Here is a 288358-nt window from a genome sequence, read left to right as displayed (position 1 = left end):
CGCTTTGCACAGATTTTTTAGAAGTTATTCTAATTGCAAATGATTTTTGGTTCCCTTAGAATGTCAAACTAACAAAGGTCATGACTGGAAACAAATGACAGGGTAACATTTAAAGCAAGTGGTTTTTAGGTACTGTGAAAAAATGAATAGGCATAACCTCTGACCCCCAATGTTTTGTACCTGAAAGCATTTCTATTTCTAGACAAATTCACAACATAGTCATAAAAGAGGGGAAGTTCATATACAGTAGATGAACAGGTGGTGTATAATTTATGAAGTATGGTATATTATAGACTTAACTGATCAATATATTTAACTTTGAGAGAATGATTTTTATGAGATTTGGGCTGTTAAATCTTTAACGATCAATAGGGGGCAACACATAGTTTAAAACTGAAGTCTTTTTAAATTCCTCAGTGCAAAATTAATAGCTGCATACTGGTAGAATTTCCACTGCAAAGTACCATTTCCATTTGCACTCAGTCTAGCATCACTTGTTCAGTTTGTTCCAATAGGATCTCTAAACAAAGAATAGTTTCTTACTCATCTGGAAATTAAGTTATTCAAAACATAAGGGATTCACAGAAGTTCAAATCTAACAGAAGATGCCAATCTAACAAATCATCCAGCCACAAACCAATTCAGCAGAGTCAACAGGTGAATACCACACACACATAGCTGAGGGAATAGAACTCAGTAACATCTGCATCAGGCTTGTATTACTGACTGAAAGAAGGGCTTCAACTCTAAACAGATAATATAGTATAACACATATATTACTGTGTGTGATGGGGTGTTCGCTCCACACTAGCCTCGAAGGGCTTAATGAGGCTGAGTACAGGTCAATTAATTGGATAAGAATTAGGTGGCCTAAGTAACTCCTGGATGAGACAGAACAGAGGAGGCTCGTATAAAGCCAGGAAGCTGGCACTAGGAAGGGCTGTAGCAGGGGGAGCCTGTAGCCCACCTATAGACATTAGGGAAGGAAATCTAAGGAAGAGGGTGTAGGAAGGTTAAGCAGGATGGAGACTTAGCTGTTGATTAGAGGGTCCCTGAGCTGGAACCTGTCAGAGGATGGCCTGGGTTCCCTTACCAGCCACAGGGGAAGTGGCACAGTTTGGGCAGTGGATGGGAAGACTGCCAAAGACAGTGTGTAGCAAGGGACTTTGATACCCTGGAAGGGGAGAACTACAGTAACCTAGCCAGAGGGCCAAGCCACAAAGAGACAGCACCCTGAGTCACACAGACAGAGAGAGAGAGAGCGAGCATGCGTGCGTGCGCAGAAGTGGGTGTCAGACCTGAAAAGAGCTAATCCCAGAGTGGCCTGGTGGAGGTGTCCTAGCAGTGAGTGGGCCCTGTGTCCCTATGTAACCTATAGAACCCTATATAGAAACCTGTTCCAATAATACTAAGAATTTGACTCCATGTCAGTTAAATCCAAGGGGTGAAATCCTGTCTCTTTGAAACCAATATGAGTTTTGTCATAGACTTCAGTGAGACCAGGACTTCACCCTAGAGCTTCAGCTGGACTGTGTTGCCATAACTCACCTGAAGTCCATACAGCTATGTTGATTTATACCATTCAAGTATTTGGCCCAAGGCTGCTCAGAAGTGGCAATTTTTTGGAATTTAGACGTTTGTTCACTGAAGAAATCATTTTACTTTCTAGGCCACTGAATATCCATCAAAAGGTCAGAATTTCCTGTCACTAGTAGTCTTGGTTGTATTTTCAAAACGACTGTAAAAGTACCTTCATGCATCGCAAGAGGCACTAGAATAATCCTTAATTCACTACACAGTGATATGCTCTTCAGACTGCAGACCAGGTGCTGCATCAACTATTTCCTCCATTACTGTGGAATCTTTTAAAATGGCTAGAGTAATAACTTTAACAGTACTTAATTTAGTTTGGAGGACAGATTCTAAGAGGAAAAAAAATGTATGCAGTACAGTCACAGACCTTTTGCACAGACAACTTCATACATTTATCCTAATGACTCATCCAGACCTTTGGCTGGAACTACTGTATATCAGCTCTTAGGAAAAAATCTTGTGCTCATCACTCAGAACAAATAACCTGAGCGGAGTGGAAAAAATCCTCCTGCAAGGCTGTTACTCCAAAATTTGGACCCCAATACTGGCTTGCCTATAACCATAAATTGATCAATTTATTCTGCCCAAATGGGTAATAAGGTTGTAGCCCATCCTAAAGGAAATGCTGGAGTTACCAGGGGGTTTGTCTTTAACTTGCAGAGGACTCCCCAGAGCAGGCTAATCCTGCTAACCTGTGGGAGGACACGGATACAACCCTCCACTCAACAGACTGGACATCCAAGCAGTAATTTTTTGAAAACAAAGTATCATTTATTTAAAGGAAATAAGCAATTACAATACATTCAAGAAAGCAAGAGGGAGAACATTATAATACACCAAATATAGTAAAACATTTATTAACTCTTGTTTAGAAATTATACATTAAAGGAGTGCAATAAAGAAAAGACACAGACTCCACAGAATACATAGCATACACAGATCATATAACAGTTACAATGTGATACACAAAGACCCTGCATACATATGTATACAAGCCCTACTACAATGCTGATACAAATACTATACTTATTACAGTGTAGCAGATGGCGCCTCTATACATACATATAGGAAAGCATTATACGCTTGTTACAATTTAACATTACCATTCTGTGAGAGATGATCAAATGGTTATAGGATGGGGTGGGGTGAATAGCACTCAGATGCAAACATCCAGCTTTATTTACAAGCACACCCAGACAGTCTTTTAAATTAGACAGGGGAAAAAATCAGACTTACATGCCTTCACACTTCCTCTGAACTGTCTTTTGGTCCTTCTACTCTGTCTGAACACAAAAGGTCCATGATTGACCAGGCTATGTCATTTCAGTTGCTGCCTCCAACCGCTGCCTCAGAGTGCTGTCTGCCGCTTCTGTGGCTTCTGTCTTCATAGAATCATAGACTGTCAGGGTTGGAAGGGACCTCCGGAGGTCATCTCGTCCAACCCCCTGCTCAAAGCAGGACCAACACTCACCTAATTCATCCCAGCCAGGGCTTTGTCAAGCCAGGCCTTAAAAACCTCTAAGGAAGGAGATTCTGCCACCTCTGTAGGTAACCCATTCCAGTGCTTCACCACCCTCCTAATGAAAAAGTTTTTCCTAATATCCAACTAAACCTCCCCCACTGCAACTCGAGACCATTGCCCCTTGTTCTGTCATCTGCCACCACTGAGAACAGTCTAGCTCCATCCTCTTTGGAACCCCCCTTCAGGTAGTTGAAAGCAGCTATCAAATTCCCCCCTCATTACTCCCTTCTGCAGACTAAATAATCCCAGTTTCCTCAGCCTCTGCTCATAAGTCATGTGCTCCAGCCTGCTAATCATTTTTGTTGCCCTTCGCTGGACTCTCTCCAATTTATCCACATCCTTCTTGTAGTGTGGGCCCAAAACTGGACACAGTACTCCAGATGAGGCCTCACCAATGTCAAATAGAGGGGAATGATCATGTCCCTCGATCTGCTGGCAATGCCCCTATTTATACAGCCCAAAATGCCATTGGCCTTCTTGGCAACAAGGGCACACTGCTGACTCATATCCAGCTTCTCGTCCACTGTCACCCCTAGGTCCTTTTCTTCAGAACTGCTGCCGAGCCATTCGGTCCCTAGTCTGTAGCGGTTCATGGGATTCTTCCGTCCTAAGTGCAGGACTCTGCACTTGTCCTTGTTGAACCTCATCAGATTTCATTTGGCCCAATCCTCTAATTTGTCTAGGTCCCTCTGTATCCTATCCCTCCCCTACAGCATATCTACCACTCCTCCCAGTTTAGTGTCATCTGCAAACTTGCTGAGGGTGCAATCCACACCATCCTCCAGATTGTTAATAAAGATTTGGTTGTTGTTGCTGCTGCTGCTGCTGCTGCTGCTTCAGGTAGCTGCTTCACTTCTCCTTTGCTGGTTGATCTTCTCTGCTTGGTTTTACATACACACTAACCTGCTGGTTGTCAGCCTTATAGCCAGTCCCTAGCCTCCTCTGATTGATTGCTTTTCTAAGCTCAGCCTCCTCCCTGCCTAATTGTACCAGCTCAGCCAATCATGTTAAATGTAGTATCATACACGCTAATCCTGTCTAGATCCTCCTTCTAGCTATTAGCATAAATCCTACTCCTAGCTCCACCCTTCAGGCATTTTGGAGAGGAAGCTGAGTCATGCCTGTTGAACTCTGTTTCAACCCTATCTCTTATCTGCTGTTGGTCAATTCAATCTGTGTCCTTCATTTTGATGTTTTTTAATAGAGAATCATTGTGACCTCCATTTTGGATATTTAGCTCTCAACTATCACTATGTATTCCTTGTCTAAAGGCTTAATTCTAAAACTAACTACTGTTTCACGCAAGCTAAAGCATTATGATATTGCCACCACCACTGTTATGTTAATTTGGAGAGATAATTTCTCTTATGTTTTTAAACCCCTCTAACTGCTTTCCTCTGAATATCTCTGTCCTAGGTGCTGCAAGCGTTTTTTAAAGCAACTAAAAGCAAAATTTCTTGTTTCAAGGCCATGGACCTGCTTCACCTGCTCCATGGTCCTACTATCCCTGATGGGTGCAGTGTTGGATTTACCAGTCTGGCTCATGCCCCACTCCCTTACTGTCTTTACTTAGGCCTTAAAGAACTGCTGCACTCAGTGATGCAGGAAGCAAATTTTAGAGCCCAGCCATGGGATTCACATGGGATGAGCTTATAAGTGCTCCTGACATCTTTCCTCTTCACGTGTTCTACTGGTCTAGGCCACTCCAAACAGGTTTCTGGGGGAAAGGATTTGCCCCATAATGTGCAGAAGACTTACTGGTAATGTGCCACCTAGATGCTGAGAATATGCACCCTGTGTTATAAAAATGTCTTTTCTTTCTTTTCCTCTTTCAAATAAACTTACAGGAAGCTATCTAATATATACAATAGCTCTTACATATCTGAAAAGGGTGAATAAACTTCATCACCACCCTATACAATTCTGAGGTTCTTTTGGGCTTGAGTGCACTAGACATTTAGGGAATGCATTACTACAGTAGTCAGCATTTAAAAGTCCACATTTATTCCCAGTTACCATGAAGCTATATCAGATATATTGCAACTGTACTCTATTTGTAGTACAAGGAAATACAGTGGTATCGGAGATTCAGCAGTATGGGAACTGTAGGAAAGTGGACTCATTGCTGGCATGCCCCCTTGTCACCAAGAATGGCAGCTCTCTCCTCATGCCATCACAGCTCTGCTGTAGTCCCCCTTTTTGTGACTCAGTCCTCCAGCCAGATCACACTTTGAAGTCTCTCCTCTTCCAGGGTAAACAAGAAGTCCAGTTCAACTAAACTATAAACTAAAAAAAATTCTTCACCCCTACCCAGGCTCTGTCTTACCCCTTCCTCAGCTTTGCAGAGCTGTCCTGCCGCTCTTGTGCAAAATGACACCTCCAGGACTTTCTCCCTAGAGCTTTAGTTCCAGACTCAATAGTCCTTCTCCCACTTGTATCAAGATGTTTCTTTACTACCTTTTCTAGTGGTCAGTAAGAGATCCCAGGACCTCCCTCTCCTCTGGGTTCCAGGCAAGTGACCCCGTCGCAAGCAGCTGAGGTCTGCTCCCTCACGCTCTTTGCTGCTTCCCTGGGCTATTTTTTTTACCTTGGTCTTTCTTCAGGCCCTTTCCCACAGTCTTCCCTGGGCTTACTATACATCTGCCTCTCTCTAGGCCCTTCCTTCACTCTCTAGTAAGTGGAGAAGAACTACAGAGTTCTTTCCCTCTTTCCTTGCAGTTCTTCTTCTTGTGTTTTGTGGTGCAGCAGCCTAACTTCCTGAGTCTATGACTGACTTCGTAGATAGATTATGACTTAAAGTCTGTCACCTTTCCCAGTATAATTAAAGAATTGTACAATAACTTTTTCAATAGGGCCCCATTTTCCTTGTATTCTGGATAGGTGTTGCAAAGAAAATTTTGTTAGTCTAAGGCTTCTGAGTTCTCCATCCAAATATCTCCTTTCACTGATAAACTCTTATGGAATTGTAAAGACTATCTATTTTTTCCTGGCCCTTATGTTTATTTATTAGAAATAGATTACTATTTAATCTACTGACCTGTTACAATTCTGAATAGAGTCACTTCGCTCTTCCACTCAGAGTAAAATTATATCAACATTTTCAACTGCTGGGCGTAAGTCATGGAATTTTTTCCCTTTCATTTCATGTACCACAGTTCTTGCCATTCCTCTCATAGCTTACTTTTGACTAAGTGTTTAAATTCCAGTTTGCTTATGGGGATCTCTAGGTCAACTTGTTTGTGATTAATGGCATTTTTTGCCTCTTTGTCTTCCAAGTCCTTGCCAGCTGTCCCTACATGTGTTGGGATCCATGCTATTACTATGGTCACATCCAGCTGTACCAATTCGGTTGTTAGCAGTCAAGACAAAGATAAAAGTAGTTAGCCTTATGGCTTTCTTGAGTCCAAATGTAGGCACTCAGAAATCAATTCCCACTCTACCCATTCCTTTCTCTTTAAAGCCATCAGTATACATTGGACAAAATAGTGTCCCCACTTACCACAAATATCTTCATTTGCTATATCTCGTATTTTCATCATTCTTCTCCTTTTGTTTATTTTATTATATCATTTCATGTCTATCTTGGAGGATGGAGGGAGGGTAGGGGTTTCCAGGGATATTTTCCTGTAGCTATAGACTTTGACCTCTTTTAACCCTCTCTTCTCATTGAGATTCTTTATCCTACTTGCATGAGGAAATTTGATATTTTTGTCTTCCACTTAACTCCCAACAATCAATATTAGTAATAATAAATCCCAACTAAACAATATTAGTTTAGTGTTATCATCTTCACTATAATCTAGTGCTTGGCCCAAAAGATTAGGTCTAGGTGCTTCATTCTAAGAGTGACAGGCATTTCTCTACCTGTTATCTGCATTACACACAGAGGCATAGTAATGAAGCCAGCACATGCTATGCAATGCTCATGCTTCAATACAGTCCTGTTTTCTCAGATTTGTTTTTGATGCTGGCCTAACGGCCTGGCAGCCATACTTGATTAGTGCTCTGTATAGCATTATCACAGTTTTTTTATCTACTCCCCAGGAGGCTCCAAATGTACTTTTATGTAAGTTTATTTTTCCTTTGCTATAACATTTTCAGTACAGTACCTCAGGTGAGCTAGTTATCAAATATCATAGAATTTGTGCTTTCACTATGCCTATTCCTGGTGATAAAAACATAATTTTATCTCTTTTTGAATCTTCCATGTTATGAAGCTCTTTCCCTTAATTTTGTTAATGGAGAACTTGAAGCCCCACCTGTTTGATTTTTTTGGTGGCACTGTGCTGCTGGAGAAGCCCGTAATCAGCTCCTGACACTCCCCAGCCCCAACCAGGGAGAATGGATTGGGGCTAGGTGAACCACCCTATGTTTGCCTGGTAACTGACCACACCTGCCAGCCTCATTAGCAGGAGCTATAAGGCTGGAAGGAAGGAAATGTGGTGTGAGGTAACGTGAGGTAGAGGGGAAAACAAAACAAAACAAAACCAAAACACCACACCACACACGAACCTACCTGCCTAAGAGCAGGAGGGTAGGCTCCGAGGGAATAGGAGCCTCCTAGTCTGTTGCTGGCCAGGCCAGTGGTAGGCCAAGCAGTTGCAAAGCCTGTATATAGTTGGAAATTGGTATTGGGAAATGGATCACAAATAAAGAACACAGGTGTTGAACCAGACTTAAGTGTCCCCGATTCACAGAAGAGAGGGACTAAGGGCCCGAATCCAGAGGGGTGCAGTGTGCACCCTGTTATAGGAACTTTCAAGGTTTCTACTTTTGGTCTATACGGCACAGTCATCAGCAAATCTGATGCCCACCCTGCACACAATTCCTTTGGAAGATCATTTATCATGATGTTAAAGAGGGTTGGGGTAATGACATTCCCCCGTGGGGTTCCATTTGTAATGGAATACATGATGGAAAAGGCTTTCTCTACCTGGATTTGTATAGTTTTTGTGCTTAGAAAATTCCTTGTCCATGTGTACATTCTTCCTGCAGTATCTAGGGTTGCCACTTTTATGCAATAGTCCTCCCCCTAACACACTGTAGGCTTTTTTCTATATACAGAAAGATTACTATAATGTGTTCTTTGGTTTTCAAGCTTTGTGCTTCTGTCTCTATCCATATGGTGTGGTCTGTCACACGCCTACTCTTCAGAATCCACTTTGTGTTCAATCTCTGAGCCTATTTCTTTCTAAGTGTGCTATTAATCTCTTTGTCACCAGTTTTTCCATAGTTTTACCTAAACATGCCATGCGGGCAATTGGTCCGTATGCCTCAGGCCTACAGCACATCTTGCGTGGTTTCCTCACTGGTACAATAAACATGTTTCCAGTCCCTAGATATTTTCTCTTTCCTCCATATTCTTTTGTATAATTTTTGTATTTACCTCCAGCTTTTATCACTTAGGTGTTTGAGCATTTCAAAGCTTATTTCATCGCTGCTTGGTGCGGTGCTGTTGCTACTGATTATCATTTTTTGGAGTTCCCTCATGCAGAAGTTTTCATTTAAGATAAGATCCACATTCTCTTCATCTCATCATTATCATTAAGGGGAATGTTCTTTTCCTTTCCCTAATTTCTATCCTCTGATCTTAGTCATTACTGACTTTTTGAAACATGGCAGCCAGAGTTTTCTCTTTTTTTTCTTTTGGAACTTATTGCTCTATGGCCTTCCACTTGGTATTGAGTGATTGCAAGTCTTTATTCCATTCTGTAGCCTTTATTTAATTTGAATTGATAGTTTTGTGTTAAATCATAGGGAGTCCAGCTCCTGTGTTGCCACAGTTTTAAGATCAACAGGGTGGAAATCACTCTTAGATTTGGAAACTCTAGGAACACACGAAGAATGAAGACAGTGACCATACACACACACACAGACTCACAAGTAAAAAGTTTTACTAAGCAGATGATAAAGGTTACAATCACACATGCGTATACAAAACTTGAGGGAGCCCATGCAATAGCTGCTGCTATATTCATGTTCACATACTCAAAGATGTTGTAGAGTCTGGTGGCTCTTTCAACAGCTGGTGATTAATAGAAGGGTGGTTCCTGTTGGGGTCTTCATAATGAGGTCTTACCTCAAGGTCTTCCCACCCTATCCATACCAGGGAACTCTTTTTATCTTGTGTTAGGCATGGTTAAAAGAACCTTATGCGTATACATGTGGGTTCCAACCTCCTTGTCCTTATCTGTACTTCCACATCCCATAAATGTTGGGGTGCCCCGCTTTTCATAGGTTGTTTTCTTATTCTCATTATGTAAATGTTAATAACGTGCTGAACATGCTTCCATGGTGACCTGCAATCTGAACAGAACTTTCCGTGATGTTATAGTCAGGTGTCTTGCAGTCTAGATGGGTACCTTTTGGTATATTTTTCCAGAGCATCACCTATTGGCACATCCTTTACAGTATTCTGGTAACTTTACTGGCATAGAGTCATTCCTCGGTCATCTACCTATGTCAAGCCTCCTTAAGTCTGAGGCCTAGAGTAGCTAATCTGAAATCTTACAGGCCTTAGCCTGTAGGTCTTGCATTACAGCTTTGCTTTACTTATATATCTAATACACACTCATCACTCCTAAACACTTGTCATCCTTATACTCTTATAATCCTATCCCACTTATCTATTCCTATACCTACAATTTATCACACATTGATTACATATGAAATAGCATGAGTTAACCATGACAACAGGATGATACAATTAAATGATAAAATGAACAATTCATTTTCTGAAGTTGCTTGTATACCTCCATATCATTATTGTACTGGTATTGTTCACTTTCCCACAGTATTTCATTCAGCTTTCAATTTTTTCCCTTTTTATAGCACTTTGTGCAACTGCCATACTTTTTTTATATGTATATTCAGGGTGATCGCAGTAGCTTGAATAAAAGAAAAGAGCTCAGATCTTCACCCACCACTCAATTCAAACAGAAACTTCCAATTATGTACCCATAGATCACCAGCTCTCACCTGCAGTGTGATGGGAAGAAGTTGACTGCTATGCCATACACTTGCATCCAGGCAATGCCATACTCACTTCCATCAAATGGTGATTCCATCAAGTCATGGCACCCAGAAAGATAATGGAGTAAATAATCAATTTGTAAGCATGTAGAAGATAATAAGGTGACAAGTAACAGTCAACATGGATTTGTCAAAAACAAATCATGTCAAGCCAACCTTACATCCTTCTTTGACAGTGTAACAAGCCTCGTGGCTGGGGGAAAGCAGTAGATTCTATATATCTCAACTTTAGTAAGGCTTTTGATAACATCTCATATGAACTTCTCACAAGCAAATCAGGGAAATATATTCTAGACAAACCTATTGTAAGGTGGATGCACAACTGGTTCGAAAACTACTTAGAGTTATCAATGGTTCATAGTCAAGCTGGAAGAGCATATTGAGTGAGGTCTGCAAGGATCTGTCCTGGATCTGATTCTATTCAATATCTTCATAAAGGATTTGGATAATGGCCTAGAGAGTACACTTATTACATTTGAGGATAATACCAAATTGGGAGGGGTTGAAAGCATGTTGGAGGACAGGATTAGAATTCCAAATGATCTTGATAAACTAGAGAAATGGTATGAAATAAATAAGATGACATTCAATAAGGACAAATGCAAAGTACTACACTTAGGAAGGAATCAATAGTATAAATAGAAGATGGGAAATGACTGCCTAGGAAGGAGTACTGCAGAAAAGGATCTGGGGCTTATACTGGAACACAAACTAAATACGAATCACCAATATAATACTGTTGCAAAAAAACAAACAAACAAAACTGAAAATCATTATGGGATGTATTAGCAGGAGTGTTGTAAGCAAGACACAAGACGTAATTCTTCCAACCCACTCAGCACTGATAAAGGCTCAGCTGGAATACTGGGTCGAAGTCTGGGCACCACTCTTCAGGAAAGATGTGTACAAATTGGAAGAATTTCTCCAGAGGAGAACCACAAAAATGATTAAAGGTCTAGAAAACATGACCTATGAGGGAAAGATTATAAAAAACTGGTTTGTTTAATCTGGAGAGGAGAAAACTGACGGGGGACATAAGTCTTCAAGTACATAAAAGGTTCTTATAAAGAGGAGGGTGTTAAATTGTTCTTATCCACTGAGGACAGGACAATAAATAATAGGCTTAAATTGCAGCAAGGAAAATTTAGGTTAGACATTAGGAAAAACTTCTTAACTGTAAGGTAGTTAAACCCTGGAACAAATTACCTAGGTAGATTGTGGAATCTCCATCATTGGAGGTTGTTTAACCTGTTCTTAAAAAACACCTGTCAAAGATGATCTAGATAATACTTAGTCCTGCCTCAGTGCAGGGGACTGGGGTAGATCACCTATCAAGGGCCCTTCTAGTCCTACATTTCTATGATTCTATAATCTTCATCATTTTCAGAGAATGCTTGGGCCATCTAGCCCCTTATTTTGGTGTAATTTCAACAGGCCTCACTGATTTCATTGCCTTAAAATGTCAAAGATATTCTGGATCTAGACAACTTATATCCCAATGTGCGTCACACAGGTCCTCCATCTACTACTGTGCAACTCCTAGTCTTGCAGAAGTCCTGCTGCCCCCATCTGCTATATTTCCTGGCTTAATCACACTGGTCTTCCAAAGGACAGAATCTAACCCTTAGCCCTAATCAGAATGCCATAAATACCTTATAAAAAGACACAATGCTCCATTTTCTCTCTTGGGACCCAAGTCTACCCCATTTACTAGCATTGCCAACTTTGGTTGGACAAACTCCTGGAGATTTCATCACATGACAATCTTTAATTATAGATTAATCTTTAATTCCTGGAAACTCCAGGACAATCTGGGAGGGTTGGCAACCCTACGTATACTCATCATGCTAAACTGAAGTCAGTGGGCATTTAGCCATTGACTTCAATGGGGCCAAGACTTTACCAATGAGTACTTTACTTTGCAAGTACGCACATGGAAACCAAAGGGGCTTGTCATGGAGTGAGGCACTGTTCATTGTGAGGGATTGTGGCAGAATCTTGCCCATAATAAATAAGGCAGTAATTTCCTATGAAGAATACAACTTTTGAAAGCTGACAGTTGACTTGATACGCTATTTGTGGTATATGATCTCACTGTATTTCCTAGAGAAAATGCTTAAAACAACCTTAATACTTAAGCCATCATCTCAGAATCTGTAGTCACATTGAATGACATGTGAATGAAGGCTGATTGCTATTTGCTTAACTACATTACTATTATAAGCAACCAAAGTAAATAAATAAATGTTGGCTTTAACATTAGAAAAGCATTTTATAAATTAAACTCCTGCTGTTTTGCACATTCTCAGCTCATTACTAAGACCAAACAACATATTCATTATCTGACACTTGCGTATGAACATCAGTCACTGGAAACAGAAACAGAAGGTGTGTAGGCTGGATTATTTTTAATATAGTTTTTTCAGTTAAAGTTCATTTGTATGATAAAGTAAATTGCATTATTTTGTAGACTTGTACAGATGACAATTAGAACATTTGGGGGGTTTAGAATATCATATCATGTGTTTATATTCTAGGTAAGAAACTCAGTGAGTTTAGCTATTTAAGATGCCCTCATTCTAGCTCTGCAGTTAACAGGTTGTGAGATTATAAAATAATTGTAAGGGTTGTGAAGGAACTTGTGTGACAGATATTGCAATGTATTTGTTGGTTCATATTCTTCATTTTAAATCCTTAAAACCCAATAGAAAAGCCTAAGCAATGTGCATTTATGTAAAGGGTTATTCAGTATTGGGAATCAGTTACCAGAATTAGGAAGAGCCATTTTTATTTAGTCCGACATCCCATATATTAAACTAAGATTCCTTCTTGAGCTATAGAAACTTTATCATGTTGAAAGGCTCTGGTTTTCAAACTTAACTGAGACCTTATGTGAATCAAATGCTTTCCAATGTGTCTCTTTTCTGCTGAAGATTTAACAATATGAATAATAAATAAATGATTAATACTTAACTCTTCTATGGCTCTCTTCATCCTCAGAGGTTTTACAAAACTAAAAATAATTCTGTGAGACAGATGTGTCATTATCATCGTTCTGCAATTACAGTGTCCCTTACATTGAAGGATTAGTACTTTTTTCTTTTGCCTGTCATCAACTAACACCAAGATAAGTCAGCTGATCCTTTCCATGATGAAATGCACAATCTTGCTCCCAAAGAAGTAAATGGAAGAATTTCAGGGTAAGGATGATCAGATCCTTAGGTTTGAAAGAGGGTATTTCTTTGGCCAGCTCTACACTAAAAAGTTACATCAATCCAGATATGTCACTTGGGGATGTGAAAAATCTACACCCCTGAACAATGTAGTTAAGCTGATCTAACCTCCAGTGTAGACAGTGCTAGGTCAATGGAAGAAGTCCTACCTATTGCCTCTCAGGGAGGTGGGTTAACTACAGTGATGGTAGAACCTCTCCCAGTGTCTACACCTGAAGCGCTATTCCTACCTACATGCCTCCAGCTTTCACCCTGACCACACCACACGATCCATTGTCTACAGCCAAGCTCTGCGATACAACCGCATTTGCTCCAACCCCTCAGACAGAGACAAACACCTACAAGATCTCTATCAAGCATTCTTACAACTACAATACCCACCTGCAGAAGTGAAGAAACAGATTGATAGAGCCAGAAGAGTTCCCAGAAGTCACCTACTACAGGACAGGCCTAACAAAGAAAATAACAGAACGCCACTAGCCGTCACCTTCAGCCCCCAACTAAAACCTCTCCAACGCATTATCAAGGATCTACAACCTACCTGAAGGATGACCCAACACTCTCACAAATCTTGGGAGACAGGCCAGTCCTTGCCTACAGACAGCCCCCCAACCTGAAGTGAATACTCACCAGCAACCACATACCACACAACAGAACCACTAACCCAGGAACCTATCCTTGCAACAAAGCCTGTTGCCAACTGTGCCCACATATCAATTCAGGGGACACCATCACAGGGCCTAATAACATCAGCCACACTATCAGAGGCTCGTTCACCTGCACATCTACCAATGTGATATATGCCATCATGTGCCAGCAATGCCCCTCTGCCATATACATTGGTCAAACTGGACAGTCTCTACGTAAAAGAATAAATGGACACAAATCAGATGTCAAGAATTATAACATTCATAAACCAGTCGGAGAACACTTCAATCTCTCTGGTCACGCGATTACAGACATGAAAGTTGCCGTATTACAACTGAAAAACTTCAAATCCAGACTCCAGCGAGAGTCATTTGCAAATTGGATACAATTAACTTAGGCTTGAATAGAGACTGGGCGTGGCTAAGTCATTATGCAAGGTAACCTATTTCCCCTTGTTTTTTCCTCCCCTCCTCCCCTCCTCCTCAGATGTTCTTGTTAAACCCTGGATTTGTGCTGGAAATGGCCCACCTTGATTATCATACCCATTTTAAGGAGAGTGATCACTTTAGATAAGCTATTACCAGCAGGAGAGTGGGGTGGGGGGAGAGAAAACCTTTTGTAGTGATAATCACCCATTTTTTCATGGTTTGTGTGTATAAAAACATCTTCTCTATTTTCCACAGTATGCATCCGATGAAGTGAGCTGTAGCTCACAAAAGCTTATGCGCAAATAAATTTGTTAGTCTCTAAGGTGCCACAAGTACTCCTTTTCTTTTTGCAAATACAGACTAACACGGCTGTTACTCTGAAATACAGCAGAGCAGCTGCAGCAGTGTAGCAGTTTAAGCGCAGACATCACCTTTCTGTTTTAACTCACCAGATTGCTTGCTTGTGTTTTAGTGGACGTTACACTAGGACAAAGAACCAAGAGAGAAATACTAAACAGGGGGAAAATTGAGGATAAGTCTCAGGCTATTGTCTTTTCCCAGAAACTGGAAGCTAACATGTTTCCAGTAATATAAGTCTTGAGAATCCTATGATAAATTTGCATTTTAAGCAGCATTCAAACTGGGGAACTAAAAGTCTGGGTACACTCCCTCTCTCATCGAGTCCTCAGTCATCACAGCTGTTCTCCCCCATACTTTACCCAACTTACTTCTTCCCCCGCCCCCCGCCGCCTTTTGTATCAAGGAAGTACAATAAAATGTGTAAATAACATTTTTATATCCCTGTACCTATCTACACATCTAAATTCAGGATCAGAGGCTCAGATCTTCAGTTGGACCAGAGGTCTGTTTGGAAGGTGCCATTTTGCACCAGGGAGTCAGGAGGGGAGTGGTTTACAGCCACTGAACAAATTGATTTCTAGGTTTACTGGCCAAACTGAAAATAATGTGGTTAAGTTTGAACTGAAACAGATTTTTCTCAATTTCTTGGCAAAATGAAAAATGGGGGTGGGAGGGGGGATTGTTCAGGTCACAACAAAACATTTTGAATATTGATTCAAAATAGTTCTTTGAAATGAAATGTCAAATCAAAAATGATGTTTTCAAAATAAAAAGCTGAATGTTGTCATTTTGATTAAACACTTTCAAAATGCTTGGTTTGTGGGGGTTGGGGGAGTTGGAAATTTGTGTTTTCAAATTTTTTTGAGTGAAACTGTTTGCCAAATACAAACTGAATTTGTGAATAGTTTTAGGGCTCATCCCAAAATGCATATTTTTGATGAACATGCTGTTTGCTGAAGATTTTTGTTCAGCTCTAACAGCCAGCTGTATACAGATTTCTCCTTGTTGGCTATTTATACCAGTTTACCAGCCTCTTAGTGCCACAGGAGCACACAAAGTTATGTCTACACTGCAATCAACCCCCCATAGCTGGCCTGTGTCAGCTGATTTGGGCTTGTAGGGCTCAGGCTATGAGGCTATAAAACTTCAGTGTAGACATTTGGGCTCAGGCTCTGGGACTCTTCCCCTACATGGGGCCACAGTACTTGGGCTCCAGCCTGAGCCCAGCCATTTCCATTGTGGTTTTATAGTCCTGCAGCCTGATCCATGCAAGCACAAGTCAGCTGGCAGAGGCCAGCTGTGGGTGTTGAATTGCAGTAGAGACTTATCCAAAGGGGCCAGAGTGGTGGCCATGATCTGGACCTGAATGGGAAAAGTGAATCTCGTCAGAATGGAATAAGTATGATAGTACCCAAAATGTATGGACTTAGTTTAGATTGAAGTTGTTTGAGTGTCTGAGAATGATATGCAGTTTGTCCTCAGGGTTTAGTACCTGGGAAGGTACAGGGATACAGTGAGTGGTATAGAATTTCCCTTGGGTATGTGGTACTTCTCTGCCCATTAGCTCCAAAGATGAGAAGATCTGGGTCATTTTAGAATGGCATTTTATCAGTGGATTGCCACTCAGTATTACTAAAGAAATGATTTAAACGTAGTGTAAATATATGCTGCACATTCTGCCTATCTACCTCTCCTCCCACAAAATAATAGTTACATGATATGTCTTCTGGGGCAACAATGAGGATGCCAGATATATTCCATGTCATGGAGTTTATTTTCCATACAGCTGCAGTGGACGCACCCTTCACTATGTGGTAAACAAATGTTTCTCCCCTGGTATGCATACACACATGCACACACACACACACTCAACATATCAATTAACAGAATTTAGTAAAACAAAATCTAAGGGCTGAATACTACTGTTTATTGCTCTTGAACTGATTTGGAGCCCACATTAGCTTCACAGATTTGTGCACTTTATCTTAAAACAAAGTGTAGTGATTTTGAATTGCATTTCCCCCACTTCTGTACACCAGGACTGAGGAAGACATAATATTCTCAGTTCATATTGGTTCAGTAATATATTGGAGACACAAAGTGCCATGAAGAGCTGACCCATTAAACTGCAATGTGCATGTAACACCTGAAACCTATGAGGAAATTACATTGTCAGAGTGTTTTCAAGGTATCAAACCCACTTAACTGTATACAAGGCTTGATTTTCTGACTGAACTTCTGCCATTCCCTTTGACTTCAGTTCAAGTTATGGGTGCTCAGCTCTTTTGAAAATTAGGCCTATGCCATTTTACTCAGCTGAAACCCACATCTAGTCTCAAGATTAGAACTGTCTGAAACTACCTTTCTCACATACAAAATTGCCTTTTGGGGGGGGGGGGGAGAGGGTAGGAGAAAGCAGAGGAGCAGGTTTTTTTTTTAAATGAAACTGCAAAATGTTAAAAAAAAAGTCAAAACTGACAAAACTCTGATTCTTTGATAGGACAGGAATGTTTTGTTCACTGCTCTGCTGACAATATATTTAAAGTTAACTAGCTCAAGACCTAACTAGCTGAAAATGGTCAAATCCGCACTTTTAGCAGCTTGTGCTTATAAAGAACTGATCCTAGGCACCTGCAGATACTCCAACTTCCTGGGGGCCCTGGCTCTCAGGGGCTTCAGCAGAAGTAGGACTTAAAATGGGGACCATAAAACCGCAAGCCATACCAAGTTAGAGGTGATACAAGCACTTCTACTTTAGCCAAAGTAGGGTGGTACTCACCCTCCCATAGCTATACTGACAGTGAAGTCCTAAAAGCAGTAAAAAGTAATAGAAACTTATTTTTTGAAAGAAAAAGGCCAGACTCAGTTACCCCTATTCATGTTAGGTAGCATTTTGTTCCATAAATATTTCCAGTGACTTCAGTGAGGGCTATTTATGGAGTAAGGTGCTATTCAACAAAACATGTATAAGGTTATCAGAAGTTGGCCCAGAGTAAGCAGCTGTGTACCAGGGAGCTGATCAGCTGACTGATAGTGTCATATTTATAGAGACTCTTCTTCTGACCAAAAATCACACTTTAAATGGGCAATCTCAAGGCTACATTAAAATTAGACCTAACAGCTGTGTTTGGGTTGCAGGCTGGTGTGTGCACAAAGCCATATTTCTCTCCTCACCCTCTCTCCTTGTATGCAAGCAAGATATTGAAATATATAAGTACCGTTCTTCACAAGTACCATAGACAGTAAGCTTTTTGTAACCTTCACACCTTGCATGGTTACCAGAACAGAACAAAGAGAGCACTAGGTAATCAAAAGCTTCTGATCAAAATAAGCAAAATAAGCATAGGCCCTGCCTGCATGATATTTGGGACATGCGGGAGAGAGATGGAGTTTTATCAGCAATGCAGTCCTCGCCTTGGAGAGCTGATAGATTTATTAGGATCAAAATGGAAGTAAGTGTAAGCTGCTAGAAGGGGTCAACCGGGTCTAACAGCACTGAAGGCCTTTACCATGCAAGATGTTTAGTCCAGAGCTTTGGTCTCAGATTTAAAGATTCACATGTTATAATAAACAAAAAGAGATTTAATAGAAACCCAGCTCTTTAACAACCCTTTTTCCCTTTCTATAATTCCTCCTCAGCAGCTTCTCACCTTCAAACCTGAGGGAGGCTGTCTTCTTTAGAGCTACTTGCTTTAACCCCAGGCACTTCACTAACCTTCAGGAGTCCACCTTGCCTAATTGCCCCACCCTTCATCTTTAGCATAGCTGCAAGGAAGTTAATTCTCTGTCTATCTTAGGTACTTACATGGCCGATATTATTGTAGCATCCGAGCACCTCACAGTCTGGAATGTATTTATCCTCACAACACCCCTGTGAGGTAGGGAAGTGCTATCATCCCCATTTAACAGATGGGGCAATGAGGCACAGAGAGGCTGAGTGATTTGCCCAAGGTCACGCAGGAAGCCTGTGGTGGATCAAGGACTTGAACCCAGCGCACTCAAGTTCTTCCTTTCCCTGCCAGTACCTCAGAAGCAATTTTTAGAAATATATGTTTCTGAGGTAGGTGTCATTAGGTGCCTGTCAATCTTGGCTTTGTCCCTATAATAAGCTTTAATTTTCTCAGGCAGTTTATTAAATGAGAGAGAGAGAAAAATTAGTGTGTGTCAGTGGGAGAGAGAGATTTTGCTAATTACAATGTTGCAAAACATTCTTAGGAATACTGTAACTGAAAAGTATCTGGAGACAGAGGGACAACAGATTTGTGAAAGTACTATCATAGGCATATCTGTAAATATGAGGGCAATCTTGAAAAACATCCATATTGTAAAGGAAAGTTTTCTGACTTTCAGAGTTAACACATTTCTTTCCCTGTGTGGGGGAAGGGGGAGAAGCCTTTATTAGGCTGATCCACTGATGGGACTATAGCTCAGTCAATGCAACAGCAGTGTGGCAGCAGTAATAAAGATTAGAAATATTAAATGCTTCAGATACTTGTTATTCTGTAGGAGGTATGTGAAGGGGTACACCTGGACTTTGTGGATTCCTACATGAGGACCCTGGGCCCCACTATACCCCACACAGGAAGTATTGAAGTGATGGAAAGGAGCAGAGAAGGTGGATCCTCCGGGTCTGTCTAAAGAGGCCTTACAGAAGCAGCCAATCAGAGCCCAGTAGGCTTAGATAAAAGGAGCTGCAGGGCCTTAACACATCAGTTCCTGGCTGGGACCAGAGGGGTGGGGCAAGGCAGGGCAGGGCAGGGCAGGGCAGGGAGCTCTTCTCTGGCCAAAGTAGCTTAAGGGATTGGCAGAGTTTGGGTCTGGCTGCATTTACTTAAGAAGGGTTTGCAGGGGGCAGGGGGAGAGAGGACATAAGAGCCTTAACCCTGATAGAAGGGAGGAGCTAAAAGGGGCCACGTAGGAAGAGGACCAGGGAAGCAGCAGCAATAAACTGAAATTGAGCAATGCGTAGCTGCTGTTTATATGGTCCTTGGGTTGGAACCCAAAGTAGTGGGTGGGCTTGGGTTCCCCCACTGGCCACAGTGACATAAACCCCAAGACGGGGACAGGGCTTATTTGCAAGCCTGAACAAAAGGCTGAATTTAAAGGGCCCAAAGCTGGGACTGAAGACCCTAGTGAGGGCAACTGGGACTGTTCATTTATTGGGCTCTTTATTACCACAGAAGGGGTTCATTTGGACTTTGTGACTTGGCTGGAGGGCCAAGCAGTGAAGACCCATCCAGGTCAGCCGACAGCCTCCAGGAAGCACCAAGGGTGAGAAAAGAACTGCAATACCACATCCAGCCATTAGGAGTGCCCCCATTGCAACGTGATAAAAGATCTTATTCCCACTGGTAGAAAGCACACTCTATCTCCTGCTAGGTGGTAGGAAAGGTGACAATATTTCCATGAATTAGGTGCCTGAAGGTTTGCCAAGAACACTTGGGGTAAAATCTGAAGCCAATGGCAAAACTCCTATTGACTTCAGTGGGGCTAGGATTTCATGCTTGGTCAGCTAACAGGAATTTTGGAGAATGTCTATAATCCACATGCAGTCATCATGCAGGGAGGTAGAAGAAAAAGGTTAAAAGAAATAACAGCAAAAAGAAAAGCATATAATGAAAAATCTGTAAAAACTGGTTATAAAACATTGGAAAACCCTATTCATGCTCAAGTCACCTCCTTGAATATTTCATCTTTATGGATATTTTGTGCTACACATCTGGAAAGAGCCTTTCCTCATTAAAACTCCTTCATAAAACTTTCCCCAGTTTTATGTCCTGGAATTAAAGACTTCATATTCGCCTTGAGTAGACTCAGCTATGTTGCATACAATGGTCCTGATTCTCTGTTGCCTGGCATGAAGTATGATCATTTAGGGAGGGATTTTCAAATGCACTCAGCATTAGCTGCATGCTGCTCCCACTGAAATCTGCATAATTTTGACCAACCACTTTTGGAAGTATTCACTCCACTGTGTGTGCCACACAAAGTGGGTACAGCACAGCACCACTGGTGCAGGTGACTGGATAATTTGGATTGGGTATCATTTCACACTCATTTTGAGCAGGTTTAAACGACCACACAAGGTACAAAGCCGTGATAATCAGGATTCTAGGGCTGGATTCCTCATTGCTCATCAGCCCCTTTGTGCCAACTCAAAGTGGCTGCCAAGCAGCTCCAAAGCTATCAGGAAAATATCGCTTGTGTAGTGCTTCTTTACTCAGTGTGCCCTAGACAGCTCGTTAGCCCTACCCATCACAGGAGCCCTCAGCATGTGGAGTGTACTGGTGGCAAGTGTACTCTGTCAGGGGCAAATGCCCCAGCTATTTCCTGACCGTTCCAATGCTGACTGTTCTTCCATGTTGATAGCAATAAAAACACATGGTAACCATATGGTGGTCGGGGAATCAAATCAACAGCAGCAACACTATGCTCGTACCACAGAATCCTAACCAGTGAACACACACAGTCATCTGAGGGGGTGCTGAGTGCCTCTGAGTTGGGGGCCCTGATTCATCCACTGCACCAGAGCCGAGCCCAGTGCAAGGGACTGGGGACAGGAGTTAGGTTTCCAATATTATGTTGTATAACACTGCTGGGAAAAAATTTGGCCCTCAGCACAGGCTGGGTCAGTTCTCAGCTCTATCTAAAATTGAGCCCCAGCTGCCATGGCCATTGTGTGAATTACTCTGCAACACATAATACAGAGTTTCTCTTCTGATACAATGAATTTAAATCCTCCATATTTTCTCAGTAGCCATAGCCGAAATTATTTTCAGATGCAACGCTATACATCTGGGCAGGAGGGAACTGACTCCATTGAATACAGGAACAAAAACTTACTGCAAAATAAGGTTTTTTTATCTAGGAAAAATAATCTTACCCCACATATGTAGTATACACAATTCCTAAAATAGAATGTAATGCAAACTTTCCACAAACACACATGCACAGGTTGAAATCAAACTAGTGAAATCTGTAAACATTTTTAAAGTAGGAAAATATGGAATTGTAAACAAATAATCACTAATCTGCATTAAAATGCAGTCAAATTTTCTCATGGATAAGTATTTTGTTTTCATTCTGTTGTAATGCAATTAAATCAATATGGAATAAAAAACAGATTTCAGTGAATGAAGCAGCTAAAATCCTTACTGTTTCTGTGTTTCATTTCCTTAGACTCTTCCTATGATACAGGAATATTTTGACAGAAATTGTAACTAAGAATACTGAGCTGTGCCTTGCTTTGAAATATAAGGTTCTTGCATCACAATTCACAGCTGTTCCACATTCATATTTTGTTTATTTCAGACTCAAATTCACCTCTAGCTTACACAAATCTGGTTTTATCAACAATGTAAATAGTTGACAGGTTACCTCCTGATTATGTGATTATAGGAAAATTTACACTTTATACATGCTAATGAAAATAATATTTATAATTTTAAAATTGACCTGCAAGTGATTAAAAATGGTATTGTTCTTCTATAAAGAAAACTTGGAAGGTTTTTATGTTTTTAAAGTATTTTTCTGCTTGTTTTTTTTACATTAAGAAGTCAGGTCATGTCTACCCTGGAAAGCTCTGTGAAGTTGGGAGACCTGTTGAAATTATGACATCACAAGAGACCGAAAACAGAGCAATGAAGAGGGAAAGGGACATGGAATTTGGTTGTATAACTGTCATAAATATAAAGGGAAGGGTAAACCCCTTTGAAATCCCTCCTGGCCAGGGGAAAGCTCCTCTCACCTGTAAAGGGTTAAGAAGCTAAAGGTAACCTCGCTGGCACCTGACCAAAATGACCAATGAGGAGACAAGATACTTTCAAAAGCTGGGAGGAGGGAGAGAAACAAAGGGTCTGTGTCTGTCTGTAGTCGTTTTGGCCAGGGACAGAACAGGAATGGAGTCTTAGAACTTTTAGTAAGTAATCTAGCTAGGTATGTGTTAGATTATGATTTCTTTAAATGGCTGAGAAAAGAATTGTGCTGAATAGAATAACTATTTCTATCTGTGTATCTTTTTTGTAACTTAAGGTTTTGCCTAGAGGGGTTCTCTATGTTTTTGAATCTAATTACCCTGTAAGATATCTACCATCCTGATTTTACAGGGGGGATTTCTTTATTTCTATTTACTTCTATTTTTTATTAAAAGTCTTCTTGTAAAACACTGAATGCTTTTTCATTGTTCTCAGATCCAAGGGTTTGGGTCTGTGGTCACCTATGCAAATTGGTGAGGCTTTTTATCCAACATTTCCCAGGAAAAGGGGGGGTGCAAGTGTTGGGAGGATTGTTCATTGTTCTTAAGATCCAAGGGTCTGGGTCTGTAGTCACCTAGGCAAATTGGTGAGGCTTTTTACCAAACCTTGTCCAGGAAGTGGGGTGCAAGGTTTTGGGAAGTATTTTGGGGGGAAGGACACGTCCAAACAGCTCTTCCCCAGTAACCAGTATTAGTTTGGTGGTGGTAGCGGCCAGTCCAAGGATAACGGGTGTAATATTTTGTACCTTGGGGAAGTTTTGACCTAAACTGGTAAAGATAAGCTTAGGAGGTTTTTCATGCAGGTCCCCAAATCTGTACCCTAGAGTTCAGAGTGGGGGAGGAACCTTGACAATAACTCACTCTATTTTTTTGTTATCACCTTTTAAATTCTAATGACTAATGAGCTCTTTGGTAAAAGGATATCTTTGTTACAGAGGCAACTCCTCTAATGTGGGGGAGTTCATAATAAACATCCCATAAAGAAAGAAAGAAACTGGGAAGACCAGCTTTCAGATTCCTAATATTTTCCATGCCATATATATTTATATAAAAAAATCCTTTCCAGACCACCTTTACTTTTTCTCCTTTACTGTTCTTTTGTTGTAGCCCTTATTTTGGGTCACTAGCACATCTTTAAAGAGCAAATTTTAGTTTTAGTCAAAGAGCAAGTGGATAATTATATTCTATATCAGTTGAATTTGCTTGGATCTTCCATATATATTTTAATTAGGACTATCAAGCAATTAAAAAAATAATCACAGTTAATCACATGATTAATCGCGCTGTTAAGCATTAATAGAATATCATTTATTTAAATATTTTTGGACATTTTCTACATTTTCAAATATATTGATTTTAATTACAACACAGAATACAAATTTAATTAATGCATTATTATTTTAACGAGCATCATCAGCATGGAAGCATGTCCTCTGGAATGGTGGCCGAAGTATGAAGGGGCATAGGAATATTTAGCATATCTGGCACTTAAATACCTTGCAATGCCAGCTACAAAAGCGCTATGCAAACGCCTGTTCTCACTTTCAGGTGACATTGCAAATAAGAAGCAAACAGCATTATCTCCCATAAATGTAAACAAACTTGTTTGTCTTAGGGCTGGTCTACTCTACATCATTAGATTGACATTCCCCGCATTAGGACAAATTTATAATGTGTGTGTCTACACTACCGAGCCCTTCCCGCTGACCTAAAGGCCTTTTAAAATCAATGTCCGTACTCCACCTCAACGAGAGGAGTAGCACTAGATTCAATCGTCCCAGGTTGAATTAGGGGTAGTGTAGACACAGCACAGTGTATTTCAATTTGTTTGGCCTCTGGGAAGTGTCCCAGAGTGCTCCAATGTGTCCGCTCTGGACAGCACTTTCAACTCCACTGCACTTCAGTCAAGTAAACAGGAAAAGCCCTGGGAAGTTTTCAATTTCATTTGCTGTTTGATCAGCGTGGAGAGCTCACCACCACAGCTGACCATGGCTGTCTCTGTTCAATGTTTGTTAGCATAATAAAATGCATGAATTGAGGACAAGAGACTCTTTATTCATTGTGCTCACTATGGTTGGTGGAGGTCTAGTTTACAGAGCAGTACATGCGAAAAAGGGAGCAGGTTGGTAAGGAATAACACACAGAACTGTCACATCAGTGTTGCATCATTCATGAAACAGGTTTTCAAAGCCTCTCGGAGATACAGTGTACCTTGAAGTGCTCTTCTTATTGCCCTGGTGTCTGGCTGCTCATAATTAGCAGCCAGGCAATCTGCCTCAACCCCCACACCCCGCCAGAAACTTTTCCCCCTTACTTTCACAGATCTTATGTAGAACACAGCAAGCAGCAACAACAATAGGAATATTGCTTTTGCTGAGGTCTAACCTAGTGAGTAAACTGCGCCAGCGCCCCTTTAGACATCCAAAGGCACATTCTGCCACCATTCTGCACTTGCTCAGCCTCTGGTTTAACTGCTCCTTACTGCTCTGCAGGGTACCTGTGTACGGCTTCATGAGCCATGGGAGCAAGGGGTAGGCTGGGTCTCCAAGGGTAACTATTGGCATTTCAACATCACCAAAGGTAATTTTCTGATCTGGGAAGTAAGTTCCTTCTTGTGGCTTTCTGAAGAGACTGGAGTTCCTAAAGATGCGCTCGTCATGTACCTTTCCCGACCATCCCACGTTGATGTCAGTGAAACGGCCCCTGTGATCCACTAGTGCTTGCAACACCATTGAAAAGTAGCCCTTTCGGTCTATGTTATCTTTAGCAAGGTGATCTGGTGCCAAGATAGGGATGTGTGTTCCATCTATCGCCCCACCACAGTTAGGGAACCCCATCACGGCAAAGCTATCCACTATATCCTCCACGTTTTCTAGAGTCACTACCCTTCTTAGCAAAAGTGAATTGATTTCCCTGGCTAATTGGATCACAGCAGCCCCCACAGTAGATTTACCCACTCCAAACTGATTCCCGACTGACCGGTAACAATCTGGAATCGCAAGCTTCCACAGGGCTATCACTGCTCACTTCTCAACTGTCAGAGCAGGTCTCACTTTGGTATTTCTGCGATTCAGGGCTGGGGAAAGAAATTAGCAAAGTTCCATGAAAGTGTCATTACAGATTCAAAAGTTATGCAGCCACTGTTCCTCATCCCATACCTGCATCACGATGTGATCCCACCAGTTAGTGCTTGTTTTCCTGGCCCAGAAGTGGCGTTCCACTGTGTCAACAAGTCTGGCTGCCACTGCCAGTATGTGCAAATTTCTCCGTTCCATGGCTTCCAGCACAGCTATTTGCATGGCATCACATTCTTCTGCGCAGCTGGTCCTGGCTAGGCACTGCAACTATTACAGGACGATGTGTGAGGTGTTTGTGGGTGGGGTCCATGCTTGCTGTGCTATGGCGTTTGCAAGAGTAACCCAGACTTAGGCACGAAAATGATTGTTTGACATTGCTTTGAGGGACGGAGGGAGGGAGGAGACAAGTGCATCATGGGAGGCTGATGATATGTACCCAAAACACCTCACAAAAATGTTTTTGTCCCATCAGGCTTTGGGAGCCTAACCCAGAATTCCAATAGGCAGCAGGAACTGTGGGATAGCTGACCACAGTGCATCGCTCCGTAAGTCATGCTACTCATGGTAGTGGGGATGCACTCCATTGACGGAATGTGCATAGTGGGGACATACACCACCGATTTTGTAAAATCAGAGGCTACAGGTCAACTTTAATAAATTCAACCTAATTTTGTAGTGTAGACAAGCCCTTAGTGGTTGGCCAAACAAAAGGTAGGACTGAGTGGGCTTGTAGGCTCCAAAGTTTTACATTGTTTTGTTTTTGAGTGTAGTTATGTAACAAAAAAATCTACATTTGTAAGTTAAACTTTCACAATAAAAAGATCGCACTTTAGTATTTGTATGAGGTGAATTGAAAAATACAATTTCTTTTATCATTTTTACAGTGCAAATATTTGTAATCAAAATAATAATATAAAGTGAGCACTGTACACTTTGTATTCTGTGTTGTAATTGAAGTAAATATATTTGAAAATATAGAAAAACATCCAAAAATATTTAATACATTTCAATTGACATTCTATTGTTTAACAGTGCAATTAAATCTGTGATTAATTTTTTTAATCACAAATAACTTTTTTAGTTAATCACATGAGTTAACTGAGGTTAATTGACAGTCCTAATTTTAATAATTGATATGGGGTGGAAAGGTGCATGCCTGTAGATGTATTTCCTGAGACTAAAAGAAGAACTTTCTCACAGAAATGCTTTTATATCAGAAGCCTTCAGTCCTACCTTTTGAATTCAGACCCAACCCAGTCATGTATTTCTCACATCAACTTGCTCCTATTGACCTTTGAACTAGGATCTGCACTTCATGTCATAGTGTAAGGCCTAGTTATTTAGTTTAATGTTTTACTCTTTTTATTAATTTGTTTGTTTATTTGATCAGGTGGTTTGTAGTAATTTCAGAATCAGTAGGTTCATGACCATATTGTTTATCATGAGCTTTCAAAACAAGGGCAGATGTGTTTTAATCTCAGCTATGGAATTTAATTGGAGCCAGTACCTGCAAACAGTTCTCACACAAATACCCCATGTGTATGAGTAACCTCACTGACTTCAGTGGGACTGCTCTTGTCAGGAGTTGTGTTTGTACAGCACCTTGAAGGTACAAGGTGCCATATGAGTAGAAGTAATAGGTAAAAGTAGAGATCTCCAAAGAGGTCTTGAAGGTGCAAGGTGCCATACGAGTAGAAGTAATAGGTAAAAGTAGAGATCTCCAAAGAGAATAATATAAAGTGAGCACTTATACACTTTGTATTCTGTGTTGTAATTGAAGTAAATATATTTGAAAATATAGAAAAACATCCAAAATATTTAATACATTTCAATTGACATTCTATTGTTTAACAGTGCAATTAAATCTGTGATCTCCTTCAGACTGTTAGGGTCTGACCAAGAAGCCAATGGATATCAATGGAAATGCTGGGTTTAATTCTTTCTGCTGAGCCTTCCTGGATGCTGAAGAGGTGCAAAAAATTCATTATAAACTCTTAAGGGCGGGAACTGTCTTTGTTCTGTATTTATACAGCACCCAACACAATGGGGTCTGGGTTCATGACTGGAGCACCAAGGCGCTATGATGATAAAAAAAATTACATGTTCAGCTGAGAATTCCCCTCTTTTGTTGGCGCTTTGTGTTTTTCCCCCTTTACTAAGTTTCCGATCCTTCAAACGCTTAAGTGGATGTTAAGCTAGACACACGAGTAGCCTCACTGAAGGAAATGGCATTACTCACTGTGGATAAACAAAGGTCTAAATGGTTGCAGGACCAGGGCCTAAATACGCTGTTCATAAATTTATGTGCATATGAGAATGATTACACCCTGGAAGGAATATTTTCATTGAATTTCTAATATATGGTCCTGGCATTTTTTTTCAACTCCAGAACAACAGCCAGCTTTATAAACACAGCGTTAAAAGAATTGAAAATCATGTGCTGAAGTGGCACGTTGGTTTACTGCTATGTACAGGGTTACCCTGTAAATGTAAAAGAGCATACTCCTTGTACACAAACTACTGCTGCAAAATATAATATGCCAAAGTGCTTAGCTGCATTTATTAATCATATAATAAATCTTCACCAAGCAAAAAGAGTTTCATAGATTCATAGATATTTAGGTCAGAAGGGACCATTATGATCATCTAGTCCGACCTCCTGCACAATGCAGGCCACAGAATTTCACCCACCACTCCTAAAAAAGACCTCACACCTATATCTGTGCTATTGAAGTCCTCAAATTGTAGTTTGAAGACCTCAAGGAGCAGAGAATCCTCCAGCAAGTGACCCGTGCCCCATGCTACAGAGGAAGGCGAAAAACCTCCAGGGCCTTCCAATCTGCCCTGGAGGAAAATTCCTTCCCGACCCCAAATATGGCGATCAGCTAAACCCTGAGCATATGGGCAAGATTCATCAGCCAGATACTACAGAAAATTCTTTCCCGGGTAACTTGGATCTTACCCCATCTAAAAACCCATCACAGGCCATTGGGCCTATTTACCATGAATATTTAATTACCAAAACCATGTTATCCCATCATACCATCTCCTCCATAAACTTATCGAGTTTAATCTTAAAGCAAGATAGATCTTTTGCCCCCACTACTTCCCTCGGAAGGCTATTCCAAAACTTCACTCCTCTGATGGTTAGAAACCTTCGTCTAATTTCTAATCTAAATTTCCTAGTGGCCAGTTTATATCCATTTGTTCTTGTGTCCACATTGGTATTGAGTTTAAATAATTCCTCTCCCTCTCTGGTATTTATCCCTCTGATATATTTATAGAGAGCAATCATATCTCCCCTCAACCTACTTTTAGTTAGGCTAAACAAGCCAAGCTCCCTGAGTCTCCTTTCATAAGACAAGTTTTCCATTCCTCGGATCATCCTAGTAGCCCTTCTCTGTACCTGTTCCAGTTTGAATTCATCCTTCTTAAACATGGGAGACCAGAACTGCACACAGTATTCCAGGTGAGGTCTCACCAGTGCCTTATATAACGGTACTAAAACCTCCTTATCCCTACTGGAAATACCTCTCCTGATGCATCCCAAGACGACATTAGCTTTTTTCACAGCCATATCACATTGGCAGCTCATAGTCAACCTATGATCAACCAATACTCCAAGGTCCTTTTCCTCCTCCGTTACTTCTAGTTGATGCGTCCCTAGCTTATAACTAAAATTCTTGTTATTAATCCCTAAATGCATGACCTTACACTCCTCACTATTAAATTTCATCCTATTCCTATTACTCCAGTTTACAAGGTCATCCAGATCCTCCTGTAGGGTATCCCTGTCCTTCTCTAAATTAGCAATACCTCCCAGCTTTGTATCATCTGCAAACTTTATTAGCACACTCCCACTTTTTGTGCCCAGGTCAGTAATAAAAAGATTAAATAAGATTGGTCCCAAAACTGATCCTTGAGGAACTCCACTGGTAACCTCCCTCCAACTTGACAGTTAACCTTTCAGTAGGACCCGTTGTAGTCTCCCCTTTAACCAATTCCCTATCCACCTTTCAATTTTCCTATTGATGCCCATCTTATCCAATTTAACTAATAATTCCCCATGTGGCACAGTATCAAACGCCTTACTAAAATCTAAATAAATTAGATCCACTGCGTTTCCTTTATCTAAAAGATCTGTTACTCTCTCAAAGAAGGAAATCAGGTTGGTTTGGCACGATCTACCTTTTGTAAAACCATGTTGTATTTTGTCCCATTTACCATTGACTTCAATGTCCTTAACTACCTTCTCCTTCAAAATTTTTTCCAAGACCTTGCATACTACAGATGTCAAACTAACAGGCCTATAATTACTTGGATCACTTTTTTTCCCTTTCTTAAAAATAGGAACTATGTTAGCAATTCTCCAATCATATGGTACAACCCCTGAATTTACAGATTCATTAAAAATTCTTGCTAATGGGCTTGCAATTTCTTGTGCCAATTCTTTTAATATTCTTGGATGAAGATTATCTGGGCCCCCCGATTTAGCCCCATTAAGCTGTTTGAGTTTCGCTTCTACCTCAGATATGGTGATGTCTACCTCCATATCCTCATTCCCATTTATCATGCTACCATTATCCCTAAGATCCTCTTTAGTCTTATTAAAGACTGAGGCAAAGTATTTGTTTAGATATTGGGCCATGCCTAGATTATCCTTGACCTCCACTCCATCCTCAGTTTTTAGCGGTCCCACTTCTTCTTTCTTTGTTTTCTTCCTATTTATATGACTATAGAACCTTTTACTATTGGTTTTAATTCCCTTTGCAAGGTCCAACTCTACTTGACTTTTAGCCTGTCTCACTTTATCCCTACATATTCTGACCTCAATAAGGTAGCTTTCCTTACTGATCCCTCCCTTCTTCCACTCCCTATATGCTTTCTGCTTTTTCTTAATTACCTCTCTAAGATGCTTGCTCATCCAGCTTGGTCTACAACTCCTGCCTATGAATTTTTTCCCCTTTCTTGGGATGCAGGCTTCCGATAGCTTCTGCAGCTTTAATTTAAAATAATCCCAGGCCTCCTCTACCTTTAAACCCATAAATTCTTCAGTCCAATCCACTTCCCTAACTAATTTCCTTAATTTTTGAAAGTCAGCCCTTTTGAAATCAAAAACCCTAGTTGCAGATTTATTTTTGTTAATCCTTCCATTCAGTTTGAACTGAATTAGCTCATGATCACTTGAGCCAAGATTATCCCCTACAACCATTTCCTCTATGAGATCCTCATTACTCGCCAAGACCAAATCTAAAATGGCATCCCCTCTAGTCGGTTCAGCAACTACTTGTTGAAGGAATCCATCAGCTATCGCATCTAGGAAAATCTGAGCCCTATTATTATTACTAGCACTCATCCTCCAGTCTATATCTGGGAAGTTAAAGTCTCCCATGATCACACAGTTTCCATTAGTATTTACTTTATTAAAAACATTAAAAAGGGCTCTATCCATATCCAAATTAGGTCCCGGCGGTCTATAGCACACCCCAAGCACTATCCCAGGGGAGGCTCTAATAGTTTTCTTCCCCAATTTAATTATTGCCCAGACAGACTCAGTCATATCCATTTCATCGCTTCTTATTTCTTTACATTCTATCTCATCATTGATATACAGTGCTACTCCACCACCTTTACCTTTATTTCGGTCTTTCCTAAACAGCACATACCCTTCAATACCTGTAGCCCAGTCATGACTACTATTCCACCAGGTCTCTGTTATACCTATAATATCTGGTTTCACTTCCTGCACCAGTAACTCTAGTTCCTCCATTTTGTTACCTAGGCTCCTTGCATTAGTGTACAAACATCTTAATTTTTGCTGTTTGGCCTCACTCACATTCTGTACCCGATTAGGCACGGTTATTTTACTACCAGTATAACCTATTAGACTTGTATCTACACTGCCCTTCCTCCTACCTACAGCTGTATCCACTCTTACTTCATTTTCTTTCCACTCTATGCTAAATTCTGGCATGGAGATTACCTGGACATCTCCCAACCATCTCCCCCAAATTCCTAGTTTAAAGCTCTCTTAATCAGTTGTGCCAGCCTCCATCCTAGAAGTCTATTTCCTTCCCTACTCAGATGAAGTCCATCCCGAGAGAACTGTCCTCTATCCATGAATGCCTCCCAATGGCCATACATCCCAAAGCCCTCCTTATAGCACCACTGCCTAAGCCATCTATTGATAGTCATAATCTTGTCACACCTTTGTTGCCCTTCTCTAGGAACAGGCAGAATCCCACTAAAGATCACCTGAGCCTCAATTTCCTTAAGCGTCCTCCCCAGCCTAACATAGTCTCCCTTAATACTTTCCAGTGAGAATCTAGCCGTATCATTTGTTCCCACATGAAGGATAATTAGGGGATTCTTTCCCGCTCCCTTTAGAATCCTTTTTAACCTCAGGTCTACATCCCGTATCTTAGCACCTGGAAGACAGCACACCCTCCTATTTTCTGGATCAGCTCTGGTTACAGGCCTATCTATTCTTCTCAATAAAGAGTCCCCAATCACATAGACCTGCCTTTTCCTAGTGACGGTGCTATTCTCCAGTCTATCCCCTGTTCCCTCTGGCTGCAAGTTTTTTCCATTCCCATTCTCCCTTGTAATCCTTTTTAACCCATCCTGTATCCTCCTGGGGCTCATATTTGGTGTAATCTCCATTAACTCTTCCCCTTTTCCTATAGGACTAACCGCTCTTCTCTTCTTCCTTGCCCTGTCACCTTCAGTGACTACCTGCTGAGCCCCTTCTTCATTTTCCAACTCTGCAAACCTATTCTGAAGCTCTATTTCTCCTTCACTAGCCCGTCTTTTCCTCTGCCATTAAATATTTTACAAATGGGAATCCAACTGCTAAAATGTATTATTGCGCAATGTATTGACCTAATAAATGGTATTAAAAATAAATGAAGTTTAAACTGCACAGAGCACTGAGTTTTCAAATAAATTCCTCAAAAGCTTCCATCTTTCCTTCAGAACAGCTGAACTTTTACTGTACTCAGATCTCCTGGATTTGTTTAGTATGCACTGCTCTGTACTGCACAGGTGTGAGTATATACTATTATATTTAATTGTCTGGTGTGAGCTCAGTATAACCATATCAAAATGATTTATAAAAGACCACAGTGCTCATTTCTGAAAATTTATTTTTCGAACGTTTTTGGGGAAAAAGCGTGTATCCAGGTCATTACTGTGATAGAATACTCCAAATGTTCTAACTGTCCAGCTGGGACTCATGGAATTATTGTCCTTTCAGAGAAAAAATGCCCACATATAAGTCATGGACAGAGAATTGATTTCCTCATAATATTAAAGCAAGTCTTTTCCTGGTGGAATTATTATGTTAGTAAACAAATCCACATCTGTCCCATTTATTGCCATGTACTTCATGCAACAGCTGTGCTTCGTAACATTAATCAAAATGTGGTTGTGAAAGGTACAAGACAACTGTTGGCTGTGGTTATTTTTGTGTGTGCATATTACATTCAAAAACCCTGCTTTAAAAGGTGATATATTCAAGTACTCTAAAGTTAGGAAATGTCAGAATTAAAGTTGCCCAGGAAACTTTAATCCTGCCCCTTGTGTGTTTTTCCACAAGATCCCTGCCTCATTCACTGGAGAGTGCCTTCCCTCCAGTGGTCGAGGTGGTGCAGGATCCTTTTTGGCTCATCACTGCTCAAACACATCCAAATAGAAGAACATTGGCAGAAATGCTTTATTCCAGGAGGCTTCTGTCATACCTCTCAAATGCAGACCCAACCACAGGAATACATGCCTTTGTCACATCAAGACTTGGTTATTGCAAAGCTCTCTTGGGCTTACCTTGAAGATGACATGGAAATGACAATTGGTTGCACACTCACTGCTTGGCGGGGCAGAAAGATATGAAAACCTTATTCCAATATTTTGCATGCTAACACTGGTTGTCTGTCGAAACCCAGACTCAGCTATCTGAGAGACTGCCTCTTGCTCCATACATACCAGTGGTAGCTACTTCTGATGGGGACTGTAAGGCTTGGTCTACAGCACACAGTTAGGTCAACATCAGTTGCCTTGTGTCGACCTAGTAGTGCATGTGTTTTCATTTAAATTTGTCACCCACGATGTAAAAGTACCCCGTTCTGCCGACCTAGTAACACCACCTCCCTCAGAAGCATTGAGCCATGATCAATGTACTGAGCTCGAAGCAATGTGAGTGTAAACACTGCATCACTTTGGTTGATCCTAACAGTCCTCCAGCAGCTGTTTCACAATGAAAAAAAACACTGACCGCTCTGGTCTCAGTTGTGAACTCCACTGCCCAGGGGATACGTATACCAGAAGGGCCCCCATCCCTTTAAAACCCTGTGAATTTTTGAAATGCCTTTTCCTGATTGTCGAGCTAGGGGAACACACCTAGCAGCTCTCCAGTGTTGGGCACAACTGCCCAGCTGATCATGCCAGCTACATGTTCCAGATGCACTCCGGCTGGGAGTAGACTGGAGATGTTGTATCTCCTGGTTGTGTGGGGAGAAGAGGCTGTGCAAGCATAGCTATGGACCAGCTGTAGAAACGTCAACAGCTATGAGCAGATAGCATGGGGGATGCAGGAGAAGGGATATGACAGGGACCAGCAGCAGTGCCATGTGAAAGCTAAGGAGGTGTGGCAGACATACCAGAAGCCCAGGGAGGCCAACAGTCGATCCACTGCCACAGATCTGCTGCTTGTACAAAGAGCTGTGTGCCATAGTTTGGGAACACACCACCCCCACCTCACAGATCACCAGGGATACATCTGAGGATCCCAAGCCATGGGCCCCTGGCCTGAACAGCAAGGAGGAGGAGGAGAAAGAAGAGAAGGATGGGGTCCAGTCATACCACTAGTCATGACCAGTTTGAGACTCCTCCGCAGTCCAGTCAGTCCCAGCAGTTGAGCACAGACAAGCCTGATGCAAGGGAAGGATCCTCGGCTAAGTGTGCAAATGTATTTCCCATTACAGTGATGGCACCCCCAACTTAACAGGACGCAGCTATCAACTTTGCATTAAAAATTTACTCCTACTAGAAGAGATAGTGGCAGAGCTGGATTAACTTTTTGTGGGCCTGGCGGCAAACATATTCGTGGGCCTCCATGAAGGCAATGGAGCATGGTGCAGGGAGGTCAGTCCCTGGAGCAAGGGGCCAGCCAGAGGCAATAGGGCATGGCATGGCAGGGGCAGCCCAACTCCGCCCACTGCGAGGGCACTATTTACAAAACGGCAGTTGCCAGACGCACAGTGGCCTGCCCAGCCCTGTGCTGCCAGCATCCCCTTGGGGATGGGCCCATTCCATGCCACACAGCACCCCCCCAACCAACACCCCCAGACTCCCTTTGGCCAAAGCCTCCCCCCAGACCCACTATGCCCAGCACCCTGCCCAGACCCACCCACAAATGCACAGCACCCTGCACAACACCACCCCTGCCCACAGCCCCATCACAACTGCCCAGCACCCCCTACAGAACCCCCAGTTTTTAGTGCCCCAACACACACACAGATCCTCCCCACCCCTTCACAGCCCAGCACACCCACCCCCGCACAGACTCCCCCGAGACCCACTCCCCCAAGCCCTGCCTCCCGGCTGCACTCACTAGCCCTGCTGGGAGGTGACTGTGTCTACCGGGCTGAGCCAGCAGAGCAGCCAAGGCTGGTCCCAGGGCCAGGAATCACTCTGGCCACTCAGGAGTGGCGCAATCAGCCAGGCGAGTGCCTGCCCTGGCCAGACTCCCACAAGACGCACTTGCCTGGAGGGGCCCAGCCAAGCCCCCCACACTGTCCCCCCGCCACACACATCCTTGCATGAGACTGACCAGGCTTCTGCACCAGTCCCAGGCGGCTCAGCTCCGGGGAGACAGGTGGGTCCCCACAGGTGGTGGGAAGCAGAGACTGCCTGGAGCCGGAGGTGCACTGGAGTCTGGCCAGGGGGCTGAGAGGAGCCATTGTAAACCCAGCGCTGGATAGTGGTACAACAAAGAGAGGTAACATTGTGATCTGCTTTGCATTCCTCTAGGTATGGGGCCCCATGCAGAGCAGTTTGTTTACGTGTCAGTGAAGTGGCCCAGAGGATGCACCAGTGCTTGCATAACCATACAAAATATCCCTTTCTGCTGATGTACTCTGTGACAAGGTGGTCTGGTGCCAAAATAGGGATACGTGTGCATTCTATTGCTTCACCACAGTTCAGGAACCCAATTTCTGCGAATCCATCCAGTATGTCCTGCACATTGCCGAAGGTCATAGTCCTGCATAGCAGGTGGCAATTAATTGCTCTACACACTTGCATGACACAGTGGATTTTCCAACTCCAAAATGATTTCCCACTGACTGGTAGCAATCTGACGTTGCAAGTTTCCACAGTGTGATTGCCTCATACTTCTCCACTGTCAAAGCAGCTCTTATTCTGGCATCTGTAAGTTGGAAGTCTGGGTTAAGCTTGGTACGGAGATCCAAGAATGTGGCCTTGTGCATCTGAAAGTTCTGCAGCTACTGCTCATCATCCCAAACCAGCATTATGATGCAATCCCACCAGACAGGGCTCGTTTCTCCGGCCCAGAAGCTGCACGACACTCTCTGTAGCTGCTCCATGAACAGCACCAACAACCTTGAATTGGTTCACTCTATGCACCACAGCAATCTGTCCTCCAAGAAATTGTCATGTTCCCTGCTGATTCGGTTATTCTTGTGGCTAGAGGATTGTGCGTCCTGTGCTTGCAATGCTTATGACAATAGGGCAGAGCTTCTGTCAGATACGGTGGATACTGAGGAGGTCCATTCAGCTTTGTGGGATTTTTTTAAAAAGGTGCAAAAATTATGGGATACAGATGACATTGTGAGATGGAGACAGTTGAACACTGGGAAGTTGACCACTTGCACCCAGTCATAGAATCATAGAATCATAGAATATCAGGGTTGGAAGGGACCCCAGAAGGTCATCTAGTCCAACCCCCTGCTCAAAGCAGGACCAATTCCCAGTTAAATCATCCCAGCCAGGGCTTTGTCAAGCCTGACCTTAAAAACCTCTAAGGAAGGAGATTCTACCACCTCCCTAGGTAACGCATTCCAGTGTTTCACCACCCTCTTAGTGAAAAAGTTTTTCCTAATATCCAATCTAAACCTCCCCCACTGCAACTTGAGACCATTACTCCTCATTCTGTCATCTGCTACCATTGAGAACAGTCTAGAGCCATCCTCTTTGGAACCCCCTTTCAGGTAGTTGAAAGCAGCTATCAAATCCCCCCTCATTCTTCTCTTCTGAAGGCTAAACAATCCCAGTTCCCTCAGCCTCTCCTCATAAGTCATGTGTTCCAGACCCCTAATCATTTTTGTTGCCCTTCGCTGGACTCTCTCCAATTCATCCACATCCTTCTTGTAGTGTGGGACCCAAAACTGGACACTCCAGATGAGGCCTCACCAATGTCAAATAGAGGGGAACGATCACGTCCCTCGATCTGCTCGCTATGCCCCTACTTATACATCCCAAAATGCCATTGGCCTTCTTGGCAACAAGGGCACACTGCTGACTCATATCCAGCTTCTCGTCCACTGTCACCCCTAGGTCCTTTTCCGCAGAACTGCTGCCTAGCCATTCAGCCCCTAGTCTGTAGCGGTGCATTGGGTTCTTCCGTCCTAAGTGCAGGACCCTGCACTTATCCTTATTGAACCTCATCAGATTTCTTTTGGCCCAATCCTCCAATTTGTCTAGGTCCCTCTGTATCCTATCCCTCCCCTCCAGCGTATCTACCACTCCTCCCAGTTTAGTATCATCCGCAAATATGCTGAGAGTGCAATCCACACCATCCTCCAGATCATTTATGAAGATATTGAACAAAACCGGCCCCAGAACCGACCTTTGGGGCACTCCACTTGATACCGGCTGCCAACTAGACATGGAGCCATTGATCACTACCCGTTGAGCCCGACAATCTAGCCAGCTTTCTACCCACCTTATAGTGCATTCATCCAGCCCATACTTCCTTAACTTGCTGACAAGAATACTGTGGGAGACTGTGTCAAAAGCTTTGCTAAAGTCAAGAAACAATACATCCACTGCTTTCCCTTCATCCACAGAACCAGTAATCTCATCATAAAAGGCGATTAGATTAGTCAGGCATGACCTTCCCTTGGTGAATCCATGCTGGCTGTTCCTGATCACTTTCCTCTCATGCAAGTGCTTCAGGATTGATTCTTTGAGGACCTGCTCCATGATTTTTCCAGGGACCGAGGTGAGGCTGACTGGCCTGTAGTTCCCAGGATCCTCCTTCTTCCCTTTTTTAAAGATTGGCACTACATTAGCCTTTTTCCAGTCATCCGGGACTTCCCCGGTTCACCACGAGTTTTCAAAGATAATGGCCAATGGCTCTGCAATCACAGCCGCCAATTCCTTCAGCACTCTCGGATGCAACTCGTCCGGCCCCATGGACTTGTGCACATCCAGCTTTTCTAAATAGTCCCTAACCACCTCTATCTCCACAGAGGGCTGGCCATCTCTTCCCCATTTTGTGATGCCCAGCGCAGCAGTCTGGGAGCTGACCTTGTTAGTGAAAACAGAGGCAAAAAAAGCATTGAGCACATTAGCTTTTTCCACATCCTCTGTCACTAGGTTGCCTCCCTCATTCAGTAAGGGGCCCACACTTTCTTTGGCTTTCTTCTTGTTGCCAACATACCTGAAGAAACCCTTCTTGTTACTCTTAACATCTCTGGCTAGCTGCAGCTCCAGGTGCGATTTGGCCCTCCTGATATCATTCCTACATGCCCGAGCAATATTTTTATACTCTTCCCTGGTCATATGTCCAACCTTCCACTTCTTGTAAGCTTCTTTTTTATGTTTAAGATCCGCTAGGATTTCACCATTAAGCCAAGCTGGTCACCTGCCATATTTACTATTCTTTCGACTCATTGGGATGGTTTGTCCCTGTAACCTCAACAGGGATTCCTTGAAATACAGCCAGCTCTCCTGGACTCCTTTCCCCTTCAAGTTAGTCCCCCAGGGGATCCTGGCCATCCGTTCCCTGAGGGAGTCGAAGTCTGCTTTCCTGAAGTCCAGGGTCCGTATCCTGCTGCTTACCTTTCTTCCCTGCGTCAGGATCCTGAACTCAACCAACTCATGGTCACTGGCTCCCAGATTCCCATCCACTTTTGCTTCCCCCACTAATTCTACCCGGTTTGTGAGCAGCAGGTCAAGAAAAGCGCCCCCGCTAGTTGGCTCCTCTAGCACTTGCGCCAGGAAATTGTCCCCTACGCTTTCCAAAAACTTCCTGGATTGTCTATGCACCGCTGTATTGCTCTCCCAGCAGATATCAGGAAAATTAAAGTCACCCATGAGAATCAGGGCATGCGATCTAGTAGCTTCCGTGAGCTGCCGGAAGAAAGCCTCATCCACCTCATCCCCCTGGTCCGGTGGTCTATAGCAGACTCCCACCACTACATCACTCTTGTTGCACACACTTCTAAACTTAATCCAGAGACACTCAGGTTTTTCTGCAGTTTCGTACCGGAGCGCTGAGCAGTCATACTGCTCCCTTACATACAGTGCTACTCCCCCACCTTTTCTGCCCTGCCTGTCCTTCCTGAACAGTTTATAACCATCCATGACAGTACTCCAGTCATGTGAGTTATCCCACCAAATCTCTGTTATTCCGATCACGTCATAGTTCCTTGACATCACCAGGACCTCCAGTTCTCCCTGCTTGTTTCCAAGGCTTTGTGCATTTGTATATAAGCACTTGAGATAACCTGTTGATCGCCCCTCATTCCCAGTATGAGGCAGGAGCCCTCCCCTCACAGACATTCCTGCCTGTGCTTCCTCCCGGTATCCCGCTTTCCCACTTACCTCAGGGCTTTGGTCTCCTTCCCCCGGTGAACCTAGTTTAAAGCCCTCCTCACTAGGTTAGCCAGCCTGCTGGCAAAGATGCTCTTCCCTCTCTTCGTGAGATGGAGCCCGTCTCTGCCCAGCACTCCTCCTTCATGGAACACCATCCCATGGTCAAAGAATCCAAAGCCTTCTCTCCAACACCACCTGCGTAGCCATTCGTTGACTTCCACGATTCGACGGTCCCTACCTAGGCCTTTTCCTTCCACGGGGAGGATGGATGAGAACACCACTTGCGCCTCCAACTCCTTTATCCTTCTTCCTAGAGCCACATAGTCCGCAGTGATCCGCTCAAGGTCATTCTTGGCAGTATCATTGGTGCCCACATGGAGAAGCAGGAAGGGGTAGCGATCCGAGGGCTTGATGAGTCTCGGCAGTCTCTCCGTCACATCGCGAATCTTAGCCCCTGGCAAGCAACAGACTTCTCGGTTTTCCCGGTCAGGGCGACAGATAGATGACTCAGTCCCCCGGAGGAGAGAGTCCCCGACCACCACCACCCGCCTTCTCCTCTTGGGAGTGGTGGTCGTGGAACCCCCAACCTCAGGACATCGCATCTCATGCCTTCCAACCAGCGGAGTCTCCTTCTGCTTTCTTGCCCCAGACATATCATCTGGTCCACTCTCCGCAATGATACCTGTGGAGAGAACATGAAAGCGGTTAGTTACCTGTGTCTGTGTTACTGGAACCCGGACATTCCGCTTACCTCTTCTGGAGGTCACATGTTGCCAAGCTTCTTCACTGGCCTCTTGGCTCCTCTGTGCAACCTGCTCTATATCTGTAGAGCTTTGTGCCCCTAGAAGCCTATCCTGAGTTTCGTCCAGAAAATCCTCAGTTTCTCGTATGCAACGCAGGGTTGTTATCTGTTGCTCCAGACCTTCAATCTTCTCTTCCAATATGGAGACCAGCTTGCACTTTGTACAGACAAAGTCGCTTCTGTCCTGTGGAAGAAAGACAAACATGGCACATCCAGTGCAGGTCACAACAGCTGAACCCCCCCCTTCCATATCACCTTCCTACTATGAGCTTCCTCAGAGCAGTTTGCAAGACGTAAGTCTCACTGGGCTCACTCCAGGTGAACTCCCAGGCAAACTCCTGCTGTGAGCTGCTCTGTTGTCCCCTGCTGCTCAGCTAGTTCGCGAAGCTCTGGCTATTTTTAAACAGCCAGGCTTCCCTGAGGCAAACAAACAGACACCCTAATGCCCGCCCCCTGCAGGCTAGCAGCCAATCAGACACTCACTCAGGCTCTCACACTGCCCTCCCAGCACACACACGCTCGGACACTTCCTCAGCAAGCAAACAAACACACACTCGGATACTTACCAGTCCCAGGCAAACTCCTGCTGTGAGCTGCTCTGCTGTCCCCTGCTGCTCAGCTGGTTCGCCGCCGCTCAGCTGGTTCGCGAAGCTCTGGCTATTTTCAAACAGCCAGGCTTCCCTGAGGCAAACAAACAGACCCTGTGCAAGTTGTTTTGGTCCCACCATTCATTGCCAAAACTTCCCAAAAGACAGTACGCTGGATGGTGACAGATTGTGGCCTGGGATACCTATCTGTGGTGTACCGTACTGTGCATTGACCCAAGCACTCCTGGTGAGTACGTGCAGCGCCAACGCAAAGAGCCGACTATGCATGTGCACAAGCAGTATGCTAACTAATGGTGGCTTTATGCCGACGTCGGCTTTATGTCGGCTTTATGCCGACGTAATTTGCATCAACCAAAGTTTGTAGTGTAGACACGGCCTAAGGCTGACAGAGCCCAGGTTTGAACTTAGAGCATTCCCATTGCACTCCTCTTTACTTAACAATTAAATACGTAATAATAGGCTGGAACTCGAGACTTGACATCCTTCTCTTGCAGCAAGAATAATAACATTACTTAGCACTTGTATACAACTTTTCGTCCATAGACCTCAAAGCACATTTCAGAAATGGGAAAACTGATGCATAGATAGGTTAGGTGACAACATGCCCTGATTAAGCATGCTAAGGAATAAACTCTCTAGATTTGATTCCTTTCAACTAAACCTTTTCAGTATGTCTACCCTGGAGCTGGAGCTGTAATATCCAGTTCAGAGAGACATATGCATGCTGGTTTTCATTGAGCCAGTGCACTAATAATAGCAGTGTAGCAGGATCATCGTTAGCTGCCATAAGGTTAGCTGCCATATGCACAATCCTGTTAGACACCCTAGGTATATGGTTGGGTGACTAGTCTATCCTGCCACCTGCATCATTGTGGCTCCACTGTTATTTTCAGTGTGCAAGTTTGATACAACCATGAGAAAAGAGTCTTTAGGCTGCTGTTAGTTGACTGGTGAGATGATTCTTTGCGTGAGGAAGTATTTCAAACTTCATGCAGCACACTGTCACAATGTATTCGCTCATTAGAAATGACCTTGCTTCATCAAAGTCACCAACTTTTCTTTTAAGAGCCTGAACAGTCTGTTAGCTTAGCTTGCTGGTGGTGATCAAAAGGGAAACAATGAAACAAGGTGACTAAATCCATTAGAGAAACAATCCTTTGAGAATGATAGCCTTTTAAAAATTAATAGCATTTCAGTCAAAGAATCACTGGGGCTTTTAAAGGCTAAGAGCAAGGTATTTTTTAACTAAGGATTAGAGGAGATCTTGAAAGTTTAGCCTGAAGTTATCTATCAGAGTACAACCACTGAATATTTACATACCAGTGGTACAAAGTATTAGAGCATAAATGTTGCTTTTAGTTTTGATGTGTAGTCCAAAATACACTCTATCCTGAGATGGGTGCTGCATTGATCAGGTTTGAAGAACTGGCAAATGGAAAAGAAAACCATTAACTTTATCTCACTGTAGATTTGTAGAGGCTTCTGGTGTATTACACCTTAGAGAGCAATAGAGAATTTTTTTCACTATTTTTAATTATAATCATCATAAAATACTATCTTAAATTAAAAGGCCACATCCTGCCATTGATTTTGCACATTACTGCCACTGAAATCATTAGGATTTCTAAGTTATCATTAGGATTTCAGTAGGGGTTCAATGCATATGGTTCAAAGACATGACTTGGGAAACACTTAAAAGGAGAGTGAGTTTGTGTGTGTGGTTTTTGGAGGGGGGTGAGGGAGTGAGAGAACCTGGATTTGTGCAGGAAATGGCCCACCTTGATTATCATACACATTGTGAAGAGAGTGGTCACTTTGGATGGGCTATTACCAGCAGGAGAGTGAGTTTGTGTGTCGGGGGGGGGGGGGGCGGAGGGTGAGAAAACCTGGATTTGTGCTGGAAATGGCCCAACTTGATGATCACTTTAGATAAGCTATTACCAGCAGGACAGTGGGGTGGGAGGAGGTATTGTTTCATGGTCTCTGAGTGTATATAATGTCTTCTGCAGTTTCCACAGTATGCATCCGATGAAGTGAGCTGTAGCTCACGACAGCTCATGCTCCAATAAATTGGTTAGTCTCTAAGGTGCCACAAGTCCTCCTTTTCTTTTTGCGAATACAGACTAACACGGCTGTTACTCTGAAACTTAAAAGCAAATGTATCTCTTTTACTTTCAATGATTCTCTAGCAACTCATATTATTGCTGAACAGCTAATAGACAAGAGAGTTATGCAAGTAATTTGAAGCTGTTTAGGAAAATGACTATTCCCAGTGAAGACCATGATGGGGAATGTAGATTTTTGCCCTTACAATAACAAACACTGAAATATTTGTGTGTGTGTATGTGTATTTAGGACCAGGGTCTCAGCTGTACCTTGTTAGTACTGGGGGCAGCTGGGAAGAGAGGGTCCAAAAGCACCATTCAATATTAGACAGCAGCGTAGTGCCAGCCCAATCCCCAGAATAATTTACAGCAGCGTCAGGGTTGCCCCTAAATTGTATCAAATGCCAACAGCCTCCAAAGGCCATTTCTCAGGCTGGGGTTTGCTAAAATCCATGGGCACTCCAGTCACTCACGCCTGCCCCCAGATATGCCCCAAAACAGTCTTAATGGGGCTGAGTATCTAGTTCTTAACAACTTGAGTGCACAATTGTCTGATTTACATACAAACTGGTGACAACTGTGCACACAAATTTAGGCACACAATTGAATGTATATTTCTGAGGAACTAAAAACTTAAAAAGAAAATTGTCTTGTATTATCTGAGCACTTGGTCTCAGTTAAAGGCTTTTCTCAGGAGTCCAGGGCAATGGTTGTTCAAGACCCTCAGTTCAACATAAGCATGGAAGGGAATCGGGAGAAAAACAGAGTTTATTGCATATAACCTCAGGCGCTAGAGGTGGTCCACGTGGTGATGGATTCATTTATCTTTGTCCACTCACTTAGGAATCTTACTGACTTCAAACCTTGAGAGATTACATCAGCAAATCACATAGCTCTATGCTTCTATTCTATTTTATTAATCAGAGCATTATTTCTTCAACAAGCGGCAGCACGGAAGCTGTGATAAGAGGAGACATTCTGCTTTGGCCTGTCCCATGACACAGTGGCATAGACAAGAAGGCACAGAGAATAATAATAATACTAATGCCTACAAATACAAACATTTGAACAAACTATTTGGTTATGGAGGCACCTGTCTCAGAAACTGTGCCCTCGTATAAGGATATCTCGTGAACTATACCATTTGATAGAAGTGTAGGTAATGTGGAATAACTGGGACTCAAATATTCCAATCTGAGTTAAGATAAATACAAATGGTCTGAATATGGAAATAAAATGGATAGAGGGTCTGCAATATCGGAGATTGCTGAAGAAATGTACAAACAACAAATCACCAGATGCTAAAAGTAGGAGAAAATCATGTTGTTTTAAAACTATACTTAGGGAGGCACAAAAGGATAAGAATGCTTGCAGGTCACTAATAACTAGAAAAGTTCCTGCTTACCCTTACAGTTAAGTATGACTGAAGACAGTGGGGAAAAGGTGTTGGCAGGAAGATATTGAGACAAGGAAATTACCAAGAAGAGAGGAAATTGAGATATTAAATTATAATTCTGTTTATTAGATTAGATAATGAAGTACTGATATCTGTATTTGTGTTATACTTCAGTCAAGTACTATGGCTGAAGATTAATATTGAATTAGGTACATGAGTCTATGGTCTGGGCATTGCTGGAAATGGTACAGTTGTGCCTGATCTCTGGTCTTCGGAGTGACACAGAGAATCAGTGATAGACTGAAAATTATTAGCCCAATCAATTGTGGGGAAAAAGAAAAACAAGGTTACTGAAATGGGCCGTTTCTATATATATATATATATATAATAAATTTTCAGTATTATTAATAGTGGATCATATACAAAGGCAAATGTCATAGTATCATTCCTTAACTGAATTTTCATAATTAATTAACCAGGAAGAAAAAGCTATGAATAAAAACCTGAATGATTCTCTATTTTAAATGTTAACATTTACAAGGTACATTTTAGTATGACAGCAGAAAAATCCATAAAAACAAAATTTCAGGTTTTGCTTCTCCTTAATTGTCATCATTTTTCATTCAAGCATGTTCTGTTTTAGTTGAGGTTGAAGGACACACGGTACAAACAACAACCTCTCAAGGGTGTATCAAAATATTTCAACTTAATTCAAGGGAACAATGGTTTCATACACTATGTCTTTATCCTTAGTGGCAGAAGGCAGTATAAAATAGGCTTGTTTTTTTTTTTAAATTAACATGATGTGCATGGAGATATTCAATAAGAATATTATGAATATATAGATATAATACTGATATATTCATAATGAACATTTCATGGTATTATAGGACTTTGATCATTCTGAAATCCTCATTTCTAAATGTACTGCTAATAAGTCTTAAAATTTACTTGGTGTTAAAATTTCACGTTGATTTGGGTCCAGGTTAATTTACTTTTGTCATGTAACAGGCTGGATCTTAAATTTAAGACTAACAAAGCAGAATTATTACAAATGTGGCACTAGTTTCTCTCATCCAATGCCCACATTCAAACCCCACAGTGGTAACAAATGCTGACAAAATACTGCAATAGATGGTCTTGAGACCATTTTGGTTTCTTTTTAAATTCAGATTGGGCATAATGGGGGCTAAAGTGTAGACCTTGTGATGGTCCTCTCAACAGAAGTGAATTTCACTGTTATGATGCCTACACACACGCACACACACACACATATTAGACTCTCATTGGCATATTAGTATATTTTGAAACATTCTGCTTGATTTTAAGGTTCATTTATTGGGTTTTTTAAGTGAATTATGAAACACTGTTATATTATTCCTCAATAAACTTCAAATTTGGTGTGAGACCTTCTGCGTATTGTGGGCCTAGGCCAGTGGTGCCAGAACAATTTTTATACTGAGGGTGTTGAAGGCGTACACCATGTATATGGGTTATTACCACTTCAAGCCTGGGGGTGCAGTAGCACCCCCAGCACTCCTCGTTCCAGCACTTATGGCCCAAGCCTATGAGCTACTGAGTGCATGTTCACTGATGCCAGTTACTCTCAACTTTCATTGACTTCAGTAGGAACTAAGGACACGCAGTACTTTTCATCAGGAGCTGAGTACTTCACATAATTGGGAGAACTGGTCCGAAAATAGTGAAAAAAATTAGAAGAAATTTTGCGCTGGACAGGGATTCAGTAGACTTGGGTTCTATTTCTCCCTCTTTCCCTGAGCCACTGCATGATCTTGAACAAGTCACTTCACCTCTCTCTCCCTTTGTCTGACTTTTCTATTTAGACCGTCTCTTAATATGTCTTTGTGCAGTGCCTAGCACAATGGAGACCACTCCTTGTTTGGATTCTCTAAGAGTATTATTGTTATTTTTAACAACAACTACTACAGTCTGTTCTACTTGATCCCAGGCAAAATTATAGAAAGGCTGATACAAGATACAATCAGTAAAGAATTAAAGGATGGTAGCATAATTAATACCAGTCAAACGTGGTTTTATGGAAAAGAGGTCTTGTCCAACAAGCCCGATCTAATCTTTTGATGAGATTACAAGTCTGGTTGAGAAAGATAACTATGTTGATATAAGAGACTTAAGCTTCTGTTGGACATTTGACTTAGTGCCATATAACATTTTGATTTAAAAAATTACTTTCCATGGACTCACAGTAGCACATATTAAATGAATTAAAAACTGGGTAACTCATAGATGTAAAATAATTATAAAGGGAGAATCATCATCCACAGGGCCGTTCCTCATATGGTCCCCCAGGAATCTGTTGTTGGCCCTATGCTATTCAATGATTTATTTATCAATGATCTGAAAGAAAATCATCGCTGATAAATCTTGCAGAAGACACAAATATTGGTAGAGTGGTAAACAATCATAAGAACAGGTCAGTTATACAGAGAAATCTGAATCATTTCATAATATGGGCTCACTTAAGCAGCACACATTTTAATATAGCCATATGCTACATTGTACATTTAGGAACAAAGAAAGTAGGTCTTGGAGAGCATATCCTGGAAAGCAGTGACTCTGTATAAGCCTTTGGGGTCTGGGGGTTACCAACTGAACATAAACTGCCAGTGTGATCCTGTGAGGGCTAATGCAATTCTTGAAGGTCCAAGCAAAGGACATTGAGCAGGAGTAGGAAGTTGGTATTTCCTCTGTTTACATCATTAGTGAGACCATTGCTAGAATACTGTGTCCAATTCTGATGACCACACTCCAAAAAATGGTGAAAGCTATATGAATGTTCTCAGGTTTGGAAAACATGCTGACAGCAAAACACATAGGCAGCTCAGTCTATTTAATTTATTGAAGAAAAAATTAAGAGGGGACAGATTCACAACGGGGACTTAAGAACCTAACCATCACTTTAGGTACCTAAGTCCAACATTTAGGACCACTGGCATTCATGAAACCACCATTTAGTGCAGTCGTGGGCAACCTGAAGCCCGCAGGCTGCACACAGCCCATCAGGGTAATCCGCTGGTGGGCCCCCAGACAGTCGGTTTACATTTGCATGGCAGCCTGCAGTTCCCAGTGGCCGCAATTCACCATTCCCGGCCAATGGGACCTGCAGAAAGTGGCGGCCAGCACGTCCCTGTGGCCTACACCGCTTCCCAAAGCTCCCATTGGCCACGAATGGTGAACCATGGCCACTGAGAGCTGCGGGTGGCCGTGCAAATGTACACAAACTGTCTGGAGGACTGCCAGCGGATTACCCAGACGGGCCGCGTGTGACCCCCAGGCCGCAGGTTGCCCACCACTGGTTTAGCTACTGCCTAATTCTATATGTGGTGAATTTCCATTAGCAAAGTCCCCTAGGCACCTACATTTCTGCAGGTGGGTGCGCACAAAGCTTCCTGAGACCTGACAGCACGAAGAAGCTCAGCACCTATTTCACTCCTAAACCCCAATAGGATTAATAAACTAGTATTCCCCACCTATTTCAGCTGCAGGATCCAGTCCAGCATGCATGATCTTAGACCACTATCAGACTGGGCCTCATACAAAACACAGTCAGAGGAGGTGGTGGAGGTAACCCCCTTAAAACTAATAACTCAGTGGTTAGAGCACTCAGTGAGAATGTGGGATGCAGCAGTTTAAATCTCTCCTCTGTCTGTTTCAGAGCAAGGCCTTGAACCCAGGTTTCCCACCTGAATGCTCACACTATTGGGCTACAGGAGTGCATTTTGGGGTTGTGTTCTCAGTCTTTCCTGTTAAAGCTCTTCCACTTCGTATTAAGTGCTTAAATAGTTATTGGGCTAGAGACAGAGAGAGTGAAATTGACTTGATAGCCCAGTGATAAGGGCTCTATAGACTATGCTCGAGATCAGCCAGATGATATGGGCTTGATGCAGGAATTACTGGGCGAGATTCTATGGCCTGTGTTATGCAGGAGATCAGAGTACATGATGATAATGGTTCTTTTTGGTTTTAAAATCTATGAATCTATGAGCCTCTCCAAGGCAAGGGGCAAGCAGGAGGGAAATTTAGACTCAGAAGAGTGTCTTTTAGTCACAGTGTCTCCTGGGACAAATCCTGGGGGAGTGCAGTTTATGCAGCATCCCTTTCTTAAGGCTGTGACTAAGGTCACAATCTAGCCCTAAGAGACAAAATAACAAGTAAGCTCAAAATACCATTTTTAGTCACTTTTCCGAGCAGAATGGCTCGTTAAGAGATTCAGTCTAAATAGATATTTTTGGAATGCAATTTTGTATAAATGTATTTGTAAATAACACCCCCCCAACACACACACACCTGGGATAGAAACATTTTATAAATTAAAACAAATAAGATATTCTGCCACTCTTATTGTTTCATAAATGTTCCCATTGATTTCAAAGGGACTGCTTGCAGGATCAGATGCAGATTAACATGAGTGGCAGAATCAGGCCCTAAATAATGAAGGACCAGACTGTGCCCTTGTCTTCCTTGACCGAGAAGGGCAATAACGTGGATCTTGGGTCACGATCTGGTTTGGAGGATAGCCCCTGCTCTCACCTATGCCCTACCGATGAGCAAGTGGCAGAGAGGGGTGTGGAGTGAGTGGAGTCTTGACTCCACCCCCGACATAAAGGACAGAGTAGAGTCCCAGGCACTTGCATTCATTCAAAGGCTGAAGTATTCTCCCTTGCCCTGAAGCAAGATAGGGGCAACAGGGAAGGAACTTTGACTCTGAGATCCCCTTCCCAGGGCTGCTCCTGGGGTGCAGCAGTTATCATAGCATCATAGAAAGGTAGGATTGGAAGGGACCTCAAGAGGTCATCTAGTCCAGTCCCCTGCACCTAGGTAGGACTAAGTATTATCCAGACCATCCCTGACAGGTGTTTGTCTAATCTGTTTTTAAAAATCTCCAGTGATGGAGATTCCACAACTTCCCGAGTCAATTTATTCCAGTGCTTAACTACCCTTCACTTAGGAAGTTTTTCTTAAAGTCTAACATAAATCTCCCTTGCTGCAATTTAAACCCATTATCTCTTGCTCTATTTTCTATGGTGTGATGCTAGTAAATGAAATGCCAGCTCTTGCCACAGTCATGGGCGTTAGCTAAGAACTGACAAACTCATAGTTGGAAACCAAACCAGCTCACCTGTATGTTAGTTTTGTTCAAAATAGGTAGTAGTCTAATAAAAATATATTTAGATTCTATGAAATGCTTGTAAGGTGTTGCATGCATTAATCTCCCTTGTAATGTCTGTATTCCATGCTATAAGGAAATATGTAAGTTTTGTTGTATAACTTTGAAAAGATTTTCTCTGAACTTGTGGCCCTAGGCATGGGACTCATCTCCCCCTGCCCATTCAGGAGGTCTATCAAGATTAAACGGGCTATAAGGAACATGACAATGCAAAGAATTGGTGAATGGCCTTATCACACCTTGGAAATGTTATATGACAGGGCGTTTGTCTCATGGACTGGAAGGCTAAAAGTAAAAGATAAAACAGGGTCACAAGAAATTTTTTCATCTCTTTGCTGTTTGAACTCTAATTCTAAATTAACAGAGAACAGAGACACTAAATTAAGGCAGAGATCCTCAGGGGTTAACCCTGGGTCTGCCATGAAAGACATTTTGAATTGACAGATTACTACATCTCTGTCATCTTTAGGAACCATAGATGGTAACTCATTTGTGTGTATATGTTTGTTTGCTTTATCCTGTAAATAACTCTCATTTATTTTTCCTAGTTAATAAACCCTCAGTTAGTTTATTACAGAATTGGCTACAAGCATTATCTTTGGTGCGAGTTCTGAGATACAAATTGGTCTGAGGTACATGACTGGAAATAACCTGAATACTTTGTGATCTTTGGTACAAATGACCATTTAGCACTAAGTCCAGCTTCCATGGGTACCAAGATAGACTGGGGAGTCTAAGAGGACTGTCTGTGACTCCATGGTAAGACTGTTACAGTGATGCAGGAGTTCACATTTGTTACTGGGTTGGTGAAATTTAATTATAGAACACACCACCAGTTTGGGGTGTCTGCCCTGCTTTGACAGTCTTCCCTGAGGTAGGCACTCATGCTCATGAGCCACTCCAGACAGCATGACAAGTGGTTTAGGAGAACAATTTACCTATGTTCTCTTTATAATAACTTTTTATGTTCTTGAAGACTGTTATCATGTCCTCCCTGAGTCTTGTTTTCTGCCCAAAAGCTAAGCTTAGAAAGTATCACATTTATTAGACATAGGGTTAGCTTTTGGCATCTAGCCACAGGCCTGAGTTGGGAGTATACAGAGCCACACAACTTCAAAAGGAACTCCAGGAGGGATTTTGCCTCCACCAGTCTTGCATATGCAAGTGGAGTGCTATGTCCCTGCTTTTGGCCACCTTTGAAGAACATGAATTTCCGTGATACCAGTAGTGTAGGAATTATGATTGTGGTTGGTCCATGGGTGGAATGTGCAAAGTAGAGGCATGGCTTCTGACACTATCCTTCCTGCCATATTTACTAGGGCAGGGACAGTCTGACCTATAGCTTGCATAATTTCTTGTCATAAATTCATGATGCCTTCCATTTTGTCCAGTCAAGATTCTGCATTATGAAATTTAACTTCAGTTGTGCACCCCATAATTTGAATTGCAAAAAGAATTGATTTAGTAGACCTGTCCTTCCAAGTGACTTCATTTTCCATTGTAACTGCTTTGAACTTCCCTTGGGGAATGATAAACTCCAAATAGACAGTACTTTCTACCCAGAACTCAGATTGTAAATTAAGGACAAACATCTATTGCTTTTTTGTTTACTTTTTTTTTTTTTGCCTTTGGCACCATTGGTGCTAGTAGGAAATCACAATCAAGAACAGAAGAAAGACAATATCCCAGATAAATGAGGCCTCTTACAAAACTCACAAATATTTCCCAAATAAATTTTCATCTTGCTCTGTCCTGTAGTGTATTTTTAAACAGTTCTATCCTTTTTGGTGGCCTGGGATTTTCCCTTCCTAACTCTTCAAAACACAAAACTGCCTAGTTTACCATTGATTTTAAATTATTGGACCTCTTGCTGTTGTGTTTTTAATGTACCATAAATGCCACATGAATATGCTGACATCCCAGTAAAGGAAATATTTGGTTAATGGGATTCAGGACAGATGGACTCCAAACAACTATTGGAGGTAAAAGGGGTAAAGGAAAAGGGAAAAAAAAAGGTCTGACTCATTATCAGTTCCTTATGAACAATTATAAGCAGCTTGCCACTTTTGAAAAGGCGATTAAATAGATAGTTGTGTTATTACATTAAATAAATATTTTTTTATCTGAGAAAGATCTTTTGACAACTATAGAGAAAACTATGGCACACATTTGGTTTGGAGATGATACTGACTATATGTATTATATTTTCTATTTTGCTTTCTCTCTGTTTTTTATTATATGGGAAATATGGTTGTAAATGGGCTGTTTTAAGAACTTCTATGTGTGTTTTGTTTATTTGACCTTCATAATCTTCTGTTTGCAACATCATTGAAGCTAATGGGAATTATGCTTGAGTATAGATTGCAGGAACAGGGCCTTTTAATATAATAAATCAAATCAGTGAATTCTGGTACCCCATATTTAAACAGCAAATACTGTTAAAGTAAACAATATCATCTTTATTTGCCCAACTGGGCATGGTTTTTAATGTCAGTATTACTAGATAGTAAGAGGTAATTATTTAAGAGGCATTCAGGTTTATTTAAAATTGATGAAAAGTGACTCATAAAATCAGATTAATTCTGTGCAATGTAACATTCTATTAGTCACTTGCAGATCTCACTTCACATAACCAGTATGTGGCGCTGTCTCCTGTCAAAAAACAGCCCTGACTTTCACAAAGCTGGTCTTCAGGAGAGCTAGTGTTTACATTGCCAGCTGTAAATGTCACAGCACAACACTGAAGAAGGACTAATTGTGTTTTCATAGTAGCATGAGGTCAATGCTTTATGCGTTTAAAGATTATTTTTGCTTGAGTTTTTAATGTTTTTAATGCTGAGAGATTACTTTTTTTTAGTTTATTGGGGGGTGAGGACCAAAACCAAAAACCAAGTAAACAAAAACAGATCAATATATTTTAGTTTGTGGAAAAGAAAAAGACATGTACTGCATCAAAGTAACACAATTCACAAGAAAAAGGATTTTTAAAAGCAGAAATTTAAGAGTGGTTAGAGGTAGTCAGCAGAAAAAATCACCCAAAAGGAAAATTGTGTTTGCTTTAACAAATTACTAATTTTATTCCATGGATGTCTATAAGTTGTGTGTGTTTAATAAACTAAAACAATCTCTTGTTTACTTCAGAATTTTGCAAAAAACATGTTACTTTGTGCATCCTACTTGTTTCCAAATCACATGTTCTATGAAGAAACTTAGTAAACTTTCTCCCTATAACATACAGACACGCACATTCATATATTTACATTTATATGTGTATGTAATTTCTTTCTAACAATCAGGTATATATTTAGTCCTTACAGGTTTTTGACTGCCAACCTTGTTTACCAAGTATTTGAATTATAGTCCCTGGGTTTCTTTAGTTTCTTAATCTCCTTGTAAGGGAAACATGTCCTGTGCGAATTTGGTTTTAGTGGCATTGAACAGCCATTCTTTTGTGTGCTAACCAACTCAGCCTCACTTAAAAGGAATTCAGAGACTACCCTGATGATCTCTGTAACTGTGACCTTTCCAACACAAGCAACTGAATAAACTGTATTCACAAACTTTTTTAATGATTAAGGGCTCTGTGCCTTTTGCTACCAATCTTCAAAAAACCAACAAAACAGCAGGATTCATGGACTTTAATGTAGTTATTTTAGTTTTAATATGCAGCATTGATTGGTTAGTAGTACAATAGCACTAACACTGGGAATAAATCTGTCTGTCTTCCATACCCGTCATATCTGAGCACCAAATACCACTATTAAAGATGGCTGCAGATTTTTTCAGACCGCCATACTTATTTAATAAAATTGTGGCAAAAGTTGAAAGCATTTGGTATGCTTGTAAACATAATTAATCAGTCAAGGGTAATGGGTTTTGTCAGTTGGCTGTTCCCTTCTAGACTGGGGTGTCGCTGAGGAATTGCAGAATTGTTAGTCAAGCCTAAAACAGACTAAATGGGTCAGAAACAGACATTTTCTGAATTGGATAGGCAGAACCAGGCCACCTCTGACTAGTAAGGCTGTAGCTCCAGCCTTTAGCAGCCTTGCTAGGTCTACACCATAATTTCCATAATGAGGGTGATTTTTTTACTACTATTGGGGTGCCAGACAGGCCAGATTCCATTGTGCATGTTGACTCAGTGGATTCCACCAACTGTTATTAGTAGATCCCAGGATGTTGTCCTCCAGTGATAGGAAGTCTACTAGAAGTGGGGCACAGTTTACAAGCCACCACCAGCCTTCACTCAGCTGAGGGGATCAGGGCTGGCCATCACAGCTCACAAAGTGTGTGGAGTCTTCTGGAGAGGTAGTTGGGACAGCTCCAGAGCTTACTTGGTGCATCTCCAAAGTAGCCTCCATTTCTGGACTTCTTTCTAGGGTATATTGACACTGCCATGGCTGTCCTGGGTGAGCTGCGTTGGGCTTGCAAGCCTTGGGCTGCTGGGCTAACACTTGCATTGTAGACATTTGGGCTCAGGCTGGAGCTCAGGCTCTGAAACCCGGTGAGGCAGGGTGGGTGGCAGGTTACATCTATATGGGGATAAAAAACCCGTGGCTGGCCCTGGGTCAGCTGACTCAGTCTCGGGCTGTTGGCCTGAAAAATTGCTGTGTAGAGGTTTGGGCTCCAGCTGGACCCTGAGATCTGGGACTCTGTGGGATGGAGGGTCCCAGAGCCTGGGCCTCTACCTGAGCCCGAAAGCCTTCATTTCAATTTTTAACCCCACAGCCAAAGCCCCGGGAGACTGAATCAATTGACCCTGGCACTGAGACTTGGTGCCACAGGTTTTTTATTGCTGTGTAGACGTACCCCAGTGGCACCCTGCACCGATTTGCTTTTAAACGTGCCTCCCTTGCTGAACCCCTTTCTGTAGGCTGTGATAGCACTGCCATCAGACCAGTCCCCCTCTGCCACCGCAGCTCCCTCAGGCACAGGAGGAAATTTGTAACTGCTGTTCCCCAGCCACTCACAGGGTGACGTCTATTGAGTTACCCCAGATTTCTGCCAGTGACCCGAGGGCAGAATTTGATCCAGAAGTACTTCAGGCCACAAAAAAAAATTAAAAGTGAAGACTCTCCTCCACCCCTATTATAGCTACATATTGCAAGTGGCTGACTGAAACTAGTGTCTGATGTTACCAAATTCCTGTGGATTGTAACACCTAGTCCAAGCTCTGTTTTCTTCTATTCAATTTCTTATATTATGCTCAGCACCAAATTGAATAGAATTATAACATTAGATATGAATGTCCTTGCTTCAGGCTTAACAATGTCCTTGGTTCATAGGCTTAACAACAGTCTTTAGGGTTTGATTCTCCCTTGATATACTTGTGTATTGCCTGCTGTGGACAATGGAAGTTGCCTGCATGTGTTCAGGGGAAAAAAAATCTCCTTGGGCTTCTTGCTTACATTATGCTGGTGTCAATCTAGGGGTGAGGAGAGCGGTGTTACACTGGTGTAAAACTAGTATAAGTGAGATTATTCACAGCCCTTGTTATATATTAATTTCATTGAAGGAGATTTTTCCAATTTGTGTATTTAGCTGCATTTTAAAATATATTCAGCAAAAGAGACTCCAACAGCCTCTAGACCATTGACATAATAATTTATAAATTATTTCAACAGCAGAGATATTTACACCTCCTGTAATGGCCCCAAATCTCAGTTCTGACAAGTGATACAAGCTTGGGATCACCTAGTTTGGGAGATTTAATCCACAGACTACTGTTAGAAAAGAACATTTACTCCTTCTATTCATATGGTTTATTGCAGCAATAGGAGTTTACATACAGTGTTTTAAAATTAATGCATAATGTAATGTATGTGTTTTGTACTGCGTACATGCACTGTAAATATGCAAACTAAAAAGAAAACAGAAAGAGAATAGTTCTTGTATGTGTATTTTAGCTATTTTGTTTAAAACAGGGCAAGATGTTAATCATTTTAATTTTGTAGTTATTACCTAAAGGCACTGGACTAATGACTTATAAAAATTAATTTTTAAATAACACACTAGGATGAAATTTTATGGGATGAAATTTTATGCAAGCTCCAGCCTGGAACAAATGGTTAGTACTGACTTGGGATTTTAATATGGGAAAACTCCCAGTCTTCAGTAAACCCCAAGCTGCAATTTCACTACACTTTTTTAGACCTTAACAAAGAGACTTAGAGGAATTGTCCATTAGTTGAATTTCTCAGCTTTATTTACATTTATGAATGAATATATCTGAGTTCATAAGTCAAAATAAGGCATATGAACACAGCAATACTATTAATAGAACAAAGTAAATATGAGTTTTGACAGTGAAAAATCAACAGACCCCAGGGTGTGCATGTCTCTGTGCATACTGGGTGTGTCTATTTAGGTCTATATGCCTTAGTCGGTCTGTGGATGTCTGTGTTTGTGTTTGCCTGGGTGCATTAGGCATGTTTGTATCCGAGGATAAATAGGTGTACTTGTTTAAGGGCCAGATCCGGCAGGTTGCTGCGTGTCTTCAATTCCCTGTGATGTCCGTGGGAGCTAACAGGGCTCAGCACTTGGCACCGTCAAGCCGTGTGTGTGGGTGTGTTTAGGAATGCCCGAGTCTGCATGTGTGCTAGGGGTGTCTGTGTTTGGGGTGTCTATTTAGGAACAGCTGAGGGTCCGTGTAGGCTGGGCTGAGTGCTAGTCATGTAAGGGGGTGGGGGAGTTACTGTGCAGGGTCTGTGTCCCAGTGTGTTGCAGCAGCCCAGGGTGTACACAGCATGTGTCCAGGGGACCTCGGAGAAGTTCACCAGCTCCCTCGCATTCTCTGTCCCCTGCCTGCGGTCAGGCAGCCCGGCTCTGCTGTCACTCCCATTTCTTGCAGCCAATGGCACAGCCTCCTGTCACCCTCACCCCACCCCCTCCTGGGAGTAAGGGGAGGGGTGTGTGCTGGGGAGGGGAGGAAGGGGGGTGAAGAGAGTTGAATGATTGAACTTTCTTGTTTAGTTTCTGCAGCGCTGAGGTCCCCCCCCCGCCCCCAGTCCAGTCTAGCACCAGATCGGTGCAGGGGGGCTTATCCGGGCGTCTCTTGCTCTCTGCGGCACCCCTTCCTCTCCTCAGCACCCACCCAGCGCACAGCGATGGTGCTAAAGGATCCCGCCGGGTCTCTGACCCTTTTCCTTTGGATTACGGCTTCCTGGGGCTGCCTGGCTGCAGCTGCTGGGGTTGCTGCTGCTCGCAAGCAGGACGAGTCTTTCTCCACTGTCAGTGTCTACAGAGCCAGATGCACCTCCAGGTGCCTGAGCCTGCAGATCACTCGCATATCTGCCTTCTTCAAGCATTTCCAGGTACGGTCGCAGCGCAATAGGGGAAGAGAGACCCCGCACCCGCCCCTCGCTCTCCACGCGCTCTCCACGCGTGCAAGCCCTCGGCCCGGTGACGCCGCTGGGCAGTGTTGCCCAGATCTGGGGGAGTGCACGTTCAGGGTGGGGTGGGGGGTGCTGTGAGGTGGGGGAGGGGGTGCTAGTGGGTGTACATGGGACGGCTTGGTCTTCATCGCTTCTTTGCAAACTTCCCGGGCGGGAGTTCCCAAAAGGGGCTGCTTATGTCGCAGGGTGTACATCTTCCCCCCCCCCCCCCCAGCCCCTGCGATCGCCCCAGAGCTTAGGCAGGTGGAAAGCCTTACCGCCAACACAAGGAACCCCCGGGGCGACCAGAACGAGAATGAGTGGTATTTCGGACCCGTCCTCACGCTGTGCAAACCAGGCTTTTATCCCGGCACCGGGTCTTACCGGGGCAGATCGCTGTGCTTGCCGCGTGTTTCGCTAAATGCTCCCATTGACTATTAATTGCATCTGTAAATGTCCTAGCGCGGCTGGAACTGGGGTTGTTTGTGCAGGGATTTGTTGGCAGGGTTTTTCACTGAAGCGGGCAGTTTGTGCCGGGGAAGGTGACTTATGCAGGCAAGGCAGCTCTCTTCCCCCTCACAGGTGCCCAGTTTGGTTAGTCTCTAAGGTGCCACAAGGACTCCTTTTCTTTTTGCGAATCCAGACTAACACGGCTGTTACTCTGAAACCTGTCTCTGGTAGTTCCTTTGATTGTTACACAGGACCTGCAGCCCAGAGCCTCCGAGGGCTCCTGAATTCATGCCCGGGCGGCAGGCGATGTCCTGGCATGGTTGGCTAAGCGCGCACGTCTCTGGTTTTTAGGAGATTTAAGAGCGGTGTGAAAACTAAGTAGGACAAGACACTGGTGCTTTGTGTGTGTGTGTGTGTGTGGAGGGGGGTTTAAATGCTGAAGAAAGTCTGAGGGGCAGATGATCTGAGTTTTGGTTGCTCTGATGTTAAGAAGCAAGTGTTTATTACAGTTCATCATTGGAGTTGGATTTCTCTTACGTTCTGCTTGAAAATTCGGGATGTTTTCTTAAGGGCGATGGTCAAGAGTTTGTAGCCTCTGTTCCGATCTGCCAGAATAAAAGCGGATGGGGAGTTGGTGGTTATAATAGAACTACAAACTAGGCGACAAGCTATGCGGGACAAATGTCTATGTGGTGGCGGAGATGATGATGATGATGATGGGGGGTGGGGCAGAAATGGGACAAGACATTGGGAAATAGGTCGAGGTGCATGAGCTCGAGACCTGTCTGGAGTAAAATGAACCACACCTAAATTGGTGGGTCAAAAAGCATATTTAGGACATCGCGGACGAGATCTTCTTAGGAAATCGTGTCTCCAACTCGGTATGTCCACACCTTCCCTCTAGACTATCTCTTCCGACCCCCCCCCCCACACCTGTTCGGTGGTGATGTAAAGACTGAACTGCATCGGCCAGAAGGAAATGGTGAAAACACTTTAAATTGCACATAACAACAGCCCTCTCTCCCCTTAATAAACTGGCCTCCCACCTATTTGGACAGAGGGAGCCATTAGCACTGTAGAGATCTGTCCCAAAACACGGGTGGGGAAAAGGTGAGAGGGAAGTGATTGTGTTTCTCTCCTCTCTGTGCTTTTAGAGTGCATTGAAACAAACACAAACTGCGAGGGAAATAGTTGCCTAAAGCCGCTTTGTTCATCCAAAGCAAAGGAGTTTACCAAAGCTCATGCTCAAATAAATTGGTTAGTCTCTAAGGTGCCACAAGTACTCCTTTTCTTTTTGCAAAGACAGACTAACACGGCTGTTACTCTGAAACCTGAAATGCTGGGCTTTTTAAAAACCGGATCACCGGTACATATTTTAAATTCAATAGGAAAATAAAACCCAAATGTTTTGATGTCTCGACTGCAACAAGAGCTTTCTCGTATCTGTAGCTGAATTTAAGAATAAAAAGCCTGGGAATGCAAAAGAGCCCCTCTTAAACGGGGGTGTGTGTGTGGAGAGCTTGGGGTACGCTACTGACTGTCCATATCAGACAGAAAGGGCAAGGGGAAAGTATTTGAACCTGCACATTCGCGTGTGGGGCAAAGAGCACGTGCAGTCCCAAGGTTTTACCTGAAGTTGTCCTGGATTTTGAAACTGCAGAGTGCTTGCTATGAAAATGTCTTCGTCTCAGAAAATGTCTCGAAAGCAGGAAAAACATGTAAAACAGTTCTTTATCTTGGAATGGGCTTGCACTGTCAGCCGGTTGTAACTTATTTGTTTTAGAGTTTCAGTGGCTAAGGCGCCAGTTTAGATCAAGCCAATTCCTAGTGAAAGGCTTTTTTTGTTTTTTTCTTGGCATGATTTCTTTTCCGAAGTAAAACTGCTGACAGAATGCACATTGCCAAACAATACTGATTACATTTTAATTAGCTAGGGTGAAATAAACTGCAAATTACTCAGTTAGGGCTCAATAATGGGCCGCTTTTTTTTTGTAATCAGTTGCAAATCTCGGAGTTTTAACCCTGGGTTGTAAACGACTGTAATGTTTAGAAGAAAACGATCTCGCTTATAAAAGTTAAGCTTCCCATTGTCTTTTAATGAAAAAAGGAAGGACTGTTTCATAGGGTGCATTCACTGTTTGATATGCATAATAGACCACAAGGTCATACCTAGGCGACATTATTCAATGATGAGAACTACCCTCAACTACCATCTCTAAAGTAGCAGTTGCTGAAGTTATTTCACTGCAGAGGATGCCACATTATCTCATTATCGGACTCAGCCTTTGAAGTGACCCAAACATTAACTCAGCCCAACAGCAAGAGTAAGGTTCTAGATTGTCTCACTAAAGACCACATGAAGAACAGGCAGTGCCAATGCTTAATTTGTGATGAAAGAGGTGCTGGGCCTCAAGCAATTGTTTTACTTTCATAACTGCTGCAGCAAGGCAGAAGGGCCAGGACTATGAACTGCTGGGCCAGAGGCCTGGGACAAATTAAGTACTGTGCAGTGCCTGTCTTGAGAAGACTCTCTGCTTTTCCTCATCCCCTCGGTTACAGTCACGCAGTAGCTGGGGGTCAGCCAGATAGCTCTGGAGCACGGGGGTGAGCGGTGCTGCTTCTGGATGACACATGATTCCTGGGGGCAGCCTTGCGTTGTAGAGGTGGAGGGTTCTAAAAACACATCATTTAGGGTCTGATAGCAGAAATATCAAGTCATCTGAACAATGAAGAAATCAGTGAAGGGTAAGGATTATTTCTATAATTTCAGGCTCTTATTTTCCCCATTGTCCTGCCCAGAGCTAGTCGATATTTTTGACTATATTTTTCGTGAAGAAAATGGAATTGTTATCACTGTTTTCATCATTCTTTAAATCACCTCAGGTTCTGATGGGCAGTTGAAATGCTCTGTTTTCTTTAACTTCACTGCCTCACTTCTCTATGGAAATAATAATATTTAACTACCTCTGAGCGGTGTCTGACATCTCAGATACCCCGATGAAGCAGCCCCACATACCCATTGAAGGGTGCACCTTCACTAGGAAGAAAGTGTGTTCTAACCATGTTTTAGCTAATGTGTGGTAAAACCCTTGGTAAGAAAAGGCAATTTGTAGTTTTCATACACATTAGCAAGTTCTATCATGTGTCCCCCATACTTATGATGTGTATGAGCACCTCACAATCTTCAGTGAGCAAATTAAGGAAATCAAGCAAACTAGGGAAATATGGTTTTGACAAAAGTACTATAAGGTGGGTGCAAACCTGGTTGGAAGGCTGTACTTAAAGAGTAGTTATCAATGGTTCACCGTCAAACTGTGAGACTGTATTTAGTAGGATCCCACAGGTGTCAATCCTGGATGTGGTACTAGTCAATATTTTCATTAATGACTTGGATAATGGAACGGAGAGTATGCATATACAATTTTCAGATGACACCAAACTGGGAGGGGTTGCAAGCACTGTGGAGGACAGGATTAGAATTCAAAACAACTTTGACAAATTGGAGAATCGGTCAGATCAACACAGTGAAATTCAATAAAAAGAAGTGCAAAGTATGTCAGTTAGGAAGGAAAAATTAAATGTACAACTACAAAATGCAGAATAATTGGCTAAAAGTAGAGCTGCTGTAAAAGATGCGGGAGTTATAGTGGATCTCAGAGTGAATATGAGTCAACAATGTGATACTGTTGTGAAAAAGGCTAATGTCATTCTGGAGTTTATTAACAGGATGCATTATCTAAGACATGGGATTTTTGTCTCAATCTACTCAGCACTGGTAGGGCCTCAGCTAGAGTACTATGTCCAGTTCTGGGCACCGCACTTTAAGAAGGATGTGGACAATTTGGAGAGAGTCCAGAGGAGAGCAACAAAACAGATAAAAGGTTTAGAAAACTTGACCTATGCAGAAAAGTTTAAAACTTGTTTAGTCTTGAGAAAAAAAGACTGAGGGCGGACCTGATAATAGTCTTCATAAATTACTCCTGGAGGAATTCTGCACCAAAAAAATAAAAATTCTGCACACAGTATTTTAAAATTCTGCATTTTTTGTCAAAATAATGCAATATAATCCAGCTAGTTTCAATTATTTTGGTAATTTATTTAAACTACAATACAATGGATGGAGAATGGAAGTGGGAAGCATTGGAGGAAATCACCAACCCCCCTCTGTCTAATAGTAATATAGCTAGTATTGACCCTTACTTCTAATTATTAGTCATCAAATATATGCAGCCATATGCTCATTGTTACATCATAGGCAACTGAAGAGCAAGTGAGGGCTAGGGACTCAAACTCACAATTTATACTGGCTACTGACCATCTCCAAAAAGGTCAGTCGCAAACAGTTCATGGAGCACATTTTGATAGGTAATTTTTTCAGTCCAAATATGTAGACCAGTTCTAAACGCTAAAGCACCATAAGCATGTATAAGGCCATACTGCACTTTACAATAAGGCTCCTTTACACCACTCTGGAAATGTAAAGGAGCCTTAAAATTTTTACGCCTGTTTTATACTCTTTTTTGTCAGCATCTACCATTGGCGAGTATACACATTTTCCCTGCCTAGTGGGCTGGCTTTTGTGGATTGCATTCTTTAGGTGACTCTCTCCCCCCATTCATTGTATAGGGAGCCTAGGGCTCTAACTCAGTCTTTGTGAATCACGTTGTTCCTGTGATTTTCTGGGTGCCTAAAAGTTAGGTGTTGCAATGCTCAGCATTCCAATGCCTAAATCCTTGTGTGGATCCGAGCCTGTGATTATTATAAATAGCTTCTTGGCTGATATGATCTACCAGAGCTAAGGAGTTGACTTGGTAAGGAGTTAGTTTTACACAAACCACTGCAGGTTTCAGAGTAACAGCCGTGTTAGTCTGTATTCGCAAAAAGAAAAGGAGTACTTGTGGCACCTTAGAGACTAACCAATTTATTTGAGCATGAGCTTTCGTGAGTTTCTCCAGATGTCTTGCTCTGTTCTCTTCTACCAAAACTTGAAAGAATCCTGTTCTTCTAAAGGCTAAGAAACTGGGATCCTTGTACTTAGGCGGTGTACTGAAAATTAAAGGCACGTAGCAGAGAAGACGGTTCCACACATGTATGTACTTCTTATATGTCCACATGCTTCTGCAAGCCACATAAATATGTTAGGCCAGATTCCGGCTTACTTGCTTCTGCAGTTTACCTTAAATATAATAGCTGAGAAGATTTGTATTTTCAAGGAGGAGGATGTATAATCTTGTATAGTTCTAATCAGGAATAATTAAGTCACTTAGTCTAAACATTTGTTATATTCAGTAAACAATAATTATATTGTGGTGAGAGAATGTTCTCATCATTTCAAATGTACCATTCTCCTATCAACAATGTCTTGCTCTGTTCTCTTCTACCAAAACTTGAAAGAATCCTGTTCTTCTAAGGGCTAAGAAACTGGGATCCTTGTACTTAGGCGGTGTACTGAAAATTATAGGCACGTAGCAGAGAAGACGGTTCCACACATGTATGTACTTCTTATATGTCTACATGCTTCTGCAAGCCACATAAATATGTTAGGCCAGATTCCTGGCTTTCTTGGTTCTGCAGTTTACCTTAAATATAATAGCTGAGAAGATTTGTATTTTCAAGGAGGAGGATGTATAATCTTGTAAAGTTCTAATCAGGAATAATTAAGTCACTTAGTCTAAACATTTGTTATATTCAGTAAACAATAATTACATTGTGGTGAGAGAATGTTCTCATCATTTCAAATGTACCATTCTCCTATCAACAAATGAATTTAGGAGAGCTAGAGTTTTTGGCAGACCAAATAAGGCACATTAAAAAAAAAAGTCTCCCATTTTGCATGCTCAGTCCCTTGTGGGTACAAATAATTATGTGTGCAAGTGATATGATTTAGATATCTTGCTACCAGATTGCACGCGCTAATCAGGTAGCTAGTTATCTAAATGCCACCACCTCTGCCTAAAAATGATCACCACCCCAAAATTGATAGCTCTTGACACATTTCAATGTTAATTGATTGTAGGTGCAAAAGTTGTAGGGCCAGGTTGAGGCCCCTTAGCAAATTTGGCCCACAGTGCTCTGTTGCAGAGGTAAAGGAGAGCAAATGTTAACTGCCAGTATAATGTAACAATTGTTACTGCACTTCTCAGGGTATTTCCAGTTTCCGCTCCATGCTTCATATGGTGCGGTGACCAAAACTTAGCATAGTATTGTGCATGAGAATACATTCATTTATATAGGTCAGTGGTTCTCCAACTTATTTGATCGGGACCCCCTTCTTTGTGTCTGTAATAGTTTACACACACACACACCACCACCACCACCACCCAGCTCTGAAGGCAGAGTAGAGAGCAGCGGCTGCTGCCTGGGCACCCAGCTCTGAAGGCAGAGTGCTGGCTCGGTGTCCGGCTCTGAAGGCAGCACTGCACCAGCAGCAGCGCAGAAGTAAGGGTGGCAGTGTGAAAAATGATATTTGTCATCACTTTTCACAGCAGACTTATAGCCTCACTGCCACCCTTACTTCTGCGCTGCTGCTGCTACCCCAGGGCTGACAGCCAGAGCCCCGCCACCTGCAGGTGAGGGATTGTGGGGAGGGAAGGAGAGCCTGAACCTGGGTTGCCTCCCAGTGAAGGACTGGGGGGGCAGGGAAGGAGAGGCCTGGCAGCGGGGCTTCGGCTTTTTTGCCCCAGTGCGACGGGACTCCGGGTGTCCCCTTTATTCCTGCCTCCTGGGTGTGCGTGCCCCTTCTGCATGAGCCCCAGCCACCTGGGGCTGACAACCAGAGCTCTTAAAAAAATCCACACAATTTGCGCCTCCCTTGACACATTCCCGTGCCTCCCTTAGGAGGCCTGCTCCATAGTTTAAGAACCACTGATATAGATAATAGCATTATGATGTTTTTTGTTCATTCTTTAACTGCTTCTTAATATGGTCTTACATCTTGTATTCTTTTCTGACTAGTTTGTGACATCTAGATCTTTTACTTGAATGATTACAGTTAACTTCAAACTCAATGATCTCTCTGAAAAGCTCAAATTGTTGCTGTAAATATGCACTCACACTTGTCCACATTCAATTTAATCTGCACAGACTGTCTACTCATCTAGCTTTGTTAGGTCTTCCTTAGCTTTCTCAGTCTTCTTTAGACTACCAAGTAAATGTGTGTTAACTGCCAGTTTAGCCATTTTAATATTTAAATCCCCTTCAAGATAATTAATTATGTTAAATAATGCTGATCCTAGCAGGTATCTTTGGGGCACCCCAGTGGTAACTTTCTTCCATGTACACAACCTTACCATTTATCCAGACTGTTTGTCTCCTGTTTCTTCACCAGTTTCTAATTCCAGATAGAATGTTACCTCTCACCCCATGACTACCTAGTTTCCCCCTTTCTAGAGGAACTTTCTCAAAGGCTTTTTGAAAATCCAAATCCTCTTTTCACTAGATTGTTTGTATCATATAGAATTCAGTGTTGGTTTGGCTATCTAGTCTTATATCTGGTCTAATCCCCTTGTTGAGATCCATGATCATAGACTCAGGAGTCGTACAGATATGCTAATATGATCCTTTTGGAGGACAGAATCTGAGTGGATCAACTGTTTAGATTGGAGGCTGATGGAAGCACATCATAAGCACAAATCATTTAAAATGTTGGAAAACCAAATTATGGATCTGAGACAGAATTAAAGCTTTAAGGCAGAATCTAGCTCTGTGATATGGGTCAATGGGATTCAATGGGAGGTTTGCCCACTTTCCACAGGGCTGAATCTGCTCCTTATAATCCTGCAATTTTGACTGATCAAATTTGGGACCTTTAAGTTTGGATAGTGTCCCTTTAAATTTGAAGTACTTTTGTCTGATCATGTCTTAAGTGTAACTTAACTATGCAGAAAGATAAGGAAATAGTGGATTTATTGAGGAATAAAAGTTGGCAAGGTACTTCCATCCTGCTACATTTTGCTTGTGGCTGCCTAAACATTCTTAAAATAATACTTTTACTGTCATGCCCTTCAAAAACCATTTTCATTTTATTTTAGAGAGTCTGATCTACAGACATGATGCAAAAATACATTGTCAATAGGAGTATTGTTGACATTAGCAGAGCTTGCATCAGGCCCAGTATTGATGTTATTATTAAATCTGGAAATGTAATTCAGAGAAAGAAATATTCAACTTTTAAAAAGTAAAGAGATACCTTTTTTTCTTGCAGTCTGTAGCAGCGTGCTAAAGGTTAAGGAGGGCTTAATCTATGAAGTGCTTATTTTAAATTTAACTTATTAAATCATCATTCACTATCTGGATAAGGAATATTTCTGTGATTAACTTGTGTTCTGAAATGCATTTAAAATGTATTTGGTTTAATAAGCTTCCTATGAAGAAAAAGTCAATAAGCATCTATGATAGCTTAAAAACCAGAATGGTTTTCCTGTATGTTGAACATTTGTAATTTTGCAGAGGGCAAATTTCCTAGGAGTGAATGTCAACTTTGTGGGCCTGTGAAAGGAGATTATTATTTACAAGCTGGTCTTCCTCTCTTGTGACATAAAAATCATGTTAATTTTTTGCTTCCACTGTTATCTGGAATTAGTAGAGATCCAACTCTGTAAACAGACAGGATAATCTTTTAGAATTCATATTTTTAAAGGCAAAATGATGACTAATGGGTGTAGCCTAGGAGACAGGGTATAATGAAAGAGAGGAAACATTGTTTATATTGACTTAATTATTCAATACTTAGCAATGAATAAGTTAGTGGGTTCTCTGAACAGGTGTAAATCTTCTGGCAAAACAGAACTCAGAATAGGAGATAATACTGTGGAGCTGCATTCTGCGATGTGATCATGAAATAGTAGAGTTCATGATTCTAAGAAATGGTAGAAGGGAAAACAGCACAATAAAGATAACGGATTACAAGAAGGCAGACTGTAGCAAACTCAGGGACTTGGTAGGTAAGATCCCATGGGAAGCAATCTAAGGGGACAAACAGTTCAAGAGAGTTGGCAGTTTTTGAAAGGGCACAAGAGTAAACTATCCCAAGGAGTAGGAAAGACAGGAAGTATGCCAAGAGACCATCCTGGCTTAACCAGGAGATCTTCAATGATCTGAAACTCAAAAAAGAGTCCTACAAAAAGTAGAAACTAGGTCAAATTACAAAGAATGAATAGAAACAAATAATCCAAGTATGTAGGGGCAAAATTAAAAAGGCAAAAGCACAAAAATGAGATTAAACTAGCTAGAGACATGAAGGTTAACAAGAAAACATTCTACAAATACATTAGCAGCAAGAGAAAGACCAAGGACATTGTAGGCCCATTACTCAATGGGGCGGGAGAAAACAATAACAGAAAATATGGAAATGGCAGAAGTGCTAAATGACTTTTTTATTTTTGTTTTAATCAAAAAGGTTAGTAGCAATTGGACATCTAACATAGTGAATAACAGTGAAAATGAGGTAGGATCAGTGGGAAATAGGGAAAGAAGAAGTTAAAAATTACGTAGACAAGTCAAATGTCTTCAAGTCACCAATACTGGATGACATATGTCCATACTCAAGGAGCTGACTGAGGAGATATCTGAGCCATTAGCGATTATCATAGAAAAGTCATGGAGGAGAGATTCCAGAGGACTAGAAAAGGGCAAATATAGTTCCAATCTATAAAAAGGGGAATAAGGACAACCCCGGGGAATTACAGACCAGTCAGCTTAACTTCAGTACCTGGAAAGGGAATGGAGCAAATAATTAAGCAATCAATTTGCAAATAACTAGAAGATAACAGGGTGATAAGTAACATTCAGCATGGATTTGTCAAGAACAAATCATGTCAAACCAACCTAATAGCTTTTTTTGACAGGGCAACAAACCTGGTAGATATGGGGGGTGGGGAAGTGGTAGATATGGTATATCTTGATTTTAATAAGGCTTTTGAAACTGTCTTGCATGACCTTCTCATAAACAAACTATGAGTCTATGATTTTATGTTTCCCACTGCTGGGCCTTATGGTCCTAGTACAAAGCCCTCTGTAGTCAATGGAAAGATTACCACTGATTTCAGTTGGGTCAGATCAGACAGAACCACTGATACTTGTTTTGTCAAGCAAGAAGAAGAGCACTGTGAACCTTCTGTCCCTGTTCCAGTCTTTTAATGCCCCAGAGATCAGAGGACAAGGAAAGAGGTCTAGAAATTTGAATGTTACATTTCAGGTATCTGAGACTTGAAAGTATCATCCCTTTCTTCCCCAATTAAAAAAACCAAAAAAACAGAAAAAAAACCACAGTTTTTTTTTGGTGATGATTAATATATTGACCACCACTTCCTCCCCCCAAATATCTCTAGATATGGGGCAAAATCCTGGCCCTATTGACTTCAGTAGAAACCCCCCCATTGACTTCATTGGGCCCATGGCATGTTTGGATTGCAGTAGCAGTATAAGATGTGTTTGCAGCTTATGAAAGCATTGTAATAGAGAAAATTATTCATAAGTCTTCCAGGAAAAGAGGTAGTTGTGGGGGTACCAGATATGGTAGTGCCTTAATATGCTAAAATCTATTGAGAGTATTATTAACCATATTGTTGTACAGTACAAACAGTTGCAGGTGTGACATCCTCTGGCCCTTGTAATGTAGTGAAGTGATGTCACACCACCAACTTAGGAAAGTCTACTTGAAAGCAAAGACCTCATCCTTTCACATGCTTTCCACCAGTGCTTCTTTAGGCAGCTGATGTTACAATCCAGCTGCCAAGTTTTCAGGTGGATCCAATAATAGTATAGCATGGATGAAGGAACAGATGTCTGAATTTCTGTGATGAGACTTCTGCTGCTCATATTCACAAGTGAAACAAAGATTGAGCTTGGTAGCGAGAACAGGATGGCAATAGCATCTTACCTCAAGCTAGTGCAACAACTGACTCCTCTCTCCTTGCTTATTTTTTTCTCAATATATAGATCTCTGTCTCTATTTCTTTTTTCCTGGATCCCTACCCCTCAGTTTTATTACAGAACAACCCCCAAAATAACATCTTTTCACTTTAAGGCTGTGCTTTCACAAGTAATTACACTTGAGACACACTGCTGTGATATGGCATTGCCACTGCCTTCCTGAGACAGAGCCCTGTAATTCACACTAATCTGTTATTATTTTTGTTATTGTTTATTTGTAGTACTGGGGCTCCTAAGATCAAGACCTCATTGTTCTAGAACCTATACAGTCACTTATTGAAAAGTCCCTGCCCCAAGATCTTGTAATTTAGATTACAATAGACCACACCACGGGAATGAAACAAGCAAGATAGGGATGGGAAGAAAGCTGGGGAGGGGGAGGATGAGGTAACAGTAAAAACAGTACCTAGCACAATGAGCTTCAGTCATGGCTTTTTTAGAATTTAAGATCCGATATACAGCTTGATTCATCCCTGCAAAAAAAAGTTATACTGGTGTAAAACTGGAGTAACATGGTAGTGAATCACACCATAATCTGTTTTTCCCCATTTTTCTTAGTCACAAAGTGTATATATAATATGTTTACTTTTGATCCATACATAGCAGCTCTGTCAAGAGAACTGCACATAGGAACCTTGAGCTGTCCCATTTTCTTTTCAATTTAGTGATTTATTTCTATGCCGCTATGAGCTAATAGATCATGAACTAACCAGCAGTCCTTTGATCACTGTAGATCTGCAGCTGGTGAAAGAAGCATGTGGGGTTGGGTAAATTGACAGAAGCAGGTTGAAGAACTCTTTTGATAAAGAGATTGTATCCCTCTGTCTCTTTACACAGTGCTGAATATCAGCTACAGGACACATTTTACACAGTAATTAAGGAAAGGGAATGTTTTTGTTGCATCCTAGTGGCAGGTGGCAGCCTGCCGTTGGATCTTCATAATTCATATTTTTTTGAATTTTAAAACCGCAGGAAACACAACAGGCTATTTGCAAGTCAGCTGTGTAAACACATCTTCCATCCAATAACCAATGAATTCTTAATGAGCAAGGAGCATGTGAATGGTATTGGATGATATATACCTAGCATATTAGCTTATCATATCATAAAGTTTCATTTAATCACACACACACACACACACACTCAAATCTTTAGTACTGAAAAGCCCTGGAAAAATTTTCTTACTGGTGATCAAACCCTGGCCAGTTATTTATAATTAGAAAATAGTTTAACTGTTTTCCATCATTTTGGAAATCTTACTGCTCTCTAGTTTCTTCTAGGCAAAAAGGCAGCAACCTGGTCCAGACCTGCAAGCTAAAACAATAAACTTCAGCCATTTGCTAAACCACAAAAGGAGGAAGTATTTATAGTTTGTGAAATTCATGCCAGCTGTCTTCGTTCAAGGGATGAAAACCATTACTTTTAGATAAATTAACGTGTACCTATGTAAAAACTCTAACAAACTGTAGACTGCTGGGTACTGACAGCCAGTAACTCTTTTACAGTTTCTGGTCTTTCAGTTTTTCTTCTGATTTTTATTTATTCATTTTCAGTTTATAAAATGCCCCCCATCTTTAAGATTCTGATAGTGGGATTTTCAGAAGAGTTTAATGTTGGCCAACTCTGTTGGTCCTGCTTTGAGCAGGGGGTTGGACTAGATGACCTCCTGAGGTATCTTCCAACCCTAATCTTCTATGATTCTATGAACTCTGGTCCTTTTGAAGTCAATGGAAAAACTTTAATTGATTTTAATTGGAGTAGACTTAGACCAGTGGTCACCAACCCGTTGATCGTGATCGACTGGTCGATCCTGGAGCCTCTGCCAGTCGATCGTGATCTCCAGGCCGTTAAAAGTCTGGCGGCACAGTGTGGCTCAGGGAGGCTGCCTGCCTGCTGTGGCCTCACACCGCTCCTGGAGGTGTCTGGCTACTGGCACATCTCTGCAGCCCCTGTGGGGGAGGCGGCTCTGCGTGCTGCCCCTGCCCCCACCACTGTCCCCACAGCTCCCATTGGCCAGGAACTGGGGGCGGCACTTGCAGGCACAAGCAGCGCATGGAGAGCCACTGGCCCCCTCCCCTGCAGGGCCCCCAGAGATGTGCCGCCAGCCAGATGCTTCTGGGAGTGGTATGGGGCCATGGCAGACAGGCAGCCTGCCTGAGCCCCACTGTACTTCCGGCTGGGCACTGCCTGTGGTAAGTGCCTCCTGAACAGAGCCTGCATCTTGCACCCCCTCCCACACCCCAACCCCCTGCCCCAGCCCGGAGCCCCCTCCTCCACGCAAACTCCCTCCCAGAGCTTGCACCCCTCACTCCTGCACCCCAACCCCCTGCCCCAGGCTCAGCCTGGAGCCCCCTCCCACACTCCGAACCCCTCGGCCCAAGCCCAGAGCCTGCACCCCCTCCTGCATCTGAACCCCCTGCCCCAGCCTGGTGAAAGTGAGTGGGGGTGAGGGGAGAGCAAGCGACGGAGGGAGAGGGGAATGGAGTGAGTGGTGCGTGGCTTCAGGGAAGGGGAGTGGACCTTGGGGAAGGGGCAGGGTAGATCCTGGGTTGACCTTAAATTCAAAAAGTGATCTTGTGCGTAAAAAGGTTGGAGACCACTGACTTAGACCAATGATGACTGCTTTTGAAAAATACATTATGAGTGTTATATTAATTTCAAGGGTCAAAAGAGTTAAAGGTGTTATAAAACCAACATAAAACAGTGAGGAGTCTGGGTTTTTACTATGGAGACCTTGATTTACTTGGTTTCTTGGAAAACACCAGAAAGCACCCATTCTAAAATTGAAAGTTTATTGGTCAAATACAAAAAGAGCAAGAAAGGAAACAAGCATGTATACTGAAACTGAAATTGAGTGACTATGTAAACCAAACTTAGTCAGACCCTATCAAATTCTCTCTCCTTTTGGCATTAAAATATCAGTCTCTTATTTTGATTAATAACCTTTCTTTGATTAAACACATTCATTTTATTCTCAGTCCTGATGTGTGAAGGACATTCATATATCCTGTTTTTAACAAACACACAGCCACAAGGTGGAAGAGAGATAGCATCGAAAAGATGCGTGAAACATGGCTTTGTTGATGTTTTTGGAACACTGTGTTGCTGATTAATTACGACTGGATGCTTTGGCTGGCAAGTCAACCATGATATCTGCTGCTTGGACCGTGGTTCACATTCTGGTCATGGATGTCATCTCATTGGATCCTATCTCCACAGGCAAGGCAGGCTTGGATGAATAGAGTATAGGTGATTTCAGGATTCAGTGAAAAGCCAGGAGACTGAGAGATCGCATAGGAGGAAAGAACCGTTGGGGGCAGAAAGCAACCCAACAAGGGAAGGGAAAACCAGTACAGGATCTTCTGTCACCTTTGTGGTGTGGATAGTTAGATATCCCCACTGGTGGACTGAGGACTGGATGTCATGATAATGTGATGACTTTCAGCACTTGCAGGTGAAAACAAAGTTCCTTAAACAAGAGAAAGGCCAGGCAGCCTTCCTCTTGGGAAGAAAGCCCCTTAGACAGGTCTGTTCTTTCTGACTTGAGATGCAGGAAGCTGAGATTAGTCGAGATGAGATGCAATGCTGGCAGGTTCGGGGATGAGCTGGAGGGAAGATGATTCTTTTTTTTTCTTTTCCCCAAAGTCTCTTTTTAAGAACCCTGAAAAGGAGTAAAAGTGGGTGGCATATTGTATCCTTATTATTTTGCCTACCAATTAAATACATTTCAGTAAGGGCAACTTGGCATAGGTAACTTTGCTTCCACATCTTCTTGATTACTAAGTATGAGCTCATTACAGTCCTTGAGACTTATATAAATATTCCATTTTTGTTTGGACTAATCTAGTTATTCTGTCTGGTTTTCTTGCACCTGTTCATAACATTCATTTATTACAAACAACTTCACCTGTTTTCCATGAACATAAGAACATAAGAACGGCCATACTAGGTCAGACCAAGGGTCCATCTAGCCCAGTATCCTGTTTTCTGACAGTGGCCAATGCCAGGTGCCCCAGAGGGAATGACCAGAACAGGTAATCATCAAGTGATCCATTCCCCGTCACCTATTCCCAGCTTCTAGCAAACAGAGGCTAGGGACACCATCCCTGCCCATCCTGGCTAATAGCCATTGATGGACCAACTCTCCATGAACGTATCTAGTTCTTTTTTAAACCCTGTTATAGTCTTGGCCTTCACAATATCCTCTGGCAAGGAGTTCCACATGTTGACTGTGTGTTGTGTGAAGAAATACTACCTTTTGTTTGTTTTAAACCTGCTGCCTATTAATTTCATTTGGTGACCCCTAGGTCTTGTGTTATGAGAAGGAGTAAATAGTACTTCCTTATTTACTTTCTCTACACCAGTCATGATTTTAATATCATATCCCCCCTTTGTTGTCTCTTTTCCAAGGTGAAAAGTCCCAGTCCTATTAATCTCTCCTCATACAGAAGCCGTTCCATACCCCTAATCATTTTTTTGCCCTTTTCTGAACCTTTTCCAATTCCAGTATATCTTTTTAGATGGGGTGACCACATCTGCACACAGTATTCAAGATGTGGGCGTACCATGGATTTAGAGCCTCTATGATATTTTCTGTCTTATTATCTATCCCTTTCTTAATGATTCCCAACATTCTGTTCACTTTTTTGACTACTGCTTCATATTGAGTGGATGTTTTCAGCGAACTATTCACAATGACTCCAAGATCTCTTTCTTGAGTGGTAACAGTTAATTTAGACTCCATCATTTTTTATGTATAGTTGGGATTATGTTTTCCAATGTGCATACTTTGCATTTATTAACATTAAATTTCATCTGCCATTTTGTTGCCCAGTCACCCAGTTTTGAGAGATCCTTTTGTAGCTCTTCGCAGTCTGCCTGGGACTTAACTATCTTGAGTAGTTTTGTATCATCTGCAAATTTTGCCATCTCACTGTTTACCCCTTTTTCCAGATCATTTATGAATATGTCGAATAGTACTGGTCTCAGTACAGACCCTTGGGGGACACCACTATTTATCTTGCTCCATTCTGAAAACTGACCATTTATTCCTAACTTTTGTTTCCTATCTTTTAACCAGTTACCATTTCATGAGAGGACCTTCCCTCTTATCCCATGACAGCTTACTTTGCTTAAGAGCGTTTGGTGAGGGACCTTGTTAAAGGCATTCTGAAAATCTAAATACACTATATCCACTGGATCCCCCTTGTCCAAGTGCTTGTTTACCCCCTCAAAGAATTCTAGTAGATAAGTGGGGCATGATTTCCCTTTACAAAAACCATGTTGACTCTTCCCCAACAAATTATGTTCATCTATATGTCTGACAGTATTGTTCTTTACTATAGTTTCAACCAGTTTGCCCAGAACTGAAGTCAGGCTTACCAGCCTGTAATTGCTGGGAACACCTCTGGAGCCCTTTTAAAAAATTGGCATCACATTAGCTATCTTCCAGTCATTTGGTACAGGTGCTGATTTAAATGATAGGTTACAGACTACAGTTAGTAGTTCTGAAATTTCACATTTGAGTTCCTTTAGAACTCTTGGGTGAATACCATCTGGTCCTGGTGACTTATTACTGTTTAATTTATCAATTTCTTCCAAAACCTCCTCTAACAACACCTCAGTCTGGGACAGTTCATCAGATTGGTCACCTAAAAAGAATGGCTCAGGTTTGGGAATCTCCCTCACATCCTCAACCGTGAAGACTGATGCAAAGAATTAATTTAGTTTCTCCACAATGGCCTTATCATCCTTGATTGCTCCTTTAGCATCTCAATCATCCAGTGGCCGCACTGGTTGTTTAGCAGGCTTCCTGCTTCTGATGTACATGGTTAATTCTCAGGCAGGCAAAAAGTCACAGGCTATTGTGACATCTAATTAACTTTTGCATCATTTCACAGTTGATCTTAGAGTACACTTTGTAGGCCCAAGTGTACATATAAATACAACAAGAAACAATATATTGATTAATGACGTGTAAAATGAATTCCTTCAATGCCATCTTAATGCATCATCCTCACATCATCCTCCACAGTTCAAGGCCAGAATAAATAGATGAACATAAGACATGTCATGAAGATAAAATCAAAGATGGTTTTGTTGGGCCAACAGAGAGAGTGAATTTCATAGTCTCTGAAAATAGCACCAAAATTTGAATCAAGGGACAGGGCGTTAGAAGAAATAATTCCAGATGGTCTTATCTCCCACAAGTTAGGTAGACTGGGGGAATAGTTGCCTCTAAGATAGCCAGGAGCCACCATTCAGGACTTTTAAATCAAGATTAACACTTTAAATTTAATGCACAAGTGAAATAGGAACTGGTTTATGATTATTACTATAACATGTGCATCCAGATGCCTTCAGATTCAGAAACATTCCAAAATTGTAAACCTCATCAACAAATGCAAATCCCTGAGGGTGGATGTCAACCCTTCATGCCCTTAAGATGCTTGCCCATACCTCTGGCATACATCTTGTCAGGATGAAGCCTCAGCCAAATCATTCTCATCCAAGCCTCTCTCAGTGCCAGACATGAAGACAGCAAACAGACCACACTGTCTAGGTCCAGTGAAAAGGATAGATAGATTTAAAAGTCATCAACATAGTGATAGTGCTGCAACCCAACACACCTCATTATCTGTCTTACCAGCCTCATACATGTGGGAAGATTGACAAAATGGGAGAAAATGGGGAATAACACATGACTGATGTTAGTCATATTGCTTAATGGGCTACTGGAAGATATTCAGATACTACAGTGATGAGCATGGTATAAGAATCTGAATAGAATAGAATGGGATGAGGGTTCTTGGGCAGATAAGAAGTTGCCTAACAGCAATACCTGGGACCTTCCAAAGATGGAGCCATTGTAGCATTATATAATGCTACAGGGTTGGATGATTTAAGGAAAAAGTACTGGTCTGTGGTATCAAGTGCTGCTGATAGCAAGAGCTGCAATATGTTGGAAAAAGGGAATTTGAGTTGATTTGAATTTTCTGCATTTGAGCACAAGTTATATTGTGTGTGTGTGTGTGTGTATTGGGAAGTTTGGGTTGAGACCACTGAAAGAATATATAATACAGTTGCAGACTTGAGAGTTGGTTCAAAGAATTCTATATCCAACTCTGCATTTTTCAGAAGCCATTAAAATGCTGTGGATCATGCAAAGGTCTAAACTGAAAGGTGGCTTTGAGATCTAAAACATTACAAAGCTTCCAACATTTGGAGCACAAAAGAGCTTGTTTATTTTTCCCTTCCTTTACCTGATGCCAAAAACATTTGAAACATGACTTGTCAGTAAATGATTCCTTTATATACCAGTTACACCACTGATGACCGGGGATGTGTCAGTGTCAAATATTTCAGTCTTGTCCTGAAGGGATAGATATTTTCTTTTTATAGTACATCCTCATTTACCAGTTGCTAGACTGTCCTCTGAGCCACTGGTAAATTCTGATTTCTAGAAAGCTTTATCAGAATATGATAGAGAGAAATACTAACTTAATCCTTCCTCTGATTTCTGCCACTGAAAATCATTATTATAGAGGGATTTGGGAGCTCCCCTGTACTTCAGGCTTGCATAATAGTTACCATTCTGTTCCATTGTTTTAATAGCTCATAGCTTTCTGAAACTTTCACATTTCAGGTTGATTTTTTTTTCCAGAATTGCCCTCTGGTTTTATTTCCAGGATAGATGATTTTTTTTCCTGTATGGTTTCAGCAAAATGTTTCAGCTATATTGGCATGAGAAGAGCAGGAAAAGGAGAAAAGAAACACCTTTCTAATGATCAGAAAATGACATGACCTTTTAAAAACAGCTAAGGCAATAAAATGGCGGGGTAGGGAGAAAGAGTTTAACAATTGAAATTTGTCCTGGAGAAAGCCCTCAGTGAGGAAAAGTGTCTTTCAGTGTTCTGGTGAAAACTGGTTTGGAATTGACTAAGGCTTTGAGCCTTTGTAAATAGCACTTCATGCACAATGCAGTTCTGGGTTTACTCTTAGAACTTTTCCAAATATTCAGAGTGAAGATGGGCTATGCTGCAGATTCATACCCAATTCTTTGGTTCCTGAATTACCACAAATTGGTTAGGATTCATTTCCAAACATTTCTGGGAAACTGGTAGACCTGGTTGATGGGATGCTTCTCATCCTCATCCTGTGTGAATGAAGCAGGGTTCCTGTGGAAAAGAAAGCCTGTGATCATATAATTAAAGCAGGCATTGTAATACATATGCAAAAGAGAGCCATATTAAAGTTACATGGGCTACTTTAATACTGGCATTTCCCAACTTTTGAGAGCTTTGTTTTGCAACTTTAATAATATTCTCTTAGCATAGTGTTTGTTTAGGGAAGATTATATGTGTATGTATATAGTTCCCTAAATTCATTTCTATATTTAACACAATATAACATCAGACTCTTTTCACAGCAACCTGAGAGACAAAAGTGAAGCACCCTGTAGTACTGAGTAATTTTCTGTATATGCTAGTTAAACAGAGTCCATGAAAGTCATTTATATGGCCACCATGTAGTACATTGTATTTAGCATGCTAATTGATGAAGTATAATGGAATAGACCAAAGGTGAAAACTTGCTGAGGTTTACAGAGGCTTGGAATTAAATTACAACACTAACAGCTAGGCTGCGCCAGCAGGCTCCGTCCTGCAATCAGTAACATGAGCAACCCAAACACATGGTAATAGAACCTTTCTGCTATACAACACTATCATGTGCTCTTACATGCTCTATATTTTACAGATAAACTGTTTTAGAAATATTTCAAAATATTTGATCACCACTGTTTCTTGTATCCTTAGCTCCACAAGGGCACAACATACTGGAACCTTAAACCTGTCATTGATCCAGGAATGAATGCTGCCCAAGCAGAGCCTCAGGCCATTGTAATTTTCAGAGGAAAATGTCAGAGCCTGGAGGAATGATGGGAAATTTCTCTTGCATGTTGATATATGTACGGCAGATGTTAGACGTTACTCAGCTGTTTGGAGTGTTGGAAGTAGCTCTGGGAGAAATGGATTAGTGGGCAAAGTGCAGGGTAGTGCAGTACATGATAAATACATATTATTCCAAGTATCTTTGCAATGTATCACGAGGTCCATAATTAATGATATTATGTATATTATATATTGAAGCTGTACAATCAAAGAATATATTATCATGTTTTCCTTTACAAAATTAAATTAATTTGCAATATAGGTTGCACACAAATGTTGCCCAGACATGGAACACTGCTGAACTTTTAAACATATCTAGTTTGTGGCTCAGTCAGACTTTAATGTGATTACTAATACAGTCCAAATATGACTGCTATATTTTGTGAAATGTATGTAGTTGTTTTTACTTCTGGTACAAAAAATATTTCCAGGAGGTTACATCCTGGTAGATTCTAGACGAACGTTACTTTGCTAGTTTATTTGTTCAGATCCAATAAACTCTATTGTGCACCTTGATGGAAAAGCTAAAGTGGAAGCATTATGTATCCTGAGGAAACATAGTTTACAGACAAGTGCACAGTAAGACAAATCTTGGTTGTCTTATTCATGCAAGTAGATCCATTGACTTCAGTGGGACTATGCACCTGAGTAAAGCAAGCAGGATTTGTCCCAATGCATATTAAATGCTTTTGAATATGAGATTCCGTATACTACCTTCAAGTTATCATTATTTGCTCCTGGTTCTTTGTCCCATACTCCTTGTTGAACTTTATTTTAAATCTAAAATTTTCTTTCATAATGTGACTGAAATTGCTGTTGAATAAAGTAAAACTTCATTGGTAGGGGATGACTTCTAGAAAGTGTCATGGAGTAGTTTGTAATACCACAAGAAGGCAGTCATAACTCACAAGTGCTGCGGAAATCAAAAAGATTGTTTGTGCTCATTTGTTTATACAGCTTTGTTTATCTAGTAGTTTTTGTGTCCATTTTTAGTAGACACTGTGGTAGAAAGAAGAAATGTAATCTCCATTAAAGGCCTAAATTAAACCATAACAATGTGTGGTATATAATTTTAAGACTACAGATCTCCTGTTCATTCTTCTGTTAATGTGGTTTAGATTTTGACAGCTGCCTCTCCAGGAGATTATTAGCTATGATGGCCAGTCAAGAAACACTGAAGTCTCTGGAGTTTCTGTAGCAGTAGATCTTGACTTTATTTTTTTTTAAAATCACTCAGAAAATATTTATCAATTTTATTTTGCTGGATCATATCTTTTTGATGCATTATGGGTTGTAGCTTTACAGATTTCACTATAAACTTAAATAAACACAGTCTGTTAGGTAAAGTAAGAATAATCTTTGAAATCATTCATAGGAATTACATAGGATCAGTATAATGTCATGGAGAGGCTATTTTACTGTCATTTTCTTTCCTACCTGTCTATAAAAGTGAAACATAGATACCAGTGTTGCACTGAAGTCCACAGAGTTGCATTGGTGTAAAACCAATGTAAATGATAGGGAAATTAGGCTCATACTTTCTGCACATAACAACACTGTTCGTAATTTGACATTGATTAATAATTTGGGATGTAGTTTTTCCTAAAATAGTATTGGTGGCTAATCTAGATAATTAAATTCCATATATATTGTTAGGCTCTATGTTATCCATGGCAATTGAATTTTGGTTTGTGTTTATAGGGATGCAATTAAGTCTTCAAAACAGATCATTAGACATGTCAAAGCTTCATAACTTCTGACAAGCAATGATCCTTATAGCTTCAGTCTACTGGGTTAGCTGAAAATCCAGGTTTACTTTTCTGCAGCCTAGGTAATTGTGACATAGCTATGGGTTTTGTTCAGAAATATGTGTATTTCATTTTGCTATGAAGGGCTACACGGTATACAGAGTTCTCCTACTCAAAGCAATAGCTGCACTCCAAATATGTATTCCAAAGTACGGGCTACCATTTTGGATTTCTTCCCAGGGAATCTCAGCCCCAAGTTGCCTGCAATAGACAAACAACTAATCCCTCTTTTTTATTTACTTAAAGGATTCTAGAAGAAATGCCAGGTAAAGGAGGCCGTGATGATTTTATTTTACAAACTTCATTCCTGTTTGCCTAAATATCAGTCACAATCATTCCTATTTCCTTACACAAATAATACCTAAAACTAAAGCTCATTATTATTTGCCCTCTCACACTACAACTTACCAGGTCACTGAACCTTGATAATTACATTTGTTATTTCTTTTGCTTATTAGACCAAATTTCAATAGGCCAAATACAGAGCCTTTACTCCATAGTTAATCAGTTGTTATTTGAGGCAAAACTCACAGTAAAAGAACAGCCTATGTAGAAAAGAGAAAAGTCTGTGGGTATCAATCTGTGGAGTTTCCTAGCAGTTCTTCTGGGTTCTCCGTCCTCCCCATGGCAGACGGCAGGGGACCAGCCCCCAAAACCATCAGATCCCTGGGATCTGAGTGTATCTTAGATGGCTCTGTATTCTGGCAGACCACCGTATGCAAGTCTTGTGCCTCTGTGCTGGCTCTTCTAAATGCTGCCCTGAGAATTACCCTCAAGAGGGACAAGCAAGTAGAAGCTAACACAGCCTATATCACTGGGTTCAGTTAGGAGAGAAGCCCAGGTTGTTCACCCACTCCCTCCTTGCCATCTCCAAATGTGCAGTGCTGGATCCTATCCCATCCCTTTCTCTCCAGTCAAGAAGTTCTTGCAGGATTGGCGTCTGTAGGGGAGGCATACCACAGAGGCAAAACTGTCTTCCTCTGCAGTGACAGACCCCCTTCCATGCACATACGTATGTGGAAGGGAACGTGGAGCCCTAAGCAGGATTCCAGGATCTGGCCTTGTGGGTTTCGGTCTATTACATGACTTATTTAATTCAAAGGCAGCTCTTGTCATCATTTATTTCATCCATGGCATTGTATCAATTTAAAAGATGAAGTGATTTTCACTTCCAAAGAGGAAAGTGTTATGGATCATCAACAACATGCAGCTCCTCATTGATTTTCAGCCGAGTAGTAAGTACAATCATGTTTTACTGTATTTTGCCCCACTTAACTTAAAAACCTCTTAAAAACCTCGATTGCCCCCACATGACTGGCCCAAGAACATTTTGTGAAAATGGGAGTTTGATACGGATCAGTAGTTAGCAGATCTGTTAGGCTATGTCTACACAGCAATAAAACACTCATGGCTGGTCCTTGTCAACTGACTTGGGCTTGTGAGCCTGCAAAATTATGGTGTTGATGTTCAGGCTTGGGCTGGAGCCCGAACTCTGGGACCCTGTGAGGGAGGAGGGTCCCAAAGCCCAGGCTCTTGTCTCAGCTCGAACATCCACACTGCAATTTTTCAGCCTCATAGCTCGAGTCCAGTGAGCCTGAGTCAGCTGACACAGGCCAGCCCAGGGCATTTAATTGCTTTGAAGACATTCTCTTAGTGTCAAGAGAGAGTTTCTTGAACACAGATCTTGCAGAAGCTTCTTTAATCTGGCATCCTGTGACTCCCCACAGAGAAACACTGAGAACCTCAACAAAAGGCAGGTCCGCTAGTTGCTCACTGGTCATCAGTGTCCAGGAAGGATATGTGTCCTTAGTGGAGAAACTAGACACTGTACATACAAGAACATGCCCTTTCACTGGGTGGGAGGAGGATAAAGAGCTCTTCTGGGCTTGTGTTGCACTAACAAGGCACACCTGCAAGGGTAGAAGAGAGGGTAAACAACAGATAGTGGGACCTGGAGGGGCCTAGGGAGCCCTGCCCTTCCCCACAAATGGTGGAGAATGTGGGCAAACTATGTCTGTTACAAAGGGTTTTTTTAAAAAAGCCTTAAAGAGGATAGAGTCCAGCTGCTCTGCTCAAGATGGAATCAGAGTGGTGGTATAAGTGGGTGGCAGAGATACCAAGAGATATTAACCGACCAAGGGACTAACTTCAGCTCCCAACTGATAAAGGAATTATGCTTCCTTCTGAAGGTCAGGTCGCTGAAAACTATGGTAGACCAACCATAGATTGATGGTCTAGTAGAGTGGTTTAATAACACCCTGAAGGGAAAGTTAAAACGCTTTGTCAATGACAACCCTAAGCAGTGGGACTGGCTACTTCCAGCAGTCCTTTTTGCATTGGGGAGATCCCACAAACCTCTACAGAGCTCTTCCTATTCGAGTTGCTGTATGTTTGCCAACCACGAGGCATCTTGGACTTGCTATGAGGAGGGTGGGAAGAGCAAGATGTGGGGGCCTTACGTATGACCGAATATATCTGAGTTTAGAGAGAAAATTAGAAACATAGGGATGTTCACCAGGGAGAATCTGAGGAATGCAGCAACCCTAAGAAGATCTACTGGGATGGGAAGTTCAAGGAAGTGTTCAGGGAACTGAAAACATGACTATGGCGTGCACCCATGCTCTTCAACCCTGATTTTTCTTGGGAATTCATACTACATACAGATGCTTTGAACATCGGTCTCGGCACTGTCCTCTCACAGGACTTTGGAGGAGAAGAACATCCAATCCTATACCTAAGTAGGAAGCTATTCCCTAGAGAAAAGTCATACTTCGTTATTGAAAAGGAGGCATTAATGATCAAATGGGCGGTAGATGCCTTCAGGTATTACCTGTTGTGTAGCTACTTCTCCCTAATTGCTGATCTGAATCCACCCTTACGCTGGATTCAAACCATGAGGGACAAGAACCCTCTTTTAATGAGATGGTATCTTGCATTACATTCCTATAATTTCTGAGTAGAACAACAGACCACACTAACACTGATTTCTTGTCACAAGAGATCGGGGATGGAGTCAACCCCCCTGCCTCTGTGAATGGCCATCCCATCTTGAGGGAAGAGGTATGTGAAGGGACACACCCTCACACTGGGTTAGAGGAGGCTAATGAGCTATCCTGAGCCTGTGATGTGCTAACAAGGTGCATCTGCAAGGCTTGTTGAACCTGGAGGAGGAGAAGCCTAAAAAGGGAAACTTACCCCAGGCCTGTATTAAACACGGATAGCTAACTCCTTCCCTATGCAATTTGAATCCCAGCTTCTGCAAATTACAGGAAGTTAAATGGATGCAGAGAATGTTATTTCCTGTTCAAATGGATTCATTTCCATATTCCTGAAAATGTATTGCCTGTCATTTCTGGTTAGGTAAAAAGGAATCCCCAAGACCCTGTAAGAAATTATCATTACTTGATCTGTGCTGTGCATATAGATATACATGCAAACACCATAAACATGGTTAATTAGTAACTGGGAGAGTGTGGTATCAGGAGAGAGAGAGAGAGAGATTTAGGAGAAAGTGCTGTTTCACAGCCTATAATGTTCAGGCTGCAGAGACTGCTGACAGGTTAATGAAAAATGTTGGGAATAAGATGCCTGTATGAGCTGCATTTGTAGTGTTGTTAACTCATGTCATCCCCTTACTGTGTTCCTTAGCAGCAGCTATAGGTCTGTCTACTCAGTAGCTCTGTTTCATGCAGGTGACAGGCTGTCATATGAAGGACTTATTTCTACACTTCATTTGTGGGGTTTTCATTTTTGACAGAAGAAGCTTTTGAAGAATAGGCGTTTCAATCAAAAGTGAATCAAAGGTTGCAGAAAGGAACAGACTTTCAAAAACGATAATAGAGACATCGGGATTGTCATAACAGATCACACAAGTGGTTCATTTAGCCCAGCCTCTTATCTCTAGCAGTGTCAGGTATCAGATACTTCAAAAGAAGGTTCAAGAAACCTCATAATGGAAAATTAGGGAATAAGATGACAATGAGGGAAGTTATTTTTGTCATGGCTTGCATCCATAGCTGACAGTTTCCAGTTGCTTTGGAGGGGCATTGTGATAATACTTGTTAAAAGTACTTCCCTGTTCCAGGCCATGGATATAAACAAGGTTCTTGAACTTTTCAGCGCTTTGCACGCTTACAAATCTTCTGATCCGGCAGGGTGCTGAGAACTTTCTGTACACTGCTGGATTCCCTCTGTGTCCATTTAAAATATGGAGTGGAAGGCACAGAACACCTGTGCTTTTCATCTTGAAGGATCATGCCCAGTGACGTTACTGGCTGGGCAACTCGATAGTGCAGTGTGCATGCACACCTGTCAGAAACAATGCATCTAAATATCTTTATCTCATAAGCTTGAATTATATACTTGTAATGTTTCCAGGGCAAATGGCTTTGTCATCTTTCACTTTCTAATCACTTGCATTTGCGGTTCATTTGTTGTAAAATTCAGAAGTAAATTTTCAAAGGCAATCTGGCTTTAAATTTACACATCAAGTACAATGGTCAGATCATGGTCCCATTACAATCAATGGTAAAACTCCCACAGAATTAAGTGGGACCTGGATTTGGCTCTGTAGAAATACAGATAATGCAAGGGAACCTAGCAGGTAAAATGTCCAAGCTAAAATTCAGGAATTCAAATACTTTGAAACATAAAGTTCTATCCAGATGGGTTTGCATTTAAAAAAATCACTTCTCGAATGTAAATGATATTTGTATTAGTCATTTGCAAAAGGAGAGGAATCAGGGTTCAGAATTCTAGTTTCCATATTGTTCAAATAAAGCACTGAAAATTTTCTCTTTCACCTTATAAAGTATAGCATTCAGTACATGTTAGTTTGTATGCAGCTGACTCTGCTAAGTGATGGTTTTATGTGGCTCTGAACTTAGAATTGTTTTTTAATTGAGCACATACTAGTATACAGTAGGAAAATGCAAATGTTTGTAGATGTAAAACATTAAAAAGAAGGAAAGGCATCCATCTGGATATTTGTTGAGGGATTGTTCCAAGTACCAGATATAATTAAAAAGCAAGAATGTTTTTTTTTGTTTCAGTAGAAGGGGCTGCCTCACTAGGATGTAAAACAATAAATTGCTACTAATCTGTTATTGCAATCATTGCTATTTCTGTTACTTTTTTACATGAAGAAGTAAGAAAATGAAAGTAGCATGTAAAATATTGCTTTAATATTGCCCCTGGCTAGATTTGTAAAGGGAACCATTACATTCTAGACTGACATTGAGGATAACACTAAAGCATTCCCACTCGTGTGTGTTCTTTATAGAGAACCTAAAGTTTTATTTCAACTATTTATGTCTTTTTAAGGAGTTGTGCATGACTTCTCTTTTCATATTTAATTATTCTTGTGTCTATAAACATTGTAGCTAGTAAAATTCTAAAATAATCACAGCTAAGTATGAGATTGTATGTATGAAGGAGTGGCTTTATAGTAGATAATTGGGAAGATGGAAAGGCAAATACACATAAAATATTGAAATCAAATTATATGAGTCAAGAGCCTTTTAAGACTGCTATTAAAATGAGCTTTGGATAAGTGGGGTACTGGTTGCTCATCTTTATATATATCATCTTCTCAGTTATTCCACCAAATAGCTGTGATGCTAAAAACATCTACTCTGCCATATAAAAATAAACAAAACTAAAATTCATTACTGGAACTAAGTGGGATTTCCTGACCTACAGGTGCAGGTACTCTCTTCTACCATATTCATCTCCAACAAGCATGTACATAATTTTAATTGCATTAATTGAGCTTGTAAAGTAGAAGTGTAATTCTTGTTAATTCAGTGTTTTTAACGTCTGTCCCTGTACTTCAGAATGGGCCTGATCCAAAGCCCCTAGAAATCAATGGACACACTTAAACTGACTTCAGTGGGCTTTGGATCAGGTCCAGTACACATAGGAAAGGAGTACTTGTGGCACCTTAGAGACTAACAAATTTATTTGAGCATAAGCTTTCGTGAGCTACGGCTCACTTCATCGGATGCATTCAGTGGAAAATACAGTGGGGAGATTTATATACACAGAGAACATGAAACAATGGGTGTCACCGTACACACTGTAACCAGAGTGATCACTTAAGGTGAGCTATTACCAGCAAGAGAGCAGGGGGAGGGGGGAACCTTTTGTAGTGATAATCAAGGTGGGCCATTTCCAGCAGTTGACAAGAACGTCTGAGGAACAGGTGGGGGGGGGGAATAAACATGGGGAAATAGTTTTACTTTGTGTAATGACCCTTCCACTCCCAGTCTCTATTCAAGCCTAAGTTAATTGTATCCAGTTTGCAAATGAATTCCAATTCAGCAGTCTCTCATTGGAGTCTGTTTTTGAAGTTTTTTTGTTGAAGTATTGCCACTTTTAGGTCTGTAATCGAGTGACCAGAGAGACTGAAGTGTTCTCCAACTGGTTTTTGAATGTTATAGTTCTTGACATCTGATTTGTGTCCATTTATTCTTTTACGTAGAGACTGTCCAATTTGGCCAATGTACATGGCAGAGGGGCATTGCTGGCACATGATGGCATATACCACATTGGTAGATGTCAAATAAATTGGTTAGTCTCTAAGGTGCCACAAGTCCTCCTTTTCTTTTTGCGAATACAGACTAACACGGCTCCTACTGTGAAACGTGTCAGTATACATAGGGTGACCAGATGTCCCGATTTTATAGGGACAGTCCCGATATTTGGGGCTTTTTCTTATATAGAGACCTATTACCCCCCCACCCCCATCCCAATTTTTCACATTTGCTATGTGGTCACCAGAAGTATGCAGGTCCAAATTCAGAAAGGGCATGTACTGCATCCTACCACCTTCAGCTCTCTATTATGATCACAGAAAGTTGGAAATCAATGTTTGTAATTCAAGTCCTAGCCCAGCAAAGCGCTTAAGCATGTGCTTAACTTTAAACATGCAAGTTGTTCTGTTGATGTCTGGGACTATTCATGTGTTTAAAGTTAACCACGTGTTTTAAGTGCTTTTGCTGTATCAAGGCCTTTGTGTCTGCTTTAAGGGAAAAAATGGACAAAATAATTTTCTTTCCTCTGCTTTTATCCACAGACCCCACTATACAGAGTAGGTGAAAAATAATAGATGAGATTTTGGAAATTTGGGTAAACTTGCACCCCAGGGGGAGGAAGGACAATAGTGGTTTTAATCCACCTTTGCATTTTATCAATCCTGAGCGACTTTGGGGGCTGTAGAGACCCCTGTCATAACTTAGATTGCCCCACAAGCTTGTCAAAATTACATCAGCCTCCCCAAGCTGCCCTGTGAACTGGAGCATTGCCTAGAATCTCCACAGTGCTGCCTGCCTGATATGCTCTGACACGTTCCTTCTGTTCTCAGTTCTGTTCCTCAGCATGCCTCTACGATCAGTGCTGGGTGAAGGGGTCTTCAGAAGGCAGCCTTATGGTTGGGTTCCTCTGTGCCTATGCTGGGGGAACTTTCTCCCAGTTGTAACCAGGATTTTTAAGGGACCTTTATGCCATACTAGGCCTTTTACCCAATGTAAAGGGGCCAAGGCAGGGATGAGGACCTCACCCAATAACAACTAAACAATTGTCGGGATTGTTACTCATACTGGGCTTACATTGTAACATCAGTTTCCAAACAGAATTAGAAGAGAAGTTCAGTCTAAAAACTGATGGCATAATCTGGGCAATTTTTAATGACATATTTAATATTAACATATCATTTTTTTTTCTTTTGCAGAACAATGGTTCCCTTGTTTGGTGCCAGAATCACAAACAGTGTTCAAAGGTAAGTGCTTCTTTAACTACCCGGGAGCTTACACTTTGGTTTTTGGAAATGAAACTTGTCTTTGACTTTAAGAAACTTGTCTTCCGAAGGAGCTGATAAAGATTTCTTCTAAAAAACACTCATTATGGTAAAACATAGTCCTGTGATCTTTATAGGAAGATAAAGCACCCAGAGAGCCATATCCTCTGCTGGTGGAAATGGGAATAGGCCTATTGCAGCAGTTAGTCGAATTATCCCAGTGTACACCGACTGAAAATCTTACCCATAATTTCTGTTTGACACAATGTTTTAGAGAAGCGAGTGAAGCAGCCAATCTTGTTAAAGTGTACATTCAATAACTCTCAGATACTCCAACATTAGACATTTCATTTAGTTGGATGCTTAATATACAGCATAGGACTGAATTTCTTGGACAAAATTATTTCACAAATTCCAGTGTTACCCTTTCTCAAGCTGACTCTTTGACCCCAGAAGCTTAGGGGGTAAGTGAGCTGATAACCAACTTATTTTGCTGGACAAGAATTTTGCTAGATTGCCTGGAGAGAAGCAACAATGCTTCAGCAGCATTAGAGGGTGAAAGTGGAACTACAGGGTCTAGTCACTGACTGCTCTTTTCATAAACACACAATGTTAGATGCATCCATTTCCTGCATTAGTAATTCACCTGAAAACTGTGAAGAATGGGCAATGAGGAACGGTGGAAAAAAGGCCACAGACCCTAAATCTCCATGATGATGTAGGCCTACAATAATTTAGGCATTGTATCATGTAGTGATCTATATTCACTGTTTATTCCCTGATAGATTGACTATGAATGGGGTCAAACCCCAGTGGCATTATAATGGAATAGATCACTTACTAAAGAGGTGCATTGTTTAGTTGACGTAGCTGAGTGTACTCTGTTTTATGAAATCCAGACTCCCCATATGCAAAAAGGTTTGTGCATTACTGTTTTAACATAATTTGCTTAAAAGCTCATTCTAATATTAGCTGTAGCATATGGCGATCCTTGGTATATATTGTATCAACATTTCCACAGTAAGACTTTTAGATCATGTAGGAGCTAATCCAGCTCCCTTTGAAGACAGTGACATTTTTCTAATTGATGACACTGGAGGATCAGTCCCTTATTGAGTATGCTATTGCATGAAAATCAAAATACACCACAGAATGATTATCAGTCTTATCAATGATAAAAAAGCTATATTTGTAAGTTACATTGCCTGCACATGAACAGTAGCATGTTGGTATCAGAAGAAAGAGTGAAAAATATTCCTACTAGCTCTTCTCAATTTCAATACTCAGCCATCCTGAATTCTCAGGGAAACAGGTTCTACTTGTTACACTGTTACAGAGAAACCTCACCACCCATAAAAGAGGTTCATTCAGAGTATGTGATACATCATAATTAAATCACCTCCTTAAGAATATGCAGGGACTTTCACATCCTTTCAATGATCTTGATATAGCTTTCCCTTTTTATTATTGAGGCTGATACTGTACCTCCGCTAATCTCTGAAAGAAACTCACTGAATGGCTTTTGTCTGCATGAAAAAAGAAGGAAACAAATAAAAATGTGGTCCAACTTCTAAAGCAAGGCAGAGGTTAAATGAACATCCATTTGAGTCAGTGCCAAGTGCATAGCAGCCATACAACATATGTCTTATCTAGCATGAATTTGAGGGCAACCTTTAGATTGAATTACTGTCTTGAAAGGATGAAAGACCGAATGTTCCAAGTTAAGATTTTTTTTTTTAAACTGAAAACATGGCTATTATTCACATCTTGGATTGCTGAATGCTTAGAGTGCTCATAATAGCTTGTCTTATCATTCCCTAGTAGGTAGGAGGGTAACATAAATATTTTGCATAACAATAATAGGTTTGCCATTTATAAGGAAAATAAATAAATATGTATTAGACTGTATTCTTTGTGGTTCTGAGTCCATGGGAAATGTGATTTCCCAGAAGGTTTTACCCCATCATATTTTGCAATTTATAATTAAATAGGTGGGTTACATAAAAGCTGAGATTTCAAAGCAGTGCAGGGGATTTTGCCAGACATCTTCTATCCATATTTCCTCCACTGCTCTGGTCATCTCAACCAAAGGGTGTAAAGTGAAGACAATTTTTTAACATTTCAGAACACATTTTTAAAAGGGCACCACCCAACTTTCACAGTGCACCTTTAGTTTTGTTCGCACAGTCCTTAGGGCACAGTTTTGTGGGGCAAATAACTATAGGCACAAGCGATGGCAATAGATGTTACCTTTTACCTCGTAAGCATGTGCGTTCAGATAGTCGAACATTAAAATGACATCATTGGCCACCACAACTATTTGCAACTAATATATGACAGAGAAGTTTGTCAAGAAATCATGTCAGTAGCACATGGCATCTCTCTGAGAGACTGTGTGGTTAATTCATTGATTTATTTTTACATTCTATTATTTAAATTAGTGAAGTTTTTTTTCATCAAATCTGTAGACAATTTTAAAGAAAAAGGAAATTGGGTAGTAAAAACAAGAGATTTGAAAGGCCTTGGCATGATCAGACATATCCATTGTGTTTTGTACTTGTGCATTCCTTACTGCCTAGATGTTTTACATCAAATATTTAACTTACAATTTCCTAACTATTTAAAATCTATTACGTAGGATGCAAAAAATAAGAGATAGAAGAGAACAGTTAAATATTCCACTTTGTCTCCCCATCAGGATTGTTCCCTTATCTTATATTTTTCTAGAGTTTTCTCCATTGTAGGGACAGATCATTCTCTCTTGTGGTAAAACGTACATGTGGGAGCTTTGGGGAAGAAAATGCCCCTCCCCAAATCATTCTATCAAGTTTTCTCATTGAAAAGGCCATGGATCCCTGTTTTGGCCTCTGGTTGGCCTAGGATTGGCCCCCATTCCTCTTCTGAATTCCTCCTAGTAGTAGTGTGGCACAGCTGAAAATTGAGTCCATAAACATTCTACATCATTTTGTGTATATATAGTATCTAAACAAAAATTCAGCTTATTGCCATTCTAAGGAAATATTGTGTACACCTTTAATGCTGCTGTTTTTCTTTTTAAGGAAGCTCTTTATAAGGTCAACATAGTAATTAAAATACAATGGAAATTCATATAGTTTATCTCATAACTCTGAAGTTACAGAATGATATTATACTAATAACCGCTAATACCAATGTGTGGGACAGTCTTGGTGGCCTGAAAACAGGAAATGTAAATTGAATATATCGAAGAACCATTCTTTTTTTCAAAGAGATGCAAAGGTAATGAACAGAAGTGATTACAGTTCTCACAGGACCAACTATGGACCAGTTATCCCAGTCTCAAATGACCATTTATTTTTTGTTATTTTAATGGAACAGGTCACAAAAGCATGACTATGAATGGCAAGATATGTAGCACTGGTTTTGTATGTATGATTTCATCTAATATGATATCTCCAGTGACCTATTTCACAAGATAAAACTGAAGAGCACTATTTGAAGACGCTCTCCCACTTGGATATTAATAGATGGGCAATTTAAAAACTGTTAGCACAGCACAGTATGGGGAGGAGGTGAACAGCCCTCAGTGGTGAAAGAACACGTTAAGGACTATTTAGAAAAGATGGACATGCACAAGTCCATGGGTCCAGATCTAATGCATCCAATGGTGCTGAGGGAGTTGGCTGATGTGATTGCAGAGCCATTGGCCATTATCTTTGAAAACTCATGGCAATTGGGGGAGGTCCAGGATGATTGGAGAAAGGCAAATATAGTGCCTATATTTAAAAAAGGGAAGAAAGAGAACCCGGGGAACTACAGACCGGTCAGCCTCACTTCAGTCCTCAGCAAAATCATGGAGCAGGTCTTCAAGGAGTCCATGTTGATGCACTTGGAGGAGAGGAAAGTGATGAAGAACAGTCAGCATGGATTCACCAAGGGCAAGTCGCGCCTGATCAACCTGATTGCCTTCTATGATGAGATAACTGGCTCTGTGGATATGGGGAAAGTGGTGGATGTGATATATCTTGACTTTAGCAAAGCTTTTGATACGATCTCCCACAGTATTCTTGCTAGCAAGTTAAAGAAGTGTGGATTGGATGAATGTACTATAAGGTGGATAGAAAGCTGGCTAGATTGTTGGGCTAAATGGGTAGTGATCAATGGCTCGATATCTAGCTGGCAGCCGGTATCAAGCAGAGTGCCCCAGGGGTTGGTCTTGGGGCTGGTTTTGTTCAACATCTTTATTAATGATCTGGATGATGGGATTAATTGCACACTCAGCAAGTTTTCAGATGACACTAAGCTGGGGGGAGAGGTAGATACGCTGAGGGTAGGGATAGGGTCCAGAGTCACATAGACAAATTGGAGGATTTGGCCAAAAGAAATCTGATGAGGTTCAACAGAGGCAAGTGCAGAGTCCTGAACTTAGGAAGGAAGAATCCCATGCACCGCTACAAGCTGGGGACTAACCGGCTAAACAGCAGTTCTGCAGAAAAGGACCTGGGGATTACAGTGGATGAGAAGCTGGATATGAGTTAACAGTGTGTCCTTGTTGCCAAGAAGTCCAATGGCATATTGGGCTGTATTAGTAGAAGCACTGCCAGCAGATTGAGGGAAGTGATTATTCCCCTCTATTCAGCATTGGTGAGGCCTCATCTGGAATACTATGTCCAGTTTTGGTCCCCCCGCTACAGAAGGGATATGGACAAATTGGAGCAAGACCAGTGGAGGGCAACGAAAATGATTAGGGGGCTGGGGCACATGACTAATGAGGAGAGGCTGAGGGAACTGGGGTTATTTAGTCTGCAGAAGAGAAGAGTGAGGGGGGATTTGATAGCAGCCTTCAACTACCTGAAGGGGGATTCCAAAGAGGATGGAGCTAGGCTGTTCTCAGTGGTGGAAGATGACAGAACCACAAGCAATGGTCTCAAGTTGCAGTGCGGGAGGTCTAGGTTGGATATTAGGAAATACTATGTCACTAGAAGGGTGGTGAAGCCCTGGAATGGGTTACCTAGGGAGGCGGTGGGATCTCCATCCTTAGAGGTTTTTAAGGCCCGACTCGCTAAATCCCTGGCTGGGATGATTTAGTTTGTGTTGGTCCTGCTTTGAGCAGGGGATTGGACTAGATGACCTCCTGCGGTCTCTTCAAACCCTAATATTCTATGATTCTATGATAGTTTGAAGTCCATTTCTGCAGTCACAAATAGGATTGTGTCTCAGTCCCCATTTATGGAGAAGATAGAAGCATTTGCCATGTAATATGTGGATATAGTTCAAAGTGGACCATATTTTCCATGGAAAGTCTTTGGTTGGTTCCTTGATGGGGTGTTTATTTGGGACACTGGCAACCTTCTACCTTGCTCACCATTAATCTCTGGGGGGAAAAACCCTGAGTGTTTGAGCTCTTGCACTAAAACCAAAAAAGGTTCTCTGGATTGAGCTGGAATCTTGATATATTATTTAGGTCTTTGCGTATTGGAAGATCCTTGTTCCCTAAAATATAATAGAACTCCGGAAGAATTCTCATGTCACAGTGAACTTGGGTTGGGAAGACATGGTTGTGACACTGATTTTATTGTGCCCATAATAATCTGCATGAAGGTGTTAAATTGAGATTTGACAAGTGACGTGTGTGAGCTATGTGCCTGAATGGATGATTCTGCACAAGAGTGGACAAGGGCCAGTAAAGAGGTAGTAGAGCATTTGCATCAGCTCCCCAGGCTGTCCTTGTCGACTTCTGTATGAGATTTACACACATCTTTATTTTGTCTTGAATATTTTTCAGGTACTAGTGGTATGTGAGGTTTTCATCTAATGTCAATCCAGGATATGTCAGGGTGTGATTGTGTCTTATCTGCTGGTGACAGAAATTCCTGTGTAGTTTTGGCCTTTTTCAGCTGTTTAGATGAGATGATGACATGACACTTTTAGTGAGGTTTGGTTTTAGCTCCCAATATAAGAAATATTCTTCCATGATTTTAAGATCCTCAGTTGGGATTTGCTCTGTGGTAGGTAAATACTATGCCAGTGTGGTCAAAGCATCATCAACTGCATAGGCAAATTTCCATAATGATTTTGGGGAAGGCGGCTGGTGAAAATATGAAACAAAATCATGCTAAGACTGATCCCTATGGTAGGTCATCATTAATAGCATATGGCCTGCTGACCGGGTCATCAAGGACAACATGAAACCTATGATTGGTCAGAATGTATCAGAATAATGTTATTGTTGCATTGCATAGGATAATTTTGCTGGCTTTCAAGAGGAGGCCATTGCTCCATACAGCAGATAAGTGTAAGAAAACTGCCCCTGACTTGAGTTTTCCTTGGAATCCCACTTCAATTCCTTGGAATCCCACTTGTTAAGGCTAATACTTGGTCAGAAACCCACTTGTTCATTTGGTAACATTTTGACAAGCAGCCTAATTCTTGCTAGTAATATTTTCTCCATGAGCGTATATAATGTGCAGAGGAGTAATACAGGCCAGTACAATGAGGGATTGGCAATGTCAGTGACCATAGCCTTATGCCAGATCCTCAGGACAAGCCCTAAGGAATGGATATCGGAGAACCGTGCTGCGAGCCATTCCTGTCCCTTGGCTCTGAGGTTTTTCAGAAACTCCACGAAGACACCTTCAGGCACTGCAGCTTTCCTGGCTTTCGTGAGTGAGGGCCTTATTTACCTCCTCAACAATGTAGGGCAGTGATTGAGGGGACGAGGCAGGCAGTGCGGTCTCTGCGCACTTTGCTCTTAATAGACTTGTCCCCTGGTGGGCTTGAATTCATAAGGAGCATTCAGGGTTTTGATGTTTCACTGGGTTTGCAGCCTGAAGCTGAGGCAGCAAGAGCCAAGCTTTGTGGCTGGAGTGAGTAAAGTCCAGAGCTCGATCCATCTTTGATGGTACGCTGTATTCAGTGACTCGAATAGGCGTGTTGCAGTGTTTGGGTCACCAGACGTTTGGTATTCCTTTAATAGCCTTTCTGTTTCTGGTTTCCAGTATGGGGATTATCCTTTTTAATACCCATGACACATACTTTTCTTGCAGGTCTTCAGACAAACTGGGTAATATGATCAAAACGTTGTTGGGATTGCGTGTATGGTGGCCTCACCGGTCACAGTTAATCCTAGCTAGGATTGCTGGGAGTTCAGGGCCAATCAATGTAGATGATCACCAGTCAATGCTGTCTGGGGGGGGAGTTGCTAAGAATAGTTCTGGAGGCATTCTGAGGGGTTCCAAACTAGTCTTTGGTGAGGAAACAGAGCTGTGTGCCCGAAACCAATCTCTGTTCCAACAGGCCGAATGAAAAGTGCCTCTGTCCTTTGCATTGGAAAGAAGGTGTGTGTCTTTGTCTGATGGACATTCTGCAGTATCATTACTATTATAGCCCGTGTTCTGTGGTGGCTATAGAAATGATCACTCATTTAGCTGGGTGACAGAGTAGCAGCCGTGTTAGTCTGTATTCGCAAAAAGAAAAGGAGTACTTGTGGCACCTTAGAGACAAACCAATTTCTTTGAGCATAAGCTTTCGTGAGCTACAGCTCACTTCATCGGATGCATACTGTGGAAAATACGGATGCATTCAGTGGAAAATACAGTATTTTCCACTGAATGCATCTGATGAAGTGAGCTGTAGCTCACGAAAGCTTATGCTCAAAGAAATTGGTTAGTCTCTAAGGTGCCACAAGTACTCCTTTTCTTTTAGCTGAGTGATAGGCTGTTGGTAATGGGGGAGAAAGCCAGTCTGTATTTGATGGTTTATACACCTTAACCACCATTATCTTGCCAATTCTTATTGAGATGGGTTTCAGAGTAACAGCCGTGTTAGTCTGTATTCGCAAAAAGAAAAGGAGTACTTGTGGCACCTTAGAGACTAACCAATTTATTTGAGTATAAGCTTTTGTGAGCTACAGCTCACTTCATCGGATGCATACTGTGGAAAGTGTAGAAGATCTTTTTATACACACAAAGCATGAAAAAATACCTCCCCCCACCCCACTCTCGTGCTGGTAATAGCTTATCTAAAGTGATCACTCTCCTTACAATGTGTATGATAATCAAGTTGGGCCATTTCCAGCACAAATCCAGGTTTTCTCACCCCCCCCCTCGCACCTCCCCCCCAAACCCACTCTCCTGCTGGTAATAGCTTATCTAAAGTGACCACTCTCCTTACAATGTGTATGATAATCAAGGTGGGCCATTTCCAGCACAACTCCAGGGTTTAACCAGAATGACTGGGGGAGGGAGGGGTAGGAAAAAACAAGGGGAAATAGGTTACCTTGCATAATGACTCCTCCTGAAGGTCGAAACAGCAGACTGGACTTCTACATAGAGTGCTTCCGCCGACGTGCACGGGCTGAAATTGTGGAAAAGCAGCATCACTTGCCCCATAACCTCAGCCGTGCGGAACACAATGCCATCCACAGCCTCAGAAACAACTCTGACATCATAATCAAAAAGGCTGACAAAGGAGGTGCTGTTGTCATCATGAATAGGTCGGATTATGAACAAGAGGCTGCTCGGCAGCTCTCCAACACCACTTTCTACAAGCCATTACCCTCTGATCCCACTGAGAGTTACCAAAAGAAACTACAGCATTTGCTCAAGAAACTCCCTGAAAAAGCACAAGATCAAATCCGCACAGACACACCCCTGGAACCCCGACCTGGGATATTCTATCTGCTACCCAAGATCCATAAACCTGGAAATCCTGGGCACCCCATCATCTCAGGCATTGGCACCCTGACAGCAGGATTGTCTGGCTATGTAGACTCCCTCCTCAGGCCCTACGCTACCAGCACTCCCAGCTACCTTCGAGACACCACTGACTTCCTGAGGAAACTACAATCCATCGGTGATCTTCCTGATAACACCATCCTGGCCACTATGGATGTAGAAACCCTCTACACCAGCATTCCACACAAAGATGGACTACAAGCCATCAAGAACACTATCCCCGATAATGTCATGGCTAACCTGGTGGCTGAACTTTGTGACTTTGTCCTTACCCATAACTATTTTACATTTGGGGACAATGTATACCTTCAGATCAGCGGCACTGCTATGGTACCCGCATGGCCCCACAGTATGCCAACATATTTATGGCTGACTTAGAACAATGCTTCCTCAGCTCTTGTCCCCTAACGCCCCTACTCTACTTGCGCTATATTGATGACATCTTCATCATCTGGACCCATGGAAAAGAAGCTCTTGAGGAATTCAACCATGATTTCAACAATTTCCATCCCACCATCAACCTCAGCCTGGTCCAGTCCACACAAGAGATCCACTTCCTGGACACTACAGTGCTAATAAATGATGGTCACATAAACACCACCCTATACCAGAAACCTACTGACCGCTATTCCTACCTACATGCCTCCAGCTTTCATCCTGACCACACCACATGATCCATCATCTACAGCCAAGCTCTGCGATAAAACCACATTTGCTCCAACCCCTCAGACAGAGACAAACACCTACAAGATCTCTATCAAGCATTCTTACAACTACAATACCCACCTGCGGAAGTGAAGAAACAGATTGATAGAGCCAGAAGAGTTCCCAGAAGTCACCTACTACAGGACAGGCCTAACAAAGAAAATAACAGAACGCCACTAGCCGTCACCTTCAACCCCCAACTAAAACCCCTCCAACGCATTATTAAGGATCTACAACCTATCCTGAAGGATGACCTAACACTCTCACAAATCTTGGGAGACAGGCCAGTCCTTGCCTACAGACAGCACCCCAACCTGAAGGAAATACTCACCAGCAACCACATACCACACAACAGAACCACTAACCCAGGAACCTATCCTTGCAACAAAGCCTGTTGCCAACTGTGCCCACATATCTATTCAGGGGACACCATCACAGGGCCTAATAACATCAGCCACACTATCAGAGGCTCGTTCACCTACACATCTACCAATGTGATATATGCCATCATGTGCCAGCAATGCCCCTGTGCCATGTACATTGGTCAAACTGGACAGTCTCTATGTAAAAGAATAAATGGACACAAATCAGATGTCAAGAATTATAACATTCATAAACTGGTCGGAGAACACTTCAATCTCTCTGGTCACGTGATTACAGACATGAAAGTTGCGATATTACAACAAAAAAACTTCAAATCCACACTCCAGCGAGAAACTGTTGAATTGGAATTCATTTGCAAATTGGATACAATTAACTTAGGCTTGAATAGAGACTGGGAGTGGCTAAGTCATTATGCAAGGTAACCTATTTCCCCTTGTTTTTTCCTACCCCTCTCCTCTCCTCCTCAGATGTTCTTGTTAAACCCTGGATTTGTGCTGGAAATGGCCCAATTTGGTTATCATACCCATTGTAAGGGGAGTGATCACTTTAGATAAGCTATTACCAGCAGGAGAGTGGGGTGGGGGGAGGTATTTGTTCATGCTTTGTGTATATAAAAAGATCTTCTACACTTTCCACAGTATACATCCGATGAAGTGAGCTGTAGTTCACGAAAGCTTATGCTCAAATAAATTGGTTAGTCTCTAAGGTGCCACAAGTACTCCTTTTCTTATTGAGATGGTTCTGAGGTTGCTCCTGGCATCTACCAGGATGACCTGCTTGATGTATGTGGCAAGGCTGTGTTTTAGGTGATGGAGGGAGGCAATGAGATTGTAGCCAGCAATATGGCAGTGTGATTCTTGGGCATCATCTTTGATATGGGCTTCTTGCAGGGTTATATCAATCATGTCTTGAATGTCACAAGCTAGGTCGTAGCTTTTAGATCAGGACATAACTTTGATGTTCAGTTGGCAAATGCATGGAGTGGGGGCCTACGTTTCCATTGCTGTTCAATCCAGGACTTTACTGAATGATGTTTGGATGTGGATTTGATGGCATTAGCTGTGCCTTAGCATGTAACAGGACAGATCATGAGAAGGCTATCATCACCTGCCACCCTCATTCAGTGTCCAGATTAGAGTACATATAGGCAGAATTAAGACTAGCACTTCTGACTTTTGAATGCTTAACTTTTCAGTCTAAATAAATGTTCTATTAACTTCCTTATTTTGTGTGTAATAAATACATGTATACGGGGCATAGACATTACTGGGGCAGGGACTGTCACTTGATACATATTTATACAGCAGGGTCCTGACATAGTTAGCCTCCAGTAACGATCACAAAATTTTAAATATGCATTTTAGGACAGGAAATAAAGGATAATATAATATTCAAATGAAATTGAAGGGGAGATTTAGATTGGCAAAATGCAATTATGCATGTTGGATATGGCCAAAGCAAGACATATAAGTTTTGAATTACAATTAGTTTATGTAGCTGCACTGTAGCTTAAAATAAACAATACGTGATTCTACAAGTTTCAACTCATGCCCAGCACTAAGGTTTATTCATCTTTGAGTGTGGTTATAACCCTTATTAGCATTCTAAGAATTATAATCTACATTCTACATACAAAAAATAATTCACTTTTTATCTATTCTTATGATGGCAGTGGCAAAAAAAAAAAATCTTCCTGTTTAAAAACCCATGAATTGCAATGTACAGATGACTAGACAGAAAGAATACCTAACACTGTCAGGTCAGACATTTGTACTATTTAGTATTGGAGCAGTGGTACATCTGATCTCAGTGATTTCAGCCTTTCCAGTTCTGCCTCCCTGCATTCTGCCTGTCACAATTATAGATTCCTGGGGTTAGGGGGATGGGGGATGTTTACAGTTTTAGCTCCTAGCAGTGCCTCTTTTCTCCCCCATTTTAGTACATTTTGAGACTTTCTGCCATATTTCATATGTTTATTAACTGCATATTTAATGTCTGCTGTTTACTCATTTTTGTTGTTGTTGGTGGTACCTGATGTTTGTATATTTTTGTCTACTATGGTTTAGACTTTGCTGGCTAAAGAAAACAACAGGGCACTGTGTTAAAGGTTATTATATCTTTCTTAAAAAGTTTAGCAATCTTATATTTTCCCCCTCTTAGCATGACCCTCAAAGCATCAAGGGGAAGACTGGCTTAAAGGCAACACCTTCTAGCTATCAGTGTTCTGTGAGTTGCTTTTCATATTTCTAAAATTAGACTTCAGGGACAAAAGTCCCATGCTCAGGATCTGTTACTTGAAGTGTTGATCTCAGTTGTGGATTCTGCAGTCTTTTTGTCAGCAGAATTCCCACTGACATCAGTGGAAATTTTACATACAGAGTCCCCAGTAGAAGTCTGCAGCACAGAGAGAAGGATGTTGCCCCGTTACAGTAATCACTGTATGCATGTTTTTCTTAGGTTATTCTTCTCCATCTTCACTTGTAATTCCCCAGTGTTTTTGACAGTGGAAAATAATATGCTTGATTTATTCTTTGAATAGCTGCTCTCATCTGGTAATTTCATTATACACATCCTCAAGAGGAAATACAGGTTTCTTAACGGGTGTGGGAGTAAAAGAGAAAATATTCTCCTCCATTTCATGACTGAAATCTTCTATGATACATGTTAACCCGTTGCCTGGAAGTGAGGCGTAATTTTTCTTGCAAATGCCACCTCTATCTATTGCACACAAATTAAGTACCCAATTCTGCCACGTTTATTTATGTTGATTAGTACCTTACTCCATCTGTACTCCCACTGAACACAAAGGGCCAGATTCTTATACCTTACTTTTGTTGCCTAGTACCTTCCTGAACAAATAGTCCTGTTGAAGTAAATTGAACTATTTGTGTCATTCAGTGTGAGTCATGGTTGTCAGAATCTGACCAAATGAGGCTAGTTGTGAAGGAAGAACTAGTCAACATGAATAAGGGTGACAGTGTCAGGCCTGAAGTGGCTTTATTTGCACACAGGACAAGATTCTGCTTTAATTTTGCTTGGAATACCTGCACTGATTCCCCATCTGCTATCACATCAAATTTAAACTTAGAAGCTCTACGTAACTCTACCTTTCCCTCCTTATTCTCCTTTCAGGTTCCTCACATTGTTCCCTGTCCCCTTTGCTCTGCCAGTGCTCCCAGTTCATTTGTCTGTTGCTCACCCAATCACATCCCTGCCTTCTACTTATAAATGCTCCTTATGCACAGTATGGCCTCCCTGTACTCATCCACATAAACCCTTATATAAACCCTGTTAACAGGCCACTTCTGCTGTGCTGCTTACAACAAATCAAATTGAATTGTATATACATCGTATATAATTTGCCTTTTACTGTTCCCTTTCCCATAACCTCTGTCTACATGTCTGTTCTTAGATTGTGAGGTCCTCAAAGCAGAGACCAACTTTCTCATGTGTTTGGAAAGTGCTGAACATTTAATGGTGGATGTTCCCATACATTAAAACAAACAAACAAACAAACAAACCCTAATAATAAATGACACCAGTGCAAATCAAGAGTGACTCGTGGAAATGGTGAAGTGTTGCAGATTTATACTGGTTTAATGGAAAGCAGAATTTATCCCTGATGAGCATCTTATACTACAGGGAAAACCATTTCAAAAGGATTCTTTAAGTACAGGTCATTTTTGTTACAGATCCTTCAGCAAGTTTCAGAATTCGTGAGCAGTTGAAGTTCAAAAGACCAGCAGGCTTAATTTAGTACTGTGTGTGCAGTGGCATTTACAAGGAGTGGAAATAAATGGGAATCATCATAATGCACTGTGAATCTCAATCTGACTTTCTTGTTCACTGCAGCCAAGGCTCAGACAGTAGCCCTTGATTGACTGATCCAACTGTGAAGCTGAAAGGCCATTTTGAGTTTTCAGAATAGAGAGGATGTGTGAAAGACAAGATAAATAAGTTTACAAATGCAGCAGCAAAATAAACATTCTGTCTCAAAAGAGAAGGCTGATTTCTCTTTAGGATAACACACACTTCTGAATTCTCTCTGTGAGCACTTTTTCCAGGCTTCCAACAGAGTTCTTGCCAGAGATAATGCAGGTGGAAAGATGAGTTAATGGTTTAAACAGTTAGAGATTTGATGCACTCTTCCATCTGTCAAAGCCCACTGACATGAAATCTCACTGTTTTAATTTGTGCCTCCAGCATCCAATTCAGCCTGAAATGATGTCAGTGATTTGCCCTGCCCACAGTACTGTCATTCTTATGGTAAGCGTTCTGTGCACTCATGCTGGGAGACTTTTATCAGACATATTAGTGTGCATTTGAAGGATCATTAGCCTGCAGTAGCGGGAACATTCCAGGGTTCTTAGCCTGGAAACTCATCTCTCTGCTGCAAAGTATGCTGAGCCACTGTTATGTGCACTATAAACTTACAACACAGATGTGTTGTTTTGTAAGATTTAAGAGAAATAGTGTGTATTCATGGGGTAAATCTATCATGATTTAAGTACCACCCATAAGAAGTTGAGATAATGTGCATTTGATATTAGGCTTTTAAAAGGTGTGTGTGTGCGGGGGGGGAGGGGCAGGGAAGGAGGAGGAATTAGGAGGAAAGTGTGAACATGTCTGCTTTTGCTTTCCTAAACAAGGAGTTTTCTTTCATCTTGTGAAAGATTAAGAAAAGCCGTTCAGTATAGTCAGAGTTGATGGCATTTGAGTGGACTATGATATGGAAAATATATGAAGTAATCCTGACCACATGAAAAAATCTGGAGGTAGATGCATTATATAGTGATTACGTCCTGACAGATGTAATGGGTTTATCCACAATAATATAGATAGGGCTGGTAGAGCATTAATGGTTTGAAGATTAGAGCTAAATTGGTTAAAAGAAATAGGTTGACTGAAGTTTCCGGGGTGGTTTTGATTTGGAAGTAACCGAAAGTGCTTTGTAATGAAATGGTTTTGTTTTTTAGCTTTTGTTTCCATGCAGACATTAGTATATAATGGTGCAGTGATGCCAGCCATCAAGACAGCAATAGAGCAAAGAAGTCACTGCTTCAGTGAACTCTTGAAAAGAAGGCTTAAATGTGGGAGATATTTACAGTTGATCACTCTATTAGATTTGTAAATGTCAATATTTCTGGTATCAGAAAGTAAAGACTGGCAAGAATGATTGGATTAGGAACATGGAAACTGCCATATTGGATCAGACCAGTGGTCCTTCTAATCTAGTATCCTGTTTCTAACAGGGGCCAGGTCTAGACTCTTCAGAGGCAAATATGGGAAACCCTGCAGTTTTTGAAAAATCTGTCACCAGGAAAAATTTCTTCCTAAACCCCATTAGGCAGAGCTTGGTTTAAGCCTGAGGCATGCAGGTTTATATCCCTTCCCAACTCCTGGTTTCAAATTTTTAAAAAATCCTTAATACTATAACTCGGTGTGTTCCTTTTATGATTATAAATGCCTAAATTAAAATACTTCTCAATTTCAAGCACAGAATAAACTTTGGAGAGACAGGTATTTTCCCTTGGGAATAACACTAAATTGTCTTATTAAATAATTTGTATCTACTGTGTGGCAATTGATTATAGTTGAGTCAGTTACATATACTGCCTCTTGCACTTATTTAACATTTTTCTTCCTGTAAATGGCTAATGCCTATGGAGAAAAAGAAAAACCCTTTTTATGGGTAAGTAAGAATCACATTGAGGGCTTGCCCCCTCCCCAGATTTCCTGATTCAGACTTCTGTGGAGTTTCACATGGGCCTGGATCAGCCTGTTTAGAGAAATGGCTTGGATCCCCATCAGATCTGCTCTCTTCCTCGACATTTGTATCAGTTCCACTTGCTAATGAAGAGGAGTGAGTTTGATTACTGTGTTGTTCTAATTTTGGACAGTTGAATTGTTGAACTTGGCCTGCCAAAGATGAATTAGACCTCTTTCCCAAGGAAAGGACACAGAATTGTCACTAGCAGCTGAATTATTCCACTGTATGGCTTCAAGTAGAATGAGGAACTTTCCTTAGGAAACATTTGAATCTTGCCTTATATATCCAACTTTATCTGCATGTCCCTGATCAGTGGAAAAAAATGTGTGCACTAAAGTAAAAAAAAAAAAGCCCCTCCCGCTCCCCCCCCTCCCGCCCCCCCAAAGATACTTATTAAGTCTGGCATTCTGAAACACTAAATGCTTCTTTAACTTAGCTTTGTCTGCTTCAGTGAACATTGTGTTCAGAATCCAGGATATTCACACTGCAGACCCTGAGCAAGCCCTTTCTTTAGAGCTATTTGGGCACAAAAATAATCCCTTCCTAGAACCTTTTGAAAAAACAACTGAACTATGCAGACTAATCAACTGTAAATCTTTGCCATCTAGAAAGCAGTTGATTAAGTAGCATCTAACAGTAGCCCAATCATCAGTGAAGCAGAGTTGATCAGATGCTTTCAAGACAGACAGTGCCTCTGAGACCTAAGGCAAATTAGCAATAAGTCTGCTTCAAAGTAAGTAACAAATTTATCACTTTAAATCTTTAGACAATCTTCCCAGGTCTCTGATTATCCAGGTCTCTCTAACTTAGTATGTAGTACTCATTTTTCAAAAAAATTTCGCTCCATAATTGGAAAAAATGAAAAAAGTGAGCTGTCCTTTGGACTTTACTTTTCCAACAATATTTTTAGTTCAGCAAACTCAGTTAACACTGATGTGAATATTAATAACTCCATTGAAGTCAGTAAAACTATCCTACAGTTACATCTTTGCAATTCAGATCAGAGTCTTGCATTTATCTTATTAAACTTAGGTGTATGTTTTAAACTAAATAATCACTTGATCCAAACCAGGATAGAGTATTCTGGTTGAAGTGCCTGATCCTGCTTTCCTCTTTTAGAAAAGTACTGCAGGATTAGGTTGCACATATCCACCTTTAAGCAGGGGTGAAAGTAAGTTGAGCGACTTACCGATACGCTGGGACCTAGGGCAGAAGGGGCGGGGCTGAGGGGTCAGAGACATCCTCAGCCCACCCTGTAAGGTAAGTGCCCCCCTCTTTGTTCTCCTCCCCCCCCCCCGCCACCAGGGTAGCAGCAGCAGCCCAGGGCTCCGGGGGCTATTTAAAAGCCCAGGGCTCCCCTGCTTCTACTGCCCCGGTCCTTTAAATAGCTCCCGGAGCCCTGGAGTAGAGGCAGTGGGGCTCCGGGGGCTATTTAAAGGACTGAGGCGGGTAAAAGCAGGGGAGCCCCGGGCCCTTTAAACAGCTGCCAGAGCCCCGCAGCCGCTACCCCAGGGCTCCAGCAGCAGGGCTCTAGAGGCAATTTAAGGGGCCTGGGGCTCCCAGCCCAGAAGCTGGGCTGCCCCAGTACGGTGCACCGGCTCTTGCTGGTACGCCATACCAGGGCGTAACGGCTTACTTTCACCTCTGTCTTTAAGTGACAAAGTTGAAATATGACTGAATTGACCTTGTTTGTAATAGTTTAGTAAAGCATGTTGAAGACATTGTATAGGGACAGAACCTGAAATACATACCTGCCTGTATCTCAGCTTTGGCTTTCATGCATGTTTTTCCTGAATAAAAGCCCATTGACTTCAAGGTAGGATTGTGTTTTTTAGTGAACTTCAGGTGGTTCACCACAGAAGTGCTCTTATACCACAGTAATAGGTGAGGTATAAAAACCTGGAGAGATTAAATATTATTATTGTGCAAAGACGAAGCACAGTGTCTTTAGGACTTCTCAGGCACACAGAGGACTGGGGCCACAGCTTACGAGAGTGAAGTTGGGCTCCTCACTCCAGCTAACCAGCACAGCTGGCTGATGTAGGGTTTGGGGGACAGTTGCCCAATAGCCTCTCTCTCCTTTTTCAGGTGCCTAGTTCAACTAACCCTACTCTGTCTTTGTGCTCAACTGAGTGTGGAAATTGTGATTCTGCTCAATTCTGGGGGCAAAGAACAGGGACACTCCTTGTCCCTCCCCCTACACACCTGCACAGATGTGAAGCAAAGTCCATCTCTAAGTAAGAAACGCAGGATTTTGTCCATAATGACTATTACCACATTAATTTAGTAAGGCATTAAAAAGTTAACTGCATTTGCACACACATAAGTAATTTAAAAAAAAGAAAAGGAGTACTTGTGGCACCTTAGAGACTAACCAATTTATTTGAGTATAAGCTTTCGTGAGCTACAGCTCACTTCATCAGATGCATCCGATGAAGTGAGCTGTAGCTCACGAAAGCTTATGCTCAAATAAATTGGTTAGTCTCTAAGGTGCCACAAGTACTCCTTTTCTTTTTGCAAATACAGACTAACACGGCTGTTACTCTGAAACCCATAAGTAATTTAAGTAGATCACTGAGCACCACCAAAAAAAGAGATGATTCTGAGAGATGCACCATCAAAGGCACATATCACACCACTGATTCTAAGCAGATCTGCTCATTGGGCTTCATGGAAGAGTTCTGCTTAAAATCAGCAGCATGATATAGACCAAGGTTATTAGATCTGAAAGCTGATCTTCCTTAACAGTTCTCCCTTACTAAGATTTTCACCATATGCATTACGAACAGGCATTTTTTGTTCTTAATCTGATCATAAGATTTTACCTATCGCAGCAGCCTGAAGAGCTTAAACCTATAGAGGCAGGAAAAAGGTAGTCACTGGATAATCTCCCTGCAGTGTATAAGTAACCAAAAATGGATCATAAAGACTTAGATATGGAGCTAAAACAATAACAAGAGAACATTTTAGGTCTGTTTGTCCACTGTCTTCCGCATTGCGTAGCCATTTAAACTTGTGCAAAATGGATGTGAAATGCTATCCCTGAATTCCAAATGAGAGTTCTGATTTGCTATTGCACTGTGTCCACTTTGCACAGAGTAAATTATCACACAAGGTGCAATTCAGTGGAGAATCTGACCCATTGACATTTATTGGATTTTTATCTATGTATTTATTTAATGTTTAGACTAAATACATTGCTTTTTGGACATTCTCAACTTATGGAATCTTCAGTTCTAGGAGGGGCTGGCAAGATCCACCTAAAAGAAAACAAGTGACAACTGCCTGATATCTATATATCAATACTGCTACACCACTGGTGCCTCTGATCATAAATGAGATTGGCCACTTAACTGTCATGTGACTTAATCATATGCTTAGGGCTGAACATATTGCCACACTTGGGGCTGGGAAGAAAAGAGATGACTAAGGGGGGATATGATAGAGGTCTATGAAATCATGACTGCTGTGGAGAAAGTAAATAAGGAAGTGTTATTTACTCCTTCTCATAACACAAGAACTAGGGGTCACCAAATGAAATTAATAGGCAGCAGGTTTAAAACAAACAAAAGGAAGTATTTTTTCACACAGTCAACCTATGGAACTCCTTGCTAGAGGATGTTGTGAACCCAAGAGTATAACTTCCTACAACTGCAAGGTGTGGATAGTAGTGGACATAGGTACTTCCCATCTTCTGCTCTGCTGGTTGTTTCTGCATTCAAGTGTCTGGCTCAAGCTACCATACAGTAGTTTGTTTACTATGTCTTATACAATAAATCAGGAAATTAAATGGCTACCACCAATAGAAGACAAAGGCTTGGTCTACACTTAAAAGTGATGTGGCATAATGGTGTCAGTCAGGAATGTGAAAAAAACCACACACCTGACCAACAGATCTATCCCAACAAAACCCCCAGTGTAGATGCAGCTATATCAATGGAAGAGAGAGCTTTTGTTCTATGTAGCTAATGTTGTTCGGGGAGAGAGTGTCCTTACTCTAACAAAAAACTCCTTCGGTTGGTGTAGGCTGCATCTACACTAGGGGGGCTATGCCAGCATAGGTTCTATAGTGTAGATATAACCCCAGAAATAACAACTGAAATTAAAAAACAAACTGGGGACAGATTACACCCTTTAAAAGTAAGAGGAGTTTATCCAGAACTAGGATTGCAGGATCAGTCCCTAAAAGAAGTTCAGAAAGGCAGGCACTGCATGACTGAGAATTCCACAAATCTGAAGGTTGTTTAAAGCTTTCCATTGTCTCTTCGATGTTTTGACTATAAACTGCTGAAGGAGGGAACTGAATTTTCTTTCTATCTTACGTATCTGCAAACACATTATTAGAGCCTAACTAATAATCAATAATAACTGTGATAATAATTAGATAATGGCTGCCACTTGTACCAGTGTTGGTATGTTCACTGCATGCAACTTATTTGTCTACTTGCAAATGACTGAAGCCAGGCCCTACTGACACGTATGTATGTGCTGCTGCACACTTACCAATGTCAGGACTGCTAGAACTGTCTCCATAGAGCCTGAGAAAACACCATGGAGTATAAAACATATCCTTGTGTCATTATTTCTAAAAAACAAAACTAGTTCACTCCGTCACTATTCATATAAAAACTAACCATACTTGCTTCTGGGTGGCAAGAGCACTGAGGGAAGGTTTGGGTAGACCCAGCAGGAAGGGCTCAGCCTGGTTACGGTTGTTAATTTTTGTTTGGTTCTGGACCATTCTTCTGACTGATATCTGTATGTCTCATTATTCACTCACTGGGTGGCAGGTAAGAGACTTTTTTTTTTTTTAGATTTTAGACAGGGTCAGAAGTTGCAGCTGGAAAAGATGCATTGACACAAAGAGAACTGACAAATAACTCTTTATGTCAATGAAAACAACACCCAGTCCATCATAGTTACCTCAGAAAATCATAGATTCACCAAATATTTTTTTAAAGAACAGCTGGTCCCATAGGAAAAACCTTCAATAACATTGTTTTTGGTAACTATTGGCTGGAGAAGTCATCTGACTTATATGTTTGCTAGTGTTAATGGCAGTTTGAAAGTATTAGGTAGAAAAGATTTAATCCCTTATGTGGTTAAAATAAGTAGGTCATCATCATCTTCAGGGAAAGACTCTGATATATTTACTCATTATTTCTTGGGTCCAGCATTACACAGGTTGCTATATAACAGATTTGAAAGTGGTTAAAGTAAATACAGTACTTTGAAGAAATCCATGAAGCATTTTCCTTTTGGACAACTGTTGATAATAAAACACATTTCCAACAACTATTCATGTGTATTAATGTTTTGGCATCATAAAGGACATCACTCATGTAGACTCACTGGTTCAGATATTCAGCTCTCCTTAGTCCCCTTTGTGCTGCATCTGTGGCAAAAAGGAACTCAAAGCTGCCTTGAGACAGTGTCTGAGGATTGTCTTAGCACAGAAAAACCCTGAAGTAACATAGGGCTGGCTCATGGACCCTCTCAAGAATAGATCATATTCCAGGGTCAGTTTCTGATTTTTCAGTGGCGAGAGTGGGTGGTGTTGAAGTATGGTGTACAATCATGACTGGCAGAACAGCTCCTTGGAAACTATTGTCTGCTGATGCAAGTAAGAGCAGTTTCAGGCAGCTCTAATTTGCATCTGAGCTAGCTTGTGTCCCAGCAGCCTTCCGGTTTAGAGTGGAGGGAGTGGCAGGAAGCCTGGAGATATGGCCCATTGAGTTAGAATTGTCAGACCAGGTCCACATCACAATATAGTGTATCAGAATTTAGAAATCATTCTTCATATATTAAAGTCTTCTCGATTTGTCTTTCCATTTTTAAAGTAATTTAAAACCTGATCCTGAAAACCTTACTCAAGTGAGTGGTCCTTATTCATGTGAGAAGAGGCTAGTTGCATGCAGTGAGCTTTTGGGATTGGGCCTGTATTGTTGGTGAAAGCTCCCATATTAACAGGTTGGGAACTGATATTGGCTGTTATGTCCTACTCTGGCCACAACTGAAAGATGTGGGAACTGAGGATGTTTGGAACTTTAATTTACCAAAGAGGTACACAGTGTGAATCTGCTATACAAGCTTCCCCATACTGGTCCACTGATGTCCCTCAGCTAATCAGGAGGGACAACTTCTAGGGGTGAACAGACAGTGCAGTCTGTAATTCCCTTTAAATCAGTGGTGGGCAACTTGTGGCCTGTGGGTCGCATGCAGCCCATCAGGGTAATCCACTGGCGAGACGTGAGACAGTTTGTTTACATTGACCATCCGCAGGCATGGCTGCCCACAGCTCCCAGTGACCACAGTTCTCCATTCCTGGCCAATGGGAGTTGTGGGAAGCGGCGGTCAGCCCAGAAATGGTGAACCCTGGCCACTGAGAGCTGCAGGCTGCTGTACCTCTAGATGGTGAGGCCTCATCTGGAGTACTGTGTCCAGTTTTGGGCCCCACACTTCAAGAAGGATGTGGATAAATTGGAGAGAGTCCAGCGAAGGGCAACAAAAATGATTAGGGGACTGGAACACATGAGTTATGAGGAGAGGCTGAGGGAGCTGGGATTGTTTAGCCTGCAGAAGAGAAGAATGAGGGGGGATTTGATAGCTGCTTTCAACTACCTGAAAGGGGGTTCCAAAGAGGATGGCTCTAGACTGTTCTCAATGGTAGCAGATGACAGAACGAGGAGTAATAGTCTCAAGTTGCAGTGGGGGAGGTTTAGATTGGATATTAGGAAAACCTTTTTCACTAAGAGGGTGGTGAAACACTGGAATGCGTTACCTAGGGAGGTGGTAGAATCTCCTTCCTTAGAGGTTTTTAAGGTCAGGCTTGACAAAGCCCTGGCTGGGATGATTTAACTGGGAATTGGTCCTGCTTCGAGCAGGGGGTTGGACTAGATGACCTTCTGGGGTTCCTTCCAACCCTGATATTCTATGATTCTATGATTCTATGGTGAGTGTAAACAAACTGTCTTGCGGCCAACCAGTGGATTACCCTGATGGGCGCATGTGGCCCGCAGGCCGCAGGTTGCCCACCACTGCTTTAAATCCTTGGCTGCCTCACCGAGTTTGCCAAAATGACTGCCAGCTGGGAGGTGGGTTTTGTTTAGTAAAAAAGGTATATTGTTTATATTTTATGACTGTATAAGTACCTGTGCTTTTGTCAAGATATGGAGGAACAAATCAAAAAGTAGCATAGATTGCTGATCCATTGTGGAATGTAGCTGATTTTAGAACACAAATTACAGTTTCACTAGTGAAAAGAAAAGGAGGACTTGTGGCACCTTAGAGACTAACCAATTTATTTGAGCATAAGCTTTCATGAGCTACAGCTCACCTCATCGGATGTTTCCACAGTATGCATCCGATGAAGTGAGCTGTAGCTCACGAAAGCTTATGCTCAAATAAATTGGTTAGTCTCTAAGGTGCCACAAGTACTCCTTTTCTTTTTGCGAATACAGACTAACATGGCTGTTACTCTGAAAAAAGTTTCACTAGTGAAACTATTTTGCATTTTGAGTTGGTGCATTAAAGACAATATATGTGCGGTTTACCACAGAAAATGAAGATATTCACAGCAGAACTAAGAACATGCAAAAGGGCTTATTTGTCAATTAATTGTAATACAAGAGTTTTTCTGATCATGAGTCACCATGGTGATCATCAGAATAGAGCAGTACAATTTAAACTCCTGATGAGTCCTTTTACGAGTATTTCATTTTTATTAAGAAGCTTTGTTGGGCTGGGTTACAAAATGGCCTGTTATGTGTGCTTCCTATTTTCTCCCAAGTCAATCTAAAATTCCTTTACAAAATTCTTACTTATATTAATGTAGTTTTATGAAATTGCAAATTTATTCAAAAGCTTTTAAATATGTTTTATCCTACCATTATAGAAAGCTTGTGAAGTTTTCTTTATTGCTCACATTTGGTGCCTGATGTTAGGTTATCAAACAACATTGAGCTGTTTAACACCTTAGGCAGAAAGAAAAGGAGGACTTGTGGCACCTTAGAGACTAACCAATTTATTAGAGCATAAGCTTTCGTGAGCTACAGCTCACTTCTTCAGATGCATATCGTGGAAACTGCAGCAGGCTTTATATATACACAGAGAATATGAAACAATACCTATTCCCACCCCACTGTCCTGCTGGTAATAGCTTATCTAAAGTGATTTCCAGCACAAATCCAGGTTTTGTGCTGGAAACCTGGATTTGTGCTGGAAATCACTTTAGATAAGCTATTACCAGCAGGACAGTGGGGTGGGAATAGGTATTGTTTCATATTCTCTGTGTATATATAAAGCCTGCTGCAGTTTCCACGATATGCATCTGAAGAAGTGAGCTGTAGCTCACGAAAGCTTATGCTCTAATAAATTGGTTAGTCTCTAAGGTGCCACAAGTTCTCCTTTTCTTTTTGCGAATATAGACTAACACGGCTGTTACTCTGAAACCTTAGGCAGAGACAATGAAGGAACTTGTGACACTTGCTCAATAAGAAGAAGAAGCTCAGTGTGTTTGGGAAATCTGTCATTTAGAAGACAAGTCTGTTAAGGCGTCAAAACCATTGTGACCTATTTTGCCCCTTTTTATATCGCACTGTTTCAGTTTTGCAAGTGACTTCACATTTGGCACGTTAATCTGACTTGAAAGTAAACATCACACAACCAGGAAAGTAAATAAATGTGTCTGCTTGTAGCATTTATCATCCACAACAATTTATTCTTTTTATTTATTTTAAAAAGTCTTTGCAATTGCATATTCCTTGTATTGTATTATAGCTCAAGAAAACAGACCACATTTTCCATAAATGGCCTCTAAATATTAAACCTAGTCTAACAGTCGTCTTACACATATTCATTTAATGTAAAATTGAGGCTGGTGGTCTTTCTAAGGGTTTGTCTCCACTGGCACTTTACAGCGCTGCAACTTTCTTGCTCAGGGGTGTGAAAAAACACCCCCCTGAGTGCTGCAAGTTTCAGTGCTGTAACGTGTCAGTATAGACAGTGCACCAGCACTGGGAGCTACACCCCTCATGGAGGTGGGTTTTTTAGAGCACTGGGAGACAGGTTGCCAGTGAAGACGTGCCCTAAGTGGTGAATACTCACATAAGAGCCTAATACCATTGATATTTGGCATTCTGTGTACCTGCAGTAACTTGAGCTCTACCGTAGTACTGTACCAAATTCACTTTGCACACTCTGCATTATATTTTATCCAGCATTTGGATAATGTAACACTCTGACCTTGTCTGATTGGGAATCTCATTTACTGTGAATGTTGCAAGAACAGTAAACAGAGCCTGGGAGAGCTGTCAAGCCGCCAAGTTGCATTGTTCTGTATCTTTTCATGGCAATGCCACATAATTTTATCTCTCTTGACATCTTTTTCTCTTGTATTAAGAAATTCTTAACTAAATTCTCTTTTGTTTTATAGTATATCATCTAAAAATGCCACATACTATAAAGAGAACAGGTCAAAAGGGCTATATAGAAGAGAACTCAGCAAGTTGGAATAAGTTAGGAAGGAGAGAAAGGCAACTCTAGGATATTATCTGAGATAGATAAAATTGTCATTTAAACAGTGTCGCACATGCAAACATTGAAAGAGTGTATTAGTATTATAATTTATAAATAATTGTGTATGAATCTACAAGGTAGATGTATTGTTGAAATATGTTGACTGGTGTAGGACATGTTTGCTTATGGTCCTGGTACCCACTTGCAAGGGTCAGTTAATGCAACTAATTAGTGACTGTGGTAAACCACTGAAATGGCTAAGACTGGGATTTTCAAAGAAGCCGAAGGAAGCTGGATGCTCAGCTCCTGTTGGATTTATGCACCCCCTTTGAAAGGTGTAGCTTAAATCAATAGAAAATAATTGAATTTGCTTTGAATTGTTATTTCATTGTCTGATGATAAACCTTGCTTTATTATAGAGTTTCATGCATTGAGTGGATAAAAGACTGAGGTACAAAAAACACATCTTGATACTGTAGCTGGGTTATGACCTAATGGCTAATACGTGGTTTTGTTTTAATAAGTTTTTAAAATATTAAAGATAAATAGAATTATTGACAGGAAAAATCTTACTGCATTAAAGGAGAATGACAAATAGAAAAGATAAAGGATTATAGCAAAAAGAACAGGAGGACTTGTGGCACCTTAGAGACTAACACATTTATTTGAGCAAAAGCTTTTGTGAGCTACAGCTCACTAGCTCCTGCAATTGGCTGAAGTATAAGAAGACTCAGGAAGCTCACTAGCTGCAGCTCACGAAAGCTTATGCTCAAATAAATGTGTTAGTCTCCAAGGTGCCACAAGTCCTCCTTTTCTTTTTGCGGATACAGACTAACACGGCTGATACTCTGCAACCGGACTATAGCAAAATGGCAGTCAAAATAGAAACTGGTTATCTATAGTATAGCATTACCAGTATTCAGGTTTAAGGTCTGTCTTTAATTTATTTATACCAAAGTTAATCATCTTCTAGTTGATCAGTTAAATACTGAGAACATCTCTTTATGAGTCTTCTTATGCTTTAGCCAATTGACAGGAGATAAGCTTCCATACCCATCCCTCCCAGCACTTTCAAAGTGCAGTGGAGCTTGTTATAAATGAATGACTCATACATAGGGTGGAACAAATGCACCATTGGTAGCCTACAGAGATAATAACACTGACCTCCGGTCATTTTACAAGAGAACTCTCTCACGTAGGTCAACTTCCCACTGCTTTAAACCCAGCCTAAATAGACTATTCATGGGGAACTAGACTGACAGATTAGAGATTTATATGCACAAATATGGGCATTAGCAGCAGGGTTTCTTCACTTTAGGACACAAGAAGCAGTTCAAATGGTCTGACCACTAAGAACAGGACATTTTTCAGTTATAAAACTGGCTTGGTAAACTCCGATCAGCTTGACTGAAATCTGTAGGATAGTCCTTTGGATCCAGTTCAGTAGGGCCTACTCAGACAAAACTCCCATTGGTTTAATAAGAGAGGTTCAGGAGTAAGGAAGGTCACTGTTTGCAATCTTATATCTGAGGTTACAATTTGTTGGAAAAAAAAATTCAGATTCTGAATAAATACATATGTAAATACACCTACATCTCTCTCTCGGTCTCATATACACACACACAGAGCAAGAGGAGGATGAGTGAATTTGCAGAAGAAAATTAGCATGTGCCAAAGCTACTCTGTTATCAAGTTTAGTACCATCAGAAACTAAGCTTAACTCCAGAAGTTGAATGTGAGTATAAACAGCAGCTTAATTGTTCTAGCCCAAATATAACATCAAAGGGTGTCAAATAATTTCATTTCCCAGACACATTAGTATTCAGAAACTGCAGTTTAGCACAAGAAGTGGTCGACACAGAGAATGCCAAAGAGAAATTTAATTTGTGTCTCATTGCAAAAACAAATGCATTCTTCTGCCTGACTTTAACAAAGGACCACGCTGCAAAGAATGGTTTTGAAGGAAATGACAAATTATTGCAAAGAGGAATTTGTTCTAAGAATGAAGGGTCCTCACAAAAGGGAGGAAAAAAACCAAAAAAACAGAGAGAGAGAGAGAGAAAGAGGGAAGATCAGTCCCTAAAACTTATTTAAGGAAAAACATATGCTTTATTAACTCCCCTCCACCCCTTCAAAAAAGTGGGAAATTCAACATGATCTCCACTCCCTTCAGGGCCCTCTTAATGCAGGACTCTGCAGCCTGTAGTCAGATCTGTCAAAAGAGGTTGTTTCCTAAAATATATTATAAACTTGGATGGATTTATATGGTTAATAATGTTCAGCCAGAGGCTGAGGGGTGGTAAGTTAGAAAGTGTTGAAATTACCAGTTCATTGTACAGAAAGTGTTGAAATATCTTATTATTATTTTAATGCTTTCTACATCCTGAATCTGATCTTTTAACTCATCTCTTAGTCATTTATCAGATAGAATATAATCTCATGTATATTTAAAAATAAACTAAAAAGGGTACGAGTGAAATGCATAATACAGAAAATAAAAAAAAACAAAGGTCAAACCTTTCAAGTGCTCCTCGTAATCTTTTAACCATTTCCTCTATACTGAAAGGTGATTTCAGCCTGGCAAATTGCCCTACTTTCTGCAGCAAGGTAGAGAGTCTGCTTAGTCACTGTTACCCTCATCCTCTGTTTGCATTTTACACTAATCTCTTGCATCTTTGTTTTAAATTATACTGTAAACTTTTCAGGTCAGGGGCTGTCTCTTATGTGTGCTTATACACCTAGTAAAATGGGACCCTGATGTGGCCAAGTCCACTGGATGTTTTGGTAATATAAATAAATGCATAATAATAACAATTTTCCACACACACATACACAAAAATAATCAACCAGGCATACTCAAAGGAATCCTTAGCCCTGCCAAACATGGCTTAAAGATTAGACATCTCTTTTTGCTGTGCATTATATTGATTGGGTGATATGCTTTTATCAGCAAAAATGAATTAAGGTACATATCTTAATATTGAGTGCTGAAAGGGTAAGGAAATGTGAAACATGAGCAAAAATCTGTCAGCTATTGTCTTCTTTATCTGACACAAGATTTTCTGTTTCCTTTGAAATGCAAATGTTTTTAAGAAAAATATAAAACAACAACAACAGGGAAGAGGAACTTAATTTAGATTGGGGGGGTTGGAATAGATAAAATGGGGTTTTGAGGAAGAAGACTGTGTTAATTTTAATAACTCTGCACAGGCTATTTCTGGAACTACAAGGAAATATCAGTTTTGTTTTGTTTTTTTAAAGTAGTCTTCATCCGTCAAGAGTTTTGCAGATAGGATTGATGAGTCAAGTGGCCTCTGTAGCAGTGACTGACAAGGGAGTTTTGATCAATCATCAGGGAAATGCTTGTGCATTTCCTGAAATTTTTTAATTTTAAAAATAACATTGGGCCTCTTTCTGTCATGACATGATCCTATTGACTTCAGTGGAGTTCCACCGGGGGTTAATTTCGGAGACTCTCTCCATTAGGCTAGGCCAGTTTGCTTGTTTTTTCTTAGTTGCATTAGCCCCAGTACTGGAAAGATCAGGGAACCAATGCTGATGTAGAGAATCAGATTAGACCTATCACAGTTCACTTCTCTGCACTGGAGACTGCCATTTAACCTTTATCCTCTAACTGGAAGTGGAAGCCTGTCTTCACAAGGACTGCTTGTAGGCAGAGCATAGCTTTGTAGGCAGAGGTCAGTTAGCTGGGCTTTACTGCAGATCACACTCATTTAATCATTGACTAGAGTTCAATTCAACTTGAGGAAAACCTACTCATGAAACTTTTCTAGCTAATTACCACTAGTCGACCAAAAATATGTATCTATAGTCTTCTTAGTCCATTTTGAAGGAGTGGCTTAATAATACAGACATATATGGTTTAAAGTAGTCCTGTGTATCTGGAGGAAAAGACAGATAAGAAGCTCATGATTACGATCCTTGTAAGAAATGAATGAAATACTTGATTATAGATACATCTTGAAAGATTTATTTCTATTTTATGTATCATAATTATGGAGGATATGGCAGCTAATAAAAATCTGTATGAAGCAAGGATGAAATTCACTGTTGGCCAGAGAGACAGCACAATATCTATACATAATTTAAGTCCCACTTAAGCAGCGTTTTAGATACATACGTGGATTTAAGTGCCATATAGTTCCTTGTGCTATCTCACCATACAGGGGTGACTTTCACCCTGAGGGAATAATAATGATCTTATATAGGATTAGGAGATCTGGGTTCTATTTCTTGCTCTGCCATTGATTGTTAGTGCAAGCCGCTTATCCTCCCTGTTCTTTAGTTTCCCCATCTGTAAAATGGGAATCATACTGACCTCATAGGGTTGGTTCCTTAAAGTTTGTAAAACACATTGAGATCCCTGGTTGTGCTATAGAATTGCAAAGTATTTGTGTTGAGTGAGACAGGCATTGCATTCCTGGGGGCATCCTTGGGTCAGTGAGTTTCTAAGCGCTGATGCGTGGAACAAAAAGGTTATACTTGTCAGTAGCTGTCCACTTGGAAAAGAGAGCTGTAGATGTGATTTAAAGAGACAAATGTAATCTAGGTGCAATCACTGTCATTGTAGGATAAACTATCCAGTGGATATAGACAAAGCCTGCTGTCCAGTGTCACTGCTAAGTGTCCCTGTCAATGCAAGACTGCCTCTTAGGGTCCTGTGCACATTGGGGAAAGGAGAGAGGGATGAAATGAGTGTGCACAAATGTCATGGGTAGGATCATAATAGTAACAAAATTCAGTCCTGGTTAAAGGGCTGCTCAGCTATGAAGTCGCAGTCCTGATTTTAATGGGTTGATTGCTTTATTGTGGTCAGGATGAAAAAAGCTTGTAGTTATTTCTTGGACTGACCATATCCCTTTAAAATTTCCAGTTTGATGATAGTGCAAATTATATAGTGGACTAAACAGCAGAGGTTTGACGGCACACATGAGCTGTATGTGAGGTGGGGCAGGGGAATTATGGTTTAAGAAAATATATTATGTATCAGGGCAGATGGTAAGGCAATAGAAGACTATCTGGAAAAATATGGTTTATATTCTTGATTTGTACCACAAACAATTGGAAAAACTTGCTATGTAGATCTGGGTTCCTCTAACATTACATATAATGGGCCTAATTCACCATTCTGTTATTCCAGTTTTACACTTATGAATTACCATTGAAATCTGCATTTTTCATTCAAAATCATATCGCATTTTAGTGGAATTATGCCATTATAAACTAGAGTAATGCAATAGTGAATCTGGCTCATGTAGCGGGGTGGACACCCGCTCGGGCCCAGAGGGGTTTAAGATAGCCCTGGGAGAGGGCTGGGGCAGGGGAAGAGCTGGGCTGATTGGCAGAGCAGCCGCAGCTGGGGGCCACACCCCAAACAGACCCATGGGGCCTTATCAAAGCCAGGGAAGCCAGGAACAGATAAACACTCTCTCTCTAGCTCTGAGAGGGAGGGACCTGGCTGCAGAGACCAGAATAGAGGACCTAGTTTGGAGTAGGGCTGAGGAAAGGCCAAGGGAGCCTGGGAGCTCCGGCCTAGGAAGGCCCCAGGCTGCGGGTCTGGTAAGGTCTATTAGGTATGGGGGTTGCAGGGGCAGCCACGGATAGACAGAGGCAGCAGGTCCAAACCCAACCTTGCCTGTGATGAGTGGCTCATACTGTAGTCTGCCCCAGGGTGCGGGGGCTAGCTGGTGACTGGCAGGAGCCTCTGACTGAGGTGAGGTAGGGATAGTGGGTAGGGCGTTCTCCTGGGAGGGGGAGATCCAGAACTTTGGGGTACTGCCAGGGGGAAGCACCCAGCGAAAGGGGCACTGGGGTCCTGGGAGGGACACGGGAGCCAGCAGCAAGGCAAGACACTGGCCTGAAGGAGGCGCTCTGGAGGCTGGATGCTAATTCCCTGATGACCAGCAGCAGGCAGTGCCGCCTGAGTCTGGGCCCCGTGACAGCCCACTATATGCAGTGTTGGAGGAACCACAATTCTATATAGCAAGTTATCCTAACACAAACACACACATATTTATATGTAATGTCAATTATATTTCTTTCTACTATATGGAAAAAAGGATGATGTCCTAGTTGAAATATCATAAAAGGTTTTATATAAAGTAATAGCTGATATAACGATGATTAATTGTGGAATAATTAGTTCTTCACAATGTATTGTATCTGTTCACTTGGCTAAAATTAGGCCCTGGATTAAATGAGCATGGAGACAGATCTTGTTTCTTTCCTTTCGGAGATAAATTATGCTGGTATAGAATATAGGTGTGAAATAAGTTTGTCATATTTAGCTCTTGCAGCACTTTAGTTAGGTAAAGATAAAGGGCTTGATTCTCCTCTCACACCAAGAAATCTATCCACTGGAGTAAATACAGTTAAAACAATGTCAAACAAAGTTATTAGATCAGAAGCAGTTTCCCCAATTACTAATAATTGCCATTGAGGTATTTTAAATTTAATTACTAGTTCATACTGATCTTCTATAGACATTCCTTGTGGTGATCATATCAAACACCTACAGTGACTGACAGTAAAAAGTGAGCTCTTGCCGACAGATACCACATGGCAGTATCTGGGACGCCACCTTTATCTCCTAAACCTCTGTGTGGTAACTGATAGCAGATGTTGACTTTCTAATGGTGGGCATTACCTTCAGAAAATTTCTGCAGTCAACTGTATAGTATTTGCTATTTTGGGACGTAGAATGTACAAAAGATACAAGAACTGGTTCATAGTTATGCAAATACTTTACTCTTATTATATGGGATGACACCTGTAAATATTATATCGTATTACGTTGGTCTTCCATAGCAATATGTCGCTCATGTACCTGTTAAATGACATGCAAGAGACAAATAAACCACAGTATGAGTGTCATCCAGCAAGCTGGAATAAACTGAAAACAATGATTGCACTTTGGGGTTTTGTTCTTAACTCATCATGACTTTGTTTATAAATCTGTCTGAAATTAATACTGCTCTGGCTGGGTGTTCCATCAGCTGCCAGCTCAATTCTAATACTTCTTATGACAGTTGCAATGAGGAAACAATTATCATCAAAAGCCATCTGTAGAGGCCATTGTGCTTTTGTAATTAGCATATAAAGGAGGTTACACAATGAAATAGTGTGTAATGTTGGCTACCAACTCATTGACTGATGGATTTACTTATCAGTAGATGCTATGTCTGATGAAATCATGACAGTTGATAAAACACATTGTGTGGATCAGAAAATTAGTAATATAATTCATTTAAATATTGAATTGCACTGAAATATAGATTTTAAATGAGCCTTTAATTTTCAAATCAAACTTTATTTCTTATACAAGCATAATGAGTTTATATGATTAAAACAGATAATAGACATGAAAAAAACAATTAACTGATCTGGAAGCGTAACAAATCTGATTTACTTCTAAAGTTTCTTTAAAAAGATTGTTTTTAAAAATACATTACTTCTGTAGAATAATATTCAATACCTATAAATATTCTAAAAATTCTTGTTGTTGTTTCCCACTTCTATGACATTTTTTCTCATCACACAAGATGGGCGAACAACCTCAACATCTGTGGCCTAGAGGACAAAATACAGTAAATAAGGGAAAAAAAATTAAATAAGAATAGCAATAAAACTGTTCAGTTCATTAGTGCACAAAGTAAATTACAGCTGTAAAATAAGTACTTCAATAGGAATATATCCAAAGATCCAAATGTGTTAGGATATTTCATGTTTGCTGTTGGCTTTTCAAAATCCTACAGATTCATAAAACAGCCTATCATTACCTGATTTGCAACTGATTGAAGTCTTCCTATTAATCAGAAAATATTTTACATGGAAAATTAACTAATTTCAAAACAGAATCTCCCACCAGTCTCCTATACCTACACAGTTCTGCCCTGTTTTGCAATTGGTATGTAAGATTGCGGGGCATGGCAGCAGACAGTAAAAGTTATCATCTGTTTTGGAAGGCAGGGCCTAAACTACAGGGTACAGAACAAAGCATGGCTAGCTGTGGCTTACAGCGTGCTCTTGTTGCTGTTATGTAACATTTAAATAAAAAATAATTTTAGTTAAATGAAAGCTCTTTGTGCTGTTTAATATGTGACCCAAGGATCTCTTGATACCAACTGGCAGAGGACACAGGGGCACATAAGAGTTTCAGGATCCCCTGGGTCTGGTATCTACATACTAGTCCACTAAAGAATGACATGTGAGATCTCTACTGAAAGCCTATCACATTGGTTGTCATGATCATTGCAAAAATGTGTCTTGAAAATGTGAAGAGTTATGTGTATATATACTAAAAATATGTTCTCTAGGTCTACGAATTAAGACAGGTCACCAAAAGGTGATCCACATACTACTATCAGGCACGGAGGAAAAGATGCTTATCTATGGCTGGTCATGTGCAAATTGGGTATTGTATGGTTCACAATGGACACCCATTTACAGCCTGATCAAAATGCTAATCAATAGATCCTGGGGGTTGCAGGAGGAAACACAAACAGCAGGGGGATCCTCTTTAGGAATACAACTTTTTGGAACTATATCTGGGTGTGGATGAACACTCAATTATCCTTCAACCAATGAGGACAAGCTGCCAGTGGGCTTGATTTGATGAAATTAGGAATCTCAGCCAACCTGGCTGAAAATGCTGGGAAAAGGATTTGTGGTAAGATACTTTGCAAGAAATAGAGGAATGCCTTGTGAGTTCAGTTTAGGCACTAGAAAGCATGTTACAATTTTGTTTTATATGTATCTGTTTCCAATATTCTTCCTTTCTATTACTTGAATCTCTGTTCTGAGATAAAAAGAAAAGGAGTACTTGTGGCACCTTAGAGACTAACCAATTTATTTGAGCATGAGCTTTCATGAGCTACAGCTCACTTCATCGGATGCATACCGTGGAAACTGCAGCAGACTTTATATACACACAGAGATCATAAAACAATACCTCCTCCCACCCCACTGTCCTGCTGGTAATAGCTTATCTAAAGTGATCATCAAGTTGGGCCATTTCCAGCACAAATCCAGGTTTTCTCACCCTCCACCCCCGCACACACAAACTCACTCTCCAGTTTGTGTGTGGGGGGGTGAAGGGTGAGAAAACCTGGATTTGTGCTGGAAATGGCCCAACTTGATGATCACTTTAGATAAGCTATTACCAGCAGGACAGTGGGGTGGGAGGAGGTATTGTTTCATATTCTCTGTGTGTATATAAAGTCTGCTGCAGTTTCCACGGTATGCATCCGATGAAGTGAGCTGTAGCTCACGAAAGCTCATGCTCAAATAAATTGGTTAGTCTCTAAGGTGCCACAAGTCCTCCTTTTCTTTTTGCGAATACAGACTAACACGGCTGTTACTCTGAAACCTGTTCTGAGATAATAAACTTATTCTTGATCTATCTAAAGTGCTGTGTGTTAAGTAGAGTGGTGATCCTGAGTTGAATTGTACAAGCTGGTATGTACTCTTGCTTTAGGATTAGAGAATCTGAAAGTTTTGGAAGTGTTCAGTGGAACTACAGACTACTTCAGAGGCATTCTTGAAGGACTTAGGGGTTGGTGAGTGTGTATTGTTAGTTTGTACAGAGAGAGTGAGGCCTGCGAAGGCCACAAGGGAGTGCTTGTGTTGCCAGAGGCTGGTGGATTCAGGGAAGTGATCCACAGCAGGCACAGACAGACTCCCTCACTCTAAGGGCAGGTGGTAGCGAGGTGCCTCACAACCCTGAGTACTCTTAGAAGCATCACATAACATACTGTATGGAGTAGAAAGGAAAGGAGTACTTGTGGCACCTTAGAGAGTAACAAATTTATTTGAGCATAAGCTTTCGTGAGCTACAGCTCACTTATGCTCAAATAAATTTGTTAGTCTCTAAGGTGCCACAAGTACTCCTTTTCTTTTTATGGATTCAGACTAACACGGCTGCTACTCTGAAACCTGTATGGAGTAGCTGGCCTTGTGTATGCTAGATAACTGAACCATTAGTAGTAGAAACAATGGGATAGCAGTATTCTAAGTATTAGGAGTGCAGTGAGTCCAGAATAGCCAGGGAGTTTCAGGTGCAGGTTGGTTATAGCTTTACCCCCATCCACACTAATTTTCTTTCTGTCTGTACATCATTGTAAATCTTGCCTCAAAGTATTTTCCCCACATCCACGGTGCATATTGAGATGTGCTAACAAGAGGTGTCACTTGTGCCTCGGAAGTTGGGGGAAATAAGACAGAGTAGCTGTGTGGTGGGGGGATGGGGGTGGAATAGAAGATCAATGAGATGTGGACATTTGTAACTTAATACGAAGACTTTTTGCCCCTTTTATGAACACAAACGGCAGAATGTATTAGATTCAGGAAAAACCCTTCCAGTCCCAAAGGCCAGGTACATTTCACAATGAAAAGGTTCATCCCTGCTGCATAGGTTCCCTTGTCCCCCCACTTTCAAGTGTCAGTTTCTGTTGAAAGAATGAAGGTCCTGGTCCTGCTCTTGTTGAAGTCAATTAGGGTTTTGGTATTGACTTAAGATGACCAACTTTTCTAAGTGGAAAAATCATGGCATCTGTCATGGTGCGCACACAGAGGATGGTTTGGGGAGGTTGTGGAATCTCCATCATTGGAAGTTTTTTAAGAACAGTGGACAAGAAACTTGTCAGGGATTGTCTAGACGATACTTAGTCCTGCCTTAGTGCAGGCAACTGGACTAGATGACCTATCAAGGTCCCTTCCAGTCCTACACTTTTCTGATTCTGTGATTGTTAGGGAGGTTTGCTCAGTGGAGGCTTGAGGGGAAGAGATTGTTCACTAGGGCTGGTCAAACACTTTTTTTGATGAAAATTGGAGTTTTCAACACAATATTTTTCACAAACAGTGTCTCCTTTCCATGGAAAATTTTAACTATTTATTCGTTGTGCTGTCTTGTTGCACATAAGGGTTCATGGGAGCTGTGGGGGTTTAAAAAAGCTGAGACAAAACACTGATGGGGGACAATGGAACGGGCCCTGAAAATGGAGACACTCCTGGTTTTCAAGGACATATGGCAACCCTACATCCTACCTAGCTGAGTGGTAGCAGAATCAGACCCTAAATTAGAAGCCCAGATTAGAGTCTGGTTGTGATCTTAGTTATACCCTTTAAAATCAGAAATAACTTAATTGAATCAGTGGAATTACAAGGCTGTAAATGACAGGTTTCAGAGTAGCAGCCATGTTAGTCTGTATTCGCAAAAAGAAAAGGAGTACTTGTGGCACCTTAGAGACTAACCAATTTATTTGAGCATAAGTGAGCTGTAGCTCACGAAAGCTTATGCTCAAATAAATTGGTTACTCTCTAAGGTGCCACAAGTACTCCTTTTCTTAAGGCTGTAAATGATATTCTGGAGAAGTAAAGGAATGGGTCAGTTTAGGGGCTTGTCTACATGAACATTTAGTTTGTGGTAAATTGGATGTAAATTTACACTGTGCTTGCCTGCTGAACTAACGATCCATGTGGCTCTTTCTGACATGTATTAGCAGTTTGATGATGAACTCTTATCTAGTCCTCTTTGAAAAGTTCACTTATTTCTTTTCCATATATCCCCTCCTTCTCTCCCCTCCCATCTCCCCTGTTTCCAGTCCTATCCTCCTATCTTCTTTCCCTATTCCTTTCTCTATCTTGAACTGAAAAGCAGGTGTTGGGGGGCGGAGGGCGGGGGAGAGTGGATTTTCCTTTTTACTGGAAGTTTCTTTGAAGTTTCTTCAAAACTTTCTTATAGAAAAGTAGAGTAAGTGCAGGCAAACCAACAATGAAACACTTATTTTACCCCTCATCAAAACATGTACAGAAAATTCTTACATCCTAAAAATACCAGAATAGTAAAAATAACTAAATTACTTTGATATATAACAAAGGGGGGGGGAGTATCATTTTAGTGAACCTTTGCTTTTTTTAAATGACAAACTATTATATATTTAACTAGTTATAAACTAATAGTTTGGTATTTGCTAAGGAATGCCCATAAAACATAATTTTAAGGAATGCAGTCAAGTGTAGTAATGCAGTGTTATCTAACAATGAAATATAGAATGTAAATGAGTAAATCAGCTTGAAACTTGTAGCATCAATTACTGAAGTAAGAATATTACAATAGCTGTACCTACGGTTAGCTGTAAAGACAGATATCAAGTCTTCAGTGGTGACTGGTATTTTTCAAATCTGCATACGAAATTTTTGCAAGATCTTTCCCCTTTGTTAAACCATAAGGACATTACATCATTTGGAGCCAAAGTAAGGATTTATGGTCAACTTAGGTTAAGATTTCCTCATATATTAGCAATAAACCTATTCTGAACTGAATTGCTAATAAAAATTCCCACTTCTATCAAATCACACAGCCTTCTTATTTTACACTGGAACATAACAGGAATAAAGAAAATGTGAACTAATAAGTTGTGTTCAACAGGTCTTGGAATTTTTAAGTGCCAAACATGTTTTGCATGCTCAGAATCTATTGACCAAAAGTCTTTTTTGAATTACAAATTATTTGTAACTTGAAAGCCTGTTAGAGAAATACAGGCTGTGAATACTAATTTGCTTTGGCTTGACCAATCAAGAAATGTAGATGGAGCAACTCGCATTTTCTTTGAACAACTCTGATTAACATATATATATAATCACCTATATATTAGACTATTGAAGTTATAAAACTTAATAGTCCCATTTAATAATTAAATACAATATTCTTGAAGCTGAAAAAATGGCGAACAAAATGGCACAATGCTATCTTTGTATAGGAGCTAATCTAAATCATTTTTGTATTAGAAGAGATTTAGGAGAGAGGAGTTTTGCTATTTATCCTTTAATTCAAATAACTTAGCTGTGAATTCATAGCAGCATTAAGTAACTGTTAGGGTATGCTCATACATTCACCACAATGCAGTTACTGGTTTATCAAAAAATGTTAAAACAGGCACAAATTATTGAAGTAAAATTTCTGACATTTTCTAAATGTAAACTGCAGATGCCTGTTTGTTTTGACACTACATTGTAAACATGCCCAGAATTGGAAACAGTAGTCTGTCATTTTTCATTACTTACATTGGAATAATCTCTTACTAACACAGCTACCCCTCTGATACTTAACCAGAAGTGTAACTTTTATCTTAAAATTGCCGTAAAAGAAGGCAGCTCACATTTAATTCTTGGATAAATGTGAAACGTACTGAGGGTGAAATTCAGAAAACTAGCAATAAATGGGTTTTGCATGTGAGAGAAATTCAGGGATTGGGGGGCAGGCCCCCATCCCAGACCTGCAGAAGCACTTCATCGCTTGTATACCTTCCTGTGGGATCTTGCACCAGCTGCCCACAGCTTTGTACTATTGCTCAGGTATACAAAAAGTTGGCACTGAACTATCCTCTGCCAGGCATAGTGTGTATGCCTGTTCTGTAGCAACTTTCCCTCTCCATTGTGGAACCACAGCGGTTCTGCTGTATTGGGAGCCTTCCATCACATGCTGTGGACTGCTGGCTGTGTGCATATTTCATCCTTACGTATTTCAAGCAATTAAAACTTGAGCTGGTCAAAATTGTTCAGATTATGGAAGTTTTTGTTTAAAGAACAATTTTTTTTTGCAAAATATTTGCAAAGAATTCATCCCCTTTTCCAACTAGTTATGGAACTGGTAAAACAAAATTGAATTTCATTTTTTATTAAAAAAAGAAAACGTTTGTGAATAATGTCCCAATTTCTCAACCATCTGTAGTTACTATAGTGCACTTGAGCACTGGTTATCTTTCAAGATTGGATTAAAGCAATTATGGCCCAATTTAAAGCCCACTGAAGTAAGTGCAAGGATCCCATTGACTCAAGTAGGCTTTGGTTTGAGACTTAAGAGAAAACTATTGACTAGAGTTTTAATTTTTAACTCTTCTTTCTTATAATAGAAACTTGAGAATACAATTCCTCCCCCACCCGCAAACATTTTGTCATTGCTCTCAATTTGGCCAGTATTATATCTTGCTATATATTTAGTTTTGTTGGCGTCAGTATATGTCCCTTTGTTTACTTGTCTGGCTGAAGTTAGTAATAATAGCAGCTTCAGGAACAACAGGAGGGATTCCGTCTCCTCTCTCTCTTTTTTCCCCCCCCTGGCTCCGGCATGCTGTGAGGGAGAGGGAGAAAGCCTCTTAGCTGGCCAGGGGAGAATTCCCCTGATACAGACACTGGGTAGAGCTGCTATTGCAGCTTCACACAAGGCCCTTTGAAACCTCCAGAGTTAGTCGGGTTGTATGGTGGCAGGGTGGGGGCAGGAGGGATATGTGGAAGACAGTGAGGCCATAGTGTGCAGTGCTGTGGAGATTGTTGGCAGTGCTGCCAGCCATGGGGACAGGCTACCATACCTTAGCAGGGGCTACTCCCCTGTCTCCCCACCCACTACTCTCCACAGGAGGCTGGGGGGATGGCAATCAGAGGCAGGGAGTGGGCTCAGCCTTGATTCTGCTTAAAATGTGCCTGCCAGTGCAGCGGGAGAAGTAAGGTCATAATAGGTTACCACAATGGCATCTTCTGGCTTGAAAGTGTGTGACTGACAAATCAGTGTGCAGTGTAGTTGTAGCCAGGTTGGCCCCAGGATATTAGAGAGACAAGGTGGGTGAGGTCATACCTTTTATTGGATGATCTTCTTGAACTCCAAGGAGTTGGTCCAATAATAGCTATTACCTCATCCTCCTTTGTCTCTCTGACAAATCAGTAGCAGATTACTTCCCACCGAATCAAAGGAGGAATTAGGGACTGAACAGAGATTGTCAGAGTCGTAGTCTGGTCTCTGCTCCAAGGGCAGCACAGCTACCTGCAATCCCTGGTGCAGAACTTGTGGTAACCCCACAACTGAACTCTCAGATCGCTCCTCATTTACATTCTGGGCTCCTCTAACTGAGACCTCCAGCAGAAATAGGGAAGAGGTTTGACATATCTGATATTGTAAAGTAAAGGAATCTTTTTTAGTGAGTGGGGGAAGCTACCAGGCCTTTAAATACAAAAGCAAAAAAACCCAAAACCCAAAACACTAACCACCTTTTCCCCCACTTTTGTTTTTCTCTGACAGTCTAAAGACAGTTGTTGGTTTTTTTTCTGTCTTGTGGGAGAGTGAATAACCATATGGTGGAGGCTGGATGTAAAGAAGTCAAAACTCAATTCTTGTGTGAAACAACCAAGAGGATACACTTTGTGGCTCACCTGAGAGCTATTTCACATTAAAAAGAGTCCTGGGTTCTGCTTCTCTTCTCACTTAACTGACTTTTACACCAGGGTTAACTTCACTGACTTCATTGGAATTACTCCTGATTTACAGTGATGTAAGTGGAGAGGAGAATCAGACCTCAAATTTTAATCAAGATAAATGAAATGCCACTTTATTTGATATTTTAGAGTGTCATTCTTCAAATGTGTTAACCTCTTTCAGTCATGTGATTCATGCTTCAATTTCATTGCCTGAATTGTAGAGACCCTGGTTCTCTGGTGCCCTGCCTCTTGTGTATTAATGTCTATCAGGGAACAGCGAGTCCAAAGTGGTTGTAAAACACAATCTTTCTAATTTGGCAGCATTTTACATCCACTTGTAAATGACTATACTAGGTACATGGCAAGTCCTGTGCTGGGCTTGAATTGGCATGTGGCTTTGAAGTAGTTAATTAAATCAATGTTGTTTTTAAAGCTGTCTTTCTTTTGCCTTAAAGCAATTCTGATGCTAAGATCATGTCTTTTACAAAAATTAACAACGGATTTTCCAAAGAGGAAAACAAAACAAATGCCCCAAATTCCTGACATACACATGACAAATTGTATATTTAGTTGCTTTTTGGGGGGTGAGTGGGGAAGGTTTCAGCTATTACTGTGAGTAAACTTTATGGTAAACGTTTGCTTGGTTTTTTTTTTCCTCTGTGATGCTACATGGAGGTTTTTGGACTACTTGAAATTTTGTCCTGTTTAAGCAGTGGAAAATGACAGAATGCACCAAAACAACCCATGAAACAAATAAAAGCAAAGAACTCAAAGAGTTCCTTGTCACAACATTTTGTAAGACTATTTACTGGTTTGGAAAATGGTAGGGGCAGTGAATGAACTGTTCTGTATTACAGATTAAGGGAAAAATATTTTCTTTATTGTTCTTGGTTCAGATTTCTGCCTTAGAGGGCTGATGACTTTTCTTCAGGAAAGCAGTTATCTGCTATTAGCTAGAACTTGTCCCTTCTTTTCTTAAATACTTTAATTTTAATGGGTTTCAGAGTAGCAGCCGTGTTAATCTGTATTCGCAAAAAGAAAAGGAGTACTTGATGCATCCGATGAAGCGAGCTGTAGCTCACGAAAGCTTATGCTCAAATAAATTGGTTAGTCTCTAAGGTGCCACAAGTACTCCTTTTCTTTTTGCGAATACAGACTAACACGGCTGCTACTCTGAAACCTGTCATTAGGCAAGGCACTGCATTTAGCCGTATGGAGTGGAAATCTATCAACTTCATGAAAAAAAAAAGGAATGCATCCGATGAAGTTGATAGATTTCCACTCCATTGATACGGCTAAATGCAGTGCCTTGCATAATGACAGGATTCAGAGTAGCAGCCATGTTAGTCTGTATTTGCAAAAAGAAAAGGAGGACTTGTGGCACCTTAGAGACTAACCAATTTATTTGAGCATAAGCTTTTCGTTAGCTACAGCTCACTTCATTGGATGCATTCCTTTTTTTTTTTTCCCATGAAGTGAGCTGTAGCTCACGAAAGCTTATGCTCAAATAAATTGGTCAGTCTCTAGGCCCTGGTCTACACTAGGACTTTAGGTCAAATTTAGCAGCATTAAATCGATGTAAACCTGCACCCATCCACACGATGAAGCCCTTTATTTCGACTTAAAGGGCTCTTAAAATAGATTTCCTTACTCCACCCCTAACAAGTGGATTAGCGCTTAAATCGGCCTTGCCGGCTCGAATTTGGGGTACTGTGGACACAATTTGATGGTATTGGCCTCCGGGAGCTACCCCAGAGTGCTCCATTGTGACTGCTGTGGACAGCACTCTCAACTCAGATGCACTGGCCAGGTAGGCAGGAAAAGAACCGCGAACTTTTGAATCTCATTTCCTGTTTGACCAGTGTGGCAAGCTGCAGGTGACCATGCAGAGCTCATCAGCAGAGGTGACCATGATGGAGTCCCAGAATCGCAAAAGAGCTCCAGCATGGACCGAACAGGAGGTACGGGATCTGATCACTGTTTGGGGAGAGGAATCCGTGCTATCAGAACTCCGTTCCAGTTTTCGAAATGCCAAAACCTTTGTCAAAATTTCCCAGGGTATGAAAGAGAGAGGCCATAATAGGGACCCGAAGCAGTGCCGCATGAAACTGAAGTAGCTGAGGCAAGCCTACCAGAAAACCAGAGAGGCAAACGGCCGCTCCGGGTCAGAGCCCCAAACATGCCGCTTCTATGATGAGCTGCATGCCATTTTAGGGGGTTCAGCCACCATTACCCCAGCCATGTTGTTTGACTCCTTCAATGGAGATGGAGGCAATACGGAAGCAGGTTTTGGGGACGAAGAAGATGATGATGAGGTTGTAGATAGCTCACAGCAAGCAACCGGAGAAACCGGTTTTCCCGACAGCCAGGAACTGTTTCTCACCCTGGACCTGGAGCCAGTACCCCCTGAACCCACCCAAGGCTTCCTCCTGGACCCAGCAGGCGGAGAAGGGACCTCTGGTGAGTGTACCTTTTAAAATACTATACATGGTTTAAAAGCAAGCATGTGAAAGGATTACTTTGCCCTGGCATTCGTGGTTCTCCTGGATGTACTCCCAAAGCCTTTGCAAAAGGTTTCTGGGGAGGGCAGCCTTATTGCGTCCTTCATGGTAGGACACTTTACCACTCCAGGCCAGTAACACGTACTCGGGAATCATTGTACAACAAAGCATTGCAGTGTATGTTTGCTGGCGTTCAAACAACATCCGTTCTTTATCTCTCTGTGTTATCCTCAGGAGAGTGAGATATAATTCATGGTCACCTGGTTGAAATAGAGTGCTTTTCTTCAGGGGACACTCAGAGGAGCCCATTCCTGCTGGGCTGTTTGCCTGTGGCTAAACAGAAATGTTCCCCGCTGTTAGCCACAGGGAGGGGGGAAGGTTGAGGGGGTAGCCACGCGGTGGGGGAAGGCAAAATGCGACCTTGTAACGAAAGCACATGTGCTATGTATGTAATGTTAACAGCAAGGTTTACCCTGAAAGAGTGTAGCCACTGTTTTATAAAATGTGTCTTTTTAAATACCGCTGTCCCTTTTTTTTTCTCCACCAGCTTCATGTGTTTCAATGATCACAGGATCTTCTCCTTCCCAGAGGCTAGTGAAGCTTAGAAAGAAAAAAAACCGCACTCGCGATGAAATGTTCTCTGAGCTCATGCTGTCCTCCCACACTGACAGAGCACAGACGAATGCGTGGAGGCAAATAACGTCAGAGTGCAGGAAAGCACAAAATGACTGGGAGGAGAGGTGGCGGGCTGAAGAGAGTAAGTGGCGGGCTGAAGAGAGTAAGTGGCGGGCTGAAGACAAATAGGGCTGAAGCTCAAATGTGGCGGCAGCGTGATGAGAGGAGGCAGGATTCAATGCTGAGGCTGCTGGAGGACCAAACCAGTATGCTCCAGTGTATGGTTGAGCTGCAGCAAAGGCAGCTGGAGCACAGACTGCCACTACAGCCCCTGTGTAACCAACCGTCCTCCTCCCCAAGTTCCATAGCCTCCACACCCAGACGCCCAAGAACGTGGTGGGGGGGCCTCCGGCCAACCAGCCACTCCACCACAGAGGATTGCCCCCAAAAAAGAAGGCTGTCATTCAATAAATTTTAAAGTTGTAAACTTTTAAAGTGCTGTGTGGCATTTTCCTTCCCTCCTCCACCACCCCTCCTGGGCTACCTTGGTAGTCATCCCCCTATTTGTGTGATGAATGAATAAAGAATGCATGAATCTGAAGCAACAATGACTTTATTGCCTCTGCAAGCGGTGATTGAAGGGAGGATGGGAGGGTGGTTAGCTTACAGGGAAGTAGAGTGAACCAAGGGGTGGGGGGTTTCATCAAGGAGAAACAAACAGAACTTTCACACCGTAGCCTGGCCAGTCATGAAATTGTTTTTCAAAGCTTCTCTGATGCGTACTGCGCCCTCCTGTGCTCTTCTAACCGCCCTGGTGTCTGGCTGCGCGTAACCAGCAGCCAGGCGATTTGCCTCAACCTCCCACCCCGCCATAAACGTCTCCCCCTTATTCTCACAGATATTGTGGAGCACACAGCAAGCAGTAATAACAGTGGGAATATTGGTTTTGCTGAGGTCTAAGCGAGTCAGTAAACTGCGCCAGCGCGCCTTTAAACGTCCAAATGCACATTCTACCACCATTCTGCACTTGCTCAGCCTGTAGTTGAACAGCTCCTGACTACTGTCCAGGCTGCCTGTGTACGGCTTCATGAGCCATGGCATTAAGGGGTAGGTTGGGTCCCCAAGGATACATATAGGCATTTCAACATCCCCAACAGTTATTTTCTGGTCTGGGAATAAAGTCCCTTCCTACAGCTTTTGAAACAGACCAGAGTTTCTGAAGATGCGAGCGTCATGTAGCTTTCCCGGCCATCCCACGTTGATGTTTGTGAAACGTCCCTTGTGATCCACCAGAGCTTGCAGCACTATTGAAAAGTACCCCTTGCGGTTTATGTACTCGGCGGCTTGGTGCTCCGGTGCCAAAATAGGGATATGGGTTCCGTCTATGGCCCCACCACAGTTAGGGAATCCCATTGCAGCAAAGCCATCCACTATGACCTGCACATTTCCCAGGGTCGCTACCCTTGATATCAGCAGATCTTTGATTGTGTGGGCTACTTGCATCACACCAGCCCCAACAGTAGATTTGCCCACTCCAAATTGATTCCCAACTGACCGGTAGCTGTCTGGCGTTGCAAGCTTCCACAGGGCTATCGCCACTCGCTTCTCAACTGTGAGGGCTGCTCTCATCTTGGTATTCATGCACCTCAGGGCAGGGGAAAGCAAGTCACAAAGTTCCATGAAAGTGCCCTTACGCATGCGAAAGTTTCGCAGCCACTGGGAATCGTCCCAGACCTGCAACACTATGCGGTCCCACCAGTCTGTGCTTGTTTTCCGAGCCCAGAATCGGCATTCCACAGCATGAACCTGCCCCATTAGCACCATGATGCATGCATTGGCAGGGCCCATGTTTTCAGAGAAATCTGTGTCCATGTCCTGATCACTCACGTGACCGTGCTGATGTCGCCTCCTCGCCTGGTATCGCTTTGCCAGGTTCTGGTGCTGCATATACTGCTGGATAATGCGTGTGGTGTTTAATGTGCTCCTAATTGCAAAAGTGAGCTGAGCGGCCTCCATGCTTGCCTTGGTATGGCGTCCGCACAGAAAAAAGGCGCGGAACGATTGTCTGCCGTTGCTCTGACGGAGGGAGGGGTGACTGACGACACGGCTTACAGGGTTGGCTTCAGGGAGCTAAAATCAAGAAAGGGGGTGTCTTTACATCAAGGAGTATTTCAGGCAGGACTTCACGGAGGGTTCCAATAAGAAATGGTGCACCTAAGTTATTGTTCTTATTGGAACAAGGAGGTTAGCCTGGCCTCTGGTTGATACATGGCTAGATTTACCTCGCTGCACCTTCTCTGTGAGTGACTGCAGTGTGACCTAGAGGAATGAGTCCCCTAGACAGGGGAGGAAGCAAATGAGTACAAAACAAATCTGGTCTATTTCTTGTTTTGATCCACTCCATCTATCTTTTACATCTTTGGCTGGCAGCAGACAGTGCAGAAGGACTGCATGCCATCCACATCTCATGGCTGCTCGGCAGAAGATGGTACAGTACGACTGCTAGCCATCCTCATCTCTTGCCTGCCCGGCAGAAGATGGTACAGTACGACTGCTAGCAATCCGTATCGCCTGCCTGCTTACCATAAGACGGTTCAATAGGACTGACTGCAGGACTAAAGAGAATGACCTGGTCGAAAGTCACTCCAAATTTAGTCCCTGCGCCCATGTCTGCCCAGGCGCTCCCAGCCGACGTGGCCAGGAGCACCTTGGACACGACGAGGACGGCTACCAGTCATACTGCACCATCTGCTGCCAGAAGGCAATGGGTTGCTGCTACTGTGTAGCAATGCCGTACCGCGTCTGCCAGCACCCAGGAGACATAGGGTGACGGTTACCTGAGCGGGCTCCATGCTTGCCGTGGTATGGCGTCTGCACAGGTAACTCAGGAAAAAAGGTGCGAAACGATTGTCTGCCCTTGCTTTCACGGAGGGAGGGAGGGAACGGGGGCCTGACGATATGTACCCAGAACCACCCACGACAATGTTTTAGCCCCATCAGGCATTGGGATCTCAACCCAGAATTCCAATGGGCAGCGGAGACTGCGGGAACTGTGGGATTGCTATCCACAGTGCAATGCTCTGGAAGTCGACTCTAGCCTCGGTACTGTGGAAGCACTCCGCTGAGTTAATGCACTTAATGCACTTAGAGCATTTTCTGTGGGGACACACACACTCGAATATATAAAACCGATTTCTAAAAAAACGACTTCTATAAATTCGACCTTATTCCGTAGTGTAGACCCTAAGGTGCCACAAGTACTCCTTTTCTTTTTGCTTAATTTTAATGATGCTGTGCCACGGTTTTGTCATGTTGGTTTCAACTTCAAGTAGTAAGAAAAATATAAAATTAGGCAAGGTCTATTCCAGAAATTGTTTTACCGCCTCTCGGGAAGGTGGAGTACCTGTGCCAATGGGAGAAGCTCTCCCATCGGTGTGGTAGCATCTTCACTAAGTGCTACAGCGGCACTGTAAATGTAGACAAGCCCAAAGCTAATTGTAATGGCCAAAATTTAAATGTATACTAACTAGGTTCAGGGAGTGTTGAAAACACAGCTGTCACTTTGGATGGGCTATCACCAGCAGGAGAGTGAATTTGTGTGTGGGGCTGGAGGGTGAGAAAACCTGGATTTGTGCTGGAAATGGCCCACCTGATGATCACTTTAGATAAGCTATTACCAGCAGGACAGTGGGGTGGGAGGAGGTATTGTTTCATATTCTCTGTGTATATATAAAGTCTGCTGCAGTTTCCACGGTATGCATCCGATGAAGTGAGCTGTAGCTCACGAAAGCTTATGCTCAAATAAATTGGTTAGTCTCTAAGGTGCCAAAAGTACTCCTTTTCTTTTTTCTTAATAAAACTGACATTTACAACAAAAATTACATGTCTGTTTTACATTTTGTCATTCTGCAAACATCTTTATTAGATTAACAGTTCTGCCTATGGGCAATGAAAGGTTTGCATGGTGTGGGGACACCTGAGGAGGTCTCCAAAAGAATTATCTATGAATATTTATATAGCACCAGTGGTATCTTCAGAAAGACCATGCGTATTCATTTTTTCACTAGTCTCTTACCCAGTGAACTATTGTGGTGAGTCCAAAGTAAGAGGAAAATTTCTTTTAAGGAAGCAAAAATATATTCATTCAGTGGATTTATGTGACTGATGGATTTGTTGGAACACATTTTAAAATTTAGGAGCAATTGAAAGTCACCATAGATTGCTCCTCTTCCCCCCACTCTTCTCTTCTTCCCCCTACACAGCATTGTTTTCTTCCTCCTTGTAACACATTGTCTTGTGCTCTTTCCCTCCTTTCTTATCCCCCATGTATTCCTGCCACCTCCATGTGGCCTCTTAAAGCCTAGTCCTGCTCATGTTGAGGTCAGCGGCAAAACTGATGTCAGTGGGAGCAAGATCAGGTCCTTAGAGTGCAACTTATTTAATGCCAAGGCCCTCAGTGGCAATTTGCCAGGAGCCTGAGGTCTGTGGCTAGTTTGTATATATTTATGTAGGATTTTAATGATAGATAAATGCACAGTTATTTTTTCTTTATATAGTGCTGTAAGTCTGCACTGTGCCTCATGATACCCACAGCAACACAGAACATACTTTGTGGGCTGTGGGTTTAGTTAATAGGTTAACTTCCTACTTAGTCTTGAGTAAAAACTGAGCAAACATGAATTCTGAGATGTGTTGGGCACCTGCAGCTTCTGTTTCTGTCGATGCTAGTGTTACCTGGGGTTTTCAGAAGCCACAGCAGGGGCAGCGTAACTATTTCACTCCAGGTTGTGTCAGGAATTAATCAACAGGAACACAGAAATTCTGTCTGATCAAGGATTAAATGCACAAAAGCATGCTCTTGTCTAACACTGCAGTTTGTTAGATTTAAGCACACACAGACAAAAGCAATAGGTGTAGAACATCCCAGATATTTACCTAACATCTGGAATGGTATTGAGCAGGGGTTCTCAGACTTTTGTACTGGTGACCCCTTTCACACAGCAAACCTCTGAGTGCAACCCCGCCCCCCATACATTAAAAACACTCTTTTTATATATTTAACACCATTATAAATGCTGGAGGCAAAGCGGGATTTGGGGTAGAGGCTGACAGCTCGTGAACCCCTCACCCCACCCCATGCAGTGATGAGCTGCCAAAATCTGAAGAACCGGTTCCTTCACTTGCTCCGGGTCTTCTCGGCGGTGGGCCCTTCACTCGCTCTGGGTCTTCGGAGGCACTGAAGGACCCGCCTCCGAAGAGCCGGAGCGCTACCAGGTGAGTGAAAATTAAAAAGGGATTCTCAGCCAGAGGAGCCTCCCCAGCCGGGAACTCAGGCGGGCCTGACAGGACAGTCCTGCGGGCAGGATGTGGCGTGCGGGCCGGAGTTTGCCCACCCCTTTAACAACCGGTTCTAAACCGGCTTCAAAATTTAACAACCGGTTCACGCGAACCTGTGCAAACCGGCTCCAGCTCACCACTGCCCCCATGTAATAACCTCATGACCTCCTGAGGGGTCCCAATCCCCAGTTTGAGAACCCCTGGTATAGAGTAAGTAACAGCAGGTTTGCAGTGGCCAGTTGCTCATCTGCCGGAGAGAAAGGGTATCAGGAAAAATGTCTCAAGATGCCTCTTCAGAGGACAGCTCCAAAGTACACTCTATTATCTAATCTTTTATAACTAACTTCTACAAAACACATAGGTCATAATGACCCCTACTGGATCATCACTTTTCCTACTTTCAATAAACTGAGTATCAGAGGCATCTAGATTCAAGGTTTTCTGACCACCAAGTTTTCAGTCTCAGTTGTTTACTTGTGTGTCCCCTCTTCTCGTTCTGATTAGCAGAAACTATAGCTAGTTTTGACCTTGCTTCTGAAAACCTGTCTTCCAATTAACCCTTGCCTATGTGGTGTTCTATTTCATTAATTCAGGGTGGCTGAATACACATAATATGGTTGTAATTAACTTGATCACATTCTGGGGTATACACACCCCTCACATCCAGGGCAACAGCATTTGCAGGTGCTTAGTATCTCTGAGGATTTAGCCTTGAGTTAGAACTTCTGGATGTGGCCCTTTGGCTATGCTTCATTAACTAGTAAAAAGAAAAGGAGGACTTGTGGCACCTTAGAGACTAACCAATTTATTTGAGCGTAAGCTTTCGTGAGCTACAGCTCACGAAATTTTCCACTGAATGCATCCGATGAAGTGAGCTGTAGCTCACGAAAGCTTATGCTCAAATAAATTGGTTAGTCTCTAAGGTGCCACAAGTACTCCTCTTCTTTTTGCGGATACAGACTAACATGGCTGCTACTCCGAAACCTTTAATTAACTAGTGTTTCCTTGCACACATTTACATATAAAGGAAAGTTACCAGTCTCATCTGTCAGTCTATGGAGTGCTGGGCAAAAAAGCCTTCCAAGGAACTGCATTTTCTGACAATTGTCCCCTCAGGGTTTTAAAACCAATGCACCGCCTCACTTTTACCATATTTGATTCCTTTTGAGGGCTCACTAGGGAGTCCCATTAAGATGAGTGGCAGAAAGCGAGATGAAGCATTACATTTCCCAAACTCCCACTTCACCCTTTTGCTGTGCCTCAGCAGCACCGTTACCACAGCATATTCAATTATACCCTATTTCATCACCCTGCCATATACACATTGTGCCAGTTCATGTAACGATGAATATAAAAATGTTACTCTGTCTTTCTCTTTATGGGATGTGCTTTATGACTGGAGGGATCAATTAATTTTAATAATATTAGAAATCAGTGGACAAGTCAAAGTACTCGACTCCCGGGCTAATCTCACTGGGTAAAGTACAACGATTCTTCATATTCCACCATAACCCTCTGGTTTTTTTTTAGATGTAATATCTTCCAGTTCAGTGAAATGTGTAAGCATGCTTTTTGATTGGCCAATTAACATTGTAAAAGAATACATTAAGGCACCAATATGGGCAGCAAGGCTGAGCTGCTACTTGTGCGAAGCATTCTAAACATATTTTCTAAAACAGCAAATAAAGATTATAAAAAAAATAGGACTTGTGGCACCTTAGGGACTACCAAATTTATTTGAGCATAAGCTTTCATGAGCTACAGCTCACTTCATCGGAGCTCAGGAAAGCTTATGCTCAAATAAATTTGTTAGTCTCTAAGGTGCCACAAGTACTCCTTTTCTTTTTGCGGATACAGACTAACACGGCTGCTACTCTGGAGAAAAAAATAGTAATTTATCTTTTACTTAGCTACATTTCTTCACTCCTTACTTTTGCTGGAAGTGATATGGAAGGCTAATCAAAAAAATTCCATGGGGGGGGGGGGAGAAAGAAACAAAGCCTGGGTTTTTGATCAAACAATTTTTTTGCAAAAAAAATCAACTTTCCATGGAAAATGTCAAGTTTTCATTGAAACAATGAAAGCCCGAAAACGTTTTGGCTAGAAACCCTAAACTTCTGGGTTTTGGCTGAAAACTGAAATTTTTGGTTTTCTAGTTTTGTAGAAAAATGACATTTGTTTTTTGTCTTCACTGAAATTTTCCTCAGGAAGAAAAGAAACTCCTGACTAATATGGGTGAACAAGTCGTGCCCCTTACCCCTATTCTTTTATTTATTGTGATGTAGAATAAATAAAAGAGCCCATTATCCAGGCCCTGTGCACCCATTCAGTTATTTAAAATTAGAAACATCTTGCTCCTCTTACCAAGCCTCAGCACATATTCAAAATACATTTGGCCACTAAATCTACAGACCCTCTTTTGAAGGCCAGGGGAATCAAACAGGCCCTGCATGTTCCATGGAAGTAATCAAATCTGGACTCTTTCAGAGCAGGAAGGCAATCCAGGGGCCTTACGCAGTCTGCCAGTTACTCCATCTCTTATATTTATGGGGATCTAGTACCCATGCCTTTGCTGATCACAACTGAGGCATAATATCATGGGGGAAATAGGGGAAATTCATTACTTATATTAAATACCATTGTCTAATGACTAGGTGACATGGTCATTGACTAGCTCGTCATTAATTTATTGATAGAAGTCACATGTACAGTATTCACACTGGTCTGTGCACTGTTAGAGATATATTACTGTGTATAATAGTAATTATGTATTATAGGAAGTTCTATGGCCTGTGTGATAGAGAAGGTGATCACAATGTTACCTGCTGGCCTTGGAATCGATAAATCTACTATAGGCCACTGAATGGTGTCTGCACATGTGCAGCTGTGAATATCTGTCCTCTAGCCTGTTCAGTCTTTTTCTCTTCAGAGAACACTGTCTCACCTGGACATCAGGAAAGATCAAGCTGTTTTTCTGGAGCAAACCCTAAGGCCATTCAGATGGCCTATAAAGTCATGTGCAGTGCACCTGCAGTCTGTACACATGAGCATTCTGGGAGGCAGAACTGACTCCTGAAGTTCCCTGTAGGGATGGGCAGCTCCGTGCTACCTTCCATGCAGGAGTGTGCCTATGAGACATGGCCTAACTCTAGAATAATAGATTCATTCAGATAAAATTAAGGTTTACACCGTTGTAATCATGAGCTTATCATTTTCTTATGTGTTTTCAGGAGTTCCTAACTCTGCCATGAAATATTATGCTGATTTACTTGGCTTACGAGATCTCAGCCCAGGAGCAAATGTATTCATTTATTTTCATTATTGAAATAAAATGGTACGGGTGTGGGTTTGAGAGTCTGTGTGGTGGGCCATTAGTCCATATTGTTGTCTACTTGCTATTTTGAAACCAAACATTGCTCTTGTCTTTTGGTGTGGAGAATCCTACACACAGTGAAATTGCAATGGATTCTGTTTCTGATGGAGTCTCTTTAGAGTCTGGGTAGGAGGACATCACCCCCTGGTGTGCCATGGAACTGTTTTATCAAGTGTCTCCCTCCATGGCAGCAAAGAGAGGATACTGTGGGAGGTTGGTGGGGAAGGCAGACAAATAGCCAAGGAATCTAATGCTGTACAGGTCCGCAGGCCCAAAGCTCCCAATATGAGGGGGAGGGGCATGAGATGACCCAGCTGCAATTACATCCTATAATGTAGCATACAAATGGCTGTGCAGCCACTGTGCTGCCAACTGCAAGAAGCTGCCAGTTTGTAATAAGGACTACTATCCATCCGTGTATGTATTCATTCACCACCACCACCACAGCCCTAACTTGTGCAAAGCCTTGTTACTGGCTTTGTGAGAGATTGGACCAATATGTGGTTTTTAGAAACCATACCTTTAGACTTGATGTCCCCACACCCCCTCAGAAAAGATTAGTATGAATGTACATGCTTGCTGGTATGTAGCATGTGTTGCAAGATGATAAACAAAAGGAAAAAAAGAAAGCTATTTTGTGTCCCTTAACCTCTTAATTTTCTGGTAATACAGAGGCCTCCTGCCTTCCAAATGGCAAGTAACAAATATCATAGAGACAATCTTAAAATATTATTCAATGCCCTTTATTTATAGACCTGTTATTTAACTAAATCTATTATTTATCATTTGGTATTTAAAACATTTAGTGTGCATGCGGAGAATAGGATACGGGTTAAGATGGACCCAGGTCTCAAAGGCCTATAAGCCTTTGGCACACAAACATCTGTTGGACTCAATGGGAATTCTACATACAGGGATGCTTTGCAGGATCAGGACTCAAATGAGAAACATCATTAGTGCTGATGGACTATAACTGTGAGAGATTTAACTAAGTGTAGAACATTTAGTGGGTAGTTTTCTTTAGGACAGTGTAGTATATTTTCCTCCCCCTTTGCTACAATTGCATGAAGAAGCTCAGATGCCTGCTGCCAGAATGATGGTCAGGTTAAGTACCACAAACAAGCCTCACAAAGAAAGGCTTTTCAGATCCCCCACTGAAACAACCACTGCATTTTATTATGGCGTGAAATTAGAAGTGAAAAGCCCTATGGCTCTTGCTATTTAGTAATGCGGAATATGTCGTTTCTGATGGCAATGGTAGAGCTGGGAGGGAAGTGGAAAGCCAGAGAAGAGAAACAAAGTAGCAGTTTAGACAAAGAAGGCCTTCTCCCCCAACCCCATCTCTGATTGTTTGGTGGTCTATAAAACCATAGCACTGAGGCGGATACGAGGCAAAAGAGCATTTTGTTGTGGCTCCAGCATTCAGACATGTATGTGTGAATTTGAAAAAGGATGTATAAGGAGAATCATCTATTATCTGAAGAGTTCACTAGTTTAGCTCATTTATAAAAGAACAACAAAAAACTTGACTTCTCTTTGAGAGAGCAGGACTAATCTGACAGACACTTTTTTGAGTACCGTAGCAAGATGGTGCTTACAACAAGGCTGTGCCTGGTTATCTGAAGCTGTCTTGTAACAGATTGGATGGAGAAAGTGCCAGCTTGTGGAATTTTTTCTTCCTTGTCTTCTTTTGAGATTAAAAGAACAATGTTTTGGAGATGAAAATTACATGTAGATATAAGTGTCAAAATATTTAAGATTGATTTTGATTTTAAGTGGTCTTTGAATACGAAGGCAAATAGTAAACCAATACAAACTGAGAAAACAGCAGATGAAAAAGACAGTGTCTTAGAGTGTAAGACTGATAAGATTAGGCTCGGTGTCTTTTATGTTTGTCCAGAACCTACATGTTGGCACTATTGGGAGCTAATAATAATTACTATAAATTTTAAACTGTGTAAAACCACACCTGAAACCTTATGTTATACAGATTCCTACAGTTAACAGGTTTCAGAGTAGCAGCTGTGTTACTCTGTACCCGCAAAAAGTCTAAGGTGCCACAAGTACTCCTTTTCTAACAAATATATTTGAGCATAAACTTTCGTGAGCTACAGCTCACTTCATTGGATGCATGCAATGTAAAATATGGTGGGGAGATTTTATCTACACAGAGAACATGAAACAATGGGTGTTACCTGATCACTCTCTCGTTAGTGTGTATGGTAAGATGAGCTATTACCAACAGGAGGGGGGGGTGGGAAACCTTTTGTAGTGATGATCAAGGTGGGCCATTTCCAGCAGTTCACAAGAACGTGTGAGGAACAGTGTGGGGGGGTGTGGGGGGGGGAAACAAACATGGGGAAATAGTTTTACTTTGTGTAATGACACATCCACTCCCAGTCTTTATTCAAGCCTAATGTAATGGTGTCCACTTTGCAAATTAATTCCAATTCAGCAGTCTCTCATTGGAGTCTGTTTTTTGAAGTTTTTTTGCTGAAGAATTGCCACTTTTAGGTCTGAAAGTTTAACATTCAAAAACCAGTCGGAGAACACTTCAGTCTCCCTGGTCACTCAATTACAGACCTAAAAGTGGCAATTCTTCAACAAAAAAACTTCAAAAACAGACTCCAACGAGAGACTGCTGAATTGGAATTACTTTGCAGACTGGAAACCATTACATAATGGTGTGTGTGTGTGTGTGTGTATTTTATGTATATATATAAATAAAATAATCTGTGTATATAAAATCTCCCCACTGTATTTTCCACTGCATGCATCCGATAAAGTGAGCTGTAGCTCATGAAAGCTTATCTCAAATTTGTTAGTCTCTAAGGTGCTATAAGTACTCCTTTTCTTTATACAGTTAACAGTAAAGGTTATTTTTATTATAGTAGTTCCTAGAGGTCCCATTGTTCTAAAGACTGGACAAACTTATAATTAGAGACCGTCCCTGACTGGAGGAGTTTACAGTATAAATAGACATGGTAGGCAAAGGTTGGACTAGAACAGAGGAAAATTACCTATACACTAACGGAAAGATGGTCCCTGCCCTGCAGATCTCACAATCTGAGACACCACACGTGTACAGAAAATAGATGAGAGAACTACAAGGAAAAAAATGAAACAATACTTGTCAGCATGAGAAAAAAACAGAGTACACTGGCCGCCTACCCACTGTCAAGTTCTTTGCAAGCATGACAGCAAAGCAGAGCTTTAAGGAGGGGTTTGAAAAATGACAATGAGGTGGCTTTGCGGATATGTACTGAAGCTCCTTCCATACCTTAAGAGTGACATGAGAGAGCACAAAAGTGCTTGTTTGAAAACTTAACTTAAATGGACAATGAAGGCCAACATCATTGACTGGAAGGAGTCATTCATACCATGTAGAGATTATAGATACAGCAGGAATAATCTGTGAATCTTTTTAGAAGGAAAGAACTCACTTGTGCTTGATGCAGTGGAAAAAATTATTTTTACAGCAGTATTTTCAGTGGATATGAGTGGGGCAAGATTGCACAAGATATGAGATGATGAGAGCCTGGCCAAGAGTTTTAGCTGTGTAAATGGATAGGGAAAACCATATGTCATTATGCTGAAAGATTTAGACTCTGTCTGGATGTGAGGATCTAGATAAAAAGGCAGATAAAAAGGCATCATTATTAAAGATAATGCCCATATTATGGGTCTTGGTGATAGGGGAGGGGTTGTCCACAGTAACTGAGAAAGTACGAAGGCTGGTGAATTAGGAGGGGAAGATTAAGAGGTTTGGCCATGTTGAGATCTTCAAGATATTGTTTGGTTTTAAATCTCTTACAAAAATCAGTGAAGCTTGATTCATCTTGCACAAGTAAATCCTAATTAAAGTAGGATCTTGTAATGGCAGTGATCACAGTAGCATCTGAGATCCTACTGAGGCTATCAAGATTATACTAGTGTGTTTTTAATTTAATCGCTTCTTTTTTCTTTCCTTCTCTTTTTACTCCATTTCTTTGCTCTCGGTTTTTTTTGCCATCACTTTTTCCCCTCCAATTCCTCATTCTCTCTCCTTTGTTTCTAATGCAACTGTGGAAAAGCTAAATCAAAGAAGTGAGATTTATCTGTCATCCTGAAGACAGTGAGTTTTGTGGTCATTCTGATTTCTTCCAATAGTGGATTCCAGAGATTTGGCCCTATTGCGGAGAAAGCTCTACTTCCCAGTCTGACAAGTTGCATACTTGAGGATGACTGACTTCTTCATATTTCATAAGGAATATAGCTGTTGGGGGAAAGTCATCATGAGGTGCACTCTGAGATATCTTGGACCAATTCAGTGGCGATTCTTGAGGACTGACACTGAGAACTTGAATTTGAACCTCTGTTATGTGTGAAGCCAGTGGAGCACCAGGATATGCTCTCAGTAGCTAGTGTCGCTGGGGAAGAAGATTGCTTTATTCGTGACTAACAGAAGTTATTTTGAAGTTGGAGTGCTCATATCTAGGTTTAGTAACTTGCAATACTTCAGCCTGGAGGTCACAAAGACATAGAGCACTGTGGCTAGGTCCATGTTTGAGTTGGGACTATATCTGTTGGCTAATCATACATGGACAAAAGTGTTTGTAGCATATGTCACTATCTTTGTGTCCAGCAGGAAGATACTGAGGCTGCAGACTGGTTAGACCATCTGGGGACAGACCCCTTCAATGGAGGGAAAGGTGATGGTGGTTGCTAGGACTTCAAGTTGTTTCCCCTCTACTCATCCACATCACCTACCTCTTGCCCAAATTGAACATCAACCAGCCTCTTTTCATCCAAGTGCTTATTTCACCCAGTCAGGAGGATAGTTGGTAGAGAGTGCTATTTGTGTCCGAGGTAAACAAAAGGTAGAACTAGGTATAATCTCTGTATTGCAGGTGTTTGAGACCATGGCATCATAGCTTGATAGTGGTATTTATACTCAAGCTCTTTAAAATCTTTCAGAAACTTCAGAACTATAACATGTCATGTAACAAAATCACCAAACTTACAAGTTTTATTATTTCAGAATTATAAAACAAGCAAAAAACACCACAACCTTAAAATCTTCCTCAAGACAATTTGGCTTGGTATATAGTACACTTACCGTTCAAGACTCTTTTTGCAGCAGCTACACCTATAAACTGTTAAGTATTTCTGAGGATCAACTTGCCAATTTTAAGATGCTATAAAGAACAAGATTGAAATAAATCTATACCACAAACACACTGTGTGTGTATCCCCCAGAATGGTAGATCAACAGAACTGTATGCAAGGGCAGCTCAAACTATCACTTATCTTTTGAACTGGAAGAAGTTATAAGAGTATTAGCTTCAGTTCACTCATTTGTCAACAAGCCTACCACACTATCCACAAATTGATTGATTGGTATTTGTCAGGGCTGCATTAGTATTTTTGGAGCCAATTTTATGCTGACATAGCTGAGCATGATTTAATTTGGCAACAAAGACTGGAAACATGGAAACACTCCTCAAATTTATTCTACTGTCCTTTCAGAGATGTGGTGCTACTGGGAAAGTTTGACATAAGAGACAACTAACCTACACAGATGTCTAGATGTCAGTGTTAAGTTAGCCCTGGTCTACACTAGGAGTTGAGGTCAAATTTAGCAGCATTAAATCGATTTAACCCTGCACCCGTCCACACGATGAAGCCCTTTTTTTCGACTTAAAGGGCTCGTAAAATCGATTTCCTTACTCCACCCCCGACAAGGGGATTAGTACTTAAATCGGCCTTGCCGGGTCGAATTTGAGGTACTGTGGACGCAATTAGGCGATATTGGCTTCCGGGAGCTATACAGCTCTATTGTGACCGCTCTGGACAGCACTCTCAACTCAGATGCACTGGCCAGGTAGACAGGAAAAGGCCCATAAACTTTTGAATTTCAGTTTCCTGTTTGCATGGTCACTTGCAGCTTGCCACGCTGGCCAGAGCTCATCAGCAGAGGTGACCATGCAGAGCTCATCAGCAGAGGTGACCATGATGGAGTCCCAGAATCGCAAAAGAGCTCCAGCATGTACCGAATGGGAGGTACGGGATCTGATCGCTGTATGGGGAGAGGAATCTGTGTTATGAGAACTCCATTCAGTTTTCAAAATGCCAAAACATTTGTCAAAATCTCTCAGGGCATGAAGGACAGAGGCCATAACAGGGACCCAAAGCAGTGCCACGTGAAACTTAAGGAGCTGAGGCAAGCCTACCAGAAAACCAGAGAGGCAAACGGCCACTCTGGGTCAGAGCCCCAAACATGCTGCTTCTATGATGAGCTGCATGCCATTTTAGGGGGTTCAGCCACCACTACCCCAGCTGTGTTGTTTGACTCTTTCAATGGAGATGGAGGAAACACAGAAGCAGGTTTTGGGGACGAGGAAGATGATGATGATGAAGTTGTAGATTTCTCCGCTTGCTTGCTGTGAGCTACCGGTTTTCCCGACAGCCAGGAATTGTTTCCCACCCTGGACCTGGAGCCAGTACCTCCCGAACCCACCCAAGGCTGCCTCCCGGACCCGCCAGGCGGAGAAGGGACCTCTGGTGAGTGTACCTTTTAAAATACTATATACATGGTTTAAAAGCAAGCATGTTTAATGATTAATTTGCCCTGGCATTTGCGGCTCTGCTGGATGTACTCCCTAAGCCTTTGCAAAAGGTTTCTGGGGAGGGCAGCCTTATTCCGTCCACCATGGTAGGACACTTTACCACACCAGGCCAGTAGCACGTACTCAGGAATCATTGTAGAACAAAGCATTGCAGTGTATGTTTGCTGGCATTCAAACAACATCCATTCTTTATCTCCCTGTGTTATCCTCAGGAGAGTGATATCATTCATGGTCACCTGGTTGAAAGAGGGTGCTTTTCTTAAGGGGACATTCAGAGGTGCCCGTTCCTGCTGGGCTGTTTGCCTGGGCTGAACAGAAATGTTCCCCGCTGTTAGCCAGGGGGAGGGGTGAGGGGCTAGCCACGTGGTGGGGGGAGGCAAAATGCGACCTTGGAATGAAAGCACATGTGCTGTGTATGTAATGTTAACAGCAAGAATTTACAATGAAAGAGTGTACCCATTGTTCTATAAAATGTGTCTTTTTAAATACCACTGTCCCTTTTTTTTCTCCACCAGCTGCATGTGTTTCAAGGATCACAAGATCTTCTCCTTCCCAGAGGCTAGTCAAGATTAGAAGGCGAAAAAAACGCAGTCATGATGAAATGTTCTCTGAGCTCACGCTGTCCTCCCACACTGACAGAGCACAGACGAATGCGTGGAGGCAGACAATGTCAGAGTGCAGAAAAGCACAAAATGACCGGGAGGAGAGGTGGCGGGCTGAAGTGAGTAAGTGGCGGGCTGAAGAGAGGGCTGAAGCTGAAAGGTGGCGGCAGCGTGATGAGAGGAGGCAGGATTCAATGCTGAGGCTGCTGGAGGAGCAAACTAATGCACTCCAGCATATGGCTGAGCTGCAGGAAAGGCAGCAGGAGCACAGACCGCCGCTACAGCTCCTGTGTAACCAACCGCCCTCCTCCCCAAGTTCCATAGCCTCCTCACCCAGACGCCCAAGAACGCAGTGGGGGGCCTCCGGCCACCCAGCAACTCCACCCCCAGAGGATTGCCCAAGCAACAAAAGGCTGGCATTCAATAAGTTTTAAAGTTTTAAACTTTTAAAGTGCTGTGTGTTCTTGTCCTTCTCTCCTCCACCTCTCCCGGTGCTTCTCTCCTTCACCACCCCTCCCAGGCTACCTTGGCAGTTATCCCCCTTTTTGTGTGATGAATTAATAAAGAATGCATGAATGTGAAGCAACAATGACTTTATTGCCTCTGCAAGTGGTGATCGAAGGGAGGAGGGGAGGGTGCTTAGCTTACAGGGAAGTAGAGTGAACCAAGGGGCAGGGGGTTTCATCAAGGAGAAACAAACAGAACTTTCACACCGTAGCCTGGCCAGTCATGAAACTGGTCTTCAAAGCTTCTCTGATGCACACTGTACCCTCCTGTGCTCTTCTAACCGCCCTGGTGTCGGGCTGCATGTAACTAGCGGCCAGGCGATTTGCCTCAACCTCCCACCCCGCCATAAACGTCTCCCCCTTACTCTCACAGATATTGTGGAGCACACAGCAAGCAGTAATAACAGTGGGAATATTGGTTTCACTGAGGTCAAACCGAGTCAGTAAACTGCGCCAGCGCGCCTTTAAACGTCCAAATGCACATTCTACCACCATTCTGCACTTGCTCAGCCTGTAGTTGAACAGCTCCTGACTACTGTCCAGGCTGCCTGTGTACGGCTTCATGAGCCATGGCATTAAGGGGTAGGCTGGGTCCCCAAGGATAACTATAGGCATTTCAACATCCCCAACAGTTATTTTCTGGTCTGGGAATAAAGTCCCTTCCTGCAGCTTTTGAAACAGACCAGAGTTCCTGAAGATGCGAGCATCATGTAGCTTTCCCGGCCATCCCACGTTGATGTTGGTGAAAAGTCCCTTGTGATCCACCAGAGCTTGCGGCACTATTGAAAAGTACCGCTTGCGGTTTATGTACTCGGCGGCTTGGTGCTCCGGTGCCAAGATAGGGATATGGGTTCCGTCTATGGCCCCACCACTGTTAGGGAATCCCATTGCAGCAAAGCCATCCGCTATGACCTGCACATTTCCCAGGGTCACTACCCTTGTTATCAGCAGATCTTTGATTGCGTTGGCTACTTGCATCACATCAGCCCCCACAGTAGATTTGCTCACTCCAAATTGATTCCCAACTGACCGGTAGTTGTCTGGATTTGCAAGCTTCCATAGGGCTATTGCCACTCACTTCTCAACTGTGAGGGCTGCTCTCATCTTGGTATTCATGCACTTCAGGGCAAGGGAAAGCAGGTCACAAAGTTCCATGAAAGTGCCCTTACGCATGCGAAAGTTTTGCAGCCACTGGGAATCGTCCCAGACCTGCAACACTATGCGGTCCCACCAGTCTGTGCTTGTTTCCCGAGCCCAGAATCGATGTTCCACGGCATGAACCTGCCCCATTAGCACCATGATGCCTGCATTGCCAGGGCCCATGCTTTGAGAGGAGTCTGTGCCCATGTCCTCATCACTCTCGTCACCGCGCTGACGTCGCCTACTCGCCTGGTATCGTTTTGCCAGGTTCTGGTGCTGCATATACTGCTGGATAATGCGTGTGGTGTTTAATGTGCTTCTAATTGCCAAAGTGATCTGAGAGGGCTCCATGCTTGCTGTGGTATGGCGTCTGCACAGGTAACTCAGGAAAAAAGGCTTGAAACGATTGTCTGCCGTTGTTTTCACAGAGGGAAGGAGGGCCTGATGACATGTACCCAAAACAACCTGCGACAATGTTTTTTGCCCCATCAGGCATTGGGATCTCAACCCAGAATTCCAATGGGCAGCGGAGACTGCGGAAACTGTGGAATAGCTACCCACAGTGCAACACTCCGGAAGTCGACACTAGCCTCGGTACTGTGGAAGCACTCCACCGAATTAATGCACTTAGAGCATTTTGTGTGGGGGGGACACACAATCGAGTATTTAAAAACGATTTCTAAAAAACTGACTTCTATAAATTCGACCTAATTTTGTAGTGTAGACATACCCTTATTGTCACTCCAAACAGATATGGTATTAAGCAGTTGTGGCTGCTGTAATATGATGATGTGGTTCCTTCTCGTTCTCCCACTGAAATAGTAATCTTTCTAAATATTTTCTGTTCAAAGAATTCCTTCGTTGACAACCATATTGATGACACTCATCATCAGTAAATCAAAACATGTGCCTGTGCAGACTTTCTGCTCCATGTAATCTTTTGTTTAATTTTGGGTGCAGTGTGGGATATGGTTGGCTCTTTACCACAAAGACTGTGTACTTCACAGCAAGCTTGACCTAAATGTTGCATCATGGCTCTTGGGCTTTGCATCTCTCCAGTAAAGCAGGCAGACATGCTGTGGCAACTTCAGATACATTTTTAAAATGTCGGGTTTTAGGGGATTAATATAATCCGAACAGTCAACTTCCCAAACCTTTGAAGCAGAGACCCCCGCATCGCTCCTTTAGTTAAACAAAACCAATCCAAAGCCTCCCTCTGAAAAACTACCTTGTGTTCTTAAAGACCTGTGCATCTTCTGTGATTCATTTTATGACACTCTCCCCCGCCCCCCGACCCTCTCCGTTTTATATTCTAGTGTAGATCTTCAGGTCATTGTACGTTCTCTCCTTTTTTACATGCTTTGAGCAGTGAAATAGTTGAAAATGTTGGCATTTTAACTATCATCATTGGCATCCAAGTTAGCACTCATTCAAATGAATGGGGCAGTTCAGACCTCAGAGCTAATGGTTAAGACTCCATTGGAAACTTGGACTTCTTTCCATTAGATATATTCAGTAGTTAGTTTTTGAAAAAAAAAAATCACTAGCAAAACACTTAAAGAAAGAAAGCAAAGAATCTGGACACAAGTTCAGGGGTACGCCCATGTGCTTCAGCTAATTTCTTCCTCAGGGAAGATTAATGAACACTTAAGGAAACAGTACAATATTCCTCTTTTTAAGTTGGTATTATATTCAAATTATGTTATGTTGCTAGTATAATTTAAATTTTCAATATGTTGCAGAACTTTTTATTGAAAATTTTTATAACTGTTATAGAAAGTGTTAGCAAAGCTGGAGGCTTTCATGATTTGGTGTGAGACACTTGGGAGTTTTGATTTCTGGGTGTAGAAAGCAGATTGCATTTGTGGAATGATCAAACTGGATGTTAACTAGTGAAATAGATACTACCATATTCAAATAAAATGTGCATTATCAGAGTTAGCACCACACTGAGATTGTCAAGGTTCCTCCCCCACTCTGAACTCTAGGGGTACAGATGTGGGGACCTGCATGAAAAAACCTCCTAAGCTTATCTTTACCAGCTTAGGTCAAAACTTCCCCAAGGTACAAAATATTCCCCCTGTTGTCCTTGGACTGGCCGCTACCACCACCAAACTAATACTGGTTACTGGGGAAGAGCTGTTTGGACGCGTCTTTCCCCCCAAAATACTTCCCAAAACCCTGCACCCCACTTCCTGGACAAGGTTTGGTAAAAAGCCTCACCAATTTGCCTAGGTGACTACAGACCCAGACCCTTGGATCTTAAGAACAATGAACAATCCTCCCAACACTTGCACCCCCCCTTTCCTGGGAAATGTTGGATAAAAAGCCTCACCAATTTGCATAGGTGACCACAGGCCCAAACCCTTGGATCTGAGAATAATGAAAAAGCATTCAGTTTTTACAAGAAGACTTTTAATAAAAAATAGAAGTAAATAGAAATAAAGAAATCCCCCCTGTAAAATCAGGATGGTAGATATCTTACAGAGTAATTAGATTCAAAAACATAGAGAACCCCTCTAGGCAAAACCTTAAGTTACAAAAAAGATGCACAGACAGAAATAGTTATTCTATTCAGCACAATTCTTTTCTCAGCCATTTAAAGAAATCATAATCTAACACATACCTAGCTAGATTACTTACTAAAAGTTCTAAGACTCCATTCCTGGTCTATCCCCGGCCAAAACGACTACAGACAGACACAGACCCTTTGTTTCTCTTCCTCCTCCCAGCTTTTGAAAGTATCTTGTCTCCTCATTGGTCATTTTGGTCAGGTGCCAGCGAGGTTACCTTTAGCTTCTTAACCCTTTACAGGTGAGAGGAGCTTTCCCCTGGCCAGGAGGGATTTCAAAGGGGTTTACCCTTCCCTTTATATTTATGACAAAGATGAATGGGGAAGTTCACGCCTCTCAAAACTACTGTTTCAGATTCTCACAAGATAAAGGAAGACATTACTTCATTGGTTTATGCTCAGTTCACATTTGGGAGATTGTTTTTGAAATCTTTTTTCAGAGGAAGACTTGTTTTTTGTGTGCAGAAATTGTAGCAAGAAGGGATCATCAATCAAATTGTTCATGTGCAGAATTGGAGTGCATGCGAATCCTGGCTTATAACCAACTGAGAATCGGTTGAGCAAACAGCCACTGTTGCATATGGAGTCAAAGTAAATCTTCAAGAGTTCTCATAGGGAGGTCTTTACAACCTTTCTTTTAGGGGTATAGCAAATGCTGCCAGGAAGTATGCTTTTCATTACACCTGCTTTTGCCTACACAGACTTAATGCCGTCAGCAGCCGCTGCTTGGTTGTATACCCACCCTCATCTCATAGTGCTGCACTGTCATAAGAGTCATAACTTAATCCTCAGTTATCTAAAGCCTCACTACATGACTATTACATTTTGGCTGAGAAGTGGGGTGAGGCTGTTGTGCCTAGTAGAACTTAGAGATTAGCAAAATGAAAATTAGCTAGATTCCACTTAGCATTAATATTTCAAGTTTCATATTAATCCTGTTAAAGAAAAGCACACTTTATTAGATCTAAATAAACCAGATGGGAATGATCTTAGAGGAGAGTACTATTATTGGGTCGCTAATCTTTTTCTCAAAGATTAAATATTGCCAAATCAATAAAAACAAAATATACACCGTCTCTGACCCAAAGAGCTTACAGTCTAAATAAGATAGATGTAAAATAGACAGTTCATTGGGAAGGGAAAAGGGAATTACTAAGATTTAAAACAAATAATATTATTGTTAACTCACTGCTTATGGGCAGCACAGATCTGAGTCTATATTTGTCGGTACAGTCTGCTTGTTCACTCAGTCCCTTTTGAACTGGTAGGGTACTAAATAGGATTCTGGCATGCTTAAACAAAGATCCTTCTGTCTCACAAGAAAGGTGAATAGGTTTGTTGTTGTTGCCCCTTTTAAATCCAAGCAGCTAGTCAAAGACTGGGGCCCTTGGGATGTTCGAGTTGGGAGCAGAAATTGATGATGGGGTCTGATATTTTCTTTGATGCAATCTTGGCTGTACAAAGTCCTACTTCTCCCACTGTAGCAGGAACAAGAAACGGGATAGCTTCTTTGAATATAGCCCTAAGCCTCATTAGCCAGCACCAGACACCAAAGTTTTCTCTAGGTTTCTCCTAGGGTCAGATCAACACAGGTCCACAAAGGGAATTAGGCTTTGCAATGAGAGGGGTGTGTCTTTAAGCCCCACCCCTCTCATGGAGATAGGTGCCTATTTCTGCTAGCAATCCATAAACAGGAGCCCCTCTTCTGAAGGCTTAGATGCCTAAGTAATTTCTTGTGAGAATTAAGTAAGGTGTCTGCTTCACTCACTAGAGGCTTCATAAAATCTGAGGCCAGGAAGGAACCATGGTGCTCATCTAGTCTGACCTCCTACATAACACAACCCATAGAACATCTCCAAAATAATTGCTAGAGCATCTATTTCAGGCAGCAGCACCCACATTCTAACTCTTAGCCCTGGGGTTAGAACATTCACCTGGGCTGTAGGAGCACCAGGTTCAAGTCCCCTGCTCTACCTGATGGGAAGAAAGGATTTGAACAGGGGTCTCTCACTGCTCAGACAAGTGCTGTAACCACTGAGCTGGGGGTCTCGCTCTATTGTGTTTGTTGGAGCTGTTCCACTGTGTACACTTGGAGCCACTGGAGCAGAGAGAAAATGACTCCATGAGCCCGGTACTTAGCACGCCCACCTGGGAGGTCCAGTCTCACTGCTCCAATTACTATTTAATTTATACATAGTGGAATAACTTGGACCACTATCACCGCCTCTTCCAGCCAGACTTTGAATGGTATTTGATCCAGTAAGGGTCCTCTGAGTTCACTCACTGGACCAGGCCCCACATGTGAGTTAGGCAGAGAACTTCCTATCTTCCCCTGGTTCATGGACCACACTGGGGCTTAGGCAGGAGACGGGAGCCAGGACACCTAGAGGAAGGCAGCAGTGCACATGTCCAGAGGCAGAAATATAGGTGCCTAGGGAACTTTTACCCTGAAAATTTAGGTACTAAGTGAGTTGAATGCACTACAGCATTCAGCAGGAGTTTTCTGGATTGAAGTGGAGGTTAAAACTTGTACTTGGGTGCCTAAGGATTGGGGCCACTGTGCTTAGAGGCTCATGCTTTGCTTTAGTTTCTTTCTCTTCCTCTTAGTGTCTGCCAGTTTCATATTTGGCCCACCCTCCAGCTGGACTTTTTTCACACCCTTAGAAGCCCATTCACCTGACCAGAACAATTCCCAGTGGAACCTTCCACCCATATGTGCTAGTTTCTGGACAAACTTCATCACGCCTTGCTTTAGGCGTGGCCCCTTAAAGTATTCCTTATAGCAATCTTAAAAGCAGGGCACAGTCACACAAGTTTGAATGAGGTTTTAACTCAGGGATCAGCAACCTTTGGCACCTGGCCTGCTAGCGTAAGCCCCCTGGTGGGCCGGGCCGGTTTGTTTACCTGCCGTGTTCACAGGTTCGGCTGATCGCAGCTCCCACTGGCCACGGTTCACCACTCCAGGCCAATGGGGGCTGCAGAAGCAGCAGCCAGCACATGCGTTGGCCCACGCCACTTCCAGCAGCCCCCATTGGCCTGGGACGGTGAACCACAGCCAGTGGCAGCTGCGATCGGCCGAACCTGCGGACACGTGAGGTAAACAAACCGGCCCGGCCTACCAGGGGGCTTACCTTAGCTGGCTGCATGCCAAAGTCTGCCAACTCTGTTTTAACTCAACCCATAACAAGGTCTGACCCAGTTCAAAACAGTATTGTACAGTCACTCAGCAAAGTTCTTTCAAACTTTACTGTGGTACTAATCAGTAAACAGAGGGACTTCCAAGGCTCAGAAGGACAATGTGAGTGAAAAGGTAATATTTTCAAGCCATTTCAGCTTTTGGGCTGGTCAGCTTTTTTTAGTTACAGAGTTGTTCCCATTTGACTCTAAAGAACTTAGATTTCCCTGTCATGTTTAATTATAATTAGGGTGACCATTTTTCCTAAAGTAAAAATGGGATGGCCCGGGGCTTGCCGGAGCTGTCCCCTTTCCCCCGCCACCTGTGATAGAGGCTGACCATCTCCCAGAGCTCCTTCCCGTCCACAGCTGGGACTGACCTTCCCCTGCCCCCAAGTTCTGCACTGCCCACGGCTGGGATTGGGGCTGGGGATGACCTCCCGAGCTCCGCGTTGCCTGGGGCTAGAGCTGACCCCCGCCCCAAGTCCTGCTGCCCAAGCACCTCGCGTCACCACCCTCCCCAACAGTCCTCCGTGCCCCTCTAGCGGGGCACATCTGACTTTTTTGGCAAACCAGGCACTTGTTCATTTGCTCTTGCTAACTGTCCACTTTTGTCAAAGTCAGGATGTACAGGACAGTGCTTAAAAAGGGGACTGTCCCGGCCAAAATGAGACATGTGGTCGCCCTAATAATAATCCTGTGCAGCTTCTCAGACTCAAGCTCTAGGGAACATAGTGCTCACCTACTACTCTCCTCCCTTTCTCCAAACTGTTCTGTGAGGGTAGAGAAAGGCGCAATGTCAGCTGGCCTCAAAAGATGAAGGGGGGGGGGGGAGGATCTGGAACACATAACATCGCTCTGTCCCAAAACAAAAGGAGACAACAAGTACCTGGGCAGTAGCACCTGTGTTGCCCATAGGATCCTATAGCAGTGTGTTGCATTGGTTTAAAAAGTAGAGAAAGAAACACCCACCACCTAACCTAGTAAGCGGGGAGACAGATGTGAGGAAACTGGAAAGGAGCACTTCTTACTCCCTGTAATAAGGTGATACAGCCTGTCTTAGGGGGAGAAGCATTCCTTCCTGTCCCCTCCATCCACCCCCCTGAAAATTCCAAACAAGATGGAGTAGGGATGTGGGGGGAAACACTGCAGGGGAGCAGGAGAGGATGCTTAGTGTGACCTTGGCTTCCCACTCTTTGCAGCAGAGCTGACATCAGCTCCCTATTGCTGGACTTGGAAGGGAGAGGAGATATGAGAACTTTGCCAGCACCCTGGGTCTTTCTCTTTTCAGGCCTACTCTTTTGATTGGGGGAGATTTTTAAGAAACATCTAAAATGAAGAAAAATCCATCAAAACTGGTTTTCAAAAACAATTTTTTTTGAGTAAAGAGAAAGTTTTGTGGAAAGTGTCGTCTTTTGTCAAACTTTTGTTTTATTTTGGAAAACCAAAAACCTGAAAACTTTTGGCCACTACTTACAAATGTAGAATCTTTTGTTTTGTTTGAGTGCAGTTATGTAACAAAAATGTAAAACTTTAGAGCCTACAAGTCCTCTCAGTCCTACTACTTGGTCAGTCAATCGCTAAGACAAACAAGCTTATTTACATTTACAAGAGATAATGCTGTCCACTTCTTATTCAGTGTTACCTGAAAGTGAGAACAGGCGTTCACATGGCACTGTTGTAGCCGGCATTACAAGGTATTTATGTGCCAGATATGCTAAACATTTGTATGCCCCTTCATGCTTCAACCACCATTCCAGAGGACATGCTGATGATGTGTTCTGCTTGACAACGATCAAAAGCAGTGTGGATTGATGCACATTCATTTTCATCATTTGAGTCAGATGCCATCAGTAGAAGGCTGATTTTATTTTTTGGTGGTTCAGGTTCTGTAGTTTCTTAATTGGAGTGTTGCTCTTTTAAGACTTCCAAAAGCATGCTCCTCACCTTATCCCTTTCAGATTTTGAACAGTACTTCAGATTCTTAAACCTTGGGTCAAGTGCTATAGCTATCTTTAGAAATCTGATATTGGAACCTTCTTTGTGTTTTGTCAGATCTGCTGTGAAAGTGTTCTCAATTCAAACAACATATGCTGTGTCGTCATCCAAGAGTGTCATAACACAACATATATGGCAGAATGTGGGTAAAACCACGGAGCAGAAGACATACAATTCTCCCCGCAGGAGTTAAGTCACAAATGTAACTAATGCATTCTTTTTTTAAATGAGCATCATCAGCTTGGAAGCATGACCTCTGGAATGGTGGTCAAAATATGAAGAGGCATATGAATGTTTAGCTTATCTGGCACGTAAATACCTTGCAACGCTGGCTACAAAAGTGCCACATGAATGCCTGCTCTCACTTTCAGGTGACATTGTATTTAAGAAGTGGGTAGTATTATCTCCCATAATGTAAACAAACTTATTTGTCTTAGTGATTGGCTGAATAAGAAGTAGGACTGAGTGGACTTGTAGACATTAATGTTTTACATTGTTTTGTTTTAGTGCAATTATGTAACAAAAAGAGCTACCTGTATAAGTTGCACTTTCACGATAAAGAGATTGCACTACGGTACGTGTATGAGGTGAACTGAAATGCTATTTCTTTTTTACAGTGCAAATATTTGCAATAAAAATATAAAGTGAGCACAGTACACTTTGTATTCTGTGTTATAATTGAAATCAATATATTGAAAATGTAGAAAAACACCCAAAATATTTATAATACATCTCAATTGGTATTCTTATTGTTTAACAATTTAATTAGAACTGCAATTAATCATGATTTTTTTAAAGTTAATTTTTTTTCAAGTAATCGCGTGAGTTAACTGACAGCCTTAGCTTTCAGGTTTTCCTCATTTGCTTTCATCTACATTTTCAATGTACCTTCCTTTTCTCCATTTATTAATCAGCTCTAGATTTTTTTTAAGCTGATTTGATTTAAGCCACTGTTGCCTGGGTCAAGGACTGACCCAGGCCCCTTGAACTGGAGTTTTGCACAAGGCGGTGTCCATCACTGCTAATGTACCCCTTTAACCTTTCTTTTTCACAGTTTAAATAAATACTTCTCTCTCTCCCTGGGGTCTTCTGGGGCTTCAGAAATTAAAGCTTGAAAAGGGCCTGAAACAGAGTCTGAAAAGGGCCTGAAACTATTCCTGTTATGTCTTGTGGCCAGAATCCAATACTGTTATACACACTAAATAGCACCTTACTCCATGAGCAATCCTATTAAATTCCTTGCACCTTTTTTGTGAAGGAGGGCACAATTCAATATTAGTAAGGGGAGCAGAAGCTGGTCCTGACTATTTGAACAAAAACCAGGACTTGTTATCTATCATATAGAGGGACAGTGTATTTTTAGTTTAAAGTGTCATGTGCTGTTCCCCTTCTCCCTCCCCTCACCCCCCGAGTGGTTAACCCCTGGGATGTGAGGAATAGCATTATTAACAGTCTTCATTTTGTAAAAAATGTGATGTTTGAATATTGATTGCATCGGCAGGATTTTTCTTCTCACCATGATGTATATCAGGATTTCTGTTTCTAAGCATAAATTTACAGTGAGTGACTATAGAAGAGGCTGAATTTCTAAGACATAACCTCTTGGAATAAAATGGATTCCAGCTTCAGTAGCACCATCCTTACACACAAGGCAGTGCATCATTAGAGAACAAAGATAATAAATATGGTGGGGGATCATTTCAGTCAGGATCCAACTAATGACCCTAAAGTATTTTTAAAGTTCCAAAACAATCTATTCATGCATCTCCTCTACAAACGTAGTGACCATTCAAAATCTGAGACCTGGCTTTCATTCAAAACCAGCCCTTCAATTAGCAAGTACTTTCAGGCAGTATCAGCTGGGTTCCCAGATAGCATGATAGTGTCACAGAATGACCCTAACTGTAACTAATTTTAATTAAGACTCAAACACAAAACTGCCCTCTTTACCAAATGGTAGTGCTCACTGACCTACAGTAGTGAGAACACAAACAATATAGACTGGGAACACTTCTATGTCATTTAACCCTGTTGTTTCCAGGGGAAATGTTACCCGTTTTATGTCTGGCTTGAGAAGCTCTTTAATGTGGACACAGGAAGAACTTGAGGGCAGCCATGTGGAGCTGATGCTTTGTACCTAATAGCAGGCTTTATATCTGTCATCATGAACAGATGTATTCAATATTTTAAAGATACTTAATCATTAAATGTATTAAGTATTAAAGATATTTAATAATCCCTCTCAATTAGAGTGGCAGCAGTTTGGTTTGGGAGCTAAAATTTCAGATTTAGTTTGTAGGGAGATAATCACTGATGCTACTGGCTCATCAGCCTAAGGGGGTGGGGTGGGAGGGAGAAGAAAATCAGAGAGCAAGCATGTTTCAGTTTAGGATGGATCACACAAAATGCTCACTGGTCTCCCAGGCAGTGTATTGATATAAGTTGGCCTGACAGCTGCTGCTTCCACAGTTTAGTATTCCTCACTGGGTCTTGTGAGATCTTGGAATTAAGGAGGTGAACAGTTCATTAGTACATCTCCATCTCTAGTGTTTTATTTGTTGCATATTCAGAAACAATGTGTGCCTGAGTTTTCCATTTCATTATACTAGTTTAACACAGTGGATTATTACACCAGTGTACACCAGCTAAGGATCTGGTCTCTTGCATTAATATTGGACAAAAACCAAAGTAAGGAGAACATGAAAAAATAACACAGGGATCTTTTAAACAATGTGGGAATACTGTGCCATTGTCTGTAACCTCAATTTGATGAGCAAACATTTTTTCCTTGTAACATATACAGCTCAAGCCAGGTGTTCGTGTGGGATGGTGTTAACAGTTAAAGGAGGGATGATACTCGTATTGAAGGCTGGTAGAAAGGGATGATTGTTGCTTCTTCTTAGTTCATGGCTATAGCCAGATAATATATTAATCCATTTCTTGATAGGTATAAGTCTTAGAATTTAAACCTGTGTGTGACATTTTTGGATCCACCCAGACCAGTATGAGATTCCGTCACCAGCTGCCCTGTAACTTTGGGGTCCTTTGTGCTATACAGTCATGGTTGAATTCCCTAACACCAGTAGCCAGCCCAAGGTTTCACCCTGGCTGCCACCAGCCCAGTTACTCTTTGGAGGGTGACATCAGCAGCCCTTCTAGCTCTGGGTCTCCCCAAATCTGTCCTTCCCGAGGTCTTAACTACCAGAACTTCAATTGTTCCCCTCTAGCTTGTCACACCCAGGGTGTGAAACCAGCCCCCCAAGTATGACTGTCACTTTGGTGTACACATTCCAGTTTGCACACCAGAGACCTGCTTGGGATAAAACTAAACAAAAATTTTATTAAATAGAAAAAAAAACAGATTCACAGATGAAACAATAAGGGGAAAGCAAACACATCCAAATTACACAGAAAATAAATATAAACGCACAACCTCAGGCTTCACACTTTTATAATAGAGAAAATTCTGTTTCTAATAAGAGTACCTATGGCATTAAAACAGTGTACCCAGAATATAGAAAGGATCCAGTGTTCACAGACAGCCTCCCACCTGGAAACTGGCCCCCCCAAGTTCTATATGTTCTTCAATTCAAACCCCTTTTATTTTGAAAGGGTTTGCAGTTTTTTTTTTCTTCAGTCACTATAGTTATTCCAAGTGGGAAAAAGCTCCCTCCTTTCTTTGGATATGTCTACACTTCAATGAAAGTCCAGTGTTTGAACTCAGGCTCAAGCCTAACCCCCTTCTACACACAAACGGTGGTAACACAAGGCTCTAGCCCAGGGTGCCGGGACTATATGAAGGTAGAGGGTCTGAGCAAGCGTTAAGCTGGGAGCCAGAGTTCAAACTGCTTTGCAGTGTAGACATGGCTCCACTGGATTAATTCTCCAGGAGTGTACCAAAAGTATTTCACAATCCTATGGGCTGACTTTCTTTGTTCTCTGGTCAGTCAAGTTTGGTGGATAGTCAAGTTTTCCTACACTGCACCATGAACAATGGGTTACAGTGGCCACATTTTGGCAGCGGACTAGTAAGTCTGGGGTAGGGATGGTTGGACTCAGGTTCACATAATGCAGTGTAGCTGCTAGAACCCCAGGTTGGGACCCAGAATTCAACAGTTCCTAACCTGGGGATACAAATGCATGTACACACTCAAGCCCTAGGTTAACAAACCCAGAGTCTGCTAACTCAAGTTCTCCTAACCCTGGGCTTACATTGCACTGCAGAAGTACCCTTAGTTTTTGACGACTGCAGTTTTCTTTTCCATTTCAAACTGTTCCCGTTTGCTTTGATAATTCTGCATTGTTTCCCCCCCCTCCCCTCCCCCCCAGGCTGGACAATGGCTAGGTGCTTGAATCCAGTCTTGTCTGGCTGAGGAGATAGCCCCTCCCTCCCTGATTGTTTCACCACCCTCTTGTGAAGCCATGCTGAAGATGCACCACAGTTAGAATTCCAGTTTTCCATGTATATACATTCATGTCTGTGTACCATAACCTGTATACATATCTCATAATAACTATTAAGTTCAGTGCATGAAAAGCTGTCATAAATGATCTTACTCGATGTTCCTTACAGTAAAATAACAGTGTGCAATTAGTTTAACTGCTTATTTTGGGGGAGTTAAACCTTCGATTCTTTCCTTGAGGTGTCTGGACCCTGGCTGTCACACCGAATTTCCTAAGTTTCAGAGTAACAGCCGTGTTAGTCTGTATTCGCAAAAAGAAAAGGAGTACTTGTGGCACCTTAGAGACTAACCAATTTATTTGAGCATGAGCTTTCGTGAGCTACAGCTGTAGCTCACGAAAGCTCATGCTCAAATAAATTGGTTAGTCTCTAAGGTGCCACAAGTACTCCTTTTCTTTTTAATAAAAGGATAGCAAAACAAAACTGAAGAAAGCAGCAGTAATTTATACAACTCAGCCGGTGCCAGCCAGTGCTTAACATTATTCCTGATTATACGTAGTCATCATTGACATAGTTTATACCTACATTGGTTTTGAATGATACAAGATACTGAGATCATTTCAGTTATCATTTAAAGCAGGTACTGTGTTGAAACATGGCAATTGTTTAACAGTGCACAGCAACACTGTAAAATAGACTAGAACAGGAAAGGAAAGGCCGAATTAAACTACAGCAGATTTTAACATAGGCATAGTGCAGTTACCCAAAATGGAATTTGGCAAGGCCAGCAGGTTAACACCTTTCCTCTTATGAAGAATACTAGTGGGCCTCTAATGACCACAGGGGGTTCGGGCCTCAGTTTTATCTCTTATCCAAAACATAGCCCTCTCCAGCAGCACAATGTGCCCAACATCATGCTAGAATTGGTTCAGTAGTAACTCGGAGGGAACAGTGCCATCTACTGACTGAATCATCAGAACCACTTCCTGCAGCAGCTTGGTATGTGTTGGTGGTCTGTCCTCCAAGTACTGCACTTAGCTGAGAGCTGGTGGTATTGTTACAGGTGACTTTTTTCTCCTTTATAAGTAAAATAGTTAAAATCAGCAGAAAACTGTTTTCTGGCATAAATTTTGCCTTATCCTGGAAGAATTTTCAGAATCGTTTTACAGACACACATTTACAATAATCTGGAAAACCAGGAAGTGTTTATCTGCTGGATAGAATACTTTCCCCATGAGTGTTGTAGGCCTTTCTTTGAAACTCTTTTTATTGGCCAGGAGAATTGTATGTTCTCCTCCCCAGCATGAACTCTGGTCTGAAGTCCACTGAAATCAACGGAAAGACTCCAAATGACGTCAGTGCACTTTGGATCGGGCCCTTGGTGACTTTCAGCAAAATCTTTGAAATGTGTCATCCGGACTTTTAATTTCAAGGCACACATACTTTGTTCAGATATTTTCTGAAGAGTTGGACATAAAAAGCAAATATTGCCTACCACTGCTAGTGTCAATGGGTTGACTTTATTTAAATATTCAACGTGACATATTTCATATCTTAACAGTATCTTCCTGCCTAGGCATTATTAATTGAGGGCTTGATCTTACAAGACTTTCATTTGCCAAATTCCTGTTTTTAGGGGCAAATCCTCAGCTGAGTGCCTAGCCTGATTGGATGGGCTAGTCATGGAGAAGATGTGTGTGGGAGGAGAAATTTTCGTGCTTTCATTTATATTAATAATTTAAGCCCCACTTTAGGCACTTCAGCACATGGGGATCAGGATCACTCTGTTGCAGAACATACACAGATAAACAGCCTATTTTTGTAGTGTTCTGCAGAGCACTGCTGTTGCCACAGGGAGGAGAAAAGGGGGACCCCTATTTAAATATAATAAATAAAATGCAGTTCAGAAGCGTATTTGTAATTTAAACTGAAATAGAATGCCTTAATAGAAACTGGTTTCAGAGTAGCAGCCGTGTTAGTCTGTATTTGCAAAAAGAAAAGGAGGACTTGTGGCACCTTAGAGACTAACCAATTTATTTGAGCATGAGCTTTCGTGAGCTACAGCTTGCTTCGTCGGATGCAATGAAGTGAGCCGTAGCTCACGAAAGCTCATGCGCAAATAAATTGGTTAGTCTCTAAGGTGCCACAAGTCCTCCTTTTCTTTTTAATAGAAACTAACACAGGTTGGCCACTATGAGACATATCGATTCCTGTCATGAGAAAATTCACAGGAGAGAGATAAACAGAGAGAAATAGCTGTACTGTTCTCCTCCCTGAGATTTGCCCCTGAACATTGCCATTAAAGGGGTAAGGTTTGCCTTCCCTACAAACAGCACATGAGATCTCAGGGATGGTCTCTGTGGTTAATGACCTGGACTGAAATACAAGAGAGCTGGGTTCAAATCCTAGCTTTGCCATGGACTTCCCATGTGACTTTGGTGCTTCAGTTTCTCACTTGTAAAATGGCAATATCAACACTTACTTACCTCTTGGTGTTGTTATGAGGCTAAATACACATTCATTATTGTGAGTGAGACACTCCTTTGCTATGGTGATGGGGGCTACATAACTGCCTATACAAAGGTTTCAGAGTAACAGCCGTGTTAGTCTGTATTCGCAAAAAGAAAAGGAGGACTTGTGGCACCTTAGAGACTAACCAATTTATTAGAGCATGAGCTTTCGTGAGCTACAGCTCACTTCCTGCATCTGAGGAAGTGAGCTGTAGCTCACGAAAGCTCATGCTCTAATAAATTGGTTAGTCTCTAAGGTGCCACAAGTCCTCCTTTTCTTTTTGCCTATACAAAGAGTGTCCTAAATCCTGGGTTATCAGCAGTAGGCCAGGCCCATCTGCACTTTGTCTCTCTGCTCCTGACGACTCCTTCCCCAGTACCCAAGCAATACAACTCAGTTGAAGCTGGAGAGCCATGGCTTCTTGTGCCATCAGCTACTCCCCTCATAGGCTGATCCCCATGTTGGAGAGGACCTGAGTCAGGCCTCCCAATCTACTCCTTGCCACTGTCCCATCTCCCCTGGCTAAGTGGAGGAGCAGTGCCTTCCTTTCACGTGGGAGGAGTGAGAGGCATATGTGGAAGATCCCTTTTGTATGTAGATAGGGGATCCAGTCAGGTCTGGTGTTGTTTACTAATAAAAGCTTTATGTGGCTCTGCAGTAACCAAGCAAGAATTAGGAAAAGGTATAGGGTCATTGAAGTCAATGGCAGAGCTCCTATAGAGTCAGGATTTCACCCATAGTGTCTTCCCTCATATACCATAGTAAATCAAAACTAACTCGATCAAAGCCAGTTGAGGGTTGTAAAATTGGTGCGAGAGCAGAATCAGGCTCAGATGTATGGCACTTATAGCACAGAAGCAAGAAAACTCTGGAGTTCATTAAACTGACAGAGTTTGGTGAAAGCTTTAAAAAGTAGCAGTCTAATTATGCTAAAGTGTATCTTGTGGTTATTAAACTGCCAGAAGCTGGGATTAAAACTCCAAAATAGGAAATGGGGGATAGCTATATTTCATTATTGTAGCCCCTGTGACTAATACTTTTATGATTTTCTTTTTCCCTACCAAATTCACAGCTCTCTTTCACTAGTAGGGAAAAAAGACAAATCTTGTTTCAGTGCATTTAGTTTTTTACCATGGCACAAACGTACAGTTATGCTTAGATATAGGTTATATGTTTATGTTCATTTCTAAACTGTGTAGATGCACATGGTCCTATGAAAGCCACTCTATTCAGTCCCTGGGAAACATCTGGCACTGGCCACTGTCTGAGACAGGATACTGGGGCTAATGGATCATTGGTCTGACCCAGTGTGGCCATTCTCATGTTCTTATGATAAATTCTTGATTCTAAAACAAAATGCAATATGTGTTTAAGGAATACATGTGATTTTAATGCTAAACTGTACACAAGGGCCTTATTCTCCAGTGTAGATAAGCAGCTTTCCCCTGTGGCCAGGGACAATATATGGAATTTACTTTCAGCTCTATTAGTATTTTCCAAGATCTTCTGCCTTAATAATAATAATAATAATTAATAATAAAACCCACCCCCAAAATAAGCAAGTCTAGATTTTAGGAAGTGGCAAATCTTTTCCCTTCTCCATGGCAATAGAGGGCCCCAGACAGCCTGGCACTAGTTTTGCTCTGGTGTGCGTGTGGGTCAGGTTTGGGGATTCTGTGCTGTGGATCTGTGCATCCTGCATGCCATGGTACTAAGCTCACTGTATATACCTGTATAGTGGAGTTTGAAGGTGAAGAAGCAGTGGTTTGGGATTGATGAATCTGCTACTACATAACCTTTAGGCTTTGTCTCTCACAAATGCATAAGAACAGAGGTGAAACCTCTGCTACCGCAACTCCATGGTCTCAGGAGGCAGGATTCCTTCTCCTCCCAGCCTGGCAGAGCCCATATGCCAGCCTACTTGCTATGTTTAGCACAGAAGACATGGGTTAGTTTTCAAGAGCACGTCAGACAATAACTGTTGTCTCTAGGCTCCATGGAGCAATCTGGTCGCATGGTGTTAACTGTTATGTATCCAGATTCAACACAGCAATTAAGGGGATGGCACATACACAGCCAAGGATACTGCCTAGTACAATGAGAAATATTGGAAACATTTCCTATAATCTAACAGTGGTTCAAAATGACCTTGATCTGAGACTATGACACAGTCTTATCCTCAGAAGTGGTTTAAAGAAACGTATTAACTTCCTATGGGTCAAACAATCAATAAAGGCGTAAGGTCTGCTATGAATGTTACTTTTTCCTCTTACTGACTAGTCCCTTTTCTCTTTTTCATGATTTCCCTCAGTGCCTGGAGCCCTGCAAAGAATCTTGGGACTTGAAGAAAAACCATTGCCAAAGTTTCTGTGAGGTAGGTCAGCCCTGAGGCATTCTTTCTCACTTTGTTCTGGCTGTCTCTTTCATTCCTACTACTATGGAGGTTTGCACTTTAAGGTGACAGCTAACACACACAATCTACGTATGCACATTCTCCTGTATTTTGGGAGGATGAGTGTAACAATTTAGTATTAAATCTGAGTAAAAACACTATTTTCACAATTTGTTACTGAATTTTTTATACCAACCATTTTCCTCAAGTTGAAACTTGAGTCTCCCATCTAGAACAAGCTTAGTTAACTTTACAAATATGAGAAGTTCTGTTAAATCCCTCTTGCTAGTTGCTATTACTGCTACACTCCCTTCTATCCCTTCAGGCCACATGTGTGTTTGAAACACATAGGAAAAAGTGTGTTTGAAACACACATGAGCTAATATATGAGCTAGAAGTCTTTACAATTCTAGGGTTGATGAAGCAAGACTGAGGATTTATCTGCACATGAAAATTATTCTGGAATAAGGTAGAGTGAGAACGGAATACACATAAACTATTCCTGATTAACTCCATGTATGGACACTTTTATTCTAGAATAAGAAAGCCTTTTTTCTGGTTTGTTAATCCCCTTCCAAAGTGGATTAAGTGAAACTGGAGAAAGTTGGTCTTATTCCAGAACCAGAATGTCTGAATCAGGAAGAGATCTTTGGGAATTGCTATTCTGGAATAACTCTGTATGTAGACAAACCCTCAGGTCAAGTCTACGATACAAAGTTTTGCTTGAATAGCCATGTTGGTTCAACGGAATGAAAAAATCCACACCTCCAAATAACATAGCTATGCTGTCAAGAGTCCTTTTACCAGTATAGTGCATATTGTTTGGGGAACTGGTTTAGCTATACTGGCTTGCACCTTAGGCAAATATAAGGTGTGTATCCACGAGGGGGCTCTGCCACTATAACTATACCCATATAGCTGAATCAGCAAAGTCTTTCTTTCTAGCATAGACTAGTTAAACCAGTGCAAACTGTTGTATAGATAATCGTACTTGGTTTGAGAGTAGTTCATATCAATTTATTTATTAGTTTCTTACAGATTTAAACTAAACTGAATTTAACCCAAAATAAGAATGTTTACACAGGGCTTTGCACTGATTTAACTAAATCCGTTTGAAAACATCCTTCCATTAAATTAATAAAAATATGTGCATAGATAAGACTTTTGGTTTTGTCTCATGGGGAAGTGTTTTTGGTTTAATCTAATGTGTTAATTTAACTGATAAAGTTATACCGCTTTAACCTCCCTCTCCTTGTCTTCCCGCTCTTATTCTGGAATAAGAATGCCTTTTTTGGGCTTAGTTTATGTCCCTTGGGAAGGGGTTTAAACTGAATTCAAAAAGGCATTTTTATACCAGAATAAGTTTGTCTGTATGGGCACAGGTTATCCCTGTGTAACTATGCATATATAATATTAGCATAACTGGTAAAACTTCCCTGTGTAAACAAGTCCTTAGATTTCCATAAACTAAGGCTTTGTCTACTCTACCCTACTACTTTTGTCGGTGAAACTTTTGTTGGTCAGGGGTGTCAAAAACCACACCTCTGAGTCCTGACCAACATAAGTTTCACCACCAAAAGTGCTGGTATGGACAGTGCTGTGTTGGTGAGAAATGCTTTCCTGATGATATAGCTACCATTACTCATTGGGGGTTTAATTATGCTGGCAGGAGAGCTCTCTCCCGGCTACATAGAGCGGCTACACGGGAGACCTTAGAGTGGGGCAGCTGCAACGGTACATCTGTGCCATTATAAGGTCTGTAATGTAGACATAGCTTTAAATGGTTTAAACTCATGCAGCTTTCTCATGTAGACAAAACCTAAAGTAGTATAAAGTGGGTATAACTTACATCTCATACATCCCTCTTCACTGTGGCTTTATATCTCCAAATCTGAATTCACACATTTTCATTTAAAAGAAAAACATTAGTAGAACACTGCTCTATTGTATTTAAAATGTGCTAGCATCTCTTTTTGATTAGTGATTTTATGATTGAAGCTAAATTTAGAACCTCAAAGGCCAGTAATGAAGAGCAGCACATTTAGCAGCTAGCAGAAAAATGAGCTGTGAAACAGAGTGCGGAAGAGAAGCCTTGAAGACATATTATGCCTCCCAAGGGCTATAAAGTTTTTTAATTAACTAGCTGCAAATTTGTGATGTTTTAGAATTAAAATTAGCCTCTCCCTCCTTCTCTCTCACACACACACTCACTGTCACCCGCAACCTCACTGCAGAAGATGCCATTTTGATTGAATTAACCCAGGCCATTCTCATTTGCAGTGGAAATCTGTCAATTTCTCTTTATTCAGGATAACATTTGGAAGCAAAAATTCAGTTTCAAAGTTTGCAAAGTCTCTACTGGGAAATAAGGGCCTGATTCAACATTTCTTACTTATGTGAGGAATCCACTGAGACAGTGGGACTAGCTGTGTGAGGAAGAGTTACTCACAAGAGTTGGGGTTTGTAGAATAGGGCTCCAAAATCATTCTCTGAGAAAATTCATAATACTTTTAGAAGCAACTTTAAATGAACTCCATAAGCCCATTATTGGAACAAAGATGGCACATGCCTTTTAAAATTTTGTAGCTTTCCGTAGAACTGGAACCTAATTTTTCACATAAGTAGAATTAACTGATCATTGAAAAATATCTCTCCTTTAAAAAAAAAATGACATTAGCATAAAGATGTTGGTAAGTCCCCTCACGTCAATGTGATTCAACAACCAAATGAAAATATTACTACTAAATTTTGTCTGTGTAATTTGGGGTGGCACTATGCAGCGGGGGTGCTGGAATTATTTTTATAGTAGGGGTGCTGATGATGGGAACCATGTATTTGGTATTTGTTATTACTACTTCAAGGCGGAGAGGTGTGGTAGCATTCCCAGCATCCCTTGTTCCTGCACCACTGCTATACAGTATACTATGGGTAAAGTGCCATGAAATACAAAGGGAAAAATACAGAATGGTTCCAAAAAGGACTCGTTTGTGAATGGTTTCAATCTGTCATGAAGCAACTTCATAATCAGCTAATATGAAAAAAACGGGAAAAGCTGGCATATAAAAACAATTTAATTCCATAAAAGACAGTGGTCTTGTTTGAGGGATTTCACCATTCTGTACTCTGCAAGCTTTGTTTAAAAGCTACATGGATATGTAAACCCTCAGGGATAGTCTTGCAATAGCTGAGCATTTGACTTTTCTTTCCAAAGAAATCTCTGGAAATCTTTCAGCATTATTTTTTTTTTCCACTGAAGACGTGTACAATTGTTTCATGTTCCCTTTAGCCTCTTTTCCCCAAGAAGAACTATGAATGCCTAACTAGCTGTGAATTCCTCAAATACATCCTGTCAGTGAAGCAAGGAGACTGCCCAGCACCTGAGAAGGCCAGCGGTTTTGCGGCTGCCTGTGTTGAAAGCTGTGAGGCTGACAGTGAATGTTCTGGGGTGAAGAAGTGCTGCTCCAATGGATGTGGACATACATGTCAAGTACCAAAAAATCTGTACAAAGGTAGAGATCATTAGGAGGCACTGTTAGTGTGCTAAGTGTTTTAGCCTGTAATAAAGCTGCCTGAAAAACAAGACCTTTAAGTTTATAGGGAAGTAAGTGTGTGTGTGAGAGGCGATGGTGAGGATATAATTGTAGCTGTAAATTGTTCTATCACTGGAGGTTTTTAAGAACAGGTTAGACAAACACCTGTCAGGAATGGTCTAGTTCTCAACCAGGTGTACAAGTCGTCTAGATATTTGCGTTGTTTTACAACAGGCTACATAAAAAGCACTGGCGAAGTCAGGACAAACTAAAATTTCATACAGACAATGACTTGTTTATAATTGCTCTATATGCTAGACACTGAAATGTAAGTACAGTATTTATATTCCAGTTGATTTATTTTATAATTCTATGGTAACAATGAGAAAGAGAGCCATTTTTCAGTAATAGTGTGCTGTGACATTTTTTTTTGTATTTTTATGTCTGATTTTGTAAGCAAGTAGTTTTTAAGTGAGGTGAAACTTGGGGTACGCAAGACAAATCAGACTCCTGAAAGGGGTTCAGTAGCCTGGAAAGATTGAGAGTCACTGGTCTAGTTATTAGGTAGTCCTGCCTTGAGTGGAGGGGACTGGACTAGATGACCTACTGAGGTCCCTTCCGCTCCTACGCTTCAATAATTCCCTCGTGGAATCCCTAACAAGGTGTCAGTGAATCACAGAGAGGAGGCCACAGTGAATCTGAATCATAAGCAGAACAAATTGGCCCGTCTGTGTAGAGTGTCACTTAATTTTACACAGATGAGAAGAACAATTTCAACAATGAAAGTATTTAAAGATAAACAGTTTAAATCACTTAAATCAGAGATAATCTTTGTTAATAAGAATCAAGTGGGTAGCACTACCAAGTACATAGTGAGAGATAATCCAATTGGAGAGCAAATGAGTGCTATATTCTGAATCAATGGCATTGATATCTTGCAGATAAAGCAGTTAAAAAATACTAAAAAATACATATAGGCAGTATTTCAATGCTTGAAGAGGCTGAGGAAAGAAGTTCTATTAAAATGTTTTTACTTGCTTTGATTGGAGTATTGAAATTCGGAGAAGAAAGTTTTCCTCATCATGCAACAATAAGGTATTATAACTTATGGAATGATTGGCTCTAAGAGTGATTCCAGAGTTTGATTTGTTAACAATAACTTTTGTTCACTTAAATATTCTTAAAGTGTGAATCTAACACTGAAAAGTGACTGTATAAAAGGCACTTTCTCACTCCACAGACTTGGTTTGTGTGTATATTAAAAGTAAATTCTCCTTACTTTAGTGAGAAAATAAGATTCTAGCAGTGTATACTTCTACCTCCTCCTGTCAAGGACTTTATCAACAGAACTGGACCAAATCAAGCCCACACTACCCAAGTCTCTCTAGCTTGACTTTCTAAACCCAGACAGCGTTAGCAGTTAGAAAATCTTTTGATTTACTTAACATAAATAAAACAAATTTGATCCGAAAGTTACCGAAGCACAGTAAACCTGGAACCCACAAAGGCACTGTATGTAAAGTGTTTTGGGATGACCTCCAATAAGAGCTTAATCCAAAGCTCATTGAAGTCAATGGAAAGACTTCCACTGGTTTCAATGGTCTGTGAATGAGGTCTTATATAATTATAAGACTTTAATACATTATTATAACATCACATATTAATGTGCAAAAGATTATTAAAAATGAATGATTTCATTAACTCATTCGTATTCTTTTTGATGCAAATGACCCACAATTGGTGCTAAAGTAATACAGTATCTGTATTGCATGGGAGCAGAAGTTTACAGGATCAAACCTCAAATGTGACGTTATATAGTAAGTTTCATTGAGGACATTCAAATGTATTTCATAATTGGTGCATGTGTGGAGCGGGGCGGGGGGTGAAATTAAAGGGCTGTATGTAGGGAAGCATACATAGGATATGATATGGTGAATGAATGCAAAAGGAGAAGTCTGGTCTAATTATATACTTGTAGCACTAACATTCTGCTCCAACATCTTATCAGTTATCTTCAGTAGGTATTTGCTTGGAAGCACACAGATGTGTTACACAGGAAGGGCAGAACCAATGCTCTTCTGCTTTCTCAGCTGACGAATTCAGATCATTAGCCCTTGAAATTGTCTTCCTACAACAAAGAACAAGATGGAGCTGGGCAGTCTTGCTTTTCATTTTCTCCAAGGGCAAATGACCTCCCTGCCACTAGGAAGAGCAAAATTGGCAAGCATGACTAAGATCTAGTGAACAAATCCAATACTCATGCTAATCTTTTTGACAGCACTCATAGCCAGAAAATGAACTCAGATTGAAACTAAAATAGTCTATGGGCTTGTCTGCATTATAGGTTATGTCAGTATAACTTATGTTGCTCAGGGGTGTGAATAAACCACCCTCCCTGAGCAACGTAAGTTACATCAACCTAAGCACCAGAGTGGATGGTGCTGTGTTGGCAGGAGAGCTTCTGCTGACATAGCTACCACCTCTCATGGAGGTGGATTTATTATGCCAATGGGAGAGGACACTCTATGCCAACGGGAGAGCTTTCTCCAGTCGTGCCACAACAGCATAGCTGCATCCGTGCAACTGTGCTGCTGTAGCACTTCTAGTGTAGACTAGCTCTCTGCAAGTTTCTATAATTTCACCGTTGATCAAGCTTTGGAGATTGGTAATACACAGAAATACATAGAAAAATCTAATGACAACTTTTAATTAATGTAATATGCTGACAGTTCAGGGCAACTGCAGCTGTATTTCCCCTCCATGGTCCAGCAAGGGCACCCACTTTTAGGCTTCTAGATCCCAGCTGTTACCTGTCTTAGGCAGAGACTCACGTCTCTCTCCCTCCTGACCAGGGTATTTCCAAGCCGTATATTTTACTGCCCACACTGTGTTATTCCAAGCAAGCAAGACTGCCTGCATGGGCCAGCATCTGTACTTTGCTTAGTCTTCTAAGGCTTCTGAGCAACATAATGGCCAGCAGTTGTAAGTTACCACACTGCCCTCTCTAAGCAAGAACATTTGTTCTTAAGATGAAAGCATTAGAGAGAACATTAAAAACAATAGAAGAACCTACACTCTTGCTAAAAAACTTAAAAGGGATCACCCCAACTTTGGCTCTGGTAGGTGCCAGTCCTTCCAACACTTCCCTGAAGATTGACCCTCCCCCACTTTGGACAGAAGGTCTTGTCCATTTGCTGGATTAGAAAGAAGGCACTGAGTTAGTTTAAACTCAGACTGTTTATCCAAAGGTCCATTTTTTTGTCTGTTGGTCTCTGGAGAATCCAGTCTGAACTGGTATATGGAAGCATCTCCAGGTGTTGGAGGTGAGTTAATTTGCCTAATCACCCCCCCATTATTCTTAGTTCCTGCAGGGCTGTGGTCATTCTCCCACATGAAATTACATACAATCCCTGGCCCACAATGATACATAAACTTAATATCCATATATTTTGAACCCCTCCTCCCCAGCCCCCAGGTATTGGGTTACTCTTACATTTGAGTTAAAAGTATGCTTTCTTATGTCTGATGTTTATATATTTACTTTTTATGGCACGGATACATACGTATTAGTTGAAAAACACCTTTGGTAACACATTTTCTGGACTCTGGTATTCCACATATAAAACAAGACATGGGCTGAATTCCTCACTGGAACACTGTATTTCGGAAGACTAATTTGTTCAAGAATGGTTAAAGGGACTGAGCATTTACATAATAAAAAGCACATTGAGTAGTGATTGCATTCACACATCTGGATATGAAACTGATGATGCTGATTCCACAAAAGGATTTTAAAATGCACTTGTGCTATGCGTTAGTTGTTTGTGCTGCTAAGATCCATCTGCACACAATTACATACACCAGAGAGGTTGAGTTACTTCCAATCAAGTGAATCCAACTGATCCTAATGCAAAGCAGGTGGAAGATTTTTTAACATGCAAATAGTAGGATTATTGTACATCATAATTAAAGAGGGATTTGAAAATGTAGACATATGAACTGACATAGTTCATGATGCTCATTACATTAGATTATGACTTCTGGCTGTTGAATGATATCCAGGATTTAAACCTATGTGGTAACAGGATTTGAATGCTGAATTTTCCTCATGATGCTTTTAGGTTTCTTCAACACTACAATATTTGTCTTTATTTACTGTAGCAGATTATGTAATTGGGAAAGGTCTGTTTATAAAGCTCTGCAAAAGGCAGTTTGTTGATCTAAGGAAGTGAAGGAGTTGGAACAATTAAACCTCAGATATTCTTCATTTAAATCTTTGGTAAATAGAGACAAGTGGATCAAAATTCTGATAATTTATGTTTACACACTGGCAGTTTTGGATTTGCTAAGAAAACACAGATGCTCCCATTATACAGTAATATCAGTTATGGATATGAAGAGAAAAAAAATCCGAGACCTGATTTATATATGCTCTTTGAACCAAATTCTTCCCCCATTGATGGCAGTGGCAAAACTCTGACTACAATGGGACTAATGTTTGGCTGTTTTTACACCCCTCATTTGATACATTTCTAATGTAAAAGTATTGAACTCTTAATATTAAAACTATTTGTAATTTCTTGAAGTCATCTGTGTATGGATAGTTAGGGTAGAAGCATATTTAAATTACAATGTATGGCACCAATCCACACACTGAACCCTGGCACCTGTGCAGAGCCTTATTAAAGTCACAACATAATTAAAATACATAGGACAAAATTGATAGGAGGGTTTAAAAGTCAACGCAGCAGTTTTATTTGTCATGATCTGAGGTAAGTGTGCTAGATACTGAAATAGATGAGTTCCAAAAGAGTATCCATAGAAATGCAACTAACAACTTGATTTGCTGATTGAATCAAAAGAGACCAGCTCTAGAAAGTAATTCCTTCCCCCAGTCTGTTATAAATGTTGCAAAGAGGTGTTGTAGTCATGATGACAAAACTGCAGAGAGAACATAATACTCCATAATAATGAGTGATTGCTGTAAACTTTTAAAAGGCAATTTCAGTAGATTGTAGTGTAGTGGTTGATAAAGGAAATAATGAAGTAGGGTGAGATTTTTCAAATGCATTCGGCATTAACTTTACTAACTTCAATATCAGTTTTACCATTGAGTTTAGTGGGAACGGAGTTAAGCTAACTCTGAACACTTTGGAAAATTCCACTCTTCATACATGTTAAATCCCTTAACTTTTTTTTAGTCTGTCCAGCCATTTCCCTCTTAATTGTCCCACAACACCCCCTACATTTGCTTCCACATACACACCCTATTTTGTAAACGTCTTAACATTCTGTCTGTACGCTCCTATTTCAGGTGTTCCATTGAAACCCAGGAAAGAATTAAAATTCACAGAACTTCAGTCTGGACAACTGGAGGTTAAGTGGTCTTCAAAATTCAATATTTCAATTGAGCCTGTGATCTATGTGGTGCAGAGGAGATGGAATTATGGAATCCATCCCAGTGAGGATGATGCCACCAGCTGGCAAATGGTGGCACAGGTCAGTCATTTGTATAATAATCCCTAGCTCTTGTATAGCAATTTTATGAGTAGACCTCAAAGTGCTTTTACAAAAGAGATCAATACCATTAGTCCCATTTTACTGGTGGGGAGATGGCGGCACAGAGAGTTTAAGTGACTTGCCCACGGTCACCTAGCATACTAGAGGCAAACTGGGAATAGAAGCCAGGTTTCCTGAGTCCCATTGTAATTCTCTATGCACCGTAAGTCATGGTTTTCTGTCAATTTTTTTCATGGGAGAGTAACTTCATTTTCCTCAGCCCTATTACTTGTAGTATTAATATAATAATACCAAATGCTACAGTTTTAGCACTTTATACTAGTGAAAGGTGACAAGATGGTGAAAAAGCTGTTAGTATGAGTATACCAGCAAAGATGTAAAAATTTCTCCTAAAAAACACTTTTCAATCTATATTTTCAAAAATGATGAGTAATTTTGGGTTGCTCAATATTTAAGTGTTCATCTTGAGATGCCCAAAAGGCTCCTAATTTTCAGGGGGTCAATGGTCAGCATTGTCTAGAAATCCAATTCTTTTAAGATGTGTCAAGTTTGGCATTTAAAAACAAAGGTATCCAATCTCATGAGTCACTTTTGAAAATTCAGGCTTAGGTACCAAATTTTGCCACTGAATGCATATGACAGACCCAGCCTATTCTGAAATCAGCAGGGCCCATACATAACATACAGTGATAGAGTTTGGGTCTAATCAAAACAGTAGAAAATTAGTTGGTATAAAAGCCAATTGTCTTTAAAAATAAAATAAAAAACAAAGTGGAAGAAAGAATAAAATACATTTGTTGGTCTGCTTATTTTAAATTGTAGTTTCTCTGGCATTTACCCTACCAGTTCAGCAAACTCTATGCTGTCATGCTCTTATTTCTTATAGCAATCCATACTGTATATGTAAAATTCATATACAAGTGCTTTTTAATGAGAAGCAGCCAACAGAGAAGAAATTTTCACTTAGTTCCTTCCCAGTTTCAGTCAGTTTCTTAACATGGTGACAGCCCTCCTGTATGGCAGAACTCCAGCAGTTTATCTTAACCGCTGCAGCCACATCCTTGCTGACAAGAAAAGCCAAACGTGGATGTTAAAAAGAGCTGTGAAATGTCCTTGCAGCAGGTAGCAAGGAGGGGAGAAAAAATAAAGTCCACAAAGTAGAGCCAGGAGTTTAAGTTCTGTAATGACCTGAGTTCATTCTCCATTGAGGTTACATACAAATAAGCGACGTTAAAAGAACATTGGGCCTGTAAAGTCAAGCACCAAAAAATTAGTAAGTGCCAGAATGAACACTGCCTGTGCACATGCCACGATCACAGAGCCTTGCCCCGTATCCCAGGAGACGTCTAGGGCAGAGAACAGAACCCAGATTGTCTCAATCCCAGTATAGTACCTTAACAAAGCAACTTCCTTCCTCTTCTTACAGCTCTCAGCTTCATTTACTGTTATCTTGTAAAATGAATGACAGAGGGGTCCGGTAGAACAAACAGTGTGTGAACTTGTCACTAAAGACTGTATCATATTGCGTATGAACGAGGGGATGGAATTAAGGTTGACTGGGCAACATTAATTCTGGCATTTCCTAATTTTTGAGTGCTTGACTTTATACCATTAATGCTCTTTTAATGTAGTTTGTGATATGTAATGTCCTAGGTATGTGTGTGTGTATGTGGTTTCTCTTAACAGTCTCAAAAGACAGAAATTCCATGATGTGGAAACGTATAGATCCTAGCGCTTCCACATACACACAAAGTAGAATTTTACTACTTGAACTAGAAGAGTAACTGATAGCGCATCACAGCCTATCATCACTATGTGGACCACACTGTACGTAGCTTGTGCAACTGTTTGCTAGGTCACAGTGGAATATTGAGAGTCAGAATGCCTGGCTCTGGAGGTGAACATGGGCTAGTAGTTATAGAGAGCATAGCCAAGTATGCAAATTTGACCCGTTTGTTCTGAAAGGCAATGTGGCTGAGTAGATGAGAGTTTGGTTTGTCATATTAGAGATAGGGTTGGATTCCTAATCCTACCTGAAGTGATTATATGCAGCCCTAGTCTCACTCTAGCTATAAAATGAAGGAATTATATTTGTCTGCCTCCTAAATTTGGGGTGTGAGGCCTTGATCAATAATCTGGGTGACGAAGTGAACAGAGTTAAAAGAAAAGGAGTACTTGTGGCACTTTAGAGACTAACCAATTTATTTGAGCATGAGCTTTCGTGAGCTACAGTTCACTTCATCGGATGTAGCTTACGAAAGCTCGTGCTCAAATAAATTGGTTAGTCTCTAAGGTGCCACAAGTCCTCCTTTTCTTTTTGCAAATACAGACTAACACGGCTGCTACTCTGAAACCTGAACAGAGTTATTTACACGAGTCAGTGGAAAAGCTCAGAATTCATGGTTTTTCCTGGCTCCCAGCCCAGCACGTCTTCCTCTAGTCGAAAGTTGTGGGTGCTGCTGCTTGTTGAGGTATCCTTTTTGGAGCTCAGGCTTGATGGGGTGAGGAAGATATGCTCAATGCACATGGAAGGTCACTGAGGCCATAGCCAAGGATCCGGACCTGTGTGTGCTTGTGGCAGTAAAATGTATTGGATAACTGCTTCCACATTATTACAAACAGTTTTACAGTATTTCTTCTGGCTAATTAAAAATCTCTTTTCATGTTTTTTACTAGCGGAGCAAGGGTAATGGAGGGTCTATCAGTTTTGAGCTATGTTTCTCTAGGTTTTGGGTTCCCCAACATTTGCTCTAGCCTGTTGTAGAAAGACTCAGCATGACAGTCAATTTGTATGTATTGTATCTTGTTCCCTTGTGTGTATTCTTAGTTTAATTGTGCAAAAGATAATTTTGTAAATGTAGGTTGTCTGCTTTTGCATATGGTTTTGTGTGATACTAATTTTTTTAAAACTGCTCTTCAAAAAAAAAAGACATTTTGCAAACCATTAGCATACAATGTGCGTAACAAACAAACAAAAAACCAAAGCTGAATTACATTATTTAACATATGCAAATTGGTCATTGCACTAATGTAGGAGCTTTATTTTCTTTAATATTTTTAATATCTTTTCCCTAGTACCATTCTAAAACTGCCACAGTATAATAGGACATATTTTTTGGAAAAATATATTTCAGATGTGTAGAAGATTGACACAATGCACCAAAGTGATGCTCAGGGATCAATTACCATATAAAATATATTATACATAAATGTGTTAAGGTACCTTATACTACTCATTTTCACAACTTAACCACCTGCACTTAGGTATTGCAGAATAATACCATCTGAGTAGCAAACATGCTTTATAGGATAGACTCAAGGAGATCAGTCTAGTTAGTTTCACAAAGAGAATGTTAAGGGGTGACAGGTCCAATATAATATAATAGCGTTAGGATCATTGTTGTTTGTTGGTCTCTCATATACACTGGCAGTGTTGCAGGTGTGTAATGAAGTTCAGCCAAACAGTATTTAATATTGTACGGCACACTATTTTATTTACCTAATATATAGGACATCTGGTAAAATGATGCTGAATATTATGATCTGGGCTCCAAACACAGTTAACATGATTTTTTTTTTTTAAATGCAACTTACTGTAAAATATCCCATAAGCATTTAACATTTTGTTAAAGTTTGTTGAAATGGTGAATGGTTGCTGAGTGGTTCAGTGGTTTAGTGCTCCAACATCACACCTCTCAAGCTCCAGTTACATGCACTGTATATGCACCTAATAGGAGTTTTGCCACTGAAACCAATGGGAAGAGGAGTAGGTCTGCGATCAAGTCACAAATTAGAATGAGGTTGGCAGTCTCAGCCTAGACACAGTTTCTCTCTTTCTCATAATTAATACTAATTGTGCCATCACTGTGTAGTCTTTGTTTCCAACATTCCTAGGTTGGAATAGCAGGACTGTTACTGATAAGAGCCAGGAAGTCTTGGCTGAGAAACTGAGAAATTTTGTGTTATGTCTGCCTGTACTATGACTGTCTTATTATGACCACTCAATTCACCAGAACGTTTAAAAAATAAACGGTATTTATTACGGTATTAATACTCAACAGTATTGCCACTAATGTATTACCTCTAGAGACACTGGTCCAATCTCTGATCCCAGTTACACCAGTGTAAATCTTGAATAACCCACTGATTTCCATTGATTGTAATCCTCATCTCTTTCCTACTGTTGCTGCCATTCCCTGTGCCACTATTTAGATTCTAAGCTTTTTGGGTCAGTAACTGTCTTTCTGTCTCCTGTGAAATAATGGCACACCTTTGAGCTCTATAAAATTAAGATAACATTAAAGGCTGGTTCAACTATGTTCAAGCCCTCAAGGTGCTCATTTGATTGAATAATTCAGTCCCTCTCTACATAATAAAGAAGCAGATCATGGAGGGACGAAGATGCAGAGGAAGACTATGAAGGGAAAGGTCTGTAGCCCCCTCATAGGCTGCAGTAGTTAATAAGGGAGTCCTAGATTTGTGCAGATGGAGGAAAAAGCTGGCAGCAGCAGCAGCTGGCTGGGCCTGGAGTGTACCACAGCCACAATAGCTTAAAACAGAGACTGGAGAGGCAAACAATAAGGCAAGAGAGGAGAGAAGACAGCCCGCTCCGCATCCCCAACATCAAATATCTCAATTTCTCTGACCGTAGCCTCTTACCAGGTCTGGTTACAGGTAGACACCTTAAGTGCAGGCACCACCTGAAAACTTAAGTGATCATTACTGATCATTTAGATCAGTGATCTAAAAATAATTTTGCTGGATAGATAGAGCATCTCTCAAAAGTTCAGGCTGGCTCACTAGGCCTGGGACATTCACAGGTATCAGGAGTATCTATATGAGGCAGTGTGCAGCACAACTCGTTCATTTATTCCTTATATAGTATTGACATGAGGAATAAATATGTAATAATGGGCCCTTCATTTGAACAGAAAAAGGTATAATACCATCTAATGGCTGCAATTTGAAGCTAGACAAATTCAGACTGGAAATAAAGCATTCATTTTAAACAGTGAGTGTAGTTAACCACTAGGACAATTTACCAAGAGTCGTGGTGGATTCTCTATCACTGACAATTTTTAAATCAAGACTGAAAGTTTTTCTAAAAGATCTGCTCTAGGACACAGGTTTTCAAACTGTGGGGCATGCGGCAATCCCAGGCAGGACTGGGACAAGCCCTGCACGGTGGGACGGGAGCACCATCTGCACCCCCTGACTTACTCAGCGGGCCACCCAGCCTGTGGGTGTCAACATCTGCTGTGGCCGCACCTATTTCTGCTCTGGCAGCGTCCACACGCAGCTCTGGCTCCGTCCCCAGAGACCGTCACACGCACCTTCTTACACTCTGAAAACCCGAGTTGGGAAGGGAAGGTATTGTGTCTATTTTTGTCTGGGTTGGGGGGGGGAGCGGGGGCGGAGAGGGATAAAACTAAAAATTTTAACTCAAAGCGGGTAGGGGGAGCTCGCCTCAAAAAGTTTGAAAACCGCTACTCTAGTAGTTATTTTGGAGGAAGTTATTTGGCCTGTGTTACACAGGAGCCCAGACCAGATGATCACAATGTTTCCCTCTGGCCTCGGAATCTATGAAGCTTGAGGAGACATGGAGCAAACACACACAGACTTTACCTCCTCTGGGGCACTTGATACCCCAGGTTTCACAGCAACTCAGCAATGGATCTGATACTGGGAAGATAGATTAATGGGAAATAGATCTTGTCAAACTAATTTTATACCCCTTTTTTAAAATTAGATTACGAGTTTGGTTGACAAAGGCAACAGTGTTGATGTAAGATTTCTACAAGGTATTTTATTTGACACCGCACATTTTGATTAAGAAATTAGAATGATACAAATTCAAAACAGCATGCATTAAGTGGATTAAAACTGGCCAAATGATAGGTCTCAAAATGTGAATGTAAACAAGGAATCATCATTGAATGGGTGTGTTTCTAGGTGAATCTCATAGGGATCACTTCTTGGCCCTACACTCTTTAACATTTTTATCAATGACCTGGAAAAAAAGCCCATAACAGAGTTTGCAGATAACACAAAGACTGGGGGAGCCGAGTGGTAAATAATGAAGAGGAGAGGTCACTGACACAGAGCAATACATACTGTTTGGTAAGTTGGGTACAAGCAAACAATATGTGTTTCAGTACGGTCCAATGGAAACTTATAGATCTAGGCATAGAGAATGCAGGCCATACTTACATGGTGGGGTACTCAATCCAGGGAAAGGGTGACTCTGAAAGAGACTTGGGAGTCATGGTTTGTGATCAGCTGAACATGAGCTTCCCATGCTATACTGTGGCCAAAAGGACTAATGCAATCCTTGGATGAATAAATAGGGGAATCTTTAGTAGGAATAGAGAGGTTATTTTACCCATGTATTTGGCACTGGTGTGACCGCTGCTGGAATACTGTGTCCACTTCTGGTCTCTTCACTCTAACAGACAAAGATATAACAAGATCCAATGACTGGAAGTTGAAGCTAGACTTGAAATAAGGTGCAAGCTTTTTAAGAGTAAAGGTATATTTTAAGGGTAATTAATCATTTGAACAACTTATCAAGGGTTGTGGTGAGTACTCCATCACTGGAAATTTTTAAATCAAGATTGGATGTTTTTCTAAAGGATATGGTCTATTTAAACAAGAATTAATCCAAGGAATTTCTATGGTTTGTGTTATGCAGGAGGTCAGACTAGATAATTGCAGTGGTCCCTTCTGACATTATAATCTGTGATTCTGTGAAGATCCTCTTTAAAAATGGGTCCAGGATGCAGCCATATCCAGGATGGTTACAGTGGAGCCTCACTTTCAGGAACCAGGTGGATGGCCACATTTCCACACAGAGAGAAGGCTCTGCCTCCTATGCATTCCTAAGGATCTGTAGTGTTTTTGGATAGGCCTTAAAGTGTATTCTGCTGGAAACAAATCCTTGCTCTGTCTCTGCAAGGAGATCCTTATAGAGATTTCCTCCCCCTGAATTGATTTCCACAGTAATTATAATTGGAAAACATTTCCATCCAGTTCTCCTGAATGTATACAGGTGAAGGGGAGACCAGAATCTTGCCCACTTAAGTCACAAGTGAAAGTAAGCTTTGTCACTTAAGCTGATTTTTTGAGGGATATTTTAAAAAAATAATAATAAAAATCCACACTATTTTGTACAGTTTAGCATGGTCAGAAGCCTTTGCTAAGAATCGTAGATGTGTTGCAGTTCACAACTAAGGTGGGCTGCCAGAGTAATGTGCAGTAGTTGGAATCTGCCGGCACTTATGATTTCACAATTTTATGTGTACTTAAAACAATTTCTCCAGTGTCCCCAACCTCAAAAACCCTACTGAATAAGCTAGTGTATGTCAGAAGATGTGAGACAGTAAGATTAACATTTCAGAATAAAAGGAGTCAGTGTGTTATGACATTTTTCCCACCAGACTACAGAGGAAAGAGTACAACTGTCTGACATAAGACCCAGCAGGTGGTACCAGTTCCGAGTGGCTGCCGTTAATGTGCATGGGACAAGAGGCTTCACAGCACCCAGTAAGCACTTCCGCTCCTCTAAAGGTTAGTATTCATTTCCTCCATCTCACCCTCATCTTGGCTACACATGGAATGCAACCCAATCTTCTTAATGTTTTTGTTCTGGATTTTCAATGGGTGGGTTGTCTGCATTTAGTCATTAGCTTAAGGAATGGCCCAGGTTTGACTGAAGTTATTACATAGATTAAAGGTTAATGATGCCATTATTCTTTTATCTGCAAGGGGGTCTCAGAATTAATGAACATCCTTTTGGGTTCTTTCAACACTGCTAGTAAGAGAACTGAAGTTCTCCTGACCACATGATACTGAAAGTCAAATATGAAAGAACTGAGATCTCAGCATATGCTGTTGCAAGTAGTCTCAATATTTGTTATTTTCATAGGGAATATATTCCTGCCATTTGCTGGACAGACGGTATCACATAATTTTGTTGGTTGTGTTCAAGCAATTATAGCACCAGTAATTTGACTTAGTTCTGCTTCTCTGTGCATGCCCTTCCACCTCCTAGCAGGGATCACAAGGTCTCTGGCACCATCAAAAACATAAATCAAGCAAACTTTTTACTCTGAAGAGGAAGAAGTGCTAGAAATTTCATGAACTCAACTAGAGACTTTGTGGTTTCTATTTGCTTTTATATAGAAGGCACTCACGTGGTGATGCATGGCAGTATAAATCCCTAAGATAGACAGACTTTTTGTTCATTTTGGAAATAGGTGACACAAATCTTTAGTGATGTTTGATGCAGCACACTTCAAGAACCATATACTTTTCTATTTCTGTATGTCCTCTGAGCGTCAACATTCTGAAGGCATCAGAACTCCAATGAAGAAGGTGGGGCAAATATTCAGCATGTTACATGGAGACATAATCAAGCAATTATGGTCACAGTAATTGGCTATTACTCAATGTCTCAATGTCTGAGACATTTTTTAGACATTTTTTATTACTTGCCACTTTGACACTCATTGTATACCACACAGGTAAACTGCTCAGTCCAGATCCTTCCTAGCCACAGCTCAGCAGCTTTCAGCAGACAACAGAAATGGCATCCCTTTCCCCCGTGAGCTAAAAGAGTAAATGTAGAGCTAACATGTTAAATGCATGAAGAGTTCCTGAACAGGTTTAGTTTCAGGATTCACCTCTCTTCTGCATATGGTGGGCTAAACCTGATTAGAGAAATGAAGGGAAGAGGTGTGAGAACATTGAGGAATGGGGACAGGGAAAAGGAAGATGTCTCATCTGTGATGGTAACTTTGGTAGGAATAATGGAAATACAGACATGCTCTGAGGAATAGGAGAAAAAGCCTCCAGGAGGAGGAGAAATGGAATTTAAAAATTGGAATGAAAGATAGATGGAAGAATGAGGGTCAATTGAGAAAACGAGAGAGAGGATGTCATGCTTCCATTTACCCCCATTGACTAGTGTGGCTCTTGGCGATGTCCCCCAAGCTGGAATTTGGCCCCTGGTCCAAAGTCAGTAAGTATCAGCTTATCCCAACACAACCTACTACAAACTCTCAATTGTTATACTATTTTCTGAAGATGAATTAAGTTTAATTATGCATGCATCCGATGAAGTGAGCTGTAGCTCACGAAAACTTATGCTCAAATAAATTTGTTTGTCTCTAAGGTGCCACAAGTCCTCCTTAACTTTAATTGTAATTTTACAAAACACATTAGGAAGTTTAATAAAATGCTATGAAAAGGGGCATGTTAATTAATGTTCTTTTCTGACTCCCTTTAGAGTAAATGGGGCTTTTGCATGTGTAACTTATGCAGTGTTTTACCAATGGACTCTGGAGTGTTCTATATAACGTAAAGGTAGTTGTATAAAAGAAATAGCTGATATGGGCCATTGCTAATGGAGCTTTTAATTTTTGGACTCTGGTCTGGAATAAGTATAGCTTAATAAAGCCCAGCAGCGACCAACATGGTCACAGTTAACAAGGGCATGTACTATTGCTGGCAATTTTGGTAAATAAATCAGAGTGAAAGGGTATGAGGACTGAATGAATACGTTATTACTGCCTGTCAGGGTTGAGGCATATTGATAGTTTTCAAAGCCACTGCCCATCCTCACCATTCTGTGAATAAACAAGAGTTCATTTTCTAGTTCTGACACCTTTTGAGTTCACCCATAAGAAAGTTTAAATTAAAAAAATAACGAGAAGACGACTTTTTCTGTTTTTCTTTTAGCATAAACTGCTATGTGTACTATAAGAGGAGATATGCTGTTGTGTTGGATACCTTGGATTTATAGATGTGCACAGAGTCTATTGTAATGAGGGCTATGTATACCTAGACAGATGGATAAACAGACAATAGTCAAAAGTTCTCAATTAATTTAACTACTGGAGAAGTGATGTTGTTCATTATAACTATCCGAAGGTCTTGATGCTTTGGAGGTGTCCCTTGTGTGATTGAACATCCACTAACATGAGACTAAGGCCAAGGTATACACTAGAAACTTTTGCCAGTATTACAGTGTTGTTTGGGGTGTGTATGTGTGTGTGTGCGTGCGTGTTTGTGTGTTTGCTTTTGATTTTTTTGCAACATTTCTATACCAGCAAATTTTCTTCATGCAGATGTAGTTATACGGGCATGAAAGTGCTGGTCTAGCTTAATTTACTTGCTGAACTGGTATAAATTATACTGGCATGGGCACTTTTTTGCTGGTATAACTGCATCCACATTAGGATTTTTCTGTGTGGCTATAGTTGTACCAACAAATCTTTTTCAGTGTAGACTACGTCTAAAAGTCATGCCATCTCATCAAGGTGCAGATGTCTGTCAGGAGCAAACTACTAGTGGCCAGAACAGCAGTAACTTGTTCTGTGTTCTGAAGTAAATGTTTTTTTTCCCCCCTGGGGTAGCAAATGTAACATGTTGACTTTTCTCTGGCTACATTCATGCTGCTTTACACCACACCTCAATTATTTGTTTGGATTTTGTTAGTCTGAGACAAATATTCTGTCTGGATGCAATTTAAAACTGTAATTGTGTAGAGATGTAACATATTAACCATGAAGTTTTGGCTTTTGCATGGCATTTTCAGGCAGGATTTGTAGTAAGTTCTAACATGTTTCTTCACTCCATAGTGTGCTACCCCCAGGAACATATGGCTCTAAATACCCACATGGAAAATGACCACATTTTAGATATTTGGAGCCTCCTATTTTCTGCAGCCTACCCTTCTGCCCCTCCCCGGCGCTTGCATGTATAACCTACTATTCCTGGTTGGTTTGTTGGCAGAAAAAGCCCTAAGAATTCTATGACAAGGACAGCGAAAGCCTGGAGTACTTTTTACATTCTGTTGCAGAAGAAACTAAAATAATTTGCATCTTTATAGCAGCAAAAAGTATAATCAACCTTGTTCAAAAGGTTACTGTAACCCTCACAAGTAACTGTTTTCAAGGCTAAACTGCAGCCCTCAACAAAGAAATGTGAATTGTCATGCAAGCAGTAGAGAATAGTTAGCTGATCAACTCCATAGTCAAATTTACCTCTCTTCAGGAATTTATATAATTTTTCAGGGCTGCTGGCACTTTTTGTGGCTGTGACAACATCTGTGCCACATTCACAAGTCCAGTAAGATGAAACATGTCTAGAATGAAATAATTGTTACATAACCCTAGTGTTCAGCGGATTGGTTCAGCTATTGGGTATTTATTTTGAAATATTTTATGTCTCCCTCCATAAGAAAGACATATGTATAGGAACACTGTCATATATAATAATAGTACAAATACCACAATCGGTGACAGAATGAATCATCTTGTGCCACTAAGAAATAGTCCAATATTGAATTTGTTGGATGAGCTGAAGAAAAAAACAAAACCCTATAGTCTTTGGCTATAGGATTGCCCAGTCTCCTCACATCTTGTCTAAATCAGCCTAAATCAACCATGTATGTATGAAGTACCTGATAAGTATTAGTGGTTTTATAAGATTTATCAAGGACTAGATCTAGAGTTTCATTAAAGTCTCCAACTATAATAATAGGATGGAGGCCCATGTCATTTACACTCATGAAAGTATTTGGGATCATCCTGCTTTGTCCTGTGGAGATTGGCAAAGATGATTTTAGAATTGCCAATTTCATCCATGAGAACAACAAATCTGACCTCACTGTCAGATATTATCCTCAGAATATTAATATTAAACTTTTGATGTATTAGTATGACAACAGCCTTAGCTTTAGAATAAAAGCAAACCAGAAACTGAGAAGCCTACCCAAGCTTTATTCAGTTTACAAGCTTCATGTTCTGTCAGATGTGTCTCCTGGAGCATAACAAAGGCAACATTCTCTTTTTTTAAGCATTGAATATTTTTTCCCCCTCTTTGAACGGGGTTATTAAAATCCTTTAAATTCCAGGAGACACATTTAATTATCAGAGCCATCATTGTTAAAATATACTGGGTAAAATATAAGGTCACTTTGTGAATAAATGAAATAGCAACATTTCCTGAGTGCCATATAGTTCTTGCATAGCTGGGCAGCAAAAGTTATATAATCTAGGGGTAGGTTGTCACTTCCCAGTACCTATTCTACAAGAGTAGGAATGAAATTCCTAGCATGGGACAGTAACAGGATGGTGGCAGAGAAATTAAATAAGTAAAATAACATGGAAAAGATAGTGGAGAGAGAAATACACATTAGTACTATACAATCAAAAAAGAAGAATCTGTGTAAACAGCCCAAAACCACACACTTGACACCCAGAGGGGGCTGCTGGATCAGGTGAAACTTGGAGATCTTCACAGCCCCTGGGGCCCCAAACATTAATATAGTAATCCCTTATTACCAATAGAATCTTGATACATTAGTCCATAAAGAAGCACCATCTAATAAAACAATGATTTTATATATATAAACTAATGAAATGATAAATTTTACATTGAAGTTCCTTTCCCATGAGTTAAGGCAATAGGTAGTAAATTGATAATAACCCTTTAACTCTTCAACTCCAGAGAGAAAGAAAAAACAAGAACTAACATCAATATCAACCACTGTCCATCAACATTTTTAGAGCAGCCATATAAGATCTCAGAGAGCAAAACATAAATTCTGTATAATCAGATCATTCCGTAGATGTCTCCTCTTGCAAGAAAAGAGCTTGCATTTTTCTGCCTCCTGAGGGGAACTGAATGATACTGTCTTCTCACCACTGTTAATATGGAGTGTTTTCATGTAATTAACAAAATACTTCAAGTCCATCTTCCTGGCCAATGGTTTTTTTTGGTTAAAAGCTGACATCATTGCAACCACATCACAGGCATAATCATGAAAGAGCAGTATTTTAATTGCTGGTTCTCCCTATAACAGCTTCTTTTTTCTCTGGATTTCTGCAAGATAAGTCCCTTAGTGGTAAACTTCATGAACTTCACAATCAATGCTCCAGACTGACTTCCTGGAGCTGGCTTGGGGGCAAGGGTCTGGTGTGCCCCTTGTATATCAAACCAAAACTCTACTGGCAGATACAACAATTTAATAGTTTAGGGACAAATATGGAGGGTTTACTTGTCTATTCCCCCAGGGACACCTACAATCCTGATGTTACATCATTGTGAGTGGCTTTCTAGATCCAATAGCTTGGTCTTAATGGTCCTGATACCATAACAGTTCTTCATAATCTGTAATTTGTTCTCTCTGAAATCATCTTTCCCTTCAGAAATTCTGTGTTCTGCTTCACTCATCCTTCTGGTTACAGCTGTAGTGCACTCTCAATTTCAGTCATGGTGGCCTGTAGGGTGGAAAATGTAGATTTAATTTCAACAGTATCCATGGTCACCTGTTGCAGTATAGTTATCACCTGTGTTCCATCGGGCTCAGGCACCATCTTGTTTGTAGAAGGAGGGCAGGCGGATCTTCTCTTTCTTTCTTTCTTTCTTTCTTTCTTTCTTTCTTTCTTTCTTTCTTTCTTGCTTTCTTGCTTTCTTGCTTTCTTGCTTTCTTTGGTGCTTTCTTTGGTGCTTTTGGATTTGGAGAAGATAATGTGGTGCTAGAGGGCACCTTGGGGGTCACAATAGTTGGGTGCAATATTTCTTAGGGGCTTTAGGGGACCATGTTTGGGGATTCCCCGGGGGACACTTCAGAGTTCAAGCAAACTGCATCCACCTGAGTCGCATCCACCCTGGTGTTCTCCATCTTCTTGTTCTTAAAAAACCAAACCAAACCACAACAAACTGCTTATTTCGTGAAGCGTTCCAATGATAATGACCCTAGACCAGGAGTTCCCAAACTTGGCTTGCAGATTGTTCAGGGTAAGCTCCGGTGGGCTGCGAGACACTTTGTTTACCTGAGCGTCCGCAGGTAGGCCGCTTCCAGTGGCCGCGGTTCACCGTTCCCGGCCAATGGGAGCTGTGAGCAGCCATACCTGCTCATGCTCAGGTAAGCAAAGTGTCTCACAGCCCGCCAGGGGCTTACCCTAATCAAGCTGCGAACCAAGTTTGGGAACCCCTGCTCTAGACCATTCTGAGTCTATTTGGTTTGATTTTTTTTAACACAGTGTAGTCCCTGCTGCCTTTATATTGTAAGGATTTGAGAAACTTGGTAGTTTGGCACGAGCTCACTTATTTGTTTGTAACACTATATAAATAAATACTTCTTATTACACTCAGATAATCAGTGACCTCATTGGAGAGAACAACAATCATAAAATATTCAGAATGTTACAAAGGAGCAGCTGTTTTTTGTGTGCTTGGTTTGGTTTTTTTCTCAGATAAAGGGTTCAAGTGTGGCCAATATGCATGGCGTTGCATTGGGAGTGGAGTCAAGCTGCACTGCCCCAGGGGGAACTCCTTAAGGGACTGTGCCACAGAAAGAAAAAAAAAATCCCTCCCTGAGGTACTTGTCCGCGTGAGAGAATGCCCAGCTCTTTGGGACAAGGACTGTCATTTTGTACAGCACTTAGCACTGTGGGGTCTCGGTCCATGACTGGGGTGCTGCAATACAAATAATAACAATCAGAATGATGCTCCCCAAGAGAGCTGATTTAGAGATCTTGAATTTTTGACTTACTTTTTTTGCAATCTTTTGCTCATTTGAGCGGCTAATATTTTCCAAAACAAAAGATTTTCACAAATAAACAAAATCATAAACAAAAAAAACCAATAATTTTTTTTCCCCCTCACACGTTTACTGGTTCTATTCCCCAATCTGTGCCAATGGGCTCTGGAATGGGAAGGAGGAGGGCTCCTTGGGAGGCAGCAATCCCTGTGCTCCATTACTGTGTGTGTCTGGGTGCAGAAGATTGTAGAAAGCTACTTGTGCCCAACCCCAACTCGTGTGGATGATCAGTTACCTGCCTGAAAGGTGCTTGATGCCAATGATATGACTTGTTAGTATGACACAGTATGAAATTCACTTATTCAGAAGTAACAAAAGTGCATTTAGGTCAGTGTTTTGAGGCTCTAGTCGTGTAGTATTAACCTAATCCAGCTTTGTATATAATGGAGGTTTAGTCTCTCAAGAACAGGGTCTGCAGTTAACTGGAGGGATCAACATTAAACATTGTCATGTAATGCATTTATTTTTCAAGCCTATTCCTAGATTAATGTGCCATTTTCCTAAGCAAAAAGAGGCTATATAGGTCATCAAACACACACAAACAGCCAAAACACTCTCCCTCTGCTAGAGGCTTTTGTCTTCAGCATGAAGGCAGTTACTAGCATACACAGTATAAATTACCAAAGAAAAGGAAGCAGACAACATTGTTTTCACAGCACATTAGTACCATACTGGATGTGATTTCATGCATACATTACTGAGTGTTAGTAAAACCAGAACAGACACCCACTCCCAGCAATAAAACTCCTTCTGTTGCTCCTATGAGACCAATGATTTTTTTATACTGTTGCACAGCTGGTTTATGTGTGCCATTTCCAATGGGCAAAACGGATCCCTCGGCATATGCCTTGGAACTGTTTAATAGCTAGAAACTTGTCTGTGATGCAGCTTCAACAGTTTTGTAAAGACTTATAAGGTAAAATGTTTAAAAGACAGTGTTTGGTGATCCATTTTATATAATATGTGAAGTGAAAAAAGATCCTAAATTAGAACCAAACTTGCTCTGATTATTACAAGTCAGAAGGAGAATTCCAAGTTCTAGTGTCCTTTTTACATTATGGCAGACAGTAGAATTCATTTATTCGTTATGCTCATTACACATTAAGCAGTTTCCAAGTTTTGACCAAGAAATGGTTGCATTTTGGTAATGGATTAAATGATCCCGCTGCATGGTTTGTATGTATTGGTTTGTTAAGGTTGCAAAGTGCTTTTGGATGTAAGGTGGTTTTCAATATAGTAAAGATAATTAATATAGCAATACATTAATTTTTTTAAAATTGTCGAGGATATGGGGGAGGAGGTAGTTAAACAGCAAGGATTCCTCTTTTGGGGGATATGGGGACAAAGTTTTGCATGTGATGGCAGAGTAACCAGCAACACAGGAATTTAACTTCTTTGGGGATACACAGGCCAGATATGGTGCAGACAAATGCAGCATTTGCCCAATGTGCTGTGACGGTGACCTCAACCTTGACCTAATGAAGCTATCATTTCTTGAGGTGAGAAGTGATTTACTTGTCATGTTGCTTAGCCCAGAATTATTTCCAGATCGAGGACAGGTCTGTGTGCCAAATTGAAGTATATATGATGATTTTTTTTTTACTTGAACTACAGTACTAACCACAAAGGAAAGCGTTGCAAACACTGATATCAATGTTTCTGCAACCAAAAGATATGATTGTACCCTCAGGTAAGCACAAGGCTCTGCAACAACAACAGTAACAAAAATAAGCATTTGAGAAACTCCAGAACTGGAATTATAAAATAGTGTCATCTTCGAAAAAGGTATCAAGACAAAGTGCACCTAACTAATTTATATTTTAAGGTGATCAGTAAAAGGGGTTAATGAAGTGTAACTATAAGGTAACATGTAGGGTGTCCTGTCCTGTCCTGGCCATCCCCACATTTTTGGCAAAACTGGGCGTTTGTCCCACTTGCTCTTGCCAACTGATGATCAGTTGGCAAGAGCAAACTGGACAAACCCACAGTTTTGGCAAAAAAGTGGGGTGTGACCCCTAGCAGGGTGCAGAGGAACCTTCAGGAGAGAGAGGGGGCAAGCAGCAATGCCAGCCCTGTGTGAGAGGGAGGGCTCGGGAGAGCGGCTGGGCTGGGCCAGGCCAGCCCCGCACAGGCAGATAACGGGGTAGGGTGGGAGGGGGGTCGGGTCAGTCCAGCACGTGGGGAGGAGAGAGGGGCTTTTTTACCCTTTGGGTAAAATATGATAACAGGTTATCACTGTAGTCACATTAATCAGTATTTTGTTTCTGTAGAACTCTATAAGCTTTTTGCATTATTTTGATACAAAATTTCTTTGCCACTAGCATTTGCCTTGATGTACAAACCATGATATGACTTGTCAGTGTCCGGTAGAAACAACTTTTTCATTCAATAATGCAATAGTAAAAGCAAGAATATGAAAAAAGTGTTATCAGATAATTGGGGAACACATTATTAGGGAAGAACACTCTGGCTGGTTAATTACAATGTTCTGTATTTGATATTTAAGAAATTTCACATGACACTTTCTTTGTGTCCACAGTACACTATGTCTGGCTTATCCTCTATTGGTTCTCACTTGTGACTTTTGTCTGAAATAAAAATTTTTTAAATCACAGAAAAACGGGAGATTCCAAAATATTTAGACTTTTATGGAGGTAGTTTTGTCAGTTGTCGTGGCGATGAGTGTCATAGAAATGTCTATAAATAAAATTAGGTACCAGTATTTGCATGTAAAGACATTAGAGAAAGTAATGATACGTTAGCTTTAGATAAAATGGAACAGATCCTCTGCTGGTGTAAATTGTCATAGTTCCATTAATTTCAGTGGACTCCATTGACTTAAATGGAGGTATGACAATTTATACCAGCTGGAGTTCTGTACCTACATCACAATCTCAGGAAATATTCCCCACCTCCAGGCAATATTTTATTGCTACTGTCCAAACAAACAGTATTCATATTGCCTTCCGCTTGCTAATCTGTCTTCACAGGATTTATTCTAATAGTCCAAATTTTTAAGTAACTTCAAACAGTGCTAGATTTTTTAAAAAATCACCAGTCTAGAGAATTTTTACCTCTTTCTCCCTCAAATGTGAAATTTCTCCAACCAAAAGTCCAAGGTCCAGGATGATAACAATTAAAAATGTCACCTCCGTTTATTTTTTTTTAGGACCACAAATAGGTACACAAAAGAGAATACTCTGAAAATATGTGGTGTTGTCACTACTGCTGGCATGTGACTCAGAAGGGTGACATATAAATCCCTTAGAAAAGAAGAATTTTTTCAAGGAACGTAGGATCGGATCCTCAAAGGAATTTAGGCACCTAAATGGAGTTAGGATCTAGGACTTAGCGTTCTGAATGAGTTTTTCATGGAACTCTGAAGAATGGTGTTAACATTCCATTTCAGCAAAAGAACAGCTCTGGTAGCATCTATTCCCATTCAACTCTTCACTTCTTACCAAATGCTTTTCATCACAGTGCATGTTTGTCCAGCTGGAGTGTTGGTTTCGGTAAAGCCAGAGCAAATGTTACTTGGTATAGCAATGTCTTCCACCAGGGTTTTGTAGTTATAAAAAATACTCTGGGTGAAATCCCGACCCTGTGATTCAATGGGAGTTTTGCCTTTGGCTTCAGTGGGCCTGGATTTCACCCCATATGTTTTCACTGATGAAATGAAAAAAAATAGGGACATTTCAGGTTTCCTGAAAGTTCCCAGGAGGTGGTATAAGAAAAAACAACATAGTCACTTTACAGGATTGACCAGATTCAGTTTGGGGTACCGGGCATTTTTCTATACATAAAAATATCCATTACCAGCAGTCCTGCCAGGCTAAAAGCAGAAGCTTTATCCAATTGGGAAGGGGAGAGTCCCAGCTTCCCAAAGGGACACACAGCACTTGTTTCTAGCCCTTAATGAGCCCGAGATGACAGATTTTAAAGTTGTCAGAGTTATACATCTAGAGAAGCTATTTCAGTTCATTTTTAGAATTTTTTTATGAGCTCCCTGAGCCCTCTACAATTGCACTATAAAAACGAAGCCACCAGTCTTTATAGGTAAAGGGATGAAAAAATAGCCTCAATAACTTTTTTGTATCCTTCCACCTGCAAAGACATACTGTTTAAAATACTCTTAAAATAATTCTTCTGTAACATATACAATGGTGTCATGTGGTTTACTTGACACTCACATGAGATGACCTGTATAATTCACCTATGGCTTTGCCATCATGGGCAATATGATGATGATGATGTTGATTTATTGGTATTATCATAGTGCCTTGGAGGGCATCCAGCATTCATGCTGATAAAATATTTGTTTCTCACACTACCATACAATCTACAAAATATGTAGTTACAAATAAATAGCGAAAACTTTAAGTCAATCAAATATTTGTCCTTAGTAACAAATTCAGAATTTGGCACATAGCACTCAAATCATGAAACGTATATTTGTGAACCATATATTTTAATTGATTTCAATAAATTTCCTTGTGATATGACAGTTGTCATGTACAGATTGTTTTAACATATGTAGAAAGTAGACAATAAACTATACTAGAGCACAGTCCCCGACATTAGTTTAAGATTAACTACGGAAATACATCACTCATAGTTGTTCTTCCAATATACATAGCTAGATTAATTATGTACTTAAGACTGAGGCAGTGGATTCTTCACAGTTAAGGAAGTGACTATAAGGGCAACACTTCACCTGAGGGAAAAAAGGAAACTGGTTTCCAAGAGAGCTGAAAGATTTTGAGCAAGCGTGAAGAAATGAGGAATCCTCATTACTGGGGAAAGTCAGCTTGAATTGCCCAAGTCCAATAACTCAAGTATGCTTGGTAATTTTTATAACCAAAAATGTGGTTGAGTGAAATATGTGAGGAACAGGAGCAGCCATTATTATTTGAAATTCCTTTTTAGTGACATTAATAAGCCATTCATTATTTCACATCTGCTAGTCTTTAAATAGGAAATGCTGTCCTTATTAATTGTGATCATGTCAGTTTGCATCCCCTAAGTGATGGAATTTTTCAGTAAAACCATTTATCCTGGGGATTATCTGATGAACTTTCTGTGCCTGGAAAGTTCATTTAACAGCTCATTTACCATTATAAAAACACTCAGGTGAATCATGCAGTAAATGAATGTCTGGTGTCCCTTTTACACACCTCCAGCTTTATTTCTGCTAATAAGGGATGGTTCATTAGGCTTACAGTTCACGTGTAAAATGAGTCTTTTCAAACATATTACTTTGTTTGTTATAAGCTAGTAATATACCTTGACGTTTGGCAAACTGTGTTATTCTAGCTGATATGCTTTTAAATTTGTGTAAATCTTTCTTGTTTCACTGCTTTACTCTGGATCAAGAACTTCTCTTTTTACAGTTCCATAGTGTTTTGATGCTGATGATGTTGGGCTAGAACAAGCATAAAAAACGAAGGAAAAATTGTCTTGTTTTACTAGAGTTTGCCATTTAAAATATTGGCCAAATTCACTCCTTGTATAAGTCGATTATCTTCATTATGATGTCGTTTCCCTTAATTCAGTCCCCTTGTGCCCATGCATTATGACACAGTCTTTAATTCCATGATCACACACTTTTTTTTCCACAGGATCTCTGCCTCATTCAGTGCACAGGATGGACCTGCTCTGGAGATGAATTGGGGTGTGTAGTAAGGGAAGTTGTTTTGTGTAGGACCCCAGCTAGGGTGATCAGATGTCCCGTTTTTAATGGGACAGTCCCATATTTAAGCCCTCCTGCAGGTAGCCTACTTTTTCTTAAAAATGGGCAAATTGTCCCATATTTTCAGTTCCCTCCTCCCGCCATCAGTACTGGCGGGTCCTGTTGCTAGCCTGATCCCTGCTCACCAGCCGCCTGCCCACCAGCGGTGTGTGTGGGCGTGCAGTGGCTGACAAGGGGGTGGGTATGCAAGGCTTGTGGTGTGGCGAAGACGTAGTATGCAGGGCCGGCCACTCCCCCTGCTGGTCCGTCAGTGCAGCCCCCACTGTGTGCCGGCTCTTGGCCTGCAGGGTCCTGCCCCCGTCCCATTTCCAGCTGGCCCAGTGCCCCGGGAAAGCCCAAGACCCTCTGCCCAGGGCGCTGGCCAGGAGGAGCTGAGCCCTGCATGTGCCAAAGCCCCACACAGTGCTGGCACGGGTGAGCCTCTCCACCCTCAGCTAAGCTCTGGAGTGGTGGGGGAAAGCGATTTCCAGCCTGTTCCTGCCCTGAACCTGCAGGCTCCACAACAACCCCTGGGGCAGGGACTTAGCACCCTCTTCACCCATTTTCCCCCCCTCCACACACACACTGGGTCCTGACCTCAGGGAGCACGGGGCTGCTCCATCCCCTAGGTACCTTCACCTGCTGAGTCACTTCTGACTGGGTTTACTGAAGCCCCTGCAGTCAGGTTCCCTGGGCCCTGGTGCACAATGCATCCTTAGGGCATTAACCCCTTTCTGCCCACACTGTAGCCGGGGGACAGGAGGCGGCTGGATTATGTCAGTGGCCAGCAGCAGCCTGGAGGTGTTAGCTGCCTTTTGACACTGCGGGCAGGAAGGGACAAGCTGCTTCCAGCCAAGGGGATGTGGGGAGAAGAGATGAACTCTGGAAAGACATGGGCCAGGTCATTTCGTTCTCCCCCTCCCCTCTCTTGCAGCTGGAAACCGCTTCTATCCCTTCCCTCCCGCACGGTGCCGAAAGGCTGCTGCTGGCCACATTCTTATCATAGAATCCTGCGTGCCTCCCCGCCACACACACACGTGTTGTCTCAGGAAGATGCGGTGCCAGGTACCCAGAGAGCTAGGTCCGTCCCAGGGGCCCAGCCAGGCATGTAGGGAAGAGAGCACTGGTCAGGAAGAGTTGCATCGGTCAGTCACCCCCCTGTGTGAGAGAAGGGTATGGGAGAGTGTGTGTGTGTGACCCCTCCCTGTGTGAACCCTAAAGCCTTAAGGAAGGTAAATAAAAAGAATCCAACTATGCAGTGTTTCTTTTTAACAGGTGCTCTGTCAACTCGATGTTAATTTGAATGCTTGTACTGCATAGTTCTGATTGCCGTTGAAGTTGTTTGAATACGAGTAAGTTACCTCGTGTCCTGTATTCAGTATAGGGAAATATGGTTGCCCTAACCCTTGCAGAAGTTGGGAAGCATGTAGTGAATGAGATGGGATTGCAGGAAGAAAAAGGAGGGCTTTCTGGTTAAGGGAGCTGATTGCTGCCCTGGTGAATTGGATTTTATCCCACCCTGTGGCTCAGAGTTCCTATGTGATGCTGGACAAATCACTTCAACCAAACTTTTCACAGGTGGTCACTAATTGTGTGTTCCTCATTTTCTGGCTCCCTGACTTGAGACTCTGGGGTCTGGTTTACAGAAGTGCTGAGCATTCACAGCTGCAACTGAAGTCAATGGGAGTTGTACTTTGAAGTTATAAGGTACTATGTGATGCTAAGTACTGTGAAAAATAGTTCGTAGGTATCTCAAATAGGGCGTCCAAAATTAATGGATACTTTTGACTTTAATCTCTCTGTGCCTCAGAGAATAAAGGGAGATAATACCAAGGGTTTTATGAGTCTAGAACCATCCTGTACACTGACTGAGGCAGGAGTCCTGTGGAAACAACAGTATATGATCATGTAATTAAAAACTATCTTGTAATGCATACACACAAGGGAGCCAAATTAAGGTTGCACAGATAGGAAATGTCAGAATTAAGGTTATCTTTTGAATTCAAATCATATGACTTCACTATTCTTGCTGCCTGGGTGCCAATAGGAGTGTCACTGGATGTACAGGAGAGACCGGTTCCCTCCTATCATTTTCAGTGCTAGGCCTTACACTGCCCCTGAGCAGCTAGGGCACACCTTATAGGGAATGTACTTCTGAGCCACTGCCACCCTAAGCACAAACATGATCACTTGCTCTTTGGGAGTTCAAAGAAATCATTTCAAAGTAAAGATTACCAGAATTGTTTAACCAGGGTTAAACAATGTATTTTCCCCTAGTCTCAATCTTGGAAACATCTGGACCATTTGGGCTGAAATTTCGCAAAACTATTCAGGCTGAGGCAGACACTTCACATGGAAAATTTCAGCCCAAACACTTAGTTTGGGAAAGTTATAGGATCCTACTTTTTAATTGCTTATAATGAGAAGTGTCAGGCAAGCTCAATAATAAGCTGTGCTATCAGCCCAACCTGTAGTATAGGGTCCTCCTAATCAGGACCTCCTCCTAATTCTCTTCCAGGATCTGTCACTGACTTCCTGGCCTAGGCCATAGTTTGACACTCTCTCCGTGCCATACTGTCCTAGTTGCAGACAGCAGAACTGCCAATGCTGGACGCCTCCTCTGCATGAAATTGGGGGTGGTGTTGGTAGGACATGCTTTGAGCTTTTGAATTCAGCTTTTGAATTCATTCTCCTGCGTGGTGAGGAATAGTCCATATATTGACCTTGAGGTAAATCTTGAGGCATGCCCTCTTTACTCAGGATGTTTTTGGAGAGAAAGGAATGTGACAATATTGGAAGGATTGTTATAGTTATTTCTGTGGTTATTTTCGGGTTTTGGGGAGGCTGTTTTTTGGCTGTATTTTTAAAATTGTCTTTTTGTTTTAAATTATTTAAATTATTTGTATTACAAATCCAAATCTATAAAATGGCTAGAATAGCACTTCCCTACCTCAAAGTATTGTGAGACTTAATTTATATTCATAAAGCTCTTTGAGATCCTTGAATGAAGATGCTATTGCTGCCTAGATTTTAAGGTGATAGGCACATTAGAATCGTGTTGGCTATATAAATCATTGAGATGGTTCTTGGTTCCACAAATACAGAGGCAGTTGCAGGATCCACATTACTTACCAGAAATTAAAATAGTAGGCCTTGTAAGATGCAAGGATTTGTTCATTGGTCTTATTTATTTGAAATAGAATGCATAGATTATAATGATGAGCATATAGAGTATTATTAGCTTTCTGGGTTTGGACTCCCTCTGGCTGGCAGGAAAGGAAGAGAGATGTATCTTTGTTGTTTTTACTCTAAGGAAATGCTCAAATACTATGGTGCTGGGCACTGATATGAGAACCTGGAAGGATGGACAGATAGGGGCATACATAGATCTTATCTCCTGAGAATTCCCTTAGGATACTGAAGAGAAAAATTCAGTATTCTACTCTTCATTCCTGGAAGGAAGTTAATTTTTCTCTTGGACCATCTATAAAACATTTTTGTCTTATACAGTTCCTTACATGTGTTTTTCATCTCAGCCAGAAGTAAAATCTGTAATATATTTTTTTTTTATTGAACATCATAATAAATGTTCAACAAGACTTGCAGAATAATGGCACAACTAAACCTAATCCCAGAATGTACATTTGAAAAGAGTTTGGATTCCAAGTGTTATAATTTACAAAAGTTGGTGAAACATATTCAGTTGTTTCTTAAGAATGAAGCAAACTGTGATGATAGCTGGTGTTATGAGTTCAGCAGTTAAATCTGTAGAATAGTTACTGAGAAAGGTCATCTTTACTTAATCCATATTACTTCATATTCTTGGGGGGGGGTGTTTTTGTTTTTGTTTACTCCAGACCCATCTGCTCCACCAGCCCCAGCTAATCTCAGAATTGCCAACTCCACTACAAATAGTGATGGAAGTGTAACTGTGAGGATTGTTTGGGATCTCCCGGAAGAACCTGATATCCCAGTGCATCACTACAAAGTCTTCTGGAGCTGGACAGTCAGCAGCAAGTCTGTCATCCCAGCTAAGAAGAAAAGAAGAAAGACTACTGATGGGGTAAGGAGCAAACTGGAAAATGAGGCACAAATGCTCCTACTCAGTCATGGCATATGAAAACATATTTCTGGTTTAAAAAACAAAATTGTGCTGTACCAAATAAATGTGAAGTCACATAAATAAATAGGATGGAAAGGTGTATTCCTTTTTAATTTACAAGAAGATCACTCTGATAGTTTTATAGCCAGTTTTCTTTAGAAATAAGCATTGCTATTGTTCTGTAGAAGTCAAAGGGAGGAGCAAGTGTTGATTGACAGCAGAATTGAACCATATATACAGATGGAAATATTTTAAGTGTCTAAATCCAGATAAACTGGAATCTATTGTAGATGTACAATTAATATATAACACTAATTATTTCTCTAACATAAGGCTTATTTTACTGGAAGCCTCTGAATGATGGAATGCTCATTCAATAAAATGTCATCTATAGCATAGTTTTCATTATATCAAGGGAACTCTGGAAGTGATGTTTGCTCATATCAGAGAAATTTATGATGGGTTAGTTACCATGTAGGTCTAAGATAATAACAAAATCCTTCTTAAATAATCCTACTGTACTAATACGCTGAAATATTTCCATAGGAAAAGATTAATGTCAGCTTCTGAATTGATATGTAACGCATTGGTTTAACGAAAAACTAGCTGCCGTAGTCCCCTTAGGCACATTGCATTTTCTTTTTATAAATAGCTTTATAGGTAATAAAATAGAAACCACTAAAGGCCATGGGACAGACTCTTGTCTGAGCAACATATTAGCAATACATTACATTCCTGATTCTTCACTACATCTGAGAACGTAGTGCAGAGTGTTGGGCCACAAGGAGGTGATTTCAGCTCTCTGATCCTCAGCCACCTGGCCCTAGTGGAAGTGAAAGCAGCAGGGGGCCTACTCTAATTTCCGCTATGACAGAGGATCACGCATATTGGAGCTCTTTTCCCTGGAATCACTCTCTGGAACACCATTGACACATGCCCCATTCCCCTCACACTGCAGATTGGGGGGCACCAGAGTTCCACCAGCAGAGAGTTCCCCTATGCAAGGGCAGTTCACTAGCTATTTCCAGCCATGTTTTACATGACATAAAGTGGACTTAGTGGACCAGAGACTCTGGTTTTATGTGGTGTTCTTCAATTAAAAATTCACTTTCAAAGCCCCATGTTAAAAACACATTGAAAATGAGGGTAGCATTCCAGGGTATCTCTGCTTTCTTATAACCACTGTGTATTCCACTGGGTGACACAGGAGTAGAGCTGGCATATAAAAGGCAGGTAGTGAAGTCTGAAGTTCCCAGGTAAAGTACTATAGGTCAGAGATCTTCAACCAAAGAGGCCCCAAATCCCAGGGATCCCTACCCAGGTATGTAGTAAGGCTGTCCTTTAAATCACAAAAGGAAGGAAATTCGAAATAGAAATGGATCCTTAGTTTGAATTAAAACCACTTTAGATGTATGAGTAGAAGGTGTATAACATCAAGATGTTTTAAAAACAGATAATAAATAAAACCTTGCTCTTATATCCAAAAGAACTTTACAAAGGATTAAGTATCATTATCTCAGTTTTCCATCATACAAGATGACACGTTTTTATGTTAGTAGGTCCAAGTTCTGGCCTTAGGCTTCAATGAGAGCTGTGAACATGTCTTATGACAACCAAGCACATACATCCAAAAGCAGAGATTAGCCCCTAGAATAACTTTACTTTTACTCTGAGGAGAAGTATCTCATTGTGCTTTGTTCTTTTACAGCATACTGTGAAAGCTATAAAATGATAGTAGTAAAGGGGGAAATTCCCTGATGGAACTCCACTGAAGTCAGTTCCAATCAATGATCCATTAAATATTAGAACAACTTTTCCAAAAACCAAAATTGCACATTTCTAGACATGGAGAGATGTATTCCCCTGATTTGATAAGATCACTCAAACTTTTTAACCAATTTTGCTTTTAGAAGTAACCCAGTCCATGCTTTTATGACTAAATCTATATGAAGTCAGTGGAATTGCCAGCAGAGAATTTGGCCTACAATATTTTACAATGAACAATGCCACTACATGAACTGGGGAAATCAAGAGGCTTAATCAATTTTATAAATCGCTCTCAGAACAAACCAAGTAATGATTGTTAATTTGAATATTTTTAGATGTACTAACATACTATTTGGTGTTAAATATGACACTGCATGGTTGACACGCCACTCCTAGTTGACACAAGAAAGCTAGACAAGTAACAAGGAATTCAGAGGAGTCCTTGTGGCACCTTGTGGGTGGGTCACTACAAAAACTAATTTTCCCCTGCTGATACTCACACCTTCTTGTCATCTGTTTGAAATGGGCCACCTTGATTACATTGAACTCATTAGCACTACAAAAGTTATTTTTCCTCCCTTCTTGTCAACTGTTGAGAATTGGCTCGTTAACACTGACCACCCACTTGCTAAGGCAACTCCCATCTTTTCATATGCTGTGTATTTATACCTCTCTAATGTATTTTCCACTTCATGCATCTGATGAAGTGGGTTTTAGCCCACGAAAGCTTATGCCCAAATAAATTTGTTAGTCTCTAAGGTGCCACAAGGACTCCTCATTATTTTTGCTGATACAGATTAACACGGCTACCACTCTGAAACCTGTTACTCTGAAAGGAATTCAGAGTAAAAAAGCAGAGTCAAATTTGTGCTTGACATAATATACAATGGTGCATTTTTAGGAATAAATCTATAAATAAATGCAAAGAATTCAGAAAGGCTATGTCTCTTGTTTGCAGTCTTATGGGATTTGTTTTACTTTGTGGATTGTTAACTAGAGAATGAAAATCCAGTTCATGAGCCTCTCCATGCGGTGACATTGGAGAACTGAGTTGTTGTGGGTTGTTTGTTTGTTTCTTTTCTTTCTCTAACAAAGATGAAAAGCACTCTTGTTGGTATTTTAGCAACAACAGAAGCAAATAGAAAAATATTGTTCAATATACTGCACAGTATGTTCTATCTGTCCTCAGACTAGCTGTCTCTAGACAAAGCTTCCTGTTGCTTAGCTAATTGAGTCTGTCCAGGAGCTGGGAAACACAAAGTTTAGATTTCACTGGCCAAAATCTTTTTGGCATCAGAAAAACTGGTTATACATATAAAAAGAAATTTAGTCTTGGCTTAAAACAGCAGATGCCTATATTTACTAAAGACAGGCAAGTTCTGTAGACATCACTAAGTTTAGCATTTTAAAAACTACACACAGAACAGAGTCCAAATGAAAGAGAGTATGAAATAAAAATCAAAGAAGAAAGCAAGTTGAGTTCTGGTGAAATTTATAAATTCTTTCTCATTCCAAGAAGAATTTTGTGTGCCTAAGACAACAGGCCTGCTTTTAATTTAATAAGAGCCAGCAATCCCATAACTATTCTGCGTGTATATTCTCTTTCACTATAGTCCCAAAATTATGTGGTCCTGGAGGGACTGCAACCCAACAGCAACTACATGGTGGAACTGCAGGCAGTAACATACTGGGGACAAGTACGACTAAAAAGCGCCAAGGTGTCTCTCTATTTCAGCTCAACTCAAACAACTATTAATAGTAAGTAACTGCATCCAAAGTCCTCTTACGCTCTGTTTTAACTGATGATTTCTCAGATTTCAAAAAATAAATACATCACCCATTATAGGTGGCTGTATTATAGCATGCCTCTGTGGTCTTGGTCAAGTCACTTAAGTTTTCTGTCTTCATTTCCTCATCTGTAAATTGGGGATAATAAGTCTTATCTACCTTGCCTGTTTTGAAAATTACTTTAAAAAATAAACATGTTAAGCATGTGCATATTTGCAAGATCAGGGTCATAGTGTTATATTAGTGCTAAAATTCCCTGAAATACACATTAAACTTCCCAATAAACAGAGCAGAAGCAAATCCCAGACCACTGGCTTAACTGTACAATTTTCCCTTGCAAAAGTTTTTAAAATGTTGGCAACTTCAAGTAGCCCATAAATTCAGATCTTAGCGCAAATTTATATATCCTGTGGATTCGGACAAAGAATTGATTCTCCTACTAGGATCTTAAAATATAAAACAGTGTCCTGGTTAGCAAGAAGTTAATCCCAAACTTGTATCACATGCACAGCACTTACCTTCAAGATGAAGTCTTGAGGTATTAAGTTCTTTCTAAAACTAAACTCACGTGCTAAACAATACAGTGGAAAAATTCTTCAAATCCCGAGGGGCCTATACTGTGACACTCAATCTTAGTTAAATACTCTTTGAATAATAATTTGTCTAAGGTCAAGGTCAAGATTGATCTGCCCTTCCAACTGCCGATGTGTCATCTGATTAACCAAATACAACCACTGATGCTTATGACAGTAATAGTTTTCAGGATTAGACCACAAACAGTTTCCAAAGTTTGCCATTTTACCCATCTTTGCTTTCCCCATCTTTCATTCCTTTTGCATTAGTTTCCCTTTTATGTTATAAGCAAAATGAAAATTAATTGCAACAGTTTTTCTAACTCTTATATCATTCTGTATTCCAGTACTGAATATTCTGATTGCTAATGTAGGTGGACCGCTCTGCAAGCATGTTCAGTCCATTTTGGATGCAAATAAGATATATTCTATGTATACTGAGATATAAAGGTTGACAACTATGCAAGAACTCCCATTATAAGCAATGGTGCTTTCCTTTTCCTGAAACAGGAGGGAGAGACAGAACTGAGTTTCCTTCCCCTTCTGCCTGCAACACACACACACATTATTTTTATATGAAATGAGTCAGTTACATTTGGATATACCCCAAAGGATTATTTTGCTATCTTTCTTCAAGCCCTCAGGCTAAATCTGGTTATAAAAGTGTCATTGCTGTGAGTACCAGTAAGTTGTGCTTGGTGTGTGTATGTGGGTGGGTACGGGGAAGGGTTGAAAAATTGTTCAGCAGGCCCCAGAACTGCCAGCCCCAAGCTTTCAAAAAGTATATGCCAGGCTCTAAAGATTATCTTAAAAATCATGAGATTAATAGTAATTATTTGGGGGTGGGAGGATTGTTTTTTTTCCATTCCGGTTTTTGAGCTGTTAGAGTTCATGTTTTTAAGCTTTTCTCCGCAACCATGAGGGTTAGAAACTTACACCCAGATCCTCAAAGGCATTTGGGTGCCTAACTCCCATTGAAATCACTGCCTTTGAGGATCTGGGCCTTACTTTTTTAAAAAATGAAAGCAGAGATTCTCACACAATATTATGATTCTAAGGCTTTTTAAAGAAAATCAACAAATATTGTGAGACTTGCCATAAAATCATGAGAACAGGCAACACTGAAACATATGAAAATGCTTAGGCTAACTCTGGATGAAGTTAGCAAAGCACAGCAAATTAAGGGCTTAGTCTTTCTCCCATTGAATTCAGTAGAACTTTTACTATTTATTTTCATGGGAGCAGAATCAGCCCAGAATTTGTTAGCAAAATCTCTTTACCTGTTATTCAGATTGTAGTAACAGATCACAAAACTGGGTAGTTCAAATGTAAGCAGAATATTGCTTGTCTTATAGCAAAGGCATGAATGCAGAACTTCAAAAGCCAAATGCTCTGAGTTATTGTGCTATCTGTCCCCTGAAGCAAGGCTCATAGTGGCATTATTTGATATGAGCAAGATTCTAAGAAAATATGGGACTGGCAATGTGTAATTGAAACACATTTCACAATTCATTATCATCATAGTGAAATTCTGGTTAAAAATGCTTTTAAAATTAACCCCAACTATGTAAGACTTAGCAGATCTGTTGCAGATAATAAGTAGATTTTGATCATAAAACTAATCAAGTGAGCTTGAATTAAAGTAAAAACTTTATAGAACAGTGTTAACCATGTAAACTATAGACACAATGATACATGATCAAGTAGTTAGAATATTGAACTGAGATTAGGGACTAAAAGTCCTGTCCTCGGATACTTGATCACCGAGTGACTTTGCACAAGAAACTTCTTTCCCCATCTATAAAATGGGGATAATAACATCTACTTGTCTACTTCAGAGGCATCTTGTTAGTCAGTTATGTTTCATAAGAACTTTGAGGTTCTTTGAAGAAAGTTGGTATATCAATGCTATGAATTAGTATTTAATGTTGTTAGATAGTTTTCAGCACAGTCACTGGGCAGATTGTGATCTCTCTTCCATTGGTGTAAATCTGGAGTATCTCCTTTTTGTTTAGTGGATCCTCTTGTGGATTCAGACTGGTTTCACTAACGTCAGAATCTGGCTCACTGTTTTGGGCACTGTTGCCACATCACCAGCGCCCAAAAATGCTTCTAGAGTTTGTGTTGCACTGAGCCTCTGCAATCTCACTGCTGAGTTCACTAACAGGTCGTGTTGCTGAGGAGGAAGGGAAAGCGGAATGTTTGCTTCACTTTCCTTTTTTATGCTTTGACACTTTTCTGCTTTCAGATTCCAATGCAGATCATAGAATCATAGAATCATAGAATATCAGGGTTGGAAGGGACCCCAGAAGGTCATCTAGTCCAACCCCCTGCTCAAAGCAGGACCAATTCCCAGTTAAATCATCCCAGCCAGGGCTTTGTCAAGCCTGACCTTAAAAACCTCTAAGGAAGGAGATTCTACCACCTCCCTAGGTAACGCATTCCAGTGTTTCACCACCCTCTTAGTGAAAAAGTTTTTCCTAATATCCAATCTAAACCTCCCCCACTGCAACTTGAGACCATTACTCCTCGTTCTGTCATCTGCTACCATTGAGAACAGTCTAGAGCCATCCTCTTTGGAACCCCCTTTCAGGTAGTTGAAAGCAGCTATCAAATCCCCCCTCATTCTTCTCTTCTGCAGGCTAAACAATCCCAGCTCCCTCAGCCTCTCCTCATAACTCATGTGTTCCAGTCCCCTAATCATTTTTGTTGCCCTTCGCTGGACTCTCTCCAATTTATCCACATCCTTCTTGAAGTGTGGGGCCCAAAACTGGACACAGTACTCCAGATGAGGCCTCACCAATGTCGAATAGAGGGGAACGATCACGTCCCTCGATCTGCTCGCTATGCCCCTACTTATACATCCCAAAATGCCATTGGCCTTCTTGGCAACAAGGGCACACTGCTGACTCATATCCAGCTTCTCGTCCACTGTCACCCCTAGGTCCTTTTCCGCAGAACTGCTGCCTAGCCATTTGGTCCCTAGTCTGTAGCTGTGCATTGGGTTCTTCCGTCCTAAGTGCAGGACCCTGCACTTATCCTTATTGAACCTCATCAGATTCCTTTTGGCCCAATCTTCCAATTGGTCTAGGTCCTTCTGTATCCTATCCCTCCCCTCCAGCGTATCTACCACTCCTCCCAGTTTAGTATCATCCGCAAATTTGCTGAGAGTGCAATCCACACCATCCTCCAGATCATTTATGAAGATATTGAATAAAACCGGCCCCAGGACCGACCCTTGGGGCACTCCACTTGATACTGGCTGCCAACTAGACATGGAGCCATTGATCACTACCCGTTGAGCCCGACAATTTAGCCAGCTTTCTACCCACCTTATAGTGCATTCATCCAGCCCATACTTCCTTAACTTGCTGACAAGAATACTATGGGAGACCGTGTCAAAAGCTTTGCTAAAGTCAAGAAACAATACATCCACTGCTTTCCCTTCATCCACAGAACCAGTAATCTCATCATAAAAGGCGATTAGATTAGTCAGGCATGACCTTCCCTTGGTGAATCCATGCTGGCTGTTCCTGATCACTTTCCTCTCATGCAAGTGCTTCAGGATTGATTCTTTGAGGACCTGCTCCATGATTTTTCCAGGGACTGAGGTGAGGCTGACTGGCCTGTAGTTCCCAGGATCTTCCTTCTTCCCTTTTTTAAAGATTGGCACTACATTAGCCTTTTTCCAGTCATCCGGGACTTCCCCGGTTCGCCACGAGTTTTCAAAGATAATGGCCAGTGGCTCTGCAATCACAGCCGCCAATTCCTTCAGCACTCTTGGATGCAACTCGTCCGGCCCCATGATCATATTTGACTGACTAACAAAATCTTTACCAACAGGGGTTCATTTATCCTAAACTGCATATGTGAGTTTTGTGGTTTCATCAGTTACTGTTCACTTCAACGGCACTCATCACCACAACTAACTTTAAATTCTCTTCTACAGTTTCTTTGGGATAGTCTAATCTCTCCTGGACTCTTTTACCCTCTATAGCTTCAGAAAATAGACTGGATTATATTTCTGTGAAGTCTATCGATCTCATCTCATTTCTTTTTAGTCATGATCTATTTCATATTACTTTGGTGAATTTTTAGGCAATTGCTTTGACTGGTTTTATAGGGTTTTTTAAATCCAAGTACATGACAGAGCTATACTTCTGGTTGGTCTCAAATCTCTGTTATTGTCTTTAGTAATGTTGACCTTAGTAGATTTGCACACAAATATTCAAGAACATTAATTAAATTAAAGCCTGTGATTTCATTTTGACCACAAATCAATTCAATTCACTTTGATTCACAACTCTTTATTCATTTTTTTCATGAACAGTTGCATAAACAGCTTGCATGCACGTGTGTGTGAGGATATTCATGGAAAGTGAAATATTGCATGAATATTATGATTAGCTGTTATTTAGTCATTCGTGACTTAAGTGGAGCTACATCAATTTGCATCAACTGAGAATCTAGCCCAGAGATTTTTGCACTATATATCGTAGTTGCTGTTGTGTATGAAAGTAATCAGTACGTAAAATGCCAGAAAAATATCTATTCCAGACCATTTATTCCCACACTGTAAAGTGATCCAGCAAACACCACTGTATGATATTCAAAGCCTCTATAATTTGGTTGTGAGCATTATTTTCCCTTCCTGTTGTTTGTTAGTATTCTACTCTAAATTCACTGAGAAGAGGTAAATGAAGATTGGATGAAATGTCAAGATTGGATGCTTTTTTCTAAAATATATTCTCTAGGAATTATTTTGGAGAAGTTCTATGGTCTGTGTTATACAGCAGGTAAGACTAGATGATCACAATGGTCCTTTCTAGCCTTGGAATCGATGAAACTAAGAAAGCAGAGCTGAATTTCAGCGGGAATTTGGCGCTTCATTCCCTTAAATTCAGCCTGTGCCCATTATAGGGTATATCACTAGTGCCTGATTCTAAAGGAGATATCATTAATTTACAGAGTATTTTTGCTAAATAAATATTATAATTGCTCATTGCCAGAGAGACACTTTTCAAGGATATTTAGAGAGATAGGGTGGCTGAGATAATATCTTTTACTGGTCCAACTTTTGTTGGTGAAAGAGACAAGCTTTTGAGCTACACAGCACTGTAGCTCTAAAACTTGTCTCTTTCACTGACAGAAGTTGGTCCAGTAGATATTACCTCACTCACCTTGGCTTTCTAACATCACCGGACCAACACTGCAAATAACTTTTCAAGGATGACAAGCCAAATTTTACCTATTTATGACACATTAGAGCATGCCTCTGTAATGGAGCGCATCACTCAACACCACAGCACCTCCTGTTGGCCATCCTGGCAATTAGCTCTGGTTTGCCAGTGCGCTTTCATCTAGTGGCATCTTGCTGCTGTCATTTCTGTTGTCAGGACCTATGTCACCCTCAGGACTGCGGTGTCCTCTTCTGGACACAGCCGTCCAGCTGTGCCCCACTCAGTCCCCCCCCCCCCCATCTTCCAGGAGGGCCGGCAGTTCTCTGACCAGCCACTTGCCTCAGTGGCAGGCTGCAGTCCAGGGTCTATCCACCTGTGTCAGTGGCAACTGGGGCCAAAGGTGGGGGGCGGGCGGCAGTCACGCTCTGCAACACCTCCAACCCCCACCATCTTTTCCCCTGGGCCATTTTCCCCACTGCTCTAGCACCTTCTCCACCCTTGTATCAGGGCCTCAGTCTGGCAGGGGTTGGCCAGGAGCTCACTTATGCTCCCCTGACCTGTCCAGCACTGCTCTGACCATGGTGCTGTCCTCCCTCTTCAAACTCCAGGGAGTGACTCAAGCTGGTCTGTTCAGCAGCCCTTCTTATATGGCCCAGCCTGGCCCTGATTGGCTGTCTCTCTAAACCTTCTCCCGATTGGCTGTCTCTACAAGCCCTTGCCTAATTGGCTGCCTCCTGTATAGCCTCCCAGACCTGCTATAACCCCTCTTCTGGCAGTATGGGGCAGATACCCCACCACAGCCTCATAATCTTGAAAATCTTTTTGGTTCCACCAACTACAGAAAACAAAGGACTTGATCCAAAGCCCAGTAAGGTAATTGAAGTTAACGGAAAGATTATCATTGACTTCAGTGGGCTTTGGATCAGACCCTAAGGGGTTTTTCCGTGCTCAGGAACATATTATTTTATCATTCCACTCTGCTTGTCTGCTTCATTCTTGTGAAACATACAACATGAACACCTCTTTCTGAAGTGATAGATATGTAGGGATAGTCTTATTCAAGCCCCTGATTGTTCCCAAGAATGGATAGACGAAAGGGAAGAACTAGTTGTAAATAAGGCAGAACCTTCAAATTTACATTTTATCCAATTATTTTAGTTAATAAATCAAACCTGAGTCTCCTCTCCTTTCTCAGCAGCTTTTTGGTTGTTTGCATCTTTACTTTCCATTTAAGTACTGTAATTAATTAAATACATCATGTTTCATAATCAGATGTAAATATTGTCCCCTAAATTCGAATTTGCAACTTTCAGGTAGTGAAAGTGTTGATTCAAAGCTTGGATACAATACTACTGTTTTTAAACTGCAGATGCCTGGGGTATTTTTAAATTCTGTTCCTAAATACTGACATATGTTAGTAAGCTGTTTCAATATAAAAAGGCATATTTATTTTAACGTAGCACCTACACCCTGTAGGTTATATTCTATACTGTACTTGTGTATTGTATACTGTGTTTGTGTGTATTTAACTACTGTTTGAAAATATAGCACCCAAAATGTTATACAAAACTACAACTACATATAATGCCCATTAGAATCTCAAAGTATCAAATATCAACATTTCTTGCTCCTAGGATTATAGAATCGTAGGACTGGAAAGGACCTTTAGTGGTCATCTAGGCCAATCCTCTGCACTCATGGCAGGACTAAGTAGTAAATACTTTTATTAAATTAAATTAAATCTAAGTATAAATACAGTAGAACTTTGAAGGAAGGGAATATAGAACTATGGAACATTCTTACATTAAAATAGATTTAAAATACTCTTAAAACTGAAAGAATATTAAAGAACTAATTTGCTTCTTTATCCTTGATGTTTTGTTTATTTTTTGCATTTATTTCACTCAGTTTGGGCAATGAAATAAGAATGGTTAGTTTCTGTCAGTTTCATTTTCTGACTCTCAAACACTATTAGCACAATGCTTCAGTGTTTAGGTTGCACTGTATTAAACCAAGATATTTCCTGATGGTGTTGTATGTTGCAGAAGAACAGACCTCTCCAATTGGGAAAACCCGGAAAGGACTAGCTGATCCTCTTCCACCCTTTCAAAGAAGAAGACCAGCTCGTCGTCTTGAAATTGGAGCTCCTTTCTATCAAGACAATCACCTTCAGATCAAAGTCTACTGGAAGAAGACAGAAGGTTTGTTGAAAGTTCTGTCTTTAAGCAGGGACTACAATGAACCCATCTATGTCAAAGGTGGAGAAGCTCTAACACTGATATATTTACAGTGAACCCCATCAAGCAGTTCTGCCCCCAAAATATCCTATTTGCTTGGCAAGCCCAAATACAGAGAAACCACTGCTGATCATTCTTCCTGGATGGTGAAAGGATACACAGAGAGAATGCACATCTCCAGAGCAGTGCTATGTGGTGGTATATAAGGAAGGGCTTTAGGGCACAGGTTTCAGGGATGCAATGTATTGTGAGAAGAAAAGTGATGAGGAGGAGGAGGGAGGTGGGCCTTAGTCCCCCCTCGACATGAATCCAGGCCCCTCTCCATGGCCCCATCCCTGTTCCTCCTCTTGCCCCGTGGCCAAGCCGGAAGCTGGATCTGGGCAGTGGTAAGAGCTGCCCAGGGAGCTCAGGCTGCTGTGGGAAGCACTGGACCCTCCACCTGCTCTGCGTGGCATGCCCCAGAGGGTGGGAACACAAGCCAGGGACACCCCAGCCCCCCACCCAGGGCAGGTGGAGGGTCCAGGACTCCCCAGGTGGCTCTTACCACTGCCCGGCTCTGACTTCCGGCCTGGCCAGGGGGCAGGGTCTTGGGGGGGAGAAGAGGAGCAGGGGGAAGGGCCACAGAGATAGGTGGGGCCTTGTGCCCTCCCCCCCTCCAATTCTACCGAGGTTCTGGCACTCCTGCTTGTACTCCACATCCTGAGGGTGCGGAGAGGATTCCACACCCCCTTAAAGTGCCCTTTGTAAGATTTTCTGCCGGGGGGTAGAATTTGGCCTTATGCAAAACTCCCATTGAAGTAGATAGTGGTTTGGTTGAGTGAGGCCAAAAGGCCTCAATCTGCATGTGGCATTCCCATTGAAGCCAGTGGGACCTCTCTGTAGGATTGGGCCTAATATCAGGATTATAAGAAAGTAAAACCAGAAAATGAATGTAAATGGAGAGAGAATAGGGCTTCCTGGCTGCCCTGCATATGCCCATTTTCTGGCCTGCCTCCACCTAAGTTTGGGACTGTACTGATTGTCAACAGAGGTCATGCACCAGGATTCAACATAATATCTGCCAGCATATGCACTGGAGTAAATGTGGGTGAGCAATACATTCTGATAGCAGGAAAAATCTTTACTGGCTTCATGTGTTTTATGATCCCCTGCTTCTCAGTAAATATAGCGCCTAACAACTTCTTTTATGTTTTCATCTTTCCTAAAAGACAAATGCCATAAAATGTAAGTGTCTAATTAGGTTTGGAAGCCAAAAAGGGCTTAGCTTTCACTGCCTTCCAGAATCAAGTAGGGATTGTTACACAGTGTATCAGTTTAGTACAGGGGTAGGCAAACCTTTTGGCCCGAGGGTCACCTCTGGGTATGGAAATTGTATGGCGGGCCATGAATGCTCACAAAATTGGAGGTTGGGGTGTGGGAGAGGGTGAGTGCTCCGGCTGATGGTGAGGGCTCTGGGGTGGGGCCAGAAATGAGGAGTTCAGGGCGGGAGGGGGCTCTGGGCTGGGGCAGCGGGTTGGAGCACAGGAGGGGGCTCTGGACTTGGGCAGGGGGTTGGGGTGCAGGCTCCGGATGGCACTTACCTCAAGCAGTTCCCAGAAGCAGCAGCATGTCCCCCCTCCAGCTCCTACATGGAGGTGCGGCCAGGTGGCTCTGCGTGCTGCCCAGTCCACAGGAGTCTGGAGGCAGAACTTGGGGCGGGGGCAACGTGTGGAGCCCCCTGGCTGCCCCTACATGTAGGAGCCAGAGGTGGGATATGACGCTGCTTCCAGGAGCTGTTCGGAGTCACAGTATGCACTGGGGGGGCCAGCCCCCGACCCTGCTCCCCGGCTGGAGCACCGGAGTGGGGCAAGCCCTTAACCCTGCTCCCCAGCAGGAGCTCGAGGGCCGTAGTTTGCCCACCTCTGGTTTAGTACGATGATCAATATCCCCACGTGCAGTTACTTGAATATATGCTAACAATGATAGTGGTTTTGCCTTGTAGCTATCTATAAATGTGCATCTCAAATTAATGTCCACATAAAAATACATTAAAATAAATACCAGGTCTGAAGTCACATCCTACCAAAGGAATGATCCCTTTTCCTCTTGACTTTTGCAAGTGATTTTTAGGAACCCTGAAGATTCTTCAATTCATCATTGAAATTACCCTTATCTTAGCTCCTCACATCCAGGCGCTTTCAAATCTTGGTGCTTATTTCTGCACGACATTTAAAAGATCTGGCTGTTCCACTCTATGCCCACAATTAAACTGTTCATCATCTCCTGACTTGATCATGTCAACCTACTCTTCTTTGGCTGTACAATATCCACCTTGCCCCCCATTCAGATTAATTCAAAATGCGATGGTTAAAATCATCTTCCTGACCTGTGAGTGTGATCATGGCTCCCTCTTCTTCACCACAGCAGATTCTAGCATCTTGTCTGTCAGGGATGCCTATGAATTTATATCTTAGTATTTAAAATAAATAAATAATGGCTTTAAATGACCTATTTCACCCACAGCACACCTACAGCTTATCACTGTTACTGTTGTCCTCGCTCTGATGATTATAATCACTCCTTGTTTTTAAAATTAAACTGAAAGTTCTTTGGGGGCAGGGATTCGATCTTGTTTTGCAGTTACCCACTATGATAGTGCCTTACTCCTGAATGGCCTCTGCTACTTTAATACAAATAACAATGAAAAGAGTTGTAGAAATCATGCTCATGTCTATCCCTAAAAGACATGAAATGGAACACACGGTGGAATGAAATGTTAAAGTAAGTATAGATCAGAAGTTTTCTACTCCCCCTCAAAACTCTGTATTGGTTTTGGGTGCATGTTTTTTTTTTAAATATTCTAAATCTAACATTTTAATTTATTCAAGGAGCATAACAAATTCAGTAAAAATAGAGGTCTCATGACTTTAACAAGAATTTTGATCTTAGTACTGATGTCTTGGCCAGATAACAAATAAGAGAAGAAATTTACCGCTGCAGGTGCAAGTGGCTGTGGTATTCTTCTTCACTTATTATCATGAAGTTGTGAAGTGTTGCAGTGACCTATATTAAACAGCTCTCATGCTCCAAATCAGAGATGATTGTGTTTAATGTGTTTTATGTTTGTGATGATTGTGTTTTAATGATGGATGAAGTGCCTACTATATAGGGTGCTTTGTGGATCCTTTGAATTGAAAGACAGTTAAACTGAAGTAAAATATTGGTATAAAGACTATTTTTATCTGTAAGAAACCCTTTTATTTTAAATAAATAATTACATTAAATCTTCTCTCAATAAAACTTAAAACAATGAAATGTTGTTCATGCAGTATATTAATAATCGTTAAGAAATTGTTTTTGTATACGTGGTTACAATGAGCTAGACCATTCTGCGGGGCAGGTTACTGATGTGTAGATGCGGGGCAACCACAGCTTTGGACTTGTGAAGTTTCCTTGGATTTCTGTCTGGAAACCAGGTTTATTCTTCAACCATGGATCGATCTATCTAAGAATTGCTACTGCTGCCCATGACTGTAGTATCTGAATATTTTCTATGTGAAATAGCTTAGCAACAGTAGAGTCCCTAGTGGTTTTTATAGTGTCTCTGGCTCTTCTCCTTTCTTAGGATTGTTTTTTTGTTGTTGATTTGTTTGTTTCAGGTCTTTTTGTTTTGTCTTTGAATTTTGGATTTGTTGTTGTTGTTCCCACGGGGGGAAGTGCTAGATGGGAGTGCCGGTGTTGAGAAAATTGTTTTTATGAACGGCAGGGGTTTTCAACACTAGTCCTGTGGTTTCCTGGAGGCACAGGCCGTCGACACAGAGACCCTCTAACTTTCTGGTGATGTTGTTGCAGCTGTCCCTGCAGCCCCAAACTAGCCCACCATAACCCCACACAGAAAACCTATATCACTCTGTGGCACTTTCAAAAGAGTCTTTGTGGGCCAAGGGAAGAGAGGAAAGATGCAATGAAGACTAGACAGCCTCCTTCCATAACTTGACTTCTGTTCTGTCCATTCCAGGAAGTGTAGGGGATAATATATTATTTTACAACACATTTATTGATGGCTTTACTACACCCTCCAGTACATATTTCTATTTATGATTCAGAGCATCTAATTATATATATATGTGTGTGTGTGTGTGTGTGTATATATATATACATATATATATATATATATATATACACATATATGCATGCCAGTGAATGCCAGAGGTTGGAAGGCCAGATTGACTTCTCTGGACTCGATCTTCTCCTCTTTATGGGCCTCATTCTGAATGTTCCATTAATATCACTGAACTTGGGGCATGCAAGCAATGTAGGATCTGTCCTTCTGTGTTAAAATAGATCACTTTTTGCAATAATATTCAGGCTGAATGCCGTTTTATGATGGCAATTATACATGCACTTCAGGATGTGTGTTAATGGGAATAACTCCCATGGAATCAAAAAAGAGGAACTTTATTCTCTATAGATCAGTGGTTTTCAAACTTTTTGTATTTGTGACCCCTTTCACACAGCAAGGCTCTGAGTGTGACCCTCCCCTTATACATTAAAAATGGTGTGTGTCGGGGGGGTAATTTAATTTAATGGGGGCAGGGAGTTGACAGCTCCCAACCCCCATGTAACCACCTTGTGACCCCCTGAAGGGTCATGAGCCCCAGTTGGAGAACCCCTGCTATAGATGTACTTCATAAGTCTCATCGCTTACTGCAGTAATTCTCATCAGTGAGAATAACATACTGTAATTTAGTGCAATGATTTCCTTCCAATGCAAAATGTCGCAGTACTGTGTCCTAAACCCATTGCTGCAACACAATTGATGTTTTAGTGACTCTTATTTAGGGATAATACAGCTATTTTTACTTAGGCAAACTCCCATTCTATTAGTATTCTGCCTGAGTCATGACTATAGCATTTGCCCCATATTAAACATCATTTTATTGAGTTCATCAGTGTTTCCACTTAGTGTTTAATTTTTTACCTCTTACTTTTGCTTGAAAGTATAGATGTTTAAAAAATATTTGTACTTGGCTTCAGATTTGATTCTTTGCTTTCTTACCAGAAATGCAAAGCAAAGCATGTCTTAAGAGGGATTGAAGCAGGGAGGGGCAAAAAATCTCTCCTGCACTGTCTGATAAATCAACTGAACAGGAATAATCAATTAAATTACAGGGAAGAATAAAACACAGGGCAAGGCAAAGCAGATAGAAAGCTGCCACAAAAGATTTTATAACCAGATCACTGGAAAACAAAACTAGCTCTTTCTTAGTGCAGGAAGATAAATGAAGTGACTGTTTGCTTAGACGGTTTGTTTGTAACAGGTCATTTTCATCCTGTAGGGTTAAAAATAATGTGAATGCTTCCCAGAATGATCTCTACCAGGCATTGGGTCCAGTCCTGCAACCCTTCTATATGCAAGCAGTTCCATTAAATTAATGGGACTATGCAAAGTGAGTAAGGATTGCCGGATCTGACCCACTGGACAATACATTTGTTAGTGTGGAGAAATCAGCAGTGTTGCCCATGCATCGAGGAATTATTTCAGTTAGTAAGAATTAATACAGGAGGGAGATCAGTGTTTGAGTACATGGCTATTTACTAATTTATCATGATACTTTATTATATTTCCTCAAACAATTACACAGTTTCACTTTAAAGTATCACATTGGTCCAGATACTTCCCTCCAACAGGAAAATATCCCTGTGAAATAACAGCAAAGTTTAGGGCAGCACATTTCCCTCACATCATCCCCATGAGAGCATGGGGACAGTGATCCTATGGAATAAGTGTGTGTGTGTGTCTGTGTGAGGAACCTCCAGCACCACTAAACGGGGGGGAAGGGGAGGTTGCCCCAACTACAGGGATCACTGAGACCAGCTGTGTAGAAATTTCCCGTCCACATTGAATAATTTGTTTCCCAATTGGCTTACATGGTGCTTTTGGCTTCCTCATCACTGCTGAGCAATCCTACCTTTTCCAGGAGGAGCTAATGTGATGATGGGGAAATCAATGCTCATTTACCAGCATTAATCTCAGTGGGAAATTGCTAGGGCATTTAAACAACCTGGGCCAGAGGGGTATTCATCATTGAGCAGCTTCTGCCTAGCTCTGGGTGGGCATTGGTGTTGCATAGTTCCAGAACAAGTGCAGAGCCCCTCCTGTATGTTACTGGTGTTGAGGGACTTCTTTGAGTGTGGGTATATGAGGCATATGCGGCACTCGCACAGCGACCCTCCCCTCGCTGGCCTTTTGCTGCCCTCCATTCGGAGGAAGGAAAGGGGAGCATTCAGCCAACTCTGGTTATATTGGTTATACTTTTATAAGCTAAACAACACTTAAAGTATTTATTTCCTATATGCTTAAATTCTGGGTGCCTATCCCTAAACTTTAAGTGCTGGCAAAATTTAAGATCCACCTGGTGAAAGCCATGAAACAATAACATATAAGAGAATTAATAGTAAAACATATAGTATATAAGTTGGATGTGTAATTGATGGATGAGATGAACAATAATGGTGAAATTCATGCTTCCCAGGTGGGAAACACTGAATGCAATACACCCACCAAACAGACAGTCCCCAGGACTGCAGCAAAATCTCTTCATGGCCACAGTGGGCTGGAATAGTGTCTTCAGATTTCGATACCCCCTACATGGAAACAGTGCCCCTTGCCCATGATTCAATCCCAAACCTCTCGTCCATACCTACATAGCACACCTCTCATCCCTGCCTGCATATTCAGCATGGATATAGATGCTCTGTGCATGTCTGTTTCAACTGTGGCTTCCTTGTATAATGACTCTTCTCCAGTCCTCCATGAGACTGAACCTCACCCCAAACTATAAGTAGTTGTGAAAGACCATAGGCGTCAATCCTTCAACCCTTTGCCCATATTTAACTTCACTCCTGAGCACCAACTTTTCCTTTTCCCTGGGGGTGCTCCACCCCCGTTCCACCCCGAGGCCCCGTCCCCATTCTGCACATTCCCTAAAGCCCCGCCTTCATGCTGCCTCTTCCTGCCCCTGTTCTGCCCATTTCTCCAAGACCCCACCCTCACTCCGCCTCTTCACGACCCCACTCTGCCCCCTCCTGGAGGCCTTCCTCCACTCTCCCTCAAGCCCCTCCCTAAGCTGCCAAACAGCTGTTTGGCAACAGCACTGCCTCCTATCAGCTGATAAGCAGGGGTGGCAAACAGCAGTGGCTGGTGAGTGCTGAGCACCCACTATTTCTTTTCCATGGGTGCTCCAGCCTTGGAAAACCCATGGAGTTGGCACCTATGCTCCCGAGTGTAGTAGTCCTGTTGATTTCTTTTACATATTTCCAAGGATCTCTATTGCTACCAACTTCAAGAATATAATTTGTTTTGAGTAGAAGTTTGAACAGCACAATTTCTTTCAAGTTTACATTAAAAGATCAAATAGAAAACAGAGGGCAAATTAAAAACAAAACAAAACATGCCATGAGTGTAGTCCAGGGTGTGCTTACCATACTGTGGAATTTTATAAGATTGCTGACAAGACATGCAATGTAACATTAGCTGGGAAATTTCCAGAGAAGACTCATTTTAACAAGGAATTAAAAAAAAAACCTATGTATTGGCTAACCATTGAACAAACTGTTTGCCCAAATTAGTTAGTTTTTTCTACTGTTCAAGAAAGATGGGTATGTTTCCAAAAACATCATCTTTCTTTTGCCGCAGTAACATCTGTTTATACAGTTTACATTTTTCACTTTTTCAGATTCATTCTTGTCTAGTTAACCATGATCAGGTCTCTCTATAAAGTGAATTCTTCTAATCACTGTTAAGCCACATATGAAGATATTAACATTTCACTCATTTGGAGACTTGGCCTATCAGTAGCAGTTAACTAACCACCTTGACTAAAGGGCAGATTTTCAAAGGTGTTTAGGCACTTAAAAATACAGATAGTTCCCTAGTGGGATTTTCAAAAGCACCTAAGCAATGAGAGTTATGTGCCTAGTGAGATTTTCAAAAGTATCCATCTGTATCTTTAGGCACCTAAATACCTTTGAAAATTTGGCCCTGAGTAGTTAGCCTGAATCTTAGCTTCATATGGTACCAGACATGGAAAAGTGTGGCATTATAGTTTCTACAATCGGCAAAATTTCCCTTTAAAAATGTGGGGTGCCTGTGGACATTGCTGGCAAACAGAACTCTCAGTAAAATATATTGTTTTGTGTACTCTACCGAGCTCACACCAAATTCCTGAATACAAATACTGTTAATCATCAGTGCAGTATGTGTCCAGATGTGGATACACACATTGTAGCTTGGGCCCATCTTTAAATTACACACTTTCCATTAATGCCATTCTTTGAAGGGAATTACCATTTTATTATCCAAATGATATGTGTGAGAGAGAGAGAGTGTTTTAAATGGCAGAGAGTTCAGAACCAAATTCTTAACAATTTAAACACAAACACTAATATTCCATATTAGAGCAGGAAACTATAGATTACCTTTTGAAAGAACTGTTTATTTGAATGAAGTTTAAATGCCAGCCAAGGGTTCTTTTGGTGTTTATTTTAATTGTGCTGTATGAATAAGTGATCATTAAAGGTGGAGTGTTTTTTTCAGAGCTGTCATGAGAACCATAACTACGTAACAATAAAATCCACTGCTTGGCATTTTGGAATCTTTTCTTCTTATGCCATTGGATGGGTAAAGGAACAAACAGATAAACTGTCATGTAAATGCAATTGCAGGAGAAAACATACCTAGGACTACATAGGAGGTGAAAAAAGAGGAGAGGAGCAGCAAAATTTTTGCAGGAATGTAAAGGACTTTTATGGGGATCTCCCCCTCTCCCCCCCCCACACACACTCTAAACCATTAGGACAGTATAGGACACACCTAAAGGAAAAGAGTTTTTGTTACTTGAATATTAAGATTAGGATCTCATCCTGAGATATGTTCCACAGGGGGATGTCCTGAATATTACCGGAAATGCCATTGAGAATTCAGCCAGTGAATAGATTCATTTTTCCCTCTGAGTTTCAGTTCCCTAGCTTTGGAATAGAGTTTATAATGTTTGCAAAATACACCATTTCACAGGAGACATAAAAAGGCCTGTTTGCTTGCAGTCTCTAAAAAACCCACAGCACTTTTTGCAAGAAGAGTGTTGTAAACTTTAGTAGGACAGTAGTCAAATTCCAGATTAGATACCAGTAATCACATTCTGCCTGTCTTCAGTTTCTTCACTCTCTTTCTTAAGCCATTTTATAGCGTTTCTATGTTCTGTCAAGTAGTTGCGACTGTGTGGGTCACCATAGATTTAGCTGCTTTTAGCAGTGGAGAGAAAAGTAGATAAGAGGAACAACATAAATGAATAAATAAATACATAAAATCACATGTATTTACTTGAACTTTATCCATGTTCATGCCTCTTCTTTACATTTGCTTTCCAGGCGCATTACAGCAGTTGAGTTTTACTTATACAAATGCTCATGAAAAGTAAATTTTAAGCTTGCATGTTTCAGTATTCACCCAGGGCTGAAGCATGGCCCAGCTACCATGGTGTCACAAAGGTAAAAGATGTCTCCTTTCGCCTATGCACCAGCTACTGATATCATGGGTAGTGATGTGGGTGTGGAAGCAGGTTCCACGGTGCCACTATGCCTCCTCCCTGTGCAGGAGGGGTTGGGCAGTGAGAAGAACCTTGGCTCTACTCCCTCCAGCCCACTCAGCAATGTAGCTGCCTTGGCTTACCAAAGGTTGTATACTGTGAGGGAATGGACCTGGCACAGTTTTCTCCCTCCCTCAAGTGGCAGAAAGTCAAGAAGAGAGTCTATGACTTGGAGATTCAGAATCACCCTCCTAGGCTGCTCCAAGGGCAGCATAACACTGTGTTGCTCTTGATGCTGGGCAGATCATCATATTACCATCAGCCCTGTGAAAATAGTACATTCTATATAGGATGGTGGAATACTGCTCATCACAGCATATGTATGCAGCTCCCCAAATCTCTTGCTATAGCACTTGCCACAGAGACAGTTAAATAAGCTAGAGAAGTCTTTAGACAAGCCCCTTTCAACTAAGACTTCACCAGCTTGGTGTGAATGTAATTTTGTGATGTGCAGTTAAATTTAAAAACTTTAGCCAGTCAATAAATCTTGCAGTCATCTAATTTGTGTAGAAATAATGCCTTGGCATAGGTCTGCATGATCCAGAAAGGAAATTGTTTAACTTCCCTCATCCTGTTTATCTTCTACCTCTTTCTAAGAGACTCAAAGCCCTAGAGACATGTTCAAGCCCTTCTCCTGTTAATAAGATGCATACTCCTCCATGACGTGATCCTGCCAGAGGCCAAGCATTTTGGCCATGATCCACTTAAGCACATGCTTAACTATTGAAGTCAACAGGACTGCTCACATACTTAAGTGCTTTATTGAATCAGGGCCAAAGTGCTCAGAATCTTGTAGGATCAAACCCCTAATAAGGGAACAAAAACCAAACCACATCATTTATGTGGCTAATCACAACCAATCAACACCTTTCAAATAATATGGAATACTTGAAGCAAACTATTTGTCATCTATCTATAGAGTAAGGTACACACACAACAAATGACTTGAGTAATTTTGAATACGGAATAAATTAAAGGAAATTACAGTCTGCCTCTTTCCAAAAGTAGACTGAATTTATTTTTACATTATTCAATGTAAATAATTTGCTCAGCTCTGATAAATATCCCTTTAGCAACACAGTCTGTATATTTAGCTAGTTACATTTGTCTAATTTGTTGGGGTCCTTTGTGATGAAAGACACAACAGTATTATCATATACTAAAACACTAATTTGGCTTAAATTTCTTACTTGTACTTGAAACATTCCAAATCAGATTTTTTCATGCTACCCCAATAAAAGCTGCTTTATTTCTAGTTTCATAGTCTTCATTTGATCTTTTTTTTTTAAACTACATGTAGGCACATTTCTTTCCACTGTGAATTATCACCCACACCACATTGTTCCAAATTCTCTGGCAAACACAGAGATCAGTTCAGTGTTAGTGTACAAGGGGGATCTGTAGCTGAAGCTTGAGTTTTCATTGGATTTAAATCCTAGACTATGCTATTCTTGTTGAAATCTGCTTTGAACTATATAATGGGCCAAATTCTCCCTGTGCACCAAACTTCAATTGCCAAATTTGAACAAATTTTATGTAAATCTTTTGTACAGATTTACATTAAATGTGTGCAAACTTGGCAATTGAAGTTTGGTATGCAGGGACAATTGGAATTCAAAGAAAAGTCTGCAGAAAACTACGACTGGCTTTGGTGAAACTCTGAAAACTTAAGGTGAAAGTTTTGGAGGTGCTAGCCATACAAGCCGTAGCCTGTCACTAAGTTCATTGTGTTCAAGCAAGCCTTGTCTGATGGACTCTTTCAAATAAGTTTTCACAGTCCATTTGCTCATAAACAAATATCCTCACATGGAGAGCAACAGTATCCTGGTTGGCACTCATTAGTACTCTTGCACCAACATGTGTCAACAAACATGCACAGAACTAAATAATAATAATACTAAGCCCCACCTCATATATAATGCTTTTCAGCCACACAGCTCCAAGTTCCTTACCTAGGAGGTCATTATCATTAACCCCATTTTACAGATGAGTAAACTAGAGGGCACATAGATGAACTGACATGCCCAAGATCTCCCAGCAGTCCAGTGTCACCACTGGTAGTAGAACACAGCATTTCCAAGTCCCAGTCCAGTGCTGTATCCACGAGGTCACATGAGCTCAAATACAAGGAGATAAATACCCTTTTAACTCTATAGGCCATCTCTCAGCACAATAGTGAGGCCACTTGGTGGGGTGGGACTGTCATACTGCTACTGCCCAAGCTATACCCCAATACCTATTCTAGCTATGCAAAAGACTTCAGTTTCCTAGATTGTTGACCTGACACCCTTCAGCAGCAAAACATACACTGTACCATAGGGAAAAAAGCATTTGAGGCAAAGAAAGAAGTTGTCTGTAGTAACATGATAGAAAAAATAAACCACATTTGATAAATTATTCACATAGCCAGTGTCAGGAGGAAAACACATCAGAACAGAAACATGGAATATGTTGGCAGAGAAAATGAGTAGAGGTTACTTATTTTGTTAAGGTTTTTTACTATTTTACTAAGGTTTTACTATTTTAGTATGTTTTTTTTTACTATTATTTTGTTTATTTTACAATAAACTTTAGAATCATTTTAACCAAAAATCCCAGCTGAGGAGTAGTAACAATATCAACTAAAATTGCTTTTGGTATTCAAAGTAAAACTAAGAGCTTCAAACACTGTTTTGAGATTACAAGATTTAGCAGATGTAGGATATATGCCTACAGGTCTGGAGTTACCCATATCTAGCCTTATTTAAATAAGGTTTTAATGGTTTAGGCAAAGCATTCCAACCTGGGTGCCTAAAGTTGGGATTCTAAATCCATATTTATGCTCCTGAAGAAAAATGACCTGAGTCTGAAAGTTGCTGAGCTCCTGGAGCTCTCCAGGACTTCAGTAGGAGTTAAGGGTACTTGGTAAAGATGTTTGAAAAATGCCAATTATTTGGCATTGGGAATTTAAATAAAAAAATCTTCTTTTCATTTTTGTCACAATTTCCCATTGATTACTCAGTTTTTTTAATGAAAAAAACCCTGACATTTTTGGGTTTAAAAATGTTAAAAATTTGTTTTCTGTTTGTTTTATGTAAAAAAACCCCAGAAAGTTATGTCTTTGGTTGGTTGGTTTGTTTTTTGCCTTTTTGCAAAAATCTAAATGACTTTTCATCTAAAACTTTTCAGTGGCACCTCTGAAAATCAACTCACTTCTATTCAGGCATCTAGGTATGGATATAGGGCACCTATTTAGGAAAGCTTTTAAGCACATGCTTAAATCCATCCCAATTCAAGGTAGCAAGGCAGCAGTCTTTTTGTTAGTCTCTTTAATTTCAGAAGTTATAGTTACAAGGAATAGCAAGGCTTTCTGCTAAAACTAGCTATGATAATGAAATAATCCTACTGCATATTGGATATTCTTACTAATTTTAACTTCACAAACAACTTTTCATATGTGACTTCCAGGCATGCCTATAGATTATAGTGAATTAACTTCAACTGTCTATAATCATGAGCCTTGGTGACTCTGCCATTACACTAAAAAGCAGCTTGAATTGGTTGCCCATTGCATTATCAGTTAGAATTACTACTTCCATGTTTATAGCTGATAGATGAACAAAAAAATCCAAAGAAAAGTACAGTAGTGATCTCAGTAGGGACCAATCCACATTGCTGATGGGAAAAGCTACACTAGGTATTTCTTTTGCATTGTTTAAATCTCACAGATTTATACTACCCATAGATAAAAACCCTAGAGTCATACAATTTACACTCACAGTTAGCACCCTAATAAAGAAAAAGGAAATGTATTTTCAGAGGTTTAGAAAAGTTTCTCACTAGAAACTTTGGCTTTCATATCTCAGCTATGCTAGATCTATTTGTTTTCAAATATATTAGGATATAGTTATTTTTAAAGGTGATGTTGTTACAAAACGTGTATCCTGCATAAACAAAGCATGATTTTTTTTTATATCTGTTACTCTGCCAAAGCAAAAACATCCCTCCAACCATTGAAAAAGTGCATTGCTAACCTAGAGACTGTTTTTCCCTCCCACATTTCAGTTTTCTATCCGAAATCATGGATGTGCTATAGAGTTGTGGTTTGTGTTGGTGGGTTTGGGGGTTATTATTTTCTATTTCCTTTCAATCTTCTTGCTAGCCAAAATGCCTGAACTCTTTTTTTGCTCAAACTCTCTAAAAATGTCCAGAAACAAGACCTGGAAAGTTTTATCCCCAAACGAACAAGTTTAGGAAAATCAGCTCAATGAAAAAGGCCCTTTAGAATGGAAATACAGTGAGTAACCTTAACTGTATCTATTACTATTCATGCATTCCAGCCATGACTGGTTATATATATGTTGAGATAAGTTTTTGAAGTAATTATAACTGTTTGTAAAACTAAAAAAAAATAAAGGAATATGGTTTTGGTGTGGCAGTTATGTCTAGGTGATCAGGTTGTTACTGGGATATGAAATGTGAATGATAAAAAAACAACAACAGAAAACATGAGTAGTAATTAGAGATATTACAGACTTTCTTCACACCAGCCCAACAACAATCTCATTTGAATCCAGCAGCAGGAAGCCTCTTGGGAAGTTGTGTTTTGAGTTCACTTCTTAGCTTCCCCACCCATGTAGAGAGACAAAGAGGTTGCCACTGCCTGAATGGATAGGCAAGAAGGAAGGAAGGAACGAGGTGTGAGCAGGGTACGTGTATGCCCAGGTGGAAAGATCAGATAACAGGTGGGGAGCTGGACAGAGTCCCACAGTTCCCATAGAATTTCCTATCTGGCCAAAACCTGGAAAGATATTTAAATATTGCGTTGAAAGCCTAATTTCATGAGATTTCCAGTCTGATGATTAGCTAAACTCGAGACTGGTCAGTTAGGATACTTAACCAAAGCAAACTTTTGAAACCTCAAGGTTCATAGAATCAGAGAAATGTAAGACTGACAGGAACTTTGAGAGGTCACCAAGTCCAGCTCCATCTTTCACTGGTTGTTCATATGGAGGTGTTCAATGGTCTATTTGAAATATTAGTGGTCTTCTCTGGTTCTTGGTGGACAGGTGACCAGTCCTCCCTCAATCTGTGACAAAGCCTACAGCAATACTTTTATCTAATGACTAGAGAGTGTATTGAATTTAAAGTTTGAATGGCTCTATAAGTGGTCTGCCTTGTGTAAGTATACTTTAAAAGAGTAAATTTTTGATGATCAGAAAGTAGATCAATAAGAAGATTCACTATACAGTCATTCAGCAGAGACTTTAGATGGTTAATAGAATAGCACTGAGTTTTCAGGTCTCTAGATGCCAGATGATGGACTGCATGTCCTATGTGTTTGTCTCAGGAGAGGGAGCGAACAGAGAATAGGAAATAATTGAATAACTCAGAACAGATGAAATCAGATGAGACCTACTTGCCGATGCATTGTGAGTGTGTATCTCCCTCTGACAGGTACGTCTAATGGCAAAGCCACAACGGTCAGATTCAAGTGAGAACACCTACCTTTTAAAAAAATATGCAAGAAAATAATTAGAACACAGTTGATTATTTCTTCATTCATTTCTTATTGAAAACTTTTTGGGCTTCGAGAGCAGTCATGAAAATAATTAACATATATGTTGTTATGAAGACAACAGCTACAAAAATCCATTTTGAGCAAACTTCCAATCAGTCTTTCTTACCAAACTCCATTTGTGCTAGCTTCAAAGATCACTTATTTTGTCTTTAATTTGTAATTCCTCTCTTCTGCTTCCAAATTGCTCATAGCAGTCTATTGCCAGATCAACCCTAACGCCATCAAAGGTATTTCTTTTCCCTTCCAGAAAACCATAATCATGCACTTGACATGAGTAACTCTGGCATAACAAGTTAATTACTATAATAGACATTTAATGTTTATATCCACTATACATAGAAATATGAATACTCCAGGAAAACAACAAGATGCATTTGTACCACCATGTTGCGTTTTCTTTCTCAGTTCTTCATTTTTCTTTGTTTTGCCCCAGTCTGCTTTATCATACAGTCTGCATTGAGAGGATTGGTTATAAATTTTATGCCTGCCACTACAATTCTGTATGGAGCTCTCAAAGAATTTTTACTAGAAATCACTCTGATAATTAGGGAATTTCTGTTGTAAAGTCTGCACCATTGAAGTCACGGAAGTTTTGCCACTGGTTTCAATGAGAGCAAGATCAAGCCTTTAGTATTGTTCCTAAGAGCTGTGACTAGATTTTCAGTTGGCTACATGTGGAGGCGGTTTCATGATACATTCTGAAAGTATAAGGTTCAGGGAAATTTTCACACATGTCCAAACTCAGCTTTACCGAATGGTGCCATGCAGCAGCGTTGCAATGTTCTGACAATGTAAACAGTTACAGATGGTTGGCACTGAGTCATTCCCATCATTCCCAAGATATTTGGCAGCATATACCATGGGGATTTTTTCTCCCTCTCATCAACACTTAAATTTCTGCTAACCCCCCCCCCCCTTTTTTTTTTTTAGTTCATCCTTACTGTGCTCACACATGGATTAAGTTATTGACATGTTTAATATTCTCTTCTTTTTGTTCATGGGCACTTTAAGTGCTTTTGAGCAGCAAGGAACTGACACTTCCAAAGTTCTTAAAATCCCTTCGTTTTATATCCAGAAAAGCCAGGAAAGCTGCAGATGGCTAAAGCATTACTGTAATGTATATTTTCCTTTTTGTATTGCTGTTTTGTTCATTTAGACACTAGTATGAGTCGATATCACGTCCAGTGGTTCCCAGAATCCTGTGTGCACAATGAAACTAAAGGGCCTGAAAAAGCAACTGGCCTGACCTATGTAAGTTGAAATTCAGTCCCTTGCTTAACTTGAAGTGGTTTTCAGTCATTGGGTATGGTGGGAAAGGAAGAGGGAAGTGATATGTAATAGCATGCAGAATGTTTTATACCTGTCATTGCTACAGTAGGAGTGGGTTTTTTTTACTTCACTGCAGAGTAGTGATATATTTGGCTTTGTTGATTTAACCAACATGAAAGGTAATCTAAATGAATGTACTGCATTCAAATGCTTTACGTGGGTATCTGAAGTGTTCATATTACACTACAAGGCAAACCTGTTTGTACAATGCATATATGCTTATCAGTATCTAGGTCAACAGGGACCTGATCCATGATTAGCACCCCGGGAACCACTACTATACAATTACTGAATATTAATCTAAATAAGCAGCTAGGCTTGTTTTCAGACATAGAGAGGATCCATATGCAAGGCTCCCCCTGAGAAGAGCAAGAGATGAAGAAAAGAGCCTCACATTATAGATGCTAGACATTAACGCTGGAAGATGCAAAGATATCACAGTGATTCTCCATCACTAGCAATTTTAAAATGAAGATTGGATTTTTTTAAAATGTATGCTTTAGTTCAAACAGGAATTAAATTAGGGGAAGTCTTATGGCCTGTATTATGCAGTAAGTCACACTAGATGATCACAGTGGTCCCGTCTGGCCTTACAGTCGATGAGTGGTGCAGTATAAGAACCTGAATAGAAGAGAGAAAGATTCTAAATTACTATAGTTCTCTATAATTAAATATTATATCCCAATTATATTTTAGCAATGGCATTTCTTCCTACTGAATGTATTATCCAATCTAGTATCACTCTACTCAAGTAATATGTTATACAAATATTACATTACTGAAATGTCAAGTCAGTGAATAATGAAGGAAACTCAATATAAGAAAACGTGATCAGCCTTTCTTTTTTACCCTGTGCTATAATAAGAAGTCAACTCACTGAAGTTAATGGCAAGTAAAGTGAGACTAAATCAAAGGGAATAGTTGTAATTTACTGCTGTCAGAGAGTCAAATACTGTACATGGATTTAAAAAGAGGATAGATAATTTTGTAATCAGTAACAACATTTGGAGTTATGCATGCTAAGGTAAGGGAAAGCTAATATAATTAAATAAGTTTTATTGCCACTAGAGGTCAGGAAAGATTTTTTTCTCTCCATGAATAGCATTGCACAACTGGCCAGGTGCATTATGGTTTTTTGGTTTTCCTGTAAATTATTTTACAGTGATTAGTCTAGTCTGATTTGGCAAACCCTGTGTTTATTTGTAAGTTCCAATCAATACATTGAGATATTGAATATTATGCTAAAATAGTTAAGAAACTACCTTCAATAAACACATGGTTGCAAAGGGCCTGATGCTGAAAACCATACTTCCTTTGGGTCTGATCCTGCTTCCGGTGATGTCAATGGCAAAACTCCCATAGACTTTACTAGATGTACAATCTGGCTCTTGAATAATCTTAAGTAGGAAATACAGGAGTCAGGTTTGCAGGATCAGCTTCTAATACTGTAATATTCTACTTCCGATATATTCTGAGCAATCTGATGTGATAAATAAGGGGCCTAGTCCTACAGTACTTACTCATGCCAATAGTTACCTCAGCATCAAAGTGGAGATTTGTTTACAAGTGCTGTTCTAAAAGGACTGCACTGGAATGTTTGAGTAATCCATTATTCATGCACTTTTCATGTATGCAGTGTTCCTGTAGCCGTGCTGGTCCCAGGATATTAGAGAGACAAGGTGGGTGAGGAAATATCTTTTATTGGCCCAACTTCTGTTGATGAGAGAGACAAGTGTTCGAGCTTACACAGAGCTCTTCTTCAGGTCTGGGAAAGGAACTCACAGTGTCACAGCTAAATACAAGGTTTGAACAGATTGTTTAGCATAAGTAGCTAACGCATATTTTAAGGGATCATTCAAGGTGAAGTGGCCTGTTAAAATATGTTGAAATATGTGTTAACTACTTATGCTAAACAATCTGTTCAAAGCTTGTATTTAGCTATGACACTTTGAGATAGTTTCCCAGACCTGAAGAAGAGCTTTGTGTAAGCGCATAAGCTTGTCTCTCTCACCAACAGAAGTTGGTCCAATAAATGATATTACCTCACCCACCTTGTCTCTCTAATGCACTTTCCATGTCAGTTATGAGAAAATTTACTTAGTTTAGCTCTAACACTCTTCAGCTGTTTTCAAACACAGAGTACAAAAATTTTAGAAACACCTAAGTACTGTAAAGAACTGAAAATCAATGAGACTTGGAGATCCTAAGTCACTTAGGTGACTTTTGGAAATTTTACCAGAGGCTAGAATTTCTCTTATTAAACTTGCTTTGAACAAAAACATGTAGGCGGGGATTTTCAAAAGTATCAGGGCTCTTGTTTAGTTGTTACCTTAAAGATATCATTCTACATATAACAGTGTTTTATTGCTCAGTTGTGGATCCTTTTCTGCTTAGAGGAATAACGTGCTATATCAAAGGGTGGAAATAGGATGTCCTCAAGGAAAGATGTATAAGGCCTTCTTGGGATTTGTATGCACATTAAAAGGAGTTCTTAAATGTAGACTAAACCTGTCTTTCATCTCAGCTTAAATAATCTTCCTTACATTTATTTAATTGGATTAGCATTTTTCATCCTCACACTGCCATTCCCCACTGCCATCATGTCAAGGGAGTGTTCCTTGTGTTAGAAGTTAGCTACTTTGATGCAGCATGACTAAGGTATTGTATAGGATTGAAGAAAGTATCCAACCACCATAATAATGTTTTCTGATTATAATTGAATAATAATATAGGCAATATTTGCTTTGTTCTCTGAATAAAAACCACATTTGCATGTGCTAATCATGTAGAGAAAAATACACTTGACTAGGAAAAAAAACCATTTAATCTTATGCCAACATTATGGTTTTAAGAAAAGGTTTATTCGCAGCATATACTGTTTTTCTTGGTCTAGGAAAACTACATAATTCTTCAGGACCTGTCATTTTCATGTAAATATAAAGTGACCATTCAGCCAGCAAGATCTAAAGGTCGTTTGAAGGCTGAAAGTATTTTCTTTACCACACCACCTTGCTCTGCTCTTAAAGGAAAAAACCACAAGCACATTAGTTGTCCTGCTGAAGGAGGTAAGTCACGGTCTGAAGCACTTGCAGAGTAGATTTCAAGTGCACTTCTAGGCACTCAAAAACAAGTTTTGTAAAGCAATTCTCAAATGTGTTTTGAAAGACTCAGAATAAGTAGGGGAGACTTATTTTTGTGTCTCTGGATGTCCAGGTAATTACCAGGATATCCTGGTAAGTAATGTTTTTCAACATTAAAGAGTCATTGAATTCTTTTAGTAGGAAATTCGTCTAACAAACACTTTCAAAAATTTTCCTTGTTACAAATGCAATCAAATTAAATACATAGGGGTGTAGTTTTACCAACATGACAAGGTTATCATAGTATTGGTTGATCACTTAGATAAGAAAAGGAGTACTTGTGGCACCTTAGAGACTAACCAATTTATTTGAGCATGAGCTTTCGTGAGCTACAGCTGTAGCTCACGAAAGCTCATGCTCAAATAAATTGGTTAGTCTCTAAGGTGCCACAAGTACTCCTTTTCTTTTTGCGAATACAGACTAACACGGCTGTTACTCTGAAACCTGTCACTTAGATAAGAATTTCAGGGGATTATTCAAGTATATATTGTAGCAGTATTATGATTTATATTGCTATTCTTTTTTTAAGGACTTGTTTGTGCTGGAAAGTTTTATCAGTTATACAGATATAATTATACAAATGTTAGTTATACCTTTATAATCCACCTTGTGAATACTCTTATTCCAGTGTAAGAGTGGCTGTTTTTGGTTTAACTTAACCCCTTTCCCAAATAAGCTATATAAAAATAAAATAAAATTAAAATTAACAAAGCACTTTTATACTGGTATAAATGTCCACACAGAGAGTTATACTGGAATAACTGTATCAGTTTAAATTCAAACCCTAGGTTATATCCAAAACTATTTTCCTGTGCTGACAAGGCCTAAGGCTGTATGTTTTAATTGCCAGTGCTTTGCACCTTATGTAGTTATTTACACCTTTCCAAAGTGAGTGTAAAATGCTCCCATTTTGAATTGGCAGATTGTATACTACTTTGCATTCACTTTGCACAGGTAAGTGACCAGACAAAATACAAGTCAGTTAATAATCAAGCCATGGGACTATACTATACTTTTTACCAGATGCAATAATGAGAAGTTACCTTAAAACTCTCCTAAATTAGAGTTTATGCTGTTCCCTCTTCAGAAGTATCTTTACCTTTAAGAAAAGAGGTTGCAACAAGTTGGCAGAGTCCTGAGTAAACTAGATAAAGAAATGCAAAAGAAATGCACATCAAGAAGCAGACTGTGACTCTGGGATCTCAAGCTATATTAACAATATTACCAGCAGGACAGTGGGGTGGGAGGAGGTATTGTTTTATGATCTCTGTGTGTATATAAAGTCTGCTGCAGTTTCCACGGTATGCATCTGATGAAGTGAGCTGTAGCTCACGAAAGCTCATGCTCAAATAAATTGGTTAGTCTCTAAGGTGCCACAAGTACTCCTTTTCTTTTTGCGAATACAGACTAACACGGTTGTTACTCTGAAATATTTCAGCTGTTCCTCAAAATTTAACTCATCCTCTTGCCTCAAATTTTTGCAGCATCAGTTCTCCCTAAAGTGCTGGCCAAACCCGAGAATCTATCTGCCTCTTTCATTGTTCAGGAAGTAAATATTACTGGTCACTTTTCATGGAAGATATCAAAGGCAAATCTTCATCAGCCCATGACAGGGTTTCAAGTCACCTGGGCAGAGGTTACTACAGAGAGCAGACAAAACAGCTTACCCAACAGCATCATTTCCCAATCACAGATACTGCCAGCAGTAAGTCTGTTTTCTTTTCATTGCTGGGGGCATTGCATGTTTGTGTGCATGGCTAATTTTGTATTTTTAGTCATGATTTAGCTGCCAGGCACCATTGCTTTCTCTGGTTCCGCATATGTGTCTGAGCAGGAAATGGGTTCACTTTTCCCCCTTGTTTGGGATACATGTCCGGTACAACTGCTCATCTTGATGACACATCAAACATTGTAATGTGTGTGATTGTCAAATTAGCAACCAAATTTGAGATATACCTTAATGAAGGCAAAGATCGTCTAGGCAGCAGAAGATATTTTTCTTTTGATGATCAGGCTGCTCTGTTCACAGGATAGTAAGGATTTGTTAATTCTTTGTTCTCCAGGATGAGAAAATTAGTGGAGTTACCCTGAATGCAAGATAATTTCTCTCTCCTTTGTATTAACCTTCTCTCTGCTCCATCTGGATATATGCTTCATGGAAAATAAAGCTCTTCTCCCTTTTCTGCAAATGTGTACCAAGGTATAAAGGGACACATCCTCACACTAACAGAGAGGGGACTAACAAGTTTCTCAGGACCTGTTCAACACTAACAAGATGCAGCTGTGAGACTTGTTCTGCTGGAGTGGGCGGGGAAAGGGAGGGAGGAGCTTAAAAGGGAAAAGCTGCCTCAGGAAGGGCTGGGGGAAGAGGAAAAGGCTGCCCAGCTGAGAGGGAGATATCAATAAGCCTCATTGCTCCTGAAGCTATGCAACCCAGCCTCAGAGCAGCATGTCCCATGGAGGGGCTGGAGGTAGACCCTGTTTAGACTAAGCTGAAAGGGCTGACTCTGGAAGACTGACTGAGATCAAGGTCACCCTCCCTTCTCTTTAATTTCCCACAGACTCCCCTCTCCCAGAAGGGAAGAAAGAAGGGAGGGAACTTTTCTTTAGTTTGTTTGCTCCAAGAAGCCCCTTGGACATCTCTCAGGAGGTGGGAGAAAGACATTGCAAGGACCTGAAGCAGGGTCTGGTGGGGACTTGAGGGGATTCCTGCCCCCCTTATAGGAACAGTTAAATAATGGCAATTCAAAATAGAACTAGATCTCTCCTCATATAAAGTGGGAGAAGACTTAACTTGCACTATTCCCCCTTTTCTTTGGAAGGGCTCCTTTGCTGGCTTCAGTTCCTCCCATGGTAGCAGCAGCAGGAGGGAGGATATTCAAGAGGTGTTGCCAACTCCACCAGAGGCAGAGATTGCTACTAAGCAACTAGGGCCTGATCCAAAGCCCAAGAAAGACAGTGGTCTTTACATTGACTTCAGTGAGCTAGATCAGGACAAGTAGCTGAGTACACTTTAAATGCTCTGTCTGTTGCCTGCCAGAAGATATTTCTGTGCCAGTTCCTGGAATGCTAGGTGTAGCTATCAGGTGGAGCTTACTTTGTGTTTGTACAGTGTTTGGTTCCACAGATCTTAGTTTAATGCCACTAGTCCAGTCCTAGGACTAGTCCGATGGATGGCTGTCTGGTGATTCAGCAGCCAAACTAACTTGGGAAGAAGTTGAATTGAAGGTCTGATTCTCCACTGTATTTCCTTGAGTCATTTACAAGTGTGCATTCTCATTTTACACCTAATCTGCACTTATTTGTCTGGCTGTAAATGATCGTACAAGCTGCAAAGCAGTAAAAAGTCTGGCCCAGAGTTAATTAATATTCCATCTCTCACCACTTCAAAAATGGGATTAAAAATTAGGGGCCAGATCATTAGTCTGGGTAGCTGAGTGGATCTATACTAATTTTCACCAGCTGAGGCTCTTGCCCTTGACTCAAAAAGGGCATGAGTTTACAAATCAATGGCAACCAAAGTCAGACATTGGCTTCTATAAAATATTTTATGAGATGTACAATGTACTTGTTAACTGAAAGAAAACCATAAAACCTAGAAATAAACTCCATTCATGGCACTGACACTTTAATTTCAGGAAACCGACTAGAAAATTGAAGTTGGAAGTATCTGGAAGTGGAATCACAAAATGTACAAGTGAAATCTTAACTATAGGGAGAGCTGTATTTTAAGGGAAAGGGGGGGAATATCCTAAAGGTGAACTCAACGGATATGTTTACACTAGAAACATCACAGCTTCAGGGCTACAGCTGTGCCACGGTAGCACTGACTCTTACTACAGTGACAAAGGGTTCTTCCGTTGACCTAGCTGAGTCTACACTAGGGTCACGGTTGGCTTAACTACCTCTCTCATTGGTATGAATGTAGCTAGGTTGACCTAAGATCTATGTGTAGACCAGACCAGAGAACTGGCTTTATTTCCAATTCTTGCTCTGCCAAGTATTTTTTGATACCAACTCTTTAGGAATATGCTAACCAAACCAAAAGAGTAGTGAACTAAATAATAAATGTACAAAATCTTTAATATAAAACCTTAAGAAAACAAGCTGTGGGAATTGCAACACGGTTTTTAAAAAAGTATGTATGTGAGGAAAAAAAAGTATCTACTTAATGTACAATTTCCGGATGGAGCAATTGTCTATTATTTCTGGTAGACATAAGAATTTATTCTATTCATACATTTTTAGGATCATTATGTGCTGACTGTCCCCAACCTGAGGCCATCAACACTTTACCGATTAGAAGTGCAAGTGCTGACAACAGGCGGGGAGGGGCCAGCTACAATAAAATCTTTCCGAACACCTGATCTGCTGCCATCTTCATCCCACAGTAAGTGTTGTGACCTGACATAAAAGTATTTGGACTATGTATATGCAGAGAAAGGCTCTTAAAACATTGTCTACCGCAACAATTAAAACAAAGTCCTGGGGTTCTACTGCTCTAACCCTTTATACAGTGAGTAGTCTTAAACTGTTCTGTTTTTAGAGATATTATGGATTCCAGGGATATTCCCTATAACTAAAATGGAGAATCCTGCTGGAACATTTAATGGCTCTGAAACCAGAATGAACTTCTTAATTGCATCCACTGTATATTTACTGCACAGTTTTTGTTGTATTTCCCCCATATATAAATACATATAAAAGGAAAGTGAACCCAATAATTTTAAAATATTTAGCGCGTAAATAATGCTAGTGTTTCTCATAATCACTTTCTTCCCTCTAATGTAACACTGCAAATTTGCACAAGGTTTACTACAAACAATGGCTTAAAAAAAATTCAGAGCCACAAACTGCTAACCAAGGGACATTGGTAAATACTCTGTTATGATATCTAATGCTCAGTTACACAAATATTGGTTCAGGTTAAAAACAAACAATCTGCCTATTTGGTATTATAGGCTAAAATGGTAGCTCAGATTATCAGTCTCCAAAACCTGTTAAATCCAGGTTTCTTTCTTTCTTTCTTTCTTTCTTTCTTTCTTTCTTTCTTTCTTTCTTTCTTTCTTTCTTTCTTTCTTTCTTTCTTTCTTTCTTTCTTTCTTTCGGGGGGAGGGGAGAAACTGCAAAAAGGTAGTTTAAGTGATCTGGTGATATTACTTCAGGGTCATGTCGAGGCCATTGCAAAGTATTGTAGCGAAGAAACTACACGTGTGCACAGCCAGTGCATTGCTTTGTGAGAAATCTGTGGATAAGAAATCTGGGATACAGAGGTGCTGTAGAGAGAAATGCAAGCAGTAAATCGCTGGCTGAATTTAGGAATGAAGGGTTCTACAGCAATCAAAGGTTTAGAATACAGAGTATCTGACTTCTTGGTTATCTTGAAATCCAGACTAGATTAGAAGTGATCCAAAGCCTGTACCGTGTCCTGGCTTTCTGATGACCTATATGCAACACTTAAGAGGTGCACAATTAGTTCTTATCAATGTTTCCAGTCAAAGCCCTGAGTTGTAGAGTATTTGCCACTGATTTCAACTGAAGTTTACATAGTAATATATGAACTGTGGTTATTTTCTTCTCCCCCACAAAGACTATGCCCCCAAGCCATTGCACATTATTTCAGTTAATATTGTAAATTGATTGCACAATATAAACAAAAAAGGCAAATTATATTACTCATTAGACAATAAATGCTACCTACATTTATTTTTGCCCACATTTTAATGCAGTTAGATTTTAAGAAGCTGCTTACAACAAAATACTATTTTCTGAGCATTTAGAATAAGGCAGCTTAATTTTATGGGAACCCAAGAAATATCGAAGAAATTCGTCCTGATCCGACAAAATAATTGACCTGCTTGGATCCTTCCACCCTTGCAGAATTCCACTGAAGTCATATGAACAGTGCGTGGGCGTGTGTCAGCACAGGCAGAGTGTTTTGCAGGTTCAGGGCCTTGTATGCAATTACTCCACTGAAAGGATGGATGGTCCAGTGGCAAACTGGGCTGTAAGAGACTCCGCTTCTAGTCTTGCTCTGCTGCAGACATTCTGTGTAAGTCACCTGGTCTTTCAGTTCTCTGCCTGTAAAAGGGGGCTAACAGCACGGCCCTGCCTTATAGAGGGGTTGTGGGGATAAAAGCGTCAAAGATTGGGAGGTTCTCAAATAGTACGGTGATGAAGGCCTAATTATTTTATTGTCTATACAGCAAAGGTGAATTCCCTTTCTTCTTTACTTAGGGTCTCATCTGAAACAGCACCATCCACATCACTACAAGCCACCCCCAGAAAAATACTAGACTGCTTCACATAATTAAACAAATCACTGAGAGAAAAACTGAGCTCTCACAAGAAGACCAGAAAAATTCACATCTGTAGGAATAATAAATCGTTTTTTTCCAGTGGAAGTTATCATCCTGTATGATTTGTAACTACTTCTACATAGTTTAAGCATGAAGAATAGTATTTGTACCAATGCCAGGATGAAATGTACAGCAACTATCCTGACAGTACCACCCCTATTCTGCTAAGTGAAGATTGCATCCAATTCAACACATCTGAGAAACATCAAATGTATGTTTGTTGTAATAACATTTTATTTCCTAGGTTTAAAGTAGATTGAAAGGGTGCAGTGAATAGCAGAGGGTTTTGTTTTGCTAATCTTTATAACAATATCTGAGACATTGTTCTTTTATATATACATAGCTTTGAAAGCCAGAGGCCAGATCTTCAGCTGGGGTAAATTAGCATCTGTCACTTGAACTCAGTGGAGCTGAGCCAATTTATGTCAGCTAAACCTATACAGTAAATGCAGTTTGCCATTAAAGGAGATCTCCATTTACCTAAAATAAGTGCACAACCAAATAAGTAGCAATAATAGATGCACGCAGTTCAGTCTGCAATGGAAACTACTATTAACTTAGCAACAAAAAAAGTAGATCATACTAGCTGATGTATTTCATTAGTAATATATCTATATTTTGTGTGGAAATGGTACCATGAAGTTCTCTCCTTAACAAAATGTGTTAACAAGGGAGATTTTCAAAGGCACAAATGGCAGTTGGTGCCTGACTTCCATTGACGTTCTGTAGTAGCTGGACACATGCCTTTGAAAATCTCCCCCATTTTTTTTTTTTAATATTTTGAAGAGAACTCTGTATTTTCCCTGTTAGAGAACTAAATAGTGAATGTTCACATTTTAGACATGAACGTTCCAAGGCACATGTTATGTTACTTTGGGGTTTCTTTGGCTTTTTGATGTGCATATCTATTTTCCCCGAGGATCTTTTGAACAGCAGAATGGATGTGCTGGCTACATGGTACTCCGCTCATAGAATTAAGTGACAATACATTGATGTCTGGAAGTCATTGGCTTGTAATTTATTTGAATGCATTTTTCAAATTCAAGCATGAAGGTTACCCTGTTTTTTAACCATAAGGGAATGCAGATGACCTTATTGTGAAATGTAAACAGAGTAATTTGCCACACAGAGAGACAGTCTTTAATAGTAAAGAGAAACTGCTTGGATTTATAATCAGAATGATGGGAAATTTCTCTCTACAAATAATCCTGATGACGCAACCTCTTGTCCAAAAAATTGCTGTCTGTGCATTCTCATGTGCAAATTCTATTACCCATCTTTAAATGAGGATAATACATCTCAAGCTTTCTGTAACTTGAAATTCACAAATACTTTCATGGAATCCCCCAACAACAAGCACCACAAAAATGAACCCAAATCTGACTAAAGATAAAGTTTCTGTACTTGACTTCTTCCTGAGATACCCCAAGAAGTGGAAATACTCTTTGTCACAACAACAATAAATATTCTGAAGAACACCAAATAAAAAGATAAACATATGTGCTTGAAACTGAAAGAGCATGGTTATGCTCAGTATAGCATAGCACAGAAGAAATTCAAATACAGATCATCTATATAGAAAAGGTTTGACCAGGCTGACGATACCAAGAGTCAAGAGCCCCATTGCAATTTCTGACTATTTTTTTCCTTCAATTTTTCCAGCATTCGAATTTTTTTTTTTAAAAAAAAGACAACTCAGATTACTGCATTAATTCTACCATTCTCTTTCTATTTTCCCTGGTACCTTTTTGATTTATGCACCCATGGAGCAAATAACTTCACAAAGCTGTCTTTAGGGTACAAGTCTTGGGCCTTGGATAGTTACTTTATGAGGTATTAAGAGCTGTTCATACTTTGGAACTACAAAAAAACAAACAAACGAAAAAAAGAAACCCACCCCACATACCACAACTTCTCTTCCCTATTACATAATGTGAGCAAGCTTTGAAGGGAACTGGAACTGACAGTAGACAGAAGGTCAACTATTTTCACCCAGCTGAAATCTGACATGCATCTAGGTACACAGGTCTTCAGACATAAATTACTAAGTCTATGCAATTTGAATAGGACCAATGCCTGGCACCACTTATACATTTAAATTACATAGGACATAAGTAAGGCTAGGAAAGTGCTATGGGAGTTAGATTGTGGCACCTAATTCCCCTAGGTTTCTCTGAAACATTCAGCCTAAACTTTTTGGCCAGACTCTCTTCTCAGTAATGCTGGAATAAATCTAGAATAAATTGACTGATGTTAACGAAGTTATGCTGAATTCACATTGATGCAACTGAGTGCAGAATTTGTGTCTCTGTCTTTTTTAAGCCAACATCTATGACAAACCTTGGATTCAAGAAGATAGAAATTGGCAAATTAACAGCTCTTGATTATTATATGAAAGGTCTTGATTATTGAGTGGAATGCCATATTCCTCAAAATGGTTTGAGCTGCTTGCTAGATTTGTTATTTTTTCTTAATTGGATGTTTCAGGAGGAGACTAAAGTTCATTCAAATATTTATAAAATAGTCTGGAGGTTTTTATATATTTATATAAAGATAAATTATTTATTATAGGACCAGTCAGCCGAACTCAGGCAAAACTGTCATTGAAGAACTGCTATTGAATTTTGCCTGAGTAAGGCCAGTAGGATTTGACTCTTTATATCTTGGAGAAAAAGGTGAAGGGCATGGGAGTGGAATGAACAGATTATAGTTTATAAACAGATTAAGACTTTAATCTTGCTCTTTAATAATCAGTTCCTCAACTCAACATTCAGCTATAGAAATTTCATGGGAATAAATGATCCTGAAATTATAAGAGTCAACCAAACCATCAACAAATGGGACATTAGATTATATCTTGTTTGTTCTTAAATATCAGCCATTTTCATATAATTATTTGAATTTAACATCATATATTTGAAGACTTTTATGCCTAGATCCAGTTGGAGTTAGGCACCTCAGTACCTTGAGGATGTGGGTCTTAGTGTCTAATTCATAAATCCTCATTTACTTAATTGCACAGGGTATATTACAGTTCACCTATTTGACTAGCCTAAATCATGCTAACATTGCATTCAGCAATGGAGTTTGAAATCACTACTTGAGATTTTTAGTTAAAGATTTTTTTTCTCAGTTTTTCTCAGTTTCTCAGTAATAAAGATCAAATATGGATAGTGGGATATTTCTAGGTATGCTGCACTTTTACACCCATATATTACTAACTTACTTAGCATACTATTCTGATTGATTTATCAGTTAAATCCTGGATGTCATATATTTTGTTTGCTAATGGAAAATTATAGGATTATTCCATTTTTGCTCTAACATTTTTTTATGCATATGAAACTAGTTTTTACATTGAATACTGTTTAAGAATGAGAATTTTTTTTCTTATGGCAGTTAATTTTTGATAGAGCAGATCAAGAACTAGAAAATATTTCTGTCTTAAAACTTAAAAGGAGAAAGGTAGAACCATACTAATAGGGTGCCAGGTGGTGTTCACTGGGAATATGGCTGAAGGAGACAAGAACTTCTTACAAATAAAAGGGCTGCATTGCAAGATACTAAACACCCTCAACTTTCATAGCATTCATCTGGAGTTGAGGGCACAATGCAGCGACTCACAGGTGGCACTAGTACCTTGCAAGATCACGCACAAAATCAAAGAAACACTGGTCTGGTCTTGCGCCATGAATGCAAATGGAAATTTTACTATTGCCTTCAGTGGAAGCAGGATTGAGGCTGACATACTCCATGAGCCTAATCTGAATTCCTTTCCTACCCAAGACTCTCACTGAAATCAATCAGAGTTCTGGATATAGAGGTCCTGCTTCAGGAAAGCATTGCTATTCAGGACAGAACTTAAGCACATGTTTAACTGCATTGATGTTAATAGAACATAAGCACATGTTTAAATTAAACATGTGCTTAATTTCTGTCTTGAATAGGAATGGATTTAAGCACTCCCTTAAGTGCTGTCCTAAATCAGCGCCTTAAAGAACAAAGGATAAGGTCCAGACTGTTTTAAATCCCTTGTACAACACTCTTAGAAAATTTATTTTTGCCCTATGTATCTGTAAAGGTAGCTGTGATAGTGACATATTTATTAATTCCTTTTCTTTCCCTGTATGCCAAGTATATTCTGACATTTTTATCAGTACCTGTGAACATCAATTAGTATAAATACTGTTATGCAAACTTGTGCATTGTAACCTGGAATCTGATGCTAATAAGCTGTTGCATGTAGTTTAAATAAATAACTAAAAACTTTATTTAAAAATGTAAATGAATACCTGCAGATGTGGATGGTGGTTATATATGGTTTTGCATGCCCAAACTCATTGTTCAGTTATAGGCATGAAGTGTAATGACTGTCTTAGCTCTACTGAATATATTAGTAAGGTACAATTTACAAAGTAATTAACAGAGGTCTATATGTGAAATAATTTTTCCTTTTTACTTAATGATATTATAATGCAGAGATGACAGAACTACTTGTCTGTTGCCCAAATTGGCTGTAGAAATTATGTTCCTATAACTGTCATTTAAAGTCAATATTTATTTATGTATGTGTGTGTCTGTCATGTTATTTAGAGCAAAAATGCTTCTTGTAAAAACATTTTGTAAAAAACAAATGTAATTGTAAATAGAGTATGATATTCTGTTACTCGGTATTTTCATGTTTAGAATTTGTACATACTGTTTAAGTAATAAACTATCCTGCTATGTGGAAATGTAGCTTTATTATCTCCTGCAGACAGAGCTTATGCTTTTGCTTCTATTAATTCCTAGTCTTATCCTCTTCTTCCATAAGTCGGCTTCAAACTGCATATCTTTTCTGTGTCCATGTGTCTCATATCAGGTTCTGGAGAATGTTCATGAGAGAGCATCCTATTTTAATTAAGTATTTCAGAGCTTGACAGTCATCACCTCACAAGGCTTTCATCACATTTGGAATCATTTTTTATAGTGTCAAAGCAGAAACCGTTAACACCAACTTCTGCAGTATCGTGGTTTTTTACTTTTGGAAGTGGTCTCAAAAATCTCACACTACATTGGGATTTCACATGAGGGCTTTATATTCTGAAACAGTTACTTTCCGGCTACAATCCTTCAGTAGAAAAATTCAACAGTGTTGCTGTTTAATATAAGAGAACACAGTGACAGGTGCAGGTTTACATCAATGTAACGCTGCTAAATTCGACCTAAAGTCCTAGTATAGACCAGGGCTGAGTGATGAAGAGGGAGCTACCTGACTCCAGAGAGAGCGAGAGAGCAAGGCCATGGGATGAGAAACCAAAGGAGGGGTATCGGACTGGTTCTTAGCTAATCCCCGATGAGCCACAAGGAGATACCCCAGCAGTGAGTACTGAAGCTTGTGATAGAGGGTCAGGTTTCCAATGTGAATACTCACTGATAAGTCTCTGCCCACAAACATTCAAAGTCAGGTTTAAAATCTCTTTTCAAACATATTCTGTAACATTTGCTTTCAATTTAAACATCACAGAATCTCTGTGAATATGTCTGCAAGTATTACGTAACTTCTTAGCTAGAAAACTCAGAAGATGAGCACAGAAAGACAGGGAAAGTGAGCAAAAACAATAGCAGCAGAATTCCTCTATTTGCAATAACATTTCTGGGAAACTGCAGTATTCACTTAGCACTATGGCTCGCACTTCTAGTCTACGTTGTGCATCGGCTTGCTTTCTTTTAGAGTTTGCATTGGAAGCTTGCTGTGGGAAGCTAATGTTAATTCTTGTGAAGCCCCTTTTATAGTGTCCTTACAGCACAATGTTCACTGAACCTTAGAGAACCATGTGCAGTTTTCCTTCCTGGAGCAGAATTCTTGTGTAGGTTTCTTGAATTTGGCTTACTGCATAGTATTTGGCTAACTGACATAACCTACTTTATTGAAGGGCCTAATCCACCACTGAGTTACTGCAGTTTTACAAAAAAAGAAAAGGAGTACTTGTGCCACCTTAGAGACTAACCGATTTATTTGAGCATAAGCTTTTGTGAGCTACAGCTCACTTCATCGGATGCATTCAGTGAAAAATACAGTGGGGAGATTTATATACATAGAGAACATGAAACAACGGGTGTTACCATACACACTGTAACCAGAGTAATCACTTAAGGTGAGCTATTACCAGCAGGACTTTTTGTAGTGATGATCAAGGTGGGGCATTTCCAGCAGTTGACAAGAACGTCTGAGTAACAGTGGGGCATGGGGGGAATAAACATGGGGAAATAGTTTTACTTTGTGTAATGACCCATCCACTCCCAGTCTTTATTCAAGCCTAAGTTAATTGTATCCAGTTTGCAAATTAATTCCAATTCATCAGTCTCTCCTTGGAGTCTGTTTTTGAAGTTCTTTGTTGAAGAATTACAACTTTTAGGTCTGTAATCGAGTGACCAAAGAGATTGAAATGTTCTCCCACTGGTTTTTGAATGTTATAGTTCTTGACGTCTGATTTGTGTCCATTTATTCTTTTACATAGAGACTGTCCAGTTTGACTGATGTACATGGCAGAGGGGCACTACTGGCACATGATGGCAAATATCACATTGGTAGATGTGCAGGTGAACAAGCCTCCGATAGTGTGGCTGATGTTATTAGGCCCTGTGATGGTGTCTCCTGAATAGATATGTGGACACAGTTGGCAACGGGCTTTGTTGCAAGTCTAGGTTCCTGGGTTAGTGGTTCTGTTGTGTGGTGTGTGGTTGCTGGTGAGTATTTGCTTCAAGTTGGGGGGCTGTCTGTAAGCAAGGACTCGCCTGTCTCCCAAGATCTGTGAGAGTGATGGGTTGTCCTTCAGGATAGGTTGTAGATCCTTGATGATGCGTTGGAGAGGTTTTAGTTGGGGACTGAAGGTGACGGCTAGTGGCGTTCTGTTATTTTCTTTGTTGGGCCTGTCCTGCAGTAGGTGACTTCTGGGTACTCTTCTGGCTCTGTCAATCTGTTTCTTCACTTCAGCAGGTGGGTATTGTAGTTGTAAGAATGCTTGATAGAGATCCTGTAGGTGTTTGTCTCTGTCTGAGGGGCTGGAGCAAATGCGGTTGTATCGTACAGCTTGGCTGTAGACGATGGATCATGTGGTGTGGTCTGGATGAAAGCTGAAGGCGTGTAGGTAGGAATAGTGGTCAGTAGGTTTCCGGTATAGGGTGGTGTTTATGTGACCATCGCTTATTAGCACCGTAGTGTCCAGAAAGTGGATCTCTTGTGTGGACTGGTCCAGGCTGAGGTTGATGGTGGGACGGAAATTGTTGAAATCATGGTGGAATTCCTCAAGGGCTTCTTTTGCATGGGTCCAGATGATGAAGATGTCATCAATGTAGCCCAAGTAGAATAGGGGCATTAGGGGACGAGAGCTGAGGAAGAGTTGTTCTAAGTCAGTCATAAAAATGTTGGCATACTGTGGGGCCATGTGGGTACCCATGGCAGTGCCGCTGATTTGAAGGTACACATTGTCACCAAATGTGAAATAGTTATGAGTGAGGACAAAGTCACAAAGTTCAGCCACCAGGTTTGCCGTGATATTATCGGGGACACTGTTCCTGACGGCTTGTAGTCCATCTTTGTGTGGAATGTTGGTGTAGAGGGCTTCTACATCCATAGTGGCCAGGATGGTGTTTTCAGGAAGATCATCGATGGATTGTAGTTTCCTCAGGAAGTCAGTGGTGTCTCGAAGATAGCTGGGAGTGCTGGTAGCGTAGGGCCTGAAGAGGGAGTCTACATAGCCAACTCCTGGAATTGGCCCACCTTGATTATCACTACAAAAAGTTTTTTCCTCCCCCCACTCTCCTGCTGGTAATAGCTCACCTTAAGTGATCACTCTCGTTACAGTGTGTTTGGTAACACCCATTGTTTCATGTTCTCTATGTATATAAATCTCCCCACTGAATGCATCTGATGAAGTGAGCTGTAGCTCACGAAAGCTTATGCTCAAATAAATTTATTAGTCTCTAAGGTACCACAAGTACTCCTTTTCTTTTTACGGATACAGACTAACACGGCTGCTACTCTGAAACCTGCAGTTTTACAGTGGTGAACCAGCCCCATAATCCTTTAAACTCCACTGTCTTTTTGGATTCTCATTTTGTGAAGTTTGTGCTAACATGCCACAATTGTTTTAGCTGAACTTCCCATTAGTGTTTTCTGTTGTGGATCAGCATGACCATTCTGTTGTTGCTGGGTTTGAAATGTAAGGACTTGCCTAAGATAAATTGATAGGACAGCTGTAATGTGCTCCAATTTAATTCTTTTATATTTCTCCTCTCTGCACTGTATGTTACTTCAGCTTTAGACTTGCAATATATTTCCAATAAAGAAAATAAAACCATTGAAATAATAAATCCTCATTCATCGAATGTATTTAATAAGTGATTTAAAGAAACTGTCCTCTTAGCACAGCCATTTTATTTTTACTTGTAAATTTCATATAGCGTACTAGCACTTACAGAATATAGTCTTATTTTGTTATCCTGGCTAATGTATTTGCTATCCATTTTAATGGTAGGCATGCAAGCTACAGTAAATAGTTGAAAATACATTGAAGCATATTGAACTGGGAGGTGTCAACAATGCCTGTAGATTGGCAAACATGGCAAGTACCATAAATTATGCTCAGGTTAGTTTAATACATGACCTCGACTGCAGAGCAAACTGTTTCCTGTTCATCTGCAGAACAGGAGACAGGGATGAATAACAGAGGCAGCTAGATGGACAGATATGCAGAAGGAGCAATATAAGCTCTCATGCCTGGACAATATCAAAAAGCACAAGGCTGACATTTCTTAAATCATCTTTATATGTTTGGTTTCCCACTAACTACTAATGCATACTCAGTCCTTTCGTGCCTATTCCGGAGGTGTCACGCTGATCATTTGCATGTTTGTTCCATACATTGAATCCATAACAAGAAAGGAGATTTTTGTTTGATGGATTTCTGATAAGTTATCCAAACTCACCTTGGGAATCAGACAACAGCAATTGTAGCAGTGTAATTCTAAAAGTGTAGACACTTTATTAACTTCACCTTGGGACATTTTTACGTCCTGCAATTCAAGCTCTGACTGCAGAAAAATAGCAAATTTCAGTTCTGAAAACCACTAGCATTTTTTTCCAGCCTTTTTCTTTTGAAGCCTTTATTAGATTAAGTCTGTATATTTGTAGTAATAACTGTCAATATTCATTAAGGAAGTTTGTTTTCATATCTTAGCTCAATTCTAAAGCAGTAACATAATTTTTTGCTCAAAACCTTGAACCAGTTAATTGTGAAACAATTGAACAAAAGTAACTGAAAAGTCAAATGGTTAATTTAGAAGTGCAAGTATGGGTTTCAATGTAACCAAACATCCATGCTCACACTACCAACAGAATTGCATAAGGAAAATAGTATAGCACACCATGAATAATTGTGTTGTCATTAGGACAAACCAGACAACAAAGCAACTGCCTTTGAAGCAAAAGTATTATGGACTCTTTTATTCCTAGTGTTAACTAGAACTTCAATAAATTTACCAGAGACTGGGCTGAAATTATGGTTCCAATGTCTTCAAGAGTGAAATTCAGGCTGTACTGATCTCACAGAAAATAAAACTTGCAGACTTTACCCATATTTTTCTCTGGGCTTGCAATGCACAGTAAGCCTAGACTAAAACAGCGTGGCGAGCTGTGCAGCCAAGTTTCTAAAGGAACCCAACCTCGTACAGTAGGCTTGTGAGATGGGGCATCGGTCGGAAGCAGGTTTGCTGTTCCATTTTGCTTACAATAAACATTATTAACATTTCTGAAGGATACTTTAAAATCTCTCCCCACTGATCACCACTCACTAAAGGGCTATAAAATTGTTCAAGAATTGTGGTGAGGACAACCACATAGGTACTGGTATGGCCAATGGTTATCTAATCAATGCCAGGAAAGGAAAGTGAACTACCCTCTCCCATACAATCCCAAACACATTGGACTTAACTGTGCAGTACTATAAGTAGGGATTTATTTTTCTAGGCACCAGCTGATGATCATCCAACCAAGACTGCATTGAGTCACTTAGGACTTTCTGGAAAAATATTAGGGCAGCAAAAAAATGCTGCATGAGTGACCAACGAGCAAAGGAAATTAAAAGGAGGTTTAGCTATTGATGACAAGCAGTCACAAAAATACTCTTACAAGTTGGCTAGTCCAGATCAGATGCAGCCTAAGGAATTAGCCAATACTTTACCACTGATAATTATTTTTGAAAAAACATGGAAAATTTAAAAGTAATGAAAATAAAAATAAACCGTCTACTTAGCATAGCCACGATCCCCAGTGAACTAATGAAACAAATATTGACGGGGGAAAAAGTTCTAAATGTCAGGTTGGTAAGGTAACTGAACAATATGCAGCTACAATCTCCAAAGAACAGACCTTGCCAGGTGTAAGTGTTTGGTTTTTTTTGACAGAATTAGAAATAAAAAATTGATAAAGGAAAGTAATAGGTGGCAAATAGCAGGATTTTACCCATCATTTGACACAGTATCTCATAAAATATCACACTCAAAATTAGGCCAAATTGGGTTAGATATGGGCGTAGATATTTGGACTGGAAAATGGTGTATACACCATAGAGTTGTGACAAATGGCAGAGTAATGAATTAGCAGAAAGTAGTTAGGTTTGTACTGCAAGTATCTGTGTTAGGCCCAGCATTGTTTAGCATTAACATTAATGATCTAGAGGAGGGATTAAACAGAACAGTGATAAGATTAAAAGATTACATGAAATTGGGAGGAAACTGCCAGTCAGATACTCACAAATACTGTGTCAGATACACTCACCTTCCCTTTGTAACTAGTACAGGCTTTGAACTGAACCAGGCAACTGATCTTTCCTCCGGTCTACAAACTGATCTACTTTGGGACGATGGATCATCTTTAGTAAAGTCTCCTTACAAATCCATCACCGCTAGCCTTGAATCAATTTTAAACTTAAAAGCAGTTTTGCAATCTTGAGATTAGCACCCCAACTTGTCCATGGATGCTGTTTTTTGGAAGCAGATCCCAATAAACAGCCATCACTCATTCTTGGGTGGGTTATCTCACCAATTTCTCTGCTTTGACAGAATCTCAGTGTCCTTTTATTTTTACTTTACATTCCTGTAAATGCTTCCACTAGCTCAACCGACCAAGTTTCCTGTGTTCTCCTTTGCTTATGCCAACCATATTTCTACCCTGGGAAGTAATATCCCCTAAGAAGGATCTTTAAGGTGATTCTTTGTGGCCCATAGGAATTCTTTCTTTGCTCATTTTTGAGCCACTTCCCTCCTACTCTCTTTCTGGATGATCTGCATTTTTAGTAGGTCAGACAGTCATGCATCTACACCAATAGTTTCAGAGTTAGCTCAGCCATTAATTATAGATAGATAGATAGATAGATTCTTTGTATAAGATCCCAACTACTAAACAATGTTTAATGTTCCTTACTTACTGATACCAAAGCCACATTGCACTTCTTTGATTATGGCTCTTATAAATGCTTCTACTCTTTCTCTGGCTTTTTGTATTCTCTGGTCAAAGGTTTCAGAGGAACAGCCGTGTTAGTCTGTATTCGCAAAAAGAAAAGGAGTACTTGTGGCACCTTAGAGACTAACCAATTTATTTGAGCATGAGCTTTCGTGAGCTATAGCTCACGAAAGCTCATGCTCAAATAAATTGGTTAGTCTCTAAGGTGCCACAAGTACTCCTTTTCTCTCTGGTCAAAGCATACCTGTTTGTGTATTACATACCTGTTTAGAATGGAACACTAATAAGGTTTTTAAAGACTGATACCATAGTTCCTCTTATTTTCTTCCTCAGCAAAGGTGCTTGATCTATAAATATTATCTTCACTCCTCATTGAATAACTTAATGAGGTGATTTGTTCTTCATCATTCTGTGTTCTTCATCATTTTTTTGTTTCTTCAGTTCCTGATGAAATGCTCCTTCCCCTCCGATGATTCTGGGAATTTAATAAATTCATGTCTCATGGAAGGTTGAACATCAGCTTATTTTTCACCTCTTATTTATGCCAGTTGAAAATTATTCAATTTCTGACACCATGTCATGTGAAAAATGGTAAAGAATCACAGAGTCTTTATCTTCGAACACTGAGCACACACCTTTAGATAATGGAAGACAATATTAGCCCTTCAACTACACTTTCTGAGACTTTCTGTCTCATTGTAGAGCTTCTGCTTAGAATCTTCCCATCCCCTCCTGCCTGCCTGCCAGCGACAGATCCAAAGAAACCGTGTATATATTCTTGCAATCTTTGTACAGTAAATCAGACACAAGATTGAATCAATAATATAAGACGTATTGTTTGAAATGTGTTGTAACAGGACTCTGTCCTTTGGATCACTTTCTGCATTTAGTGTATATTGACTCAACCCAATGTGCAAATGCACTGTTTACAAAAATATAGTTTCAGGAAATGTTTCAAGAATGTATGTAGAGCTTTAGTTAAGCAAAACCTTATTACCAAAGATATGTATTCTTTTTTATAACCACTTTACCCAAGGGTGGCCAAAATTGTTGGTTTTTTTTATGTTCCATCAGTGTGTGATCCCTGGTATTCCTAACCACAAGCATTCACAATCATGGTTCAGACTGCCCCAACTCTGAAAATCCTAGGACTGGCTAAAACATATCAAGAGATTAAAAAAACATATATACATGCTGGGTGCTTTATATTTGCTTTCTGGTTTATGAGCCTTTGTAAGATTCACATTTTGAAGTTTCTCTACAACCATGAGCACTAGAAAGTTACTTTAGAAAAAGAAAGCAAGCTGCGATTCTCAGGCAGTCAACTGATTTCAAGAGCTGGGACTGCAGAAAAAACTGCTAAATATCACAAGACTTGTGACAAAATTGAGACAGTTGGCAACACTTGCTCCCTACTATGTAACTTATGAGTTAGGTGTGCTGGGTGGGTGGGAAGAGGGATAGTGCAATGTCACTGAGCAATGCTGCCAGGCACGTCAGCTCAGGGAAGCAATGTACTTTGTAGTGCTCCTTATTGTTTGTCCAAAGAGGGCAATATCTTCTCCCAGCTAGTTGCTGTTGCTGCTGCTGTTGCCAGAATGTGTGTGAAGATACCAGGAGGATGGCCATTCTCCCAGCCAAATAACAGGGCCCAGGGAAAGCCACACAATTCTAGGACTACGAGGGATCCTAGAAATCCCTTTGCCATGGAAAAATGTGGGAAAACATGGCATTTGCATTTTTACATAGTATTTTTAGTTTTTACATTTTGTGAAAATATAAAAATATATACAGTAGGACCCTATTTATCTGAGTCTCCAGATTTATCCATTATCCAGAGCTCTATACAAACCAAACCGGGGCTCAGGCTGTCACCCCTGGCCAGTGGGGCTTCAGCTGAAGCCTGAACCTCAACACCTGGGGCTGACGGTGGGAGATCTGCTGCCAGGACAGACAGCCTGAGCCCCACCACCCAGGGCTGAGACTGTCAGCCCCAGTTCAGTTAATACAGAGAGCTGAATAATGGAGACTCACTTAAAGTGGGTTCTATTGTACATCAATAAGACATTGTGTTCAATTGGTGCCTATATATATTGCAGCTAGGGAAACTAAAGATCTGGATTTAATTTTAATTGCGGGAAAACAAAGGATTTTTATGGTTTTCTATAGGATAATTATGTTTTTTTTATCACGGAACACTAGAATCCCTGATTACACAAATCTGTTCCTAGCACCCAAGGAAATAATAAAACTGAGATTTTCAGATGCCTAAGAGACTTGGATACCCAATTCCCATTAATTTTAAGACTTTGTCTGAGACACTGTATGATTTAAAAAATCAATATTTTTGCCTTTCTTTCTCTCAGAACTTAGAGTGGGATTTTCAAGTCATTTGGGACCTGCTCCAAACTCCATTAGGTACTTCTGGAAAAAGTGTTCAGAAACATGAAAAATATAGGGGGAAAATGAAATGAAGAAAATGATAGCTATATTTGATGATTTTTTTATATAAAATGTTGGCAGGAGTTTCTAGAAGGTTCTCTTCTGACACAAGAGATAAGTTCTTCAATTTTTGTAGAATAAGCATCTCATTCTCTCCCTCTCCTACCCTTTAAGCTAAAGCACTGCACATTAAATTTTAACAGTTCCTTTTGTGTTTTCTTTAAGCAGCTTTAAAATTTTGCTGAAATGATTAAACAGCATGACTTGCTTTTCTTAAATGAGTTTAATGAGTTAAATGAGTTTGCATTATCTGAGAGCTTCAAGAATGGCATTATATAGGTGTAACCAAGAGGAAAATTTGGCCTATTGGTGGCCTGCCTGGGATAATTTTTTTGGACCCTGCCAAATTCCCAAATTTACTTTTACCCACCCAAAAGGCCATATAGTAGGAGACTTAGTGAAGCACCACAAGCTCTCCCCTGAGTATTACTATAGATATTTTAGTACCAAATCACCCTCCGTCACCTCGCTGCTCATACAGATTACGATGATTCTCGGAAGAAGAAGTAGGAGGGAAGGAAGGAAACTCTAGCATTTTTGCTAGAAACACAGACAGGTAAAGGGCATCAGTGACACTCTGTATCTCAAAGTAGCACCCTGGAAACCCATATTCACCTCTGTCAGATAATTATGATATGATTTGCACAAAGTATGCCTTGTAAGGTTATTGTTTTAAAAGTCTTAATCTGTTGAAGAGTAATATCCTGTTGGACTGTATATGCTATCCCTACATGTGAGGTTAAGTATTGCTGAAATATGTTGTGAGGTTGGGAACACCCACAACCAGCCTTTCAGTTACAACAAAGGAATAGCTATCACCAGCCAGATGGGCATTAATGGCTCATCAATACCCCATCTACTATCCCAGATATTTCTTGGAAAAGGCACATGTGCGATGGGGATGGACTAACCCATATCACAGCAAAGATCTTTCCAGCAAGCTGAAAGAAAGTATAAATGAGAGACAGGAACATCATCACTTGGACTCTCCCCTCTCCCACCCATCTCAACACCTGGAAGAATGTCTGCAAGAAAAAGACTTTGAACTGGGGAATTTTGGTCCCAGGCTGGAAAGTGGTCCAGTCTGTGTATTGAGGAACTATAACCTGCTTGTACCATCTGGTCAGGTGAGACATTACTTGATTCAAATCTTGCTTAGTCTGTTTAAATTAGAATAGGCTATATTTTTCTTTTTGATCCTTAGCTATGCCTGCTATTTATAATCATTTAAAATCTATCTTTTTTTTGTCAATCTGTTTTATATTTTACCTAAATTTTTTTTTGTTAAAGAGCTAAAGGAATCTCAGTTCAGGTTACAAAGGCTGGTGCCTTTCCAATTTCCTATGAAAAAGTGGTGAGTAATGAGTTTACACAGGCATGGCTTCTGACCAGTACAAGACAGTACAGTTCTTGGGTGGAAGGCTGGGGAACTAGGGGGAATTGGCTGAGGCCTCCCTATTGATGGTTCATGAGTGGCTGGGAGATCATTCATTTAACTCAGTTGGGTGTGTCCCTGCATGTGGATGTCTGTGTAAGTGCAGTGCCTGTCAGAGGTTTGTAGCTTGAGATCAGCATCACAGTGTGAGAGGTCACCCAGGTTGGTGGGTTTGGAGGTCTCAGCAGTCCCATAGTCCAGGTTACACCCTGGGGACCCCATCATACTATCATCCTGCTTCTATTGAAGCCCTACCAAGGACAGGACAAAAAGTAATTGTCAGCAAGGGAGATTTAGGTTAGATACTAGAAAAAGCTTTCTAACTATAAGGATAGTTAAGATCTGAAACAGGCTATCTACGGAGGCTGTGGAATTCCTGTCATTGGAGGCTTTTAGGTGTTTGTCTAAACTGTTCCTCTTTGGGCTGGTGTAAGTACTTAATCCTGCTCCCTCATGGAGGGATGGACAAGATGACTTCTCAAGGTCCCTTCCAGCCCTACATGTATACAAATCTAAATCAGTGTGAATTTTACATTGACTTTAATGTGGCCAGTATCAGACCATAATGGCACAGACACATCTACAAACAGAGTACCATTAACATAGTAGCATAGCTATTGACACTAAAACAAAATGTAGCCTAAGTACATTTAGAAACTGACACAAGATTATACAGAAAATTGCCCTACTTTAAAGAAAGAAAAGAACAAATATGGTCTTATCTTAAACATTTCAGCACTATTATGAGTTACTTTTAATAGTGTCAAATTTAAGACATAATAGCTGATATCATTTGGTAAATACATCTGTCTTTCCACACAACCAGGAAAAATATAAATCTGACACAGAACTTCAAGTAACAATCGTGAAAAATGATATTGCTTTATATAAAGTACTGTATTTTAGTACTAGAGTGCTACACTGTCATTACAGGAACACTTCTAATTGCTTTGAGAATGAGCAATTTTCTGAGACAGGGCCATTATTTCACTCAAAAAGGGCTCAGATGTTGTATTATTTGGGGAAGTAGTCCTGTTGTCTTTAATGGGATTATACTTGTGAGATGGGTTGTTTGCATAAAAAAGAGTGGCAGGATTGAGTCCAGTGTCTAAAATGAAAATCTTAAATCTGTCAAATCTTTTTTTTTAACTTTCTTCTGCATTACAAGTAACTACATGTCACAAATTCCCCACTTTGTGATGGAAGGGGTCTATTTGGCAATTTGTCAGGGGCCCAAAAGTCCTGCAAGCCCTTATTCACAGGCATGGGCCTTACATACATGAGTATTCCCATGAACTACTCTGCACTAGTATCACTGAAATGATTATTTATACGAGTAAAGGATTGGATCCTTTAGGCCAGATACCGCTCCCCTTACACACACTGATTATTTCCTTACTGCATGACTAGTTCCCCTGGCTACATTCTCAGTTCTTGCTCTTCTCCACTTGTGAAGATAGAAGAAAATCTGCCCCTTATGTTTTTAAGTTTAGAGGACCCATTGTAATAGAGGACATCTATCCCCTGCCTAAAATATTGCTTCTAATGCTATTTCTGTTGCACAGGAGTGGAAAACTCAGTTGTGACTTTTTATCTCTGTATTACTGTATTAAATCTGCACGCATTGCTGCCCTCTTTTCCAGTCTCAAGATGTCTTTTTGGAAATATTTTTCCCTGGGCAAAAGTGGAATTAATGTACTTTATTATTTCTCTAGGAACAATATACTTGGATTCTGTGAAAATGAAATTTCATGTTCATTGCACAATAGGAGACTTACTGCTAAGGAAGACTGCTTCATTAATTCAAGAGTAGCATAGGAAGGATATGGATTTCTGAGACATGGATTGCCACACTGAGAACTTTGTGATCAGTGCAAGAACATCTTATGATTCACTGGTTAGCTATGGAAAAAAAATGTCATTTATATTAATGTGAAATAGGACAGTCACCCAATAAGAACCCTAGTCTACTGCCCTTACTGACATTTAGTTGTACCTTACTCTATAACTAGTCCCATCACAGCTGTTGATGGAATATTCTCCGCTGTTTCAGCACACTTGTGGATGATGTGTGCAACTGGTACAATGCAAATATCTATTTCTGTCTTCAAAACACCTGTGCAGAAGGTCATACATTACCATTTTCTCTTAAAGGGCATGTCTTAAATGGTGTCCTAGTAACACAAGCACAGGGTTAGAAAAATATGTTATACCAAGGCAGTGATGCACTTTCCTAATAGAGAAATGTGATATGGGAAGAGTAAATATTTGCTAAATAGACAAAGAGCTAAAGAGAGACATGGATGTCAAATACTGAAGGATATCCATGTATGTTTCTGGGGAACACTGTAACATTGTTCATCTAGTCGAAATGAAATATTATCACTTGTGTGAGTAAGGTCAATTTCAGCTTGGGTTTTCTGTCATCACTCAATATTTCTCCTTGCATGATTGATATTTATACACACACCGAATTGACAAATATCCTGTAAAGTGTTGATATCTTGAGCAAAATTATGTGAAATATTATGACAACATTTTCATTTTACACTAACAGTAACTTTCTATTTTGGTCATTCCATTTTTGGTCATTGACATTTATTTGCTCCATTCTAAGGAATGAATGTATTTCCCTTCCCTATTTCCCAGAAGGGTGCAGATGCACCAGATGTAGAGAATAGTGAAAAAGGAATGTAGTGGAGCTTCATAGGCACTGCCATGAGCAAATAATACATTAGCACATGGGTCTTTTTTCATCCCTATGCCAGAAAATCAACACGTTCCTTTTTGTGCACTGCATTGTATCTTAGACCTTCTCTCGGTGAGGAAGGGTAATCATCAGGTTAAGGTACTGGACTCAGATTCAGAAGATCTGGACTGGATTCCAGACTTCCACAGACTTACTCTGTTACCTTGGGCAAATCACTATACTCTGTCCCTCAGTTCCCCATTGGTGAAATGTTGATCAGAATCCTTCTTTTGTGTGTTTAGATTGTAAAGTCTTTAGGCCAGTGACTGGCTCGTTCTTTGTCTATATACACAATGCCTAGCACAATGAGGCTACTAGAGTGCAAAGATCACTGCCTATCATACTGACCAATATCGTTTGCTTGTGTTCCCCCATCAGTTGGTATCCATCTGCTGTCTCTTGTCTTACAACCCCTTTGAAGTTAGGACCATCTTTTGATTCTGTTTGTAAAGCACCTAGCATAACAGGGTCCTGGTCCATGATTAGGGCTCCTAGGCACCAGGGTTATACAAATAATTCATTTTGTTTTCAGCCTGGAGGTGCTTCTGTAATGTAAACAATCATTTTAGATGTTCAATACCATACCAAGTCACACTACTGAGCGTACTTTAAGTATAATTGTAAACACTGGGGAAGATCTTCAGCTGTCAATCAGTATAGTTCTTAAGTCCATGGAACTGTGATTTACATCAGCTGAGGATCTGTCCTATTATTTTCAAAAATAAGTCTCACTTCAGAGAAATTTTAAATTGTCCCCCAAGACAATCTCTCAAGATAGGGATATTATCATAAGGAATGTGTTTACTAATTTCATCTTTGATGCCACTGACCCAAAGAAAGTTGCATTATACTTTTTCACACTGTGACCTCAGCTTTCAGAATTTCACCTTCAGAGCTTTTGCCCTATGGAATGAAAGAGAGTTAAGTGTCATGAAAGACACTGTCCTTAAATAGCTTAGGATTTCTCTTTTTCTTGCCTTTCCTATCTTGAACAAGAATATGAACTCTTTCAACATTAGAACTCAGTAGGGAAATGTGCCCCCCTTCTGCAGTTTTGTATTAATAGGTAAATTTTCACTGCTCTTCTGTTGTACAAACACAGCCCTCATGTTGGTACACATCACTGAAATGATCCAAGATAATATTTTAATAGTTTCTGAATGATAAAGCTTGAATATAGGGTGTGATTAACAGAAGGGATATTGCCCAATGTAAAATTGGGTTTGTGTTTCTTAAGTATTGGAAGGAGTGGGAGAATGATTGTACAAACATGTCTATGTCCCAAGTGAGCTTGAGAGGCCAGTCTACATGAGAAAGTGACACAAATGCAAATATTAGGTAACATATTCAGGCTTGAAAGTTCAAACCTCAGTTCAGATTCAAACTTAGTGGCATGGTCCCATCTGTATTAAGAGTTTTAATAAACAGTTTGGCCTCATTTTTTCACTTTTTTCAAACTCTAGTGTCCTGCCTGTATTTGGCTTCCATCTATGTCATTTATAGAAAGCAAGTACTCAATCATTTCTATTTACATCTGCCTATTTTACCTCCTCATAATATTTATGCCATAGAATAGTGGCATTTGTAGTAATCTGGCTGTACTATATCCATAGAAGGAATGGGGTAAAGAAGCTCTGAAATCTGTCATGCAGATGACCAGCTTGATGAGGATTAATTCATTAGCGATTCCATTTATTGAAATGGAATCAAACAGTCCATGCAATCATGGTGTGACAGGTTGTTCTGCTTCCTTAAGGGTAGTGGTTCCTAGTGGTCAGTCCAACCCTCTCATGTGGCATGGGCTCTTTAAGGTTTTGAGAAGTCCAATATACATACAAGGACCTAGGAGATACTGATGGAGAGGAAGAAGCTTGAGAATAAGTGGTGCTTGGGAGGAAATGTCACTGTGTCTCTAAAGGTCTGTGGACAGGAGCCTTGCAGAGTGGACAGGCAAGTCTCCCTTCTCTTCCAACCAACTGGGAGAAGGGACCACCATATGTGCTGTCTCCTCCCTCCCAGTAGGATGGACACCAACAGTGGAAGTTTGAGGGCTAATTGAGGAAAAACAGGCCAGCTGAAGGAGAAGCAGACTAACATTTTATAGCTGGCTAAATTACACCCGGGAGAGCTGGGGACTCTGACCTAAGGAAAGATTAATAACTCCTTGACTTACCCAGCTACAGCAGGAGGGCTGGGGATCCTCTTTAAGGAAAGGTGGAGACTGAAAGGTAACCTAGAGGGCAGGGTTTGGAGAAGCCCTGAAGGCCAGAGAAACTTTTATTCAGACTTGTTACCCAAGGGATTGAACTCAGAGTGACCAGCCAGAGGACTTGGACACATGAATCTTTGGATAGTCAATAACTCTGGAGAGGAGGAAACTGAGGCAGAGAGTGACTGCAGTGCTACACTCAGCCATCAGGGGGCACTATAGGGAAGTAACAGGACACTTGGACTGTACTTTTGAACTTTCATGTGAATAAGAGCTTCATCTGTTGCAGCTCATGAGTCTGATTCTGTGTTAAGAACAATTGATGTTGATGATGGGGCCTCCCATTGAGTTCAACAGATGAACTACAGTCACTTATTATAAGTCCTTAGATGGAACCAAAGACCACTTTTGGACCTGCAGCCCCATCCACAAGTGCCACAAGTGAGGACAACTGTAGATGAATGTGTGCTGCTTTTAGCTGTATGCCTCAATGTCTCTCCTTGATTGCTGCAACCCACAAACTCTCAAAGCCTTTCAGTCCAAGGTGACAGAGTTGCCACCATTGGATCTAGTCCTGGGCCAAGAGCTCCAAGATATTGCGGCCGAGACTGGAGAGTGTCTTTGTAACACTTCCTTGGTCTGTCCCTAAAATGAGTTCCAGTCTGCAATTCTCTGTAGACAACAGACTTTGCTAGTCTACATTCAGACCAAATGACCACACGATCTCAGAGGCACTCTCACTATAAAATATTCAGTGCTTGGGATATTGAAACACTCCAGGACTGTGGTATTTGGAAACAGATTTTGCCATTTCATTCCTGTTATTTGCTGGAAACTTTGTAAGGTGGAATTGTCCAAGTGTTTCTGTGGCATTGCTAACTAGTCCACATATCACAGCCATGGAGGAGTGTGGTGATGACAGCACAGAAATCATCAATTTTTGCTTGCAGTCTGATACCATGTTCATTCCAGAGATGACTGAAGTTTTCTGAAGGCACTGCTGGCAGCACTAAATGCATTTGTAATGTCATGATCTATCATTGTGTCGCCTGAAATACACTATCTTTACTATAAAGACCTATTAAAGTCTAACAACTTTAAGTACCAGCCCAGCAGCTCGATCTATTTGTACATGACCAGAAGGGATGTAAGAGGAGATTGACCTAGTGAGTGCTCTAGAACATAGGATAGATGGGGTGGTTTAAAAAAAAAAACCTGAATGCAAACATTCCTCTTTACACATAGAGGAAATAATGAATAAAATAAAGACCTAACTTATTTTAATTCTGTGTTCTGTTTCCAGTCAATCCTCATCACCCCTGACTGAAATTAAAGCCCTGCTCCTTGAACTAAGCCCCAGTAAAGAGGCTTTGAGTATTAGAAACAAGCAGAGATTCAAAACCTACCTCCTAACCATGGCAAGGGTGTGCAGCAGCTCCAAAGTCTATCCACAGTCACATTGTTCCATCCCTTGGACTAGAATATTCAGTAGATGCCAGCATGGCCTTGATGTAGGGCTTCATAGCTGTCAAGGCACTATCAGCAGGGCCATAACATTGCCCGTACTCCAGCTCAAACGTAAATTTTTATGCTGGGCTTTACAAGCCCAATTCTATGTTGTGGAGTCTTGCCTGTATACTTCCTCTAAAGCAGGCCTTCCCTACGTTTTTGGGGGGAAGATGGAGGAGGAGAGATTTGAGGGCTTTTTTATGGCCCTGGTGCTGCTTTGTGAATTATTAATAAATGTTTTTATATGTCTAGCAGCAATAGTATGCAAGGTGCTGTACAAGATGCAGATGTCAGTACAGCCCCTGCTCCAAGGAATTTGCAATCTAGAAGACCCAGAGGAAAGAATCGTTTCAGATAATTTAACTTTTTTTTTCTTAATCTGTTATTTTAAAACCACCAACCACACATTTGTGGGCCTTATGGAAAGACATAGTTCTTTAGGGGAGATTTACATGAGGAGCAGGTAGTTTGGGAGGTTCCTTCAGACACAGTGGGCTGTGTATGAGCTGGAAAAATGAGAGTAGGAGAAGGAAAGAAACAGACATGTGGAGGCTGCCATTACTGACTCAGCAAAGGGGTGAAAAGCTCCCAGTTATACAGCAGAGTGATTCCAGGGCCCAACATTTAAGACAAAAGGGGTAAACTTCATGCCACGAGCTAGAGGAAGCTTCTTGAGTAATTCACAGAGGGAAGTGGTATTGTCTGCCTAGACAAGGAAGTCCATTTTGGATGATCTGGAAGGGAGACAAAAAGATGAGGTAGGTTCAGTATCTTTGTTTAATTCTTCCCCCATAATACAAAAGTAATCAGATTTGGAAATAGATGTCAGGGAGCAAATAAAACAGAACCTCTTTGTTGCTAGGACCTTGAGGAAAAATGACTCAACGCTGGAAAAAGTCAACTTTTATCTTGCACAGCAAAATAACAAAGGCTTGCCTGGTGAATAGGTTTCTTTTACTTTGATCATCAAGAAACTGAATATCTACTTGTTCAATATGTCAATAATATGAAAGGAAATGTTTGCCTTCCACTTGACACAAAGTTTAAAAAAAATACCACAAAAACCTTGTCTGATGTCATTATCCCTTTGGTGGGAAAATAATGTTCTTGGTGTTCTTGATGCTATCATGAAAAGAACACCAGGTATGTTGTTACTGCCCCATGCTTTTTAGAACCAACAAAAAATGGTGAAAGATAGGAGCAGATAAGCACCAGACACAGTGATGGGAGGAGCCTGCCAGGAGTTATGAGTAAAGAGGATATGGGTTGGGGAGATGGTGGGTTAGTAAGGAGAAGGGAATGGGAAAGAACTGAAAGATGGAGAATTTAATCCCCACTTCAGATAAACTCTTCTCTTAGAAAATAAATTAACCAATTATCAGTGTCCTTCAAAAAGTAACCAGATATGTGCACATGCTTAAACAAAGTGCATGATTTTACTGCTGGAATCATTGTCCACACCCCCTATTCCCTGATCTCTTCTGCTAGGCCTACAAGGCTTCTTACAGTTTCCTGTCTAGTCCCTCATGTTAGAGCAGCTGCCATCTTCCCTGAAAGCAGCCTGGGTTCAGGTTCATTGCAAAACCATGGGAGGCGGGGGCCAGCTCTGCTACAGGCTTCCTCACTGCCACATTCCAAGACTACAGGGAATTACTGCCAATGTGACATAGGGCAGCTTGGCTTCAATTCTATAATGGACACTGGTGGCCATTTTGAATATGGGAAATTCACAAGTTTGATGCAATCATGAGAAACTGGGGGGAGGGCTCAATTATTGTGAGACTTTCAGTGGAGTCCCTTAAGATTTGCTTCTTCCTTTTCTTTTAAAAATGATTCCAGAGTCACAACATATGTTTATATAATTGTATTGATTTGTTTTTCTCCCATCTGCTAGCCAGTTAACAATAAGGGTCACATTCAGTAAGTCTAGAGTCCCTCTTAAAGAATAACAAAATTGGCTCAAGCCCATGCCAAGTGTGGCATAGTTCAGGTGATTTCCAAGTGTGCTTGGTGGATCTGTGGGCATGTAACATATGTAAATGAGACTCTGTTTAGACATTCTTTTCCATTTCCACCAACAACAGGAGCAGAGAGCTTCTTCCATTCTGAAGTTTCTGACTATAGGCTTATCTATAAATTATTTCCCACCATCCCTCTATCTCCCATCACTAGTTCCTTTTATTTAAAAAAATAGAGAATTCTCCCCCGCCCCCCGAATCATAGCCTCCCTCTATCTAATGTGATTTTCATACACCTGGGAGGGCAACAGAGGCTCTGGGTGTCTCTGTTGCTGTTAAGGAGGCAGAAATGGGTCACTGCGGGTGTATAGGGCACAAAAGGACAGCTTATTAAACATGTTCTCCATTGTCTCCATGTTCTCCATTGTCACTACAATCCAGGATTCTGAATGTGCCAGTAGGGCCTGCCCAGAAATAACTCCCATCAGTTCCCCCTTCCCCATAACTCTCCCATCCAAGAGTTAATCCCACAACCACTCAAAAGAGCTCAGAGAGTCTAGAATTGCTGATATCATCAGCATTCCTGATGCACCATCACCCAGTGCTGCTGGAGGCATGGGTTCTCTTGCATAAATTGCCTGGAAGTCTGAACTATTTTGTAATGAGCAAGCAGCAAGAATGGGGCCAAAGAATTCATAGAATCATAGACTTTAAGGTTAGAAGGGACCATTATGAGCATCTAGTATGACCTCCTGCACAATGCAGGCCACAGAATCTCACCCACCCACTCCTGTAACAAACCCCTAACCTATGTCTGAGCTACTGAAGTCTTCAAATTGTGTTTTAAAGACTTCAGGGTGCAGCGAATCCTCCAGCAAGTGACCAGTGCCCCACACTGCAGAGGAAGGCAAAAAAACCCAGGGCCTCTGCCAATCTTCTCTGGAGGAAAATTCCTTCCCGACCCCAAATATGGTGATCAGCTAAACGCTGAGCATGTGGGCAAGACTCACCAGCCAGACACCCAGGAAAGAATTCTCTGCAGTAACTCAGATTCCACCCCATCTAACATCTCATCACAGGCCATTGGGCATATTTACCGCTAATAGTCAAAGATCAATTAATTGCCAAAATTGGGTCATACCATCTCCTCCATAAACTTATCAAGCTTAGTCTTGAAACCAGATATGTCTTTTGCCCCCACTACTCCCCTTAGAAGGCTGTTCCAGAACTTCACTCCTCTGATGGTTAGCAACCTTCATCTAATTTCAAGTCTAAACTTCCTGGTGGCCAGTTTATATCCATTTGTTCTTGTGTCCACATTGGTACTGAGCTTAAATAATTCCTCTCCCTCCCTGGTATTTATCCCTCTGAAATATTTGTAGAGAGGAATCATAACTCAGTTCTTTACTTTTGTGGTCCGGGATCACTTTGTGATTGAATTAAAGAGATCTTAACTATCGAACAGCTGAAATATTAGTGGTATCTACAATGTACAGTAAGCCTAAAATGATGAGTCCTTTGCAGTTAGTGAAAACATGAGCTGAACAAGCCTGGAGATATACAAATTTGCTTCAGGCTTTGAATGCACAACTCAAAGCCTGGCCAATCCACCTCTACAGTCCTTAATGGGAAATAATGAGGTCTTTGATGTAAGTGCTTTGAACTGCTCCTGTTTAAATTAAGCTCCCAGGCAAAGCTCTCTATGCCTGCATACTCAATTTCTTTAGCATATGAAAAATATAACTTGTCTTCTAAACTTGCCAGTTGGTTATCTTAAAAATACGTGAAACTGAATAAAAAATTTGCCATGTTCTTCATGAACAGTGAGATGCTTGGCTCCATGGGAAAAAATTAACTGAAGGTGTGGTGAGTTAGCATTGTGTAGTCAGAGCAGAACCAAGTAAACACGATTAAATTCTTGCAGCATATTCAAGGAATATATAAAAGAGATGCAGGTGGATGACTGCCTTAATTTTGGGAGTTTAGTATGCACAATAGTGTGGGGAATATTGGAAATGAGGGACAACATTTTCAAAATTGGGTCCACAAAGACAGGTTGATAAACCCAGAAGACTGTGGATATCATCCTTGGGCACTGTCTAGTCACCCTTCATACTACTGTATTCTCTACAGTAAATTTTCAAGGGGATGCATTTAGAGCAAATCACAATATTCATTCTATTGTATAATGTGTGGTGAAACGTTATGGCATCATTAGTTAAGCATGTCTACATGTTATTACTATACTTTATAACCTGCTTTACGGGATCCTACTAAAGGATGTACAGTAACATCTGATCCTCAATCGATTAATCTATTAATCATATAATTAAGCATTTATATATATTAACTCTACTATTTGGGGTAAAATACATAACTGAGGACATACCATCCATGGTCATTAAAAGATGCTATTAAACCTGGGGTCTTGGCTAAATTCCAACACAGGTTAATATCTTTCATCCTGTAATTCTTTGCTTCTGTTTTTAAAATCTATTGATTAAGATCCTCTGATGCACAAAAATTCTGCTCAGTGCAGCTAAGGAAGGGGCAAAAAAGTGGATTAATTAATCTTTATGCTCCTCTCCCGGGACCAGTTAGTCACTATCGATAACTTAGAGCAGCCTCAACACTGTTAAATGATACCAGCTTATATTGGCACCAATGGGCTGTTATGTGAGTGGGGTTTTTTAGAGCAAACCGTACTCCAACCATAACCAGTTGCACCCCCACAGTACCTCCGTGACATGCCCTCTACACTGGGAAGGGCAGCACAGAACAGGCTATGTGAACTCTATGCCTGCTGGGAGAATCCTCAGCTGATTTATTAAGGCCACCTTCTGGCTCTTTTGCACATCAAAATGAATCAAATGGGCTAATGCAGAGGTTAGGATCTGACTCACTGTCTAATTCGCAGGTGCAGAACAGCTCTAACACAAAGGTGGTTGCATTTCAGTTTTGGGGGAACTGACCTAACGTCAAGATTTTTGTTGTTGATTTTAAGCCTAAAATTAAGCTCCTAGATAAGGGGCTTAAGTCCAAAATTATCTGTATGCATACCTTTAAAAAAATACATAGGGCCAAATAGGAGTTTTGACAGAGTAAGGACAGAATGAAAACTGATGAGCAAATTGTGGAGAGTATGAGAACACATTCCATGGAAACCAGGGTGGCGGTGTGCCACCTCTGCAGCATTTCACATGCACTCCCACCCTTCCAGCAGAAAACTCCTTACGGGGATCCAAATACACGTCTGAGGAGGAGGACGGATCTGTCCATAATTTACAAACTGTCCCTTTGTGATGTGCAACCCCCTTTTAGAGCAGGGGGATCTGGGGAAACCCCTTTTGAGAAAGACTACAAGAGAAAAGATGTTGTAGAGCTGCGAGAAGGCTTCCAGGGACTTTGAGTTAAGGCTGAAACAATGGGCCTCTACATAGATTACGCTGCTGTCCAGCCAATCTTCTGAGATATACAGGAAGAAATCACAGCCAGCGTTTCACCCTATCTGTGATCTGGGGGGCATGTCATAAATATAAAGGGAAGGATAAACACCTTTAAAATCCCTCCTGGCCAGAGGAAAAACCCTTTCACCTGTAAAGGGTTAAGAAGCTAGGATAACTTCGCTGGCACCTGACTAAAATGACCAATGAGGAGACAAGATACTTTCAAAGCTGGAGGGGGGGAGAAACAAAGGTTCTCTCTGTCTGGGTGATGCTTTTGCCAGGAACAGAACATGAATGGAGTCTTAGAACTTAGTAAGTAATCGAGCTAGAGATGCGTTAGATTCTGTTTTGTTTAAATGGCTGATAAAATAAGCTGTGCTGAATGGCATGTATATTCCTGTTTTTGTGTCTTTTTGTAACTTAAGGTTTTGCCTGGAGGGATTCTCTATGTTTTGAATCTGATTGCCCTGTAAGGTATTTACCATCCTGATTTTACAGAGGTGATTCTTTTACTTTTTCTTCAATTAAAATTCTTCTTTTAAGAACCTGATTGCTTTTTCATTGTTCTTAAGATCCAAGAGTTTGGGTCTGTGTTCACCTATGCAAATTGGTGAGGATTTTTATCAAGCCTTCCCCAGGAAAGGGGATGTAGGGTTTGGGGAGGATTTTTTGGGGGGAAAGACATTTCCAAGTGGGCTCTTTGCCTGTTATATATTTGTTTTGGTGGTGGCAGTAATAAAGTCCAAGGGCAAAAGGTAAAATAGTTTGTACCTTGGGGAAGTTGTAACCTAAGCTGGTAAAAATAAGCTTAGGGGGTTTTCATGCAGGTCCCCGTATCTGTACCCTAGAGTTCAGAGTGGGGAAGGAACGGGTAGGGTGACTCTTCTGCTTGTTCTGTGGTGGAAGAGGGAAGTCTTCAGTTCCTGAGGCAAAGAGGCCTGGGACATAGTACAAAGGAATCCACACATAGAGTTTCCTGTTCCCATATGTTGTTCCCCATGAAGGGTTGATGGGATCCTGAGCAAAAACTTCTATATTTTCCTCAGTCTCCATAGAGAACTCTGGGATTCTTTAGGCTGAAATTACCTAAATGCAATTTTTAAACTTCATTATTGAATATTAGATATTCATTTATTTTTGTTGTTAATCTTTCCTAATTTGTCCACTTGAAAGGAGCCAATTACTATCACAAAAAGATTAATCGCCAATTTAGATGGTAATAAAATAAAAATCCATAGAGACCTAAGCTACACTACAGGCAACACCTGGATTCAAAATACATTAGCATGCAAATGCTTTATGAGTATGGAACTGTTGGAAGCTCATGTTAGAAAATCCATTTCCATGTATAGAATTTTTACTTATTAGATATCAGTAACATTCTTGGCACAATGCTGCTGCTATGTTCCACCCCACAGTTGTTTGTGTTTCAGTGGCAGATGAGCGAGCTCTTGCTTTTCACTCAAAAGCCTGATCAGAGGTGGTAGTGGCCAGCTATGTCAGATGCAGGAGACATCGTGTCACTTCAGGCTGTCTTAGCAAGGCAAAAGAGACCCCAAAATACCTGTTAATTCCCCTCTGTGTGTCTGGTGACAATGCATTTGTATTGACTAGCACTTTAATGTGTACAGCTAGAAGGTGTTAGCTAATACTTTCTATACATTTAATACAGACATGGCATGTAGACTTTAACATGTGTTAAGCCAGTCTGTTCAATTTATCAGACTGGCTTAACACCCTCCCCCCACCCTCTCTTTTTGTGCCCTTTTGTCTCCACCCAAGGCCAGGATTTCACTCAAACCCCATACTGTGCTTCAGGATATTTCTGAATGATGTTATATAAATGCAAGATAATATTAATAATAATAATGGGCAATCCATTCATACCTGCAGATTGTGCTAAATTGAAACGGAAATAAAAAGTTACTTAATCCCCATTTACAAATGGAAGCCAAGATCTAGAAGCTAACTTGTGATTTTTGGCTGCATTAATCTGATATTCCTAAAAAGGACCTAATCTACAGAAAGCGCTGAGCACGCTCGAAGTTGTGTGCCCAAGAAATGAAAATTCAAAATGAAAACACAAAATTACTAGTTGCTTTTTAAAAATCTTGGCCCATTTGTTCTCATTGTACAGTAGTATACAATATTTTCTGTCATGCTCTTCATGCTTTCTGACAGGAGGTCATGCAAGTTGCAGTGGGAGTAAAGTTTCCCCACATAAATTAAACAGATTAGTTTGTAACTTCCAGTTAGGAGTAATTATCTCTGTTTACTTATCATCTAGGTTTGAAGTAATTGACAGAACATTCATAAAATTGTAGCCCCCTTCCTGTTCACTGGCCAGTATGAAGTTGTTCAAGATAGGGGAAGCCTGTCTTGTGACTTTTTACACAACTTTGGGAAACTGGGCCTGAGACTCCTTTATGTGCTCTGTGGTGTGTGTCAGGGTGTGTTCACCTTAGATCACAGCTACTCAAACAAACCACCAGGAATAAGGCCTTATTCTGTAAAGAACATAGAACAGGATTACAGTCCAGTCGCCTCCTCTCTGTTTGCCTGCCTTGTGCTCCCAGATCAATCAGTGCTGAGACCTCCTGCTGGAGAGTAGAGGGTACATTGTACAACACAACCCCCCTTACAAACATGTTCTAACTCCCACAATAACTAAACCACCAAACAAATAAGCCCATGCTCTCGTTTTGTGTCATTTAAACTCCTCTCAGGGTGTTCAAGCCCTTTGTGGTCCTACCTGTAAAGAACATAGAACAGGATTACAGACCAGCAGCCTCCTCTTTGCTTGCCAGCTACACGCTCCCAGCTCAGTCAGTGCGGAGACCTCCTGCTTGAAGGGGTAGGGTACATCCCGGCAGGTACTGGGAAGTTCTCCTAACATACCAGTTTGTAGTCCACAACTTGTAGTTCCCAGGGCTGCTGTGAAAGCACACTAGACTTTGGGCTACAAAATGTTTTAGTACATTTTTGTGTCTCACATTAGAAAGCATTTGCTGAATATTTGTATTTTGCATATGTTTGGAAAATATTAAAGTTGATTGGTGTGTCATATGTCATTTACCACTAATAAAAAGGATATATTAGAGGTGTAACTATGAGCTATATTCCTGTTCAAACACCAGGTTGTTCTGATGACATCATTGTAACCATGACAGCAGAGTATGTGTGGTGTGTGATGTCACTGGAATTACCAAATGTCTATGCAGCTTCATTCACAATGAAGAATCCATAGCAGAATCTAACCCTGAGTAGTACCATACCCCACATGTATGTAGTAAGGTACTCTATATGAATAAACATGGCAGAAACAGACTTATTGTTAATGCTTTGTTCAATATCCAACTGAATATCTTTGTGCAGGTACAAAATATCACTGATTAAGTGGGTACTAAATAGTTAGTACTAAGTGGGTACTAAATAGGATCCAGAGGAGCTAATGTAGTTAGCAGGAACCAAAGTGGAATGAATAATTTGCAGAAAATAGTTAATTTGTTTAATTTAGCCTCTTTTTTTCTGCTGGTGGAATATCCACAATGAAATTACAATTTCCTCATACCTATTTGAATTTAGACACTGCATCAGTTTGAATTGTTTATTCCATGGATTGATTGCAAATATTTATATATCAAGCTATGTTGTTTAGTTGTGATTGGTCAGGTAAATCACATGACATTGTTTCTGACTGAATGAGCATGAAAGCATTTCTGATGTGAATATAAAATTTCTGCTTTCTTTGACCATTTATCCCAGGAAATTGGATTATTGAAATAGCCATAGAAAGCATGTATAAAAGGAAGGTAAACATTGTCAGTTATTTTTAAAAAATACATATTTGAGGAATACTTTCTGCATTTATTCATATAGCTCGAATAGGGCCATACTGAGAGCTAATAGAAAAAAGTCAAGAAATCATGGCCCCAATGAAGTCAATGGGAGTTTTGCCAGGATTTCACCTCATATCTTTAATTTGAAATGGACATATAAATTCACACATATAAATGTTGTACAGCATGTTCTACTAGAAGCATAAGAGTATCCAAATTGACCCTTTGTTTATATCAGAAATAGAACCGCAAACAAGCAATGGGTCATTAAAAGTCTTTTTGTGGCTGTAAATTGATAATATCTTTGCTCTCTATTTCCAGTTTGTCTCTGGTTCACAGAAATAGGAGAAATACCACGTGATTTGTTCTATATCACCTGTGTTCCTGACTGGCTGAGATTATTGTATCTACCAAATTTATCAATTTATTTTAGGCTTTTACGTAGCACATCTCAACCTGATATCTATCTGCTAGTATCCAGGATAATTAGGACAGTGAAGCTGGTTTGGAAAAATCCATTTTCAGCTAGCTTCCAAGTAAAAGACTATAATTCATTTGAATTTATTAATTCAGATGTAAAAATCTAGGAAGTCAAATGAAGCCATTTGCCCCTAGTTCTAACACTGGTGTCTGTCTGACTTTGCTGAGCATTGGCTGAATGTATTTATTGACTTCTGTAATTCTTTTGTAAACTATTGTTTACTTCATATTTGGCCTGATATGAGCATTCTCTGAATTTTAGAAGGGAAAATTATGTTTAATTGATTCTCTTCTGGCATCTGACTGAAACCTTGGAATCAGGACTACCCAGTGCTCACTCCTGTAATTCCTACAGGAAATGGGCAAAGTTCTCATTTAATATTTGAAAAGGTCAGGATTTCGGTAGATCAGTAGGATGAGAAAGGGGAAGCATAGACCTGTGCATAGTGAGATTCAGCCTATAAGGTTGTCTAGCTTTACAAACTGAAATTTATTCTCTGTAATGCCCAAAAGAAGCAAATATCCATGAACCAGTGGTACAACAGAACTGATACTTTTTAGAACATCACATTTTTAACTGTTATTGCCACCCTGTCTCATCGGGAGTCTAGCTACCTGCAAAATCAACAGGCAGCATCGTACAATCTCTGGGTGTACCATCTCTGTCTTTGGACTGGAACCAACCATAAACCTTACTCATTGAACATGTGTATAAAATCTCACCTTTAGTGTAAAGCATCAGTCTCTCACTGACTGATGCTTTACCCTAAAGATGAGATTTTATAAAAGCATTTCCCTATGATGCCCTTTTAAATAAAAAGGGATTTTCAGTACCTTGTTGGAATTTGTTGTATTTTCCAAAAGTAAAGAAGTTAGAGATGTAAGGTGCTGAAATCTGGTGCCACTGAAGTCAATAGCGTGCTCTTGTTAATTTCAGTGATGCAGGATCAGGTTCTACAGAAGGGAAATAACAAGCTTCCTTAAGGTAGTAATTAATAAGAATGTGCTCCTAGATTTTAATGTGCCATTTCAAGCATGAAGATTATGTTGCCAACACAGCTAATATTGAAAACAAGAAGGAGTGATAGACGATAAAGGGAGGGACTGTGTCTTTGAAGATTCACCACTAATAACTGCATGTGCACCACTTCCATTTTAAATTAACAATGAGAAACAAGAGTAGTCTGTCTGGGCAGTTCTATGGCCCCCCACTCTCAGAGTATCAGAGCACCTCCCAATGATTTAAACATTGAAGAACAATCTCTTTCTTCCTTGCCCACCTGTAGGAGAAATATTTTAATTTATTTGATTGCCTATTTCAGTTTACACTGAGTGCAAAATTACCTCCCCATAGCACTAGGCATCCTTGGCAATATATAAAGCTACAGTTATAATTCCATCATTTCCACCTACACCTGAGCTGATCCTCCGGAGACAACAATGGCCAGGCAAAGAAATTATGATTGAAAAAGTCTTTTGTGGAGCAGGCGTTGTTGTATAAAGATGTGGTGTGTGGTTGCAGAGGTCAAAGGGGTCATCATCTAGATTGGAAGGTGGGGTCCTGGAACGAAGGGAACAGGCGTTGTTGTATAAAGATGTGTTGTATAAAGATGACAAGAGGTTACCATTGTGGAAGAAGTGGCAATCTCTTAAGTAGTTAGGACCAAATGCATGGAGGACTTTGAGTATCAGAACAGTGACCTTAAACTGGAGTCTGCCCTCCAGCATCAGGTGCAGCCATTGTTTTGCCTTATCTCTTCATGGTAGGATAAAGCTTCTCCAAAACTTCACAGTGGTGCCAACTATCTTCCAAGTGGCCATGCTCTCTTCAATTGTTTTTTTTTTTTCCTTGATGGAGGAGAACTACTTTTTCTGGCTCTAGTGTTCTTCCCCATCCCAAAGATTCCCAAACAAACAGGTTTACTCAGTTCCCTTCCTGAGTTTCACTTTTTCTGCCACGTGACTCTTCTCACAGTTACTCCAATATGCTGTTGCTGCTGCTGCCACTTCTGCCACCACTGCAGGTCCTTCCAGGCCCCCTCAGTGGAGAGATGTACAAACAACCAGTGCTCTCCTCCATATATCTTCTCCTTGTGAAGGAAGGGAACTTATTTATGTGCTGTTTCCACCTTCCCAGCAGAACTTGCTTTCAGCAACTGACTAGATACTACAATACGCATACTGCCTTGGTCATGAGCTAGAACAGAAACAGGACTGCTGACTCTGGGGTTTGTTCTGAAAGGGCTAGCATACGCTTTGTTACAGGGACCCAGAGTAGAGCACCAAGGTGATGTGTTCATGGCAACTAGTGTTGCTAAGCAGATGGGCTGCTGAATTTTGTCCTTGTTGGAACTTTTTCAGTGTATGTGACTTCATGTAGAACAACATTGGAGATCATAGAATCATAGAATATCAGGGTTGGAAGGGACCTCCGGAGGTCATCTAGTCCAACCCCCTGCTCAAAGCAGGACCGATCCCCAACTAAATCATCCCAGCCAGGGCTTTCTCAAACCTGACCTTAAAAATATCTAAGGAAGGAGATTCCACCACCTCCCTAGGGAACGCATTCCAGTGTTTCACCACCCTCCTAGTGAAAAAGTTTTTCCTAATATCCAGCCTAAACCTCCCCCACTGCAACTTGAGACCATTACTCCTTGTTCTGTCATCAGCTACCACTGAGAACAGTCTAGATCCATCCTCTTTGTAACCCCCTTTCAGGTAGTTGAAAGTAGCTATCAAATCCCCCCTCATTCTTCTCTTCCGTAGACTAAACAATCCCAGTTCCCTCAGCCTCTCCTCATAAGTCATGTGTTCCAGTCCCCTAATCATTTTTGTTGCCCTCCGCTGGACTCTTTCCAATTTGTCCACATCCTTCTTGTAGTGTGGGGCCCAAAACTGGACACAGTACTCCAGATGAGGCCTCACCAATGTCGAATAGAGGGGAACGATCACGTCCCTCAATCTGCTGGCAATGCCCCTACATGTACATCCCAAAATGCCATTGGCCTTCTTGGCAACAATGGCACACTGTTGACTCATATCCAGCTTCTCGTCCACTGTAACCCCTAGGTCCTTTTCTGCCAAACTGCTGCCTAGCCATTCGGTCCCTAGTCTGTAGCGGTGCATGGGATTCTTCCGTCCTAAGACAATATGATATAGTGTGTACTGTGGTGGCCAAATTGTGTCTGCTAATAACAGTTGTGTCCACTAATCTTCTGCCCAGTCCCAGGTGGAACTGGATGTTTTATTTTTCACGGTGCTTTGAGCATACAATAGCATGAGTCTGCAAATGAATCTAAACATACCCCAAGGCCACAGACCTTGATTTAACAAGGCCAGATGACCTCCATATTGAAGGATGAGTTGTAAAGGAGCCAAGTTCTTCAAAATATTTCCCTCTTCCTACAATAGTGTCTGTTTTTATGAAACACCCTATCATACTAAATAAAATATTATTCAGAACCTTACTCATTTAAAATGATGAATAAACACAATACATTCATGTTTTCATAGCCATAAATAAAGTTTTGATAAATGACAGAAGGATATGAGGATTAACAATATAAAACCAGATCAGACTCCAGATTTTATCATTCCAGTAGCAATAATACATATAAATACATTTCTTGGAATGTTTAATTATCAGTCAACAAAATTCAAGACATTTCATATTTTCACACAAGCTTCTGTTTTTCTCATCATGCAGACTGCTTATCTCCCATTGACTTTATTAGGCTCTAGAGCAGGTCCTATTGCGGTTTCCTGTCAATAATAAGATAACAGTCTCCATCTCTGCTTATTCTAAGACCTCAGTGGTAGTTTTGTCTGATTAATGACAGTATTTCTGGCCCTAAATATGACTTGTGTCTTATAAACTAAAACCTATATGGTCAAAAGCATTTTTTTAAAGTATCATCATTTAGCATCTAACTGGTAAATGGACCATAGCAATCTACTATAAATTGTATGGATAACTACTTTCTTTAATGTCTGAATAGTAACATAATAAATCAACTTGGAGAGAGCTATTACTGTAATTATCTAATAATGGTCACATGGTTTGGGGTTAATTAACAGAGGGTTTGACCTTTCTGTCCTATCAATTTTGCAGAGTCAGTTTGACCTAGGTCAGAAATTCTCCCAGGTCTCTTCTGCTCATCAGTGAATTTAAACCTACCCATTAGGTTTAATCAAATTCCACCAGTTATGTACATAAAATGAAAACAAAATCCCATGTTCATACCAGATATTTTTATAAACGTTCTTTTACTTTTCACTTACAGAATAATGTAGACATTATGTCGATTAAAGAATAAAAACAATTCAAATGCTTTGTTATTTTGTATGCTATGCAATAACAATCCAAGGACTAATTCTCCATAGTTACATTAGTGCAAATTATTGTATCATATGCAGTTGTTAGTATGTGACTGAGGAGCAAATTTGGACAAACATATATGTCTTACAACCACTGAAGAGTATCATTGATAGTACATACTGATATGCACTCCCTCCAACTGTATACATGTGGGTCCAGTATGACACTCCCTCCAAATATACATGTGGGTCCATTATGACAGCACACCTCTTCTTATTGATTGATTGATGTATCTGGTTCTGTTAGGTGAATACAAAAGCTGAAATAGTAATTGAGCAGTACAAGATCGTATCACTTAAGATAAATGAGTTATCTATCACTGAAGAAGGCATTTGTCTCCTAATATTTTGTATATCTATATATGTATCTGAAATGACATCCCAAATATTATATTCAAACAACATCAAATTTAAAAGTCAAGCTCTCAGAAGTCATTGAACTCAGAATTAAGGTTTTCTGTGTAAACTTAATTCAGCCCCCTGTGTGTATGCATAATGATACAGTCTTTTATTACATGATCACAAGAGAAAGTCTTCCTGCTCTCAGTTCAAGTTCCCAGAGCCGTCACAGTGGCTTTTGGCAAATGCAAGGAGCAATTGCAGGGAAAGTCTTCCTCAGTCCCTGAAGCTCTGGACTGGAGTATGCTCAATGGAGATGGCACATGTGGAATCTGGACACATGTAAGAGCTCTGAGGGGCTGGAGCATGTTTTGTGCAGATGGATTCTTCAGAGAATTTATTTGCCAAACTCTAATAAGTTTCTACTGAGAATGTGCACCTTGAGATTGACTGTTGTTCCTGGCACGTGTGTGACTGATTGTTTCCAGAGTGAACAACACATGAGGCAGCATCATTATACCCTGCTAGATGCAGGCCACACTCCAAACAGTGGGTTTGTTTTTATAAATTAGCTAAATGGTTTCCAGAGAATTATGTGCTAAACTAAAAAGTGTTTGGGACACATTTCTTTTAAAAAAAAATGATGAAAGGAATTCAGAGTAGTTCCAAATGGGTCATTTTTGCTTTGTTTTACAAGTCAGGCACCCTGGTCACCTGGAAAATATCTATACAACATCGAGACTGTGACACATTCTAATTTACTATTTAATTTTTACTTTGATTCTTAGCAATATATTTTTTTAACAGAAAGTTTCCATACCAATGCACAGTTAATACCAAGTCAAACAAGCTGCAACTGATATAAAGCACTTTGTAATCCACTTATCAAAACCAAATTCTGTGGAACTGACTGATTATTATTATTCACTATTTGCATTAAAAAACCCTGGGGTCATCTAATGGACACTGGGCAAAATTGTTATATTATGTCAGCTACAGACCAAAGCATTTTGCAATAAAATGACTGTTCACAGACTAACATACATTTTCAAAAAGGGCAAAATCCGAAAGGTGCTGAGTGCTTTCAGTTTCCAATGATGTCAATATGAGTTGACAGTCCTCAGTAGCACACAGGAGACATTCAGTTACTCAAAAATTAAAGAAGGAAAGTAAAATAATTTTCATTCTACCTGTCTGTGAAAATGTGGCTGCAAAAGCTTCATTGTTTAAGAATAAGAGATATATCAAATAAAAAATCGATGTCCCCTATTCTGCTCTTACCCTGGTTGCTTAATGGTCTAACTCTACTGCCTTCAGTTGTTTTACCCCTTCTTTATACCAGTGTTGATAAGGTCCAAATCAAACTCAGTAAGGATCCTGACATTTTTACTTGTTGTTTTTCAACTATAATAAAAACAGCAGTTTGAATCCCGGATTAGCCCCCACTTATGTTGTCTTGGCCATCACAGCAGTGCTGGAATTGCTAAAAGCACAAGTTTCTACAGCTTGAGTTAAAGAGCCAGGCTCTCATGCTAAGAGCTGGAACAGATCCATATCCTCTGTGGATCAGACACAGAAGGGGATCTGTAACACACACTGACAAGCAGGTTACAACAGCATTATTACCAAATGAATGGGCATATATGGAATGATGTCCAAAGAACAAACTAGATCATTATGTCATAGCTAACTACTCCCTTTACAGCAATAGGGGAGACTGGATGTGCATAGTTATCACACCCTGTCTGTAACTGCCTTCATGTAAGAGAGAATGAGTTTGTTTGGCAGGTATTGATTAATCACTAGGTAGAATGAATACCAACCTTGCAAGGTACTGAGCATTCTGGCCCCAGTCTGGCAAAGCTAGGGTGACCAGACAGCAAATGTGAAAAATCGGGACAGGGGATGGGGGGTAATAGGAACCTATATAAGAAAAAGACCCAAAAATTGGGACTGTCCCTATAAAATGGGGACATCTGGTCACCCTAGGCAAAGCACTTAATGCATGTACTTAACTTTAGGGATGTGAGTTGTCCCCTTGAAGTCAGCTGAATTGGATGTAAGCCGCTGGTAGGACCTAAGGATGGGCTAGTGCTCACTTTTCTCTGTAGCTTTTCTCTATTGTACCAGTGACGAGAGTGCACAATCCATTGGCCAGGGAAGAAGGGCTCCCCTAACCCACGCACTGCTGCTCCCCTCACTTGTCCAGATATTCCACCTGCTCTCCACGTGGGCTGGGATCCAGTCCAGGAGAACCAACACCCCCCAACTTTCAAGAGGGCCTAATTTGGCAGTTTCCCACTACCGAGCTGCTTAGGACATACATAATTAGTACAGCAAGCAGTGTCCTAGGGATACCCATTCACATCACTGTGAATTATGCTTTTGTGGAATATATTCAATCTTTGTTGAATTTAGCAACCCAAAGCTTAAGAAAAAAAAATTGGTAATCAATTACTTTGATTTCTCATAACATATACACATCCGTATCCTACCCTCCATGGAGCTCCCCTATTCCTCCCCCATTCCGTCCAAATCAATATTCCAGCAGGTGAAGATAGGGAAAAATAAGTGAAACATACTACCAAAAGCAATCATGGCCAGCATCAAGAAAGATAGTTCCTCTGCATACATTAATTAGGAGGTTAAAATAAACGGGAATGGAGGGGAGCACAGCTCTCCCTGCCCTTTGCTATAACCAGAGGGCGAATTCCCTCCTTTGGGAAAGCAGGGTGCTTTCTAGCTCTCTCTCCTCCTTGGCTGGTGTGGTGAGAGATCCCAATCCTGCTTCAATCTGCTTCATCCATTGTGTTAATCTGATCTGTTGCTTATGTAGTCTAGCCATGTACTCCAGATTTGTCCATTCTGTCCTGTGTATCCTGGAAATCACTTTTCCATAAGATGCCGTTTGAGTTAACGAAACTTCCCACGCAGAGGACTGTTTATCTTTCTGATGCTGTAATATCCTGTCAGTTAAGATCAAGGTTAATTATTGTTTGTAATGACTACAATGGGCCTTTATATGAATGAGTAGTTTAAACTGAAGGGTGATTTCTTATATGGTGTGACTTATTTTGTTTCCAAACAGAAAAGTCAAAAAAGAATAGATGTAATGTATTTTTTTCCCTTCCATTTCTCAATGTGGCAGGACTAAGTATCAAATTATTCAATTCTTCATTCCCAGGCTTGTCTTGTCATCTTTCCACCCCCTCTCCTCTCAGTAATATAGGTAGTAATAACAATAAAAATAATTATTATTGGAAATCTACAGGGAAAACTTGCCAACAGTGTTTTACAAAGCATCATTCTCCCTCTCTAAAAATCAGGATAAAGTAGAGAAGCTTTTGCCAACATTTTCAAAACTGGCAGGAGACTTTGAGGGCTTCCATTTTGTGAGTGCCCAAAGAGACACACCTTGTGTCAAGATGGGCACCCAAAAATAAAGCTTCTCAAACCACAGACCACTTTTGAAAATGTTACCCAAACTAAGAACCCAGTTTGGGAAAGCATCCCTATTTAAGACATCCCTACTGAAGTCAATGGAACTTAAGCACAGGTTTAAAGATGAGCCCTAAATAGAGATGAGATAGAGCATATGCTTATGGGCTTTTCTAAATCAGGGCCCAAATGACTTTGCTCAGTCATATTACTTCCTGGGAGAGGACAGGCAGACTTTTCTGAGGCTACTATTGTGGAATAGCCAGACATACTGGAGTAGAGCGCCAATAAAAATATTATTTACTCAATGTCTCTTGCCTAGGATCTGAGGGCCAATGTACTTCCACTGAATTCAATTCACACCAACTGAGGATCTTGCTTTGACTGTTCAGAGCTTACTTATGAAAAGAAATATTTAATATTAGTATTTCTTTGTCGAGGAAAGTTCACTTGCAATACAAAATCCATTTGTTGGTGTGTGGTGTTGTTTCTAGGGCCACATGAAATATTGGCAACAAAATAGGAAATCTGTGCAAGATTTCAGGTGTGATTATCTAGCAGGGTACTCAGATGAGCCTCCTCACTGTAGTATCTGAGCACTTCACAGCCATTAACAGATTTTATCCCCATAAAACCCTTTTTGGGAAGGAAATATTATCCCCATGTTACAGGTGGGGAACTGAGGCACAGGGTAGATTTGCCCAAGGTCACAGAGATGAACCAGCAATTGAACTCACGTCTTCTGTATCTCAGTCCAGTGTTCTATCCATTAAACCTCGACCGCACTACAAACACAAAACTACAGCTATGGCTATACTTGGAGCTGGGGATGTGACTCCCAGCTTGTGTGGATATACTCATGCTAGCTCTCATTGAGCTATTGCACACAAAATAATAATCTGTAATGCCGACAGACCGTAGTTGTTGGCAGGCAGGATCAAACCTGGGACCTCTGTGTATGAGCGTCTACTGCATGAGCTAAAAGCCACATGCCATTTAGCTAATGCTGTAGTAGACTCATCAATATCTAGGTGGGCTAGGTGCCAGTAGAGAGGGACAGAACCCCACACCAAGCAGGTATGGGTTACATACGACTCCTAGCTGAGGAAGCGAGTCCCAAACTTCAGATACTTCCCAGCTGATATCCCAACAGACCCTGCTTGTCATCAGGTGGGATCGAACCTGGGGCCTCTGGAGCTAAATGCATGAGCCTCTACTGTATGAGCTAAAAGCCACACAGCATTTAGCTAAGGCTGTAGTAGATTCATCAGTCTCTAGCTAGGCTAGGTGCTACGCTAGGAGGACAGAGCACCACACCAAGCAGGCATGGGTTACAGATAGGCATGGTAGCATGGGCTGTGACAAGTGGTGGCATGGCATAGTTGCCCTGAGCACCAACCCATCAGAACCCCATAAGTACGTACTTTGAGGAAGGGGGGTGAGGGCTAGCCCATACCTCCACTCACTGCTGTCTGTGCTACCATTTTAGCACACTAGCTTGATGAGAGCTAATGTGAATATGGCTACTTGAACTGGGAGTCACACCCCTAGCTCCAAGTGTAGACATCGCATCAGACTTAGTGCTTTGAAAGGCTTGCAAGACGACTAAAGTTTTCAGATAAATCTGAGCTAATGAGTGAAATCATCCAAAATTCAGTTTCGCATGAAACCAGGAGAAATTCAGCTGTTACTGAGTTTTGGCTTTATTCAAACCCCAAACTGAAAGCAAAGCATGAGGGCAGGAGGGAGAGGAACCTATCTGAATCAAAGCAATGGCTTGCAAAACACCTGCAATATGAAACTGCCAAATTTCTCACCTTGGTATTTTCAGACTAGTTTTCTTCCAGATTGAGAGATCCAGTCAATTACCAAGATCATAAAAAGATCTAATTATTTGCCAAGGTCACATAGTCATATAGCAACTCAGCTGAGATTTGAACAGGTATTTCCAGCAGTTTGCTATATCCCCTACATCAGTTGTTCTCAACCTGCCAGCTACTTGAGGCCTAATCAGTACACAGCTGCAACCCATGTGACCTCATCAGGGCCTACTGGGTGACCTTGGGTAAGTCATTTCACCTTTCCATGCCTTAGTTTCCTCACTTATAAAATGGGATAATGATATTGACCTCCTTCGTCAAATGTTTATAAAAGGTGTTATATAAGACATACATTTTCTTATTTTTATTTATGATATGCTTCTATTTCTTTGTATATTGCCTAACCTAATGTATTGTTGGTGCTTATTGGGATCTTTGTGGCCTTTGGGTGCTACCAAAAAAAATATAATAATTCCTAGGGAAAAGACATAGGACTGGAAGAACGTCCATGCTGGGTCACATCAATGGTCCATCTAGCCCAATATCTTATCTTCCAACAGTGGCCTGAGCCAGATGCTTCAGAGGGAATGAACAGAAGAGGGCAACTTTCTATTTTTCCATGCTAGAAAAATTCAGACTGGAAATAAGGAGCGAAACTTTAAAAGACAATTTATCAAGGGTTGTGGTGGATTCTCCATCACAGACAATTTTAAAACCAAGATTGGATGTTTTTCTAAAGGATACATGGTAGGAATTATTTTGGAGAAGTTCTTTGGCCTATTATACAGGAGGTCAGGGCTAAATGATCACAATGGTCCCTTCTGGCCTTGGAATCTATGAATCTATACATTTTATAAAGAACCTCTTCCCCCCACCAAAAGAACAATTAAAAGGACAATTCTCTTTATGAACCTTACAATGCAAAAATGTCTTGGATTATTGCAATAAAAACTGAGCTGGAAGGCAACATGAGTAGTGGTTATGTCTTTAAAGAAAATAAAATCTAATAGATTTTTTAAAGAAAATTAGCTTGTAGTAAAGTGAGTGATCAAGACATTTAAGAAGGTTTGCTATCAGATGGTATCATGATGCAATCAGAAAGGCAGGGCACCTCCCACACCAAAGCATTCTTGCTGGAATATTTGACAATATTTGACCATGATCATTTGACTGTTTGCAATATTGCTGTAACCATGTTGTTCCCAGGATATGAAAAAGGCAAGCGAGGTGAAATAGTATATTTTACTGGACCAACTTCTGTTGTGGAATGGATAAGATTCTGAGCTTCATGGAGCTCTTCCTTAGGTCTGCAGAAGGTAACCAGAGTCTCCAACCTAAATACTAGGTTGGGCAGATTGTTAAGCATAAGGGATTCACACATGTTGTAGAAGACCACTTGAAATGAAGTGGGCAATTAAGGGTTAGCAGGCAGTAGGGTGTGATACAAATTGTTGTAATGAGACATAATCCAGTGTCTCTGTTAAATCCATTTTTAGTGTCCAGCAGAGTTATGCGTCTACTTTCCCAGGCTCGTCTTTTGAAGGAGTTGTGCAGGTTTCCTTTGGTGATGAGGACTGAGCGGTCATATATGGTGTGATCACTTTGTGAAAAGTGTTCACCCACATCTGATATTGTGTTTTTGTCTTTTATCATTTTCCTGTATGAATTCATTCAAAAGCATAGTGATTGTCTGGTTTCACCCACATAGTTGTTGCAGGAGCATTTAGTGCACTGCATGAGGTATATCACATGTTGCGATAGGCATATGTAGGACCCATGGATGATAGAGTATTTTTTCTTTTATCATTTTTCTGTGTGATTTCATTCAAGAGAGCAGTTATTATCAGGTTTTACCCTCATAGTTCTTGTTGGTCATTTAATGCACTGAATGAGGTACATCACATGTTGTGATAGGCATGTGTAGGATCCATTGATCTCAAAAGGTGTGGGGGATGTTGATCATTCTAACAGTGGAGATATGTCTGCATGTTTAGCATCTGTCATTATGGAAGGATATGGCGCCATTTTGAGTTGGTGTGTCTTGGTTTGTGGGAACTTGCTTCTGATGATGAGCTTGGTGGGTTGTCTGGAGGCCAGAAGAGGGGGTTCAGGAAACATTTATTTCAGTATGTGGTTCCCATCAAGTATGGGTTATAGCTGTTTGATGATACCCTGAATGGGTGCCAGTGTGTGATTGTAGGTGACAACTAGGGGTGTGTGGTCAGTGGACTTTTTTTATTTTGTATTGAAGCTGTTTCTTCTAGGGCATTTGAATGATCTATTCCATGATGTGATCTATTTCTCTGGTGGACTGTGCTTGTTTAAGGTGTGTAGCCCGGACTTTCACTTTGGAGCAAATTCTGTGGTATCTGAGTGCCTGGCTGTAGACAACAGATTTCTTAGTACATCTGAGGTGGTTGCTGGATCTGTAGAGATAAGTATAGTGATTGGTGGTTTCTTGTATATAGTCATCTATAGGGTTACATTGTTGAAACTGATCGTGGTGTCCAGGAAGTTGATGCTGGTATTTGAATGTTCTAAAGAGAGTTTGATGGACAGGTGGTGGTTGTTAAAGTTGTGTTTGAAATCTATGAGGGAGTTTAAATTTTCTGTTCAGAGGATGAAAATAGAATTGATGTATTTCAGGTATATCATTGGTTTCGTGGGTAATTTTTCCTGAGGTTCTTCGTCAAGGTGACCCATGAAGAGTTGGTGTATTGGGGAGCCATCCTAATACCCTTGTTCCTATGGTATGGACAAAGTGTTTGTTGTTGAAAGTAAAGTTGTTCTGGGTGAGGGTGAAACAGATGAGTTTGGCAATGTGTTTGGGGTGGATTAAAAAGGTAGCTGAGCAGGGGACCGGGCCCAGAGTCTCCTACCTCCCAAATGGGTGCCCTACCTGGTGGACAACAGAGTCCCTCTCTCTCTCTCTCTCTCTCTCCCCTCAGTGATTATTTAAGAGTTTATCCACAGTGGAACAGTCATTGGGCCTGAGAGAGAGAATTTCAATGAGACTTAAGCTCTTAAGTCATGTCTGAAAATGAGACTTAGGCATTTTTGAAAATTTTACCCAAATTTCATTGATTTATTTCTAACATGGATGCCTTACTTTCTATGTCTTTAAAATAGCACATTTCTGTGAGATCAAAATACTCCAGTAGAATTCTTGTTCCACTAGCAATAATTCATACCAAGCAACAAAGTACTCAGATTCAACAAAGTCAACATCTTCTTTGTACTGGGGAGTCTTAAATCCTGATGCACTCAGAGCATTATCAGTCTTTCTGCAGTGGAGCAGAGGCTACGTCCATGCAGTAGGAAGAAACAAAGAAAAAGCTGAGACAAGGTGGAAAGGATAAGCTCAGCAATAATCAAATAAGTGGTAACAGCTAATTAGCTTGATTAGGATGTTGTAGATAACTAGGTAAGATTTATATTTGACAAAGTCACTGCAGAAAATTGTTATTGAGTCTATAACAGAAGAATCACCAGTGTGATTACAGCAAGTAAACCATATTGGGTCTAATCCTGGAAAGTGATGAATATCTGCAAATTGTATTGACTTCAGTGAGATTTACAGGTGATACAGAGATACTGGGGTGTGAGAGGGCCCCTAGTTTTTCACACCTTACTCCCTTGTCAGAGTACCTTGCTGGACACACAGGAGGGATTAAACTGATTTAAAAAATTGAAATAATATATTGCTTCCCCAGATCAAAGGGGGAACAAGGGGGCAAACATGATTATTTGAGTCACAATTAATTCTCCTATCTGTGTCTGAGACATCACAGCTATGCCCCCCTCTTACTCAGGGCAGATTGTAAGGTTACAGTCTAGCCCTTAGTGAGAATGCCAATATAAATGAGGAAGTTTGCTGAAAACTAAAATGATTTCATTCAAAGATCTCAATGCACTTCACAAAGGTGGGTGAGCATTACTGTCCTCATTTTATAGATGGGGAAAGTGAGGAACAGAGATGTTCTGTGTTTTATCCAAGGTCATACAGAGCATTAATGACAGAGCTAGTGTCTCTTGACTTGCAGTCTAGTGTTCTATCCACCAGAATATGCTGTGTCTTAATTATGTTTGTATTAATGACCCTTTGCAGCACTGCAGAATTTTACAACACTGTCCAATTGTCATTGTATTAATCACTGTTAACCAAGTTAAAACATTCTAAAAATGATGTGGCAGTCTCCATTTAACAGACAAGAATATCAACTGACTTTCCAGGCTTAAGGATTTATTTTCCATTCAGTGGATGATCCTAATGGTCATCGACCCACAACTGAAAGGGAGAATGTTTATGCTTTGTTTGTTACTGTTCATAGTCCGCAGACAGCTAGATTGGTGTCACTAACATGCTATATCAGCATTAATGTTTCCTCATACTGATTCTGTGGAAGGTTAACATTTTAGTACTACAACTCATATAATAAAGAACACTTTTATTCTAGGCTTTCCTTTAGAATCTTTGCAGATGTAATGTAATAACAGGGCTGTGAGGCCAGTTCATTAAATTACCAACTTTGCTTTTTGCAGATGTTTCAAGCAGGTGCTCTGTATGTGGCCAAGAGTCTGCTTTCTTCTTTTGCATGCCGCACTGTGGGTCAGAGGTTATGCCTCAATGGCAAGGTCTCAAATGCATAGCAAGTCTCAGCGGTCTTTGTTAGAAAAGAAAAAGAATGCAATCTCCTTGAAATTTATGTACTGCAAAAGATAACCATTGCACCTGCAGACTGTTGTTCTTATTAAAAACACATGATAGCTGTTGACAGAAATATAAAATGCTGCTCTGTAGTTCCTGTTGAGAATATGCAGGAACCCCAAAATGATCTGTAATATATCAGAGATATACTACTGATTCATGGTCCAACACTGCATAGTTATGGTATACATGGACTTATACTACACCAGGAGGTTCCATATGCATTTTAAACTTGACATTGGGCAGAGTTACATTCACAGTCAAATAAGCATCTCACTTTATGTGTTGTATGCCAGCAGGGATTCCAAATGACCCAGCCTAGTTCATAATTGGAAAAGATTGGTCTAGTCTTTCCCGACCACCTGTGTGTTAGCTTTTCAACTTCTCTATTGGAAACAGGGAAAATAGATTCTTCTAAACACAGGGAATCCTATAAAAGAGACCACCCTTATTAGAGAACGTCATGTTTAAAGAGACCACCTGAAATTTATTGAGTTCAAATCTGCTCCACCTTTATCAGAAGACCACCTCCAGCAAGCACCCAGTTTTTGTAAATTCCTTCAACAGTCACTTAAAACAACAAGATTCCATGTAAATATTACACTTAATCATTAAGTAGTCCAAGAAGAAAAATGTGTTTGTATGGTATTAGCCAATGTTGACATATAGTCAGAGGTGAAAGTGGGCCGGTACGGCGAACCGGTAAGAAGGGGCCGCCGGTGCCGGCCCATACACAGCTGACCTTAAAGGACTTTCGTGGCAGACCTTAAATGTCACTGTCCCTTTTGCCACTGATGGGGGGCAGCGGGGGAAGGGGCAGCTGCCCTGGGGATTTAAAAGAGCCTGGGGCTCCCAGTTGCCACCACCGCTACCATGGCAGCAACAAGAGCCAGGCTCTTTAAATCGCCACTTGACCCCTCAGTAGCATAGGCTGAGCAGCATGTAAGGCCTGACTGGGGCAGGCTGACCCCCAGCCCCGCCCCTTTCCCCCAAGGTACCGCTTCTTCCGGGGATCTGGAGCCAGTCCCCCTTACCGGTACGTAATTTATCTTATTTTCACCCCTGCATATAGTGGCTGTGGTGCTCTATACAGATTCCCTTTCAACAAAGTTTCTTGAGGCTGTGACACCAGTAAATGTTGTAAATGCAAGAGAAGCAACAGAAATAGTGGAATGGCTACAATTAAGGGAAAAGCACAGAGCTACAATCTCTCTCACTGTCCCATTGAAGGATCTGATCTGGTACAACTCCTCAATATGTTATCACTATACTGCTATGTAGAAGGAGAGTGGCCATTCAGCCCCTGTATTAATATGCCATGGATAATGCTATCAGTGAAAACCTGATGTAGTATTGACAGAGTAGTATTGACAGAGTAGCAGCCGTGTTAGTCTGTATTCGCAAAAAGAAAAGGAGTACTTGTGGCACCTTAGAGACTAACCAATTTATTTGAGCATAAGCTTTCGTGAGCTACAGCTCCGATGAAGTGAGCACTTACACGAGCACATCCTGAAGCACTTACAGGAGAGAAAAGTGATCAGGAACGGTCAGCATGGATTCACCAAGGGAAGGTCATGCCTGACTAATCTAATTGCCTTCTATGATGAGATTACTGGTTCTGTGGATGAAGGGAAAGCAATGGATGTATTGTTTCTTGACTTTAGCAAAGCTTTTGACACGGTCTCCCACAGTATTCTTGTCAGCAATTTAAAGAAGTATGGGCTGGATGAATGCACTATAAGGTGGGTAGAAAGTTGGCTAGATTGTCGGGCTCAGCGGGTAGTGATCAATGGCTCCATGTCTAGATGGCAGCCAGTATCAAGTGGAGTGCCCCAAGAGTCGGTCCTGGGGCCAGTTTTGTTCAATATCTTCATAAATGATCTGGAGGATGGTGTGGATTGCACTCTCAGCAAGTTTGCGGATAATACTAAACTAGGAGGAGTGGTAGATATGGCGGCAGATAGGGATAGGATACAGAGGGACCTAGACAAATTGGAGGATTGGGCCAAAAGAAATCTGATGAGGTTCAACAAGGATAAGTGCACTTAGGACGGAAGAATCCCACGCACCACTACAGACTAGGGACCGAATGGCTAGGCAGCAGTTCTGTGGAAAAGGACCTAGGGGTGACAGTGGATGAGAAGCTGGATATGAGTCAACAGTGTGCCATTGTTGCCAAGAAGGCCAATGGCATTTTGGGCTGTACATGTAGGGGCATTGCCAGCAGATTGAGGGACGTGATCATCCCCTCTATTCGACATTGGTGAGGCCTCATCTGGAGTACTGTGTCCAGTTTTGGGCCCCACACTACAAGAAGGATGTGGAAAAATTGGAAAGAGTCCAGCGGAGGGCAACAAAAATGATTAGGGGACTGGAACACATGACTTATGAGGAGAGGCTGAGGGAACTGGGATTGTTTAGTCTACGGAAGAGAAGAATGAGGGGGGATTTGATAGCTGCTTTTAACTACCTGAAAGGTACATCCAAAGAGGATAGATCTAGACTATTCTCAGTGGTAGAAGATGACAGGACAAGAAGTAATGGTCTCAAGTTGCAGTGAGGGAGGATTAGGTTGGATATTAGGAAAAAAATTTTCACTAGGAGGGTGGTGAAACACTGGAATGCGTTACCTAGGGAGGTGGTAGAATCTCCTTCCTTAGAAGTTTTTAAGGTCAGCCTTGACAAAGCCCTGGCTGGGATGATTTAATTGGGGATTAGTCCTGCTTTGAGCAGGGGGTTGGACTAGATGACCTCCTGAGGTCCCTTCCAACCCTGATATTCTATGATTCTATGATTCTATACTCAAATAAATTTGTTAGTCTCTAAGGTGCCACAAGTACTCCTTTTCTTGACGTAGTATTGTAGACCACATCATTATTTACAGGGAACTTATTTTATCAATATCACATATAGCTATAGATTGTATACAGAAGCTATGATATATACAATATAGCTGCATTAGAAAGTCTTTCAAAATGTGTATGTAACTGTAATAAGTATATATATATATATATATAAGACCACAACATCCACAATTTACCCAAGTTATTTTTTAGAAAGAAGAAACATGATGCTGAACATGTACTTTCAGCAGTGGAGGTATTTGTTGAAATTGTGACCCTCTTAATGTCTATAGGAATTTTTCCATTAATTTCAAGGGGGCCAGGATTTTCATTCATTTTCTTTCTTGTTTTCCTTATTTTTCATGAACAATTGCACCCTCAAATTTACAGCCAGCACTGATTGTCATGTGACAATGTTAGTATAAACAATCTATTTTCACCTGGAGATTAAAGAACAGGACAGATATTACACTCCCATATCAGGCTGCTGCTTTAAAATGAAGCACATTACTGAATTTTTTGCAAGAATCAAACAAATAGACACAACTTACAAAATCACACAGCTGGAGAGTTTTTCAGGAGCACTAAATTCTGCTACAACCAAACACTGATCATCAGAGCTATGTATCATTGACCTACCTTTCAGGAGAACAAAATGTTTTAAAGAAACAGGGTACTGAAAAATTTAGCCATGGTATTCCATCCAGTTTTTTGTAAAACAAGCACCACTTTACACACACACACACAACTATATTTACACCTATATATATTTTATAACTTTTGCATACTATACATGTTGATCCACAATTTATAACTGGAAATTTACAAAGTAATTGTCAACTTTTTAGTAGTTTTATTAATCTCCATGTAAGGTTCTTTTTCAGATTCATATTCAGACACTAATCATTATTACGCATCATTTACATTTATCTACTACTTATAGGGAAAAGCCTATGAGATAGGAAACATTAATAAATTCTCAATGTTTAATTAATTCAGATCCTAAAACCAGATCCTAAAACCAGATCCTAAAGTCTTTATTCGTGTTTTATTCTGAGGAACACTTGTAGAATTCTGGACCCCATGATTTGGATCATAGACTATAAAGCAAAAATGAAATTAAGTCACATTACACCATAAAATAACAATCATTCTAATATTTATGAATTATCAGCACGGAAATAAGTCATTCATCTTTAGAATAACTCTGCTTATTTTATTATTGCACATAAAAAAAATTACATAAAAAGCACCTTAAGGTTGCAAAGTCAGGCACTCATAAATTGGGAATGCCAGAATTCAGGTTGTCCACGCTGTCCCATTTTACTGTCTTCTAATTTAAATTTGAGACTCCAACGTCAGATTAAATAGTCACAATGGTCCCTTGAGACTTTAAAAGCTATGAATTTGTATCTGACCTCTTAACATAGTGCCTTGTGCCAAAAGGCTAATTTCCGTACAGTATCTGTCTCATTTCATGGTCTGATAAATGGCAACTGTTTAATAAAGTACATAAGAAGCACTTTTTTAAAAGTAGGATGAAGCCTTTGAAATGGCAGTACCCTAGTGAGAACACTGTTAACATGGCTGCCAAAACCAGGGAGTTTAAACTGGAATTTGTGCCACTAGCACATCAAAATGCTAAAACAAATGTAACAAAGGGAATGGCTGTTAACTGGAGGAGAAGCAGATATGAAGTCTTCCGTTCACGTTTTGTAATGGAACTGTCATTGCTAGGATTTCTGCCCCTACCTACCTCATACTAGTAGTTGAACCCAAATCAGCATTAAACACTCACAAGTGTACTAATCAGCCTCATTACCTAAGGCTTAAATACATGAGGCCAGATTTTCAGGAGCTCAGATTATTCCGTAGGGGCTACACTTTCAAGAGCATAGTTCCTAGGCACCAATATAAGTGGCCAGATTTTTAAAAGTGCTCAGCACATTGGGTGATGAGATCCTGTGACAAACTGGCTATAAGTGGCACCCTGGGAGCTGTTAGGTGCTAAGCACTTCTGAATATCCGCCCCTTCCCTTGTTTTGGTGCCTCAATGGAACCTGGCCACTGGCACTTTTGAAAATCTGGTCCCAATTGTGTGGCTCTGAGCTCTTTTGAAAGCCTAACATTCTGCTCTGTTTGTGCTCCTTAAACAACACAAAGGAACAGAAATCCTCTGCTGTGGATATCCCTGGCATGGAAGCTGAATGTAGTGGAGAATCTATTCCATAGTCAAAAATCTGGAAATAGGGATGATGTTTTTAGCAATGGGTAAGGAAGCGGGATAGAATATGATCATGGCTCTTCTAACATTAGATTTTCCTGACATAGCTTAAACACACATACATATACAATTGGTTTGCATGTGTGTGGCATTAACTTTTGCTTAAAGGGTTATATTAAAAATGGGGAATATTTATACCAAATATTAAGAGGTAAAGCTATATCAATCAAGTACTATACAATCCAAAATTTTAAAATTAGACATGTGAACTCCAATTTTTAACTTGAATGCTTAAGTAAGTTTGCCCAACTCTGCTTTTATTAATAATTATTATTAGTAGTATTACAATAGCACTGAAGGGCTCCAATCATGGATCAAGGTCCTGCTTTGATCACTGTATAAGCACAATACAAAAAGATGAGCCCTAAAGATTTTGAGTGAGCATCAAAGATGCCAAGTATCAATGTTGAGTGTTTATATCCTGATTAAAGCACCCATATTATGGATGAAGTATCCTGGCATTGTCACCCCGGTTTGGAAACTGGGGCTATGTCTACACTATGGACCTTACAGCGGCACATCTGTACTGCTGCAGCTGCACCTCTGTAACGTCTCCTGTGTAGTCACTCTTTGATGGCAGGTAAAAGCTCTCCTGCTGGCATAATTAAATCACTCCCTATGAGCAGCGTTAGCTATGTCAGCAGGATAGTCTCTCCTGCCAACATAGCACTTTCCACAACAGCACTTTTGCCAGTGAAACTTATGTTGGTCAGGAGTGTGTTTTTTTCAAGCTCCTGACCGACAAAAGTTTTACCAGCAAAAGTGGTAGTGTAGACAAAGTCATAATAACAACTCCTGCATCATCAGTACATCAGCACACGAGTGCAAAACATTTATTTTCTAATGGCTTTATTTGTATCTTCTTCACTTTCCTT

The 288358-nt window shown here is 40.8% G+C and overlaps 1 protein-coding gene across 1 annotated transcript; it reads left to right on the top strand.

Moving 5' to 3' along the window:
- The first annotated feature begins 56549 nt into the window (after nucleotides 1-56549).
- On the top strand, nucleotides 56550-239237 carry ANOS1 (anosmin 1). The gene is made up of 14 exons (XM_073327881.1): nucleotides 56550-56912; nucleotides 86843-86890; nucleotides 164915-164977; nucleotides 168282-168504; nucleotides 173840-174024; nucleotides 181482-181611; nucleotides 198242-198447; nucleotides 201867-202011; nucleotides 209839-209994; nucleotides 226373-226467; nucleotides 229439-229610; nucleotides 231170-231390; nucleotides 233934-234075; nucleotides 235923-239237. Exons 1-14 carry the CDS (start codon nucleotides 56550-56552, stop codon nucleotides 235979-235981), a joined length of 2208 nt encoding a protein of 735 aa, XP_073183982.1. The 3' UTR covers nucleotides 235982-239237.
- Nucleotides 239238-288358: the final 49121 nt, after the last annotated feature.

This window comes from Lepidochelys kempii, chromosome 1, assembly GCF_965140285.1.
Source record: "Lepidochelys kempii isolate rLepKem1 chromosome 1, rLepKem1.hap1, whole genome shotgun sequence".
NCBI lineage: Eukaryota > Metazoa > Chordata > Testudines > Cheloniidae > Lepidochelys > Lepidochelys kempii.
This window is presented reverse-complemented; position numbering and strand designations above follow the sequence as displayed.

Excerpts from the sequence above, each read along its gene's own strand:
- ANOS1 (XM_073327881.1), top strand. The coding sequence starts at position 56,550 with ATGATTGAACTTTCTTGTTTAGTTTCTGCAGCGCTGAGGTCCCCCCCC. Across the intron at positions 164,978-168,281 it reads ATTGCCAAAGTTTCTGTGAG|CCTCTTTTCCCCAAGAAGAA; the intron begins GTAGGTCAGCCC and ends TGTTCCCTTTAG. Across the intron at positions 202,012-209,838 it reads AACTCAAACAACTATTAATA|AAGAACAGACCTCTCCAATT; the intron begins GTAAGTAACTGC and ends TGTATGTTGCAG.